This window comes from Pipistrellus hanaki, assembly GCF_964339955.1.
Source record: "Pipistrellus hanaki genome assembly, chromosome: 1".
NCBI classification, from domain to species: Eukaryota; Metazoa; Chordata; class Mammalia; order Chiroptera; family Vespertilionidae; genus Pipistrellus; species Pipistrellus hanaki.
Genome location: NC_140503.1, coordinates 33,065,339 through 33,286,648, shown reverse-complemented (window position 1 = coordinate 33,286,648; position 221,310 = coordinate 33,065,339). Strand labels below are relative to the sequence as shown.

At 41.1% G+C, this 221,310-nt stretch overlaps 5 protein-coding genes and 1 pseudogene across 13 annotated transcripts; 4 read left to right on the top strand and 2 right to left on the bottom strand.

Moving 5' to 3' along the window:
* Window positions 1–5,620: 5,620 nt before the first annotated feature.
* LOC311628096 (large ribosomal subunit protein uL24-like) lies at window positions 5,621–7,549 on the top strand (annotated as a pseudogene). The gene has a single exon. The product of its transcript is annotated as a large ribosomal subunit protein uL24-like (transcript).
* A 1,605-nt stretch (window positions 7,550–9,154) lies between these two features.
* TOMM20L (translocase of outer mitochondrial membrane 20 like) lies at window positions 9,155–17,699 on the top strand. Its single transcript, XM_084902412.1, has 5 exons — window positions 9,155–9,312; window positions 9,428–9,471; window positions 10,803–10,884; window positions 16,500–16,642; window positions 17,574–17,699. Exons 1-5 carry the CDS (start codon window positions 9,177–9,179, stop codon window positions 17,625–17,627), a joined length of 459 nt encoding a protein of 152 aa, XP_084758538.1. The 5' UTR covers window positions 9,155–9,176; the 3' UTR covers window positions 17,628–17,699.
* On the bottom strand, window positions 17,694–28,578 carry TIMM9 (translocase of inner mitochondrial membrane 9). 3 transcript variants are annotated; one of them, XM_084902423.1, is made up of 6 exons: window positions 28,416–28,541; window positions 26,377–26,465; window positions 25,522–25,601; window positions 20,752–20,816; window positions 19,457–19,552; window positions 17,694–18,212 (listed from the first exon to the last, which is right to left on the bottom strand). In XM_084902423.1, exons 4-6 carry the CDS (start codon window positions 20,788–20,790, stop codon window positions 18,078–18,080), a joined length of 270 nt encoding a protein of 89 aa, XP_084758549.1. In that variant the 5' UTR covers window positions 20,791–20,816; window positions 25,522–25,601; window positions 26,377–26,465; window positions 28,416–28,541; the 3' UTR covers window positions 17,694–18,077. The 3 variants fall into 3 exon arrangements, with proteins under 3 accessions (XP_084758549.1, XP_084758548.1, XP_084758550.1); XM_084902422.1 differs by lacking the exon at window positions 26,377–26,465 and having other exon boundaries at window positions 25,522–25,610; window positions 28,416–28,578; XM_084902424.1 differs by lacking the exons at window positions 25,522–25,601; window positions 26,377–26,465 and having other exon boundaries at window positions 28,416–28,551.
* A 486-nt stretch (window positions 28,579–29,064) lies between these two features.
* On the top strand, window positions 29,065–124,137 carry KIAA0586. 5 transcript variants are annotated; one of them, XM_084894697.1, is made up of 31 exons: window positions 29,065–29,172; window positions 29,651–29,942; window positions 30,871–30,941; window positions 34,047–34,116; window positions 35,083–35,152; window positions 37,523–37,697; window positions 38,462–38,683; window positions 41,175–41,325; window positions 43,359–43,526; window positions 44,913–45,036; window positions 46,815–46,923; window positions 47,843–48,060; window positions 48,490–48,562; window positions 51,056–51,277; window positions 52,166–52,340; window positions 55,756–55,950; window positions 58,839–59,026; window positions 61,448–61,558; window positions 63,302–63,379; window positions 63,595–63,788; window positions 66,136–66,254; window positions 68,359–68,558; window positions 71,290–71,446; window positions 71,803–72,022; window positions 73,172–73,407; window positions 77,296–77,372; window positions 79,395–79,529; window positions 82,739–82,904; window positions 94,356–94,510; window positions 100,216–100,324; window positions 123,271–124,132. In XM_084894697.1, the coding sequence occupies exons 2-31, from the start codon at window positions 29,744–29,746 to the stop codon at window positions 123,411–123,413; spliced, it is 4,530 nt and encodes a 1,509-aa protein (XP_084750823.1). In that variant the 5' UTR covers window positions 29,065–29,172; window positions 29,651–29,743; the 3' UTR covers window positions 123,414–124,132. The 5 variants fall into 5 exon arrangements, with proteins under 5 accessions (XP_084750823.1, XP_084750821.1, XP_084750820.1 ...); XM_084894695.1 differs by having other exon boundaries at window positions 29,077–29,172; window positions 46,791–46,923; window positions 123,271–124,137; XM_084894694.1 differs by having other exon boundaries at window positions 29,081–29,211; window positions 46,791–46,923; window positions 123,271–124,137.
* A 61,702-nt stretch (window positions 124,138–185,839) lies between these two features.
* On the top strand, window positions 185,840–196,148 carry DACT1 (dishevelled binding antagonist of beta catenin 1). 2 transcript variants are annotated; one of them, XM_084894810.1, is made up of 4 exons: window positions 185,840–186,528; window positions 188,633–188,765; window positions 189,494–189,649; window positions 193,223–196,148. In XM_084894810.1, the coding sequence occupies exons 1-4, from the start codon at window positions 186,178–186,180 to the stop codon at window positions 195,202–195,204; spliced, it is 2,622 nt and encodes an 873-aa protein (XP_084750936.1). In that variant the 5' UTR covers window positions 185,840–186,177; the 3' UTR covers window positions 195,205–196,148. The 2 variants fall into 2 exon arrangements, with proteins under 2 accessions (XP_084750936.1, XP_084750937.1); XM_084894811.1 differs by having other exon boundaries at window positions 185,841–186,528; window positions 193,334–196,148.
* Window positions 196,149–203,328: 7,180 nt separating this feature from the next.
* Window positions 203,329–203,616, bottom strand: LOC311620273 (small ribosomal subunit protein uS13-like; the record flags this gene model as incomplete). Its single annotated transcript, XM_084879567.1, has 1 exon — window positions 203,329–203,616. One exon carries the CDS (start codon window positions 203,614–203,616, stop codon window positions 203,329–203,331), a length of 288 nt encoding a protein of 95 aa, XP_084735693.1.
* Window positions 203,617–221,310: the final 17,694 nt, after the last annotated feature.

Below are 221,310 nucleotides of genomic sequence, written 5' to 3'. Positions count from 1 at the left end.
GACCTTGTTACAGAGAGAAAAATTATAAATTCACTAGAGGCTCGGTGCACGAAATTCGTGCACAGGAGCAGGGGTCCCTTAGCCAGTCTATATCCTCCAATCCATGAGCCCTCTTGCAATTCGGGTCTGCTGGCTCCCTAACTGCTCACCTGCCTCCCTGCCCGATCCCCCCTAACCTGCTTTGCCTGCCGGCCTGATTGCCCCTAAATGCCCTCCCCTGTCAGCCTCTTCACCCCTAACTGCTTTCCACTGCTAGCCTCATCGCCCTTAACTTCTCTTCCCTGTTGGCCTCATGGCTCCTAACCACCTCTGCTTCTGCCCCCTGTACCATGGCTTTGTCCAGAAGAACATCTGGAAGATTTCCAGTCTAATTAGCATATTTCCCTTTTATTAGTATAGATTGGGTATATGGACACTGTTAAAATTCTTTTATTTGGACCTAGAAAGTCTTATGAAACAAAGTGAATATTGACTAGATATTAAAATTAAAGATAACATAGTAAGTGAATATTGGTTAGGTATTAAATTCAAATATTGGGCATATTTTGAGTTTAGCTTAAACTTTGAGTAAACAGACTTGTATGTGACTAAAAAAGTAAAATTATAGGTACTGTGAGGAGCATGCCCACACCATTCCCTGTCCCTGTCCCTTTCCCTTCCCCACCAGGGCACTTTACCATTTCCTTCCTCACTCCCAAGCTCCAAGGGCCCTTCCTTTACCTCTATAACTTGTTCTTAAGTTCATTTTTTAAAAATATATTTATTGATTTTTTTACAAAGAGGAAGAGAGAGGGATAGAGAGTTAGAAACTTTGATGAGAAAGATACATTAATCAGTTGCCTCTTGCACCCCCCCCCCCCCCACTGGGGTTCTTCCTGCAACCAATGTACATGCCCTTGACTGGAATCGAACCTGGGACCCTTCAGTCTGCAGGCCGATGCTCTATCCACTGAGCCAAACCGGTTCCGGCTTAAGTTCATTTCTTATACAAATTGCTTCTTCCGCCGAAACCGGTTTGGCTCAGTAGATAGAGCATCGGCCTGCAGACTGAAGGGTCCCAGGTTCGATTCCTATCAAGGGCATGTACCTTGGTTGCAGGCATATCCCCAGAAAGGGGTGTGCAAGAGGCAGCTTACCGATGATTCTCTCATCGATGTTTCTAACTATCCCTCTCTCTTCCTCTCTGTAAAAAAATCAATAAAATATATATATTTTTTAAAAATTGCTTCTTCCTCTGTGACTTTATAAATATGTGTTCTCTTAGTGTTTTTTTAAAAAAGGAAAAGTATAAAGACTGTAATATTTAAAATGGAAGGTGCGCCCAATTGGTGTGGCTCAGTGGTTGAGCCAAGAGGTCAATTCCTGGTCAGGTCACATGCCCAAGTTGTTGGCTTAATCTCTAGTAGGAGCTGTGCAGGAGGTAGCCAATCAATGCTTCTCTTTTATTGATGTTTCTATCTCTCCCTCTCTCTAAAAATCAATAAAAACATTTTAAAATATAAATAAAATGGAAGGTGCTGTCTATTAAAATCAAGTACTTTGAGAATTATGGAAATTTCTATTTTAGTATTTCTTTGTGTACTTTTATGGTTGGTTGTTTTGTAGAATTTCTACTTTTCCGATCCTTCACTAAGGAAGATGTTTGTACATATGTTTGCACAGTGATCGGCAAACTCAGTCAACAGAGCCAAATATCAACAGTACAACGATTGAAATTTCTTTAGAGAGCCAAATTTTTAAAACAACTTCTAATACCACTTCAAAATAGACTCAGCCAGGCCGTGGTATTTTGTGGAAAAGCCACACTCAAGGGGCCAAAGAGCCACCTGTGGCTTGTGAGCCACAGTTTGCTGACCACAGTGTTAGCACATACATACTATGTCTTCTATGAAATTTATTTAAATCATTGAAATCTACATGAATTAGGCTATTAATTTGCTTATATACCTTTCTCATAAGTCCTGTAATTTATCATAGCTAGAAGCATTGTGAAAATACACAAAGTATTTTGCCAGAATTCATAATCAACAATTTAATATCTTCAATGTGCCAGGTATTGTGCTAAGGCTCAGGAATCACAATAGTGAACAAGACAGAAAAAGTTCCTGTATTTTCCTGGAATTTATAATCCGTGAGGTAGATGTTAAATCCTTAATCTATGTAATTCTTACTGCAGGTGTGATAAGCATATGAGGTTTTGGCATGCAATGAGGTAGTAATACAGAGCCCAAGTTTGAAGGCAAAGATGGTCTGGGAGGGCTTTGCAGAGAAAGCAGGAGCCCAGTCACAATTATGAATTTGCTAAGCAAATGGGAGGAGAGACAATAGAGAATAAAGTGCTCCAAGGACGGGAAGGAGAAGAAATTGGTAGAATAAGTCAGGACAAAAATAGACCTGAAGCCAGGAGCCAGAACTAGACAGGCATTGCCCAAACCTGCCCTTGCCCACCTCTGTGTTTTGCTCCTTATGTTCCCCCCATAATTCTGATACTTATTTGCCCAGAGCTATTTCAGCAGCTACTTTTTCCATGAAGTTTTGCTGACTTCTCATTATCACCAGAATATCTCCTTCTATTGGGCTCTGATAGCATTTTCTATCTGTATAATTTTCCTTGACAACTTCTCTTGTATTATGCTTGCTTATGCATGTGTCTAATTATCCTACTAGAGGCCCAGTGCATGAAATTCATGCACAAACCAGGGAGGGTGGGGGTTCCTCAGCCCGGCCTATGCCCTTTCTCAGTCTGGGAACCCTCAGTGGATGTCTGACTGATGGCTTCATCTTTTGAACTTCTAAGCAATCAATTGGACATCCTTAGTGCTGCTATGGAGATAGGAGAGGGTCCCGCCACTGCTGCTGCATTCAGCAGCTCTGAGTCCGGCTTCTGGCTGAGCTGTGCTTCCCTTGTGGAAGTGTACTGACCACCACCTGTGTTGAATGTCTGACCCCTGGTGGTCAGTGCATATCATAGCGGCCAGTCATTCCACCCTTCAGGCGATTGGATATTGGCCTTTTATTATATAGGACTAGAGGCCCAGTGCATGAAATTTGTGTAGAGGGAGGTCTCTGAGCCTGGCCTGCACCCTCTCGTGTGCCCTGCCCCCAGCCACTCAGTGCCTGCATATGCAAATTAACCCACCATCTTTGTTGGATTAATTTGCGTACTCACTCCTGATTGGCTGGTGGGCGTCTCGAAGTTATGGTCAATTAGCATGTTACTCTTTTATTAGTGTAGACTAGATGTTTAGTTTCTTACGTCCTCCTTAGTTATAGTTGTATCTCACAAAGTGCTTGGTCCAGCATCTGTCACAGTAAAAATGTCAAAAATTGGTTTACCACCCTAGCCAGTTTTGCTAGGTAGTTAGAGTGTCAGCCTGAACACTGAAGAACTCGTTTCGAGTCTGGTCAAGGGCACATACCTCAGTTGCAGGCTTGATCCCTGGCCCTCTGGCCCATACAGGAGGCAATCAATTGATATGTCTCACATTTATGTTTCTTTCTGTTTCTCCCCTTTCTTCCACTCTCTAAAAATCAATGGGAAACAATATCCTCTTGTGAGGATTAAAAAAAAAAAAATGCACACTCCAAAAACACACACACTATGTTCACTTATGGTAAGAAAAGTTACTTTTGAATTGTTAGTTTCTTTTTTTTTTTTTCTAATGATCCTTATTTAATAGTTCTTTTCACTAAGATTTGAATATACACTTCACCAAAAAAGACTTAATGATGGCAAATAAGTACTTATAGTGTTCATCAAGAGAATGAAAAGACAAGCCATAAACCAGAAAAATATTTGTAAAAGATCTAATAATTATGTTTTAGTCTGTTTGGGCTGCTCTAACAAGAATACTATAAATTGGGGGGCTTATAAACAAACATTTTTTTATAGTTCTGCAGGATGGGAGGCCAGATCAAGGTGCCAGCATAGTCAGGTCAGGGCCTTCTGAGGGAGAAGGGGCTAGCGAGCTCTGCAGGGTTCTCTTCAAAGGGCACTAATCTCAATCATGAGGGCTCCACCCTCATGATGTAATCATCTCTAAAAAGCCCCACCTTCTAATACCATCAATAGGGATTAAGATTTCAGCATAGAAATTGGGGGAGGAGGGGAACAAAATATACAAAACAAACAACAAAAAAATGCAACAATAAGGAATAATACAATTTAAAAATGGGCCAAAGACAGACACTTCACCAAGAAGATAGATGGCAAGTAGGTATGTGAAAAGATGGTCTACATTATATGTCATCAGGAAATTGCAGATTAAAACATACCACTACATACCTATTAGAATGCAAAGATTCAAAACACTAACAATACCAAGTGCTGGTGAGAATGTGAAAAAACAACTCATCTATTGTCAGTGGAATGCAAAAATGGCACAACCAATTCGAAAGACTGGCTGTATTTATTTATTTTTTTATAAAATTAAACATAATCTTAGCATATGACCCAGTAATCATGTGTGTGTGTGTGTGTGTGTGTGTGTGTGTGTGTGTATAAATGAGTTGAAAACGTGTCTACACAAAAACCTACACACACATGTTTACAGCAGCTTTATTCATAGTTACTAAAACTTCGAAGCATCCAAGATGTCCCTTCAGTAAGTGGATGAAAAACGTACATCCAGACAACAGGATATTACCACTAAGAGAAATAAACTATCAAGTCGAGAGAAGACATGGAGGGACTTAAATGCATGTTACTAAGTGAAAGAAGCCAATCTGAAAAGACTAATTACAACATTTTGGCAAAGGCAAAATAATGGAGACAGTACAAAGGTCGGGTTGGGAAAGGGAGAGATTGTATAGATGTAGCAGAGTAAAACTGCTCTGCATAATGTTATTCTGATGGATATATGTGATTATACATTTGTCAAAATATATATATATAAAAGGCTAATAAGCAAAGTACCTTCTCGGGAGTTTGATCATTTGCTATGACGTGCACTGGCCATCGGGGGGTGGCACGGAACGAAAGAAGGCCCTGGCCGGCAGCCTTAAGACATCGGCTGATAGCCTGAAGGCCACAGTCTGCCCTGATCGCTGGCCAGGCCTAGGGACCCTACCTGTGCATGAATTTTGTGTACCGGGCCTCTAGTCATTATATATTGCATAACATCAAGAGTGAACCCTAACGGTCCTTAGCCCAGTGGTTCTCAACCTTTCTAATGCCACGACCCTTTAATATAGTTCCTCATGTTGTGGTGACCCTCAACCATTACATTATTTTTGTTGCTACTTCATAACTATAATTTTGCTACTGTTAATGAATCGTAATGTAAATGTCTGTGTTTTCCGATGGTCTTTCACGACTTACAGGTTGAGATTGGCTGCGGTAGAGCCCAAGACCATGTTATGCAATATATAATGACTTGCTGTAATGCAATATATAATGACTTATGAATCGTAATGTAAACATCTGTGTCTTCCAATGGTCTTAGGCGACTCTGCTAGCAGTTCTCAACCTATGGGTCACGACCAACAGGTTGAGAACTGCTGCTGTAGAGCCTAAGACCATTGGAAAACACAGATATTTACATTATGATTCATTACAGTTATGAAGTAGCAATTTTATGGTTGGGGGTCACCACAACATGAGGAACTGTACTAAAGGGTCATGGCATTAGAAAGGTTGAGAACCACTTTCTAGTTGGTTTGGCTTAGTGTTGACCTGCAGACCAAAGGGTCCCAGGTTCAGTTCTGGTCCAGGGCATGTATCTTGATTGCAGGCTTCTCCTGACTTGGGCCCTGGTCCTTGTCGGGTCTCCTTCAGGAGGCAACCAATTGATGTGGTTCTCTCATATCATTGTTTCTGTCTTTCCCTTTCTCTTCTACTCTCCCTAAAAATGGAAAAATATCCTTGGGTGAAGATTTTTTTTATATATTTTTTTATTGATTTTGTACAGAGAGGAAGGGAGATAGAGAGAAACATCTATGAGAGAGAGTCATCAATCAGCTGCCTCTTGCACACCCCCTACTGGCGACGTGCCCGCAACCAAGGTACATGCCCTTGACCGGAATCGAACCCGGGACCCTTCAGTCCCCAAGCCAACGCTCTATCCATTGAGCCAAACCGGTTTCGGCACGGTGAAGATTTTTTTTTAAAAAGTGAACCCTAATGTAAATTATAGACCTCTGGTGATAATGTCGTGTCAGTGTAGTCTCATTGATTACAAGAAACGTGCACTCTGAGATGGTGGTAGTAGGAGAGGGTGTGTGTGTGGGATCAGTATTAGGGGGCTCTCCATACTTTTTATTGCACCTAAAACTTCTCTAAAGAATAAGCTCTTCCCTTTGCAGCCAGCGTAGGAGCGCCAGTGGTCAAAATGAAGTTCAATCCCTTTGTGACTTCTGACCAGAGCAAGAACTGTAAAGGGCATTTCAATGCACCTTCCACATTCGAAGCAAGATTATGTGGTTTCCTCTTTCCAAAGAGCTGAGACAAAAGTACAATGTTTTCGATCCATGCCCATCCAAAAGGATGATGAAATTCAGGTTGTTCGAGGACATTACAAAGGGCAGAAAACTGGCAAAGTAGTCCAGGTCTACAGGAAGAAACATCTCATCTACATTGAACGAGTGCAACGGGAGAAAGCTAATGGTACAACTGCTCATGTGGGCATTCACCCAGCAAGGTGGTTTTCCCTAGACCGAAGCTGGACAAACACCGCAAAAGGATCCTTGAACGTAAAGGCAAATCTCGCCAAGTAGGACAGGAAAAGGGAAAACATAAGGAAGAAACAATTGTGAAGATGCAGGAATAAAGTAATATTATATACAACTTTCAAAAAAAAAATAAAGACTTTTTAAAAGGTGTTCAATATTAGCCATTAGGAAAATGCAAGATAAAACCACAGTGAAAATCCTCTGTATGCCTAACTGAGGAGGTTGACCATACCAAATGTTGACAATGATAAGGAGGAACTGGAACTCTCATATATTGTTGGTGGGAATGCAAAATTGTTTAATCATTTTGGAAAGATGTTTGACAGTTTGTTTAAAAACTAAACACTCCTAAAACCCTAGATCACCTTCTTGGATTCTTATTACCCAAGTTTAAAAATTAAATAAATAATATAAAAAAATAAATTAAAACTAAACACTCCTACCATATGATGCAGCTATTTCACCTTTAGGAGTGAGTCATTTAAGAGAACGGGAAATATTTTGTCCTTATAAGAACTTGAATGCAAATGTTTATAACAGCTTTATTTGTATAATAATAGCAATAAATGAAGCAAGCAATGTTTCTCAACAGATGAATGGTTAAATACATTGTCTTGTATCCATAAAATGAAATGCTACTTACCAATAAAAATGTACTACTGATAAAACAATACAGATTGCTCTCAAAATAATTATGCTGAGTGAAAGAAGCCAGACAATAAAAGAATACATATTGTGTGATTCCATTTATAATCTAGAAAGTACAAACTAATCTATTGAGACAGAAAGCAGGGGATGGAGAGGAAGAATAGAAGAAGGGACTAAAAAGGGGCCTGAAAAACTTCTGGGGGTGATGGGTATGAATACTATCTTAATTGTGGGGATGGTTTTAGAGATGTATACATATGTCACAATGTATCAAACTGTACACTTTAAAGTGTACGATTTATTGTATATTATATTCCAATAAAGCTGTTTAAAAGAAAGAGCTATTATCCAGCTTAGAACTATGCTTTGGGGACAATTATTAATGTTTTCTCAATTTGAATAATGACCAAAGCTTTTTAGGAAGTCTGACCACCAAATTAGCAAGAGTGGTGTCTATGGTTGAGAAGAAAAATACACACTTACCATAGAAACTGGCCCTCATATTTTTCAGTTACTTTCCCACATTGTCCCTGTGGCAGTTTTATTTGAGTGATCTGTTTATTTTTCATCACTGTACTAATTCCCTGGACACCCACCTTGCTCCAGTTTCCCTGCCCCATCCCTCTCCATGGACCACAGAGAGTCTTTGAGTTCGGTGGAAATAATGGATGGAAGGGGCAGAAAGGCAATAGAGTGGTTTTATTAGAAGATAAGACCAGTCAGCCTAGAAAAATACCCTTTGGAACCAGGCTACATCCATCACTAAGATTCTGAACCCAAAACTCCGAGATCATCAGTAACACTGGATGCTGATGCTGTCCTCTGTTTTAGTGTTTACAACCAGGTTTTGACAATAGCTTGAGTTGCCAACTATAAGACTGAGCTAGGAAGAAAAAACAGAGCAGTGAAGAAAACAATTAACATGCAACAAACATCTGCTGACTCAAACTGTGAGGGCCTGGGCTGCTTCTCAGCCCCGATTGTAGTCACAGCAGTGATGAGCACCTTGCGATGCACACTCTAGCAATATTATTAAGTCGTAAGGAGCAGTTGAATAACAATAAAAAAGTTAAATTATTTCATTCTTTAAGGATATCTAGCTTATGCCTTTCTCTTTGGCTTAGTTTAAACTCAAAACTCTGGTATTTGGGGTAAGGTCTTACCTTCTTTCTGCTGTGTCAATAAGGCAAAGCCTATAGGCTAGCAAGGATCATGGGCCTCAGAGTTGGGTTTGCTATAGGAGCTTTGGCTGTCAGATCAGCTCAGGAAATTAACAGTGGTTGTTTTTTGTTTTTTTGTTTGTTTTTGTTTTTTTCTAGGCTAAATGTTATTGCTTCAAAATCCCCTTTCTTCCTGTTATTGAGCTCAGGAGGCTGTGTACTTTGGGCTGCTGGGTCCTCTCGGGTGATGGGTACCGCTCATGTTCAGGAGCTCCCTGGGCAGTTCTGTAGGAGATGACCAAAGTGTTGCATCAACTTAAAATTCGCAGGTTAGGGAGCACAGTCCTCAGGAGGGAGGGTCCAGTTCTCCAGCTAAACCAGATTGCTGTCACACTGTGCTTTGCCGGATTGGGTAGCACGGTAGGCACCGGGACAGCGGCGGGGTGTGTTGGGTATATGGGGATCCGAATCTGGAGTGTGAACAGAGCTCTGCTGCCGGGTGGCGGTGAGATCTCGCACCCAGGCCCTCTGGGACCCTCGGTGGCCTCCTCCGTCCCACACCTGTGGCCCTGCGCGCTGGAAGCCCAGCCCGCAGGCCGGCGTGGGCGCCGCGCCGACTGACGCCCCCTGCCGGCCGGCCGGGCTCCCGCGCTCGCCGGCCCGCGCCCAACGCTCGGCTCGAGGGACGCCCGCGGCCGGATGCCCTGCGCCCGCAGCCTCCTCGGCCTCCTGGCGGCCCTGGCGGCCTGCGGCGCCGCCGCCTTCCTGGGCTACTGCGTGTACTTCGACTGGAGGCGGCGCGGCGACCCCGCCTTCAGGCGCCGCCTGCGGGACAGTGAGTGCGGCGGCCGCGGCGCGGCCCGGGGCGGGGCGGCCCGCGGGCGGGGCGGGGCCCGGAGCCGCCGGCGGAGGACGGCTCCCGCCCAGCACGTGCCGCGTTGTCTTTGCAGAAAGAAGAGCTCAGCCCCCGAAGGCGGCCGCACCCGGCGCCCAGGTGAGGTGCTGCAGCGACCCCAGGCGGCGGGACAGGGAACCGCCTCCCCACAGGGCAGGTCCCGGCTGGGATGGGGGTCCGGCTGGGATTGGGGTCCTGGCCCGGGTTGGGGGCCCGGGTTGGGGTCCCGGCTGGTTCCGGACCCCGCACTTCCCAGCCCTCGTGGCGTTCAGGCTTAGTTTTTTAGTGTCGCTTACAAAAGAAAGAGAAGGAAGAACCATTTGAGGCTATGAAAAGGCAGCTATACAATACACTTTGTAGGAACAGGTGTTAAGACAATTTTTTAAATTTTAAATATATTTTGATTTTTTACAGAGAGGAAGAGAGAGGGATAGAGAGTTAGAAACATCGATGAGAGAGAAGCATGGACCAGGTGCCTCTTGCACACCCTCCACTGGGGATGTGCCCGCAACCAAGGTGAACGCTCTTAACCGGAATTGAACCCGGGATGCCCCCAGTCCACAGGCCGGCGCTCTATCGAATAAAAAAAAATTTTTTTTAAGTATGTTTTTATTGATTTCAGAGAGGAAGGGAGAGGGAGAGGGGAATAGAAACAGCAGGGATGAGAGAATCATTGATCGGCTGCCTCCTGCACGACCCCTATTGGGGATGGAGCCCACAACCCAGGATGGAGCCCACAACCCAGGCATGTATCCTGAGCAGGAATCAAACCATACCATTCTGGTTCATCCTGAGCCAGGCCGGCCGGGTGCTCACTCTGCCTTTAAAGACCAGCCCTGGGCATGGTGCCAGTGATGTGGCACCCTGTGACCCTGGTCACCTTCATAAGCCAAGCTGGCAGCGAACCACAGCGGCCTTCTCAACACCAGCTGCACTGCCAGCGCCCCACCACGCTGTGTCCCAGTCAACAGACATTGTTAATACCCCAGACAAGGAAATAGATTTGCAACATACAAAGTAATCTTTGTTATAGTTAATTATAGTAAGATGTCTGATATGTGTACTTAGTAAGCCGAGTAAAATGTGGATGAGTTATTACAAGCATCTCAGCCTCATTTGGATATGCCATGTATTTTTTTTCTCTTTTTTTAAATTTTATTTTATTGTTGACAGTATTACAGATGTCTTCCATTTCCTCCCCCTCTAATCCCTACCACCCAGCCCCTAATGTATTTTTTTTTATGGCCTGAAATCATAAGTCCACTTTAAGAAATTGGTTTAAATAGTGTAAAGAATAACTGCTTTTGTCATACTTTGGATTTAGAAACTAGGTTTAAGAAGTGCATTTTAAAATAAAAACTAAATAATTTTGATTAGTAGGCATATCCCTCACACTCGTTACTCACTGTTAAATATTTTGTGAATCGCAGCTGTGGGATCCAGCAAGGAATGAAAAGTTGCAGGAACTTTTTCTGCAAGAAGTACGAATGGGAGAGCTTTGTCTATCTAGAGGTAAGAACATAAACATTCCTTTGTAGGCAGTGCTTTATGATAATTTGTTCATTTATTGATCAGGATATATACGTTAAGTAATGTAACTAGCTAGATATGTTAGCCACTGTGCTTCAGTTTAAAGAGAAACGGTCCCAGCATTGTCACTCCATCCCACTTGCCAGCTCCAGTGTGTTATAATTAGTGCCCCAGGTTATGTTGCAGTCTTGGAAGTGCCGATGGAGAAGCAGAGCCAAATGCCAGAACACCTCATCTATCACCAGGTAAAAATTGAAGTGAATGAATTTTCCAAATGGTTACTTGTGTGAATCAAAACTTTAAAAATTTTTAATTGCTTTATAAACATTTTCCTGCCTTCTTATTCTTTTTAAAAAATATTTTATTGATTTTTTACAGAGAAGAAGGGGGAGGGATAGAGAGTTAGAAACATCAACCAAAGAGAAACATTGATCAGCTGCCTTTTGCATACTACCTGCTGGGATGTGCCTGCAACCAAGGAACATGCTCTTGACCAGAATCAAGCCTGGGACCCTTCAGCCCGCAGGCCAACACTCTATCCACTGAGCCAACTAGGTCAGGACCTGCCTTCTTATTCTTAATAGGATACTTATTTTGCCAAAACCGGTTTGGCTCAGTGGGTAGAGCGTCGGTCTGCGGGCTGAAAGGTCCCAGGTTCGATTCCGGTCAAGGGCATGTACACTGGTTGCTGGCACATCCCTGTTGGGGGGTGTGCAGGAGACCAGGTGGTCGATGTTTCTCTCTCATCGGTGTTTCTAGCTTTCTATCCCTCTCTCTTCCTCTCTGTAAAAAATCAATAAAATATATTTTTTAAAAATAGGATACTTATTTTTTAGGGTAAAGTCATTATGAATATCTATTTTTGTCCTAAAGTATGCCTGTGGGAAATACTTTGCACTTAATGGCCATGACCTATTTTTTGAAATATGATTTATCCCCACCCAATTCCAGATAGATTTGAGAGAAAACACAATATTGTCAGATAAAATGATGGTAGATAATTTTAGTATCGTATAAAATATTGTATATGTAATGACCATGTTTTTACTCTGGTGTTGAACCCTGGAAAGAAAAACATTTTTTTCTTGAGCCTTATCTAAGGGAAAAATGATGATACTCAATAAACAAGTATTACACCCATTATGTGTCTTTTTTCCCCCCCAAGTATTACCAATTCCACTCCATATCTCAGTACCTGTATTTGTTTTTGCTTCTTTTGATTGTCTTTTTTGAAAAGATTTTGTTTTGCCGAAACCGATTTGGCTCAATGGATAGAGCGTCGGCTTGGGGACTGAAGGACCCGGGTTCGATTCTGGTCAAGGACATGTACCTTGGTTGCGGGCACATCCCCGGTGGGGGGTGTGCAAGAGGCAGCTGATCGATGACTCTCTCTCATCGATGTTTCTAGCTCTCTATCTCTCTCCCTTCCTCTCTGTACAAAATCAATAAAATATATTAAAGAAAAAAAGAAAAGAAAAAAAAAAAGAAAAGATTTTGTTTTTCAACCTGCATTTATGAGGATAGAATCCTCCAGGATTTATAAAGACAAAGAGGAAGTCAAGATCCTGGACAACTCAGAGCAATACCAAAGATTTTGACTTTAATCGGTGGCTTAAGAACATCCTAAAGGTTTTGAGAAATTAAAAAAATATTGCAGCCACTCAAAATCATTGCACATTAATCATAGTTTAAAATTTCAGTATTTTATTCAGTACTAACCATTTTGGTAGGTTTATAAATGGACTAAAAATATCTGATAAGTATGAATGACAAAATGAATTATTAGAACTGACAATGATATAAGCAGGAGTGATTTTACATAAGGTAATGAAGTAGAAGTTTTAAGGACCTTCATTGGCATGGGCCTCTTTGAAAGTGCTGGGAGGAGTCCTACCAATTTTGTATTCAAAATTTTATATTTTCTTTTTTAATCCTCACTCGAGGATATTTTTCTGTTGATTTTTAGAGAGAGTGGAAGAGGAAAGGACAAAGAGAAACATTGATGTGAGAGAAACACATCGATTTGTTGCCTCCTGCACGTTCTCTGACCAGGGCCCCGGCTGGGGAGGAGCCAGCAACCGAGGTACTTGCCCTTGACTGGAATCGAACCCAGGACCCTTCGGCCAAAGGATGATATTCTATCCACTGAGCAAAACTGGCCAGGGCAAAACTTGATATTTTCTTAAACAGGGTTCCCCAAATTATATAAACTATGGGCTTCATAAAATCTGGATTAGTCCCTACATATGGATACTCCCTCGATGAAGGGGCAATTATTATAAAATAGAGCTTTTCAGCTTTAACATTTTTCATTTGGGATAGTATAAAATAAATATGGAGAGGAAAATTCTGAATATTAAGCCAAAAGAAAAAAAATAAAAAGTATTTTTTACAATTTATTTTTATTCACCATGTTTAAGAGCTATTGTGTATTAGTTTAGACTGAGATGAATGTTATAGATATTAAGATGATTAAAATGGTAATTGCAAACTTGTGTATTTAAATTTTTCCCTCTCAAAGGGAATAGTTTTAATTCTGTGAACCCCTAAATTGGTTAATGAGCTCTTTAAGGGTTATGTACTTTTACTGTATTTTACTTTTAAAGCAGTTCTCCATCTTGTTTGCTTACTCTTTAAATCCCATTAAACCCCAAGCCAAATCAGAATCTCTGGGGATGGTACCCAAGCATCAGTATTTGTTAAACCTCCTGGTTATTACAATATAAATCCAACACTGAGAACAAATATTCTAATGTGATAACCTTTCACCCAGTTTTCTGTAATCTTTCTCAATTTTTCCCACTCCCCTCTGTACCAACCCCAATTTTCATAACTTTGTAGTCAGGTAGTCTAGTTCTATAGCCATCTCAATTTTGGTTGTGTCTGTTTGGGACCATAGAACCAATGATTTGATTGAATTTAGTGGTTGACTTAACTAATCATGTTGTTTTTGTGTCACATGAGCTCCATATATATGAGTCATGTTTTCTTATCCATTCACTCACTTGATGTCTATTGCTTGGAGCATTTAATCCAACTATGTTTAATGTTATCATTTTAAATGTTTTTATTGATTATATTTATTTATCATAAATCCTTACCTAAGGATATTTCTCCATTGATTATTATTATTTTTTAATTTTTAAAAAATATATTTTATTGATTTTTAACAGAGAGGAAGGGATAGGGATAGAGAGCTAGAAATATCAATAGGTGAGAAACATCGATCAACTGCCTCCTGCACACTCACTATTGGGTATTTGCCCACCATGTACTCCCAAGGTACATGCCCTTGACTGGACTCAAACCTGGGACCTTTGAGTCCATAGGCCAACACTTTATCCACTGAGCCAAACTGGTTAGGGCTGTTTAATGTTATTATTGATAGGTACTTGTTTATAGCCATTTCTGTACTTTATGCCTGTGTTCCTTCCTCCCTTTCTTAGTTTTTTTTTTTTTTTTTTTTTTTTTTTTTTTTTTTTTATAGCATTCCCTTTAACATTTCTTGCGTTGTTGACTTGGTAGTGATAAACTCCCTCAGCATTTTTTTTTTTTTTTTTTTTGTCTGTGAAGCTCCTGATTTCTCCTTCAATTTTAATTGACAGTCTTGCTGGATAGAGAATTCTTGGATTCAGTCCTTTGCTTCGCATCAGTTTGTATACCTCCTTCCATACCTTTCTAGCTTGATGTGTTTCTGTTGAGAAATCAGTTGATAATCTGATGGGGGATCCTTTGTAGGTAACTCTGTTTCTTTGTTAAGATTCTTTCTTTGTCATTAACATTTGCTATTGTAATTATGACATGTCTTGGTGTGGGTCTTTTCAGATTCGTCTTGCTTGGGACTCTGTACTTGTGTCAACACCTCCACCCCCCCCCACCCCCTATCCCCCTTCCCCCCCATATCCAGGAAGTTTTCTGTTATTATTTCTTCAAATAGATTTTCTAATCCTTGCTGCTCTTCTTGTCCTTCTGGCAGCCCTATTATACATATGTTACTTTATTTTATGTTGTCCCAAAGCTCCCTTACGCTCTCCTCCTGCTTTTTATTTTTTCCCCTCCCATTGCTGTTCAGATTGAGCTTGTTTCTGTACCTTATCTTTTACCTCACTAATTTGTCCTCTGCTTCTTCTAGTCTACTGTTGAAATCTTCCATCGTGTTTTGATTGTAGCTATATCACTTTTGATTTCTTCCTGATTTTTGCATAGGTTGTTGATTTTCTCATTCATCTGGTATAGGAACTGTATGACCATTACTCTGAATTATTTTTCTGTTATGTTGCATGCTTCTGTTTCACTTATTTCCTTTCTTGGTGACTCCTCATTTCCTTTCCTCTGGGGATTGTATAGTTGTTTCCCCATTCTGATTATCACCAGAAGGTTCAAACATTATTGAGTTGTGTGGGCCTGGGCCGTGTGTAGTGGGAGCTGTGACACCAAGACGTGTGCGTTGGTGGGAGTCACGCTAGCCCAGGATCAGAGTCACAGGCACTCAGTGTGGCCTGGTGTGCGCACCTAGAATCAGGGACCCTGCCATCGCCATTCTGAAACAGAGACCCTGTTGGCATGTGCCAAAAATCAGAGTGCCAGGAGCCAGAGTTCCCCTATGCCTGCACCAACAATTGAGTATCAGAGTCTCTGTTGCTTGGTGCAGCCCTGCGCTGAGAATCAGGGCCCCTGTGTGTGCATGCCCCAAGAATTGGAGTCACTTGCTGTCAGTGTGAATGCACTGGGAATCAAAGATCCCAGGCACTCATGATGAGAAACAGAGTCAAGTCACCGGTGCTCAGTGCTGCCTCTTGTGCAAAGAATCAGGGTCCCCAGTCTGCTTGGGGGACTGGTATGCACAGTAGCACTGTGTTGGCTGGAGGTCCACTCCTGTGCTGGGAAAAACAGACTTTCGTGTGTGCTTGCTCAGAACTGAAGTCAGGTGGTACTGCCACCCTGCATGGGCATGGGGTTTGGTCACCCGATTGTGTTGCAGCAAAAGATTCCCAGTGTCCATGCACACACCCAGGCTCAAATTCCTGTAGCGGAGCTGTGGCCATGTGCGAGGGGCAGGTCTAACAGTTCTTATGGCATTCCAGCGAGCCCGTGAGGAGGGGGATGGGCTCTGTGACTCACAGAAATCTGTGGCCCGGATGTCTGGATTCTTGGCCTCTGTGGGTCTGCAGCTGTGGTGGCAGGTCTCCGTCCCCAGTGGCTTCAGGGTCCTGGTTTGTGTCTGAGACCTGACTGGGTGATGCTGAGGCCACTATCCTAGCTTTAAGTTCTATTTTTCAAGATGGCATGGTCTGTGCCCATGTTGGCCATCCCTGGAATAACTGTGGTGGCAGTGGGGCTGTGCCATCTAAGACTGCCCAGTTTGGCAGCCCCTTGGAAGACCTGCAGGATCTGTCCCTCGCTCATACACACACCATACACTCCTCCATCGCTCCCTCCCTCTCTCACACTCTCTCCTATCCTACCTTCCTGCCAGTCATCATCTTCAGAATCCTCCACTTTTAAAGTTTTAATACTTGGTGCTTTCTCAGTAATTTGTATAATTTATATTTTGAAGAACATTAAAATTTTGCTCTGAACTTACCAATTTGTTTCAGGAGAGCACAGTATGGGGGCGGAACATCTCAGCAATGCCATTTCAATGTCTGGGCAACCACGCGAACTTCTGAAGGTTTTTAAACGCACACTCCCGCCCAAGGTATTTGAGATGCTGTTACACAAAATTCCCCTGATTTGCCAGGTAAGCACTTATTTATCTTTGTAAAATGGGCAGAATAAACAAATTTGGCTTGAATACATAGAAATAGCAAAGTAGATGTGTCAATGGTCTAAAGTTTTAAATGAGTAAAATCTGATTATTTTATTGCCTAGGTGAAACAAGCTAATTCTTTCATGTTCCTTTGACTATAATGTATTGTATATTTTATTGAGAATTATGTTTCAGCATTTCAATTTTAAAGGTAGCATTGTTAACATTTTATTTGTCTTTGTACTTTCAAAGATACCACAATTATTGACCTACTGTAATGTCCATGGAGTCCTTTAAGTTAAATGGTATTTGTTATTTAAATGACCTAGTGGCTTAAAAATTAGATGTAACATAGAAAACAGTAAATTATCAAAGCAGAACACTTCAACTTTCCATTAGTATGACAAAACATAGATATCACATTGGTAAGTTTAAACATATAGACTAATCAGTGTTTTCTAATGTATAAATTGAGATTGATATCAAATGAAATTCTTTCAGAAGCTAATTATTAATAGGTATTAGTCCACTTACATTTACCAAGCTGCTTGATATGTTTATGGATCAATTAGAATTTCCTAAAAATGCTTGGATTTTAGGACTGTTTAGCCATAAGACACTACTTTTAATTTTGGCTCACTCTCTATTACACTGATCACATCGCGGCTGAGAATACACTATGTGTCGTTGGTCTGACTCAGAATCATTCAGGTTGGACTCTCAGCTTTCGAACAAAACACACATTCCACTAGAGCCTAACAGTCAACTCAAATATTCCCAAGCTCGTCTCAGATGGTTTGTTTCCTGAAAACATATGGAAATGTAGTTAGAATAAGAATGTGTAATGCCCTGCCTGACACAGGAGAGGGGCAAGAAAAGGATCGGTCATTGAAATGATTAGTAACTATTTTGTGTTTACCAGCAATTTGAGGCAGACATGAATGAACAGGAATGCTTGGAAGATGACACTGATTGAAAAACACTTCAACGTATCCACAGTCCAGTGAGAGTACTATATTATGATATAGCATAAACAACTGCGCAGTGATATTTCCATTTTATTTAACTTTTAGAAATAAAAAAACTTTCTAACTTATTCATGATTGAACACATATTTTGCATTAAAATTAATAGTCACAATTGAAGAGACAATGGTTTATTTTTCTAATCAAGTGACTAAGCTCCTGAATCATAAGGCCTCAACAAAGGTTGCATCTTACATTTTGCTTGGACAATGAGACCTTCTATTTTGATCATCCCTGGTAAATAGCACTTTTGTTTCTCCAGTGGTTTCTATTTGCCAAACAGTCATGACAGATGGTTAACATGGTGGCTACTGCTTTCAGGGGATTCTGGCAGATGAATCCTCACTTCCAGTGCAAACTATTGGCAGCTTCTCAGGGAAAGTCCAGCTGTCAGGACGTCTCTATCGTGGCTGGCCAAGGAGTCCTGCTTTGGCTGCCAGGGCTTCATTCTGCTGAATATGATATTCCTGAAATCTCATGGATATCCTCTGCGTCATTTTTAAATATTTCTGTAAGCAATGTTCTGAACAGGTGGTCTAGAAATAAAAAGAGAGAAGATGGAAGAGGCAACACAGAAATATTAATTTGGAAAAAAAAAAAAAAAGCATGTATTCTAAAAGTCCAACAAGTAGGTACTTTTCTTTGAATATATCTGAGATATTAATAAGTAGCAGATGACCATAGCTTTCAACTGTTAATACAAGAGGTATTACATTTTGATACCTATGGGTCACTAGGCACTAAAAACAATGGTAAGTCCCTACTAGCTGGACTAGACTTTCTTTCTTTCTTTTTTTTTTTTTTTTAAATATATTTTATTGATTTTTTACAGAGAGGAAGGGAGAGAGACAGAGAGCCAGAAACATCGATGAGAGAGAAACATCGACCAGCCGCCTCCTGCACATCCCCTACGGGGGATGTGCCCGCAGCCAACGTACATGCCCTTGACCGGAATCGAACCCAGGACCTTTCAGTCCGCAGACCGACGCTCTACCACTGAGCCAAACCGGTTTTGGCTGGACTAGACTTTCTGCAGGTGTGCTTTAGTATTAACTGAAAGCCTACATTCCCATCCCCTTATTCTGATTATTAAAATGTAGGCCCAGTACAACTTTGTTCCTTTTTAATGAGAAATTCCACTCTTAATATTAAGTTAATTCTCAACCTTTTACTTTTTTCCTGTAAGAATATTACACTTAACATCTATCAAACTATGTCACTTATTTAACAAGTACTTATTCATTGCTGGTTAAAAGTTAAGATCGTGGCATGAGTGTTTTCAGTATTCTTCCACTGGAAAAAGTTATATCACTTTCAGCCAATATATAAATGTTTTGATGAGCAGGTTAAAAGTTGTAATTTCTAATAGGATTGGGTTTTGAGAGTCTACCTCTGCACTATGAGTGATGAAATTCAAGCTCTAGTTTTTCCAAAGTTATCCTGAATTCTCAGGGTCAGATAGAAAAGCCATGTCAAGTTTCTCAAGGTAGATCACTTAATGGAAAGCTAATTTCTAAAACTTTGCAATGGAACAATAACTCGGCAAGCCCCAGGCATTTTCTTTTAGTATGCATTGATTCAATGTGACTATCATATTAAATTTGTCACTACTAAACTCAATGTTATGGGTCCTTGGCTGCTTTAGTTCCTCCAAGCAATGGAGCATAAAAGGTGGGCAAAGTTCCTGTAATAACTAGGAACAAGCAAAATGCTTAGGGGGATTGCACTTAAGTTGATGATCACAAGCTTAGAGAATCTTTAGTGGGTACACTTTTCATACCTCTTCAGGTTTTACTTCTCTTGTTGTGAAGTCTTTAACACAATCCAAAAAGCAGGTTTCTGTAAGTTTATTGTAGGTTCCAAGAAATTCTTTAAACTATAAACAAATAAGGCATTTTAAAAAAAAATTAATAAATCTTTATTGCTCATGATTATTACAATTATTCCCCCCCCCCAATATCTCCCTTCCATCTAGTTTCCACCCTCCCCTGCCCTTACCCCCCCCCATTGTCCTCATCCATAGGTGTAAGATTTTAATCCAGTCTCTTCCTGCACCACCCACACCCCTTTCCCCTGATAATTATCAACCCACTCCCTTTCTTTGCCCCTGAAATAAGGTATTTTAAAAAAATACAAACAAATAGGTGTTAATATTTGGTGTTTTAGAAAACTTTACTTATTGTTGCAAGTATTACAGAAGTCCCTTCATCCCCATCACTGACCCTCTCTCCACCCTGCTCGTCCCCCCCTCCCAGGTCTTCCCCGAATTACTGTCTATCCATGGGCTATGCCTGTCTATACTAATAAAATGGTAATATGTTAATTAAACTGGGTTGACCAGACATCCTCCAAATGGCTGACTTCCTTCTTCCTTTCGGACAAAGCCATGGTGGTGGTGGTGGTGGTGGTGGTGGTGGGGGGGGGGTGCGGATAACGCAGAGGCAGTTAGGGGCGATTAGGCTGGCAGGGAGAAAGCAGTTAGGGGCAATCAGGCCGGTGGGAGAGCAAGCAGTTAGGGGTGAGATGAGGCTGGCAGGGGAGGGCAGTTGGGGGTGATCAGGCCGTCAGGGGAGTGGTTAGATGGCAGGCAGGCAGGCGAGCAGTTAGGAGCCAGTGGTCCCGTACTATGAGAAGTATGTCCAAGGGTCCCATATTGGAGAGGGTACAGGCCGGGCTGAGTGACACCCCACCTCCCCACTGTGCATGAATTTCGTGCACCAGGCCTCTAATAGGTATATAAGTTCACTGGTTAATTTTTGTCTTTTAAAACAAAAATGTTCTGAAAATTAACTGAAGTTTGTATTTTAGGTGAAATGTCCTATAATACTTAAAGTCAAACTTTTGCTAACTCAAATGGGTATACTGTGATCTATGTAATATGAGCTACAAAATATAATCAGATTTTCTCATTGAATACTCTTTCCTGGATTACCTGAAAAATAAATATTCTTCATTTTATTTCCAAATTTGGAAATGAAATATAAACCATTATTTTGTGAGATCACTGACATGGTTGCATTCAACAGTGCCTTAAATTTTTTGCCAAATGCCTTTTCCTTAATTATAATACCTTACCTGTTTTATCTGATCAGATTCTGGAATTTGTGCAGCCATATTCTTTCAGTACCTTTATTAGTCACCTGATTTAAAAATAAAAAACGTTTGTCAACCTATAAACAAATATTTTATTTAAAAAATGTTTTTTATTGATTTTAGAGAGAGAGGAAAAGAGAGGGAGAAAGAAACATCAGTGTGAGAAACATCGCTTTATCATCTGCTTCCTGAAAACTCCCTACTGGGAACCGAGCCCAAAACCTGGGCATAAGCCCTGATTGGGAATTGAACCAATGAATTTTTGGTACATGGGATGATGCTCAACCAATTGAACTACATGGGCTATAAATAAATGTTTTTAGGCTTCTTGAAGAGTTAGGTAATCAAAACAAGAATAGTTTATGAAATAGAATTAAAACAAGCTTACCTGAAATACCACATTATTCACATTTTATCAATTTCTAACCATATATGTAATTATATGCCAATCCTACAGTTTCCCACATCATTAATGACAACAGAACCATAAAGCTTAGATTTTTTAATGCTATTACCTATGGGACCCAAAGACCTGTCTATCTAAATCTTTAGTGGGTTACTTTTTTTTTTTTGGGGGGGGGGGTGTTAATACTCGCCTGAGGAAATTTTTTCCATTGATTTTGAGAGAGAATAGAAAGGGGGTTGAGGTAGTAGGAGGAGGGAGGGAGGGAGGGAGAGAGAGAGAGAGAAAGAGAGAGAAACCAATGTGAGAGAGAAACACATTGATTGGCCTCCACCCTGACAGGCTGGGGATAGAAATTGCAACTCAGGTACATGCCTACCCTTGGGTGGGAATGGAACCAGGGACCCTTCTGTCCAAGGGCCTACATTCTAACCACTGAGTGGCTAAATCTCCGGTTTTAAGATGATTTGCCCTGCTACTTTGCAAAAAAGCTACTTATTAAAATCCCTTTCCTGGCCGAAACCAGTTTGGCTTGGTGGATAGAGCGTCAGTCTGCGGATTGAAGGGTCCCGGGTTCAATTCCGGTCAAGGGCATGAACCTTGGTTGCGGGCACATCCCCAGTAGGGGGTGTGCAGGAGGCAGTTGACCGATGTTTCTAGCTTTCTATCCCTCTCCCTTCCTCTCTGTAAAAAAAAAAAAAAAAAAAAAAAAAAAAAAATCAATTATACACACACACACACACACACACACACACACAATAAAGTCCCATTCCTAGCAGGATTTTTCTTTTTAAAGGAATCTGAAATTTATTTTTTAGTTAATCCTCACCTGAGGATATTTTTCCATTGATTTTTAAGGAGAGTGGAAGAGAGAGGGAAAGACCGAAAGAAACATCGATGTGAGAGAAACATTCTGAGTGGTTGCTTCCTGCACCAGCCCTGACCAGAGCCCGGGCTGGGGAGAAGCCTGCAACCACGGTAAGTGCCCTTGACAGGAATCGAACCCAAGAACCTTTGGTCCGCAGACTGATGCTCCATTCACTGAGCCAAACCAGCTAGGGCCCTAGTAGGATTCTAAGGGAAACCAAGAGATTTCTGTTGTCTTCTGTAAGTACTCAAGTTAACTATTCCATTGGTTGCTAATGTAACTTTGACCTGTGCTACTAATGATCCTTTTACCTTCTCTATGCAAATGGAGAGTACTATTAATTGTTAACAAACACCATCCTAACTTATAAATCAATAACCCAAATGAAAGGTACTCAGAGTTCTAATATACTTTAAAAGGAAGTCACAGGAGTTGTGAAGTCTGAAATTAAAAAAGGGCGATCACTGTAACAGAAACTTTTAAATATATGACACTTATGATCTAACTTGGGGGCAACAAAGCAGTGAAGATAAGGAAGTCAAAAGCCTTTCTGAATTCCTGGGATTTTCACAGATTCTAAATGGAGGCCCCCGGCTTAGTTAATCCATATATAAGAATGTATCACATTATTTATGCTATCTGGCTAGTTCTAAAATGGAAAACATCTCATATAAAAGATTTTGTATAAAATAAGACTGTTTAAAATAGAAATTAAACAGCATGTAAAGAATAAGCATATACAATCTTGTACATGTAGACTAAATGAATTTTTATGTATTACAATATATTTAGCTTTGAATTTCCTAATAACCAATGTAAAAAAAGTAAACTAGATGTGTAAGTCATTCTTATTGACTCATTATTATCTGAAGTGGCTCTGTAAAGCATGATGTTTTCATGAAACTAGGAAATTCAAAGTGCTATTATCATGAAAAAAATAACATTCTCATTTGATTAACGAATATAATTGATGGTAATTCCATTCTAGTATTTCCAACCCTGTATATACCTTCCACTCTTTTGCATTTATTCTTCTTTCCTCTTCTTCTTTTTTTTTTTTTTAAATATCCTATAAGTTAGTGAGGATACAATCCATACTTATAGAACATTGGACCCAATACCACAGAAGACACATTTTTATCAAGTGCCCAATGAAACAATATCCTGGGTCATAAAACTAGCCTCAACAAATTTAAAATAATTTAAATCATTTTAAGTGTGTTCTCTGACCACAAATGAATCAATCTAGAAATGATTAACAGAAAGAGAACAGGCCAATTTCCAAATATCTGGAAAATAAACAATAAATTTCTAAATAATCCATGGGTCAAAGAGGAAGTCTCAGGGGGGGGAAAATCAGTGAACTGAATGAAGCGAAAACACAACATATCAAAATTTGTGTTAAAAGAACTACATCAGTGCCAAGAGAACAATTTATAGCATTAAATTCATATATTAGAAAAAAAGAAATCTCTCAAATCAAAGATCTAAACTCTTACCTAAAGCACCAAGAAAAGGAGCAAAATAAAACGCAAAGCATGTAGACGGAAATAATAGAGCAGAAAAAATAAAAATGAAAACATAGCCCTGGCTGATGTGGCTCAGTTGGTTGAGTGTCGTTCTATGAACTGATCGATACCGCGTTAGGGCATATGCCCAGATGCAGGCTCAATGCACAGTAGGGGGCGTGCAGGAGTCAGCTGATCCATGCTTCTAGCTCATAAATGTTTCTCTCTCTCTCTCTAAAATCAATAAAAACATACTTTAAAAAAGTGAAAACATAAAAGCAAAAAACAATAATAAAACAAAGAGTTGGTTCTTTAAAAAGACTATCATTATCAGAAATGAAACTTATCACTATATACCCTGCAGATGTCAAAAGTATAATGAATTTACTATTATCCCGATATCAAAACCAGACAAAGGCAGTACATAAAACCAAAGAAATGTCCCTCATAAAATAGACCTATAGGTCCTTAACAAAGCAGATTGGTATTACTCTGCTCACTATCCTCCACTTGCCTTTTAGTATTCCTAACTAATGGTGACAAATGGTTATTTGATAAGACATAGATAAGAAGTGTCCCAATAGTGTTGGTATGAATCTTCTTTATTTATAATTATTTTCTTGGCATTATATATATTTTTAAAAAATATTTTTATTGATTTCAGAGAGGAAGGGAGAGGGAGAGAGAGATAGAAGCATCAATGATAAGAGAGAATCAGTGACTGGCTGCCTCCTCAGGTTTGAGCCTGCAACCCGGGCATGTGTCCTTGACCGGAATCGAACCCAGGACCCTTCAATCCACAGGCCAATGCTCTATCTACTGGGCCAAACCAGCTAGGGCTTCTTGCCATTATCTTTTTTTTTTTTTTAAATATATTTTATTGATTTTTTACAGAGAGAAAGGGAGAGAGAGATAGAGAGCTAGAAACGTCGATGAGAAACATCGACCAGCTGCCTCTTGCACACCCCCTACCGGGGATGTGCCCGCAACCAATGTACATGCCCTTGACCAGAATCGAACCTGGGACCTTTCAGTCCACAGACCGATGCTCTACCACTGAGCCAAACCGGTTTTGGCACCATTATCTTTTAATGTAAAGTTCTTAACAGTATATATCTCCTTAAAATGAAATAAAGTTTTATCATATTATAAAAGTAATGCAATCTATTTCTTGAGAATTGGGAAAATAAAAGAGAAATACTCTACTCAAAAACCACTAAGTTAACATTATGGTTTTCTTTTCTCTAGAATCATTCCATTATAAACTTTTCAAATATTGTCCCAGATTTACAACTGAACTCAAGAGCTAACAGTCAGCAATTTTCTCAAGTCTGCCTAAATCTCTAAAGCTCTTTTCTATAGTCATAAATAAAGGCATACCATTTCATTGTGATTTGCTTTATTGCGTTTTTTTACAAATTGAAGGAAAGACCCTCCACCAGCAAAAAGATTATGACTCCCTTATTGCGGTGGTTTAGAAATGAAACAGCAATCTCTGAAGTATATCTGTATCAAGATCACGGCATACATAACTTCAGGCAGCCGTTCCTAGGAAATCCTGGAGGTGATTGATTTGCAAATTTACCTGCTATCTGGTGTCTCTAAAGTCTTTCATCCTTCTCTTTTGCAGTTATTTAATCATAAATTATGCTGATTGACAAACTCCAACAAGCCAAGCAAATTACTGATAGTGAAAACAGGCAGCAGCAATGTGGCTGCCCTTTTATTTGGTCCTAGTTTCCAGATATTACAGCAAATGTTTGTTATTATAGAGGCAAACATCCACTGAGCAGTTACCTTTCAATTATACCCCTGAGAGCTGGAGATGGAGGGAAGGGGTAAGAGTTCCAGAATCTCTGGCTTAGTTCTTGGGAATGATACAGCAATGTTATTTTTTTTACTAAGCACAAATATATCATAAAACCAGGTAACTTAAGAGTAAAGAGAGATCTTATCAGTCATCAAGCTCAAACCTTTTCTGATGCATGAGTTTCCTTTCTGTTCTGGAAAAGCAGTTGTCCAACTTTTGCTTGAATGTCTCCAGTGAGGCCTTCTTTCTTATCTGAAAAAAATGATGGTATTACAATGACTGGGGAGACCACTTCAAGCTCTAATAGTTTATTTGAGAAGTCTAAACTTCTGTTGGCTAAGTCATTTTTTAAAAAGCCTCTTCCTTAGATTCACTGTGATCATTTTGCAACACATACTGATATGGAATCATTATACGTACATCTGAAACTAACAATGTTACATAGAAAGAAACAAAGCCTCTTTATTTTTCAATATGTGAAATTTAGTTTCCTCATTCTGAGGTTACAAGTCTTTAGCATATATTATTATATATATTAAAAAATACATAACATTCTGCCCTAGCCAGGTGGCTCAGTTGGTTGGAAAATGATCGAGTGCACCAAAAGGTTACAAGTTCGATCTATGTTTGGGGTGTGTATAGGAGTGTGTGTAAATTTATCCCTGTTTGGGGTGTGTGTAAATTTATCCCTGTTTCTTTCCCACCCTTCCTCTCTCTTTTTAAAATAAATAAAAATATATCCTTGGGTAAGGATTAATAAACAAACAAATATAAAATCCTTATCTTTCCAGATAGTAAGTATGTCCAGGTGAACATCACAGAACAAGCAATTCCCAGAAATTTCTGAATATTAAAAAGAAATTAACAGACTAACCAGGATATGATGGAAGAGATGCCCACCATTTCTTTTTTAGAATCATATGCAGATTTGTATCAGGCCTGAAGCCAAATTTCTAATTCTGTTAAAATAGTTAAAGCAAATGATTCTTCTGATGTCTTCGGCCTGTATCACTAACACAGTACTTGCATTATTGTACTGGTCACTGGTCCCCTTGTGATTCAGGCAAGGGTCACGAATTGATCATAAAACCACTAGGTGATAGGTTCCTGGGAAATAGGATATATTCATGCTCTCAAAACATCTCCACAGGTTACAAAAGGAAAACTGTCCTTCTATATTGTAATGATCTGGCCGTTACCACCTTCATCAAGTGATTATATCTAGCATCATCTCTGTGGTATTCTCCCCAAAATGGATGATCTGACTCTGATCATGAAGGAATAATTAGGAAAAGCCACCATAAGGGACAATTTGTAAGATTAGAGGTCTTTAAAAAAGAAAAGAAAAAAAAGTCATGCCCGTCATGAATCAGGTCACGGTTTAATTCCTGGTCAGGGCACAAGCCTGGGTTGTGGTCTTGATCCCCAGTTGGGGGCGTGCAGGAGGCAGTTGATCAAGGATTCTCATCACTGATGATTCTATCTCTCTGAAATCAATCAATAAAAAAGATCATAAAGAAAAGGGGTAGAGGGCTGTTCTAAATTAGGACACTAAGGGATCATGACAACTAAACACAGCGTGTGAACTTCAGATCCTGAATTAAAAAGAAACATTTTTGAGTTAAAAAAGACATTCTGGGGATGTTATCATTTTAGGTGTAATAATCTTATCCTGGCTATGTGACAGATTGTTCTTAAGGTGATTCATGCTGAAGAAATTAGAGTTAAAGGTCATGTCTGCAATTTACTTGCAAATGGTTCAGCAAAAGAGTAGTTATCTAGGTATATAGAGAATAGAAAAGAAGACAGCAAATAAGTAAAAATGTTAACAATATTATAACAATCAAAAAAGAACAACAATCTTGTGAACCCTATTTTTTGTTCCAGGGCTATCAGTGTCTATTTGATAGGTCAGATGTTTAAATTGATCTGAACTAACTTGTTTGGTTGATAGGCTTTAACAGGATCCCTTTACTTTAGATTATCCGAAGTAGGTTTAGTAAGTTCACGTCTGAGTAAATGGCAACTCCATAATCAAGAGCAAAAAATTCTTGCTACACCACACCACTCCCACAAAAATTCTTTGGAATGATTACTGTCTATTGCTTTTGGGTTTAAAGGTTGGCCGCAAGACTTACAGCATAATCCGCTGAGCACTGGGCTCAATGGGGGGAGGGGTGCCAAGACTTCTTGGGTTTCAACCCAATTCAACTTGTAATGACTGCTTATGGCCACACGTTAGAGACTAGAGGGGAAAGGTTACTTTATTTCATATCTAAGTTACATTAAGAAAATAAGGGGAATTAGAAATAAGGGAAAATCATCTGCAAAGCTCTGACACTGTCACTTTTATCTTTTTTAATTTTCCCTAAAACAAACTGTGAACGAGCCAGGTACTACCTGTGAGCCCGGTAATGAAGAGGGAAATGTACCTGGAATAAGACATAATTTGCAAAGACTAATTAAAAGGTTCTTCAAAGCCAAGACCCTAAGGTCCCTTTTAAATACTAGGATTTCTCCTATGAAAGCTGAGCTGAAATTTTTTTTTTTTTTAAAGTAAAGTGTTGTTTAGCTTTTACATCAGATTACATTGGCTTTGATTAATCTTTTTTCCTAAAGCCTCCAGTAATGCCTAAAGGGAAACGTCTAAGTAGTGCGTACTTGAAAAACGAGCAGATCAGATAAAGGTGCTGGGCCTGGTTCTGTGTCCAGGGAGGATTGTTCGGTTCAAGGGGGGGGGGGGGGGGGTCTCCTGCCTGTTAGCTCAAGGTCAAGTTACAGCCTAACTCACTGTCTCAGCACAAGACCCCGACTGCTCAAGCCCAGTTTGGAGTGCCTCGGAGCCTGGAACTACGACCCTCGCCCCGGTGACACGGCCGTCGGGCAGGAGGTCTCAGACCCGCCCTGGGAAAGCAGGACCCGCTGCCCGGCTCCGCAGCCCCCGCAGCCCGAGGAGACCCGGCGGCCTCATTCAGGGACCCGCCGCCTTTCCGGAGCGTGGCCTGCCGCCCCCCGCCCGGGAACCCGGGATTCTGAGGGCAGAGAAAGAGATCATACTTAAGCACAGGCTCTCGCTTCCGACAACAGTGCGAGGCTGGGGGGACTGCGCTGCCAGTGGAGTCCGGGGGCGGAGGGTCGGGGTCACGGCGGGTGCCGCCGCCGCGCCGCCGCCGCTGGGTGCAGAACACGTGGGAGCAGTGATGTCAAATAGCCCTTAGACCCTCTGACGCCGATTCGTTACGACAAGGGGAACTTGAAAGAAAAGAAAAAAAAAACACCGATAGGACCTTATAACTTCGAAACCCTCTGAGAATTAATTTTTGGGATTGTCTCTTTTAGACAATGCTTCCTATTCCCGATTTCCTCGCCACTGTCTAACCCGAATCTGCGGAAACTGTTTGAAAGACTAATTTACTTTGCGTCCCTAACGGTCTCCAGGAGCTACGCTGTAAACATTCCCTCATGAGTGCGAGTGGTGTTCGTTTGGGAGCGCTGCAGGTGTTCAATGCGGCTCTCGGGTTTTATCCAATATTTAAATCCTTTGGGGCAAAGTACTGCCTTTAAGCAATTCACACCCGTTTTAAGCCTTTTACGTTTGGGCGTTTGTTTCCACCCGGAAAGGGACGGAGGAGCACCCGGGAGCGTTTAGCCTTGTGATTGGCTGTTTTGGACACTGTTCTAGGCGCGCATGCGTGTTGTCTCTCAGGGGGGGCGGGCTGACAAGGAAGTGGGTGTTGACCCGCGAGCAACTGAAGGTGTGGTCCGAGTAGACCTGCGGCTGTGAGGCTGCCCCGCGTTCTGGAGGCTCGGAGGCGTGAGTTTAGGTGTCCGGCGTTTGCAACTAGAGGGATGTGTAAGACTCATTGGCTGAATAATGCTATTAAGCTTCTTAGGTGGGGAATTAGAGAGAGAAAAAAAGCATTTGGGTTTTACCTGCTTGACTTCCTCCGCCCAGCAAATCTTAACTCCGCCTCTGCATCTGTTTGATTTTTGTCTCGCCGGCACTCGGGCTGGAGAATGCACGGTTGTTATGGTTATTATTATGCTCATACAATCATTTTATCTCCAGTTTAAGATCCATGGCCTGGAGCATTTGTAGACTGAGTGGGATTAATGGGTAAAAATGTTCTAGTCTTTATGCTGCATTAAGTACCAAAATTAAAATTGCTAGCTTTGTGTATAGTCTGTTTAGACGTTGTTTAAAAGTGGATGAATGCATATTTCAGAATCACTTGAAATTCACGTTTTCCTTATTATACTCCCCCGCGCCTCTTACCCGACCTCCTCCCCAGTCTTCAAAGCGGTGAAAATTTTGTTCTGAAGTTTTATGGACCCAGAAGCAAGTTCTGCTATAGAATTTCGAGACTAGTGTTGTTGCCAGTAATATGAAAGGGCCCGAGTTTAGCCCGGAAAAGAAAAGAAGGGTTAAAATACCAGCGAGGAGGCTGCGTGAGGTGGTTTCTCCAAACCAGGGAGATAATTTGGCTTCGCTGAGAGACGAGGTGTCCTGTGTTCCTCCAGCGAGGTCTGCAAACAAACATCTTCCTCTCAGAACGGGGACCTGCTTGAATGGAACGTTACGTGGTATGTGATTCCCACATAGTTTTCAACTGTTGATTTTTGTAAATTTTAAGTTTTGTTTTTATTGCACTTTTTTTGCGTGTGTGTTTCAAAGCGTAAAGAATTTTTGATGTTTAAATCCACAAACGTGAGATATGTTTAGCTTGTACAGGTGTCAAAAACTGATGGTGTTCCCCGGGAAAACGGCCAGGCATAGCCTGCATCCAATAGTATTAAATAGATAAAATGAATGAAACTGGAACATTTCCTACTGTGTTTTTTCTTTGTGTGGCTTTTGTGTACTCTTCCAGTTCCATCTGTGATGGACATACATAATTGTATGCTGAGCTTATTTTTCACTCCTAGGGCTTCTTACCAAATACTTTACTTTCTGTTTGGATTATGATAGTTTGGCGTAGTAGAAAAACAAAACTTCTGCCATTTGATGCTTTCATATTTTAATTCACTTAACCTTTATGGACCTCAGTGAAAATGCTTTATCCAATTCATGGGTAATTGTAAGGATTAAGTTAATGGATATAATGTGCAAAAACAAACAAAAAAATGCTTTTATAATGTTGCTGTTTGGTTGGTACAGCATATCACACGCCTGCTGTTAAATCGGGCTTTTATATTATATACATACGGTATTTTATTCATGGCAAGTGATTCTGCCCTAGTTTGTCCAAATCTAACAGAGTAATGATATACTTAAAACCATTTTATACTTATCTCACTTGCTTGTTAATATTGACCCATATTTTCCAAGATATGAGTTGTAAAAATCTCATTTTATTTTATTTTTTTTTGCTTGAAATGTGGCTTCCAATTTGGGTCTTGCATTCATGTGGAGTTTATACATTCTAGTAGCTCTTGAGTCATACCTGTACAGTTTCTACATGTAATGTTCTGATTTGAAAAATCACTAAAATTAATTTCTTTATTTTGGTAGGTTCATCAGACTTAGCTTCAGCTAGGAATGATTACCAGCCTCCATTAGAAACACCCCCTGTGTCAGAAAGTGTAAGCAAAAGGATCCTTAATTATGCTGATGTTGAAATTTTCAGTATTGTCAAATAATTTATTCTTAGGTTGTGTTTGATTAGCAGCAAGCCTTGTTTTTAAATTTCACTTACCAGGAGAAATGTTTGACATACAACAATGGTGATTTAAATAGTGTTTGAGACATTAAGGAAAAAGCCTTCCATAGAATAAAAAATATCCATTAGTAAGATAATGACCTCGGAAAGAAATAGTGTAATTGAAAAAAAAAAACAGCTCTGCTATTATCTAAGGAAAAGGTATTCTAAACAAGAGACATTATGTAAAGGTCAGAAACAATAACAACATAAAAAATGTGTGATTATACATCAGACAAACTATTGTGAGTCTTTTGTGGGTATTTTCTTGAGGGGTCTCTAAAAAAAAACATGAAAATTTCATGTTAAACTTTTTATAGTGCTAACAATATTTGATAATAAATATAATGTTTTGCCGAAACTGGTTTGGCTCAGTGGATAGAGCATCAGCCTGCAGACTGAAAGGTCCCAGGTTTGATTCCGGTCAAGGGCATGTACCTTGGATGCAGGCACATTCCCAGTAGGGGGTGTGCAGGAGACAGCTGATTGATGTTTCTCTCTCATTGATGTTTCTAACTTTTTATCCCTTTCCCTTCCTCTCTGTAAAAAAATCAATAAAATATATTAAAGTAAATAAATAAATAAATAAACAAACAAATAAATAAATAAAATGTTTTGGTGATGTAGTCTAATTAGATTTTGACCAGTAATTATAATGTTGACCTATGTATTGTCAATTTAATAAGTCTATAAGAGAGAGTTTCACAATATTTTGGGATTTCTCCCCCCTGTTTTTATTTTTTTCCTTTTTATTGACTTTATTGAGATGACACATGTTAGCAAAACTATACAGGTTTCAGGTGCACAATTCCACAACACGTCATCTGTACATGGTGTTGTGTATCCACCACCTCATGTCAAGTCTCAGTCCATCACCATTTATCCCCGTATAACTTCCTTCACCCCTACTTCTCCCACAGTCACCACATAGTTGTTTGTGTCCTTAAGTTTTTTGACAATATTTTGAAAATTGAGGCTGGTAAACTAAAAATTAATTTGAAGTTATTGTCAATTTTTTCAAAAACTCACAGTAAAAAAATGTATAATTACACACCATACTTGATTCCTGAGCAAATGCCTAGCCTTTGGGTTGGTGTTTTCTGTTTCTTTTTGAGCAGGCCTTATTTAATGATTAATGCTATTTGAATTTCATTATCTAAATAATTTTCTGAATGAATGGAAAATTATTTATGTATGTTTGAAGACAAATGGGTAACATTTGTCATGAGGATGATCAGGCAGGATTCCATTACAGTTAATATGGGCTCACAGCTTGTTTTGTGTAGATTTATCTAATGCAGTGTATGCCTGCAAAACAAACCTAGTTCATTAGCATTTTATCATGAACACAAACTGCCATCTCTCTGCATCATGTTTTTGTTTCATAAATGAGTACTAAGATTATAGTGTGGATTGTCTTGGCTATGCTATTTTAATTAGAAAACTGAACGAGTTTGTTCCTGATATCTTCACATTTATAAATGCTCCTATTTATACCTCTTTTCTCCCTCGTACCAGAAGATAAGATGTTCCTTTTCCTGTTTGGGGCTAATCCTTAGATATATATAGAAAGAAAATAAAAACTTAAAAAAATTCATTGTAGAAAATACAAAAAGAAAAAAGAACTTGCATGACTTAAAACCAATAACTGTTAACATTTTGAGATTTTTTTCCCCCTATCTGTGAATATATATTGTGAAATGGGACCATATTATTTTATAACTAAGTAGCATTAAGGATATTTTTTTCTAAGTAGTAGTAAGAATATTTTTCTGTCATCTTTTCTAGAAACTTTTAAAGGGTTTATAGAATTTAATTGTATGTATGTACCATTATTTGTTCATATTCCTATCATTTGACATTAAATTTTTTTCTTTAATTTTTATAATGTAAACCATGTGATGAACATTCTGGTGTATATGATGGTGTATATCCTTAAGATTAATTTCTAGATGTAAAATTATTAAATCAACAGACATGCACACTTCTGAAATATTTCTTAATTGCCTCCAGAAAGAGTTTATCAATATATATTCTCTCCATTAAGGTCATTACTAGAATTATCTCCCCATTTATTAATACTGAGCATTAAAATTAAAAAGTCTTTGCCATTTTACATGTAAAAGGCATCTCATCCTTTTATTTTCTATTTTATTATTAATGAATTAGAAATTTTTAAAATGTATGTGGCCATCTATACTTTTATGAATTACATATTGATGTGCTATGCTTTTTCTTACCAATTTGTAGGAGTTGTTTATATTAATTTCCCAGATGCCTTCTGTATTATTACCTGTTTCAATTGCTTTTTTTGGGGGAAGTTAACACTTGTTATTACTCAATAGCCTGGATCAGTTTTCTTTTATGATTTTCTCTTTTCTCATGTAGCAGAAAAAAAGAAAAGGTGTGTCTAAGGCAAGTGAATAGAGCATTGAATGAATCTAGTTCTTTAAAAAAGTCATGGTGACTTTGCCATGAATATAATCTACAGATGAAGTTGCACATGTGAACAGAAAGCTATTTGTCAGTAGGTATGGCTTATATAGAGAAGCCTTCTGATACCACATTATGAGCTCAGTGATGAATGTTTTGGTAAATTTGTGATTTTGTGCCATAAACTGGCCATCCTTATGTTCTCTATCAGACTCACTGTGTATGAGATTTTCACATTTAACTATAGCAACTGAGATGTTACACAACTTGCTCTGCTAGAAGTGGCAAATTGGGATATGAGTGTGAATTTCAGGGCCATAGTTGCTTGCTTATTAATTTACTCATTCACTTGTCTGACAGCTTACTACTCATTCAACAAATCCTTGAGTAGCTTCAAGGTATCTAAGCATTCTGGTGGTGATGGGAATTAAGTATATAAAGCATATAGTCCTGCACTCCCAAAATATAGCAGTGACATGGCTAGCAAATAGTACTTGATAAGTAATAAATCATAACATTTATTTAGCCTTTTATTTCTTCCTTTCGTATTCCAAAGGATTTTTCTAAAGATGTGGCAGTGAAAGGGTTCCCTTTGGATAAAATAGAAGAGAACAAGAGACAAAAAGGTAAAAGGATACATTTGATTTTTTTAAAAATTGTGGTCAAATATACATATCATAAAATTTACAATTTTTACCATTTTTAAGCAAACAGTTCTGTGGCATTAAGTACAGTCACATGTTGTGCAGCTGACACCACCATCCATCTCCAGAACTTTGTCATCTTCCTCAACTGAACTTGTGTATTACCCACTAACCCCAGCTCTCCATTCCCCCCTCTCTCTAACCCCTGGCAGCTGCCATTCTACTTGCCGTTTCTGTGAATTGCACTAGACCTCAGATAAATGGAACCATACTTGACCTTTTGTGATTGATTTATTTCAGTTAGCATGTCTTCATGGTTCATCCATGTTGGAACATGTATCAAAATTTTCTTTTAAGGATAGAGTTTTATATTTTTAATGTATTCATTGAGTTTTAGACATTCATTAAACAACCTAATAGTTTTTTCTTATTAATTTTGTTTTAATTAAATTTTTTTCCTTCTAAATTAAGCTATTAATAGAATCTCAAAAACTCCAGAAAAGGGTTTGCAATGGTAAAGGTAATTTTATTACTACCAACCTATTGTATAGCTTTGGTACTAGAAACCTGCTTATAAATTCTGAATTCAAGGTTTGGATAGTCTTCGATAAGATAGTAGATTAAAGTGGTGCTTTAAAAAATTTATTTGATAATGCCTTTTTTTAAAAGTTGATTTGATTTTATTTTAAACAGAGTTTGATTAAAAATTCCCAATTTGGCCCCAGGTATTGTTTTTGTTTGTTTGTTTTGATAACATTTTTTTCCGTAGGGCCTCAGGATATGACTATTGACATTTAGTCATTTGTGTCTTGCCTTTTTAAAATTGTGAAATCCTGTTGCTGAATTCTTAAATATTCTTTCAGTTTAAAAAGGTGCTTTATTTAGTACTTATTAAAATTTAACAAATTTTCAGAAATCTGAAGTATATTTTTGTTTTTTATTTTGCAGCAAATGACATCTTTATTTCCCAGTACACCACGGGACAGAAAGATGCTCTCAGAGCAATTTTAAAACAAAAGTAAGTTGCACTTACAGAAAATAGGCGGGCCACTTCTTGTTTTTATATGGTTCTCTAAAATCAGTTTTACTTTATAGTTTGGATATAGGAAAAACTTTTTCGATGTGTGAAATATATGTTTGTCAGTATGTATAAAGCATTGTTCATGGTTGCCCTGGCCCATTTGTCTCAGTGGATAGAGCATTGGCCTGTGGACTGAAGGGTCCCAGGTTCGATTCTGATCAAGGGCATGTGCTTTGGTTGTGGACACATCCCCAGTAGGGGGTGTGCAGGAAGCAGCTGATCGATGTTTCTCTCTCATCAATGTTTCTAACTCTTTATCCCACTCCCTTCCTCTCTGTAAAAAATAAAAAATATATATATAAAAAAAAAAGCATTGTTCATGGTACTTAGCACATATATTCAATAGCTATTAATAGTCATTATAGAAGAGGTACTGTTCAAAGTACTTTATGTGATTTAACTCATTTTATACTCACAAAATCCAATGAAATGCATTCTATTACTATCCCAATTTTACAGAATTCGATTTTATAGATGAGGAAACTGAGGCACAGAGAGATTGATTTTTCCCTATGTCATTTAGCAAGTAGACACTCGGCTGGAATTCAAACACAGGCAGCCAGGCTTTAGAGCCTATGGTCTTAATCACATCGCTATCCTCCTTACAGCAGAGGTCAAGTAGTTCCAAATACACAATGGTTATCATTTACCATCAGAGGATATGTGGACTCAGGTTGCTTAGAACTTAGTTGGGGAGAGTAATTAGAGCTCAAAGGAAACAGCATTGCATTCAATATATTATTAAGCTGCCCTGTATAGACATTTAAACCATAGCATGGCTGTTAGTTCTCAGTTGTGTGATATAGGCAGTCAGTGCAAAAGGAGTTAATGAAAGGAGAGATCAAGAAGAAGTATTATGAGGACAAGCTTATTTAAAAAGGTAAGGCTGATGTTGGATCTTGCAGAAGAAGGTTATAATAAGTGGGTAGAAGCTGGTTGAGAGAACAGAGTGTATGGGGGTGGTGTGGTACAGTGAGTGAGGAGCGGACTCCAGGGAATTGTTTGTGAAGTGATAGGAGTACACAGAGGGAGCTAGGGCAGGGCCAAAGCATGAACTATATGGAAGGCCAGCCAGAAGAAATTTGCCAATTTAGTTGCTAGAAGGAACAGTTTTAGATTTTTTAATGGTGGAGAAATATGTGTGGGGAGTATTTAAAAATTTATTGATTTCAGAGAGGAAGGGAGGAGAGAGAAATAGAAACATCAATGATGAGAGAGAATCATTGATTGGCTGCCTCCTGCACACCCCCTACTGGGGATCGAGCCCGCAACCCAGGCATATGCTCTTGGCCAGAATCGAACCTGGGACCTTTCAGTCCTCAGGCTGATGCTCTGTCTACTGAGCCAAGCTGGCGAGGGCATGTGTGGGAAGTTTTTAAGCAAGTCAGAACTGGAAGAATAAAAATAGTTGGCAAGAGGCGATGAAATGCTTCACTGGAGCGGGAGAAGTGTCTCAGAGAGGAGGCTCGGTGTCCGGGGAAGACCTCTAGGAATCAGATCCTCATGGCTGCTTACTAGTCATGTGATTGGATAAATTAAGTCCTCTGCGGAACTCAGTTTCTTCATTGTAGCATTAGGAGATGAGGGTGGATGGCCTGTTGGGTTCTCCCAGCTTTTGTGGTTCTGTGACACTATTCCTGCAATTGTGATGAAATAATTGACACAATTTGATGGCTCATGTGGTTATGAGAAGGTTAAGCGGAGGATGGAGAGTCAAGATAACTTCAACATTTTGAGACAGAGGAAAATCATGCTCTTAGTAGAAATGAGGAAATATCAGAGAGGAGTAAGTTGGAGAGCTGTCCTATGCCTTCTTTACAAATCAAGGGGGGGCCGAAACCGGTTTGGCTCAGTGGATAGAGCGTCGGCCTGTGGACTGAGGGGTCCCGGGTTCGGTTCCGGTCGGGGGCATGTGCCTTGGTTTCGGGCACATCCCCAGTAGGTATGCAAGAGGCAGCTGATCGATGTTTCTCTCTCTCATCAATGTTTCTAACTCTCTATCCCTCTCCCTTCCTCTCTGTAAAAAATCAATAAAATTAAAAAAAAAATCAAGGGGGAAAATCCAGCAGCTGGGGCTGGGGCTCATTCCTGCCGATTTACTTGTTTGTTTGTTTGTTTTTACTAGGGAGTCTTTGTTTTTTTCAATGGGTTGTGTCATTGTCATCTTTAGGCCAAATATAGAGCGAAGTAAATTTATTTTTTTTAAAAACCAAGAAAAACCACTCTCAGCAGATTACCACTTAGGTATTTCTTGAAACGGTTCAAGGTAGCTTACTGAATATATTTTTATTCCTTTTTTATTTACAGAGCTCAGAGCATGCCTGTTTTTAAGGAAGTAAAGGTACAGCTTTTAGAGGACACAGGTACAGAAAAGGACACTGTTGCTCAGGAGCCTAGAACTTCACCCCGTGGCATTGACTCAGCTACCACTGTGGCTGCAGCAACTGCCGCCGCCATTGCAACAGCAGCTCCACTGATAAAAGTATATTTTTCTCCCCAGATATTCATTCATTCCTAACTACTTTGTAAAATGGGAAAGTATTTATTAGAAACTGATTCTATAAATGGTTGTGTTCAGCTCTAGGCTAGGGACATGCTAGTTGCTCTCCATTTGAAAGAATTTTCTTGTTTGTGGTGATATATTACCTCCCAGGCATTGTGAGATCCCCTTCATTACTGTGAAATGCTAGATAACCCGGGACTTTCCCAGTTTTAGCCCCAAAGATATCTCATCTTGGGAACCCCCCAGCCCCGGGCAACCTGGGACACTCGGCCATCCTTATGTTAGAGCTGGAAGGGACTTTAGAAATCACCTCTGCCACAGCTCGTAATGGGAGAACTGAGAAACGGGTCAGAGTAGCACAAGGTTCCAGAGCTGATAGGTGGCAGAGCCGAGACTAGAACTCCAGGCTGCTGACCTCACTCAGCCTGAGGCGGATGAAGTATCAACAGCTACTCTGTTTTGGTATTTCCTTCCTTTTAATTCCCAATTAAGCATTTTATTTCTGGTATTATAAAAATTGTGTGGCAGATATGGTATTTTTTTTATGAAGAGAAAATATCTATTTAAAGATAATGCGTTGTGCCTTTTATTTCTTTGATTATAAAAATAAAGGCATCAAATCATGAGAGATTTCAAGGATAAAAATCTGGTTTGATCATTTCTCAATACCAATTGCTTTAAAGAACATTTTCAGTAATGGGGCATATTTTTAAAATATCTTTCGATTTTTTTTTTTGCCATAGGTGCAGAGTGATTTGGAAGCAAAGGTTCATTCTGTTACAGAATTACTTAATAAGTTACAGGAGACTGATAAACAATTACAACGTGTTACAGAGCAGCAAGCAAGCCTTCAGAATAAACATGAGAAACAACATTGTCATGATCATGAAAAGCAAATGAATGTGTTTATGGAGCAGCACATTAGGCATCTTGAGAAACTACAAAAACAACAAATAGATATTCAGGTATCTATAACAAAGCCAGTACACATCCCATGTCCTTTATCCCTTGGATTTCTAAGCTAATGTTCATTGGTTATTTTTTAAAAATATATGTTTTATTGATTTTTTACAGAGAGGAAGAGAGTGGGATAGAGAGTTAGAAACATCGATGAGAGAGAAACATCGATCAGCTGCCTCCTGCACACCCCCTACTGGGGATGTACCCGCAAGCAAGGTACATGCCCTTGACCAGAATCGAACCTGGGACCCTTCAGTCTGCAGGCCGACGCTCTATCCACTGAGCCAACCGGTTTCGGCTGTTCATTGGTTATTGCAATAGCTCATTAGATTGTAAGAGTTTTAGTTCTTAAATAATGAATGCTTATCATTCTTCCCTTCTATGTGGAGAACTCTGTACTTTCTAGTTCAAATGTCACTAGTTCTGTAAGACCTTATAGTTGGCTTCTCCTTTTGTGGTATTTCTGTTCATGCCATTTTAAAAATGCTCATATCCCATTGCAATTATTTCTTACATCAGTGTTTGTTAGTCTGGGAATGTTCATCAGAATCACTTGGAGAGCTTTATAAAAATAGACATGCTCTACCTCTCAAGATTCTGGGACAGCAGGTATGAGAAATCGAAAGCTCTCCAACTGTTGCACACACTTGGATGAGAACCATCCAGAATACATATTGCTTCTGCAATTAATTACAGGTTTGAACATTGTTCAGTGTCTTGATTCAAAACACACTAAATGATTCCTTTCTCTGAAGTCCATAAAATATTTTTTTAAAGTAAAATAAAAATAAAAATAAGTTATCCTCATAAGAAGCTGATTGTATAGTTTCTTATTTATTGTGGAATTTCCAAGTTTTGGGATAATATCCAGAATTCGGGTACATAACATACTTTTTTTTTTTTTTTAATGAGTAAGTGACCAGCATTATAAATGCATTGATTTTATTTTACTTTTTCTCTAATTCAAGTGCCACTTTAAAACTTAAAAAATTAAATTAAAATACATTTAGAAGAATATGCAAAAATAAGTTTATTATAGCTTCACAAAGTGAACACCAATATACTGTAATTCTTAAGACTTTTTTATATATTTATAGTTATCTTTAAAAAAAAATATTTTTATTGATTTCAGAGAGGGAGAGAGAGATAGAAACATCAGTGGGGAGAGAGAATCATTGATGGCTGACTCCTGCATGCACCCTCCTAGGGATCAAGTCCACAGCCAAGGCATTTGCCCTTGACTGGAATTGAACTCAGGACCCTTGAGTCTGTAGGCCGAGGCTCTATCCCCTGTCTGTAGGCCGATGCTTTATTCACTGAACCAAACCAGCTAGTTTGACTTCTTAATAGAATTTGTCTTGAGCTCTCATGTGGTTGACAATACTATTTTTATTGGATGATTATGGGCAGACAATGTGAAGTTTTAGTAAGTACTCCGTGCATAACTAAAACTGAGTGTGCCACATGTTGTCTAGTGAGGGCTGGAAGTAAGTCTATGAGAGTTCTCTTCTTAGTTTACAAATAACTGTACTGTGAGCCTTGACTTCTTTACCTAGAAAATGTATTTTTTGTTCAGGAAAAAATGAGATGACACAATTGAAAAGCATATTTATTTCTTAAAGACAGGGTCCTACGTGTCCTATTTGTCTGCCATTCTTCCATCCTTTTGTTAATAAATATGTAATTTATTGATTTTCTGATTTTGGAAGACTGGAATTTTTGCTCATTCAGTTTTATTTTTAAAGCTTATAATTACAGAGAAAGTTGAGATTTCAGTGACATACTAGGTATATTAGTAGTTCCATAAATACTTAATGAAATTAGTAAATATATTGAATCTCTCCCATCTGTTTCATGTAGAGAGATCTCTACACATTAATAAGAATTCTGTGAACATATAAATAATTTTAGGTTTTTCTTTACTTGGCATAAAACCTCTTTTAAAATCAGTTTTATTAGGTAAGATATTTTTACATTTTAGATATTTTAATAAATAATGCTGAAAACAGTTATCACTGTACTTTCCACTTATATATAAGTACATATATTATTGCTGCTACTAAATATGGCTGCCATTTAAATGCTTACTAGCAATGGTCTTAATCTTTTACTTCAAACAAAATTATCCAGAATACAAATGATGAGATGTTTTGTTTTTAAATTATCTGTTTGAAGTAGAGGTCCCCGTTCTTCAGGTCGTCTCCTGGCCTATTTCAGTGTCCCCTGAGCCATCTCTAAATTAAAAGAAAGAAGCTGAGGTTTAGCATGGATGAATACAAATTCAAGGTCACACTGCAGAGCCAGGCTGAATCTAGGCCTTTGTGATACTGTATCCTTCCAGTGGTAGCTGCTGCAGTGGATCCTTTATGTAATGTGTTTACTTCAACTGTTATTAGGTCTAATGAATGGTTTTAAGTCCTCTCATAAATTTCAATGCATTTTGTCTCCTCACTCTTTCAAATGATATTTAAAATCACTAAAGCAATTTTCTTCTAGACTCATTTCATTAGCGCTGCGCTCAAGACTAGTAGTTTTCAGCCTGTCACTGGGCCTCCCAGAGCAGCGGAGCACTGGCCTGTCAAACTGGACCGCTCTAACCCTGGTAGCGGTGACCTAGCTTCACAGAGCACGTTTGGTTGCAAACAAGGTAAAACAAATGTAATTCTCTATGAATTAAAAATGTCAGCTCTAAATTTTCTTTGTGGTATATTATTGAGTTGTAGAAGATTAAGCCTTTGCTTTATAAAATTACTAGTACTTTTTGTAGGTTGTGCAACTTTTAGGTCATTTGGAAACTTGATCATGCCCTTTTTTGTTTTAATCAATAACCTTCATAAATTGTCAGAAGCACTTACAAAAGTAGAAAAATTTTACTTATCTAGTATCAGGCTTGTTTATAATCAATTCTCCAGGTCTCTGGCAAACTGAGCATTTAGTATTTTTTTCCCCCCCTGTCAGGAGAGAAACCACCTGAGTATAATTATAAACTATTTCTAAGTATTTTCAAAGAGTTAGTAATGCAAGGCTGTCTATCTTAATAGGACTTTAAAAATCTCTGTTTATAATAATAGATGAATACATAGCTTATTTGTATTAAACCTTTGGAATTTAAAATAAATGAATAAATGTGTTCCAAATTGTTGATATTTGAATAATGAATTAATGAAAATCAAGGGCTGTTCCTTTAATGATATACAGACACTTGTACAATATCCCCAACCTTTGATTTGTTAGAACATTTTTTTATTACATTCATATTAACCAGTTAACTGCCACGATATTTTGGATTTAACTGAAAAAGGTCTGCGCTTGCATCTACAGACGCTATGGCGTACAAATGGTTAAAGATTCCTTATAGTTGTTAGTGCGTTACGTTTTACAACAAATGAGTGGTCCTGAAAAAACTATTGTGAAGTGAGATGAGGCTATTTTTAAGTTGTGAAGAGAGGAAGAGGAAGCACGGAAAGGTTATGACTTGCTTGGTCAAGGTCATCTGGCTTGAGAGTAAGAGTGTCAGAGCTACTGCCAGAACTCAGGTTTCAGTATGACCTACCCATGTGCTTTATTTTTCTTCTTTCAAAATATATTTTTATTGATTTCAGAGAGGAAGGGAGAAGGAGAGAGAGATAGAAACATCAATGATGAGAGAGAATCATTGATGGGCTGCCTTCTGCACACCCCACACTGGGGATTGAGCCCGCAACCCAGGCATGTGCCCTAATTGGGAATGGAACCATGACTTCCTGGTTCATAGGTCAATGTTCAATCTCTGAGCCATGCTGTCTGGGCCCATGTGTTTTTCTATAAAAGTAGATACTTGTTTCATCCTCAATTCTGGAAAAATAGTTGCTCATAATTTTGTGTTTTTTCAGACTTGAGTTTTAAAGGAAGATGATACCTTTTTTTTTTTAATTTTATTGATTGTGTACTGAATTTTTTTTTTGTGTATTTTAGTGACAGTAAATTTTTTTTTTAAAAAATGAGTAAAATAAAAATTCAAATTAAGCTACATTTTTCTATGTTTTTTTCTAGGGCATATATCATTTTTATGTCCTTGTAGTTGTAGCAAAAAAATAATTTTATACTACTATAATACTTTACTAGCATACTGAAAGTATTTCCCATGTTCACATAATTACTAGAGGCCCGATGCATGAAGTTTGTGCAAGAGCAGGCCTTCCTTCCCCCCGGCACCTGGGACCCGGGCTGCCCTCCGGCTGCCAGCAGGCATCCGGGATCTGGCTTCCCTCACAGCCCCGGAAGGTCATCCCAAAGGACATCCGGTCTAGTTAGCATATTACACTTTTTTTATTATAGATTTTCATAATATTTATTTTTAATGATTGAAGGATAGTCTATTGAGTATTTAGTAATTCCTATACTTAATACCAGATGGTCTTATCAGTTTTTATTGCCATGAGCAGTGTCTGTCTATGCCATTTTCACCATAGCACTGAATATGATCATATTTATTTTTTTCTTATTTATTAGCTGTATATATAAAATATTTATAGTCTGTTGATTTCTTTTGATTTCTAGTGAGGATGAAGTTTTTTCTATATAGTTGTTAATAATTAGTATATCTTTTATAACTTTGGTTTTATTTTTAAAATATGGGGAAGGGTAAAACTCTACAATATCAAGTTTTTAAAAAATAAGTTAAATTTATTTTCTTTTAAGCACCTTCAAGAGAGGTTGAAGATATAGGTTTTGATGAACAGAAATCTCCTTTGGAGACACCAGCACCTCGAAAGTTTGCTCCTATACCTGTTTCAAAAGATGATAAAATATCAAAGAGGGAAAATCCTGTAGAAGAAAAAGAAAATATGGAGATATCGGATCATGCAGGTAATGAAGAAATTATTATTAGCACCTACTCCTTCTGTTAGGAACAGATTTCCACGCAATATTTATAGTTTTCTAATGAGCTAAAGAAACTAAAGTGAGCTGTCAATTTTTAATATTTTTCTTTAAATGATAAAGGGTATGTCAAGCTAGTTTAGATTCTTTGTAGAAGGAGTTGGAGATATACACTTATGATTGTATTTTGATTGTCTTCTATAGGTTATTTAACCTTTCCTGAACAAATTTTGCTTTTAATAAAAAATAATGCACTGCTAATCATTTTAGAGCATCTTTTCTTATTTTTAGGTGTGAGTTTCAATAATAAAACTCAAGAGAAATTTAACATTTGTTACTGTGTTCAGTTGGAAAAAATGTTCATATGTTAACTTTTATAAATGACCTGAAATAATTTAGACCCTTAAATATATTAGTATTCTTTACGAAAAGTAAATGAACATGTTAAGTATAAATTTATATTCTTAAATGTATTTAAGTCCTGTCTTGAACATTTGAGGAGCTTTAAGGAATTTAAAAAAATAATAAAATCTTTAAAAAACCAAGTTCACCAAAATAAGGTTGCTATGTTGTCTCATTAAAGATGAAACTAAAGAGAAGATTCAAGTAATAGTTGCTATGAAGAAAAACTTCTCTTTCAAATTCCTTTTTTCTGTAATAAAAATAAAGTTGGCCTGAACTTTAGCTTTATTTGATGAATGTATTTATAGTCTACATTGTAGAGTGAATTGAGTTGATCACCAACTTAAGAAGCTAATTTAGTATAAATATGTGTGAAATCCTATATAATAAAGAGTTAATATGCAAATGGTCATCACGCCCTCATGCTTTCAAGGCTCAGACACTCAAAAGGGGACCAGACAGGTACAAATGAGCTCACAAGAGAGGAATGGGAACCAGCCAGGTGATTAGGAATGATCAGCCAGTAGGGGAGCAGTCAGGGGCGATCAGACAAGCAGGCAGAGGGGTTAGGAGCCAGCAGTCCTGGATTGTGAGAGGCAATTGGACATCTCCTGAGAGGTCCCAGATTGGAGAGGGGGCAGGCTTGGCTGAGGAACTCTTCCCTGCCCTGGACACGAATTTTGTGCACTGGGCCTCAAGTATTATATAAAACAGTGTTTCCCAAACTTTTGACATGTGTACCCCTTCTGTAATTTTCGTAATGTTGAGTACCCCTTATACTCATGAGAACGTAGAATTAGGCGCAGCTAAGCACAGTGCAGTGCATATCCCCACCAAACTCTGGTGCAACGTGTACCTCCACCAAACTCTTCCCATTCCCCTGGGGGTACGATACCACACTTTGGGAAACACTGATATAAAAGAAGAATGAAGTAGTACTTGAAAAATGATACTATATTTTTCTTATTGTAGGAACTATAAAGCTATTGGAACAAATTTTGAATAAGCAAGATTCTTTGACAAGAATAAGTGAATCTTCAGACAAAACCTCACTAACTGGGACAAAAATAGGATGGAATCCTGAAAGGAAAGACAGGTAAAAACAAGGGATTAGAATAAAAGCTAGATTGAAAAGAGTGTTCACATTTCTAAAGTTTCTTTACTAATTTTTGTAATTATTTTACATTGCTTTAAAAATTATCTTAGACTTACTTGCTATTTTCTGCTGCTAATGTATATCCCCCTTTTCTGTAATATAATTACAAAATGAGTATATTTAATTTTCTAAAAATATAAATCTCTATTCTTTGTCATATGCAGCAATTCTCTATTTTGTTAGCTAAAATCTACTAATGATTAGAAAGAGATTTCCTTAACTACTTTGAATGATTAAGTCTCCCTCTCTTTGCCAAGGGGTGTGTGTGTGTGTGTGTGTGTGTGTGTTGGGGCACTCCTTCAGTCTCTGGCAGTTTTAAAAAAATATATTTTATTGATTTTTTACAGAGAGGAAGGGAGAGGGATAGAGTTAGAAACATTGATCAGCTGCTTCCTGCACACCCCCTACTGGGGATGTGCCTGCAACCAAGGTACATGCCCTCAACTGGAATTGAACCCGGGACCCTTCAGTCCACAGGCCGACACTCTATCCACTGAGCCAAACCAGTTTTGGCAGCTCTGGCAATTTTTAAGTCTCGGTTAGCCTTAACTTCCTGCTTGCACAGAGCTTCAGTTCAGCCAGATGTGAGAGATTAGTCCCTTCTCAGGTCTTTCTTAGGTATGCATACATAGCCCTGTATGTGCAGATGACCTTCTAGATCCCCAGTATTGTGTTGGAACTTTTTAAAAACATAATGGACATTTCATTCCTCAGATTTTTAGTTTATTGGCAACCCTCTTGTTCACCTCAACTGATATGGCCATCTCAGGCAGCTGAGATGTTAGACAATTGCCACTATTTTTGGAAAATGACCTGGGGACAGCGTTTCTCACTGAGCTGGCTCTGAGGCAAATCAAATAAAGAGAAACCCTGTGAATGGGACTTGCTCAGGGGCTCTAAACCTGCTTCTTCCTTGTTAGTAGTTTTGATGCTATTGGTTTTCAGGGGGTACCACAGAGTTGTGGAAAGGGTTTGGGGGAATGGGGCATGTTAAAAATGCCACAAAAATGCCTTAGCAGGTTTGGTTCAATGGATAGAGTGTCGGCCTGCAGACCGAAGGGTCTCGAGTTCGATTTCAGTCAAGGGCACATATCTTGGTTGCAGGCTCCTCCCCAGTCCAGGCCCTGGTTGGTGCTTGTGCAGGAGGCAGCCACTTGATGTGTTTCTCTCACATCAGTGTTTCTTTCTGTCTTTCCCTCTCTCTTCTCTCCCCCAAAAATCAATGGAAAAGCCTCATCGGGTGATGATTAACAACAATAAAAAGCCACAAATCTTCCTGTTCTTACTTAGAATTATCCATTTTCTTGATTAATGTTTCTCAGGTTTTGAAAGCCTTTGTTTAATTTCCAGAGTTCTGAAAAAGCTGTTCTTGACCATTTTTTGCAACTGTTCTCTTTGCTCTTAAGAGGATTTTCAGAGGCTCTTACTCAACCATTCTAAGAGTGTTTCTACACGTTAGCTTCTTTAACTAAAACCTTTCCTGCTCTTTTTCTATTGTGCCTAAGCCAGTCTGGTCTGAGTAATTTTGTCTCTTGTGATATTTTGTATTATGTATGTTTAATCATATGATTGATTAACTTCACTGTCCAGTTTTAATAGAACACCATTTAGAATCCATATAGCTAAGAATGTATATAATCAGATATTTTCTGAATTTGATAATTTAGGAAACTTTATTTTTAAATCTTTTATAGCATTGCTACTCTGTTCTCTCAAAGATTTCCTTCCTGTGAAGAAATAGGTGCAGCTAAGGTGACCGTGCAGACGTCTGATAATGTTCTTCATGATCTTGGCCAAAAGAGGAAAGAAACAAATGGCTTATTCCAGGTAAAGTGGCAACAAGATACTAAAATTGATAATTAGCAAAGATAAAAATTATGAAGAAATAGAAAAGTTATCAAGGCAGAAAGCAAGAGTAAATATGAAGACCAAGCACTGAAAAAAACACGTTTTTCCAGTCTGTTCTCTGTGAAATTTTTTTTTTCAGAAGCCTTCACTGATTTCTGCTTCCTGCTCTGTGGCTGGGATGGAGCCACATGGCCCTGTCTAGCTTTATCGCTTCTATTGGAGAGGAAGGAAGTGGGAGGGAAAACCATGGGTGAACCCTTGTTTATCCAGTTCATAAGGTCTGCCATGCCTACCTAGAGCCAACCCTTTTCTTGTTTTGATTTAGCTTCACCAGATACAGTTTTTATTGGCCACTGTATTGCCTACCACTCCTATGGGCATCTCAGCTCTGTTTCACTTAACATACACATTAGTACCTCTAAATGGAAAGAAACCTTATTTGCCAAGTATTCTTTTAAAACTCTGAAATTTGGCAAATTGAGCCCTTATAATGAACTAGAGGCCCCATGCACGAAATTTGTGCACTGGGTAGGGGTTGAGGGGTGTCCCTCAGCCCAGGCCCCCTCACATTCAGGAGCTCTGGGGGTTGGGGGGTGGATGTCTGACTGCCATGAAAGCAGGAAAGGCTCCAGCAGCTGGCTTCTGGCTGAGCTGCGACCCCCCTGTGGGAGTGTACTGACCACCAGGGGGCAGCTCCTGTGTTGAGCGTCTGTCCCCTGGTGGTCAGTGTGCATCACAGCAACCAGTTGTTCCACCGTTGAGTCAATTTGCATATTAGCCTTTTATTATATAGGATTGGCATAGTATATGGCCCCAACTATAATAAGAGCTCTTATTTGGAATAAAATAATTAATATGAGGTTTACATGGTGACATTTTTGCCCTTTTTTCTTTTAAGCCAAAAGAATCTCTGCTTATGTCGAGGCTTGCTGATTTTCCACAGAATTCCATTAAGCTTCAAACGACCAGTACGAGGTCCATATTGAAAGAAGCTGAGAAGATTTTGAGAAGAGTACAGAACAATAAAAAAGTACTTGACGAAAACCTGGAAGCTATTATTCGTGCAAAGGATGGAACTGCCATGTATTCGCTTATCAGTGCTTTATCTAGCAACAGGTAAGACAGGATGTTGTTATCCTAAGGTTATTTATGAAACCACAGCATACAGCCTTTCTTAATTTTTTTCTAAGCTCTTTATTTTGTGTGATATGTTTTAATCATTAGAAAAGGTTTTTTATTTCCTTTGATGATATGGGCTTATGATGGAGTTGAATTTGGATTTATAAATGTTACTATTACTTTTACAAATGTGACTGTTCCCTTTACTTTTGTTTCTCTTAGGTACATCTCTTCTGAGATTTATATATACTTTACAAATACACTTCTGTTTGATGAAAACTATTATAATAACATTGTTTTTTTCTTTTCGGGTGAAGGATATTGGGCTACACAGTGGATTCAAAACTATGTAAGAGATCTGATCCAGGTTCTATTCTCAGGACATTAAATGCTAATAAAGAGAAAATTCTTTATTCTCTTTTGTAGAGAGATGTCAGAGAAGATTCGGATCAAAAAGACAGTGGATGAGTGGATTAAAGCTATTTCTGCAGAAATTCAGGTAGATTTTGGAAAAAAAAAAAAAGAATTAATTCCCAGGAGATAACATTGTTTCCAATTTATAAGTATACTAGCAGTCCAGTGCACAAAATTTGTGTACTCGGAGGTGGGGTCCCTCAGCCTTACTGCACCCTCTTGCAGTCCGGGAGCCCTCGGGGGATGTCCAACTGATGGGGAGCAGGCCTAAGCCATCAGTCGGACATCCTTAGCGCTGCCACAGAGGCAGGAGAAGCTCCCACCACTGCAGCTGCACTGCCAGCCATGAGCCCGGCTTCTGGCTGAGTGGCACTCCCCCTGTGGGAACACACTGATCTCCAGGGGCAGCTCCTGCATTGAGAATCTGCCCCCTGGTGGTCAGTGCATGTCATAGTGACCGGTCATTCTACTGTTTGGTCAATTTGCATATTAGTCTTTTATTATATAGGATAATGTCTTATTATGGGCAAGGCCTCTAGTTCAATTTTTTTTAGATACTTAGAGGAAGGGACAGAATTTTCACTTGAGCCTGAAGCTAAAATTACCCTTAGCTCAAAAATCTTCATACCACTGAGACACATCTTGGTGAGGCTCATTCTGAACCCCCACTGTTATATTATGTGTATAAGTATCTTTAGTGAAAGGAACCTTTTTAAAAATATATATATATTTTATTGATTTTTCACAGAGAGGAAGGGAGAGGGATAGAGAGCTAGAAACATCGATGAGAGAGAATTATCGACCAGCTGCCTCCTGCACAACCCCCACTGGGGATGTGCCCGCAACCAAGGTACATTCCCTTGACCGGAATCGAACCTGGGACCTTTCAGTCCACAGGCCGACGCTCTATCCACTGAGCCAAACCAGTTTCGGCAGGAATCTTTTATTATGTTACAATGACTAACTTTATCTCATGAGTTGTGTTTTGGCTTCCATTATTTACGCAGCAATTTCAGCATTTCTTCAATATTTACCAATTTACAAAATTGGCATATCTTTTATTTTATTTTCTCTAAATCTTTCTAGATTTTTATGTATTAGATAGGAATAGCCCATGGACACAGACAATAGTCTGACGAAGGCCTGGAAAGGGTGGGTGCAAGGTGGAGGAGATCAATGGGAAGAAAAAAAAACTAAAAGGGACACCTGTAATACTTCGGTCGTTTTGGACATTACAGACCCTGGCTCTTTATATATGTAGATACTTATTCTCAAAATATCCCTTATATATAACTCCACTTATAATTCTTAATTTCACTATATTTATTTAATAGTAAGTTTCATTTTACTTAAGTGCTTTATCTCATAAATTATATTATGGCCCTTTTCTGGAAAATTGTTGGATAATAACTAGAATATGAATATTTGAAAGAAAATCTAGCAGAAGCATTTTGAAAAGAAAGAAGTATACTTAAAAAAATGTTTCAAAACAGCAGCTTTAGAAGCATTGGACTACCAAAGTAAAAATACCAGTTATTTAAAGGGAAAATACTCCAGGATTTCTCAGGTTACTGATTTTACAGAAGTCAGTTCCAGATGGGAAAATTTCCCCCTTAGTTACATCCGCAGGATGTCTTCAGACATTGGCATTGCAAAAATTTAAGAGTTTTTTTTATTTTTTTTTTATTTTTTATTTTTTAAATTAAATTTATTGGGCTGACATTGGTTAATAAAATTATATAGGTTTCAAATGTACAGTTCTATAATATATCATTTGTATATTGCATTGTGTGTTCACGAACTCAAGTCTAGAGAGTTATTTTTATTAGGGGGTAGGTAATTTAAAGAAAAGTCTTAAAATTTTATATATTTGAGGAAGTAGAACTAGACAGAGTAGCCCTGTTATTTTTATCTTGGGGTGCAAAGTGTTTTATTCCTAATTGTAAGGTGTGTGTATATGTTTATTCACAGTGGCAGCAAGATGAAATGTCAGTTCAGTTTCCACAGCAATAAATACTGAAATATATTTTTGCACTTTGTTGTTTATGATTATATATTTCTAATGTGGTTGTGAAGAATTGATACTAGCTATTATCTGATGTACCAGAAAAAAGCTGAACTAAGAGTGTGCAGACAATTATCAATATATGTCACTATTACTATGGATTTCATATAAAATGTTTGTTGAAACCTTCAAGCAACTTTAACTTATATTTATTTCAGAGTTTTATTACAAAGTTGTTTACTTTTGAAACTTACTTTGTAATTTAATTTTTGAACAATTTCTCCAGTCATATAGATCAAACATTAAAGAGCTCTAAAATGAAAAGTTACCCTCCTACCTCTATCTCATCTGATATTTTTCATTAGCCCTGCTCCATAAGACACCAATCTTCTAAGTGTTTTGTGCATTCTTCCTGAGAATTTTTTATTCATATGTAAGCCAATATTATTTGTCTATAAAGCATTAAAAACTGCTAAACTATATTTTTATAGCAGAAAAATACAAACTTTAATGTTTTTTAAAGCATTAGTATCTGGATAGATTTTAAGTAATTTTAATTTTGATTACATTAAGGATGAACTGGCAAAAAAGGATGAACAAAAGAGATTTGATCAGAAGAATCAACGGACCAAGAAAGCTCAGAATATGAGTAAAGATACTAAATCCAACAAGCAAGACAAAACAGTAAATACTGTAAACCCAAGAAAACATGGTCAAAACCAAAAAGAGGAGCATTTTAAAAACCCACCTATGAGGAGCATGCCTGCTTCAAGCTTACAGAAAGAGAGAAAAGAAGTAAGATCCTACTCTGGTTATGTGGCATAAATGTTGCATTAAAACTAATTATTTTCTTTAAGATAATAAGTATGAAAATGTTTTAAAAATATGAAGGACTATTCAAGTGTGAACTAATTTTAAACTATTGATATTTAGGTTTTGAATATCCATAATGTGGAAGTCTCTGCATAAAATACATAATTCCTTCCTGAGATCTCTCACACTTAGAATCACAGTTTTTTAGATCATCTAGTCCAAAAATTAGAAATTTATGGTACTAAAAATTGTACTTCTTCTTGTGTGTGTATATGTATAGTGTTTGTTTATTTTCGGTTTAACAAATGTATGTTTAGTGCCTAGTGATTGGTGAGGCATAGTACGAGGTGCTGTGGATGAAATGTTTTGGCTGCTCTATCAAGGCTCTAACTTTCTTAATGCCAGACACGGATTTGGGGGCACATTAATGAAGCATCTAACTCAAAGGTTAACACTTAGTAGATGCTCAATAAATGCTGCCTTTCTGTGTACTATTTAGGTTATGATTAAAGGTAGGATCAGAAATGTAGAAAATCATTAAAGACTTATATTATTGTACTTGAGTGTAATATATAAAATGTGTTTAAACTTTACTTTTTGGTGCTGAAAGTATTCCTAGTAGAGTAAAAACCTTCATGTTTCTTGGGTGAATGATTTATGTATTTAATTTTCATGCTTTTAATAACTTTAAAATTTTAAAACTGTAGATTGAAAACTATATCCAGAATTTAAGAACCATTTAAAATATAGGACTTTTCTGACCTGGTCATTGTTACTATAGTACTTAAGCTTGCAAACAGAGGCTTTAGGAACCTGAGATAAGTGTTTGATGACTATTTGTTGGTGAGATCAATACATTTGTATACTTAGGGTTATTTGAAAGCAACCACAGCAATACAAGATGAAGATTATATGTTACAAATTTATGGAAAACCAATTTATCAGTGCCATCGCAGCACTCTTAAAAAAGGGCCATATCTCAGATTTAATTCTCCATCTGCTAAGTCCAAACCACAGAGACCAAAAGTAATAGAACGGGTTAAAGGTAAGAAACCTCATGTTTCGTGGTAAACCTCCTTTTTTATGGTATCAGTTTTATGTTAAGTTTAATTTTTGCTTTTTATTTATTACTTATAAATACAGTTCAAATTATACAATGTTTTAGGGATGGAAAAACAATTCCAAGGGAGTGGGAAATAATAGACCTGATTTAAGGCACAAGATAGGAGTAAGTGGAGAAAAATATAGAATTAGTATCTATACTAATAAAAGGGTAATATGTTAATTAGACCAGACATCTTCTGGACATCCATCCGGATGTCTTTCCAGACAAAGCCATGGAGGCAGAGGCGGTTAGGGACAATCAGGCAGGCAGGGGAGAGCAGTTAGGGCGACCAGGCTGGCAGGGGAGGGCAGTTAGGATTGACCAGGCAACTGCGGTTAAGGACGATAAGGCAGGCAGGCAGGCAAAGGAGGTTAGGGGTGATCAGGCAGGTAGAGGAGCAGTTAGGGACATCAGGCAGGCAGGTAGAATGATTAGGGGTGATTAGGCAGGCAGGAAGGTGAGTGGTTAGAAGCCAAGCGGTCCTGGATTATGAGAGGGATGTCCGACTGCCAGTTTAGGCCTGATTCCACAGGGGTTCTGGATTAGAGAGGGTGCAAAACAAAAAATATTGTTTTCATTAATTTTTTAAAAAATATGTTATTATTGATTTTAGAGAGAGAGATAGAAACATCAATGATGAGCGAGAATCATTGACAACATGCCCTCTACTGGGCAAACTTTGTGCACCGGGCCTCTAGTCTTCAGATAAAACATGATAAAATTTGCATTTATGAGTTGAACCTGGAACAATTTAAATTAAAATTTAGGGAAAGTAGACATTTCCTTGAAGGTCTTGGTCCATCATGTTCTTTGTGAACAGAAAGATCAGCCATATGTTGTATATTATCATAAAAATGCTAATGGGGCCCTGGCTGGTGTGGCTCAGTTGTTTGAGTGTTGTCTCATGCACTGATAGGTTGCCAGTTCGATTCCTGGTCAGGACTCATGCCCAGTTAATGACTCGATACCCCAGTAAGGAGGTGTGCAGCAGACAGCTGATCAATGTTTCTAAACTCTCATCGGATGTTTCTCTCTCTTTCTCCCTCTCTCTCTCTCTCTCTCTCTCTCTCTCTCTCTCTCTCTCTCTCTCTCTCTCCCTGTATCTTTCTCTCTTAAAAAAAAAAAAAAAAAATCAGAGCCTGGTGGTGTTGTACAGTGGTTGAGCATCAACCCATGAACCAGGAAGTCACAATTTGATTCCCAGTCAGGGCACATGCCTGGGTTGCAGGCTCAATCCCCAGTAGAGGGCATGTTGTCAATGATTCTCGCTCATCATTGATGTTTCTATCTCTCTCTCTAAAATCAATAATAACATATTTTAAAAAAAATTAATGAAAACAATATTTTTTAAAATCACCTTTAAAAAAATTCTCATGGGCACTTTTGCTGTTCTCAGAGAGCCATAAGTAGCAAAAGTGAAGAAAAAAAAACTTTTTGTTTATTTTGTACACAACTAAAAATAGCTTCACTTATCATAGTATGGTTTGACTCACAGACATCATATCACTAATATATTTAAATATAACTCATATATGTTGAGCCTGTTGATCTTGTTACATTTTTAAATTCCTTGTACTTTAGCAGTGTAAGCCACTTTGGCAATATGTAGATACCTACTCAGTCTTCTTTCTTATTCTTTCTGGAAGTTGGAGCTTTGACTGGTGCTCTAGTTTTCCTCCTATTTCATTTCTAAGAGTTAGGGGATTGTATAAGCACGTCAGTTTACCTAGAAACCCTCCTGAAGTTATTGAGGTAAAGCTTGAGGTGATATTTACCCTAGTGTTTCCTTTTGTTTATTGGAACTTTTCTATTCTATTATATTTGGGGTTTTAAAAGCCTTTGCAAAAAAGAACTTGAGTTTTTAAAATACTTTCAAACCTAAAAATAATTTTGTTAAGCAATCCTTTTAATGCTAGAGGTGATTGAGAATCTGTGGACACATGCTCATCCTTAGACCTTCATGCCGATGTCTCCTCTTCCTGAAGAGCTTCCCCCTTTGATCTTTGTACGGCTCCTCTCTCAGTTCTTTCCATCTCTGCGCTGGGATGTTAGCTCCTCGGAGAAGTTTACCCTCACCATCCTATCCAAAATTGTCTTCCATCCCTTTAGATCCCTTGAACCTGCCTTATCGTTCTTTATAGCACTTTTCATTGTCTGCTGTTAAATTGTTTACTGATTGTTTTACTTGTTAGACTGTAAGCTCATGACTAAGTTAGTTTATTCAGAGCTGTGTTGCCTGTGTCTGCAGTGATACAAAACACATATTAAAGGCTTTGAAAATATTTTTTCAATAAATACTCAAGAAAAATATTTATTCAAATTGAATGAATACTAGAGAACAGGATGAAAAAAAAATAAAGTCAGTGGTAATGAAATTTTCTTTCTGGGATCATGAAACTTTATTTTAAAATCTAGATTTATAAAATTACTCAGATATTACAAGTAAAAATGTAGTAAAATCAGGAATTGATTTAGCAAATAGTTCATTTTCCTTTATAATTTTACTTTTCTTCACTTTTCTTTTATTCCCTTTATCTTCTCCAAAGAGACAGATGACCAAATTTCTAATTCTTTAATAATTGAGAATTTACAGTCTCTATAGATTTATTTTATAGGAATAGAATATATATATGTATGTATGTATATATATATATATATATATATATTAATATCTACAAATATTCTTCCAAATCTTTATTGAACATTTTTTCCTAATCCTTGCATCTATTCTGTCATAGTAGTTATATACGTTGTTACTTATATTCCGGGATTGAAAAACCATGGTCTGGAAATCAGTTGCCTGTTTTTATTTTTATTTTATTTATTATTTTTAATATATTTTTATTGATTTCAGAGAGGAAGGGAGGAGAGAGAGATAGAAACATCAATGATGAGAGAATCATTGATTGGCTGCCTCCTGCAAGCCCCCTACTGGGGATTGAGCCCATAACCCAGGTATGTGCCTTTGACCGGAATTGAACCCAGGACTCTTCAGTCCACAGGCTGGCGCTGAGCCAAACCAACGAGGGATCAGTTGCCTATTTTTATAAATAAAGTTTTATTACAGCATAACTCTATTTTACTTATGTATTGTCTATAGCTGCTTTCATGCTACAATGGCAGAGTTGAGATGTTGCAATTGAGATGACATGGCCCATGAGACTAAAATACTTATTACCTGGCCTTTTAATAAAAAGATTTTCACCCCCTGGTTTATATGCTACTTCTTTTTGGGGCACTGTAACCATATATAGAATGAGATTTTTCTGTGAAGAAGAGTTGTGTATTTCTAAATGGGTGGATAGTGGCTGTTCAAACAATATTTAAAAATATCTGCCATTGGTGATTATTACAGGCACTAAAGTAAAGTCAATAAGAACACAAACTGACTTTTATGCAACAAAACCCAAGAAGATAGATTCTAAACTGCAACAATCCATTGCTACACTGCCTCCTGGTGATCAGCAGTATTTGTTCAGCCCAAGCAGAGAAATGCCTACTCTTTCAGGTACACTGGAAGGTCATCTAATTCCTATGGCGATTCTCTTAGGTAAGATCTACAGAACATATGGGTAAACTTAAAATTCATATTAGCATTAGCAGAACGTATAGAATGGTGCTGACATGATAGTCACCTATCTTTTCCCTTATGTGTTGTTTACTAGGTGTACCGGTTAATAATGCAGACTTTTTTCAATAGATGGATTTACACATATGTTGATATATATGTGTTTTGATATGTATGTTATTTTGTTGTATTGACAACAAGCTTCAAAACTTCATATGTCAAATTTGCTGAAGGTGTTAACATTATAGATATTTTTACACTTAAAAATGTCAAATTTCAGAAAAAGAGCATTTGCGTTTTAATTCATTATTTTGAAGAAAAGTACTGCTGAATACTTCTGGAAGCTTATGGTGAACATGCTCCTTCTCAAGATACTTGTGAATGCTGGTTTAAACGCTTTAAAAGTGATGATTTCGATGTGAAAGACAAAGATGTCCAGGTCAACCGAAAAAGTTTGAAGACCAACAATTACAAGCATTATTGGATGAAGGTGCATGTCAAACTCAAAGAACAACTTGCATAAAGATTAAATGTTGCTCAGCAAACAATTTCTGATCATTTACAAGCAATGGGGAAAGATTTTAAAGGAAGGAAAATGGATGCCACATCAACTGAACAAAAGACAAATGGAATACCGAAAAGTCATCAGTAAAATGTTACTTCAACACTACAAAAGAATGTCTTTTTTACATCGAATTGTGACTGGTGATGAAAAGTGGATTTATTTTGAGGATCCCAAATGCACAAAATCATGGGTTGATCCAGGTCCACCATTAACATCGACTGCAAGGCCAAATCGCTTCGGAAAGAGACAATGCTCTGTGTTAGGGGGGATCAGGAAGGTATGGTGTATTATGAACTTCTAAAACCAGATGGAACTGTTAGTACTGATAGCTACCGACAACAAGTAATCAATTTGAACCATACTTTGATCGTGAAATGACCAGAATGTGCCAGAAGACACGGCAAAGTAATTTTGCTTCATGATGACGCACCATCACACACTTCAAAACCAGTTAAAGACACATTAAAAGATCTTGCCTGGGAAGTCTTAACCCACCCACTCTATTCACCAGACCTTGCTCCTTCAGATTACTACTTGTTCTGATCGATGGCACACGCACTCTGAGCAGCACTTCAAAACATATGAGGAAGTGGAAAATTGGGTCTCTAAATGGTTTGCCTCAAAACAAGTAAAGTTCTATTGGGACAGTATCCACAAATTACCTGAAAGATGGAGAAATCTGTAGCTAGTGATGGATATTACTTTGAATAAAGCACTTCTGATGTTTCTCTTGAAATTATCGTGTTTTCTTTTATTACAAAATCTGCTATTATTAACCAGTACACCTGGAATATTTGTGGGTAGGGCCTCAGAATGTCTCTGATATGATGAATTCTGCTCACAGGAAATATTGTTTTGGTATTTATAATACATTGCTGTAGATGAAATGAAATTTTAAGATTGTTTAGATATCATAGACATTCATAAAAATTAAAGAATTCAAGAATTTTGACTGGTTTAATATCATCAAGTGTTAGGGAAATACTTTAAAGTACCTTTTATGTCATGTGAACTAGGCTGTTATAAGTAAACTAGTGTGGTTGTATATTCTAAGCCAATAGTTGATTATTTACTTATTTGAGGTCTCGGGCTCATCATTGTAAAAACTGATAAAAAAATTTAGCTATTTTTCTCTTTTAGTCTCATTACTATTCTTACTTAATTTTGATGAATGATTTAAATATGGATATTTTTCAACATGAGATAATTTTTTATATTTGATATTATGGGTGAATGACATGTTAGTTTGGTGGCTAACATCTGTTCAAACATACCTTCTACTGATATGATACTAAAACTTAAAAAGTTCTTACTGTGTGCCAGGTACAGATGTAAGCACTTTGCATATGTTAACTGCTTTAATCCATCCTATAAAACACAGCCATGTACCAGTTTCATAGATGAAGAAACCAAGGCACAAAGGAGTTAGGTCATTTGTCAAAGGCTACATAGCTAGAATGGAGCCAAGATTCAAACCCAGGTGATCTGGCTTTATTTAGAGTCTATGCTTTTTTATTTTATTTTAATTTTTATTAAATTTCAGAGAGGACAGGAGAGGGAGAGATAGAAATACCAGTGATGAGAGAGAATCATTGATTGGCCTCCTCTTGCATGCCTCCTACTGGGGATCAAGCCCACAACCCGGGCATGTGCCCTTGACCGAAATCGAACCTGGGACTCTTCAGCCTGCAGGCCAATGCTCTATCCACTGAGCCAAACCAGCTAGGGCTAGAGTTTATGATTTTAATGAGTGCTCTATACCTTAACAAGTGGGACTTCTGAACTGAAAGCTAACGAGTTTTTGACAGTTACGATAATCACCAAATAGTTGGCCTGCATGCTGTTTATTGGTGGTCAAACATTGGTATTTTGTTGTTGGTTTTATTTCTGTCCATTGTTGCTCTATGAAGATTTGAGAATAAAAATAATACAGTATAACACATTATACTTTAGTCGTGGCTTTGGCACTTAGAAACATTTATAATCTTTGGCAAATTATAAGTTTCTAAACCTCTGTTTCCTCAATTGTAAAGTTATTAATACCTCATAGGCTTATATTGAGGGTTAAATTAGATAGTGTGTGTAAAGTGTTTAATATGTATGAATGCCAAATAAACGTTGGTCATTGTTAAAAGGATGATATGGTTTGTTGACAGTGGTGATGCTAGAGGGAAAGGTGATTGCAGATGTGCTTTTCTTTCATATGAGAATATAGCTTTAAAGATCTAAGTTGTATATTGTATTCCACCCCCCCCTTTTTTTTTTTCTGAAATGGTTGACTCATTTTCTCCTCCAAACGTTTTAGGACAAACGCAAAGTAATAGTGATTCCATGCCACCTGCTAGAGCAATTGTAAACAAGCCACACCCTGTAACGGTGACTACTTCTATTCCTCCATCCTCTCGAAAGCCAGGAGCTGGAGTAAAGAAACCTAACATAGCAGTCGTAGAAGTGAAGTCGGAGAAAAAGGACCCTCCTCAGCTCGCTGTACAGGTATCCCAGGACGCATGAACAGAAGTTTTTCAGGAAAAAAAATGTTGGCTTAACTTTAGTACTTAAAATCTATTATAGTGTTCATGAAAACTATGCTTTTATCATCGGTCTTTTCTTTAAAACTGTGGTGGTAATGTGATGTTTCTTTCCTTGCTTTGCACACTTTAAGATACCTTTTCTAAGCCAGTGGCTCATATCCAGATGGGTTGATGATATCCCAGAGGGAATGATTGAGCAATATATTGTAACTAATTTTAAAAATACAGTGTTGGTGACTTATTAATACATCAGTCTATATTCAAACATAATAGAGGTCCAGTGCACGAATTCTTGCATAGGTGAGGTCTGGCCGGCCTAGCCAGGCCAGTGGGGGGAAGGGCCACGGGTGGTTGGCCAGCCAGCCCTGCCCAGATTGGGGTGTTGGAGGCCGATCAGGGCCCAGATCAGGCTGGTTGGTTGCTGCAGTGTGCATCATAGCCACTGGTTGTGCCACCGTTCCAGTCGCTGGGCTTTGATATATTATATATATAGATATAGGAAGATTTGAATAGAGAAAGAACTTATATGTGAAGAGTCAACATTCAATTAGTCAATTCTCCTCAGTTAATGTATAATAAGTGAAATTGTAATTTAAAAAAACATGACTTTTTTAATAAACTTGAACTTTAGTTTTGATATTTGAAGGAGCAAAGGGTTTAGAAAAGTTTGTTTTGGTACTGGTCCTTTATAAAAGTATTTCAGAAATTGTGTTGGTTAATTAAAATATAATATAGGATGGATAAATTAGTTGAGACATAGGATTCTTATAAAAAAAAAAGTGTTATAATTGGTTAGCAATGTGGAAAATGGATCAGTTTTAGACTCTAAAATTCCTGCTGTTTATAGCAAATGAGTTCCAAGCAGGCAATAGGCTAATGTGTAACTACAAAGTATAAAAATAGGAAGAATTAGAAGATAATTGCATGAAATCTTTATAGAAGTTGAAGCTAAGTTTGAATATGAGACAAGAAAACTTAGAAATAATATAAAAATATATTTGAATCTATAAAATCTAAAACTATAAATATATAATAAATTTCTAAATAAAAAGGAAAATCACATATAGTGACAACACATGAAAGGAATATGCTAGAAAGAATTATTTTTTTATTTTTTATTTTTTTATATATATATTTTATTGATTTTGTACAGAGAGGAAGGGAGAGAAATACAGAGTTAGAAACATCCATGAGAGAGAGTCATCGATCAGCTGCCTCTTGCACACCCTCCACTGGGGATATGCCCGCAACCAAGGTACATGCCCTTGACTGGAATTGAACCCGGGACCCTTCAGTCCCCAAGCCGACACTCTATCCATTGAGCCAAACTGGTTTCGGTGAAAGAATTAATTTTTAAATATTTTAAAATATAAAAACCTCCATAAATTAATAAAACATAGATACAAATCCAGAAATATTCAAAGAACATGAGTAAGATTCTAGGGAAGCAGAAATATAATTTATAATCAAACAATTTAAATCTTGCTAGTTACCCAGATAATACAAATTAAAATAATATACCTCCATTTAAAAACTATTATTGCTGAAGGAGTTAAATTGGGTAAAGGTTGGGTAAAACTTATAATTGATCACCTTTTTTGATGTTGTAAATAGAGCTTATTTGGATTGCATTTTGGTAGTAATTACCAAGAATCTTAAATATTCACACCTTGTGGCTCAAGAATTTAATCTAGTATCTGGCTATCTAGTATAAGCATATAATTAAAATTTAGGAAATAAACCCTATATATATTAAGAAGTTTTTTGTAGTGATCTATAATAATGATAGTATAATATGCTAATTAGACTGGACATCCTTTCTGAGGACCTTCGGGACAAAGTCTGGGTTGTGAGGTAAGCCCAGGTCCAGGGTGCCAGAGGGAAGTCTGTGCTGGCAGCCAGGGGAAGGAAGGCCTACTCTTGCACAAATTTGGTGCATCAGGCTTCTAGTGTACATATAATAGTAGAAGTATTAGAAGTATCCTAAATGTTTGCCAACAGGAAAATGGTTAATAGTAAAGGCATGAGTATTTGTTGAAATATTCTACAGTCCTTTAAAATACAATATAATTATGAAGTCTATATGGAAGCAAGGTAAGATGTTTATGACTTAATTACATTGAAAAATCAGGAATGAAATTATTGTATATTTTGCCTACATATAAGTGGCTAGTAATAGTGAAAATGAAGCTTTCTTAAGATAGTAGGATTTTGTATGTTTCCCTTTATTTTCCAAATTTTGTAAATTACCCTTTCATAATTAAAAAATTATTTTCCATTGACTTTGCAATAAAAAGTTAAATATATATTATTGATATATATAGATATTAAGTATTTGAGTCAAAATGTTGAACTGAAAACTACAAGTTGTATTCTTTTATAGGTATTACCCAGTGTAGATATTGACAGCATTTCAAATGTCAGCATTGATGTCAGTCCATCTCTGCCGAGTCCCAAACAAGCATCTCCTCCTCCTCTGAACACCTGGATACAGGTATTGTTCAGAAATTTATTCTATAGTTTTAAGTAATGTTTCACTATAGATTTTTACTAATGTTATTCCCTTCGAAGTTTTCATTATCATTATAATTTATTATAATAATTTAGGTTTTAAGGAGAAGATTCAGAATGAATCTGGAATTGCTTATGAACTTGAAAACGAAACTTTAAGATTCTTACATTTATATATATTTTGAAAGTGATAATCATTAGTGTAACTTTCTGGTCACATAAGTTGTAATACTCTCATATGTAAAGAATTTTTTCTCTTCAGAGGAGAATCTCAATTTAAATGGGAACTAAGTATAATTTTTCTGAATGTGAATTTTCTAATGATTGGAGTTTATGTTTTGGGATGTTACTTTATCATTGTACTATTGACATGATGCACAAATATGCATTTCTTCCAAGTATTTATTTGCTGCTAAGTAATGAAGTTATGACTCTACTACAACACATCCAAATCGCACTGTAATTTTCCTCACGTTTTCATCTATTGTAAGCAAATTTGGTCCTCAAGTATATAGTCTTTTTTTTTTTAAATTTATCTTTATTAAAAGTATTACAGATGCCCCCTTTTTCCTCCCCATGGACTCCTCCACTCCGCCCCCGGCCTTCACCACACTATTGTCTGTGTCTGTGGGTTATGTCTATATGCATTTAAATTCTTTGGTTAATCTCTCCTTCCTCCACCTCTTCTCTCTGAGATTTGTCAGTCTATTCCATGCTTCTATAAAAATACATTCTTCTTCTTCTTCTTTTTTTTTTTTTTTTGAATAAGAATACATTCTTTTATTTTGAGGTGTTTTTTGTTTTTTTTTTTTTAAATTAAGGTATATGTGTACATATCTTACCATTGTATAAGAATATATTCTTAAGGAAAGGGAGAAAATTTTCCATAATCAGAAATAGTAAAATAGATTTGAATCTAAATGTATTTGTGTCTAATTTAATTTTTTCATTAGTATTATTTTTCCACCAGAAGTTTATTAGAACATATATGATTACAAATAATAATTTTCTGACTCTTTATTCTTCAGCTCTCATGAGGCTATTTGTGGTTTTAGGTAACTAGGTTACTTACAGGGAGGCCTATAAACTAAATTTGTAAAATAACTATTTTTTAAAATTCTTGATTCTGTATCTGTCTTTTTGTGAGTTTGTATGTGTATACTTATATATCTACATATACAAGCACTATATCTTAACTCTAGGAGAGAAATCACAATCATACCAACTTAATAGAATCCTTGACAGAAAAACTTATATTTAATTTTTTAGGACTATTGAAATGAGAACCTAATGGCTTTGGGACTATCTTAGATTTTTTTTGTGTGGAGGAGTTGATGTTTAAAAAAATATAGTGTTGTTGATTTCAGAGAGGAACGGAGAGAGAGAGAGAGATAGAAACATCAGTGATGAGAGAGAATCATTGATTACCCGCTTCCTACATGTTCCCTACTGGGGATCAAGCCTGAAACCTGGGCATGTGCCCTGGCTGGGAATCTTAACCATATCTTCCTGGTTCATAGGTTGACGCTCAACCACTGAGCCACACAGGATGGTGGCGACTGTCTTGGATTTCATTTACAAATGAAATAAATTCTGAACAGGATGTTAAAATTTAAAAAATAGGCCTATTTATTATAAGCTTATGTTATAGGTGGAAATATGGTAAACAATGTATAAATTAAAAAGACAATAAGCACAACAAAATCTTTCTAAAATGCTTTCTTAGACTCCAGAATTAACGAAGGTAGATGAAGAGGTGAAGTTTCCAGGAACTAACTTTGATGAAGTAATTGATGTCATACAGGTAACAGATCTGGAAATCATTTTCTACCAATATTTTTCCATATGATAGATAAATTGTGTGTGTAAATAATGTGATCAAATGAATTGAAATGCCATTGATTAATTTTGAAGTGTTGGGTAAGTTAATTCATCTATTTAAGTTCCTTGCCTCTACTTGTCACTCAGCAATGTTGAACTGATATATGAATATAATAATTTTGTTTTTATTATTACCAGGAAGAGGAAAAATGTGATGAAATTCCGGAATATTCTGAACCAATTCTGGAGTTTAATAGAAGCGTTAAAGTTGCTTCTACAAAATATAATGGTCCTCCATTTCCACCAGTTGCTTCTACTTTTCATCCCACTGCTGATATTCTGGATAAAGTAATTCAGAGAAAAGAAACCTTGGAAAGTAGTTTAATTCAGTGGTGAGTTTACAGAGGCATTGGTGTTAATAGAACTGTAGTAGCAAATATAAATGGAAAGTATTGAGTTTTGGTTGAAAATCTTTCTTGTCTCCTTTCATTTATTAAATTTTGTTCCTTTGCTATAGTCATTGGAAACTATTTGATGTGATACTTAGTGTGTAACTAATTGCTGGAGGAATTATTTTTGTCCTGGAATACTTGTACTTAGACTGTCTATTGCTAAGTAAAAAAGCCTTAAAAATGTACACGTTCTTCAATCCAGTGATTCACTTCCAAAAACTTATCCTAAGGAAATTATAGTTCTGCCACTAGGCCATAGCTTACTTAGCAGCTATAGTGCATATTACAAATAAGGCACTGTTCTGTTTGTTACTTATATAAACTTATGAACTTATTTTATCCCTGTGAGAAACCTTAAGGAAGTTATGGAATAAACTAAACTGAATATTAATGCAGTTATCAAGATTAGATTTAGAAAAACATTTAGTCATGTTGAAATAGATCATTTATACACTGGTACATAAACTAAGCAGGATTCTAATGACTTAACCATCTATAATAATACCGCGTTTCCCCGAAAATAAGACATCCTCCGAAAATAAGACCTAGCGCATGGAAAGATAAGACATCCCCTGAAAATAAGACCTAGCGCAACTTTGGGAGAAAAAAATTAATATAAGACACTGTCTTATTTTCGGGGAAACAGGGTAAAAGGGTGATATGCTAATTAGACCAGATGTCTTCCAGACATCCTTCCAGATGTCCTTCCTGACGAAGCCGGGGCCGGAGGGCAGCCAGCCTGGGTCCCGGGTGCCTGTGGGTGGCCAGAGGAGGGAAGTAGTCCAGGTCCCAGGTATTGGAGGGAAGCTGGTGCCAGCAGCTGGGGGGAGGAAGGACTACTCTAGCATGAATTTCTGTGCATTGGGCCTCTAGTAGTTCATAAGAACTCACTCCAAAATAAATGGACATATGGAATAAAAAGGAAAATTAGGTTCCAAATTGTTAACTGTGTTTATCCTTGAATCTGGGATTATGAGGGAGCCTTGCCTGTTTTAAAAGTTTTTAATATGTTTTATGGTGTTTTGAAAATGAACATCTATTACTTGTATAATTAAAAAAATATTTTTATTGATTTCAGAGAGAGTAAGAGACAAGGTATATATAGAAATATCAATGATGAGAGAGAATCATTGATTGGCTGCCCCCTGCACACCCCCTACTGGGGATGAGCCCGTAATCTGGGCATGTGCCCTTGATTGGAATCGAACCTGGGACCCTTCAGTCTGCAGACCGATGCTCTACCCATTGAGCCAAACTTGCCAGGGCATATAATAATTTTTAATCGTGTATTAGCTGTTTTCATATACAGAAGCAGTATCCTATTTCATTCCATCCCCCACCCCCACCCCCTCCTTTTTCTCCTTTCTAACAATAACTTTGGAAATAAATTACCTTTTTTTAAGAGAAAAACTACCTATCTATATTGCAGTCTATACATTTACTAAAGGCCTAGTGCATGAAATTCGTGCACAGGTGGGGGGGTGGGGTTCCTCAGCCCAGCCAACACTTTGTCCAATCCAGGACCCTTCGGGGGATGTCTGACTGCCAGATGTCCCTCTTAACAGTCTGGGTCTGCTGGCTCCTAACTGCCTGCCTGCCTGAACACCCCTAACTGTCCCCCCTTGCTGGCCTGGTTGCCCCAACTGGCCCCCCACCCCCTCTGGCCGGTCACCCCCAACTGCCCCACCCCCTTGCCAGCCTCGTTACCCCCAATTGCCCCCCTTGCCAGCCTGGTTGCCCCACACAGCCTGGTGTTTAGTTGTTTGGTCATCCCTCACTCACCCCCTTGCTGGCCTTGTCACCTCATGAAGCCTGCTGTTTGGTCATTACTGTTACTGTGATGGTGTCCTGGACAGTTTGCATATTCCTCTATTATTAGTATAGATTCCTTGCAGAGAGGGTAGCTGGACTTCTTTTCCAGCTCTTATCTTGTGTGGTTTTATATGCATGCTTTTTGAGTAGAGAACCTAACATTTTAAGTGCATGATATGCTAGGTATAGTTGCCCTAAACCTTCTTATGAATTTATGAGGTCTGTTAAACTCTTTAGACTAATCTGAAAGATTTTAATTTGACGTAATGAATTATCTTCCACATGGAGATCTATTTCATGTGGTTTATTTTGCTAGGGGATACACATGATTGTTTCTTCCAGATTCAGCTTTTAGAATGACTGCTTTCACATGTAAATGCTTGTGCTTATGATTAGAGCTTATTTTTAAGGGTAGTATTTATAACATTTTCTACATTTCAGTCAAATTTAGGAATCCTTAACTTTTATCCCCTAGGGTAGAACAAGAAATAATGTCAAGAATTATCTCTGGGCTCTTTCCAATCCAACAACAGGCCATGGCTAATGTCAGTGTTTCAGCCAGTGAGGCAAGTGAACCATTGAATTCTGACATTGGTAAGTGAAATGGAATCTCTTTAATTTTTTTTGTTATTAAAAGACAAAACTTTCAGGTCATTGTGGATTTACATATTCTAGAAGTCAGGTATTCTTTGCCTGACAAAAGATAAGCTCTTTCTATATCAGTTCCCAGATCTCTGTAGTGGAGGTTAGTTCTCTCTCACCTTATTTCATTTTACAACATTCAGATGATTATAACATCCTCTATTCCTCCCACCCCAAATCTGTTATTTCCAAAGGGTTATATATAGCACTTTGATTATATCTTTGATATAGTAACTTTTGCATTGTATTGTGATTGGTTTACATATCTGTCTCACTTACTAGACTATAAATTACTCAGGATTAAAGATGTTTCTTCTTTAGTGCTTAGCCCTTGACTAACATTTAAGAGTTTATGTGGTCATTGAATGACTAAAGGGGCCTCTTTCTCAATGGAACCCACATCATTCATAGAGGTTATTTTTAAGGGTAGTATTTTCAAGGGTAGTATTCCTCCTTCCTTTTCTTCCTTCTCTTCTTTTTCCTCCTCTTTTCTCTTCCTTCTTTTATCTCCTCCCCCTCTTCCTCTTTTCTTTCCCCTCATTCTGCAACTGCTTTTTTGAGATATAGCTTATTTGCCATAAAACTCACCAATTCTAAGTGTCCAGTTTGATGAGTTTTAATAAACACAGCTATATATTAGCCACAGGATCATGATATTGAAAAACATTTCCATCATCTCGAAAAGTTCTATCATACCTTTTTTTGATGACCACTTTGCAGTCAATTCCTAACCCTACAACTGGGGATTGAGCCTGCAACCTGGGCATATGCCTTGACTGGGTACCGAATTATGATCTGGTTCCTAGATCGACGCTCAACCACTGAACCACCCCAGCCTGGCAGAAATTGGTGTTTTTCTCTATGAAAATCTTAAAATTTTCAAATTGGCTATTTATATCCTGTTCTCTGTAAAAGCATGTGCATTTGCTTTGTTTTGCCTGTTTGGGTAGTGCTTTTGTGTTTTCTGGCAGAGATGTTCTGAGTTTGGTCATGCCCAAATAATGAATTATGGGAATGAAAAAAGAGACATGTCAACACATAATTACTTATTCCTCAACAAGACACCTATACCCACTTTTTAGGGATTTCTGGGTATTGCTGCCATAGTTGTACTAATTAATAGCGTGCTCTTTTGAGAGGTCACATCTCCATCAAGTCATATAGATCATTGTTTATATGTTTTGCACACAAAGCTCTAGAAATATAGCCACTTTAAGTCTAGTAAAGTCAGTTGTTAAAATTTCACTGGATTTTCTGCACATTCATGTGAGTTAAAAGTACAATATATTTGGAAAATTAATATACCTGTGGAGCTTCTGATATCAAGCACCTGAACTGTAAATGTTAGTATTGAAACTAGAAGGAAGGTAGGTTTGTCTTCATGTTTATAAAGCAGTTGCCATTTCTCTGAGGTTTCCCCACAGTCATTGCATCCTTGTATTTTGCCAGGTTTATATTTAAGGAAAGGGTTTCCTGTGACCTCTTCTTGGAAATTGGATTGTTTTCAGATAGAACATTTAACGTGGTTGTAAATCCTTTTTATCACTAAGTGCTATGGTAGGGAAGAGGCCACATACGTAAATTTTCATTGGTATGTTTTCCTTCCCTCTTTTGTTTGCTTAGAGAGATGTGCATTGCTAAGTTATCTTATTCTTCTTCATAATAAGTAGATTATCTATTTTCATTTTTATTTCCCCTCCCATCCTCTTGTACACATATGTTTGCATCTCTAAAATTTTAAGAATTGCCGAAACCGGTGTGGCTCAGTGGGTAGAGCATCGGCCTGCAGACTGAAAGGTCCCGGGTTCGATTCCGGTCAAGGGCATGTACCTTGGTTGTGGGCACATCCCCAGTGAGGGGTGTGCAAGAGGCAGCTGATCAATGATTCTCTCTCATCAATGTTTCTAGCTGTCTATCCCTCTCTCTTTCCTCTCTGTGAAAAATCAATAAAATATATTTTTTTAAAAATAAAAAATAAAATAAAATTTTAAGAATTAAAGTTTGGATTGCAAACATGTTTCTTGCCCACTTACTCTGAAATTCTTTCACTTTGCAGTGGAAGGAACAAGTGCTGGTGTCCTCCAGCTTTTTGTTGATGCTGGGGTTCCTGTGAGCTCAGATATGATTAGTCATTTTGTGAATGAAGCTCTTGCCGAGACCATTGCTGTCATGCTGGGTGACAGAGAAGTAAAGAAGCAAGATCTTGTCGCTGCAGGTGTTGCTGAGGATGTTTTAACAAGTGAAACATGCCTGCCGGTAGGTGTGACTCTCCTTTCATAACTTGGGTTCCTGGGGAATTTTTGATACATTTATTAAATAAAAGTAAAATGGACAAAGTTTATTTTTGTTTTTTCTTTATTCAAAATATTACAGATGTTTTCTCATTTCCCCCATTGACCTCCTCTACCCTGCTCCCATCCCCTCCCCAGGTCTTCACTGGAAATAAGCAAATTTTATACTGGGTATCATAAAATTACAGTTTGTGGTGGAGATTAACTGCTTGTTGTTATGATTACAGTAACATTTCCCCAGCATTTTGCTTTAAAACCTTTTAAATTCATAGAAAAGTTAAACATATGAGACAGTGAACATAAATCTATCTGTTTTTATGTTCTGTTTCTTTAAAAATCATTTGAAAGTTGCAGATACCCTGACACTTGTAAAAGCATCAGCAGTATCTTCCAAGAACAAGACACTTTCTTACATAACCAAAATACTATTGTTACTGAACTAAAGGGGTTTGTCTGCCTGCATACATCAAGGCCCAATTAAAGGCAAACAGGAGTTTGCAGCCAAGAAAGTAAAGGTTTATATTTAAGGAAATGGTGCCATGCCCGGAGTCACAGGTGGCGCTCATGCTCAAAGACCTGGCTCCCCCATGGCTTCTGGGGGGTGGGTTGTAAAGGGGACCAAGAGGTTAGGGTCTTGATCTCTATGGACTGGTCAGCACTAGGGTAGGGGATGGTTGATAATTGCATCTGGTCCTGATGTAGGCCATGGTGTTACTTTGTCTAATTTTGCAAGGATGAGGTCCGTAGGTCGTTCTGGAGCTGAAACTGAGGCCTAGATGTTATCTGTAGTTATCGGTCTCTGTGGTCAACAGAGTTGAGGCTTTGTTCCTAAGATTGTTTGATGCCACTGTCCCCCAGAACATCATGAGGGTTTGATGATTAAGGGAGTGGAGGTGCCAGGGAAGGAGAGGCAGGTGAGTTAGGAAATTCTTAGGCTGGACAAGGCCAGTTTGAATCAAAAGGAAACAAGGTGAAAAGGTCATATTAAAGAAGTGAAGTTTCTGCTAGGTCACAGCATCATCAGACCCTCACAATTTGACATTGATATGTTAATACTATGTAATATTATCATGCATGTGGACATGTCCAGGCAAGTTACACACAAGAAAGATATACAAATGGTCCCTCTACATATAAAAAGATGGTCAGTCTCACTGATGATAAGAAAAATGTCACTGAAATTTTATTTTTACTGAAGAGTAACACTGAAAGTTTGATAATGCCATTGTTCAGCAAACCTTGGGGAAAATGGGAATTCTCCACAGTGTTAGAGTAAAATAATAACCCTACAGAGAGAAATTTGGCAAGATGTATTCAAATTAAAAAGGCAATTAGCCCTTTAACTGTTCAGTCCCACTAGTGGAAATTTAATAATCTATGCATATGAAATGCCTTAAGACAAGTTATAGTTAGTAACTCTGGGGAAGGGAACTAGGTAGATAGGGCATGGCTAAGAAAGGAGACCTAATTTCCACTGTCATCCTTTTGTACCTTTTGAATTTTGAAACATTTTAATGATTATCTACTTAACAAATTGATTTCAAACTGTGTAATTTTTTTCTTTCCCGGTATTTTTCATCTCCATATTGTCTTTATTTGATCTTCCCTACTTCTTATCCTTTTATTGCTTTTAAAAAAAAATATTTAGCCGAAACCGGTTTGGCTCAGTGGAGAGAGCATTGGTCTGCGGACTGAAAGGTCCCAGGTTCGATTCCGGTCAAGGGGCATGTACCTTGGTTGCGGGCACATCCCCAGCAGGGGGTGTGCAGGAGGCAGCTGGTCGATGTTTCTCTCTCATCGGCATTTCTAGCACTCTATCCCTCTTCCTTCCTCTCTGTGGAAAACCAATAAAATATATATTTAAAAAAAATAATTAAAAAAATGAAAAAAAATATTTATTGTTGAAAGTATTACATATGTATGTCCTTTCCCCCTCCTCCTATTGACTCCTTCTAGCCCCCTCCACCCACGCGCCGCCCCCCCCCCCCCCCTCGGCCTTCACCACCCTATTGTCTGTGTCCATGGGTTATGCCTATATGCAAGCAAGTTCTTTGGTTAATCTCTTCTCACTCACCCACTCTGCCCCACCCCTCTCCCCCCTGCCTTCCTCTGAGATTCCAGTCTGTTCCTTGCATCCATATCTCTGGATCTGTTTTGTTCATTAGATTCCACATATGAGTGAGATCATGTGATAACTTGTCTTTCTCTGACTGGCTTATTTTGCTTAGCATAATAGTCTTCAGGTCCCTCCATGCTGTTTCAAAGGGTAAGAGATCCTTCTTTTTTACTGCTGGATAGTATTCCATGGTGAAAATGTATTTCCATTGCTTTTTATAAGCGATTTTTCTTTTGTTTAAAAGGCTGATTTTTGATATCTTGTCAGTTAAAATTCTTTCTGTACATGGTCTATCCAGGTTGTGTTTGGGTTTGATATGCAGCTGTGTTTGTTTAATCTTCTCCATATTAGGAGAGGCAGCCTCAATTTCTTTGGGGCCTATATCAGAGGGAGAGCTATTCACAGGCTAGTCTTGAAACTAAATAGCTTAGATGCTTAAGAGCCAGGGTATTTAGGGCTCTCCCCTTCCCATCTATTTAAAATCTATCTAATCTCTGAATAAGCTCATTTCATTTTTTTAAATTACCTTTGCTTGGGTGATTATAAGCACCATTTATCTTATTTTGTTAATTTATTTTAGGCAAGAGTATGTACCCCAGTGGCTACCCCACAGCCAACTCCTCCTCACTCACCTTCACCTCCTAAGGAGCACGTGTTGGTGAAAACTCCAGATTCTTCTCCCTGTGATTCAGATCATGATACAGATTATCCTGCGAAAGAAATATTTGTTGAAAAAGGTACCTTATTTCTATAATTCAGTTTTAACTTTAGAAACTATGAAATAAAATTCCATGGTTTGTATGTTTCATAGATTAGTATACGGATGCATATTGTTTACTAGGTTTTAGTAAATTACTTTTCCTTGCATGGGAACCAATAAATTGGTTGCCACTTTTAAAAATATATAACCTAATAGGCACTTACACTACTATAAGTTCATGGTAGTGTTAAAAGTGATGTCTTTTCAAGGTTATTTTCTTTGGGAAATTTTCCATTGGTAGCTATTGTCATGTTCTGGGATTTCTGAAACAATATATCTTGCTTTCCTATGAAGTTGTTTTATCTTTTCTTTCTTTTTTAAAAAAATCTTCAGGAAAGGACATGCCTGCTGCCACACTTGTTAATACTCCAACAGTTACCCCTGCTACTTCACCTCCTCCTGCAGCTGCTCTTACCCCAACTTCGTCAGAGATTTCCATTGATAAATTGAAGATATCAAGCTCAGAGCTTCCCAAGCCATGGGGTGATGGCGACCTGCCATTGGAAGAAGAGAATCCTAACTCTCCCCATGAAGAACTTCACCCGAGAGCTATGTAAAGATAACACTTTCACTTCTAGTAACTGTGCATTTCCTCTTTAGTTGACTTACATGACTCATTGAAAACATCAGAAAGGATAAGTGAAGTTTTATAAATCACAAGCTACTTTAACTAGAGGCCCAATGCACGAAATTCATACAAGGGGCTCAGCCCTTGCAGCCCCGGTTTCGTCCGAAAGGTCGTTCGGCTGTCCGGTCTAATAGCATATTATACTTTTATTATTATAGATAGAAAGAAATGTCAGAAATTTAAAGTCTTCAAAATTTTTACCAAATTTATACCTTCTGTTCTCTCTCTCTCTCTCTCTCTCTCTCTCTCTCTCTCTCTCTTAAAGCATTTTTTGGAGACCCTGAAATAAAGATTTCTATCATCCTATTAATAAAAGAGTAATATGCAAATTGACCATCACTCCAACACAAGATGGCTGCCCTCATGTGGTCAAAGATGGCTGCTCTTATGTGGACACAAGATGGCTAGCAGGGGAGGGCAGTTGTGGGCAATCAGGCCAGGAGGGGAGGGCAGTTGGGGCAACCAGGCCTGCAAGGGAGGACAGTTAGGGGTGACCAGGTCAGTAGGGGAGGGCAGTTAGGGGCAATTGGGCCAGCAGGGGAGCAGTTAGGTATCTTTCAGCCTGGCAGGGGAGTGATTAGGGAGTGATCAGGCTGACAGGCAGAAGCAGGGGCAATCAGGCAGACAGGCATGAGAGCGGTTGAGAGCCAACAGTTCTGGATTGTGAGAGGGATATCCAATTGCCCATTTAGGACCTGATATCCAAAGGGGTCCCAGATTGGAGAGGGTGCAGGCTGGGCTGAGGGACACTACCCCAGCCCTGTGCACGAATTTTGTGCACCGAGCCTCTAGCATTGTTAATAAAATAGAAAATGATTTCCCCCCCCCAGTGTGAATATTTACTAGACTAAGTTGACATTGTAGTACAATATATCCCCATGTAGATTTAATTTGTGGATGGTAGAACTTTCAAGATGGTTTATGGTTAGAGCATGAAAACAATCTTGGAAAAATAAATCTTGTCAATTAATTATAATAGAAATATGTAGCTAAAGGAGTCACAGTCTTTGAATATCATGATTAATTAGGTCTTCAGTGACCTAATAGGTTCAAAATATGTCTTTTTCTTCTTAGTGTAATGTCTGTGGCCAAAGATGAGGAACCTCAGAGTATGGATTTCCCTCCTCAACCTGTTCCTCCGAAGCCAGTTCCTGTGATGCCGCCTCCTGCTGGCACCAAGGCCCTATCCCCCGTACAAATGCTAAGTTCTGATACCTCAACAATAGAGAGCACCTTGAGCACTGAACCTGAAAGACACATCTCTGAAGGAGAGCTTCTGTGTAACTATGGTCAAAGGGCAGCTCCCAAGAGTACGTTAACTTGTATAAACTGATTCCACTGGTTAGATTATAGTAATTCCTAGATAATATTTGGATGTTGATAATTCCTAAGCAATAGTTCCTATGATAAAAGTGTTTTTACTTAATTCTCAAGATTTAAGTAAAAAGAATATGGACTCTGCAAGTGAACAATTCTGGGCTTTAACCTTAGAAAGTGAAATCTCCCTCATAAATCCAGAATTAATATCACTCCTAATAGTTTCGGGTCTTCCCTTTCAGTCTTTCATTTTCTGTGCATATATAGAAACAAAATATAAAGTGTCCCCCTCCCCCCCAAAAATGCTTACATACACTTTGAATAATTATAAAGCCAGTGTTTATTAAAATACATTTCATTGTCAAAATTGAGCTATCAACTATTAAAGTGGTATATATATTTTTTGGGGTAATACCATGTATATTTGTATGTGTATGTGTTTTTACTTTTAGAAGTAAGATATACTAGCCCTAACTGGTTTGGCTCAGTGAATAGAGTGTTGGCCTGTGGACTGAAGGGTCCCAGGTTTGATTCTGGTCAAGGGCACTTGCCTGGGTTGCAGGCTCCCCAGTAGTGGGCGTGCAGGATTGCGGGAAGCAGTCGATCACTGAAGCAGTCGATCACTGATTCTCTCTCATCATTGGTGTTTCTATCTCTCCTTCTCTGAAATCAATAAAAATATATTAAATGTTTAAAAATAAGGTATAGTATACATATTATTTTGAAACCTGAATATTTTAACATAATAACATATTGTATACATCTTTTTATGACAATACGTAGAGTTCTACTTCTTTTTTTTTTAAATCTTCACCTGAGGATTTTTTTTTCATTCATTTTTAGGGAGGAGAGAGAGAGAAAGAGAGAGAGAGAGAGAGAGAGAGAGAGAGAGAGAGAGAGAGAGAGAGAAAGAGAAACATCGACATGAGAGAGACGTATCAATTGATTGACTCTTTCATGTGCCCCAACTGGGAAACCTGCAATTTAGTTACGTGCACTTGACTGGGCATCAGATCCAAGACCCTTTGGTCTACAGGCTGATGATCTGTATGCCTAGGTTTCTCTCCCTATTTCTTCTTCTCATTCCAACAGTTCCTTTAGCATTTCTTGTAATGCTGGCCCGGTGGTGACATACTCCTTTAGCCTTTTTTTTTTGGTCTGGGAAGCTCTTTATTTGACCGTCTATTTTTTGAATGATGGCCTTGCTGGATATAGCAATCTTGGTTTCAGATCCTTGCTTTCTATTGGGTCGGCAACTAAGTAATTGCGGATTTTTTAAAGAAAATCAAAGACAATTTTTTCATGGAACTAAATAACTTTATTCTGTAATGTATTGCCCATTTTGATCAATGACCTTTTGCCATCTTTCAGGCAGCATCATAATCCTACGTTCAAAAAACTTTTGGTTTTTATTAGCAAAAAACTGAATCAGGTACGATTTGACATCATCATCATTATTGAAATTTTTACCATTCAAGGAGTTTTGTAAAGATCGAAACAAAAAGTAATCAGATGGTGCAAGGTCAGGACTATATGGTGGATGTGGCAAAACATCCCAACCAAGCTCCATTAATTTTTGCCGAGTGACCAAAGATGTGTGTGGCCTTGCATTGTCATGATGGAATACAACACCTTTTCGATTTGTCAATTCGGGCCGCTTTTCTTCAACTGCATTGTTTAATTTCGTTAGTTGTTCAATGTAGACATCAGAATTGATCGTTTGGTTGGGTGGTAAGAGTTCAAAGTAGACAATTCCTTTGTAATCCCACCAAACTGATAACAAAACCTTCTTTTGATGAATATCAGCTTTTGATGTTGTTTGAGTTGGTTCACCTGGCCTGCTCCACGATCTTTTCCGCTTGATATTATTGTAAACAACCCATTTTTCATCGCCAGTTATCAGTCGTTTTAAAAATGGATCATTTTCATTATGTTTCTTTAGCAAATCGCAGCTGCTAATGCGTTGCGTTAACTGTGATTCTTTAATTTCGTGAGGAACCCATGTATCGAGTTTTAAAACATAGCCAAGTTGTTTTAAGTGATTTTCAATGCATGTATGTGATACATGAAGCTTCTCTGCAATCTCACGTGTTGTACTGTGACAGTCTGAATTGATTATTGCTTTGATTAGGGCGTCATCAACTTCAACTGGACGACCAGAGCGTTTTTCATCTTTGAGTGAAAAATCACCAGAACGAAATTTGGCAAACCAATTTTGACACTGCCGTTCTTTTAAGGCTTCGTCACCATAAACAGCACATAACTTTTTATGAGCTTGCGATGCGTTTTCCCTTTGCGGAAATAAAAAAGCAAAATATGACGAAAATGTTCCTTTTGATTTTCCATTTTTCAATGAACGCCAAACGAAAACTACAAAACAGATCAAAAAACTTTCTTTACTGATTAACAGCTGAATAGCCAACTATCAATAACAAAATGTGTTTTACATTTGTACTACGTCTGCAAACCTAAAAATTCAACTGAAGCCATATATGTGTGAAACCCGCAATTACTTAGCTGCCGACCCAATATTATCTTGAGTACTTCATGTCATTCCCTTCTGGCCTGTAGAGTTTCTGATGAGAAATCAGGTGTCAGCCTTGTGGGAGCCCCTTTGTTTGCTTTTCTCTTGCTTCCTTTATGATTCACTGTTTGTCTTTAAATTTGGGGATTTTAATTATGACATGTCTGGAAGTGGGCCTGTTTGGGTTCTTCTTGCTTGGGGAATCTCTGTGCCTCCTGAACTTGTGTGACTTTTTCCTTTACCATGTTATGGAAGTTTTCTGCCATTATTTCTTCAAACACGTTCCCTATCCCTTCCCTCCCTTTCTGCCTCTTGCACACCTGCTATTTGAATAGTGTTACATTTTACATAGTCCCACAGCTTCCTTAAGCTGTCCTCCTGCTTTTTAATTCTTTGTTTCTTTTTGGTTCTCTGATTCAATGATTTTTTTTTTCAACCCTGTCTTCTAATTCACTGATTCGATCCTCAGCTTCCCCAAATCTGCTGTGTATTCCTTCCAATGTGTTCTTTATTTGTGCTATACTATTCTTTATTTCTATTTTCATAGTTACTATATCTTTTCTGCTACTGAGCATCTTTACCATCATTATTCTGAACTCTTTATCAGATCAACTTCTTACCTTCATTTCATTTATCTCTTCTTCTGGAGAATTCCCTTGTTCTTTCATTTGTGGTTTGTTTCTTTGTTTCCTCATTTTGGCTGCCTGTTTGGGTTTGTGACTCTGTATTAGGTCTTATACGCCCCTCAGTCTTTAATGCAGGACAGTGTCAAATGCTGTTTCTAACTAATTAGATCCTCGACAATCTAACCACTGAGAAAAACCAGCCAAGGCCTCATTTTTTTCTTTTTAGTGTCTGTGTAGTTTATTAACCCAGTGCCATAGTGGTAGGCATTTTGATTGTTTTGTGTTTCCGTACTATACTTAACTCTCCAATGACCATCATTGCACTTATATGATAACTTCCTTAGAATACATGCCTAGAAGTAGAATTGCTAAGTCAAAATATGCACGGTGAAATAGTGATACATTGCCAACATGTTTTCCAGAAAGGTTAATCAGTTTTAATTTTAACCAGGTTTTAATTACATCAGTAGTGTATAGGAGTGCCTCTTTCTTAATTTAATATTTATAGATTTTTAATTTCTGACAAGTTGGTAGGTGAAACAAAAATTTAGCTTTGTTACTATACAGTGTACTTTTAAAAAAAGAGGTGAGATTAACTTGTGATTTATTACCTATGAACTGTGCCAGTATTTTCTTTGTGTAAGTTTTAAATGTAATGTTCTGTAGCTTTATGTTCAGATTATTAGAGTTATGTTTCTTCTTTTTCTAAACTTTTATGTTTTAATTTCTAGTTCTGGGAGACATAGGACTATATATGACAAACCTAAGTGATAGCTTATCCAGCACACTACATGATGCCCATGATATGGTAAGAAATGACTGACTCATATTGACTTCTGATATCTGACATGAAGGTGAACTTACTGCTACTGATCAGGATTTTTTCCTCAAATATTTGAGTCATAAACATAAAATGTAATGTAGTGCTCATAAAGGAATTTGCTTTCTTGCATATCTCAGTGTTATAATTGTGAGAAAGAGAAGAAAATCATTAAGTTCTTTGGCTTTAGTAGTTGAAAAATACACAGTTAATGTAATTAGGTAATGAAAATCTAGCTTTGCAAATTATTACCCGAGTATGTTGCCCTCACAATACTTCAGGCAGAACCTTAACAGCTTAAACTGCTGTTTTGTAATACTTTTGTTATTTTTTCCTAAACATGATCATAATTCTTTGTGCTAAAAATAATTGACTTCAGGATGTTTTGTAAAACATACTAAAATAAGGCCCAAGGACACTAGCTCTTCCTAGTTAACATCTAGTTCTATAAAAAAAAGAAGATGGAATTTACAAATTTTATTTTTATTGACATAACTTATAAAATAATATGAAGTCTTAAGTGAGATATCTTTATTTTCAGAGAAGCATTATACTCACATTTGGCCTACTTAATGTGTCACTATCTCATCTTTTTTTGTTGTTGTTGTTAATCCTCACCTGAGGATATTTTTCCATTGATTTTTAGGGAGAGTGGGAGAGAGAAACATCAATTGGTTGCTTCCTGCATGAGCCCTGACCAGAGCCCTGGCCGGGGAGGAGTCTGCAACCAAGGTACATGCCCTTAATTGGAATTGAACCCAGGACCCTTTGGTCCACAGGCTCTATCCACTGAGCCAAACCGGCGAGGGCTCACTGTGTCATCTTTATCCATTCATAGAACTTGATCATGGTGCCAAAGCCTGTTTAAGTTTGTTCTAAGTAAGTAACTAAACTCAACTAGAACTAAATGATACCATCTTTCTTTTTCTATATTTGAAACTAAATTCTAATTTTGATATTTTTACTAAGCCGAAATCAGATATACTACAAATTCAGAATAAAGTCCGATGCAGTACAGTCTGGAAGAACTGGGAGTAACTCACGAACCAACAGACATCTGTCTGTACACAGCCGGGGAGTAAGGACTTGCAACCCAGAGTTAATAGACTTTATTTCATGAGAAATAAAATACCTAAGTAAAACACTATTAATGGAATTTAATATCATAGTAATACTTGCATTTGCAAGGGAATCCAGTTTCTTTGACTCCTAGGCCCACGTTTCTGGGATAGTTCTATTTTGAGGCACCATGAAGCCTACGAGGGGTGTTCCAATGAGGGCTTTCCATTACCTGCTCCCCAGCCGAGTACCAGAGGTCAGGGCAAAGGCAAAGTCGAAGGTCTTAGGTGCCTTAATCTGAAGTTGTTCATTCTTTTTTTTTTTTTTTTTTTAATATATTTTATCGATTTTTTACAGAGAGGAAGGGAGAGATATAAAGAGCTAGAAACGTCGATGAGAGAGAAACATCGACCAGCTGCCTCTTGCACACCCCCTACTGGGGATGTGCCCGCAACTCAGGTACATGCCCTTGACCGGAATCGAACCTGGGACCTTTCAGTCCGCAGACTGATGCTCTACCCACTGAGCCAAACCGGTTTAGGCTGAAGTTGTTCATTCTTGCTTGCAGTCCAGGTTACATCAGACTACAGCGCTTTGCCTGTGTACTGCACAAACATGCAGTAGGAAATTGAACCAAAATAGAAAACATTTGTGAATCATTGTAACTCAGTCATATGACAGGGGATTTTAATTTTCATATGTTTTTATAATAAATGTCCAGTTTAAATGTAGACAGATTACTGAATATTATTATTTATATTTGAGTCAAATATAAAGGGTTTTTAATCGAATGGGAATGAGAACTAAATGAAAATAAAAAGTCCATCTTTTTTCCATAAAGTACTAAATGACCATTCTCATGGTAATTAGTTCTATTAATCATAAACTGAGAAAAATACAGTTGTTTGATAAAAATTTTTGTTGTGTTAATTGTCTCTGTGTTCCATTTAGGAAGATGATCCTCCCAGTGAAGCACAAGTGATTAGAATGCCCCATAAAGTATGTCATGAAGATGCAATTTTTAATCTTCTTGCTAAACAAAACCAGGAATCAGTAGTTCCACAGCAAGGTGTCTGTCATTCAGAGGTACTTTTTAATCTTCATGGTGTTTTTTTTTCTTCGTTTTGGTTAGATCCACATACAGAAAAAAATAACAAAATATTCATGTTTTTAGTTAGTGCGCGCTAATACTTCAGCTTATTCAGGGACGGTCCTTGTAGTAACTCTAACCTGGAACATAGAGTTATCCAGTTTTACAGCACAGGAATTTGGGCCATCTGTTCCAACCCCCTTGTTCTACAGCAGAAAAAGCTGAAGCCCTTTCCACAACCATTTATTGAGTACCTACTCTGTGTCAGACACAAACTTGAAAAAGATAAAAAGATGAGATAGGACTCCTACCTACAATAAAAGTAGCTGTTGGTCGTATAGAAGACAAATAGTTACTGTACAGTGGAATAATTGGTCATATAGCTGAATTTACAAGTATATATGAATTCAGAGGAAGAAAAACTGCTTGAAGTTTGATAACCCTTTATACAGGATATGCTATTGATGGAGTTTTTTTAAAGACCCAATAGGTCTTTTCTAGACAGCAGTGAAGGGGAAGGACATTTTGAAGCCAAAATAGCATGTGTTAAGGGATAAGAGCCAAGAAAGATTAGGGCATGTTTAGAAAGGGTTGAAAACCTCAGTGTGGCTAGAGCTGTAGATAGGTCAGTCTGCAGAAATAGGTTGAACCAGATAATCATCAAGAACCTTTTAGGCTATGGGAAGGTTTGGGCACTGGGAAGCCAGTTAAGATATTTTTGGGCAAGGAGGTCACAAACTAGGTATTTAGGAAGGAACATGGAGGTTTTTAAGATAGTTCTGGGGTTTGGAGGGAAGAGGGTGAAGGAACAAATGCCCATGGGGTCCTGGTCAGATTTCACCTGTAACTTTCACCCCCGTTGGGCCTTCTTGCTCCCTGATGTTTTTCTGGGCTACTAGTGTCTCAGTCTGGGTTGTTGCCAAGATCTCTGTGTGTTAGGGGTAAGCACTGGTGATCTCAAGTTAATGAGGCAAAGAAGCAAGTGCTTTGCTCTAGTCATTCCTCTCACTGACCCCCTCCAGCCTCCCTCCTCCTTAGGATGCAGCCTCTTTCTTCCCACACACAGCAGGTCGAGTTAGCTGTCAGTATTTCCCAGTGGTTTTCACAGTTTTACTTAGCTTTCAGAGCCCATGGTCTCTTCTTATTTCCATAGTTACTCTAAGGTGTTTTTGGGATAGGGAGCTTGGCAGCCTTTGTTAGTATGTAGTCCGGGCCAAGCCAGACGCCCAGAAGTGGGAAGTTCATCCTTTCCAGATCTTTTTCTAAGACTCTAAGCATATGTGTGGACATGCATGTGTAAAATTCTGAGGTATGTTTATGTAGCATTCTGCAGCCTGTTTTAAAAATGTTAAATAACTATAAATTCTGAAGATCTACCATTTCTTTTCTTCTACCATAGAGTATACCATAATTTAATTATCCTGTTGAAGGATTTTTAGATTGGTTTCACTTTTTTTCTATTTAAATTATAATAATAAGAAAACTGTTTTTTCACTGATGAGGAATTGTGTCCGTAGGTCAGATAATGGGGGTGGAATTGCTGGTTCAAAAGGTACAAGCATTGATAATTTCAGTAAGTACTAATACATTGCTTTCTAACTACAAGTCTCTTTTCTCATTATGACACGTGGTGTTCTAAATCTTAAGTTTTGCCAGTCTTATGAACAGTTACATTTGGCATATTTTCATATGTGTACAAAACTATTAAGTATTTGTTTTGTTTGTAATAATCTATTTATGTGTTAAAATACTGCTTTGGTAAGAAAATAATGGCTTTTCTTTGTGCTTATAACTCCTTGCCCAAAGGGAGCTTGAGGTCAGCGAGAGCAGTCACATGGCAAAATTGCAATTTGTACATTTATGTAGTTGGGCTAGGTGCATTAATTACTGTAGATTACAGACAACATAACTTAGAATTACGTGAGTCTAAGCTTTGAGTATAATACAAAAATCATACTCATGCTACAAGAGCATTATGTGAATGGACAAGCTGAGTCCTCAGTAGGGCTGTAGAGGACTGAGGTGTCAGCAATCACAAGTACCCTAGGGAAACTGATTCAAATAGAAAAGGTGGTGTATTTGGCACAATATTTTATATGGTAGTGGCAGAGTAATATAGGTACTGTGAAATATTTCTAATTTCTAGAGAAAATGTATTTGCCATCAATCTAAACTTAAGAGTCTTCAAGGATTTCATATTAATTGCAGAAAAATCCTTTTCTATTTAAAGGATGTGAGGCAATTGGTGTTCCTAAAGAAAAGTCAGATTAGAGAGTAAGGGGAGATAGACATGCATATAGAAGAATGAGGGAAAGTTGTAGAAAATCTTGAATGCTGAGCTAAGAAGTTAGGTTTTATTTGTAGACAGTAGACTCATCAAAGATGTTTCAGTAGTGATTTCATATATTCTAGTAAAAAAAAAAAAAGCACTTGGTTAAAATTAAACTACTTTTAAATGAGAAATTGAAGAACTTTTAGATATTGGAATTTTTATTCAGCTCTTGAGTAATAAACTTAATAATTAGAATATCTCCAGGTCACAAAATGTGGTAATGATTAGATAACTAATTTTTAATACAGAAAGAAAACAGAAGTCTTAGTTTTTTATTTATTTCATATATTTGACAAAAATATTTGTACTTTTTTAACTTTTATACTTTCCCAGGGAAATAACTTTATTAAATATGGTAGTCTTCTTTAATCGGTATTCTTATAAAAATGGAAATTTTTTACATATGAGGGTAAAATCTTTATATCATTTAAGGAATATTCTCCTTATCAGCTGTTTAATTAAAAAGTTTACATTAATAATTTTAGACAATTTTTATTAATGAAGAATGAGAGACAAATTTTCTATTCTAATTTTAACTTTTGTGAATAGTATATAATATTTTAGTATTTAGTGTTTTAAATAATAAAAATTTTCTGTGTTTTATTGATATCTAATTTGAAGGTTGGAAAAATAGATAATGGTTATTTAACTTCATAAAAAAATAAGATTAAAATTAAAGCCTATGGCTAGATGCCTCATTAAACTAACTTTTTAAACTTGTCTTTCATGTTGGGTGTATGTGGTGTAATAAGCACTTTCTAAAATACCTTTAAGTAGTCAAGTGGTATGGATCACACATGGTGTCTGACAAATATTTCCTGTTTTGACTTGATTTTAATATAATGGTTTAACCATTGTTTCTACCTTTCACAGGACTTGGAAAGCAGTCTGGGTGAAAGACAAAGGCCCAGGCTGACAGCAGCAGCAGAGAACTTACTGGGGCATCCTGTCTGCAAGCAACAGCCTGTCGCTAATGCAGAGTCTTGGCATCAAAAAAGTACTCTTAAGCCTTTATCTCAGCAATTTGACACAGTTACAGGTACACACCAGGATATTGCTGCTTGATGTATTGTCTGTTAGAACATTCACTTTGAATCCCATCGTACTTGTTCTGTACAGTTTCTGTGCCGAATGCTGTGGTCCATTTGTATTATAATCCGTAATAGTAGTAGTCCTAATCTGAGTTGAGAGAAGCATAACTGTTTTCAGGTGGGGGCTTGCAAGATTTCTTTATTAAAAAGGGTCTTCATAATTGAAAAGTTTGGTAACAACTTTTTCTATTTCCATAGTAGTGTTTCTCAAAAAGTGATCCTTTTATCAGCTGGTGCGTGAACCATTGGACGGGTGGTGCATGAGATCATTTTGGTTATATGCCTCTGTACACTAAAAATTTTTTAATAGTCATATATTTATTTTAATATATACTGAAGGAGTATAACTAGCACATCAAAGCTGTGATCTAACAGATTTTATTCAGGACAGGTTAAATTAGTTGATACTGTAGAAATTCACTCTTTTTGCTGTATGAATTTCCAGCTCTGCTAAGTGTGCTCAGGACTATTTTAGAACTTCATTAATAAAACTCTCTGTTGTAGCGCTTTGAGATAAGAACAGACCAGAGAACACCAATCACTACCATAGTTGATTTTCATTATCTGCAGGACTTATTGTACATTCTACAGAGTCACCAGGAACACTGAATTAGCAAATACAGAATGGTTGCTCTTAGGGAAAATACAGATGTAGCTTCCTATAAACCTCTGATTATAACATTTTTGTCAGTTACCCAATACATCACCTTATTTTATATGTGTTTTTTATTTTAAAATATTTATTTAATATATATTGTTGGCATGTTAGAATTGAACTCAGAGCCAACAGCACTGTAATTCAACCTGAACGAAGCTTATTTTACATATATTTTTTTCTGTAAGGCCCATTGCAGACTCCTTGCACTTAGCCTATGGCTAGATGTCTCACTAAGTGTTAGAAGCGTGTTAGCGCTCTGCTTGGGGCCACTTTAAACAGCAGAATCAACCAACAAAATGTACAGAAATGTGAAAAACATGTCACTAAATAGACAGTATTGTTTACAATAGAAGTGCTGGGATAAAGTAGAGCAAGCATCTTTCGTTGTGTTCAACCTTAGCTAGTAAAGGGTTTGTAGGGTGATTCAGGATTTTTGTTTCTCTGTATATGTGCACATATGTCTGTGAAAATGCTCCAAGTATTGATTTTGACTGACAGCTAAATTTCATCAAGTAGGCAAATTTGCAAACATGGAGTCTTCGAGTCAATGAGGATCATCTGTTTTCTCATTTAACTGATTTTTCCATTCTCATTCATGCATTCTCTTAAGTGAAGATACTTCTGGAGGTGTGCATATTTTCTAGAAAACTGAATGGGAAAGGCCTGGAGTTAGGAAAACATTGGAATAGAGTATTTAAAGTTTCCACTTTATATTGAGTGAACACATTATATTTGAAGAAATTCAAGACAGTTTTCCTTGGAATTATCATTTTGTGCACATAGTGAGCATGAAATGTTTTATGTTCTTTTAAAATTGGATTCAAAATTAGTACGATAGTGACATTTTTATCCTATCTATGTGGATTGCAATTAAGCAGAATTGACACTAGATGGCTCTCACAGACCACTTGAGAGATGATAGGTACTTTAGAGCGACTGGGTGCTTGCTTGTTCAATTGTTCTAAAATAAAATCTATGAGAACATTTTCCATTCAGACCCTCCTTGTACCTGTGGTTTCATCTAGCAGATTTTCTACAGTATAGTGCACATACAGATCACTATAAGTATTTGTTTAAATTAATTGGAAAAAATAAGTAAGGTGGCATAACGTATGATTGAGCATAAAGATGAGGCATGATAGCAGAATGACTAAGAAATTGAGCTTTTGGAGTTTCTGATATCAGTTTGAATTCTAGTTCTGTGTTCTGTGTATTTCATTGCAAATAACTTAATATCTCTGAGCCCAGGTTTCTTAATCTATCAAATTGGGGGTAATATTGTATATTAGTTATCTATTGCTATGTAATACATTACCTCAAAGTTTAGCAGCTGAAGAGCAAACGTGTACAGTATTATCTCACACAATTCTGAAAGCATGAACCTGGGAGGGGCTTGGGTGGTTCCCAGGATCTCTCATGAGGTTGCAGTCAAGCTGTTGACTGGTGCTGAGGACGTCCGAAGGTTTCAGTTGGGGTGGAGGATCCGTTTTCCGAGCTCGCTCACGTGGCTGCTGCAAGAGGCCTCAGTTTCTCACTACAGGAACCTTTCTGTAGAGCTGCCAATGGCACAGAAGCCGGCTTCCCGCACACTGGCTGCTCTGAGGGAAAGTGAGCAAACAAGATGGAAACTACAATGTCTCTTACTGTCTCAGAAGTGACATGCCATTGCTTATGGCACATTCTAGCAGTAGCCCAGACCAATCCTAGAATGACAGGAGGGCACGACATAAATGCACAGATACCAGCAGTACGGATCAGGGGGCATCTTGGAGGGTGGTTACTGTAAATAGAATCCACAGAATAAATTTACTAGGGGTAGTAAGTGACAATGCATATGAAGCCTTGAGCACAGTGCTTGGCACATGATAAGTGTTACTCTCGTTAATAATAACTGGAGTATGTAAAAATACCTTCTTATATGTATTAGTACTTAATAGAATCAGCAACAACCCACAGTTGCCTAAAAGGAATGTACCTATAGAGTTAATTTGTTTTGTGTATTTTGTTACATAATGGTTACTATAGAAGAATGGATCCTGAGTATCGTCATTTTTGCTGGTGGCATATCTCATGCCTTTTATATCAATTTTTAATAACTTTGCTTATAGCATAAAGTGACCAGACATCCCGCTTTTGGCAGGACAATCCTGATTTCTAACAATTTGTTCCGGATCCTGTGGCGTTTTAAGTAAGTCATGATTTTTGGAAAGATTGTTAAAAATCGGGACTGTCCCACCAAAAGCGAGACGTCTGGTCACCTTATTATAGCATCTCATCTGTTTTTACTTTGCTTCTTCCTATCTCTGCTCATTTTCATAAAGCGTCCTATTTGCAGTCCATAGTCCACTACCACTGTTTCTAATTCTTAGGCTCTTGGATTGAGTAACAAAAAGATGCAAAATAAGCTGTGAAGAGTTATCTTGGGAATCCTAAAATGTATATTGTATTTTGAACAAGTTGTGAAGATTCTTGGATTTTACTACCAATAGTATTTATTTACTCAGAAAACTTGTATTGAATACCTACTGTATACCTGGTACTATAATAGTACTGTATTAGGCACTTGAAGTACAGAGATGGTAGACATCTGCTCTCAAGGAAGTTTACACATTAGTAGAGGAGAAATACAAGAAAGACTTTATAATATTGCGTGATTGGTATGATAACACAGACTGCTATGAGCACAGAGGAGGGATCCAGCCACACGTGGTAGCTCAGAGGTTTCCACACGAGTCAAACTGAATCTTAGAGAATTAGCCAGATGGGGAAGCATGATGAGCATGTTCCAGTTTGTTCATTTATTCATTCAGAAAATATCCTCCAAGTGCTTGCTATTCTCCAAGCACATTCTAGGTGCTAGGAATATAAACCCGGGTAAGGCTCTGCCCAAAAAGAGTTTTTTCTTTAGTAGAGGTAGTAGATGAGAAGGCAAAAACATGCCATACATTATTGTATTATTGTAAAGAAGTCCATCTGGGATGTGGGTACAGGTCCATTGTACCGTGGAGGACAATCGAGAAGACCTCACTCAGGAGGGGAGGTATGCCTGGAATGAGCTCTCTAAGGTGAGTAGATGTTTGCCATGTAGTAAGTGAGAAGCAACCTTTCAAGCAGAATATGCAATGAGACAAGGGAATAAAGTTGAAAAATAAGAAAACTTAGGGAAATATGTCTTTATCAATTAATTAAAGTTTAGGATTCAATGGGATTGGAGCAGTGAATGGAAACCAGGTCCTAAAAACCCTGAGTGACATATCAAGTAGTTTCTGGATTTACTCTAAGATGGTAGGGATTCATTTGTGTGCAAAATGGAAAATCATGCCAATCTTACTCTATTCCTGTGGAAAATTCAGTCTTGAATTTCTACCAATTCTTAATGTTTTATAATCCATGAAGGATTATAAGTAAATGAGTGATTTAATCATATTCTCCTTTTAGTTAGCAAGATCATCTGAGGTGCCATGTGATGGATAGATTGGGGAGGATTAAGACTGGAGGCAAGGAGCTGATTAGACAGCTATTAAAGGAAACTGGGTGAGACACTATTCAGGAGCAGGGGTGTATATAAAAAGGGAGATTTGAGTGACAATTGAGAAGGAAAATGGACAGTTTTAAGAAATCTTAGAGTTTCTGGCTAGAATGATTGGATAGATGGTATTTTCATTCACAGAGAGGAAGGAAATACGGAGGAAGGACAGATTTAGGAAGAAATAGGATGAGTAGGGTTCTAGGATGAGTGGAATTTGAGGTACCTTAGGGTTTGGAATAATCTACTGGAAGTGCCAGACCCAAAGCTGCTGCTGGCACTGGCAGTTTCAAGTGGACTTCGTCTTCTCTGAAAGTCTACCATGTTGCTTTGTCATAGCAATGAGATTATAGAAAAGTAAAAATAGGGATTGCAAGTTAATGAATTTGACTTGAGTGAAATAATACTTGAAGCATCTCTCTTACAAAGTGTAAAACTTACATTGTACCAACAGGACACCCACACACAATGAGCATACTTTTTATTTTATTTTATTTATTTTTTCTTTTTAAAATTTATTGAAATGTTTAACAATTTAGAAATATATGTAAGGGTTACAGATCAAAGAAAAAGGAACTTTTCATCTCTGATAATGACAATGAGTGAATGTGAGGCTGGGACCATCCATTCCCATCTGCAGGTTAGGAGAATCAGCAAAAGGGTAGACTGTAAGTAGTGTTCTGCACATAATTAGTAATTTAGTAATTAGTTATGTTTACCATCATACATCTTAGGTTGTTTGTTATGCATATTTGGTAGTAATCAGGAACAAGAAAATTTGGGGATTATGAAAATGTTCGTTTTCCAGGACTATGATCATATATGTATACACACACACATTCAGGGATATATGTGTGTAAAAATACATTCGATTATGCCCTTTAAATATGTACAGTTTATCAATTAAACTTTAATAAGCATCATTAGCCTCCAATAAAATTGCTTTTAAAAAATTCTTTGATATTGGGAGGAAACCATCAACCAACTGTGTCTCCTTGACCAATTCAGACTGGATTCCTCTCATTTCAGCTGCTTCCTCTTATCTGCTGCAGGACAAGGCTCAGGACACGTCCGAGTACTCTGCCGCTATCTTGTCTCCTATTTTTTGAATTTTAAAATGCTACAATAATGTGTATATTTTATTTTTCTCATCACCATTTATGCCCTCTTCACCTCAACACTCCCCTCCCCATACTTTTTAGAAGTGACACTGCAAATTCAGCATTTTTACGATTCCTGTCATGAAACTCTTTCCTGGCCCCTTATCTCTGGGTTAGAGACCCACCAGGTGTTCTCTGTGCGGCCTTCTAATGTTGCCGGCCTAATGTTACTCTTATCACTCTGATTTGTAATCTCACTTGAGGGTAAAGACTTCATCTTACTCACTGTCATATCCCTGTCACTAGCAGTATGTAGCGCCTAGTGCATAGTCAGTAAATGTATACTAAATGAGAGGGTGTTGTGGCTGAAAGCTATTATGTACTTTTAATGTGTTAGGGGAAATGTTTGATTATATAACTTTCTGGGTTCTACATTTAGGTTTTTTGGGTTTTTTTAATTAACATGTACATTGTATCCTTTTGATTTTTTTCTTTATACCCATATATTATCCACATATAATCCTATATAACAAAAGGCTAATATGCAAATCAACCAAATGGTGAACCAACCAGTTGCTGTCACGCACACTGATCACCAGGGGGCAAACACTCATTGCAGGAGCTGGCCCCTGGTGGTCAGTGCGTTCCCACAAGGGGAGTGCTACTCAGCCAGAAGCCCTGAGCTGGGCTCACAGCTGGCACGTGCAGCAGCGGGAGCGGAGCCTCTCCCACCTCCACAGCAGAGCTAAGGATGTCTGACTGCTTGCTTAGGCTCGCTCCCCCAAGGACATCCCCGTGGGCTCCCAGACTGCGAGAGGGCATAGGCCAAGCTGAGGCACCTCAGCCGTATGCATATTGGGGGTGACCAGGCAGGCAGGCAGAGGCAGTTAGGGGTGATCAGGCAGGCAGGGGAGCAGTTGGGGGCATTAGGCAGTCAGGCAGGTGAGTGGTTAGGAGCCAGGGGTGGATTGGGCCTAAACCAGCAGTTAGACACCCCGCCCCCCCCCCCCCCCCCCAGGGATCCTGGATTGGAGAGGGTTCAGGCCAGGCTGATCCCTCCCCCATGCACAAATTTCGTGCACCGGGCTTCTAGTTTTACATAAAAACAAAATGTGATTATATCATACGTTACTTTAAATTGCAGACTTTTTTAAATGGCCTCCATCCACTCTCCTCACATTTTAGGTAACTCATATTAAGATTCTAATATGTAAACATCTCTTTTTCCTAACACACATATATAATTATATACATACACACAAGTATGATATATATGATAGGTATGTAAAATGTATGTGTGTGTGTGGTTATTTTACAAGTTGAGGTCATATCCTGCTCCTTTGCCTGCATTTTGTTTTTATTCAGTAAACTCTGTGGAAATTACTTCAGATCAACTGATATTGCTTATGTTCATTCTTTTAAATAATTGCAAAAAGCATGCTAGTGTGGATTTTCAATAATTTATTCAGTCATTGCTTTGTTGGTGGATATGTATTTTATTAGCATTTCTCCTCACTATAAATAATGCTAGAGTACATATCCATAGACATGTATCCTAACATATTGTTGCATTTTATATTTATGGAATAGTTTCCCAGGAATAGTTACTAGGTCCAAGGGCAAATATATTTTTAATTTTAAAATAGATATGCCAAGTTGCTGTCTTAAAGTAAAACAAATTTATTTTTATCTGTAATTTATTAGAAACTTTTTCCTTCATCTCTTCCAGAAATTGTGTTTATTACCCTTTTTATTTGTGTTATTTCAGATATAAATATATGTTTCTCACTGCTGTTGCGTTTATAAATCTTTTCATGTTTGCTGGCCATGTGGATTTGCTCTTCTATAAATTACTTACTTAAGATCTTTCCCCATATGTTAGATTCTAAAATTTTTTGTAACTTTTCTATAGTTTACATGTTTTCTTTCATCTGTATTACAAATTCCTTTTGACAAATTTATACTTTGTTGGCATTATTTGTGTTCTTTTTTGCATACGATTTATAATTTTTTTGTATAGTTATTTGTTTTTTTTTGTGTTTTTATAGCTTGATTTGGTTTCCCCTAACACAAGCTTATGCCTATAGTCTCCTAGATTTTTTAAAAAAGATTTCCATTATTTAGTATATATTTATATTTAAGTCTATCTGGAATTTATTTTTGCAAATGATGTAAAGTAGAAGTCAGTGTGATTTTCCTCCAGATAAATAGCCAATCATGTCAGCATCAATTATTATGTAAGCTATTTTTTCCTACTGAATGAAAACATTAACCAATTTTTATATAGGATAGAGGAATATTTTTGGATTCTTTATTCTAGATCTAAAACATTCTTTATGATCGAAAATATATTCCATTATTGTGTCTTTATGACACGTTCTAATTACCTGATAGGACAAATTTCCCTTATTAACATAATTTTTTATACTTTTATTGGCAATTCTCAGGTATTTATTCTTCCACATAACTCTAAATTTTTAAAAAATACATATTTTATTGAATTTTTTACAGAGAGGAAGGGAGAGAGATAGAGTTGGAGACATTGATGAGAGAAAAACATTGATTAGCTGCCTCATGCACACTCCACACTGGGGATGTGCCTGCAACCAAGGCACATGCCATTGACCGGAATCGAACCCGGGACCCTTCAGTCCACAGGCTGACGCTCTATCCACTGAGCCAAACCGGTTTTGGCTAAACTCTAAATTTTTTAAAATAAAAAATCATCCTAATTGGAATTGTACTAATTTACATATTAATATTGGGAGAAATGACATTTTAATGGTATATTTTACTATTTATTCAGATTTTATTTTATGTTCTTCCATAAAATTTCCTAGTTTTATTCATATGGGCTCTATGCCTTTTAAATAATTTTATTCTTAATTATTTTATAGTTCTGGTCACAAAGTAAAGAATTATTTTTCCATTTTTATGTGTGTATTGTTATAGAGAAAAACCAATGATTTTTACATATTTATCTAGTATACAATCACATTATCAAATTCTCTTATTAATTCTAATAGAGTTTTCCCCCCTCACTAGAGTTTCTTGGTTATAACCATATGATCAACACAAAGTTTTTAATCTCTTTTTTTTAAAACATTATATATGCTAATTATTTTATCTTAAGTCATTTTCTAGTCTTAAGAAAGTGTTGGAAAAGTGACATAAGAATAGAAAAAAAGCATGATGGGTAAAAGGGACCCTTAGAAGGCCGGGAATAATAGTTACTCTAAATGATGGCTATTATTACCATTATTTAAATCAATCTTATGTTATTCTAGATAATTAAATAAAAATAAAATAGGTAATAATGTTGAGAAATTGTTTTGTACAGGTTGAATATCAGAAAGATAAAACTCATTGTATGTTTTTTGCTTTAAGCAAAATCCAGCTAAAAATATAGGTTAACATAAAGTATCAGAGGGTGATTGTTTGCTTAACCTATGAAATTATGAACAGACTTTAAATGGAAAATATCTATTGGATCTTTAAAATATTATTTCACTTAAAACAGTTTAGTGTATATATAATGCTTCATGTCTACAGGTTGGGACAAAAGTAGGTTTACAGTTATTCATATGGAAAATAATACAAAAACTAATAAGTAACACAAGAATAAATTGTGTTTCATTTATTCACAGTTATGATCCTACTAGGGGCCCAGTGCACGAATTCATGCACCTTGAACTGTGGGCTGTGAGGCTGCTGTGGGCACAGGGACGGGTCTCAGCCCATCCTCTGTGCCCCTGCCACGCCCCTCCTGCTGTGACCCCCGGGGCCCCCTACTCTGCTGGCAGCCCCGTTTCTGCTGTCGCTGCTCCTATGCACTGATAGCACTGGCCTGTTTGCACCCGCTGAAGGTGTGGAGCGATGGGGCCGGCACCAGTAGTGGGTGCGAGGAGTGCCAACGCTGTCAGCGGGTGTGAGCGGCAACTGCTGCCCCCATCACCCCTCAGAAGCAGGGGGAGGTGGAGAAGCTCTCAGGGGCGGTCAGGGCCAGCAGCTGCCGCTTATAGAAGCCGATGGCACTGAGCAATCAGGCTCCAGCGCTGGGCGCCGGCAGCGAGTGCGAGAGGTGGCTACCAGCCCGATTGCCCCTCAGGAGCCCGGGGAGGTGGAGAAGCCCTGAGGAGCGATTGGGACTGGCACCGGACACCAGCATCAGGTGTGAGCGGTGGCTCTGGCGCCAGCAGCTGGTGTGAGCGGGGTGGACACCGGCAGCAGATACGAGAACTGGGCAGGAACCCGGCGTGTGGGAGCAGAGAATTTTCAGGAACCACCGGAGGTTTCACCCCATAACAGCGACTGGCGCCCCACCTCAGTCTGGCGCCCTGCTCGCCTGCTCCATCATCCCGCCATGGCCATTGCCCTCCATGTTCCATGCTTTGCCGCCTACTGCCAACATCCATCATGTTCCATGCGCACTCCCTGGTGGTCAGCACATGTCATTGCGACCAGTTCTGTTGTTCGGTTGTTCTGCCATTCAGTCTATTTGCATATTAGGGTTTTATGTATATAGATTTTTGCCTCACTCTGTATTTCAGTTGATTAAAATGAAATAGATTATACTGTGCTGTATTTAAAAGGTAGCCATTATTAAGGAAAAGCCAGATTTTACTTAGAAATATATTAGCAAAAATGTGAAATAAAGAATAGTGACTAGGAGTTGGAAGATAGGGATTTTAATTTCTTTGTACCTTTTACTAGTTCTCTGAGTTTTGGACAGTTGACTTTCCTGAGCTTTAGCTTTGTCACTGAAAGGCAGTTGTAATATTATTTGAACCGCCTAGCTGACTTAATGATTTTGAGGTTCAAATTAAATGAGATAGTGTATATGATAGTGCTTATAGTATCCTATATAATAAAAGGCTAATATGTAAATCAACTGAATGACCAAACAACCGGTTGCTATGATGTGCACTGACCACTAGGGGTAGACACTCAATGCAGGAGATTCCCCCTGGTGATCAGTGCGCTCCCACAGGGGATTGCTGCTCAGCTAGAAGCTGGGCTCATGGCTGGCAAGTGCAGTAGTAATGGCAGGAGCCTCTCCAACCTCTGCAGTAGCGCAAAGGATGTCTTATGGCTCAAGCCTGCTCCACCATGCATTAATTTTGTACACTGGGCCACTAGTTAAGTGTAATATAACAGTGATGTTAGATAAATGATATGTTTTATTGCTCGTATTGTCTTCTGTGTTTCGTTTTGTTTTGTTAATCCTCACCTGAGGATATTTTCCATTGATTTTTTTTTTTTAGAGAGAGTGGAAGAGAGAGGAAAAGACAGAAACATTAATGTGAGAGAAACACATCAATTGGCTGCCTCCTACACAAGTCCCAAGCAGGAATTGGGCCAGGAGGAGCCTGCAACCAAGGTATGTGCTTTTGACCAGAATCAAACCTGGGACCCTTTGGTCTGTAGGCCTACACTATCCACTGAGCAAACTGGCTAGGGCTCTTATTATCTTCTTTTTATTGATTTGATTGAGATTCCATTTGCATAAGGAAAAGAGGAACTCATTCATTTGAAGGGAAATATTTACAGAACAGAGCTAAGCAATTTCTAGTCAAGAAATTGCCCCTTGCTTCAAAGACTATATTTTAGATAGAAAATATTGTATTGACTTTTTCTGATAGAAAGGTAGGCTGAAGTGTTAAGGTTTGGGTGAGACTGCATGAGCAACTTGTTGATTGGAACCTTAGAATATTCCATAGATTTGTTTGAACAGAGGCACTTTTTATATTCTCTATGAGCTCTGGTTTTAATTGCAGCAAAGGCTTGGTACCAAGTGTTTGGTTGCTACTTCTAATTCTGCAGGTAAAAATATTGATAATTTTGCCAAAGCCAGTTTGGCTCAGTGGATAGAGCTTTGGTCTGTACTTTGATTGATTCTGGTCAAGGGCATGTACTTTGATCGTAGGCACATCCCCAGTAGGGGGTGTGCAGGAGGCAGCTTATCGATGTTTCTAGCTTTCTATCCCTCGCTTTTCCTCTCTGTAAAAAATCAATAAAATATATATTTAAAATATTGATAATTTTAGCCAATTATTTATTCTGTATCTAAGATAAATTAATGTATTTTACTTTTTGTTTACATATTTGATAACAGGTGGTGGTTTTGAAGATGCATGTGTAAGTCATGGTCCAATGAGTTTGAAAGAATTGGGGTTGCAGCCAGATGCTCTTCTTGCTCTTCCCACAACTCATCCAACGGCACAAGAAAATTATGTTAAATTAGCAGCAGCAGCTGGAGATTTTCCTCAGGTAACCAATCAGTAGCCCTTGTATTTTATTTAAAGTGAAAATAGTTACACTGTAAAATGGGATAATTACTCTCAGAGAGGAACAAAATGCTCAAGTTATTAAGTATAGTTTTATGTCTGTGTGATAGCGATGGATATCTCATTGTGGGTTAATTTACTTAGTATTCATTGCGTGGTGTTGTAGCATGGTATGATGTTGAGGGTGAAAGCCAAAAATATGTAAAGATTGTTTATATAACACCACTATGTAGGTATTAACAACCTGTGATGATTAATAATGAATAAATATTTGTTAATAACTTCTCTATAAAATAAAAATAGTTTTGACCTTGGGTTAGACAAAAATGACACCAGAAACATTATCCATGAAAGTAAAAGTTAATAAATTGATTTTATCAAAAATAAGAACTTTGGTTCTTTAAGACACACTGTTAAGAGAATGCATACACTGGGGAAAAATACTTGCCAATCACTTATCTTATAAAAGGCTTAGCCGAAACCGGTTTGGCTCAGTGGTAGAGCGTTGGTCTGAGGACTGAAAGATCCCAGGTTCGGTTCCGGTCAAGGGCATGTATGTTGGTTGTGGGCACATCCCCAGTAGTGGGTGTGCAAGAGGCAGCTGGTCGATGTTTCTCTCTCATCGACATTTCTAACTCTCTATCTCTCTCCCTTCCTCTCTGTAAAAAATCAGTAAAATATATTTTTTTAAAAAGGCTTATATCCAGAATATACGAGGAACAGAATTCAATATTAAGTTTGCCCTGGCTGGGTGGCTCATTTGGTTGGAGCTCATCTGTATATCAAAGAGTTGTAGGTTCAATTTCTTGTCAGGGCACATACCTAGGTTGCAGGTTTTATCTCAGTTGGGGTGCATATAGGAGGCAACCAATGTATGTTTCTCACATGCCCACATTGATGTTGATCTCTCTCTCTCTCTCTCTTTTTCTCTCTCTTTCTCTCTTTCTCTTTCCTTCCCCCTCTTCTCCCTCTCCTTCTTCCCTCCCTCTCTCCCTACAAATCAATGGAAAAAATATCCTTGGGTGAGGATTAACACATACACAAATATATGCATATACACTGAATGGCCGGATTATTATGATCTCTGAACACATAATAATCTGGCCACTCAGTGTATATCCTATATAATAAAAGGCTAATATGCAAATTGTCCCCTCGATCAGGAGTTTGACCAGCAGCAGGCTGGCCAACTGCCTATGTCCCTTCTCCCTAGCCAGGCTGGCGGACCCCACCCATGCATGAATTCATGCACCGCCGCCTCTAAAAGACACACACACACACACACACACACACTGAGTGGCCAGATTATTATGTGCTCAGAGATCATAATAATCTAGCCACTCAGTGTATCGATATAATCAATAAAACATACTCTTAGGTGAGGATAATGGAAGGAAGGAAGGGAGAAAGGGAGAGAGAGGGGGGAGGAAACAATCTATTAAAAAGTAGATCAAATATTTGGAAAGATAGCTTACCCAAAGAAGACATACTGATGGCAAGTAAGCACATAAAAAGAATCTCAGTATTATTAATCATTAGGAAAATGCTGACACCACAAAGAAATATTATCATTTAATTTAAATTTTATATTTTCAATTACAGTTAACATTCATTATTACTTTGTAGTTTTAGGTATATAGCATGGTGGTTAGGCAACCATATACTTTACCAAGTGTTCCCCTGATATTTCCAGTACCCACCGGGCACCATACATAATTACTTGAATGTTATTGACTATTCCCTTGGTTGTACTTTATATCCCTGTGACTATTTGGAACTTCCAGTTGTACTTTTAAATCCCTTTTTTTTACCCACTCCCCCAACCCCCTTGTCCTCTGGTAACCATCAGTTTGTTCTCTGTATCTATGAGTCTGTTTCTATTTTGTTTGTTTATTCTGCTCTTTAGATTCTACATCTAAATGAAATCACAAGGTATTTGTCTTTCTTTGACTTACTTCACTTAACATAATACCTCTATGTCCATCTATAATATGGCAAATTGTAAGATTTCATTCTTTTTGTGTGTCCAAGTAATATTTTGTTGGATACCACAATTGTTTTATCTACTTGTCTGTTGAAGGTTTGCTTCCAAATCTTGACTATTTAAAATAACACTCCAGTGAACATGAGGGTGCATATATTCTTTTTAAAAATATATTTGTTTATTGTTGATAGTATTACAAATGTCTCCCACTCCCTGTCCCCCTTAATTCCCTCCTCCCAGCTCCTACCCCCTGCCAGGTCTTTACCCCCTATTGCCTGTGTCCATGGGCTATGCATATCTATATTAATAAAAGGGTAATATGCTAATTAGACTGGACTCTTCCGGACGACCTTCTCGACAAAGCCACGGTGGCGGGGCCAAGGCAGAGGCAGTTAGGGGTGATTAGGCTGGCAGGGAGAGCATTTCGGGGGATCAGGCCAGCAGGGGAGAGCAGTTTGGGATCAGGCCGGCAGGGGAGGGCAGTTAGGGGGATCAGGCCAGCACGAGTTTTGTGCACTGGGCCTCTAGTAAGTATATAAGTTATTTGATTCATCTGTTCTCGACCCCCAACCCCCATACCTAAGTATGTCAATCTGTTCCATTCTTCCATGCTTGGGGTCTTATTTTGTTGGTCAATTCATTTTGTTCATTAATTCCACAAATAAGTTAGATCCTGTGATATTTGTCTTTCTCACATTGTCTTATTTCACTTATCATAATAGTCTCCAGGTCCATCCATGTTGACCCAAAGGGTAAGAGATACCTCTTTTTTTTTTTTTTTTTTTTTTTTTTTTTTTTTTTAACTGCTGCATAGTATTCCATTATATAAATGTCCCACAGTTGTTGTTGTTGTTTTTTAATCTATTCATCTATCGATGGGCACTTGGGCTGTTTCTAGATCTTAGCTATTATAAATAATGCTGCTATGAAAATAGGGGTGCATATATTCTTTCTGATTGGTGTTTTGTGGTTTTTAGGATATATTCCCAAAAGTGGGATCACTGGATCAAACAGAATGCATATATTCTTTTGAATTAGTTTTTTTGGTTTCTTTAGATATATTTCCAGAAGTGGGATCCCTGGGTTATAAGGCAGTTCCATTTTTAATTTTTTGAGGAAACTCCATACTGTTTTCCACAGTGGCTGCACCAGACTTCATTCCTACCAACAGTGCATGAGGGTTCCCCTTTCTCTACATTATCACCACACTTGTTTGATTTATTGATGATAGGCATTCTGGCAGGTGTGAGATAATATCTCATTGTGTTGTATGTGTTTTTTTTGTGATTTTTTTTGTTTTATTAATCCTTACCTGAGGATATTTTCCCATTGATGTTTTAGAGAGAATGGAAGGGAGGGGAAGAGACAGAGAGAAAAACATTTATGTGAGATACACATCAATTGGTTGCCTCCCTCATGCACCACAACCAGGGCCAGCAATCAAGCTTGCAACCAAGGTATGTGCCCTTGATCAGAATCAAACCCAGGACCCTTCAGTCCACAGGCCAGTGCTCTATCCACTGAACCAAACTGGTGAGGGCTTATTGTAGTTTTAATTTGCATCTCTCTGGTGATTAGTGATGTTGAACATTTTTTTCATATGTCTGTTGACCATGCCTATTTGGGTCCTGTACCCAAAATAGTCTTTCTAAATTTAGGATATTAACCTCATTAAATGTATCATTGGTGAATATCTTCTTCCATTCAATATGTTGGTCTCACAAATACTATTACACACCCATTAGAATATCTAAAATTAAAAAGACTGACATGCCAAGTGTTGGTGAGGATGTGGAACAATTGAACTCTTATACAGTGGTGGTTGGAATATGAAACGATTCAACCACTTTGGAAAAGTGGCAATTGCTTAAAAAAAGTGAAACATACACCGACCATATGACCCAGGCATTCCACTCCTAGGTATTTACCCACGAGCATCTAAAACATATGACTACACAAAGACTTGTACATGAATGGTCATTGCAACTTTACTTGGAGAAGCTTCAAACTGGAAACAAAACAAACATGAATCAATTGGTGATTCTACAAATTGGGTATAACCTATTCAATGGAATACTTCTCACCAATAAAAAGCAATGAACTATTGAAACATAGAGTAGCATGGATGATTCTCACAGAAGTTATGTTGAGGGGGAAAAACCAGACCCTCTTTACAAATGTGCCTACTCTGATTTCATTTATTTAAAATTCTAGAAAATGCTAACTAATCAATAGTAATGGTAGGAAATGCAAAACATATCAGAAAACCTCTGAGATTAATGGATATGTTCATTTCCTTATGTTGATTGTGGTGATGGTTTCATGGGTATACATGTATGCCAACACTTAGCAAGTTATATACTTTAGATATGTGAAGATCATTGTCTATCAATTATACATCAATAAAACTGTTTAAAAAAATAAAAGAATGATTTATTTCCCTTAATTGTTGGCCTATTTTAAAATAAAACTCTGGAATGTTACCAGAATGGGCCTTAGTAATTCATTTGTGAGATTTAACAGAGAGGTATGGCCAGTAATAACAGCACACTTACAATGCTTATTCTGCTGGATGCTGTTCTAAGTTTTTACACATTTAATCCTTATAATTCATTTAATCCTTATAACAACCTAATGAGATAGCTATTATCATCCCCATTTTACGAATGAGGAAATTGAAGTCTGAGGGGTTAATAACTTGCCCAACAGCCAGGTTTGAACACAAAGCATTTTAGCTCCACAATACTCAGCTCTTAGTCACTGTGGTTAAGGATAGGAGCCAATTAGGGATGTTCTAAAGCTGAAGCAATCCGAGTACCCAGGGAAGCACACATTATATGTATATTTCCTTCAAGGCAGAAACCTACATGACTAATGGCTCTAAGCACCGAAGACCAAGTTAAAGCTTGTTGTTACTACTACAAGTCTAAAGTTACTTTTATTTGAAGGTAAATAGGTGCCTGCCAGAGCTGGGGTGGTTACATTTGAGTCCATGTGGACAGGTGTTTCAGATTCTTCTCTGCTTGTATTTGTTGATAAAAATTTAGAGGCATCTTTCTGAGTTCCTGTCAAAGTATGTCTGATAGTTTTCAGGGACTCATTTAAAAGTAGGCTCAGAAACTAGGATGGGGAGAAAGAAAATGGCTCAAGTCATTAACAGTTAGTGATGTGGGATTGTGAAGGGATTTATGACTGCTGTAAATTTCAAATTTGATTTGGATATAGGTGAGGAGGAGAGATGGTGGGGTTTATTGTGGAATGTATATTTCTTGAATGGTAAAGGAGGATAACAACATTCTCGCACATTTGAGAATTAAATGATATTACTATATATTAAAGCTCTTTGAAATTTGCAGCGCAGCATGCAAATTTTATTTGGGAGAGTTTACATCTCTCCAGATTAAGCTCTTATCCTGTCTAAATCCACATGTGTATATATCTAAAATAGTTTGATTTCTAAGTAGCTCTGAATTTCCTATTAGAAATAGACAAATTATTTGAATATTTGAAATCTGTGTATATATTATCCAAATCTTTTTTAAAAAATTTATTTGCATTATTATTTTTTAGTAACATTTGGCAATTAGAAGGCATGTATAATATTCAAATTTTATGTAATAAACTCCTAACAAAATTTAATTGCTCAAATTATTTTAAAGTAACTTTAAAAATAATACTGTGACTTCATGTCTTAAATTCTTTAGTACCAACAAAAGCAAGACCAAGATGTTAAGCAAGTTGAACACAAGCCAGCACAAACTCGTATAATACGTGTGAGAAGTAAATCTGACATTTCACTTTCAGAGCAACAAGGTAAGATTCGTTTTCTTGTAATAATATAATAGTTTGATAATTATCTGATATTGAACAAATATATAATGAGAATTCTTTACTTTTATATACATCTAATCTCTAGATTTGCTTTTTCTCATGTAGTCCTTTGGGATAAGGAATCTGGCATCATATTTAATGTTATATTTGTTAGTTCTTTTTACCAATAAACTCTATTTCTAGTGGATTTAAAAAAAACTTTCTGTTAATTTTTTCCTTTAATGTTACCTTTTGATTCTTTTTTTTTTTTTTAATATATTTTATTGATTTTTAACAAGGAGAAAGGGAAAGAGATAGAGAGCTAGAAACGTCAATGAGAAAGAAACATCAACCAGCTGCCTCCTGCACACCCCCTACCAGGGATGTGCCCGCAACCAAGGTACATGCCGTTGACCGGAATCGAACCTGGGATCTTTCAGTCCTCAGACCAACGCTCTACCACTGAGCCAAACCGGCTTCGGCTGATTCTTGTACAATTGATGAAGACAGGGGTATGGCTGTTAAGGTGCTTTATAAAGGCTTCTTAGTGTTGTGTATGGATGCTGATCAAATACCACTTAAAAAACAGGATTCTCATGTTAAATGCAATTATATGGATGAACTTTTCTGTATTGTTGTTTGATTATCAAAATTGTGTGGTTAAACATTAATTCTATAACCTGTATCATGGTATTTTGATGTTGTTTTTATGTTCCTGTAAGGCTGTTGGCCTTTCGTGTGCCTTCTTGCTTCTTAGGCATTTACATTTTATATAACCTAAATTCTGAAATTTGGCAGTAGAACTTAAGATTTATAATGATTAAAACTTTCTATTCACAATCCAGGAAGAAGTATTAGGAATACGTTAAGCAGTGGAATGTTTTTCTTTGTTTTTACAATTGTGTTTTGTAATCTCATTTATTGAGTGACAATGTAGTTGCAATATAGCTATGCATTTGGCATTTGGGGAGAACTTAAATTAAGAGCCACCAAGGTATTTGTTAAGGTCATGCTATATGAGGTTTAGATTTTTACTTTTTGTTTGTTTTCTGTTCCTCTCTTGCTTCAACTTGTCAGAACTTTACCCTCCCGACTTCTTTTTAACCTAACCCTGGTATAATAGTGGTAATAACGTATTTTAGACTCCTATGAAAAATTGCCTATAAAACTTTTCTCATGGTATTTAAAAATTAATCATGTCAGTATATAGAGCAAATTAATGTTCCTAACATAATATCAGGACTGACTTGATCTCCTTCTACTGATTACTGTTACTATTCATGGCCAATGACTTGACATTTAATTTCGTTTTTAAAAATTATAAATGAATTTTATCACCTTTGGGGATGTTATATGTAATAAAATCATTTTTCTCAGCTGATAGGAAAGTATCTTTGTTTGTAAATATCTCTCTTTAGGGAAGTGACGTTGTCTTTGTTTCATAAATATGAATGTCTGACCACAAGATGGCAATAGTAAATTTTTTGTTGACTTAGAACAATTTCACTAAATAATGTCCAGTTAACATTCAGTAAGTCAATAAAAATCATAAGAAGAATAAGAGAAACCAAGGTGTTACTAGTAGGAAGAAGTTTTATTTAGAAAGAGTTTAAAATAATGGATTTAATATGTGTGAATTTTTAAATTTAATTTTTCATCTAATACAGAAGTTAGGAGAGCAGACTTGTGTCAGCTTTGACTAAGACAAATACCCAGTAAGCATTTTAAATAAAAGCCCAGTGTTTCACTTTATAATTGAAACATATCTCCATCCTGAATATTTTTAAATGAATATAATTGCCTTGTCAAATACAGTCAGTTATGACTTTATTTCCATAAAATTTTTAAAATTTATTTTTTATTTGATGAAACTCTGAGACATTGCCTAATGTTTCAGAGAATAGGAGAGTCAGAGTGGCAGAATAATCCTTTAGGCAAGCAAGTCAAACTCATAGCCCATGGGCCACATGTGACCCACAACAAACATGTTTGTGGCCCAGCCAACATAACAGTGTGAGCAGTTATTTACAATTTGAAAGGAAATAATCTCCTGTCAGATCCAGAATTACTGACATTCACTTCGGGTCAGTTTTGAAAGTAATCACTGCGAACAAGACTTCCCCCGAAGTAGGAAAGATAGTAGCAGAGAAGAGATGCCAGGTGTCAGGAAGAAAATATTAATTTTATCATTGCTCTTGCTTCTTTTTTTATACTATACTTTTGAAATAAACCTATGTTTCTATGAAAATTAAAGCTTTTGTTTTTTTGCAGCCCACATAAACTTAAACCTTGTTTATCTGGCCTATGTTAGCCTTTGAGTTTGAGATGCTGGCTTTAGGGTCTTCAGGCCTTTGGGTGACCTTGAAGGGATTCAATGCTATCTCAAACAGAGGCCTTGAAGATAATAAAGGAAATTCACCTTATTACAAGGGAATTAAACCCACATCTTGTCTGACAGTTAAATGCTTCTAAGAATACATCGACCCCAAATTATGGCTGTTTCATGGAAAAGTATGTATTTCACTTTGAATGAATAATCTACATATATAGAAGCATAATTTGCAAATCGACTGGATAACAGAACCACTGGTTGGCTATGATGTGCAGTAACCACCAGGGGCAGATGCTCAATGCAGGAGCTGTCCCCAACCTGCAGGCCCTGATTGCCTGATGAGAAATGGGGAACCAGGGATGGGTGGTGGCAGATGGAGGCAGTGCTGGGGCCCTGATCACCCAGCCAGTTGCCCCACACATAGAGGGTGACTGGTGGCCACAGGGGTGGGGCCGGAGAGTGGGTGGGAATGGCCAACCTGTTGGTTCCTCTACCCAGCCAACAGGCTCTGATTGCCCGATGGGGAACCAGGAACTGGGGGTGGGTGGCAGCTGATGTGGGTGGCGCTGGGTACCCAATTACCTGGGTGACAGGCGATGATTGGCAGGAGCAGGGCCAGCTGCCAGCAGCCAGGGAAGATTGGCCCTGATCACCGGCCAGGCCTAGGGATCCTACCTGTGCAGGAATTTCTCACGCCTGGCCAATTGTCCTATATAATAAAAGGCTAATATGCAAATAGACCAAACTGCAGAACTACCAGTTGCTATGACATGCACTGACCACCAGGGGACAGACGCTCAATGCAGGAGCTACCTCCTTGTGGTCAGTGTGGTCCCACACAGGGAGCATTACTTAGCCAGAAGCCAGGCTCAAGGCTGATGAGTGCGGTGGTGGTGGTGGGAGCCTTTCCTGCCTCTGCTGTGGGCAGGTGGTAAGGAGGGAGGGGTCCTGGACTGCGAGAGCCCCGGACTGCAGGAGGGATGTCTGACTGCTGGCTTAGGCCTGATCTCTGAAGGGTCCTGGACTGCGAGAGGGTGCAGGTGGGGGTGAGGGAACCTCCCCCCCGCCCCCTCCTCCCCAATGCACGAATCTTGTGCACCAGGCCTCTAGTATTTTTATAAAACATATCTTCAATGTAATATAAGTTGCATATTTAGGTGTTTATTTAAGAACACATTCTATTCAAGCTAAAAGTCTGGAACATTTATGCTTTATAATTTATTATTTAACTAGAAGCAAAGAAAAAAAAGATAGTGTATGTGCTAATAACTCTAAAGCACTTGATAGAAACATTCCTGTTTTTAAAATAAATTTTTAGACTTTAGAAAAGAATGATCAGTTCAAAAATTATCCTTATTGGCACATTCAATAAACTAATGTGTAATCAACCCAGTCAGTTCAATAAATATTAATTGAGCCCTCTCCACACACGATACTTCTAAGTCTCAATGCCTTTGCATGGTATCTTCCCACCTGGAGTTTCCTTCTTATCCCATGTCTACCTACTTCTTAATCTTCAAAATTCAGCTCTAAGTCCTTATTGAACTTCCTACTGAAAAAAAATGACTTATCCATCTTTAACCCCACCCCTAGTATTTTTGTGCCCTGATCACAGTCATAATCTTAGCAATAGTGTCTATTTACTGAAACCTTGCTATTATTATCTTGCTATTATTAGCAATAGTGTTATTATCTCATTTATTTCTTACAATAAACCTTGCTATTATTAGCAATAGTGTTATCTCATTTATTTCTTACAATACCATGCCATAGAGGTAGGTGTATTCCCATTTTTATTTTTTTTATTATTTACTTATTTGTATACCCATTTTTAAAGAGAGAAGTTTTGCCGGAACCGGTTTGGCTCAGTGGATAGAGCGTCGACCTGTGGACTGAAAGGTCCCAGGTTGATTCCGGTCAAGGGCATGTACCTTGGTTGCAGGCACATCCCCAGTGGGGGACGAGCAGGAGGCAGCTGATCGATGTTTCTCTCTCATCTATGTTTCTAACTCTCTATCCCTTTCCCTCTCTGTAAAAAATCAATTAAAATATATTTAAAAAATAAATAGAAGTTTCTGAAAGCTTGAAAATTTGGGATTTAAGCCCCCTACTACATGTGTGCAAAGCTGATGATCTTTTCCTTATTTTATGTCATTTTTCCAATTTCTTTACTAGTTTGATCATGCTCTACTCAAATACATCATTCATAGGACAGAACGCAATCACTGCCAAGTGTGATAGATCTGTTTTTTCCCCCCGAACCCACATTGGTGAAACCTTACATTAAAAAAGAAGAAGAAGAAGAAGAAAAGAAAAGAAAAGAAAAGAAACCTTACATTAGTCAAATGTTTTACAGCTGACAAGGAACTTCTCTTATATCATAGCTTTCATTTTCACAACAAACTTGTATGTAAAGATGTTTTTATTATTGTTTTATTATACAGACGAGAAAACAGAGGCTCCTGTATCTTATGTAACCTCCCTGCTCTTTGCTTGTCTTCATGTCCACAGAAGTTATTAGAAACTGTTGTTCAATAGTGTGGTTTTCAGTATTCTAATAAAACTGGCCAAGCTTTATTTCAGTGACTTGATATCAAACTAAGTTTTCTACCTGTTGTGGTTGTGCAGTTAATTTTTTAAGCACAATATCATTCAACCTAAATAGTATCCTGAGAAGTTTCTCAACTGTTCTTCCTCTATTCATTTTTGATCCTCTATTATTACCTATTATTCACCCAGAGTAATCTTTTAAAAATATGAATCAGATCACATGACTCCTTGTTTACAACCCTCCAAGACTTTGTTTTGTACCAGAATAAAACTCAGACTCCTCACAATGACCTGAAATGTTCTGCATTAACTAGCCCTGTCTTCTCTGAAATTATATCAGGGTCAACTTTTGAGGTAAAAACTTGTTAAATGCAGTTTCTTGTGTGTTTTTTTTTTTCCTTATACAATATTATAAAATTTATGGTACTCCATTAGGTTAGTATCTTATATATATACAGTATATATAAACAGTTTATATATATACAGTTTATATACAGTATATATAAACACCCTTAAAAGCAGAAATGGGGAATTTCTGAAGAAGGGCATGAATAATTATCAATATGCCTAATAATTGGAATGATACAACTCAATATTTTTCATGAGTTAACTCAGAGTCTAAGAAATAATTTAATAAATCCAAGATAAACTACTTTTCTTAAGCATTTTGTGAGTTGATTTCATGTGTTGAAAAAACTTTTAACAGAATTGATTCACTGCTGAGTGATGTATTCTTAATTCTTCTTATATAAGACTTTAAAAACACTTTTAAAATGTTTTTCTTTTCCTGCTTTTTACATGGTAATTAGCTTACAATAGCAGAAACTGATTTCTTGGATTTGATCATTACAGTTAAAATGCTCGGTTATTCAGCACTGTTGCTACAAATTAATTTAGACTTTAAAAAAGTATGTATGAGTGTGTGTGTGCATGTGCAACCGAGTGCAGAGGGAAAATTCCTGTGGCTGAAAATGCTTATGAGGGTATCAACCTACACAACAAGTCGTTACTCCATTTCTGCTTCTCTGGGTTACTTCAGAATTACCTTGCAAGGGGGGAAGATCTAATGCAGTGAGAGAGATGTAATTATTTGGCTTCAGTTTCTAGGGTGGAAGAGTCAGTGAAAATAATGTGGACAGTGCAGCAAATGCAACTTGGGAAGCATTTGTTCATGGACTATAATAATTTTCAGTTTCATAGATATATGTCTTCTCTGTTTTTTTTAAAATATTTTATTGATTTTTTTTTACAGAGAGGAAGGGAGAGATATAGAGAGCTAGAAACGTCGACGAGAGAGAAACATCGACCTGTCGCCTCTTGCACACCCCCTGCCGGGGATGTGCCCGCAACCAATGTACATGCCCCTGACCGGAATCGAACCTGGGAACTTTCAGTCCGCAAACCGACGCTCTACCCACTGAGCCAAACCGGTTTCGACTGTCTTCTCTTTTAACAAACCTAATTATTATTTATTATTATTATAAAAGAGCAAAACGAAACAGGATGAAATGTATTATATAGTTACAAAATATGTTCAGATAGTGTGTGTGCATGAAAATGCTTTTGTTTTCAGAGTTTCTTTAACGGGCTCCTCGGGCACCACCTAAGAATGGTGGCTACCAACGGAAGGTTTCTTGGGTGAATTTTTCACATTCGTGGTACATGCCGAGGCCCAAAGTGTGATAGGGTTTCCGGTGGAAGAAATTCAATTACCCGTGAATTATTTTAAGCTAGGATGCTGTTTACTTTCTTTTAAAATAGTAAAACAAATTACTCTGTTGTGGAGTACATACTTACAAAGTCTTTAAGTGAAACATTACCGTCAATATTTACCTTAAAACCTACTTGTTAATCTTTGTTATACTTGTCAGCTCATAGGGAGAGTAACTTTGTCATGTGATGAGCCTCACACAGTAAGGCTGTGGAGAACCCTGGCACTTTTTCTTACGAATACAGTTGCAGTAATATGTCCTACCTAATGAATTAAAAAACATAAAAATTATTAGGTAGAAATGTGGTTCCAAGAAACTTGTGATTATTGCCTTTCATGCCCGTCTGCCTACGTTAAAACAAATCAGACATAGGAAGTCCTGGAAATATTATGTTGGATATTTTCTAATTACCATGTCAGCATGATCAATCATTCTCTCAATTCGCCAGTTTCCTGAAATAGCTTAGCCTGTGTTCGGGGCACTTTACAGGAAGCAGCACCAAATTAGTCTCCATGTCCCCATATATTTTTCTCAGCGTCACAAAAAATCCATATTGCCTGAATGAAATATTTGTCTCTGGCACAAGGCCTGTGCACCAAACTACAATTAATGAACACAAGAATTAGAAATCAAAACTTTGTTTAGTCTGAGGAAAAACAATTCTTTAAACTGTAACCACATGGCTGTTTCTTGTTTGCATCAACTCTGGGTGACTGTTATTGTCTTCTGCGAATTCTCTGGGGCAGGGGCCTGACTTTGTTGAATGAGCCAATTGTTTTCCTTTGTGTTGCCCATCTAGTAAGTTCCCATCTGGTTTGTATCAGACTGTTTTCACAGCCAACAACTGCTGCCTTCTCTATATCCTGACACTTCAGGGCCCCATGCTATCAAAGCACTGCTGCGCCGGCCTCGCTGGCAGGGCCTTTGCAGCTGCGCCTCACAGCTTGGAGCTATTACCCGGAGCACGGGGAACGTAGAACTTGGACTGGCCCCTATTCCCATTGGTGTCGTGTGTACAGTGAACAGAAATCCACCCTCGCCTCCCCACCCCCTCACCCCGAAACTCGCTATTCAACAGAAAAATCTTTAAGGCTCGAATGTTAGGATATGGGCTGGTGGTGCTCTTATTTTCTAGTGGCTTCCTGTATTTGAAAGCTCATTTTTCATTCTTTCACTCTTTTTCAAAAGTGAACAGGTCTGGCCTTGGTGAAGTGAACTGGTCACTGTGCCACATTGAATTCTTGTTTCCACGTTTAGTCAGAAATGGCTAGATTTCTGGAAAAGCCCACCGTAAAAGCTATACAAATAATTCAGTGTGTTTTTAGTAATCGTCCCAGGCCATAACCTGAATGAAATGTTTATGTTGAAGAAGGATTTCCTTCTCTGAAATTGGATTTTTTGTGTGTGGATGGTAGAGGCACTTAGGTTCAAACTGCTTGGTAGCTATTAGGGAGTTTCTTTGCCTTCAGCTTTGTTTGCTATCGAATGTCATTTATAAGAATGTGATAATAGTGGTCTCCTCTAATTGTGGCCTCTGGTAATTAAAGTTATAGGAGTTATTGTTGAAGAAGAGTTAAAGTTGAGCTTATTTATTTTTATTTTATAAATATATATATTTTATTGATTTCAGAGAGGAAGGGAGAGAGAGAGAGAAATAGAAACATCAGTGATGAGAGAAATCATTGATCAGCTGCCTCCTGCACACCTGCTACCAGAGATAGAATTTGAAAACAGTGCATGCGCCCTGACCAGGACTCAAACCGCGCCCTCCTGGTTTATAGGTTGACATTCAACCACTGAGCCACACTGGAAGGGCAAAGTTGAATGTATATATATATAGTTATATCATTGCTTTTTTATAGACATGAACTGAAATGGCAAACTTTTTATGCACCAAAAATAAGGAATTAAATGCCTTTTATAGAATGTATTACTATTTTATAAATATTATGCTTTATCATATTAATAAAGTGCTTTCAAGATTAGTTAAAATGATAGTAATTTGTGCTTTTAATTTGAGTAGCTAATTGTTGCAGAGCATCAAGAATCCTAATGAGAGTCAAACTAGAGTTACAATGACAAAAGCTCACCTTCCGCTTCTGAATAATTTCAGCTCACTGGTATTTCAAGATTTTAAGAAAAGAAATAGAAAGGAATTTGTCTTTGTAGTTAACAGTATGGCCTGTGACTTAGCAATAGCCATTCACTTGATATTAAAGTCTGTCTAATAAGTAAGGTTGGTTATGTGGCTATTTTAATCATTAGAAAGCACTTCAAAATGTGTACACACTTTGAATCATTATAAAAGCAAAGTTTATTAAAATACATTTCATCTTCAAAATATAATAAAAGCAGATGTTAAAGTGTGTATACATTTTTTTGGGACACACTATATAAAGGAATCACCTTTTCATTGCTGAAACTAATTTATAGTTTTTTCCCCCCAATATAATATTTTTATGGAAGTGTAATATACTGAAATGCACACTTAAGAGTATTACAGCTGCAAGAATTTTCAAAAACGAAGCTACTTGTCTAACTCCCAGCCAGCTCCCTGACGCGCCCTCACGTTCTCTTTCAATCACAACCTCCCCCTCGCCGGGTTAACCACTGTCCTGCCTTAAAACAGCATAGTAGATTAGTTCTCTGGTTTCTGTACCTTGAATAAATAAAATCACGTGAAATGTAAGTCTTCTTTCATGAGGCAAACCTATTGTATTTTTTTAAGGTTCTTTTCATTTTCAAACCATTACGGCATGCTTTTATAGATAATTATCCGAGAGGAATTTATTTTAGTACTGTGTCACGCAGGAAGTGTACTGTAGATAAAGCTGTCTACTAAAACATCGGGTCTCTCAGCTCTCAACCAAATTTTAATGCTGGAATGTCCCTCCAGACATTCCTGCCCCTAAAAGGCAGGAACTCTCTTTGTCATAACACCACACAGCAATACATTCAAGCACTTAAGTGGTTTTTAAATGAGCTTTCGTAATTAAATCTACACTATTCAAATAAATCATGGTCTGCATTCTGGATAGGGTAGCTCACTATTTTCTGAATTATCAATCAGCTTCGTGGCAGTTGAATGTAAGCTTTTATGCTGCCACCATACTGTTTCTGACAATGCTGTTATTGGAGGGAGCCAATGAGTAACTTAATTGACTTAAAAATATTAACTTCTTTTTCTATATTTTAACTATCTCAATATTTACAGCATTACTTTTTTGTCAGTGAACTCAAATTATTATAAAAGATGCAGCTATTCTGAATCTTATTACATATTAGATTTCTCATTAGATTTTGTTACAAATTCTGGACATTATCTATTTAAAATCTCTTGTGAGTTGAAAAATTCATTTTTGGAGTCTTTGTCCTTATATTCTTTATATATATGTGTGTGTGTGTGTGTGTGTGTGTGTGTGTGTGTGTGTATGTGTGTGTGTATATATAATCTTTATTGTTTGGATTATTACAGGTGTTCCTCTTTCCTCCCTCTTCCCCCATAGCTCCCCTCCACATGATCCCCAACTCCACCCCATGCCCTTACCCCCCGCCTCTGTCTTCATCCATAGGTGTAAGATTCTTGTCCAATCTCTTCCCTCACCCCCTGAGAATTGTTAGTCCAATCCCTATGTCCCTGATTCCATTATATTCACTAGTCCATTTTGTTCTTCACATTTTTTATTCACTTGATATTTAGGTTCTCTTGTTGGTAGGTATGTATTTTATGTCTTTTTGTTGTTCATAATTTTTACCTTTACTTTTTTCTTCTTATTCCTCTCCTTAAAGAATACCCTTCAGCATTTCATGTAATTCTGGTTTGGTGTTGATGAACTCCTTTAACTTTTTCTTGTCTGTGAAGCTCTTTATCTGACCTTCAATTCTGAATGATAGCTTTGCTGGGTAGAGTAATGTTGGTTGTAGGTTCTTGTTGTTCATCATTTTGAATATTTCTTGCCACTCCCTTCTGGCCTGCATAGTTTCTGTTGAGAAATCAGCTGACAGTCGTATGGGTACTCCCTTGTAGGTAACTAGCTGTTTTTCTCTTGCTGCTTGTAAGATTCTCTCTTTGTCTTTTGCCCTTGGCATTTTAATTATGATGTTTCTTGGTGTTGGCCCTCCTTGGATTCCTCTTGTTTGGGGTTCTGTTTGCTTCCTGAACTTTTAAGTCTATTTCTTTTACCAGGTAGGGAAAGTTTTCTGTTATTATTTCTTCCATTAAGCCTTCAATATCCTGCTCGCTCTCCTCTGGCACCCCAAAACTCCGGATGTTGTTACGCTTTAAGCAGTCCCAGAGGCTCCTTACACTGTCGTCACACTTTTGGATTCTTCTTTCTTTCTGCCTCTCTGGTTGGGTAATTTTTTCTTCCTTATATTCCAGATCTTTGGTTTGATTCTTGGGTTACGTTGATCTATAGTTGAGTTTCTGTATATTCTTTATTTCAGAGATTGTATGCTTAATTTCTGACTGGTCCTTTTCAATTTTTTGGTATTCTCTTTAAGGTGCTTGAAAGTCTCACCAAGCTTCTTAGAGGTCTCATCAAGTTTCTCAAAGATTTTTAGAAGATTCTTGAGTAATCTTATAAATGTGATTCTGAACTGTGTGTTATCCATTAGTTTATTCTCCTCCATCTCTCCCATTCATGTCATTTTTCTGTGTTTCCTCATTTTGGCCATCTCCCTGTTTTGATAGAGTGGCTTTATGTGGTTGTTGACCTATAGGGGTCAGTAGCTCAGCTTCCCCAATCACCTGAGGTGATTGCTTTTGCTATATCCCTTTGTGGGCTTATTGCACAGTCTTGGTGTAATTAAGCCTTGATTGCTGTTGGTATACTGGAGGAATTGACCTCCAGGCCAATTGTTTGTGAGGATCCGCTGTGTCTATAAAGGAAGAACTGCTGCGCTGGAGACACACCTTGTTTCAGTGGGGCTTTGGTGCTCACTGAGAAGGTCTCCTTAATGTGTCACTTATGGGTGTGAGGGATTGAAACAGCACTAGAACTCTGGTTTCTGGGTCTCAATGAGGTGCAGTTCAGCTACTGTCTGAGGCCAGTACTGTCGCAGAAGCTACAGCGTGAGCTATAGTCCTGTCCTCCTTGGATCTGTTTGCCCCAGGTTGCAATTTTGCTGAACTGCAACAGAGAGGGCCATTCATATGCAAAGTCCGCTGCTTGGAGCTTGGATGTGTTGTGAGGGGCGGAGTCTCAGGGCGGAGTCTCAGGGTGTCACTAGGCTGGGGCATGGCCAACAGCAATGGCCGCTGGCCACCTCTCGGATGGTGTCCCCACGCCTCCCCATGTCTCGCACTACAGCACAGTAAACAATCTCAGCTCTGCAAGCAAGCCAGCCCCACTTTCTGACCCGATGGCAGACAGTTTAGCCTCTCCCCAGAAACTGAATTTCAGAGAGATTGGGCGCTTTTCTCTCTTCGGATTGAAGAAAGCACCGTCCTCCGGGCACAGGGATCCTCTGCCAACCCGTAGCGGGTCCTCGCCCCTCCTACCTCAGTTTTTCAGCGCTTGTGCCCTGGATTCTCCTCTTTCCCTTTCAGTCTAGATGAAGGCTCCCTCTCAGCCAGCTTCCGTTGGGTTTTTGGGAGATAGACGTTTGTTTTATAGTTTTTCCTTGGACTTGTGTCCGGCGGCCGTTAGGTGTGTTTACCCAGCGCCGCCATCTTCCTTCGATCTGTAATATTTTCTTTTTCTGTCCTTATATTCTTATTTTGCAGCTAACAGCTTTATAATACCATACAGGTTTAAGAAGTAATCCATAAAGGATTTGTAAAGCAATGATATAGCGGTTTACAGATTTAAGTATCATTATGAGAGCTCTGAGAGCTCTGCCTGTAGTGGCTCTGTGTTCCCATTCTTGCATTCTGTCTCTAAACCCAGTCACTTGTGTTTATTTTGTTGTGTCTTGAAATATTTAAGTAAAAGTTGACACATTCACCCTTTGTGGTAAAAGTAAAAGGATAAATTATATTCATGGGTAATTTATGACTCAATTTTTGTTCATATTACCCACTCTGAAATTTCTTAGAAATTTCTAGGTCAAATATTTAGATATTTTCTCTTCTGATCCTTTGACTTGAATATCAGTGAGTATTAGGTTTCTTCAGTTTTGAACAACAGGGTGAGGTAGTGTAAGAAACAACAGATTTGATAAGCAGTTTTCAGATCATGTTGGCCAAGATATAGGTTGTGTTTGCTACTTTAATTCTTACCTGCAGAGCCCAATACTCACCATTCCATCACCCAGCAAGTCAGAATTATGAGTCAGCTACTTGTTACAAGAATAAATGACAGTAGTCACTGATATTGACATAATAGCTTTTTTCATTCTGTTAAGAGAAATCAAGATGCTCCTCCAATTTTGGTAGAGGTGAATGTTGTTTATAACAACAGCAACAATATATATGTATATAAAAAACCCTAATATGCAAATAGACCAAATGGCAGAAAAACTGAACTATTGGTCTCTATGATGTGCGCTGACAACCAAGCGGATGCACGGAACAGGGTGTGCGTCTGCTGTTGGCTGTGCCAGGATGGTGAGCAGGTGAGCAGGGGTGCCAGACACTATTATCGGGACGAGCCTGTGGTAGTTACTGAAAATTCTTTGCTCCTGCATGCTGCGGTCCCCCCAGGGCTACCACCTGCTGCCAGTGCCAGCCCTACTTGTACCCACTGCTGGCACCTGGTGCCAATCCTGGTCACTCAGTGCTGTCAGCGGGTGCATGCAGGGGCTGCCGGGCCATATCGCCCTTGAGGGCTTCTCCACCTCCCCCTGCCCCTGAGGGACAATCAGGGCAGCAGTTGTCACTCGCACCTACTGCTGGTGCTGGCCCCAGTCACTCCACGCCATCAGTAGGTGCGAGTGGGGCTGGCACTGTCAACGCATGGGAGCGGTGGCAGGAGTGGGGCTGCTGGCAGATGGGACCAGGGCCGCAGTGGGAGGGGCCAGGTGAGGGCGCGGAGAATGGGCCCAGACCCGCTCCTGTGCTCACCGCAGCGTAGCGGCCCACTGTTCCTTTTAAGGTGCACGAATTTGTGCACTTAGTCCTTAGTAATATATAATAGCTACTATCTATGTATACTTCCTAATGTAATGCATTCTGCTAAGATCTACAATCAACCCATTTGTTAGGTAATAGTCTCATTTTATACTTGAGAATCTGAGGCTCAGCGAGGTTACATACTTTGCCCAAAGTCACATCCTATATAATAAAAGCCTAATACTAGTATGTTAAGTGTCCAGTCCTCTGGTTGGCCATTCAACCAATCAAAGAGTAATATGCTAATGATATGCTAAGGCCACTCAACTGCTTGCTATGATGTGCACTAACCACCTGGGGACAGATGCTCCAACCGGTAGGTTAGCTTGCTGCTGGGGTCCAGCTGATCGGGTCTGAGAGAGATGGACAGGGCATGCCCTGGAGCCCTCCCGTGACCCCTCCCTGGCTGGCCAACCTCCCACATCCTTCCCTGGCCCCGATTGTGCACTGGTAGAGTTGCTTGGTCTGGCCTGCTCCCTCTCGCAATCTGGGACCCCCTTGGGGAATGTTGGAGAGCCGGTTTCTGCCCAATCTCACTCAATGCAGGAGCTGCCCCCTGGTGGTCAGTACGCTCCTACAGGGGGAGCACCACTCAGCCAGAAGCCGGGCTCATGGCTGGCGAGTGCAACAGTGGTGATGGTTCCCTCTCCCGCCTCTGCGTCAGCACTAAGGATGTCCAACTGACGGCTTGGGGGGAGCAGGCCTAAGCCATCAGTTGGACATCCCTCGAGGGCTCCCAGCCTGCAAGAAGGTGCAAGTTGGGCTGAGGGACACCCCTCCCTCCTGCAGTGCACAAATTCCTTGCAGTGGGCCTCTAGTAACTAATAAAAAATGGCAGAGCTGGGATTTCTTATTAGTCCAAGTCCAACTCAGAAAGCAAAGGCTTTACTCTTAAACACCCTATCTCCTTCCTTGATCATTTTAAAAGAAAGTATTAGAGATCATTTCTGATTGTTCTTACGGGGCTCAGTATCTGAAGACACATCCTAGCAGAAGAGTATGAAAAAGTTAGGAGGTGGGGAAGAACTGTATGCTGTGACTTGCAGTCCCTACTACTAATTGTGACATTGATTTCTTTGTCAGTAACCTCTCTGAATCGTGACTTCTTTATTAGTAAGGATAAGAAACTTTGTAAAGTCCCTTTTAGCTCTATTGCTATAATATGTGATCAGTATTTATTCCTTTTTCTTTTTTAAGCAAAAAGTCTCCTTGTCAAAATTATTTTGAAAAAAATGCCTAACAAGAATGATTATTGTTGTTTTGTCAATGGGAAAAGCTAGAAAATAATCATAGGCTAAATAACAATAAAACTACCCTTATTGAGTGCCTACTTTCTAGGGACAGCTCTACGTTAGTTGCATACATCATCTTTGTTAATGATCATCAGAAACCTGTGAAACGGAAGAGTAAACTGAAGCAGAGTGGTGGTATTTCAGGTCTCGCAGCCAGTTCGTGTTGGCACTGAGAGTTGCATTCAGGCAGCTTAGCTTCTGAGTTTGTGCTCTTAGCTACCAACTTACAGCTAATATAGTGTTTGATTATCATTTACTTGCAATTTTTTTTTATCATATATACCACAGTATAAAATAGATAAATTGTTTTTTCCCCTAAAAACTAATCTATAAAAGATCACAGGATGGTATCTCTTTTTGACATAAAGGTTTCAGAAACATTGCTCTGCTGGGTATTTCTTGAGCAACTCTATGCAAAGAACTGAATTTTGGGGGAAATGAAGTGGTAAAATGGAGGGAAACCATTTATTTTCTTGTCCTTTAAGTAAACCCAGCATTACAATAATTTTACTTCAACCTATGAAGTGGTTTAATGGAGACCTAAAAGTAAAAACAGATTTGATATTTCAATTTAGATGTTTTTACTAATGCAATTTTGTGTGATACAAAAAGATGACCTTAGTGTGTTTTGGTTTAAAGTAATGAAATAGTTGTAACTTTCTTGAGCTAAAAAAAAAATTTTAATGAAACATTCTTTTTTTTATTACAAATAAAATGGAGTGTATAAAATTTACATTTAGGTTTTTATGAATTTAGAAGAGTGTTTCACTGTAGCAGCAGCTCCCTTTGGGGATACACCCGGAGCACAGGCCTATCAGAATAGAAGGGAGCCCTTGTTAGTGTGAAAAGTCCCCAATGTGATTCAGACTTTCCCTTCTCTCTACCCCAAACTGGTTTAGAAGGGGTTTCACAGCGCCTTTACACAAAGCCATCCAGGTATAAAGTATAGCACCTTTTTAAAGAGAATAAAACAGAAGGTCATAGAACAAGAAGAGGAAAAGAAAAATCACCCAGCATAGCATTGGAGTTACACAAGTGGAAACATTAGCAGATAGAAATGATATAATTTTAAAAGGCAGAGAGCTCAGTTGGGTGTTAGCCTTTGAAATCCACCTATATCTTAGGTGGAATAGGAGCAGTTGGAAGATTTGCTGACTATTCTCATAATGCTCTGTGTTCATTTTGTCTTTCCAATAAAAGAGGATTGAGATAATGTCCTGCTCCTCTTTTCGGGCTTCACAACACCTAGTGTAATAATGATGGGTACGTAAAAGGAACTTAATTTTTTTAAGCTGAACCTTGCATAAACTGAACGTCCTATCCTCTTCCTTAGTTTGCACCCCGTTTTGTTTAGTATGAAAGGGAATGATGTTGCTCATTTATTACCTTAACACAATGCATACGCTTGAATTCTGGGCTTGGAGGCAACCGCCTCAGAGAAGACTGCTACTTACTTGCTACCGATAAATGGTTCGTCAGTGGAAGGGGCCTCTAAGGTGGTCCTGATACCCATTTCCACGATTGTCCTTCAGGACCTGAAAGGTAGCTCAGGTAAGCGCAGGGCCAGACAGGCACGGCTGTCCCTCTGCAACTCAGAAACTTAGAGGCATTCTGGGAAGTGAGGCCATACGTAGTGTCTCACAGTAACATCATAGTGAGCACTTACAATGAATTTAAAGATAAAAAAACAAACAAAAAAAAACCCGAAACCGGTTTGGCTCAGTGGTAGAGCGTCGGTCTGCGGACTGAAAGGCCCCAGGTTCGATTCAGGTCAAGGGCATGTACCTTGGTTGCGGGCACATCCCTGGTAGGGAATGTGCAGGAGGCAGGTGGTTGATGTTTCTCTCTCACTGATGTTTCTAACTTTCTATCCCTCTCTCTTCCTCTCTGTTAAAAAAAAAAAAAAAAAAAAAAAAAAAAATCAATAAAATATATATTTAAAAAAACAAAACAAAAAAAAACAATATCAAAGTTGGATGTTCTGTTTTGGTCTATTTGCAGATTATAAATATACTAGAGGCCTAGTGCATGAAATTCATGCACTTGGAGGAGGGTCCCTCAGCCCTGCCTGCACCCTCTCACAATCCGGGAGCCCTTGGGGGATGTCCTACTGATGGCTTAGGCCCACTTCCACTCCCGCCCTGGACTAAGCCAGCAGTCAGACATCCTTAGTGCCGCTACAGAGGCAGGAGAGGCTCCTGCCACCACCACTGCGCTTGCCAGCTCAGAATGGGGCTCCCCCTGTGGGAGTGCACTGACCACCAGGTGGCAGCTCCTGCATTGAGCATCTTCCCCCTGGTGCTCAGTGCATGTCATAGCGAGCTGTCATTCTGCCTTTTGGTCAATTTGCATATTAGCCTTTTATTATATAGGATAAGTAAACTGTATTTGCCCACAGTCTTACTCTTATGAAACTATTTTCCTCTGAAACTGTTATTTTTAAGCTTTTATTTCTTCATTGAACTATATTGCATTTTAATTTCTAAACATTTAATTTTGATGTTTCCTATAGTATAACTACAGTAGTTTAACATTACTGTTTGTATCCAGTGAGAATACATTGCTTAATTTAATGAACTATGTAATGTTTAAAATCACATTCATTTAATTATCTTCTTTTAAATTCACCTGAAATTTGTGTGAAATAAAGGAAGCTTGAGAGATGACTTATGCCTTAGAGAAAATCGGAAAATACTGGTTATGCTATATTATTATTTTATTCCAAATCATTCTGCCCTAAGAATTTGTTCAAAACAGTGGTTATTGATGCTTTTCAGAGCATGGGTTGACAGCATGCTGTCAATAGGAGCTAATGCCTTTGGCCTGAGGACTGTGTATACTACAGGCTTCTCTCTCCAGTAATTTAATATTTCTCGACTTCATAGTTTTCTAACCATAAAGAGAGTTTCCCCCGGCGTGTTTCATTTTAATGTTAAAATTTGGCTTCTGTTGAACAGTGTAGGGCTCTTTTGTGCTCCCTGACAACTTTATTGGTTGTTTCACATAGATTGTGTTAGGCAGCATGTCCCAGGCTGGCTTTTGTGTCCTAAGCTGCTTTTTGTGATTATTAAATCCTTAAGTAAAAATATCTGTGAAAACTTTTAACCTTGGTATACATGGCCTGTGGGTTGCTTTTACTTAATACAAATTGTGAATTCTCTTCTGGTCTTTTGCTTCCCCCTTCTCCTAATCTTTGCTGCATAAAGATAATAATCTATTAGGTAAAGTATTATTTTATTGACAGTCATTAAAGTCCAGCTGTTTAACTTCCTTCTTTATATGAAGGCCACTGTATCAGGCTTCTGTTTGCCTGGTTTTATGAGACAACTGTGAGGAGTGCATTTGGTTTGTGTTCTTTTTAGCGAATAGAAGTGAATCATGATTATTTCTATGCTGATTTTCTTATGCAAAAAAATTTGTTAACTGTAGCTTCACCAGGTGCCATAGGTCTCGGACACATTGAGCCCAATCTGTCCCTTACATCTCATTTACGGGGATAATTTTTACTTTAAAACTTGTTGGACTTGGGAGCTATTCCATTTTTTTCATTTCCCTACAATTTGTTTTTCTCAATAATAAACATAGTAGAGATAGTAATTCTATTTTTCCCCCTAAATTATAAGAGAAGTTTCTTTAGAAAGTTACAGAGGAAGTAGAGGTAAGCCAGCTGGGCTGCGTAGACGCAGGAAATATGTTATGGGAGCAAAAGAAGGGTCCTTGGCGCTCAGGAGAGGGAAAGGCAAAGGCAATACACCTGGGGGAGTAAGGGGAGGGAAAGGCTCCTGGAGGGAGAGCGAGCCCAGTTTATTATTTGCCCAAATATCTACCAACGCACCCCAGGTAGAGAACTCCCTTCAGGCACTACGCTCAGTGCTCCGGAAGTTAGGGGACAGAAAAAATTGATCATTTCCCCTGGGAAGTTTATAAAATGTTGAATTAAAAGGCTGCAGGTGTGGTATTCAGAGCTCCGAGGACAGCACTTGAGATAATTCCATCTGGGGGAGGTTATTTGTTGGGACAGGACAGTGTTTAAACTTTGAAGTCAGTTTTAAACAAAGTGAAGCAGCTGGAACCTGGCATAAGAAGAAACGAATCTTTCACATTAACTCTTGCTTTTTTAGAGGAAAAAGAATCGGAGTTGTTTTTACAGATCCCGATGCATTTATTCTTCCTATAGGAAGAATTTTATCTTAAATTATAACTTTTAAAATAAGCATTTGTCAACTCAGAAAACAGAAGCAATAGTAAACGTAAAAATGTAATGGATTTATGTCTAAGTATATTTTGGGATGAGACTATACTAACATATTAAATCACTTTTAAACATGAAAGCAAGGAAAGAAATGTTTAATAGTGACTAATTCTGGAAAGCAAGGCGGATAAAACATTACATACTAAACATCAAGTGACCGGGCACCTTCTCCATCAAGACATAGTATTTTTCTCAAGCACTGATGCTATAACGCTGCAAACTCCGCAGGGCCGGGTTAAGTATGTGAGGAGAATTGGATGCAGCAGGAGAGTTTAGCAGCTGCTTAAACAAGGAATTAAAGCAAGAGGAGATGCGTCCAGGGTGGACAGGAAAAATACTTCAAGAACTCAATAAAACACAGCTGAAATATTGTTACATTTTCAAAGACAGCTGGGAAGTGACTGCAATTGCTGGCACTCAGGGCTGATTCTAAAGACCAGATCTGGTCAGCCGGGAATCTAAGCAAGCTGTTCGTCATGAGGAGCCCCAGACTCGAGGTGGAAACCAGTCAGTTCAGGTTCAGCCATCATTGCGAGGCCTGGCATTATGCTACAACTCTGTAGCATGCAGAGATAAACAAGATACAGTCGCTGACCTTGTGTAGCCCACATTTAACAGGAACGACAGACCCACAGCAAAAAATAACACGAGATGAGGTCACAGATACTTACTGTGCATCTACTGTTCTGGTCACTCAGAAGACAGTGACTGCAGGTCCCAGCCCATGCTCTTAAGGAGTGTACTAGCCTGTGGAAGTGACAGGTACATAACTAATTAGAGTGCAGTTTGGTAACTGCTGTCATAGAGGTTCTTTGGAAAGAAGGCATCCACAATGAACAGGAGAGTTATTTTGCCATTACTGCTGGAAAAACAACTCATCGGTCTGTGGTAGCCTTTAAGGCAATGATATATATATATATATTATTGATTTTTTACAGAGAGGAAGGGAGAGAGATAGAGAGCTAGAAACGTCGATGAGAGAGAAACATCGACCAGCTGCCTCCTGCACACCCCCCATCGGGGATGTGCCCGCAACCAAGGTACATGCCCTTGACCGGAATCGAACCTGGGACCTTTCAGTCCACAGACCGACACTCTACCACTGAGCCAAACCGGTTTCGGCTAAGGCAATGATTCTTAAGTATTTGGGGCTTCAGACCCCTCTAAGGCAACAATAGCTATGCCCATCTGTCTCCCTCCTCAATTGTACTTTTACATGAAAGTAGTTTGCATACTGTGTCAGGGTATTCGCAGATCCTGCTTGTCCATCCATGAAATATGGGTTAAGAACCTTCATGTACTTAGATGAAAAGGTTGCAGGTTCGATTGCTGGTCAGGGCACACCTAGGTTTCAGGTTTGGTCCCCGTTGAGGTACACACAGGAGGCAACAGATCAGTGTTTCTCAAATCAGTGTTTCTCCCTCCCTTCCTCTCTCTCTAAAACCAATATACATATTCTCAGGTGAGGAATAATAGTAATAAAAAGACCATTATATTTCTTTCCTTTTTAATTTTATTTTTAAATGTGCAGTTTATAAGAAACTAGTCTTTATCTGCATGTAGAAAATACCAAAACCTGGCAATTTAAAGTACTTTTATCGTCTCATAGAAGAATACCACAAATTCACATATGTAGCTTGTGCCACATGCAATTATCTGTTTGTTTAATGTTGTTTTAGGAGAGAAGACTTTGTTTGAATTTCTCGAAGTTAGCAAATGACAGAGATATTCTAGTAATAATAGGTGTTACCAAGTGTTTGAAGATTACTATAGTCAGAATGTAAGGCCCGATGATGAAATTGAATTATCTAAGTTGAAAAACCTTTTCAAAAGTTATGTATATTTTAAGAAAATTATACAGATAATATACAGGCAAAAGTCTTAAATGGACATTTTAAATCTTTATATTACTTAGAATAAATTAGTTTTAGCTTTTCTGTTCCTTAGTCTTGTAAATCCAATATCAGAGAACAGAAAGCATAACATTTCTTAATACATTTTAAATATTTGTAAAGCCTAAAAGATTTGAACTTCAGATTCCAAATGTCTACAAAGTATATGAAAGTACATCTCAGGAAGCTTCACGCTCATGGTCTCCCTCAGTGGCATCTCAGCCAACTAGTAAAAGCACACCAGGCTAAATGACATACTGCAAACCCATTGAATCAAGAAATGGTCTCTTTAAAAAATAAAAACCTGAAAACAGCTGTTGAAACAATTACATCATAGAGTAATGACATGACTATGGAAATTTTGAAAGTCAAATTCAAAAGCATCAGACTGTATTTACTATAGGTAGAAAATTTGTTTGCTTTACTGATGGTTTAAGACAGTTTGTCTTTTCTTTAAAAAAAATTTTTTTTTAAACTGTAAAGGACCATAACTGGATGGGAATGTACTTTTTGCCTGTTAACAGGAATGAAAATGATGCTCTAAAAAATGTTCTCAGTCTAAAAATGTCTCTTTTGAAGTTCTTAAAACTGTGTCTCTTTTAGCTTATGGAGATGACTACTGCATAAAGTTTTCCCGAAATGTACATTGTGAAACAATTTTAGATAAAATAGTGCATTTTATTCACATAATTGGTTGTTTAAAAACAATTACTAGAGTTAAAAGTAACACAGTTACTTGGAGGCCTTCTAGAGCTGCAGGGGTTTGCTTAGTGCCTTTCCTGGAAACAGGCTTGCCCTTTCTGAAGCAACTACCCTTTGTGGCCCACCCTGAGGGTCATTGCCTCTGGGGATAGTTCTTCTCCAGTTACATAAAAGGAACAGAAGCTCCTATAAAGAGCTCATCTATTCTGAGTGCTTTCCCTGTGCCAGCACCATACAAAACACTTCCTATGCCTTATTCCATTTAATGTTCACAGAACCCTCTGAGGTAGGTAGTTATCTTTATTTTATAGATGGGGAAACTAGGGTTTAGGGAAGTTAATAACTTTCCCAAAGTCTCTTGTCACTCACTTAAAAAAAAAAATATATATATATATATATATATGGCACATCATCTCCTGACATTCTTTACGTTTATTTCCTTGTTTCTCATTTGCTCCTACACCCTACTGGAATATGATGCCAGTGATATTGGAGCCTTTGTCTTGTTCACGGATGAAATTTCCAGAGTCTGGAACAGTGCTTGGCACATAATAGGTGCTCAGTTGATATTTGCTGAGTAAATCGATGGATAAGTCCAGCTGCCCAGCTCTATCATATTCCAGAATTCATGCTCTCCCCTAACCTTCCTCCCCTTCCCCCCCAAACAACCCACTCTCTCTCGCCTCTCTCTCTTTTTTTTTTAATGATTTTCTTTTGTTGTTAATCCTCACTTGAGGATATTTTCCCATTGACTTTTAGAGACAGTGGGAGGGAGAGGGAAAGGCAGAGAGAATCATTGACGTGAGAGACACATCTATTGGTTGCCTCCTGCACACATCCCCATCAGGGCCCGGAACCCACAACCAAGGTACGTGCCCTTGACTGGAATCGCATCCAGGACCCTTCAGTCTGTGGGATGATGCTCTATCCACTGAGCCAAACCACCTAAGGCTCAACCCACTCTTTATATGATATGAATGCACATAAGCATTCATATCATATACTTTTAAAATGTTCTCTCTGTGACAAGTTCTGAGCACCTTGAGAGAAGAAATTACCTTGTATGCAGTCCTTGTTTTGACCCCCTGTGTTATTTAGCAAAGTTTAAAGCATGTGATACTCAGGCTACATCTGTTTAGCTGAATGACTTTCTCCTCTTACAGGCGGTAAAGCAGGAACACCCTTCACTGGTCAGAGGTCACCCACCAAGATGTCTGTGAGGCTGCCCTCGGCAAACCCAGAGGACTGCCCTTCATCCCCGAGCATCCAGGGGGACTCGGAGTCCTCGGAAGTAGACACCTTCTGAGCGGGAGTGAGAACCACGACAGTACTTGTGCCACTGGTTTTGAGGTCATTTTTGTCTGAAATAAAACCATCTCTGACACTGTTTTGGTTTTGAGCGTATTCTGAAAACTTATTTCTAAACTTTTATTAAAGTGAAAAGCATGATTTGAGTAGGTAAAATTTTTAAATAAAATATTTGAAATGTAAATCATTGTGAATGTGGCTGTGAATTATTTCTTAGAATCCTGAGGCACCGCAGAATACTAGAAAGGGTGTGTGTGACTTCTCTCATCCAAACATGTGTTCTACAGATATAATTATTTGTACATAGTTATGAAATTATGTTGGTCAGAATCTTTCATTCCAAAATTTTTTAAAATAATTTTTTATTGATTTCAGAGAGGCAGGGAGAAGGAGAGAAATAGATAATATCAGTGATGAGAGAGAATCATTGATCGGCTGCCTCCTGCATGCCCCCCACTGGGGATGGAGCCTACAACCTGGTCATGTGCCCTGACTGGGAATCAAACCATGACCACCTGGGTCATAGGTGGATACTCAACCACTAAGCCATGCCAGCTGGGCCCAAATTTTTTATAGCAGTAAATAATTAGAATCAATCTAATGCCTATCAGTAAGGGAGTAATTTTTGAAAAGTGATGATAAATCTATACAATGGAATACCATGGTGATACAAAAAAGAATCTAAAAGTGTTTATGGGTTGATATGGAATTATCTCTAAGATATATATACATATTTTAAAAATATGTTTTTTATTGATCTATACATATTTAAGAGAGAGAAGAAAGGAGAGAGAGGGAGGGAGGGAGAGAGAGAGAGAGAGAAGCATCAATGAGAGAAACATCAATTAGATGCCCCCTAGTAGGGATCAAGCCCGAAACCCGGGCATGTACCCTGACCTGGAATCAAACCACTGACCTCTTGGTGCATTGGATGACACTCAACCAAGCCACACTGGCCAGGGCTCTGAGATATATTATTAAAATGAAAAAGCCATATACAAGAAGTGCATAAATTACACTATCACTGTTTAAAATGGACTACTACAGAGGAATCAAATATATGGTGTGTACACACATACAGGGTGGGGTAAAGTAGGCTTACAGTTGTATGGGAAATAGTTTATTCTTGCATTATTTATTATTGTATTATTTTCCACATGAACAACCGGACACCTGCTTTTGTTCCATGCTGAACATGCTTGAATACATATATTTGCTTGTGTGTGCATTAAATATCTTTTTTTTTTTTAATATATTTTATTGATTTTACACAGAGAGGAATTGAGAGGGACAGAGAGTTAGAAACATCGATGAGAGAGAATCATCGATCAGCTGCTGCTGCACACCTCCCACTGGGGATGTGCCCGCAACCAAGGTACATGCCCTTGACCGGAATCGAACCCGGGACCTTTCAGTCTGCAGGCCAACGCTCTATCCACTGAGCCAAACCGGTCCCGGCTAAATATCTTTAGGAAGATAAGAAACTACTAACTTGTCTCCAGGACTGAGGGGCTAGGTCAGTGGTTGGCAAACTGTGGCTCAGTGAGCCACATGCAGCTTGCGGGCCGAGGTTTGCCGCTCTGTTGACTAATGAGTTTGTCGACCACTGGGCTAGGTGATAGGAGTCAAGGATGACAACAGCTATTGTGTATTTGAAGTACAGTTGTAACAGGAAAAGTTATGAATGCATTCAGTTTTTAAATATATATTAGGTCTACCTTATAAAGTTTTATACTTTGTAAAAAACTGTGAAATGAGACTGGATTACTTTTCAAAGTATCGATATATAAGAAAGAAAATAAAAGCATGGCTTTGTAATCGGCACATTGGGTTCTCATTCCAGTTTCTTCGCCTACGTGCTCCTGTTAGAGGCAAATGAAGCCCTCCTTCGTGCCTGGGTAAGTGGGTTTCCTAATTAGTTGGCAGGATGGGGATTATCAATAATGTTGGGTGGCACCCAGCACAGTGCCTGGCACCAGATAAGCGCTCAGTGAGTGGTGGGTGTCAGTATCTTGAGGGATTTGGGCATCTCCCATCAGAGGTGTGAGTAAATACATGAGAAGGGCAGCCTGGCTTTAGCACAATCACTTTCCTTTCACTCCTGAAGTTCAAGCCCACAGTGACTATTGTCTTTTGACTTAGCTCGATCTTTTTCTTGGTTCTTTAGTGAGTCTCAGCCCTGAGTGCATTTTAGAACCTGTGGCTGCTTTAAAAGTGCCTGGGGTCCAGACCCAGTGCTCTGATTTACTGACCTGGAGGGGGGCCCAGGCGCTGGTATTGAAAAAGGAGAAAGACCTTCCCAAGGTGATTTTAACGTCCATTTGAGGTTGAGAATTACTGAAGAGCGATTTAGACTTCCTTAGGCTTCTAGCAAGGCCCGCTGCCTGGAGAACTTAGGAAGAGTCTGAGGATGTCTTCTGACTGAAGATGGAAGCTGCTCACACTTAGTGAAGCAGAATCGTGCCCGCCTTCCTCACGTCCCTCTGCCCGCTCCTCGGGCTCCTCCCTCCGGACGTCTGGCTCCCTGAATGCCCCAGGGTGCATCAGGCCGCTCTTTGCAGTGGCCGGTGGACAGGTCTGCTTGTCATGGTTCCCATTTGAAAAGTAGAACAAAATGCCATTGTGTGGATCATAATTTGTTTTCGTGTTCATCTACAACTCCATGGACGGGGGACGGGAGAAGGCTGGGAAACTTTTTATTTTATTTTATTTTTTTATTGATTTTCCTCAGAGAGGAAGGGAGAGGGATAGAGAGCCAGAATCGTCGATGAGAGAGAAACATTGATTAACTGCCTCCTGCACACCCCTCACTGGGGATGTGCCCGCAACCAATGTACATGCCCTTGACCGGAATCGAACCTGGGACCCTTCAGTCCGCAGACCGACGCTCTATCCGCTGAGCCAAACCGGTTTCGGCGGGAAACATTTCTGAGTGCTGCTTCATTTTAAACAGCATCTCCCCCCACCCCCACCCCCGTATCTGGTTTGCAGAGTTTTTTCTGGTTTTGAAAAAGAAAATTCTTAATTTTAGTGAAAGCATTTTTTTAAAAATCTTTATTGAAATTTGTTGTTAGTCTCCCCCCTTACCCCCACAACCATGATAAACCTGCCTTTTTTTAGTTTGGGGACAGAAGTATAATCTTTGATTTATTTCACTACTGAGCACTTGAACTTTTAAAAAAATTTTTGGTGTCTGCTCATCAGTATTTTGTTTTATAGAATTATTTCTGGCCGGAGTTACTTCTTTTCTGCCAACCCTTTTGGAATAGAACTGTGTGTGTGAAAGTAAATTAAATACCATTTTTATGTTATAAGCTTAACAATTTTTTTAATTTAATTTTATAATTTGTAACTTCTGGAATGAACTATATATAAGATAGGCTATTAAGAGGTAGACTCTATCAAGATTAAGGCTGTTACAGAAATTGGTCACGGGGAACTAAGTAAAGCATAGGAAATGCCGTCAATAATACTGTGATAACTATGTATGGTGCCAGTTGGGGTTCTGGAAGTATCGAGGGGAACAATAAAGTATACGATTGTAACCACTAAGCTATACACCCAATACATAATAAAAATAAAAAGACTAAGGCTATTACTACTGGTGGGTATCAAGCATTCAAAATGTTCCTTTGGTATAAATTATAAAATAAATGTGCACATTAACGGAATAATTGAATAAATGTTTTTATTTTCATGAGATGATTACTTCAACTTCAGTAAATTTCTTATCACTTGCATATTTCTGGTATTTCAAGTTTTCTTTTTAAATGCTAAACATTTTTAGACCAGCTTAATTTTTTTAATAAAAAGCTTACTATTTTTGTGTAAAATAGCATTTCTTAGTTCATGGTGGATTACCACTCCCAATCCAAGGTTAATTTTATAATTGAAGCATCTTTTTAAAAATGTCCTGATGTTATGATAGGTGAGTAACTTGAACATTCATAATGGAGAGTGGAATCCTTAGGATTGCTGTGATGTTACTGAGATGATACCCACTAAAGTGCACTCTTATATACCATCCTATATAATAAAGAGCTAATATGCTAATTAGACTGGACAGTGGAACGAGCTTCTGGAATGACCAGTGGGCGGGGCCACAATGAAGCCGGCTATGATGGGCCGAGGCAGCTGGGGCTGTGAGGGCCAAGCCCCTTGCACGAATTTCATGCATTGGGCCTCTAGTAACATTTAAGTGTATCTGTTCAACAAAACTTAACTCTGAAGCACGTTGGGCATACAGTGTGGTATGGACACTTATGGGCCAGACGGGGTAGTCCTTCTCCCCTATTGGTCATCTGTTTCTCCTAGAGAAGGTTGACCACAAGGAATTCTGTCTCTTCCCAGTATAGAACCATCATTTGGCCATGAAATATCAGTTTCATAGTAATTTTAAAGACTCCCTTAGAGATGCATTGAGGGAGTGGCAAATTATTAAAGTGGCAAACTTGGCTCTCTTTACAATTTAGAAAATTTCAGGAAGCCAGTTTTTCATTTAACCTATTTTATGCCCAGAGACTAGATTCTGAGTCTCACCCTGTCAACACTTGGAGTGTAATGAGCCTATGCCTGGATGTTTTTAAGATTTTTTTTTTCTTTTTGTACCGAAATGTTTACCTAGAAACAATAGGAAATATTAGCCAGAGTGCAGATGTCCACTTGTGAGGCTGACAAATATTGTGTAAAGTTATGGGATGGTCCATTAATTACCAAGAGAGCAAGCAAATCAAAGCTCTTTTGCTGGTTCTTTATAGTGTGAATGGTCTCATTTATAACTTCAGCCACAGTGAGGGGTAAGTTACTGACACAGCTCTTAAATACAGGGACCTAACCAAGGTAGAAACCCACAAGCAAGTCAATAGATTCCTCTAACTTCTCCTGGGAGGAGACCCAGATGGTGAGACTGCACAGGGTTTAATATCTTTAAAGAGCTGGTAAGGAGTCCCAGGAACAGTTCTTGGTATACACAGAGGTCACAGATAATGAACAGGCCTGTGTGCACACTGATATGCTCTATATGTAAAGAGTTGAAAGTGTATATCTTTTCCCCTGAGTTATTATGACAAACGGTGATAACTATTTCAATTGACATTTTGTAGCCGCCTTTTCCTGAACAAAGACTTTTTTTTTCTACAAGGTTTTACTTTAGGAGGAATATTAAGTTATAATGTAGAAGATACACTGAGTGACCAGATTATTATGATCTCTGAAGGCATAATAATCTGGCCACTCAGTGTATATCCTATATAATAAAAGGCTAATATGCAAATTGTCCCCTCAACCAGGAGTTCAACCAACAGTCAGGCTGGTCAACTGCCTATATCCCCACGCCCTGCTCAGGCTGGCCGGATCCCACCCATGCATGAATTCACGCACCGGGGCCTCTAATACACACACACACACACACACACACACACACACACACAGAATGGCCAGATTATTATGCGTTCAGAGATCATAATAATCTCGCCACTCAGTGTATTTATACCATTGGGATAGTTGTATAGGATTCCTTGATAAACATGGCAACTGTTTTTATTTCCTTTGGTTATATTCCTCAATAATTACATGGGTTTTGAAAGTATCATAGATATCCAGGATTACTTTAAAAGGTTGATGGGGTTGATTTTTCTCTGTGGATAAATATATTAGCTGCCTGTAATTCTATGTAATTATAACAACTAGTATCTGGGTCAAGAGATATTGGTTGTACTAGGTTATTGAAGAGCTGTTCGGGTCTTAATCTTGATGGGGTGGTTTGTTAGCCTTAAGAGGTATTCCCATCATTTGAGTGACCCCAAGGGTTGGGAAAGGGCAACAGGTCCAGCAAGAGGTCAGTTGGCAGATGAGGCCATGGTCTGACTCATAGAAACAAGGTAGAGGAAATATGTTTTTGTTGTTGTTGTTGTTTTTTCTTCAGAAAGTGGAGAGGAAAAAATGAAGAAAAGGAGTCATAGAAAACAGAAGGAAAACAACAGCCCATATTACACATTAAAAATCTTACAAGGAAATCCATCAGTTGGATTGGGCATAACCAAAAATTCTGTTTTTGTTTTCTTATTTTAGGTAAAAGTTACACTTCTGCTGGATCTGAAGGTCTCACATAAGCTGTTTGTGCCTTGACACCATTGGCTTTTGGAGGCTTCTCCGGTGAGCTTCCAGGTGCAGTCACATTGGAAATGTGGAGTACAGGTCTGTTGGTCTCGGTTGGAAGTTCATTTTTGTTTTGACATCTTGAAACCCAGGTGAACTGTTGTAGCTGTTGTCAACAGGACCTGAAACGGCTCTTTTCAATAATTGTTCTAAAGCATTTCTACATGTTTCACTTGGCATTTTCTGCAAAACAACCCCCGAATTAGGTGGCTTAAAGCAACCATTTATTCATTCGTAATTCTGTGGGTGAGCCATTGTGTGGTTGGGTCCAGCTGGGACAGTCTGCTCTGTTGCTCATGGTGTTGTTTGGCTTTGCACACGCGCTTACAGTCAATGGTAGTTGATGGCCTCTTTTACACACCCAGTGGTTGCTGGCTGTTGACAGGGCAATGGAAGTAACTGGGCCATGTGTCTAGTCATCTAGCAGTCTAACTCAAGGTCATTTACATGACACTGGTTGAGGGTTCCTAAGAGCACAGGAGAGAGCAAGCTCCCATGTGCAAGCAGTTTTCAAGTCTCTGCTGAAGTCATGCTAATGCCTTGTAGACCACAGCAAGTCTCATAACCATGCCCAGACTCGAAGAGTTGAGAAACAGACTCCCATCTCTTGATGGAAAGATCTGCAAAGTCAAATGCAAAGGAGCATGCAGATGCGATGGGAAGAACTGTCACCATTTTTGCAGTTTAATATGTACTGAAATCTTTCCTAGTGAACCTGGCCACTGAGCTAGAAGTCAAACGAAGGTTTGGATTATGTCTGTTTTGGGAAGGCGGCTTCTACGTGTTGGGCATAGAGTGGACTAGATTAGCTTCCGGCAGTATTTAACTTGATCTTCATGCAGCAAAATATAGTAGTTGGTGGAGTGAGGCCTAATCATTATATGATGTCCCAGGGAGAAAATGTGTATGGTCTGAGGAAGTGATCATGTGGCCGTTAACACCAGTGACAAAACATTAAGCTAAGGCAGGTTAAGGATTTCTGGTAGTTTAGACTCAGAGTCAGCAATTTTTTTCAGTACAAGGCCAGGTAGTAAATATATAGGCTTTCCAAGCTACATATGGTCTCTGCCACATATTCCATATCTCCTTGTTTTTTAAACAAACTATATATATATATACATACACACACACATATATACATGTGTGTATATATATGTGTGTGTGTGTGTGTGTGTATATATATATATATATATATATATATATATATATATATAGTATTAAGTTTGTGGACCACATGAAAACAGTCAACAGGCCAGATTTGCCCCCGGGCTGTAGTTTGCCAACCCTGATCGGGACACCCTTAGTCTCAGTGTCTCATTTCTCCTTTCCTGAATGGAGCATGAGTTTCTGAGTTAGGAGAGATGCCTGGCAGAGTTCCTGTAGGACTGAAAACAGTGACATGAGTTCCACAGTCATGGGAGAGGATTCCCTGTGCCGGGAACACAGCATCTAGCAATGTCTGCCTCTGTCACATCTATAGCTTTTCATCATCCTGAAAACTTGCAGACTGCTGACGATGTGTCATGACAGCCCAAGACCTGGGTAGCTGTATCAAATCCATTTGTAAATGTTCCAAGGGCCTTGAGAAGGAGTTTCTGTATTTTGCCTTCTCGGGTTTACCTGGGTTACGTCGATATAGGTGAGACATGATTCTATCACTTCTTGGTCAGATTTCGAACATTTCTATTTTTGTGTATTTATCTACTGTGGAACTTGATTGGATTCAAGATGCAAAACATCATGGGGCTATTTATTCAGCAGCCACTGGCTGGGTTGTGTTATTTCTGAGCAGCTGTCAGGAGATTTGTCAGAACCTGTCTTTCTGGAGAAAACGCTCCTGTAATTGCCAAGACTGTTTTTGGAGGTTGGACCGGTGATTCTGAGCCAGCGATAGCCAGTACAAATCTAGCCAGTTTCCCTTCCACAGTTGGTGGGGGAGAAGTGAACGTGGTAGAACTCGTTTCGGGGGTAACGGAAGCTGCTCGTTTAGCATGTGAGTTGGAAGGGCATTCATTGATTTCTGGGGCAGTGTCCTGTCTGTGAGTGTCTGCCTTAACGGAAAGGCATTTTTCAACCTCGAGCCGCTTTTAGTGAATCATTAATATCTTCACTAGTTCTTCTTTTTTTTTTTTTTTAAATATATTTTATTGATTTTTCACAGAGAGGAAGAGAGAGGGATAGAGAGTTAGAAACATCGATGAGAGAGAATCATCGATCAGCTGCCTCTTGCACACACCCTACTGGGGATGCGCCCGCAACCAAGGTACATGCCCTTGACCGGAATCGAACCCGGGACCCTTCAGTCCGCAGGCCGACGCTCTACCCACTGAGCCAAACCGGTCCCTATCTTCACCAGTTCTGATGAGGGTACCATCAGAAGTCAAAACTTCCCTTTGTGTCCATAGCATCCCAAAGTTTTGCACAATTCCAAATTCACACCTACTATCTGCTTAATATTTTCTTTCTTTTTAAAAAAAATATATTTTATTGATTTTTTTTTTTTACAGAGAGGAAGAGAGAGGGATAGAGAGTTAGAAACATCGATGAGAGAGAATAATCGGTCAGTTGCCTCTTGCACACCCCCTACTGGGGTTGTGCCTGCAACCACGGTACATGACCTTGACAAGGATCAAACCTGGGACCTTTCAGTCCGCAGGCCGATGCTCTATCCATTGAGCCAAACTGGTTTCGGCAATATTTTCTAATCTCTCTCTCTCTCTCTCTCTCTCTCTCTCCCCCTCCCTCTCTCCCTCCCTCCCTCCCACCCCCCCACCCCCTTTTTTTTTTTTTTTGGCCAGAGTGCAAAGTCAAGTTAGAGCGATTAGTTCATCCACTTGGGCAGATTGAACACAAGGCAAAGGTGCAGCTTTGGTGGCTCATGCACAATGATAACAGAGTATCCAGCACAGGAGATGCCTTGTCATGTTTAAGGAAAGACTTATCTAAAAGTAGTATTCGCCCGGCCTGCATGGCTCAGTGGTTGAGCGTTGACCTATGAACCAGGAGGTCACGGTTCAATTCCCAGTCAGGGCACATGCCAGGTTGTTGTCTTGATTCCCAGTGCAGGGCATGCGGGAGGCAGCCAATCAATGACTCATTATTGATGTTTCTGTCTCTCTCTCCCACTCCCTTCCTCTCTGAAGTAAATAAAAATATAAGTTACAAAAATAATAAATAAAATGAAAATAGTATTAAATAAGGATTGACTAAGATTTGACCTGGGCATTCTTAGTTTTTTACTAAAGTACATTATTTTATACAGAAAAGGACTGACCATAAAGAGTGCAGGGAGTTTTCACGTATTCCTGTGTAAATCCCTTCCGGGTAGAAATAGAACATTTCCTAGCACCTCAGAAGGTTCCTTTGTGCCCCCTTCCCAGGCAGAACACAGCCCTCCTTGTCAGAGGTAACCACCACTCCCCCCTCTATCGCCATCGGTTCGTTTTGCTTCTTGAATTTCACCTAAATGGAAGCATATATTTCAATTTCTTTTTTGGCTTCTTGTGTGCAATGTGATTTCTGTGAGATCCATATGTGTTTTTGCATATATCAAATCGTTTGCTATTTTTATTGCCATGTAGCATTACGTTGTATAAATATTCCACAATGAATTTACGCATTCTATTACTGCTGGACATTTGCATTGTCACCACTCTTTGTTATGAATGAGGCTGCTAAGAATATTACTGTATATTGATTCTGGTGGACAGATGCGCTGAATTCTCTTGGGTATATTTCTGGGCAATTTGGTAGCTTCTGGGCATATGGTTAGCTTTAGTAGGACCTACACATTTTTAATCCCCAGGGTACCATTCGCTACACACCATGGATTTCCCCCAGAAGGGGAAGTAAGTGGTGGGATTCGGATGGGAATGATGTTCAATTGTGATATGCCGTGTGGACAGTAGAAGGATTTCCTAACCAGCGCGGCAGCTGACAAAGAAAAGCTGACAGAGAGTGTTTCCTGGAAGTGTCAGGGGTTGCACAGCATGTGGAATGCAGGGCTAGTGCCGGAGCAAGCACTGTTCAGCCTGGGGCAGGAGCTTTGATCAGTTAGCCACCGCGCCCCCCATGCAGGCAGGGTGGGCATGCTGTAGCTACCAGATCAAGAGATCTGTTCAGCTGGGCAACAGGCTTCTGGTTTGGACCCTGTCCGCTGAATTAACACGCCTATTAGGCAGCCTTGTCTTTCCTGGACATGAGAGAGATGGCTCTGGCAGTCAGGGACATGCAAAACGTGGTGTCGCTGTGGGAGACTTCTGTAGCCTCCCCAGGGAAGGGCTCTGGAATCATGTCTTAATAAGCTCTTGGAAGGGCAATCCTGAAAACCCTCTCTCTCAGTTGTCCTTGAGTTTGGGGCCTTGAATGTAAGGGATAGTTTCTATTTTGGAGGAGGATAGAGAGTAGATCTGCCTGTAGACAAATCATGACCAAAAATATGGAGTCTCTAAATTTGTTATTTTTTAAATTATGCGGTTAGAAATGTTCAATTATGTACACCAAAATTGTGTTGTTATAACTTTTTTCTAAGATACTTTGTCCCTTTTCCTGCCAATTTTATGAAGAGATATTTGAAGTCTCCCTGTGAATGACTTGTGAACTGCCTGTTGTCCTAGAGTGGATTCTCATGGGAAAGTCGAATGATTCAGATCGTTTATTTGGACATTCAGAAAAATATGAGGGTGGGTCCTCAAGTACCATGTTTTTTACACACAAAGCAAGCAAGCAAGCGCCAACTCTCCTTAACTCCTGGCTATTAAAGAAGGCTGCATGTATACCCACTGCCATAGAATATAGACTCGCAGGGAAATGGAGGACAAGATAGTATTTGGGTAAGAACATAATGAATCCAAGAATCCTAGTGCCACTGAGTTCTCAGAGGTCTGAAACACACCGGGAGCACTTCCCACTAACAATGCGAGCGCTGTCAGGTCTGGACTCGTAGGAGTTGCCCATGTTCTGAAGAGAGGGGGAGGGGATTGAGTATGAGATCTGGCCAAGCTTGAGTAAATGTTGGGTAGAAATTTATAAGGATCTATTTAAATCTTAATGGGGTCAGCATTCATAAGCCCAGCCTTTCGCCTTTGGATGTGGTTCCTGTTCTTAAGCCACGGCCCTTCTAGGATTTCAGTGGAATGTTCTGATTGTTTACCAAGCCCCTCTACATTGGAGGGGCGTGAATCCTCAACTGTCTTCCCAGTGTTGGGCAACTGTTGACATCTCTACTCAGCATTTCCAGGCTTCCAGCTGTTGCTTTCTACTGAGTTCCTTGGCTTTTTCACCCTGCACATGTGCAGCGCAGGAGTCAGCTAAGGATCTGAACGTCTGTGTGCAAATATTCGGGCTCCAGCCCGGGGCTCCCTTCTCTAGAGTTTCCCTGCTCCATTCTCAGCCTCTCAGACCCAGGGCCTGGATTCCGATTCTGACTTTCAGGCCAACAAGACGATGCCTTTGCTGGAGAGCCTCGGTAGATTTGTAGAAGGTGCATCATTACATCTTCTCTTTCATGGCGTGTGTATTGCAGTAACACTAATCAGTAATGAGAAAGTGTGCGTATGATGATTTTTTTCCTTCAGAGGCACAATCAATGAGCCATGGGCATCGGGAAAGGCCCTGGGTCAATGGGGATCTCAACACATGTGTTCAAGGTATGAATATCCTCTTGTTCGTGCCTGCTTTTGGTCCCTCTCCAGTGGTTTTATATTTTGTCTAGAAATTTGTGATTGTTATTGGCAGGAAGGTTAGTCTGTTATAAATGCCATTACTGGAAGCTGGAATTGGAGAGGCAATAAAATGGTGAGGGAGAGGTGGCCACACCTTCATTTTAAACATTCTCCTTTTTCCTTCACCGTGAACCTTTCCACGATGGCACTTGTCTAGAAAGGCCCTGGAAGCCAGTCAGTACAAAGGAAGGAACAGAATAGATGGTCAAGACGGAGGGTGGCTCAAGAATTTGGAGAAGATTCCACCCCTTTGCGTGTACACCCCCTCTCCGCAGTGACATCCTAAGTTTACAGGAGTAGTTCCAATCCAGCCGTGGACCATGGGAAAGGTGACCAGATTTTAACATTGGTAAAGCGGGACACCATTCACACGTAAAATGGCTTTGAAAGTCTCAACACTTAATTGTGATTTTTCTGATGTCCACACTTTATTTACCGAAGAAAACAACGCGTTCAGTCGTAGCATTAGTTCCTGGTAAGGACAGCGCGTATTCCACAATTCTAACAACTGATCAACAATGCGAACTTTGATAGGCAGTTCTCGATAATCAGTTCTCAACAATTATTTGTTATTATTAAAGTTTAACATGATAAAATTAACAAAAATAATATAAAACTCATATCCTGGCTAAATAGCCACATGGTCGCCAAAAACCGTATACTCCCTTCCCGTTCTCCCCCTGTTCCCTAGCTTTTCGTGCATTCTTTCCAAAAATCGGGACTTTTTTTAAAAACGCCTGCAGGACGCAGGACAAATTGTTAAAAATCGGGACTGTCCCGCCAAAAGCGGGACATCCAGTCACCTTAACCATGGAACAACTAAGATGCACAGGCCCCACTCCACACCCACCGCACCCACAGCTGGGGGAAGGGCCCAGGGAATGCTGACGGTTCGCCGGCACCGGGACCCGTTTCTAGGAGAGGCCGGCCTCCGCTGTGTCTGGAGTGGCCAGGTGAATTGATGCATTTGCCCACCGGCAGGGGGAGCTCATTCCCATGAGGGGAAGCTGCCGCCGCTTCCACAGGCTGGGCACCAGTGACATCTGATGCCTTGCTTCATGGGAAAGAGTTCAGGAACAGCCAGGAAGTCTGAAGTGCACTGAGAATGTGTTAACGGGGAGGTGTCCTGCTAGGTTTCTCAATCTCTCAACAGTCTTAAAATGTGTCTGTCCTCGTTCCAGTTTCTATGCTCCTGGAAAAAAAAAGAAAAAAAAGGCCTTTTATTGTCCTGCATCTGTCACTTAAATTCAGGAAACAAACCTCACTTATCTCTCTAAGTGTTTTGCTTGGATCAAGAAGCAGCCGAACGCAAATGCTTTCTGATGCCTGAAAAATAACCCCCAGAGGTCCCGTTCTAAAATGGCTTTGAAATCCTCCCCCTTTAATAAGAGTCCTTCTCCTTTGGGAGGATGAATTTTTAAGAGGGAATAATCTGGTTCTTGGCGTCAGCCTCAGGCCCCTTTGCCGTTAACTGTTGTAAACAGAGCTCTTGCTTGTAAGGGAACGCACGTCAAGTTTCAGGGACGCTGAGCTTCCAACCAGAAAAGGGACACGTGCTTCCAGTGAATCCATAGCCTCATTCTGTGACTGCACCGGAGGCCCTGGGCCCAGGACAGGAGACCCTCCCCGGGAGGGCTGACAGGGGGAGGGCAGGGTGTGGTTCTCATCCTCCAAGGCACATGTGTCAAACACAAGGCCCGCGGGCCAAATCTAGCCCACCAGGCCTTGCAATGTGGCCCGCACCGCGCTGTCATCACTGCACTCCGCTGTCAGTTTATGACATTGTCAGTTTATGACTGTTCAGTAAACCATTCGGCCCGCGATTTAGGCTGGATTTTAGATTTTGGCCCCTTCTCTGATTGAGTTCGACACCCCTACAAGGGCTAGAGATGGCTGGAGTTGTCCCTCGGTAGATTTGTAGAAGGTGCATCATTACATCTTCTCTTTCATGGCGTGTGTATTGCAGTAACACTGATCAGTAACGAGAAAGCGTGTGTATGATGATTTTTTCCTTCAGAGGCACAATCAATGAGCCATGGTTTTATGTTTAGTTGTTTTTTCTTCTTTTTCTCACTACACATTCACACCTGGATTTCCTCTGTCCCAGTGCAACTTCCTGTGAAGCAGTGAGGATGATTTTTAAAGAAAAAGTGAATATAATGCGTAGCACATAGCCCTTTAATAACACAAACATTTTTGATACTTATTAGTTATATACACCAATTTGGAGCCCTGTGAAACCATGGATTGTATAAACAGAGCTTGAACTGGTACTTCTTTCCCACCTATTTTTTCCAATAGAACAACTAGGTAAAAGAGGATAACTATTCAGAAACTTTATCAACATATTTTCCTTTCTTAAATATTTATAATTTATAGTATTACAGATGTCTCCCATTTCTCTCCCCCCACGCCCCTTTTCTCCCTATATTTTCTTTTTTAGGTTAGACTTTTCTAAAGTCCTTGCACAGCATTTTGTTTGATTTGATCATCCGTGTAGGGTGGAGAACTGATTAAGAGAAGTGAGGCGGATTTGAAATATTTTGGGCAACCAAAGAATCTTGAACGTGCACTTTAAATTCAAATTGCATCCATCCTTTTCACATCTCTAGGAACATCACGTTTCATGAAAAGGCCCTAAATTCCCTGTTTTTATGGGCTTCTCCCTTAATCCTCCCCTAGAATGCTAGCTATGCTCCTCCTCTGGAGACTACATTAGGTGCATCTTGAATTCATTTCTTAGAACATAAGAAATCTTTCTCTTCCCCCTACGCTGTCAGTACCATTTATATTTTAAACGAAAGGCGACCCCTCTCCTGAAGGAGGACCTCTATCTTTCTTTGGGGATTATCTAAACAACGTCACGTGTCCTCTTTTCTCTGTTCCATCTTCACACGAGAAAGCATAAATCATGGGACCCAGCAAATAAACACAATTGACATGTTATTTCTCTTTCCATAGAGACATCAGTTCTTTAATCTCCCATTTCTTGTGAGCAGGCCTACTTTGGAGGATCGAAACCCTAATGTATACACAGTGGTATTCTGTAAGGAAGAAAGAAAACTCTAATGGGCCCGCATGTTAGAGAAATTTAATGTAACATGACTACATGAATGCCTCGTGCTGCTTTCGCTTCTCTCATCCTGGTTGGCTGTAAAAGCCAGAAAGCATTCCTGCTGAAAGGCAGAGAGAGCAGCTAGCTCAGGGGAAAGTCTTACTGTCAAGTGCTGGCAGTGCTCGGTGCCAAGAGCCTGCAACTTTCTTTCAAGCGTGATGTTTCATTGTTAAGGTTTTATAAGAAGCTTTAACCTGTTAAGAAAAGGGTGACTGAGACATCGGGGAGTGGAGGAGGGAGAGGAAAGCAGCCGTTTCGCCCCATTCATTCTTCTCTAGTATAAACAAGGTATTAGACTAATGCTTTCTTGGCATAACACGAAACTCTGCACTCACAAAAGAGGTGCAATTAACGCTCACCTGGCCTCAGAGGTCTTCTTTCCATCAAAGTTAAACTCTAATGATGGGCACTCGCTGGCCAAGACTGGCCCAGAAGACTGGCCAGCACTTTTCATTGGTACAGAGAACAGTTGTGCCAAAATAAAAGTCATTGGACAGACTGGAGGAAGCCTAAGGGAGGAGTGGTGGGGGTGGGGGTGGGGGTGGGGGCTTCTTTCTGTGTCTGTTTCCGGGGTGAGCCCCTGGGATAGGGGGTTGCTTGTGTATGTGTCAGGTTTGTGAACTTCTCAGGACAATCCAGGGGCTTCTTTTGGAATCTGTTTCAGGAAGACCAGGAGTTTGAGGGAACCCACTGGATTACTGTCTTGGGAACATAAAGGTGTCTCTCTGGTTTACCACCCCATGAGTCAGTTCTGTTTAATCAGTGTGCCCGGGAGAGCTTGGAAATTGCTTTGTAAAAGAAGACACGGGTAAATAAACAATCAAATAAGTGATTTCTGGAGCAGCTGAGAATGCCATCAGAGAATTTAGTGTAGATGAAAATGAAGGAGAAATATGCCGCTTCTTCAAGGTTCCCAGACTCGACTGTACGTTAAATATAACTTTGTCCAGGATGAAGGCATGTCTCTTAGCGACCATCCTACCTGTGGGCAGGAATCTGGAAGTAAACATTAATAGGACAAGTTTTACACAGCGGAAGAGACATTATGTGTGGAGCTATTGGTGGCAGGCGCGTTGCCACTTTCATAAAGTCTCATTTTAAGCATCCGCCAATACTTTATGAGATCACACATAGTTTTCTTTTAATGATGTGTTAAGTTCTAAAGTATCCCGTTAGTAACCTGTTTCTGAAGTCGGTTTCCTTAGAGCAGGACAAGGCAGTCAGTCCAGGAGAGGGAGTTCCATTGGGGGTGGAGCTTTCTGAGGTCAGGTGGGAGGGACATCTGCAGGGGACAAAGTCAGTTGTAAATAAAGGTGAGGTTTCTTTGCAGGAGGAGGGAGGAGACACAAAACTCTCCGAAGCTCTTGCAAAGCGTCGTTTCTCACTGCAACCAGGGGGTTCTTGGAAGGAAATGGTGATTAGTACAAAGGCTGCAGGGCGTCTGGTAATTAACATTTTATTTATATTTTTACTTGATTAGTGTGTGTTCATCCATTTAGCTTCATGAGAGCAGGGACTCCTTGTCTATGAGATCTAAAATGCTGCCCAGGCTTGCAATCATTTGACCTCCTTTCTTTTTTTCCATCATTATCCAAGGCATTTCCTTGGAAAAATATGTCTACTGTCTTTCTCACCAGCCACTCCCCCCCGCGTGGCCACCCACACTCCCCACGTTGCCATGTCTGCCCAGGGCATGGGTGTGATGCTGGCTCCCGCACACACAGGCCTGCAGCAGCACGAACGAGGTCGGGGAGTACAGGCCCTCTGAGCTTTGGGGGTTCTGTGTCTCATCTCCTCCAACACAGGGAACCCTACCCCCTGAGCAAATCCAGAAGTGGTACCTCTCAGCCCTAGTGAATATCCCTATTGTTTTGGCTGTCCAATTTTACTGCAGAGAAATGTAAACATCCTTACCTCGTACCAGGACCGATGGGTACACTGTGAAAACAAATGCAGAAATGAGCACCAGCATTTGGTCTTTATCCTGGGGATCTTTCTCATTAAAAAAAAATTTTTTTAAATTGATTTTTAGAGGAAGGGAGAGAGAAATATTCATGAGAGAGGATCATTAACGATTGACTGCCTCCTACATGCCCCCTACTGGGGATTGAGCCTGAAGCATGGACATGTACCCTGACCAGGAATCAAACCAGTGACCTCTTGGTTCCTGGGTTGACACTGAACTGCTGAGCCACAGAGGCTGGGCCCCTTCTCATTAAAATAAAATAAAATAAAATAAAATAAAATAATTGAGTTTTAGAGAGCAGAGTGAGAGAGAGAGAGAAACACTGATGTGAGAGAAACACATCAATTGAACTACCTCCTGCATGTCCTTTACCTGAGATTGAGTCCACAACCTGGGCATGTGCCCTGACTGGGAATCAAACCAGCAACCTTCAGTGCACAGGACAACGCCCAACCAACTGAGCCACACTGACCATGGCCCCTGTCATTCTTTTTTTTTTCTTTTCTTTTAATATATTTATTGATATTTTTTTTTTTACAGAGAGGAGGGGAGAGGGATAGAGAGCTAGAAATATCGATGAGAGAGAAACATTGATCAGCTGTCTCCTGCACATTCCTCACTGAGTATGTGCCCACAACCAAGGCACATGCCCTTGACTGGAATCAAACCTGGGACCCTTCAGTCCGCAAACCCACACTCTATCCACTGAGCCAAACCGGCTAGGGCCTCCTGTCATTTTTGTCAGCACCGACGCTCTGCCAGGCGATTCCATTTCAAAAAAGGAAGCAGACTGTGATTGTTTTGTTTGTGGCGGGGGAGAGTCAATAAGGAGACAGTATTCACAGAGAAGAACCAGAGCACATCTCCTTGGTCCAATCTTTACCTGGTGTCCATGGGCCCCCGTTCTGTAACTTCATTAGAGTTTGCTTTTCAGCATCTTTGTATTCATAACCCATCCCTTCAACAAGTGATATCCATCTATTTTTAAAAAGTGAATGACTTCTGGTTTTACAATTTGGCTCTTAATGGTTGGCAACTAAATGAGAAACCCAGGGCAGGCCTCCCTCCTCTGAATGTGTCACTAGGGGATGGCCTCTCTTCCTCAGAGACCCTTGTCAAGAGACCTTTTAACAATTACTCATCTTAAAATGCACTGAAAACATTTCAGGTAGCTGCGTGTATCCATGTGTACATGTGCACACGCTCATACACATTAGTTATACTAATGGTGAGGCAGCTTTAAAGCAAAGGCAATGAGATCTTTTCATTCCTCCCAGACTGTGGTCCAAGGTGAATACATTAACGGTAGAGCTTGGGATTTACCTAATGGTTTTCAGAAGCCAGCTCCATAGCTTTGATTAATGCAGTCTCATAATACCAATGATGTGAGCCCCGGTAAATCATTAGGACATTTTCCCCTGGTAACATATTAGAGCCGTACGTTCCAGGCTACCGTGGCCCAGGTGATATATTGCTTAGGGGAAAACACACCCAATCACGTAAAGGCCGAGGTGTGCGCACTTGTGTGGTTAAGCCTGGCTGCCTTTTTGTGGAGCCTGTTTGTGGCATTGAGAGTGTTCAGAAAACTTGTTTGTTCCCCCAGTACCAAAGAAATGCTCTTCAAACGTGCTTGGTTCCTTTGTTCCAAAGGTACAAAACTCTGTTCAAGTACAAATCCTTATGGAAAATGTTGAACCCAGGTTAAAGTATGGATTTCAGAATCCTCACAATTGGTGGGTTTGAGTTTTGGCTCTCTCCTGTGATGAGATATGTGGTCTTGAGTACGTCTGTCATTTATACTTCCAGCAAAATGGGAGCATATGCGCATGTGTGCGTGCGTGCGTGCGTGCGTGTGTGTGTGTGTGTGTGTGTGTGTGTTATATCTCATGGAGAGGATGAGCTGAGATCATGTATGTAAAGTGAAAAGCCGAGTGCGTGGCCGCTGAGTCATAATAAGTAGTAGCAACTTTGAATGTGTCAGCAGGGACTCCTGAGCAGCATTTCTATGACCAACTTGGACTCTTTATTGCTTTGTTTTGAGCTGCTTTGAGTGACTAGGTTTATATCGGAGTCAAGGTTAATGATCCAGGTAATGCCTCCCATTGGAAATCACGTGGCAGAGTTGCAGGGCAGTGCAAGCGGTGGGCCCGGCAGGCTCTGTCCCCCTCAGGCCGCCCCCTCGCCGGGGAAGCCCGCTCAACTCTGCAGTTCCAGCACAGACCGGCCTCTGCTCTCAGGAGAGAGAAGGACCGAGCGTCCTCGCTCTTGTCTTGTGCTTTTGGCTCTCGGTGCTGGAGGTAAAAGAAAAATATGGAACTGGAGAGACAGCTTCTCCCCCTGCCCCCCACCCGTCCACCAAGTTAAGCTAAAATAATTCCGTTCCCAGCATCCCAGGTAATCTCTGCCAAACTTCGGTTCCAAGTGAGGCTGCACTGGTCTGATCTCTCAATCAACAAAATCCGTTGTTATCTTTTAGAAAATGTCCCACTTCGGTTGTTATCAAAATCTATCTGTGCCCTATGTTAACTACTGTGGGGGGAAATTACATTTATTGCACCTGCAACATAGCAATAATAACACAAGGGCTTTTTCTGTCATTTCACCAGCCTGACACTTCTGTTTTCATTTTTCTAGAATCTTTCCCCAGCTCTCCAACCTATCCATACATAATTGTATATAGTTACATCACTGCAGAGGTACGATCATTAATCTATATTAAGTTTATTAGAGAAGTAATACATGAATATAAATGCACTGTAGAAATTCAAAACTAGAATTCTATAGAGCTAACGGTAAAAGTCTCCATTACCTCACTTCAACCAGTTTGTGTTTTGTTATAATTGAGGTGTTGTTTTTTTTTAATGACATCATCCACAAGTGTTGTCTGTAACTTCCTTTTATTCACTTCATAAATCTTAGAGAGAACTTTCCTTGTCAGTACCTAAATCAACTGTTATAGCCTGCTCTTTCTCACTTAACATTTTTACAAAAGTTTCTTCATCTTGCCAACTATTTTCAAAGGTATCATTTTGAGCAATGAGCACGAGTGTAATGAGACCATGTGGCTTATTTATGGGACATAAAACCATTTATCCACAAAGGCCTATCCCAGGTGAGCCGTGTTTATTCGATACCGAGTTTGTTGGCGAATCATAGAACAATTCAATGGAAAGAGAACCAGCCTGCACCCATTTTACAGATGAGGCAGCTAAAGCCTCTCCCCACTTCTTCCGGAATGGAGCACAGGATGGAGAGCATCTTTCAAATCTGAGGATCCGGAGCACATGCTAAGAAAGGGCCTGGGTCGCCGGTGACTTCCGTGGGCAGTTGTATCAGCTCTGGGCTGCCTTCATCTGGACTTATTACGTGAGAAAAATAACCATCTACTTGGTTTAGTCACCGTAGCAGGGTTTCTGTCACGTGCAGCCAACACCCCCCTAACTGATACAGCTGTGTTTCCTCATTCTCATACCCACTCACCAAGCGTTTATGGAGTTCCAGTCGTGTGCCTGCAAAGTGCGAACTCTGCACTCAACAGCAGCAGCCAGCATCGATGGGACGCCCACTGCGTACCGCGCAGGGCTTGTGCAATGAGCTCTACATGTCTTCTCCCCTGGCCTTCACAGTAACCCTCTAACGGAGGTCTTCTGCTCCGCATTTTACAGACGAGGAACCTAAAACTCAGAGATGAAGGGACCCGCTCACCTGCACCCATCCCGGGAGCCCCAAAGCCGCTCGCTCTCACACCTCCCTGCCGCAGACTGTGCCCCCTGAGCTTTTAGGGAATGGGAGCCTGACACGTTTTTGTGCGAGACGCTAAATAATGTGAGAAGCTAAAATAACAACGTTTACCACTACACTGTGACGTAGGTATGATCGTTTTCATTTTCCAATGAGTGTCAGAGGGACCACGTGACCTCGATGAAGTTCATTCAGTCTGACCAACCTGGATCGGGGGCCGGGTGCTGGAGCTTTGCTGGCCTGGAGCTTTGCTGGCGTTTGCAGCACAGTCCGGCTCTCGGGAGCCCCGGAGGGAGGCCAGACTTTGTTGGAGCAGAGCAGTTGTGGCGGCTGTGTTTTCTCCGGCGGGCATCAATTACTGACTTTCTGTCAGCAGAATATTCCAGATGGGCTGTTTTCTATGAAATCCCGAGGGAGAGTCCCGGAGTTGAGGTTCTCGGGGGAAGGGAAGGGAGGAAATTGGCAAGAGAGACTGTTTGCAAGGGCTGTTCTCCAGTCTCCCCAGCCCAGGTACGGAATAACCAACTGCCACGGAGCACCTTCTACTTGTTAATTGTTCGGTTCTCCCAACCAGGCCAGGAGAGTGAGGGAAGGGCAGCCTTTGCCACGTGATTGCAGGCAGATTTGTTTACCAGATCAAAGCTGGGGGAATGGAAACTTGGGGGGGTGGGGAGGGCGGTGCCATGGAGCGGTGCCCACAGCATCGCTGACTTGGCTGAATGCTCTCCTCTGTGCGCTGGAGCCGAGCCGCACCACCTGGAAATGCCGTGTCCTTTGGGACGTGTCGCAGGGGGAACTGGCCCTGGAGCCGCTCAGGGGGTTCCAGAAGTGTTTACAGAGTGAGGCTGCTGGTCCCGTGCCCTCCTCGGCAGTGGAGCAGGCATCTCCGGCTTCTGAAGGGAAAGTGACATGCGCTGGGTTCCTCTAACATGTGTGTAGCTCATGTAGAAACGATTAGCATTTCCTGGTGATACACTTTCTCAAGGGCTCTCCATATGCCTTATGGTTTCTAAGGAAATACGGAATCTGTACTGGTATGGACTGCTTGTTTGGGTTGCCCCCAAATTCCTATGTTGAAATTCTAATCCCCAAAGAGGATAGTAATAGGAAAATACTCAGGCTTTGGCGGGGGGGAGAGGGAGTAATTAGGGTTAAGATTAGGCCATGAGAGTGGGTCCTTATGATGGGATTAGAGCCCTTATAAAAAGAGGAGAGACAAGGGATTTCGTTTAACCACCCAGTCTCTGGTCTTCTGTTATAGCAGCCCGAGTCTTAGCCAAGACGGGCAATACACCGGATTTACAGAGAGCCCACAGGAGCACAGTTTGGCTATTGGACAACTCGGAGTCAGGGATGCCCACCACACACACACACACACACACACACACACACACACACACAGGCACACACACGTAACCATGGATTCAACTTGGAAAATACTGTTGTTGATCCATGATTGGTTGAACCTGCAGATGTGAAATCAGCAGGTACAAAAGGCCAACGGTATTTATTGAAAAATATCCACATGTGAGAGGACCTATGAAGTGCAAACCCAGGCTGCTCAAAGGCCAACTGCACTTCAAAACGTTAATTATAAACGTGGAGCACAGGAGCAGGAAGGAGGCTCCACACACCGACATCTTGCTCATCGCCGAGGAGGGGAGCTGGGCAAGAAGGGGCCCAGGAGGACTTTCTCTTTAAATGTATTGTTTGAATCTCTCCTTATAATGAGCTCTCTAATTAAGAGACATTTTCAAAAAAAAAAATTTCCTTTACATAATACATCTTAAAAGTGGTTCTTGCATTCCGTTATTTCAAACTAGTGAGTTCCTCATAAATCCTTTAAAAGAACAACTCATAATAACACCATGTCTTGGAAAAGCAATGTGTTCAATGGCAAATAGTTTGGGATTAGAATTCCCTTCTCACGTGGAGGTTGTTTGCCCTAGGAATGAGCAGATAATGCTTGGCAAACAGCGGTTAAATGGTTTGTGATTGCCTAGAGCCCGAGGAGGAGCAGTCCCGATGCATGCCTGGTGCTGTTATTCATCTACCTTTCCTCTTCTGCCTGCTCCGCAAATGCCAACCGCTTCACTCTCAGGAGTGATATGAGTCAGTTCTGACTGCCGTTGTCACCTGAGGTATGGAGAGGTTCCGGGGGGTTTTCACTATAATTTCTGGGTTGACTTAACAGTCAGTGGGACGGTCAGGGGCTGGGAGACACCATCTGTTTGATCACCAACCAGATACCCTGTGTGTTCTATGTCCAGGGTGCCTGCTTCTGGGCCATGCTTGGCACGTGGGCATCTTTAGTGAGGCTAGATGTCTCTGTGCCAGGGCCCTGCCTCCTTTGGCCCTCTGTGGTAAAGGGTTTTACAAAACCCTTCCTCATTCTTCTTGAGAATTTTACCTTCCATATCATTCGCCCTCTGTTTCCTCCGGCCACCTGCCAGAGGCGCTGCGACCAGTGTGTTATTGCGAGGGACAGCAACTTCAGGGAAACATGACCCCTGGGGGCACAATGTGTCTGGCCTGGGAGAATGAAGTACTGAGAGGAAGCTGTAGCTATGGGCTTACCTGAGAGCAGTGACCTTGCCGGGGGGAGAGGGGGGGCGGGCGGCGGAATAGTCACTCCTGAAAAAATGGGGACCCTAGCAGGTATGTGTATGGAGTTGTTATAAGAGAGATGGCTCCTGTGGAGCATGAGGCCGCCAAGCCAGGGAGGATCACGTGGTCTCCTGCACTGAGCCCTGGAAACACCAAGGAGAAGAGCCCATGGAGAGCCATGTGTGGTTGACTGTGGTTTGTGCATCTGAGTGTTCAGTTGCGTTTAAGAAGCCCCATGCGTGGGCCTTGTAGCTTCTGCCTTGGTCTCCTGGAACCTTTGTATCAGGTGAATCTCACCACCACCTACAAGGACTAACTGCTCTGAGCGCACCATTCTGTGAGGAAGCCTAGGCTAGCCACAGTAGAGGGGGCATGACGAGAGACACCTGCCCAGACCCAGCTGTTCCAGCCTTCCCAGCGTAGATTCCAGACAGGCGAATAAAACACTATCTGGGAGGCTATTACAGCCTTAGCAGACACGGTGAGGAGCCATACTGATATTGTAACACATATACAGACAAAGTTCTTATACTCAACATATACAAATAACCTTATAACTCAATAACAAGAAAACAAAATCTAATTAGAAACAGCAAAATAACTGAACAGTTCACAAAAGAGCATCTATGAATGGCCAATAAACTCCTAGGAAATGCTCAACATCATTAGCCATCAGGGAGATGAAAATTAAAACCACAACGACATAGCACTTCACACCCATTTGTTACATGGTCCAGAGAGTAGACTCTGGAGTTAAATCGACCTGAGTGTGAACCTCAGCTCAGTCCCTTACTGATTGTGTGACCTTGGCAAGCTACTTAGCTTCTCTGTACCTTAGTTACATCTTCTGTAAAATGGGAATAATAATAGTATTTATTCTATAGGGCAGTGGTTGGCAAACTCATTAGTCAACAGAGCCAAATATCAACAGTATAAAGATTGAAATTTATTTTGAGAGCTGAAAACTGATTTCTGCCCATGGGCCACGAAGTTCCAATCACACTGTACATGCATGTCCACACGTGGTATTTTGTGGAACAGCCACACTCAAGGGGCCAAAGAGCTGCATGTGGCTCACGAGCCGCAGTTTGCTGACCACTGCTATAGGACAAGCTGTACTGAATCACAAGTGCTGGTCTGAGTTTGAAGATTGGTGAGGTTTGGTTTTAATTATTTTCACTTTTGTGTATTGTCTGACCAGTTAGGAAGTAGAGTACATTGTTGTTTACAGAAACTGAAAACTACAATATATATAGTACCTTTTATTTATTTTTTGTTAATCCTCGCCTGAGGATATTTTTCCATTGATTTTTTAAGAGAGAACAGAAGGGAGGTAGGCAGGGGGAGGGTAAGAGAGAGAAACATGGATGTAAGAAGGACACATTGATTGGTTGCCTCCCACGTGGGGCTGGGGATCAAACCTACAACCTAGGTACATGCCCTTGACCAGAATCAAACCAGCAACCCTTTGGTGTGAGGGCTGACACTCTAACCACTGAGCAACACTGGTCAGGGCCTCTCTGCCATGTTTAGTGCTTAGTTTCTTAGTCCAAGATGATGGTTGAGATCCAACCACCATTTCAGAGCTCTAGACAGAGAAACTGAAAAAGGGAGAAAGGGTACATGTCAGCAACTTTTCTTCTTTTAAGTAGCTATCCCGTAAATCCCAATCTATAATAATAAAAGTGTAATATGCTAATTAGGCTTGACAGCTGAACGACCTTCCAGATGTCATTCCAGATGGCCTTCCAGAGGAAGCCATGGCTGCGAGGCTGAAGTAGAAGTGGGTAGGGACAATCAGGTAGGCAGGCGAGCAGTTAGGAGTGATCAGGCAGGCATGCAAACAGGCCAGTAGTTAGGAGCCAGTGGTCCTGGATTGGGAGAGGCATGTTGACTGCCAGTTTAGGCCCGATCCTGCAGCGGGGTCGGGCCTAAACTGGTAGTCAGACATCCCCAAAGGGGTCCCGGATTGTGAGAGGGTATAGGCTGGGCTGAGAACCACCCCTCCCTCCCGGGCCACCATGCATGGATGTTGTGCCCTGGACCTCTAGTCAATAATATTTGCTCACCCGTCATTAGAGCTGAGTTACATGACCCTCCTTGGCCAGAATGCAGACTAGGAAATGTAGTCTTTTAGCTAGAACATTTCCATCCCAAATGAGATTAGGATTCTGATACCAAGAGAGAAGGAAGGAATTGTTCTGGAAATGTGCAGTCCCCGCCATGTGACTGCATCAGCCAACCTGCAGTGTAAAGTGTATGCACATGGTGCAGAGTCAGGATTCTCCTGAGAAACAGAACCATGGGATGAAGAGATTCACTTTAAAGAATTGGCCCATGCAATTGTGCGGGCAAGCAAATCCAACATCGGAAGTAAGAGTTGTCATATCCAGGGAAGAAATGTTATTGCAGCTCCAATCCAAAGGCAGCAGGACAAAGAATTCCTTCTTCCTTGGGAGATCACCGTCTTTTCTCCGGGGATCTCAACCGATTGGATGAGGCCCACCAACACTATGGAGGGTACTCTGCTTTACTCAAGGTCTACTGACCTGAATGGGAATCACCTCTAAAAAATTACCCAAATTCACAGCAACATCTAGACTGGTGTCTGAGCGCATGACCTCGCCAAGCTGACAGATAAAATTAGCCATTACACACAGTCACAGGTACAAGCAGGTTTGACTGCCTGTGCCTCTGTGTCTAGGGGGACTTCAGCGATAGGAAGTTCAGTGGATTCACCAGCCTGGAGGAACGGACAGGTCAGGTGAGCCAGCGCCTTGGGGGTTCAGGATGGGGGAGAAATTTCATGCACGGGGGCCACCTTGTTCGCATGGAAAGCTGCTTTTGTGTCAGTCACAAGACCTAGTGACTTCCACATTTTATTTCTCACCGACTCCTGAGGCCTGAGCACACTTTCAGTGCTAAGTCAGGGCCGCTGGGAACTGCCTGTGGATCCTGTCAGCTCTCTCACACTAAACTCCGCAGCTCAGGGCCTGCCACAGGCTGGGGGCTCAACAATGCCACGTGGGAAAGCTCTCATTCCTTACAAATATCTGATGGAAACTCTCCTGTCCTTCCCTGCATATTTCTTCTTCTAAACACACCTGGTTTCAGTCTCGGCTCTTTGTAACCTTGACTGTACATTGTCTTTTTGGAGGAGGTGGGGGTAGGGGGTTGGGGGTGGGCTAGGGGTGGGGAGGGTGGGGTAACAGGAAGGCATTAGAGCGCTTTCTCCTTTAAAAAAAATATTTTATTGATTTTTTACAGAGAGGAAGAGAGGGATAGAGAGTTAGAAACATCAATGAGAGAGAATCATCGATCAGCTGCCTCCTGCACACCTCCCACTGGGGATGTGCCCGCAACCAAGGTACATGCCCTTGACCGGAATCGAACCCCGGACCTTTCAGTCCGCAGGCCGATGCTCTATCCACTGAGCCAAACCATCTTCGGCCGCTTTCTCCTTTAACAGGTGTTAGTGGGCCGTGGAGCTAAAGGCAGACTTTAAACAGGGACACTCTATGTGGAAGCTGAATAACAGAAGCACCTAACTCGCTGGGTGGAGGGGAGAATGCCGTTTTCCCAGGAGCATCTCTTCTGCGGGCGAGCACTTTCCTCCACTGCTGAGCGCGTGAGGTCTGCTGTGGCGACAGCTCACTTCTCAGACGACACGACTGGAGCAAAACCAGGTCAGAGGCGGGGTGAGAGGGGAGGGCTTGGTGTTTAGTACGGGGTGATAGTCTGTGGCTGAATGGTATGCTTACTAAAGTTTCCCCCAAATCACCCACGTGTGAAGTCCGAGATAGAGGTAATGGGGTCGAACTAGAAAGAGATCCTTATAATGTCCTGGAGATTTGACTGGTGACTTCTTCTCACTCTCTTACTTATGCCGACTAAGTACGTCTTATATTAATGGGGAGGGATAGTGGCCTAGGGTGGGATGGGAGGAATGCATTTCAGAAATTAAACAAATTATATATGTGTATCTCTTCAATTTGAAACTTCCCTTGGTTTCATAGCCCAGCTGCAGAAGGCCACCCAATTAGTTAAGAAGAAAAAGGGGTTTGAGATCATGGCTGGTTATTACATGTGGACAAAAATAGAGGAAATAGCTACAATTGCTTTGCCAGGGGAGTCCAACCCTGCATTAGACTAAAAAAAGGCATCCTGTAGCATCAGGCGACTTGCAAAGATGGAATAAGGGAGCCGCCTTCTTTGCACATCTGTTAAGAACATCTGGCTCTGGCACAAGCCCTGGTCACTTCCTCAGTTAGTTGGTGGCCCAAAAATTGAAAATGAGGCAAACCCTCCAGCTGTCAGGCTCGTCTGGAGAATCGCGCGGTGGCGCAACCGCCCAGGCCGAGGGCGAGAGCAGCTGGTGCATTTGTGCGGTTGCCCACGTCGCTGCTGCTGAGCTCACCCCCGACCTCAGACTTAAAAGACAGCAGCTCCTGCAGACTCAGGTGCTGGCCTCAGCAAGCGGCGCACCGCCCGCCTGCCCCAAAGGCGTTCACCGTGAGCATCAGGGGACGTCGGGGAGGCTCACGCCCTCCGCCGCCGCTCCACCTCTTGGTGGTACTGGGTGAGTGAAGAGATGTGCCCCGGGACAGGTTGCATTTTCCAAAGATGGCCACAGTGGCCCTTATCCCACATGCTCTTCTGCGGTTGCCATCAAGAGACAGAGTCCCGTTGCCCCGCCCTTGGCTAAGGTGACCAGACGTGCCGCTTTTGGCGGGACAGTCCCGATTTTAACATTTTGTCCCGCGTCCCGCGGAGTTTTGGACCAGGTGGTTGGCCAGTTCTGGCACCGACTCCCCAGGCCCCTGCCTCCCACACAACCCATGATTTCCTGCCCAGCGCCCAAAGGGGACAGATTGTTAAAAATTAGGACTGTTCCGCCAAAAGCGGGACGTCTGGTCACCTTAGTCTAAGCTGGCCACGGGGCTCACTTACAGCCAGGGACAGACCGCGGAGGTGATGCCGGGGCCTCCTGAGTGGAGGCTGAGACGGCCACGCTCCTGCCTCCTGCCCTGTGGACCGGCCTCCGAGGGGCTCTCTCTCAGAGCCAGCCCCGCGCTTTGGGGCCTGCAGCACAGAGAGAGTACACACGGGCGTGCTCCTGTTGACAATAGTCCCGTGGAGGCTGGCCTTTGGGTTGTTTCGGGCGAGGCACGGGACACCGAGCGGAGAAGCCTGCAGCCGGTTCCAGCCCCACAAGGGGTCTTCCCCCCGAGGCCCCCAGACATCATGCAACAGACACATTTCATCCCTGCGGCGCCCCATCCAAATTCCTGACCCACTGAAGCTGCGTGCACAGTCGAATGGCTGTTTTATTCTCCTACGCTTGGGATGGTTTGTTACACAGTAGCAGATAATCAAAGCATTCCCAGAAGAGTATTTTGGGGCGAATCTGAATGCCATGAATGAGCAGCTCCCCTCCTTCTACTTCCAGCCTCCCCGACCACACACACACACACACACACACACGCACACGCACACGCACCCCGGCCCGGGATCCTCTTCTGCGTGCCCAGCACCACATTACACAATGTGCACTTTGTGAAGATGTGCCGTCTACCCCGCGCTCCCCTGTGTGGGCACTGGGGAGAGGCCTGCTCCTCATGGGCCATGCAGCCCTGCCCCACGGCTCACAGCCTGGAAGGCCACGTGCGATGTTCAAACTCCTCCCAGTTCAACCGCCTTCCCAACCAGCGTCTGAACTGCACAGCTGTACACAGCGGCCCTGGAGAAGTACAAGTTCAAGTGTCGCTCCTCCAGGAATGTTCATTCTCACTGATGTTATAAAATACTAGAGGCCTGGTGCACGAAATTCATGCAGGGGTGGGGCCAGGCCTAAATGGGCAGTCAGACATCCCTCTCACAATCCAGGACTGCTGGCTCCCAATTGCTCACTTGCCTGCCTTCCTGATTGCCCGTAACTGCTTCTGCCTGCCAGCCTGATCACCCCCTAACCATTCCTCTGCCAGCCTAATTGATGCCTAACTGCTCCCCTGCCAGCCTGTTTGCCCCTAACTGCCATCCCCTGTAGGCCTGGTCCCCCCCCTCCCCAATTGCCCTTCCCTGTAGGGTTGATCACCTCCAACTGCCCTCCCTTGCAGGCCTGGTTCCTCCCAACTGCCCTCCCCTGCTGGCCATATTGTGGTGGCCATCTTGTGTCCACATGGGGGCAGGATCTTTGATCACATGGGGGCAGCCATCTTGTATGTTGGAGTGATGGTCAATTTGCATATTATTTTATTAGATAGGATGTGTAGTTGAAGGTACAAAGGTGTCCAATGCTAGATCATGTGATAACACCAACTTCAGAAAGAATGTTGTAGAAATAAGAAGAACCAAGGGGTTGTAGAAAGAGCCCTGAGTTTTTAAAGAGGAGCTCTGGGGAGGAGAGTGGGGCTAAGTCACGGCCTGCCACCAGCTCGCTGGGTCGCTTGGTGCTTGGGAACAGGCACCTGAGTTTTGGGGGGCTTCCATGTCCCTCACCCGGGGAAGGAAGACGTTGGTCTAATTGGTGCTTTGCAAACATTTTCATTCAGGCTCCTGTACAGCAGAGTGGGTGTGAGGGCTTAGTCTGAAATCGCTGCCAAAAGATGGACTCAGAAACTACGTGCACATTTTATGTGTCCACATGGCTGTCTCCTCACGGCCTTTAGTTTCCAGGGGATTAAAAAAAAGCACCTTTTTTAAAAAAAAAGTCTTCCCCAACCACCATATTTAAAATAGCACAGCTCCTTCACCACTACCAGGCCCTGTCTGTGGCTTAAAGATGGCCACAGATTCTTTGATACTCCTCCTGTGAGGAGACAGGGTCTCTGTCCACTTAAATGTAGGCAGGTCCTGTGGTCGCTTTGAGCAATGAATAAGGCAGATGTGGTGCTGGGACCATTTCCAGGCTCAGGCCTTAAAGGACTGGCAACTTCTACTCCCTGCCTCTTAGAACAATTTCTCTGGGGGTCCTGGACTGGATTCCTTGAGGCCACCATGCTGAGGTCACCATGGGTAGGCGCTTCAGCCAACAGTGCCTAGGGAGCCCCCTACTAATCCCCACCGAGGCTCCAGGCGCATCAGCAATGCCACCCTGGCCTCTCAAGACTGGTCCATCTGGCAGGAGATGTCACTGAGTAGAAGGATGGCCCAATGAAGCCCTTCCAGGATGTCTGGCCCACAAAATTGTGAGATAAAATAGAACAATTCATATTCCAAACCACTCCTCTAGTAACTAATAAAAAATGACAGAGTCCTTTGGGTCTGGGAGGCTCCTTATAATACACTAGAGGCATGGTGCACAAAATTTGTGCACTCAAGGGGGTCCCTTAGCCCGGCCTGCGCCCTCTTGCAGTCCGGGAGCCCTCTGGGGATGTCTGACTGCTGGCTTAGGCCATCTCCCGGTCAGACATCCTTAGCATTGTCGTGGAGGCAGGAGAGGCTCCCACCACCACTATTGTGCTCGCCAGCCATGAGCCTGACTTCTGGCTGAGCGGTGCTTCCCCTGTGACCACCAGTAGGCAGCTCCTGCATTGAGTGTCTGCCCCCTGGTGGTCAGTGTGAGTCATAGTGACTAGTCATTCCACCATTCAGTCTATTTGCATATTAGCCTTTTATTATATAGGACTAGAGGCCCAGTGCACGGATTCATGCACGGGTGGGGTCCCTTGGGATAGCCTGTGAGGATCGGGCCAAAACCTGCAGTCCAATGCTGCTTGCAGCTCCTACCTTCTGCTCTCACTCATCCCAGCCTCCCTGCACCTGCCTCAGGCTTGCACCCAATCAGTCCCAATTGGGAGAAGCTCATGCCACCACAGCATTTCTCCTATATGCCATCGTTTCGCCAGTGTCCAGGTTATGCTGTGAGCACTGTGACTGGTGCCCGCCTGAGGAGAATGCCCTGTGGGATCGGGTCGAAACTGCTCTCTGACATCCCCTAAGGGGTCCCGGATTGCAAGAGGGTGCAGGCCAGGCCGAGGGACCCCATTGGGGCATGATCAGGGCTGGGAAGGGACTGAGGAAGAGCTCCAGGGCATGTCCGGCCCCGTCTCACCCAGTCTGGTCATGGCTAATCAGGGCTGGCCAGCTGGAGAGGATGTGGGAGATTGGCCATCCGGGGAGGGACAGCAGGAGGGCTCCAGGGCATGTCCAGCCCTTCTTGCTCAGTCTGATCGGCCGGACCCCAGCAGCATCTGGGGTTGGAGCATCTGTCCCCTGGTGGTCAGTGCATGTCATAGTGACTGGTCAACCAGTTGACTGTTTGCCTCCTGGTGGTCAGTGACATCATAGCGAACGGTTGAGCGGCCTTAGCATATCATTAGCATATTATGCTTTGATTGGTTGAACAGCTAACTGCTCACTGGATGTCCTGACACTTAGTATAATAGGCTTTTATTATATTCCCCTTGTGTGTATTCTCTGACTTAAATTGATTTCTGTTACTTGCAAACCAAAATCTCCTAACAAACATCCCTCCATGTTTGTTTTAATATGGTCCTTTAAATGACTTAGTATCAGAAAAAGATAGCAAAAACGTTCTCTAGGGGTTTCAGGTAATTTGGAAAACTGAGGCACATTAGGTCTGTGTAGCCTGAAAACATGTTTGTGACGTTTGGCTCCCACAGTTTGTCTTCTCAGAGTCACAGTCTGCTGAGAATTAGGTCACAATATAACTGTGGGTTCAAATAGCAACAGATTCCTTCTGCATTCATTTACAATCCGAGGTAGAGCATGACAATGGAAAAGACGCTTAGAACTGACAGGGTGCACAGCTCCACATCGGAGGAAATTTTGCTTAACTGCAATTTCTTCTGATATGGTCAGTTTTGGGGAGAGGGGAAGTCTGATTTGAGTTAGTATCCTTTACTGTGTCAAAGAAACAATGGCCAAAGGACTTTTTTTGCGAACAAGGATGATTTACAGTGTTAATTTTTATCTTGCCAGTTCTCCTGAAATTTTTATCACACCTAAAGGACCTAACGGTCTCAAACGACTTGTCGTCCGCACCATCAATACTTGATGGCTTTTCAGACGTCATTTTCCTCATAACCGCAGCCGCCTTCTGTGCAGGGAAAAGGTTTACAATCTGCCTTCCCCGGGCAGGGAGGGCAGCGGGCCTCACCTTGGCTCAGTGTCCCCCACCCCCGCCACATCCCCGCTCCCCGCTGTCGGAGGTACTCCCATGCTTGGGTTGAACAGTGAATTCATTCACCGTGTCTGCGTTTTTCCTCTTTGTTTTGATTTTTTTTTTTTTTTTTTCCCCTTGATGAAGAAACATAATCATTCAACCCTGGGTCTGTATTCTGCTTGCACCTTTTCTTGGGGACATCAGCCTATGCTTATAGAAAAGAGCGTTTTCAAAGTGACTTCCCATTTCATCATCTTGTCTGATGTGGTTGGTACACAAACCCCCTCCCTGTTCATTGTTGCTGCATATTTGTTAGATCGTACAGGGGTCTTCAAACTACGGCCCGCAGGCCACATGCGGCCCGCAGAGGAGTCTGATCCGGCCCGCCAGGTTTTTTGGGCAGTGAGCGCAGCCGAGGTGTTACAGTAGGAATTAGTAGTTCATATAGTCCGGCCCTCCAGCTCTCTGAGGGACCGTGATCTGGCCCCCACTTTAAAAAGTTTGAGGACCCCTGGTAGAACTTCAGGAGGGAAAAGAAGTGCGCTTGGTGACAAGTGGGCAGTGTGCCCCTCGGCGCGGGCACCGTCCCAGCTTCTGCTCCTTTAACGCAAAGCAGATCTGGCCGCATCAAAGGGAACGGGCTTTCGTGGTCAGAGGCCACACCTTCCAGGCTCTGCACCCTGCTTCCAGGGAGCCCTGAGCTACTCTCCACTCATTTTGTTTGCTTTTCATTGCGCCATGCTGAGCCAAGGCTTCTCTCTTTTTCGTTGCCAGATCTTCTGTCGCTTTTCCTTCGAAATCTACACAATTATTTAAAGCGATGTTGAAACACTTCTAAACATACAGCCAAGTGGAGGGGGACGTAACCAGGACCTTGCGACTCACCGCCTAGGCTTAACAAATATTTACCTTGTGCCATAACGGCTGTAGGCCTTCCCCCACCCCCTTCTTAAAAGAAACCCAATATTACAAGTGGAAATAAAGCCCCTTTTGTCGCCTCCCCTCGCCGATCCCTCTCCCGTCCTCGTGACTGGTTTTAAAATGTCACCGCAAGACTGACGGCTTCATGTCGTTACTCCTCAGGGCTTCCTCATGGGAGAGGCACTGCCGTTCAGGCCCATTTACATCTTCCAGCAATAAAACCGTATTTGAAAAGAGCATCCAGGTAGAGGGACTAAGTGGAGCAGGGACCGTGCTGCTCTGTCCTTTGTTTCCAGGGCCCGGGAGGTTCCTGCCTGTCAGAACCTCCAGTGCTTTCTTATTCTCAAGTTGGAATGGGTTTTGGATTTCTAATGTATGCCATCGTTTCGCCGGTGTCCAGGTTATGCTTCAGACTCCCCCCAACCCATGTTCCCAATCGAAAGTTATTACCCTTTTTTAAAAGATATATTTTATTGATTTTTTACAGAGAGGAAGAGAGAGGGATAGAGAGTTAGAAACATCGATCAGCTGCCTCCTGCACATCCTCACTGAGGACGTGCCTGCAACCAAGGTACATGCCCTTGACCGGAATCGAACCTGGGACCTTTCAGTCCACAGGCCAATGCTCTATCCACTAAGCCAAACCGGTTATGGCTTATTACCCTTTTAATAAGGTAAATGAAGCCCTGACTGGTTTGGCTCGGTGGATAGAGTGTTGGCCTATGGACTGAAAGGTCCCAGGTTCGATTCTGGTCAAGGGCATGTACCTTGGTTGGGGGCACATCCCCAGTGGGGGTGTGCAGGAAGCAGCTGATTGATGCTTTTCTCTTATCAATGTTTCTAGCTCTCTCTCCTTCTCTCTTCCTCTCTGTAGAAACATCAATAAAATATATATTTTAAAAATAAGGTAAATGAAGAATGACACCCACGTGATGAATCGGAGACTTTCTGGTACGACTTCTGTGCTAAGGGCGCTCCAGAGGCAGTGTGGTGAGCCAGCCGGAGGGAAGCAGCCGCGGGCTCAGTCCCTCGGATGGGCGGATGGGCGATCCTCCACACAGGTGGGAGGCTGTTGGGTTTCAGCCGCAGATCTGAGCTGGCACCAGGCAGCCCAGCCCGCGTGCTCCTTTTCAAGAAGCTGGGTCCCCTTTAAGAGAAATGAAGAATTATGAGAAAAATCCAGACCACCTGCCCCAGGAAAGAACCTGCCTCCGAGGTGCCAGCTGCCGCCTCTCCGACTCTAAAGCTGCAGAATATGAACAGAGTGTGCAGGACACGGGAGCTCGTTTGTGTGTCCCAGGGACCCCGCCTTTGCACAAGGAACTCTGTTTCTCAGACGAAGAAAGTGGTCCTGGCTTCAAGGGGCCTTTGTGACAAGGGACCACCTTCCCCTCCCCGAGAAGCAGTGGCCTCCGGAGAAGGTCCCTTCCAGGGTCCCATTCCCTGGGCATGTGGGTGATGCTGGCCAGGGCCTGCTGTCTGGTGGGGCCAACTCAGAGGAAATGGTGACAGTCATAGCTAAGGTCTGTAGCGTGCTTAGCCTGTGCCTGCCGCTCCCTACGTGGTTCAGAATGCTTTATTTCTGCTAATCCTCATAACAAAGCGATTATCAGGTGCTGGTCTCCCCGCGGTCACGCAGGAGTGGGTTGGACGGGAAGCAGTGTGACCCGGAGGCTGGGACCCAGCGGCAGTATCGCTGTGCTCTTTCCATCCGGCCTTGGCCCATCACCATAAAAACACCTTGGCAGCCAGACGCGTCTAACAGCTAACCGTTTAGCAAAGGCTGCATTGTCTCTGGAGCCTCCAACACAGCCCTTTTAATTGGAATTGCTTCCTAATTCAGCTTCATATATCTTCTCTCCTCTCGCACAAAAGAAGCCATTGTGTGTGTCTCGGGAATACACTGGATGCTCCTTGGATAGACTTTGCATGTAAATGTCAGGAACAAGACTCATTTGATTTCATTATATCCTTTATTGACGTGCCTGCAGCATTTTATTGTAGGTTTTTGTGACCAGAATCCCTAACAAAAGGAGGCTGAGGGCTTCCAGGCTGGCAGCTCCTCGGAGAGAGGATTTACCATCTTGGGTTCTAAAGGGACGCTCCACCCATGGCTGCTGTCGTGTCTGAGCTTTTAAAAGGGCTGGGTGTTCTCAGGGGCTGCTGTGACTGCGAAGGTGTTATCAAGCCCGAGACGGATGCCAGTGGCAACCCTGTCACCATGCAGAGGGTGGGGATTCACTGAGCTGCCTGGGTGACAGGTATCCCAGGGGCATGTGTTTGTACGCCCGGGATTGACAGAGCGGGTACCTAATCCCTCCTACCTGCAATGACAGGCTCCAGGACCCGCCGCAGAAGGAGGTTAATTATCCCCAACATTCTTCATTGTAATTCTAAATGAGATAACAATGAGAAATGGTACGGAGTCATTGAACTGAAAATGCCAGGGGCATCTCCTGCTGGAGACACTAGCACTTTTTCGGATGGCATGTGTATTTCCTTCATCATGATCTTTTTTTTCTTTCCCATCATGATCTTTTTTTTCTTTCTCATCATGATTTTTTTTTTTTTTAAGCACAAATGGGGCTTCTGCAATTCTGTTATGTCAAACAGAAACAGCTTCCAATGATTATAAATGTACTAAACACACCCGGCCATAGCTCAGTGGTTGAGTGTTGACCTATGAACCTGGAGGACATAGTTCTGTTCCCAGTCAGGCACATGTCCCGGGTGCAACTTGGTTCCCAGTCCCAGTGTGGGGCCTGCAGGAGGGAGCTGATCCGTGATTCTCTCTTATCATTGATTTTTCTATCCCTCTCTCCCTCTCCCTTCCTCTCTGAAATAATATATATATATATTAAAAAAAAAACACCTAACTAAGCACCAGGTACTTTCTTGCATTCTTGCACTTAATCCTCCCAGGACTTGAGGTCCCAGGACTTGAACCCGTGGAGTCAGACTGCAAAATGTGAGACAGTCTCCTAAGACTGTGAGCTTTCTTTTCTTAACATCCTGACTTGGAGGTCTGTCCCTTTCCCCCTTAGGATCTTCTGGGGTCTTAGCTCTCCTGGTGGACATGGGCTTTTAATGGCCCATCAGTCTTATCTGTCCAATGTTCCAGATCACTCAGTGTTCCTATTCCCCCCTTCCGAGGAAGCCCACCTGGGCCCATCCCACATCAGCCGAGGTTTCTACGGGCACTACACTTCATGAGAGCGAATTGGATGTAGCTTTTGGTAACCAGTTCTCCATTATAAAAAGTCCTGACATACAAAAATTCTCAACAGTAGAACAGAAGTCTTAGGTTGCCTAATTATATGCACTACAAAAAACGAATTTGCTTTACTTTGATTTACTGTTGCGTTCCTTCAGATACTGCACTCCCTGGTACATTTAAAATGAGATTCAACTGATGACAAAATTGATTCACAGCTTCTCAAGAACTAAGGCATAAAGAAAGCAATTTGCTTTAAATAGATTCTTTCATATAAATTCATATAATTCCTCTAACCTCAGAGCGCCAAAGCTAATCAGGACTAAAGGTATTTTAAGGCTTCCATACATCCATGGAACCCAATTTTCTTCCTCTTCTCTTTCATTCTATTTTAAAATTGAGTATCAGGATGATAGAATGTCAGTGATCAGATAGTGCTTTTCAGCACTCTGCTTTCTTTAACTCTTTGAAAGAATATCTTCAGATTTTCTAGCCGATTGGAGAGTTGGATGGGGAGCACAGTGGGGTCTAAATACAATCTTCCAAACACATTGCAAAGGATCCAGGGTCACTGACGAATGCACATAAATACTGTGCAAGATAATCGATAACCCTGAGAGCATGTTTCTGTGTCCTCTGAGCTCTGCAAAATGGAGTCTGACTTAAATAGCAAACCAGCTGTGATTATGGGTGTGCTTCAGATGACAATCAAATGAGGGGCGGTTTTTATTTTAGATCTGAAAAGCAATCTATTCCCGCCTTTCTCACTCCTGTTTTCCTGTCAAGTAGGCATTCCCATGCTGGGGCAAGAGCATTTTCAGTTAGCTTGAATGATTATCTAGCTCAGTGTTTCCCAAACTTTTGACATATGTGTACCCCTTCTATAATTTTCGTAACGCTGAGTACCCCTCGTACTCATGAGAAGGTAGAATTAGGTGCAGCTAAGCACAGTGCAGTGCATATCCCCACCAAACTCCGGTGCATCGTGTACCCCCACCAAACTCTCCCCGTACCCCTGGGGGTACATGTACCACACTTTGGGAAACACTGATCTAGCTCATGTCTTCCTTGGAGGGTTGGGTTCCATAATTGGCCTTCAACCCCAATGTTGTACCCCTCTCAATTAAGTTTCCTGTTGCTGTCTAGCAAATGACCGGAAACTTAGTGCCTCAAAACCACCTACAGTTGTGATATACAGTTCCATGGGTCAGGAATCTGGGCACTGCTTAGCTGGGTTCACTATTCAGAGTCTCACAAAGCAGGAATTCAGGTATCATCTGGGCTAGGTTCTCATCTGAGGCTCGAGGTCCTATCCCCAGTTGATGTCGTGGTCGGCAGGATTCATTTTCTTGGCCATAGAATTCATGGTGCCTGCTTCTGCAAAGCCAGCATCCCTGAACTCTAGACTGTCTTTGAAAGGGCTTGTTTGGTTAGGGCAGGCCCACCCAGGATAATCGCCAATTTGATTAATTTAAAGCGAACTGGTTATAGACCTTAATTATCTCTGAAAAACCTCTTCATTTTTGCTTTATAACATAACATAATTATGGGAGTAATGTCCCATCAGTTTTGCCATACTCTATTGGTTAGGGGCAAATTATAGGTCCTATGGGCACTCAAGGGTGTGGATCATTGGGGGTTATCTTAAATTCTGCCTACTATTTCCTCTTTCTGGGTATGAACTGGAATGAGGCTAGTGAGCACCCACTAGCCAGTCTCTCATACATTCAGGACAGTATAATGTAGATTAATGTTCAAGAAAATCATCCTATATTTACATCATGGAGTCATATCCCAAAGTCAAAGATCCCTATTTTAAGAGTAGACCCATAAAATCTGTTCAAAACTATTTTTAAAAATGAAATTATTTCTAAAGAATAAAAATGTATCAGTGTACATAAAGAAAAACTTTTAAATTATTGAAATCTACTATCTCTCCCCCCCATCCCTTTCTGTATCTCTAAAAAAAATCAATAAAAACACATCCTCAGGTGAAGATTAAAAGAAGAAAAACATACTTCCTAGTAGATGAGATATTCCAAAGCACAATTATAGAATTTCAAATCATCTCATAGAATTTCACATCATCTCAGAAGAACAACTCCTTTCTAAGTTGTTCACTTTCTCTCTTGCTTTTAAGGGAATAGATTTCAAAACATTTTCATTTGTAACCTTTGTTTTCAATAATTACAATTTCATTAAGCTCCAGAAGCTGAAGTACTTGGCATTCCATTCAATAAATACACCGATTAAACATTTCCAACTAATTTTGAATAAAATGCAGCCCAACTTTAGAAAACTTGTTTATAAAAATGTTGAGTCTCATTGATGGGCACTTAGGTCAATATAGAAAATAGTTCTTCTAAGGCTCAAGCATTTCTTTTTTCTTTTTAAAAAGTATCTTCTTATTGATTTTAGAGAGAGAGGAAAGGAGAGAGAAACATCAGCGGCTGCCTCTTGCACATCCCCTACTAGGGATTGAGCCTGCTATCCAGGCACACCCTGACTGGGGAATCGAACTGATGACCTCTTGGTATGACCTCTTGGTTCATGAGATGACGCTCAACCAGCTGAGCCACACAGCCTGGATTAAGACTCAAGCATTTGTAAAATCTTATAAATATCAGATAGGAAGGACAGAAAGCATGGAGTGCCATGATGGCATAAAATTTCTAGTGTTCAACATCAGCTTTATAGTTCAGTAACAGTATTTATATCTATAATAATAAAAGCATAATATGCAAATTGACTGAACGACTGAACAGTGGAACAACCTTCCAGTTGACCTTCTGGACAACCTTCTAGAACAACCAGTGGGCGGGGGTGGGGCCATGGGACCATGAGGCAGCCGGGGCTGCGAGGCAGCTGGGACTGTGAGGGCCAAGGTAGCCAGGGCTGCAAGGGCCTACCCTTGCAGGAATTTCGTGCATCAGGCATTTAGTGTAAATATATTTGTCCATTTTGTTATTTGTAACTTCATTTTGATTGGTAGAATATCACAGTTTGTTTAGATGTGACTATATACTAATTCTTAGCACATTTTTGCTCCATAACTGTAGAACACTCTTATTTTACCATGACATCCTGCCTCCCCAAAACTTACATAATTATCACCACGAAAATAATTTTATTTTCACTGTCAAACTTTTTTTTTTTTTTAAATATATTTTATTGATTTTTCACAGGGAGGAAGGGAGAGAGATAGAGAGATAGAAACGTCGATGAGAGAGAAACATCGACCAGCTGCCTCTTGCACACCTCCTACCGGGGATGTGCCCGCAACCAACATACATGCCCCTGACCGGAATCGAACCTGGGACCTTTCAGTCCACAGACCGACGCTCTACCACTGAGCCAAACTGGTTTCGGCCGATTGTCAAACTTTTAAATGGAGTTTTTAATGGCATTCACAATAATATCAGTATGAAAGAATCCTATATAATAAAAGGCTAATATGCAAATCGACCAAACAGCAGAATGATTGGTCACTATGACACACACTGACCACCAGGGGGCTGACGCTCAACGTGGGAGCTGCCCCTTGGTGGTCAGTGTGCTCCCACAGGGGGAGTGCTCCACAGCCTGAGCCAGGCTAACAGCTGGCGAGCTCCTCTCTCGCCTCCACTGTAGTCAGGCCCCCCCCTCCCCTCCCCAGTGCACGAATGTCGTACAACGGGCCTCTATTGAACATATAAAAGCTTTACTTTCATTCCATGAATTGTAGAAGAACATTGAACCTATGTTGCAATTGAAAGATTTTCTATTTGAAGTAAATGATGACACTCATATAAAACTGGTGGCACTGAACTGTGATTCTATTAATGGTGACAACACATAACATCTCGTACTTTTTCTGTGTACACAAGAAAACGTGGAACTGAAAATATATTGAAATGTGTTTAGAGGAACAGTCATTTGATTTAAACAAAAAGTCATGCTTCAGAGAACAATGTGTAAATGCACCTCTTGAAGCTTTAGTGGTTAACATTTCTTACAGCACAATCTTCTTAAAATAACTATTAGCCATCGATGCTGATGCTTCCTTAGCAGATTTAATCTCTGGCTTGCATGTAGTTGGTGATATCACTGTGACCCCCGTGAAGAATGACAAATGTCAACAAACATTTTGTCCGAGAAAGGCATTCATCATCAACTTTCTTGGACCTTTAAGTACTTAGTTTTTCATTAAATATGTTCCTTCATTTCTATTGCATTCATTGCTGTCAAAAGGATTTATTGCAATATAAACACATGCTATCGATAAAATAAATAGTTGTAGATTTACATTAAATGACAAAACCTTCATGTAAAGACTTCATCTCTAGCTTTACTCACATATGTTACAGTAGGGTATCCCTATGTCCCATGTTTCTCCTTGACCCCAGCATCTCTCTGGCTCTGACATCGGCCATAGCACAATTGGCTGGTATGGCAGATGGCCAGTAGGGCAACAGCTTCAAAAACTTCTCCTGCCATCCTCTAAGATGCAAAAGAGTTATTAGTCTTTGGTTCCTTTTATCTCAGTGCTCTTTGTTTTTTCAATGTGTGCCCTGCATGCATCCTTAAAGTGAGTTATGTGCACATGGAAAGGGTCAGGAGAAGAGAGACAGAGAGTTGCTGGATGGTCTTTGAGGTTTAACCACAGGTTAAAGTGAGAACTCTGCCTACTGCACATGCATCTCATATAACATGAGATACGGCATGACAGAAGCTGGAAATGTGGTGCTGAGGTCTCCTAAATTTACCTTAGCTTATTACTATGTAACAATTGCTAATGATACTTCATTAAAACATGGAACCTCCAGAAAAAAAGGCTAAAACACATGGGATGCATGACCCCTAGTAGGTGCTCAATTTTAGTTTATTGAATGAAGGAATGAATATTCAAAAGGTACTAGACAGAATTCAGAACAGATGGGAAGAGATTCAGAGAGAGGTTGGGAAGTCAACAGCTAGCTTTGGGATGAGTTCATGTTAAACCAGGGGCATGAATGGAATCTGTCAAGAGAAGACTGATAATCTCCAAATGTGGATGAAACCTGGGTCAGAACTGTTTAGATCAGGCTGAAATGCTAAAGTCTCACTGAGTTCAAAGAATAAACCTTGGGCCACTAGCTCCATGGAGTTGGTAAACCAAGATTACATCTGGCAGGAAGGTAGCTTTGTATTATAAAGAGCTGACTAAGTATATGATATGCTGAAGACCCACTAGGCATAAGTGCTATAACTTAGAAGAAAGACCAAGATCCTAGTCTTAAAAAGGAAAATTATATATTTTCTCAGAGCAAAACAGTGAAAGTTTCAAAAGCGATTCAAGGGTTCCTTGAAGGAAAACCTTTCCTTAACCCTATAGGTCAAGTTTAGCTCATGACAGGAAAGAGAGATTGGATTCTTTGCTGGGTCTAACTAACATGGGATTGTCCAACAAGGAGTTCCATTAGCCCTGTGTTCACTAATCCGTGCCTTACCGCCAGTAATAGTTTGCATCTCACTTTGGTGCCTTCATGGATGGCAGATAAAAGGCTCATCCTGTACACCATGTGCAGTGTGGACTTCTCCATTATTCCTGTGTCAACGGCACAGGCTCATTTTCATGCCTGTCTTCCCTCTCAGAGTAATTGTTATTATGTAAACAATCTAATCGGAGTGCCGGTACGTGTAATTTCAACTGAAGTGACAGTAATGAGTCTTAAGTGTGCTGTTCTGCCAACTTGCCTCTTTCCTAGGAGAGGGGCAGCGATGGCGAGCGCCCCATCCTGGGGTCACACATGGAGCGCAGGGGTCTTCAGGGTTCTCAGAGGAGCAAGGGGTGCTTTCCTAGAAGGAACACTTACATTTTCAAACCAGTACCCTTTCCTTCATGAACTTTGAGTGAAATTATAATAAAACATCTAATTGGTTGTCATGGAGTAGCAGCATATTGTAAAAATTACAGATTTGTAGAATAATTTTTGATGGCTTTTCGGGACATGTTTATGGTTGGACAATAGTTTCCTGAAGTCTTGACTCCGAGAGCCTATCCAGTTGACCTGGTTTCACGGCTCGTCTCTGGTCGGGGATCTTTCATAGTCGAACCCCTGGCTGGGTTCCAGATACACGGGATAGAGCTGGCCCTGGAACTTGTCTCAGCCTCCTCATTGCAGTGCCGTTTCACCCAGGCCATGCTCTATGGAGGCACCACCTTGACAAGCTGCAGGACACAAGAGGACCAGGGACCAACTGTTAGGAGAGCAGGACAGTTAGAAGTGATACTACTTCGAAGCCTCACAAATGTCAGTAGCAAATGTATTCATTGATTCCACTCCACAATTATTTATTGAATACGTTCTACGTGCCAGGTACTGTATTAGGTACTTGGGATACAGACATAAAGAAAACGGCCATGATCCTTGCTCTCGAGGAAGCCACATTCTAGTGAGAGTGAAAGGAAATACACAGCACTTACCATTCCAGTCCTATTCTCAACGTTGCGCATGTACTCACTCAATCCGCACAACAACTCTTTGAGGTAGGTCTACTCATTAACCACATTTTGCAGGCAAAGAAACGAAGCAGCAGGAAATCACAACTGAGAAACATACTCAAGGTCATACAGCAGGTAACTCACCAATCCAGGATCTCGCTCTGGCTACACGGCCCTGATTCCCTGCTCTTGACCAGTACGCTTTGTTGCCTGATTCATGAGTGAGGTGAGAGCCATGGTTTTTACTTTTTTATTCTGTAAGCAGCAGAACTCTTTTAAAAAAATGAAATTCTAGCTCAGCCAGTGTGGCTCAGTGGTTGAGCATTGACCGATGAACCAGTAGGTCACAGTTTGATTCCTGGTCAGGGCACATGCCCAGGTTGTGGGCTCGATCCCCATAGCAGGTGTACTGGAGGCAGCAGATCAGTGATTCTCTCTCGTCATTGATGTTTCTATCTCTCTTTCCCTCTCCCTTCCTCTCTAAAATCAATAAAATAGATATAAAACAAAGTGAAACAAAACAAACGCACAAAAAAAATTTTTTTAATGAAATTCTCTGTGGATCACCGAGAAACAAAACAATGGAAGTTTTAGGTGCAGAGGATGGGAATGGAGGGAGAATTCAGACTGCTATTGCAGGAAGGCAGGAGCTGAATCCTCTCTCTTCTCTGCAGCCCCACCCCATTAGACCCTGCACCCTGTGCAAAGGCTCAGAAAGAGCTGGAGTGAAGGTGTGGAGGACTGGAGAACACACATGTCGAGGTCAGGATGGGGAAGGGGACTTAGGAGGGGCTGTCGTGTTAGTCCTAGAAGAACAGCCCAGGCCTTTCTGTCTGTACCCACGGAGTGTGTGTTGGGGCACCCTCCTATCCTTTGAGAATAGCTGATGCTGTGATGGTCTTCCGTGACTGAGGGCAAAAGGTCTCCCCGGGGGAGGAGGGAGTGTTTGGAGGCAAATTGAAAACATGGGGATACTTTTCTTCCAGTTGTAATTTCTTCTTTTGCCTCCTGCCTCGGTCGCCTCTGGCCCTGCACTGTGCAGCCCCAGACAGTGCCAGAAAGAGGCCTCCCAGCGCTCAGGCGAATGGTGAACATCCATTGAGGTCATGTTTTCATGGACTTCTAGGATAGTACTGGGACATTGCCTTTTCGTGGCACCATTGTTTCATTGTCTTCCCAGAAAAACCTGTCCAAAGTTGCCAGGTTCTGGGATTACACAGCCTCCAGGGTGGTGCCTATGGTCCTTTGTTTCAGAAAGTCCTGGAGGGGAGCAGTGTATGAAGTCTTCTCTCTCAGACTTCCTCTCACAATGACTCCCAGTCCTCAGCCATTAGCTGGAGGTTCAGAGATCACTTGCCCACGGCAGCCTGGGGTGGCGGTGGTGGTGGTGGGGGGATTGACAGGTAGCTTTTCCCCGTTACTTTCCTAGGTTCTTTTCCACTGGCCTTTGCTTTGAGTTGTTAATTTCTTCTCTGAAGATGCAGGCTAACTTTGTTAGCAGGTCTCACACTGTCTGGCTGCTTGCAAAGACAACTAGTGCCAATTAGGTGCCAACCACTGTTCTGGGCATGGGAGACAAAGGGGAAAAGTTCCTCTTTCTAACCTCAGGGTGCCCACAGTTTAGTGGGAAGACAGTTGGGCAAACACGTAATTACACCACGGTGTGAGATCAAATTGTCATCATCAAAGGAAGGGTGGAGTGAGAATGGATCAGACGGAATCCTCTTCTGCCTGTGAGAAGCTGGGAAGGCTTTGGAGAGTTTGAGGGGAGGGGTGGGGGTGTGTGGAGGGTTGACAACTGAGACTTAGGATGAAAAAAAAAAGCTTCCAGGGAAGAAAACCATTACCAAGGGCTTTGTGGCATCTTCCATGTTTAAGGTACTGGCTGTGTTACCAAAAGAGAGGCACCAGTTTCCCGTTTCCAAGTCCTAAATTCTCTACAATCAGGGCAGTCAAATCATTAGCTAGGCATTAGATTTATTGGTGTGATCACTTAGTGAGTTCTATAATGTCCTACACCTGAAATTAGTATAATATTGTATGTCAATTGTAATTAAAAAACAAAAAGAATTTAAAAATAATACAATCTGTGTGATTTACAATTTTTTTTTGCTCTAGTGAAAAAATGCTATGAACTTTCTTTCCAAAAAGTCGTTAGTTAAGAATTTGATCATTGCTTCCTTTAAATCCTCACCAAAATTCCCTTGAGAATAGGAGCTTTTTAAAATTTCACTTTCCTCTCTTTTCCTTCCCACCACGCTCCCAGGGACAAATGTAGTGCCTTTGCCAATTAGCACTAACTCATGGGCGCTGAATTGAATAACAAGAGAATAAAATGGGAAATAAAAGTTGGAAAGGAGCAGGGCCGGATTATGGAGAGAGCCTACATTAGCAGGCTAAAGAACCTGGGCTTTGCGTGGTAGCAGAAATGAGAATCTATTGTGGACTAGAATTTAGGAGGTAGTTCAGAGTTTGAGATATGATTTAGACCAAGCATGCCAAACTCAAAGGTTAACATGGGCCAAATAAACAAGGTTTAAATTTATGTGGGCCACAAAAAAACCCACAAAAGATTCAATATTCATAGAAATGTAGGTTTATTTTGATAGAGACACGCTGAATACAAAGGGCTGAAATAAATGAGTAATTGTTCAAATAAAATAATAGAACATTTTAATAAAAATTAAATTTTTTCTAGAACATCCACTTACCAGACACTGAATAACTGCACAAATTATTAAGCGTAATGCAAGTAAACCTGTTTTTCTTCTTCTCTGAAAGCGAAATATTTCCTTTTGCACACATCAAGCAAGTCAGTCCAAGACTAATGATATGGCAATTGGCTGCTAAAATATTCGCTGTTAGTATTAGTGGAGAGAAATGATTCACCTGCGTGTAAGGGGCATAAGGGAAATGAATGCAACACGATTACACTGAGTGGCCAGATTATTATGATCTCTGAATGCATAATAATCTGGCCACTCAGTGTATATCCTATATAATAAAAGGCTAATATGCAAATTGTCCCCTCAATCAGGAGTTGGACCAACAGGCAGGCCGGCCAACCACCCATGTCCCCTCCCCCTGGCCAGGCTGGCTGGACCCCACCCATGCATGAATTCATGCACCGGGCCTCTAACACACACACACACACACACACACACACTGAATGGCCAGATTATTATGCATTCAGAGATCATAATAATCTGGCTACTCAGTATATAGTAATCAGTCATTAGCGAATATTGTAGTGCATTATTAATAATTATGTATAACAAGATATTGTAAAAATTAAGTTACAAAATTTTTATTAAAACGTTTCTTACATACTGTTGTATTGGCAGGGCCGCAAAAATATTAATTGTGGGCTGCATGTGGCCTGCGGGTCACGAGTTTGACATGCTTGTTTTAGGCCATTGTCAGCGTGCCGATAAATAATAATCAGTTGAAAGCAGCTAAATGGTAGACCTCCCAGAGAAGAGAAAACCAAAGAAGAGGAAAAATACGAGCTGCAGATGGAATCTTGAGGACACCACAATTAGAGAGCTGACCTAGAAAAACCCATGTTAAAACAACAACAAAAAAAACAGTCCAAGACTTTGGTGGAACATCTGTATGTGGCTATTAGCACCACCTGGTCTGGCTGCTGTGAGGAGTCATTGAAATAATATGAGAAAAGTGCTTAGCAGCGTGTCTGGTGCAGAGTACTTAATCAATATTACCCTTCATTATTATTTTAAAAGAATGATCCTCGTTTTTGTTGCTATTGTATTTGATGTACAAATACTAATTTTTAATTTATGCAGTGATGATTTGTTGCCAGGTAACTATGATTTTTGAATTGAGGAACTCATTTCAATGTTTGCGTTTTAATTAAAATGGGTATTTCAGCAACTTAAAATTCATTTCTGAAGGAACCCCTACCGAGAGGCAGCATCTCAGGCACGGCATTTTTTAAAAAGCCAGCTAACAATTAATGTCATAATTTTGTCTTTGTCCTGCTAATTATGGCTAAGACAGACTCCAGTTTGTTCATATCTATGCAAACAAACAAAGAAGCCTCAACACCAAGAGGCAAGTTTGCACATTATTTACATCAGCCCCAGTGGCTGATGGCTTCTAACAAAGAGCGCTGCCTATACACTGACTTGGATGTCTGGGACAGGGGTCGGCAAACTCGTTAGTCAACAGAGCCAAATATCAACAGTACGACGATTGAAAACAATTTTTGAGAGCCACATTTTTAAAACTTAAACTTCTTCTAATGCCACTTCTTCAAAATAGACTCTCCCAGGCCGTGGTATTTTGTGGAAGAGCCACACTCAAGGGGCCAAAGAGCCGCCTGTGGCTGGCCAGCCGAAGTTTGCCGACCACGGGTCTGGGACAACCCGAAGTGCAGCCTGCCGGTCTGAGCAGCCAAACCAAGGGCAGCTGTGCTTAGGAGTCACAAGGAGACCAGGAGACAGTCCCCATGCCTGGCTCAAGAGATCTTTATGTGAAGAACCATAACATTTCTGAGATGCATTTTAATAAAGAATAGCAGGCAACAGAGGTGGCCCTAGAGATTCTCACTCAACAAGACCACCTTTACTTTGACGGACGGAGGTCTTGGTGTGTGCTCTACAGTGTGGGAGGTAACATATATTGCTGTTGCACGTTGAAAGGTCGCACGTGCGTTATAATGAGACTGCGCTCACCGTGCCCTGGAACAGAACGTTTGGTAAGGCTCGGGGATCTGCTTTCTTTCCTCAGTCCTGGCACCAACCGTGAAAAGGTCAGGTGCTCTGGGAGGAGACACCCATGTCCAGTCCTATCGTCTCCCGATGGTGCTGAGTGGATTGGGACGCTCTTACTGTCTGGCTAGGGGAAGGGAGGGAAGTCCAGTGTGTATTGGAGAATTTTAAGTTCGTTGTAATTGGAGAAAAAAATCACATTTGTCGATTTAAAGACACTAAGTCTGAAAGAAACTCTTTGTGCTCACCATTCAGAAAAATCGAAAGCAGCCCCCTTTGGAGACAAAGTCCCATCCAACAGAACCCTTCGTGGAGGCAAGAGGGAAATCAATGGAAAGAATTTAATCCTGGCATAAGCATAATACATTATGCATGATAATCTTCAGAATGGGAAAGCCACTTGCAGGCAATCATCTGCAAAAAGCAGCGGCTGGCTCACAAGGGTGACTTCCGCTTCCTGTCGTTGTGTAAGGATGCTTGGGAAGCCCAGGAGGGCAAAAGCAGAACAACTTCTCTCCGTCTTTAATCTCTGGAGAAAGAAAACAAGTACTTTCACTTAGCGTCTCCATCGCCACTCCTTGGGAAACTCCGCAGTAATAAAGATAATGACAGCTAACAGCCATGGAGCGCTCCCTTTGTTCCAGGCACTTAATATGCATGCTGTCGTTTAATCCTCTAGGTGAGGAAGGTTGTATTTTTTTTTTATCCCCCTGAACTCAGCCGAGGAGACTGACGCTCAGAGAGATTAAGAATCTTGCCCAAGATCACATTGTTAGAAAGTGGCAGAGCTGGAATTCGAACCCAGGCTGACCCTACCCTACCTTGCTACGCTGCTTCCCCTTTTATGCGTTAGAAAACGGTCCTTTATTTTCCTAATGCTCAAGGTTTGTTGTAAAGTTGGGGTTCTATTCTAGCTTTCTGAAGGCCACTGTTTTTATGTTCTTTCATGCTACCTCCCCCAATTAAAATTGAGCATTAGCCCTGGCCTGTGTGGCTCAGTTGGTGGAGCATAGTCCCATACATTAAGGTTGCAGTTTGATTCTGGCAGTCTGGGTGCTGGGTAAGGGGCCTGCAGGAGGCAGCTGATCCATGTTGTGCTCATACATTGATATTTCTCTCTCTCTCCCCATCTCCCTTTCTCTCTAAAAACAATAAACTGTTCAATAATAATAATAATAATAATAATAATAATAATGGAGCATTAGATTTCAAACATCCTACTATCTTGAAGCAGAGGTCAATGAACTCTGACCGGTGGGCCAAATCTGCCCACTACCTGTTTTTGTAAATAAAGTTTTATTGGAACACAGCTGTGCTCACTTGTAAAGTGTTGTCTGTAGCTGTTTTTGTGTTACAACTACAGGAATGAGTAGTTGTGGCAGATATTGTAAGGTCTGCAGGCCTGAAATATTTACTATCTGGCTATTTACAGGAAAAGTTTGCTGACTCGTGACTCAGAGGCAACATTTTCTTTCTTTTTTTCTAACTGAGCTTTGGCCCAGGTCTTCAGGAGCAGCAGCTTTGAGCAAGAGTTGGTGTGGTAATGACTAGCCTGGCTAACTGCTTATTGTCTGGGGCCAGGAGGAGTGGCCAGCAAGCACAAGCACCGAGGCTGTGGGTAGCCTGCTATTGGTCTTTGGTGTTTCCTAGAATTCTAAGGAATAATTATTTCTTCTGTATCCTTGAACACTGCCAGAGATATAGTGGGCACCAGTAGTTAATTGTTGAGTTAATAGAAGTATCTTGCAATTAGCCCATGAATTCTGTCTCCAGTGCCTGGCTGGTAGGATCCTCTGTCCTGCTCATTCCTCCACCCCTATGTACCATAACTCCTTCACCGATGCAACTCTCTCTGTTTCTTTAAAACTTAACTCCTGACCATTTGACCACTCAGTAAGGTCAGGTTTGCTAGATCACAGATGGCTTTGGAAGAGGACTGATGTGATCAAAACGATGCTTAGGATATGCAAAACAACCTGTAGGGGGGAGAGACTAGAGGCTAGGGGACCAATTAGGAATCTATTTGAGGTGATAATTGTATGGACCAGGGCAATGAAAACAGAGAGAGAGGGACAAGCTGGGGTGATACAAAAAGAAGTTCAGGAATGTCATACGTTAGTGATTTGAGGAATGAAGAGGAGGAGGCAAGAGTAATAGAACGAGCATTTTAGTGTTAGGACTAGTAGACTGTGTTGTCCTTGACAAAAATAGATACTTTGGAAACAGAAGCAGGGTAGAGGGATGAGCGAAAGTGAACGGTATTTGGAAATAATATTGGGACTATCCTTGAGATATGTTAGTGGCCTAGATGGAGCAGGACATGTGGCATTAATGCCATTTCCTGGTTAGGACTAGAGATTTTGACCTAATGAGAACTGACAAAACGACTTGTTCATTCATTCACTCAACAAATGTGTATTTCAGCAGGCAGTGTGTCAGGCACAGTTCTAGGCCCTCGGGATTGTCAGTGAGCAAGGCAAAGATCCCTGCTTTTGCGGAGCTTGCATTCTAGCCTCAGGGACAGGCAATAAATAATGAACACGGTAACTAAGCACACTGCAGAGTGTAGCAAGCGCGATGGAAAAAAAGACGAAGTATGTCAGGGTAAGGCGGCTGGAGGCTCCGGTGCCAGGGTGAGGGCCTTTGTAATTTTAAAGCTGATCCCAGACACACCTAAGAGCTCTGCCCCCTTGACCCTTCGTTTGTTTTTCAACTTCTGACTAAGGTGACAGAAGAAGAAATTGTAGGGCATCGGCCACTGTGTGATATTTTAATATAGAGATCCTTCTATATGCCACATCTGGAGGCAATTTTGGAAAGAAGCGGGGACTTCTCGAGGTTCCCATTTCCTGAAGGAGTAGCAGCACCGCGATGAAATTCAGATGAGTGGGGGCTGATCATCTTCAGCAATTTAAATGCCGTCGCCTTTGCCAGAAGGAAGAGCTTTGTTTATATACAGCCGGGTCAATAGGAAATGTAGCCTCGTTATTCACGTTCTTCTGATAGGCCCCCCGTGGGAACACAAAGGGCAGAGGGATGCGCGGAGGACTGAAACACAATCACCTAGCTGTGGGGTTTTGTTCTTTGGGATGGCATGGGTGGAGGGTGGGGGGAGTGGGACAAAGAGCTGATTTTATTCTTTCTTGGACGAGATGATGGACTTTTTGTGAAGATCGGGATTCAGGCAGTTATCTGGTGTTGCCTTGGAACGTAGACTCTGCGTGTCTGCATCCTTCTCCTTTTGGGTCCTCCACGGAGCGTCTACCTGTGTACTGAAGGGTGCCAGGTTTGATGCTGGCCAAGGGCACATGCCCAGATTGCAGGATCGACCCCCAGTCTGGAGGCATGCAGGAAGCAGCTGATCGATGATTCTTTCTCATCATTGACGTTTCTATTTCTCTCCCTCTCCCCTCCTCTCTGAAATCAATCAATATATATATTTTAAAAGCCCCTCCTGGGGTCACACACTAAACAGTTCTCAGGTTTCTGTGTTTCTCCTACCAGGGCTGGTGTGCCGAAGATCCACTTTCATTTCCTTTGCCCCTCCCCCTCCCCCATTGCCACGCTGCTTATTGAGGGTTCTCAGAAGAAGGGGTATATTTCAAGAGGAAAGAGGGAGAAAAGAGAGGGGTGATGTGGCTTGGACAATGTCAGCAGACACATTTGATACACAAGAGTGGTAGGCATTGTAATTCTAAAATAGACTCAGAGAAACTTCCTTCTTTGATGTGGAAATGAGCTAAAAGTGGAAGAAAAGGTGTGCGTGTAAGGGCTTTTTTTTTTTTTTTTCCTCCCCCTCCCCCTGTTGCTTTTTCTAAGCCGGTGTAATCCACCAGGCGCACGGCAGGCAGGACGCACAAAGGATGCCCCTTGTACAGCAGAGCCAGGTCCTCCGCCGCCCTCAGTGCTGTTGGCTTCCTGGGAAAAGTCTGGGAAGAGCCGTGGGCCAGTCAGGATATTTGGGTTTGCCAGGTACGTGTTCAGAGAAGAAGAGTGTGGCATTTAAACAGTTTTGTGTGGTTTTTTTGTTTTTGTTTTGTTTGGGTTTTTTTGTTGTTATTAATCCTCACCCTTGGATATTTTTTTTCCAATTTTTTTTTTTTTTGAGAAAGAATGGGAAGGGGAGAGACAGAATCATTGATGTGAGAGAGACACAGGTATTTGTTGCTTCCCGCATGTGCCCAGACCAGAAATTGAATCTGATACCCTCAGCCCTCGAGGGCTAATGCTCTAACCATTGAGAAACCCAGCCAGGGCTTAAACAGTTTTTATTTTTTTATTTTTTTAAAACATCAATTTATTGTTCCACTCATTTATGCATTCATTAGTTGCTTCTTGTATGTGCTTGGACTGAGGATTGAACCTACAACCTTGCCCTATAAGGACGATGCTCTAAGCAACTGAGCTACTAGGCCAGAGCTTACACAGTTTTTAACGTAAACCTTTTCGTGCTCAGAGAAACGGCCTCACACGTACCGATCTTTGAAAGGGGACAATTTCAGTCAGAAGAGCCCTCACCAAAGTAAGATCCTGAGTGGAAATAGCATTTGTTTAACATTAAGTTAGCAACTTGTACCCCTTGTCCCTCCCCGATTCAACAAACATTTATTAAAACTCCTTGTGGATGCTTAGGCTTCTGGGAGGTCCTATGGACCGTCAGGGAATAAACCCAAAATGACAATTCAAAATGAAACCATTGTTTAAGAACCTACTTAGGAATTCCATTACTGGAAGCAATGAGCAAATAGGAGGCCCGAATTAGCAATGCCCCCTGCCAATTCCTCATCCTCATCGGCACACACAGATGTGCTCAGGTAGAAATGCCTTCAGGAAATGCCTGGAAAATACCCCCGGCTTTTTACACAGGGCCAGTTGGCTCAGCTACCCCATGGTGTCACCTCATTGATGAAATGCTGATTAAGCTATTTGTGCTCCATAATGAGCCAACCGGTCACTCTCTGTTTCTCGTCAACTTCAAACGGGTTGGGCAGCCTGAGTTTGTTTTAACTTTCCTGACTCCCAAATGCCTTTTGTCTTTATCGGACTTACTAATGCTTATCTTTTCAGAAATGGAACCGTTCCTCTTTTTTCCTGTTTCCTCATATTTTCCTAAAAGATGTTTCTGAAAATGGGACCGACAGGAAAAGCACCCAATGTTGGTTTGTTTTAAACTATCTATTTATAGAACTTTTCCAAAGTCAGTCTTTTTTTGGTATCGTAGACAGGGGGTCCCATCTCAATCTACTTTGAAAGGCAATGGAATTCGACAAGCATTTTGAGCATTTTTGTGAGTGTCTGCTTTGCATCTGGCTTTGTTCCGAGAGAGTTAGAGGTGAAGCAGGGTTTGTCCTTGCCCTTGCGGAGTTTAAGATCTAATTGGACAAGAGAGGTAACAGCGATTAACCAAGGACTTTACTTCTGAGTTTGTGATACCACTGGCTTTGGTGTTTCTATATATGATGGCCAAAAGGGTCCGTTAGTTTTAATCTGTGTAACAGAGTAGATGTAGTTGTTCATGGAAAACATCTCTCTAACGCAAATAAAGGAAACCCAATCTAGACGTTGGGGATGCTTTAACTAATTTCCAAGCTAATTTGATTTACCAAGTTCTTTTCTGAATTGTGTTTTGGTTCCTGAGTCTATGTCTCTGAACGTCAAGCTCTCAGTCCTGCCACTTACCCGGAGAGGTACAGCTGCATCAGGCGTGAGTCCAGCTCTCAAGGAGTTCACTGCTAACCTCAGTAGGTGAGATAGTGAAGGGAAAGAAAATAAGACATCTGGGGGGCTAGCTATCCGAATCTGTCGGGAACCTGCCTTCTGATGTACACCCTTGCTTGCCCATAAACGTACAGTCTTGCTTGCCCATAAACTCCATTCTTATCAAACTCCATTCTTATCGGGTGATGCCTGTCCTGCCTTGCAGAACCTGTTTCCTGGAATACTCCCATTTTACAGAGACCATAAACCATGAACCATATACAATCCCCGGAGGGGCTGGTGCCAGTGCTGGCAAGCCTCTGGGTGTAATCTCCTTCCCCCATCCCAACTCACGGGGGAAGCCTGACACATATTTGGGGGACAAAGGAACTAAGATTAGAAAGGAAAAGCTTCGTCCATAGTCATCATTCAGGATTTGGAGACTGACTCCCCTGAATCATGGAACTAATGCAATCTGCAATAAAGGCAACCTTTCTGAATATTCTCTGCTAGCTCTGCTGATTAATTCTCCCGAGCTGCCTGGAAGCTTATCTGCCACAATAGGACAAGAGGGAGAAAGCCATTGTGGCACAAGAACAGCCAGAACCACAGGACCAGTTACTGGGGTCGTGTCCTGAGAGGCTGGGAGAATCGCCTGAGTGCTTTTTTTCAGGGAAACTTCATCTACCTACATCGTGATATACCTGGGGGATTGTGAAAAATGCTTTGTGCCCTTTGGATGAGAAGTGTATTCTGTAAGGTCCATCAACAATTTTTGGATAAATTTAGAAAAACAAACAAACAGTTGGAAATGATGATAATAACATCATTTGTTGAGTGCTTATTATATGCTTAGCACTCAACTAATGATAGGAATACAGCTCTAATCTGCTACTCTTTTATATCTACTGGTCCCTCCAAATTATCAAAATATTCATTTCTAAATGGTGCTTGCTTATAATCCTATATAATAAATTGACCGAAGGGTGGAATGACAGTTGCTATGATGCACACTGACCACCAGGGGGCGGACACTCAATGCAGGAGCTGCCCCCTGGTGGTCAGTGTGCTCCCACAGGGAGAGCACCGCTCAGCCAGAAGCCAGGCACAAGGCTGGCAAGCGCAGTGGTGATGACAAGAGCTTCTCCTGCCTCTGATGCAGCACTAAGGATGTTCTACTGATGGCTTAGGCCCCACGCAGGAAGCAGGCCTAAGCTGTCAGTTGGACATCCCTCAAGGGCTCCCGGACTGCGAGAGGGTGCAGGCCAGGCTGAGGAACGCCCTCCTCTCCTGAGCATGAATTTTATGTACTGGGCCTATAGTCTGTTAATAATTGTTAACCTGAGTGATGGGTTCATGGAAATTCATTATATCATTTTCTCTACTTTTGTGTTTTGAAATTTTCTATCAGAAGCAGCTTTGCAAAAAAGGAAAGGAACTAAATAAATTTCATTAACATAAATAATCCTCAGATAAAAGATGAAGGAAAATAAAGCATTTATCTTCTAGTATTTACTATGTGACATATCCTCCACATTCACTAAGACTTTTTCAAGGAATTGCGTGAAAGCTTATGCTCTTTCCAACACACCCATTGCTCTATTGGTCCATATGGTTTTTGTTTTTATTCTTATTTATTTATTTACTTAAGGCCCAGTGCATGAATTAGTGCACCAGTGGGGTCCCTCAACCTGGCCTGTGGGATCTGGCCGAAGCTGGCTCTCCAATATCTTCTGAGGGGTTCCGGATTGCAAGAGGGTGGTGGCCAGGCTGAGGGACCCCACCGGTGCATGATTGGGGCTGGGAAGGGTCATGAGAGGTTGGCCAGTCAGTGAGGGACTGCTGGAGGGTGTCTGGCCCATCTTGCACAGTCCCAATTGGCTGGACCCCAGCAGCAAGCTAACCTACTGATTGAAGCATCTGCCCCTGGTGGTCAGTGCATGTCATAGTGAGATTGAAAGACCTTAGCATATCATTAGCATATCAGACTTTCATTGGTTAAATGGATGACCAGACACTTAGCATATTAGGCTTTTATTATATAGGGTTTTTAAAAATATATTTTATTGATTTTTTTACAGAGAGGAAGAGAGAGGGATAGAGAGTTAGAATCATCATTAAGAATCATCGATCAGCTGCCTCCTGCACATCCCCCACTGGGGATGTGCCCACAACCAAGGTACATGCCCTTGACCAGAATCGAACCTGGGACCCTTCAGTCCGCAGACCGACACTCTATCCACTGAGCCAAACCGGTTTCGGCTATTATATAAGATTGTTTTGAGAGAGGGAGAGAAACATTGATTCTTGTTCCATTTATCTATGTATTCATTGATTGCTCCTTTATGTGCCCTGATTGGGAATTGAACTTGCAACCTTGGCATATGAGGATAATGCTGCAACCAACTGAGCTACCCAGCCAGGGCATGTCCATCTGGTTTCTAAGAGTAGGATCCTTGTGTTTCCTGTTGGCAGTCTGCAATGCCAATGGGTGCAACCACAATGCTATTCCTCAATAGTCTCTCAGACCTACTTATAGTTCAAAACCCAATAAATTATTCTGAAAATAATACTCTTATGTGTGCTTCCGATAAATTTCAAAGTCATATATGAAAACTGTCAAAGCAATGGCTGATGATAATTTTTCCCTTATAGGAATGTCCTTAAATGTCCATTCTCTGAAGGGATGTGCACGTGCATGTATAACATTTGGGACTTTGGGGTAACCAACTTTTATTTCCATATATTTCACAACCTCTCTCCAAGGTTAGCTATAGGCCCCATTTTACAAATTAGAAAAAAAAACGAGGCTTAGAGAAGTCAGAGTTCACAATGCCCATCAGTCTATGAAGGTGAGCACAGGGGCCTGGAGTTCAAATCCAGGCTGGCCTGATCCCCAATGTATATCCTCTCACCACGTTTTGAAAGTGCAATGTTAGAATTGGATTGTTTTCTCCTGTGGAAACAGTTACTATTACCAGCAAGATTGAATCAGCCACATGCTCCACAGAGCCTGGCAGGGGAGAGTTGGGTGTAACAACATGGCAGCGCTTCTTTATCACGAAGCAACACTCCCTCGAATCTTGTTTGAATTCAGTCTGCACACCAAACTGAACAGAAGCGAATTGTCCCATCTGTTGACAGAACCGGCCTCCCTGACTTCAAAGAACCCCCACTTTGGAGGGACAGCCCCCTGGGGTACAGAGGGAGATGGAGATAGAGGCCCTGGCTGGGCACACAGTCTCTGCCTGTCATCCCAGCTGACTTCTCTTTGAATCCAAGGCTCGTCACCACCCAACCCCCAGCCTTCGCTCGCCGCCTAAACGTACCCAAGGCCCAAATCCCGTTTGAAGTGGATGTGCTACTCTTCACACGGCTGCTGCGGAGGCCCCGGATTAGAGGAAGGCTCCCCGAGGGGCCGGCCACCTAGGCCTCCGCCAGCAGCGCTTTCAGCCGCTCCCTGGGTGATAATGGCATTGGGGCTTTCCACAGGGAGGCCTGGGCCCCCGGGGATCTTAATTAAAGTGGCTTTGTGGGTCTTTTGGGGGCAAACACAGGCCCAGAACTACACGTGGGAACTTGTTTTGAGTTCTGGTTCTGCCTCTCGCATCCTCAGGAGCAAAGGAAATGGAAGAAGTGGACCAGTCGCCCACATCCTAAAGCAGAAGCCGAGGCTTTCGTGTTAATCACCACGTTAAAAACATCTCCTCTGTCATGCCTCTGTTGGTGTAGAAATGATCAGTAAGCCGTATGGGAAATGGCTCATAGGATCATGGGTTGAAGTGACGCGTTCTCTTTCTCCTTTCTTTTCTTCTTCTTCTTCTTTTTTTTAATATATATATATATTTTATTGATTTTTTACAGAGAGGAAGGGAGAGAGATAGAGAGCTAGAAACGTCGATGTGAGAGAAACATCGACCAGCCGCCTCCTGCACACCCCCTACCGGGGATATGTCCTTGACTGGAATCGAACCTGGGACCTTTAAGTCCGCAGACCGAAGCTCTGCCACTGAGCCAAACCGGATTCGGCTCTTTCTCCTTTCTGAGAGTATTCTGAGGAAGAAGGTCAGAAATAGATCTGTAAGGTGATTAGTTGTCTTAATTTAATTACACATCCTAGTGACTACCTATCAATGACTTAAAGGAAAATGCTGAATTATTTTGCTATGGGGCAAGTATTTCCTTATAGATATTTCAATTGTAGCTTTAAGGAGAAAAAAATATTATTTTTAAAGGACAATAAAAAGTATAATATAAAAGATTCCCTTCCTTGTAAAAAAAAAACGCAAGTTTTACAAAGGTAGTTAATCTTTTTTTAAAAAATATATTTTTAGTTGATTTCAGAGTGGAAGGGAGATTGAGAGAGAGAGAGAAACATCCATGATGAGGGAGAATCATTGACTGGCTGCCTCCTGCACGCCCCCTACTGGGGACCAAGTCCGAAACCCAGGCATGTGTCCTTAACCAGAACCGAACCTGGGACCCTTCAGTCTGCCGGCAGATGCTCTATCCACTGAGCCAATTCGGCTAGGGCAAGGTCATTAATTTTCTTTTTGTGTGTAATTTCATTTGATTATAATTTTTTTTAGGTATAATCACAGAATATATCTGCTTTTAAAATATTATTTTACAAAATGTAGTTGTTTCTTAATCTGGAATTACATATATTTGGACATAAATATATATAGTATATAGTATATATTTGGACATAAATATATCTATCTGTCTCTATATATCACATATATGTATGTTATTTAATTAGTGCCAGTTTATCTCCTACCTAGACCCTAACCTCCGTGAAGGTAGGGACTGTTTCTGATTTGTTCACCACTGTATCCCCAGTTCCTGGCACATATTAGATAGATGCTCAAATACCTGCTGAATAAATGACTAATCAAAGTAATGTGATATAATGATGATGGTGTCTATTTGTTTTTATGCTATAAGAAGGCTCACTTTTAAATTTTTTTCTTATTAAGATACTCAGGTTGTACATTTAGATTTTGTTATTTTAAGAAATCACTAATGCTTATCTACAAAGAAATACTATTGGACATGCTCTCTGCATTATCAAAGCTGATGTGCCACGGTGTGCCAGAGCATGAGACAGAGTTTCAGATAAACGGGGACCAGTGAGGGCAACACGTTTAAAGGGGCCACTTGTCTGGAGACACTTTCAAATTCCACCTGTGGGTGAAGTCGCATTCACTGTTTCTCGGTGTTACTAGGCACGGAGTTCTGGAGTATTTGCACAGTCGGGGTGCTGTCCCTCCCGTTTGTAAAGATGACCAGCAGAAGTGGCAGAGCCGAGGGACTGAAGTCCGAGGTCGGTGGGGACATCAGGAATTCAGACCATGAGGAATGCAGGTCACTCCCAGACAGATGTGAGTGTCTGGACCTCATGGTGTGCTCTGTGAGCAAGCCTGAGCTTCCTGAAGCACTGACCCCCAGACTTCATGGAATCACCTTGTGCTTCTTCCACAGAAACCTCTTTACTAATGTTACAACAGCTAAAAGGTAACCTTCCTTCTAGGAATAAGGAGTGTTTGGTTGTGCAGGCGTCAGTGAGAGTGTTTCATACACAGCCTGGCAAACAAGACTGGCATTGTCCAGAGTTGGCTGTTTCTGCTGCCAGTCCCTTATCCCCTCTGCCCTCAAAAGAGTTTTCAAGTGGTCAGGGCCATGCTGTTGCCCTGTCTTGTTACCAACTTTCCTTTTTCTTGATCTTTTGTTTCAATGTCTGCTTTCTTTCCCCTGTGAGTGCTCTCTGAAGCGGGATTGTGGGGTCAAGCTATAATTAGTGTATACATGATGTTTAATTCACTGTGGCTCTTCTGGCATTAGATTCAAATGGGCTTTGATGTCTGGCTGGAGCTTTGATCCCAGACCCTCAAATGGTGGTCATCACCCCAACTCAAAGGATTGTCCTTTATTTCCCCCCCCTCCTATTTGGAGACAGCTTTTCCCAATTACATCATTTGTGTTTGTTTGGCCATAAAAGCTGCAAGGCATCATTTTGTTGCTTTGCTCTACAGCAAAACGTGCAATTGACTGCAATGAAAGTTCACTGCTGGATAAGGCATCTGAAGAATGATACTCAGACTGGGCTGGGGATGCTGGTGGGAGCTGTTCTGCCCAGAGGCAAACCAGTCAGGCTGTATGATCCAAAGAGGGTTCATCTCCAGGAAATACCCTTGAGCATAAGCTACACAACTGTGATATTTCCATCAAGACTCTTTTTCATGCTGACAGCTTTATCTTACTCTCCAGATCAGTGGGGGAGAGGGCAGACCCACCCATCTTCAGTGCTGCCCTTTCTGAGTGTGGATTAGCAGTTTTTCTGAGAAGACAGAGGTGGGGCAAAGGGAGGGGTGAACAAAAGAATGAACTATGGCTGAGCCATACCAGAAAGGAGATCACCAAGTAGCCATAAGGAAGAAGCACAGCCACTGCTTGAAAAAGAAACAAGAGGGAAAAATGAAAAACAGTAGAGAAAAGTGAGACCCTGTTGGCAACGAAAAAGAGCGGTGAGCCCTGAGGGGGTGATTGCTCTCCTCTGCCCTCCAATACCTGCCACCGAAACAAAGACTCCGAGGGGAGAAAAGCCGGAGACCGGGGCTGGAGGGGAGAAAAGTGGGCTGTTGGGTGAAGAAGAGAACAGGGGCAACTCAACCAGCCACACTTAACCTGACGAAAATTGGGAGTTTTCCTGGAAAAACAATTAGAGCATTGAGCTCCTCGCTTCTACTTCGTTTGACAGCCTGAGTTTGTTTTAATTGGCGTGTGAATGAGCAGCATTATTTATTAATGTGTAATGGATACTGTGGAAAGCATAACCTTTTTTTCCCTATTTGTGACCATTTTATTGGCAGAGCCATCTGAATACATTCATTTTAATATTTAAACTTGTTGGGAACACTTTTTCAAGGAGATGTACAAGCTGTTATGGCAAATGGTTTGCTTTGGGCTAATGAGCCAACTCAAAAGTGGCATTTGGTGAGGGGAGGGGTGGGAAGGTGGGCAGTTTTGGAGAAATAGCAAGTTGTCTGTCTGCTTTAACAAGATTTATTAGTACTTTGCAAAAACATGTTTCAGCTTCCTCCCCAACTATATAAATATAGTTGTCGATGTGTGATAGAACACAGGCCACAATAATAGACTCCACCCGGCCAGAAGGAATCTGATTCAGAACTAGAAAGCAAGCAGCTTGCCTAGAAATGAATAGAATGAGACAATGAATGACAGAGGACATGGATGAGTGGCATTTGGCCAACGGGACCAGTCATTATTTTCTAGGGCCTCACTAAAATTCGGGAGAAAAATTTAGTGCCTGTATTATTAAGTACAGTGCTTGGCATACAGCAGGCATAAAGCATAGGGGACCTGAATAAAACGGATTTCGTTTTAAAAGCTGATGAACACCTGAACATAATTCCATTTTTAGTTCTAAGATACAATCTTGTTAATTATGATCACGGCTGAAGTCATAGTTCCCCTTATGCCTGTGAAGAGGCAGCTATAGGGAGGTGGTTGGGGAATGACTTGTTGTTGTTGTTTTTTTTTTTTTTGTAAATGTCAACTTGATTCTATTTATCTCAGGGATTAAAAGGGTACTACTTAGTTAGAAAGTACATTAATAAAAAGACAATGTACAGCCTGACTGGTGTGGCTCAGTTGGTTGAGAGTGGTCCCATGCACCAAGAGGGGAATTCCCGTTAGAGCACACAGAGGGGAGAAATGGAGAATTTTTAGCAGAGGTAAACAGCTGGGCAAAGGTGGAAGAACCTGAAATAATGAGAGGATGAAAACAATTAGAGCATTGAGCTCCTCGCTTACACACTTTGCCTGAATTTCAGCAAATTGTGACTTGCTGGATTCAGTATCTGAGCCTCTTGGATGTCCTGTTCTTTCAAAATAGATATGGTACTTTCCCACAAACCAGTGGCATTTCCAGACCCCTATCCTACTGAAATTCCCTGCGACCCCGTCTCAAGCAGAGATGACCATAATGCAAATGCTACTGGACGGGGAAAATTTATAGTCTTTCTAGAGGGGGGGGGGGGAGAGGAAGAAAAAGCTAGAACTCACATAAGCCTTACTATGTGCCTGCCACGTGGTAAACGCACCCCACACCCCCAACGTATATTGTACTATGCTATATTTTATCATCATTCTTCCAACAGGCAGATCCTGTCAGTAGCTCATTTAACCGTCCGGGAAACAGAGGCAGAAAGAGGTGAAGTCACTTGCCCGCCCACCTAGGGTCGGCAGGAAACAGGATTCAGATTTCGGCAGTCTGGTTTGGGAGTCGGCTCTCCGGAGCGCAGACTAAATAACAATAAAACCCTCACACCCACCCCGGGGCGCGCACGCGCGCGCGCCCCGAAGCCCGGAGCTCGTAAAAGACTGGATGGACGCAGCCGCTCCAGACAGCGGCGTCCCGCTGCCGGACTCGGAATGCCTCCCACAGGCAAACCCCAACGGCCCCGAACTCGGGGCTGGACAGTGTTAGAACACGGCCCCGTGCTTTGTAGTGCTCGCCTTTACGTAGAGGAGTGAAAAAACCAACCCGGGGAGGATGCCACCGAATGCACTCGGCCCCTCGCCTGGCGAGGTGGAGGGGACCTGGCGCGGGCCCCGGGGAGGGGAGCGGGGCGCGCGGGGAAAGGGTTAAGCTGGGGACACGCAGCGCTCCGCGGAGTTTCAGAAAGTTCTCCGGGGAGCCCCGCCGCGGCGCCCTCCGCTCCGCAGACCCCGCCGCGAGGCCGGCTGCACCGGGAGGCTGGGCGCGGGGTGCTCGCCCCCCGACTTTGTAGGCGGGGAAGGACCAATAAGGAGCGAGCAGACACCGGGTGCAGTCCGCTCGGAAAGGGGGCGAAGGGACCCGCGGGCAGAGGGGGGCGGAGAGGGGCGGGGCGGGGGCGGGGCGGGCGGAGGCCGGCGCGGCGCGCGCGGCGCCCCTGACAGACGCGGGGCCGCCGGGGGGAGCGCGCCTCGCAGCCGAGGGGCCGGCGCGGGGAGGCGGGCGCCAGGCGGGGGTTCGCCCGGCCGCCGCCGCGCGTGACGTAGCGCCGGGCAGGGCGTTCTCAGCGGCGGGGCCCGCGGACGGCGCCGCCGGGGCCGGGACGGCTGCAGCCCGCGGGCCACGAGCGCTGCCGGCCGCCGCCGTCCCCGCCGCCGCTGGTGTCTCGCCGCGCGCCCGGGCGGCATGAGCCCGCGGCCGCGGTGCTGAGCGCCCCGCTCCTGCGCCCGGACCATCCCGGCCGAGGTGACCGGTGCCCGCTGCGGGGCCGGGGGCCATGAAGCCCAGTCCGGCCGGAGGGGTGGCGGCGCGGGAGCTGGAGCCGCCGGCGCCGGCCCGGGGCGAGCAGCGCGCGGCGGAGCCCGAGGGGCGCTGGCGGGACAAGGGCGAGGCGGACACGGAGCGGCAGCGCACCCGCGAGCGGCAGGAGGCCACGCTGGCCGGGCTGGCGGAGCTGGAGTACCTGCGCCAGCGCCAGGAGCTGCTGGTCCGCGGCGCCCTGCGCGGCCCCGGGGGTGCGGCCGCCGCGCCCCGCGCCGGCGAGCTGCCGCCGGGGGAGGCGGCGCAGCGCAGCCGCCTGGAGGAGAAGTTCCTGGAGGAGAACATTCTGCTGCTGCGGAAGCAATTGGTAGGTCGTGCCCGGAGGTGGGAGCCAGGCAGGTGACCCGGGGGTGGCGCGGGAGTGCTGAGCCTCTGGCTGGGGAAATTCTCTCGGGTCCCGGGACCCCCGCCCTCCCGGACCCCGGTTCCTGCCTGCGCCCCGCTCTGTGCCAGGTGAGGGGGTGGCGACCCCGCGCGATCCGCGGGGCAGGGATGGCCTCTCTCCCCTCGGGGTTCTCGGAGTGGCCTGGATGTGACCTCTCCTCTGGAGACGAGTGACTGCACGCTCTCTCCCCGAGGGTTTGCAGAGCCCTCCTTTCAAATGCCATCTCCTCCGGAGGCCGCCTCAGCTGCAGGTCCTCCCGCCGAGAGGGGACAAAAGCCGGGGACGGGGCCTGCGGCGTGGTGAAGGGTCCGATGCTGCTTTTTTACGATCGCACGGAAGCGCACGTAGGAGCCTGGCCCCTCCCGGGGCTCTCCTAGGCATGCCAGCCTCTGCTGGGGCCGCTGCTTCATCGCACAGAGAAGCCCTTTGTACCAGGCAGCTGACACCGGCGCAGCGGGTGGAAATTTGGCTGGGAAGTGCCCCTCCTCTTATATAGTTTATACGTGCTGCTGGCTGCGGCGGGAGGTGGCGGTGGGCGAGGAGAGAACCTGCTGGCGGGGAGCATGTATGTTACTGGGGTCCTGCCAGCGCCCCCGTCCCCCCGTGTCATCTTCATTAACGGGGAGGAGGAAGAACTTTGGCGCTTCGTGTATCGGTGAACAGCTTTTGACCCCGCCTCGGAATGATGGCGGCAGCTTTGTTTCAGAGACCTCAAAAAATGTAGTTTTGAAAGCAGCAGCAGGGAAAAAAAAAACACACTCACAAAATCCTTATCTGACCATGTGATAGGATCTGAAACTAGACACATGCCAGATAGGGTCCCGTCTGCAGAAAGGAACGCGGCAGCGATGCTGGGTGGTGTCTTGGATTATCTCTTTTCAGATAATTTCTGTCTCTCTTGAGCCTCAAAGTGCTCTTATTCCGTTAGGTTCATTTCCCCCCCCCCCCCCCCCCCGAAGGAACCCATCCTAGCAGTCAAGCAGATGGTTTATACCAACGCTTTTTAAGTCAAAGGACACACAGAGAGAGGAGTAGCAATGCATGCATCGTGGTTCTTGTAACACCTCTACCTTGGCATGTTCCTGTGTTTCGCTGGGATTAGACCAGATATTTGGATGTAATGCTGATTTGATGAGCCAGTGCTCGCCAGCGGTGCCTGGTCGCTGACATCTCATGCATTGTCTTGTACAACAGCCCCTTTTTGTCTTCCTGAAACTTGGGGGGTTGTGAGTGGCACATTCCTGCGGTCCCTGGAGGGGCGCGGGGCAGCAGCCTGTCAGAAGAATTCCAGGCCAGTGTTTGTGGCACTATTTTCATTTGTAGACTTGGCATTTGTGATTTGAACCAGATGCCTTTTTGAGTGTGTGTGTGTGTTTCCCTCCCCCTTTTCCAGCAGCAGGAAGCACTAGGTGGCGGTGTGAGTTAGCGCTACAGATCTGTCACCTTTGGAAACCCGAGTGGAGTTCAAATCTGGATGGGCCTTCCCTCGAGGGTTTTGAATTCTGCCAGCTCACATTTTACTTGGCACTGGCTATTAGTATTAGTTTCTCACTTTCAAAGGCCCTAAGACTGATTAAACTCCACAAAGCAACTAATAGAAAACAAAGCTCTGCAGGACATTTGGCCAGAAAGTCTCACCTAAGGAAAATAGGAAATCTGTTATACTCCGACTTCAAATCAAGGCGTGGACTGTGAAGTCCTGTTTTGTAAAACATGGACGCCGTGCAGATTTCATAAAATCTCAGTGCATTTTTTTCATTCTTCCCTAACTTTGTATCTATTAGTCAAAACCGAGAGCAAGTATTGCTTTTATGAAGAAACTTGATATCACCATCAAGTGTGAGAAAGTGGAATTAAACATAGGACTTGAAGTTTTTCCTTTATTTCAGGTCATCCAGTCCATTTTAGTTTTGGAAGATTTGATGAACTGCCTAAATGGTCATTTGAAGACTTAGAGCAGCCTTTCTGGTTCTTTGTCACCAGAATGTGTTCAACATGTTTCCTTTCTCCATTTCTCCCTCATCAGAATTGTTTGAGGAGGAGAGATGCTGGTTTGTTGAATCAGTTGCAAGAACTTGACAAGCAGATAAGTGACCTGAGACTGGACGTGGAAAAGACATCTGAGGAGCACCTGGAGACGGACAGCCGGCCCAGCTCAGGTGAGGGTGTGAGCATAACCACAGTGTCTACACACAGGACTTCCACCTGGGCCTGTGCTCAACGTTCCCAGCCCTGCAAACGGCAATGGAGTGTGTTTCCAAAGGCCGTCTGCCTGCCGTTCAGTTGTAGGAGAGGGAACTAAAACCAAACTACAACATTTTTAATAATGAGATTGATCTGACTAGAGTCCCCCGAGTTTAAAAATAAAAGGTCCTATTCAAATTTCTGGAAGAGCGGTCCTCCTTTGAAATTTGAGAAAGTCAGAACTGGGCTAGAAAATTAGTCACACTTCAACTTCCTGAGACCACTTTGAAAGTTTTTTTTTTTTCTTTTCTTTTTTCTTTTTTCTTCTAAACCATTTGGCTCCTTAAATTTGTTTTCTCTTCAAGTTATTCTTTCTGAAGCGCTCATGATCATGTTGGGGCTGTGATAGATCTAAGTCTCTTTCCTTGCACATCTTTAAAGGTTGGGTCAAGGGGGGTCCATTGGACTGGGAGAGTAACTTTGAAATGTATCCACAGTTATGCACTCTTTGCTTTTTCCAAGAATTGCTTGAAACAGAACCATAAAATCGGGACACTAAGTCCGGTGAGCCAAAATTGTCCTCCACCCCTCCCCTAGTCTTCCATTCTTACCTTTTCTCAAAGATTATCGTTTTTACCCTTTAACCGCAATGTGTATTATTGCATGACATGATCCTAATTCCAAATGGTGTCTTCCTTTGTAGGGTTTTATGAGCTGAGTGATGGGGCTTCGGGATCCCTTTCCAATTCCTCTAACTCGGTCTTCAGTGAGTGCTTATCCAGTTGTCATTCCAGCACCTGCTTTTGCAGCCCCCTGGAGGCAACCTTGACGATCTCAGAGAGTTGCCCCAAATCTGCAGGTAAGCCTTTTTAGAATTAATACACAATTCTTTAATTGGAAGGAGTCAAAGATTCCTTAAAGGTTACGTAGCTTCAACCCCTTTTACTGATGGAAAACAAAAGCGATGAGAATTTCATGGGTTTGCCGCATGTAGGGCCCACAGCTGCATCTAGAACCAAGATGCCCACTATTCTGGTCTTCGGGTGCCACGTGGCTTTATATTCAGCTCATCTTTTTTTTTTTTTTTTTTTTTAATAAATCTTTATTGTTCATATTATTACAAAAGTTCCTCATTTTTCCCCCCTCCACCAGGTTCCCACCCCACCCTCTGCTCTTTCTCCACCCCCCCATCCATAGGTGCACAGTTATGTTCAGACTCTTCCCACACCCCCAACTCCCCTTTTCCGCAAGAATCGTCAGTCCACTCCCCTTCCATACCTCTGATTCTATTATATTCACCAGTTAATATTGTTCATCAGATTTTTTTAATTCCCTTGGTTTTTAGATTCACTTGTTGATAGTTATGTATTTGTTGTTCATAATTTTTATCTTTATTTTCCCATCCCTATGTAAGTTTTGAGCTCTGTTTCTGAGCCTTTGCTTAACAGGCTTTGGTAGGCTTTCACTTGCTTGTATTTTTTTTTTTGAGAACCACTTTGGATCTTCTTTTTTCTTGAACAATTTAAAGCTGAAACTTACATTAAGGTAAATATATCTGTCAGCCTGGCCAAGGGCTGCTTGGCACTTCAGGGAGCAGTGGCGCTTCCACGTTCTCCAGAAGGCTTTGTCTGATGGCAGCTCTCCTTTTAGCGGGCCAGAGGGGCTGTACTTTAGGCCATGTGCCATTGTTTCTCCTTTTGGGCTGTCCTTGCAGTTACCTCCACAGAGACTCATGCTATTGTTGGTCCTGGAAGAGTTTCTGCATTCCTGCTATGCATCACTGTCACTGCACTGGAGAGTCTGTGTACTTTCATCTCCTCTGGCTCCTCCCAGCTGTTGGGCAGGATGCAGGTGTTGTTGGCTCCACTTTATGTATCAGCAAATGGGGCCTAGTGAGGTTAGATTAGGTAAGTTGTTTAAGGCTAAATAGCTAGTGAGTGTTAAAGGCAGGATTCATGCTCTGGACTAACTGCCAGGTGCATGATTTTCCATCACATCACACCAAGGGAATTCAGAAGTTGTTGGTGTTCAACGTTTTCATTGAAAAGGGGGGAGATTTGGATTTGGATGCAATTTGTCAGAGGCTCCTCATCTGCTGAATGGCAGAGCTGTTGCTGAAACTCGGGACTCCTCCCTTAGTTCTGCTTTGTTTTGATTCCTCAAAAGAGCAGAGGGAATACGGAGAGTAGGGGAGCTATAGGTGCTGGCACAAGTCAATGCACTCTTGGTTTGTTTGTGTTCTCCACCTGGGTCTAAGGCCGGATTCTTCAGTCCAGGCAATGCAAACACAACACCAACAACTGAAGCTGCTAATTGGCTGGTGTCTTTGCATTTGTACAGGGTGCGTTGTCAGCAGCAGTCATTTGGGGAAGCAACAGATCAGGGTTATCTAGAATGTCTGGACCTCAAGTTCATTGGTAATTGCTCCCCTTCACTCTACAGATCTGGTTTCAGAGGGAAACTTGCAAACCCATTAAAGGCACTTTGGTATGGGTTTTCCTCAAAGACGGACCCCTCTCCCAAATGCTACATCTTCACAGAATTGAGAGGTTGGGCTGGGTCTTGGGGGCTGGGATGTCTGTCTTGTTCCTTAACGCTAAGTAGGGAAAAGGGAGAAATGGTAAAGTGTAGGTTAATGTGGCTTTAAGCAAGGCGGATAGGCCTTAGGGTAGAAGAGGAGGAGGGCTGGGCAAGGATATTAGCAAGAGGTGGTTCTCCTTACAATAAGCTACTTCTTGGGAGTGGAGGTGGAGAGGGGAGTAGATATGGCACTTTTATAATGATCATTTCTTTAAAAATTAACTATGTTACTTCTGAGTCTAGACTATATTTTCCCCAAAACTGCTAATTATCATTAAGGTTCATGGAGTTTTCCCTTAAAATTAACATAGAATCTGGCACATAGGCTTTCAGCATTGGACGAATAAATATAATGGAGGACAAATTACATAATAAAAACTTTGATTTTTTTCCTCTAACTGAATGTCATTTAAAGCGACTTGAAAATTGTAATATTCACCACGATAGGAGATCAAAATCGCTTAATTAAGCAAGAAAGCTTGATTTCATTGTATTTTGGCATCTATATTTTTATGATGTGAACATTTATTCATTAATTCCACTACTTAATCTATTAAAGTGTTATCAAGAATTCCTTCTTGCCCTAACCACTGGTTTGGCTGAGTGGATAGAGCAGTCAGCCTGCAGACTGAAGAGTCCCAGGTTCGATTCTGGTCAAGGGCATGTACCTTTGTTGCGGGCACATTGATGTTTCTCTCTCATTGATGTTTCTAACTCTCCATCCCTCTCCCTTCCTCTCTGTAAAAACATCAATAAAATATATATTTTTAAAATCCTTCTTATTTAAAAAATACTGTTTTTATGTTAGTGTCACTATTGAAAATATATTATTATTTAAATTTGATTAGTCTGTATTGAAATTTGACCTTTCAATTGACAGTAATATTTGAACATATGCCATTAAGAATTAGGTCTAAAAAATACAAAATGAGAAGAAAGCCCATAGAAAGTATAGTTTATCTGAAGTATTTTAAAGAGAAACCAGGAATAGAACAAAAGGGGAAAGTAGTCTAGAGAAAAAATGACTCAAAAAATTTATTTTTCCAGTTATAATACAATATACATATTTACTGAAAATTTAGAGGATAGAAAACAAAGGAGAAAGTTCATACCGCTTGTTTTCTTACCACACTAAGATGCTACAATTAGCAGCTGGGTATGCTTCATTTCAGACTTCTTTTTACATCTATTCAATCTTAAAATTATAGTCATAGTTTGGTATTATATCTTGATTTTCACTAAACTTTAAAGTGTTTCCCCATATTATTTGATAATTTGAAAGTACTTTTGGCTTTGGCCAGATAGCTCATTTGGTTAGAGCATCATCCCAATTTGCCAAAGGTTGTGGGTCTCCAGTCAGGGCACATACAAGAATCAACCAATGAATGCATAAATAAGTGGAACAACAAATTGATTCTCTCTTTTACCCTCTCTTCCTCTAATACATATATACCCTGTTTCCCCGAAAATAAGACAGTGTTTTATATTAATTTTTTCTCCCAAAGTTGCGCTAGGTCTTATTTTCAGGGGATGTCTTATCTTTCCATGTGCTAGGTCTTATTTTCGGAGGATGTCTTATTTTCGGGGAAACACGGTAGATATAGATACAAATAGATAAAGCATTTTTAATGGCTGAATATTTTTCCTTCAGAAGCTACATCATATAAAATTTTCTTTGTGAAATATTTTCCTCCTCCTCCAGTAGTGTGCACTGTATGTAAAGCTCATGTTGTATTTGTTGATTCTTGGCATTCTCTCTCTACCCATGAACTTGTCTTCCTAGAAGTTGGCCAGAGTCAAGCTGGTGCTGACCCGTTCATTTCTTCAGAGTGTACCTTTACATGTTTTCCAGATCTCATAGGATGGTTGGACTATACAGAAGGCCACTGTGAAGACCAGGCCTCAGAGGCAGTTGGCTGTTTCCCATCCACATCACAATTTAATCCCCTTGGTGTCATTGCAGATGTGAATCCCAAGTACCAGTGCGATCTGGTGTCTAAAAACGGGAGTGACGTCTATCGCTACCCCAGCCCGCTCCATGCCGTGGCCGTGCAGAGCCCCATGTTTCTCCTCTGCCTGACAGGCAGCCCTCAGAGGGAAGAGGAGAGGCTGAGGAACCACACCGGTGACATTTGTGTCGGATCTGAGCTGGACGCCATCAAGACGGAGGCGTCCTTACCGTCTCCGGGCAGCGTGTGGCCTGCTCCCCACCCCTCATCCAGCAAGAAAATGGACGGCTACATTCTGAGCCTGGTGCAGAAGAAGACACACCCGGTGAGGACCAACAAGCCCAGAACCAGCGTGAACGCGGACCCCACCAAGGGACTTCTGAGGAACGGGAGCGTTTGTGTCCGGGTGACCGGGGCTGTTCCCCAGGGCAATCCTGGGAACCTTAAGAATTCCAAACAGGCGCCTCTGCCCTCGGTCGGGGTTCCCTCCTTGGACCATGGGACAACGTTCTCCCCACCGAAGCAGTGGTCCAAAGAATCGAAGGCAGACCAACTGGAAAGCAAGAGGCTGCCCTTGCCCGAGGGCTGCAGCCTGCCTGGTGCCGCCCCTGACCTTCAAAGCAAGCACCTACCCAAGCATGCCAAGCTGGCCTCCCAGGAGCATGGGCGCGGCCCCACCGCCGCCGGGACAGGGGAGGCCCCCAAGGAGAGCAGCCAGGTCCCAGCTGCCCCTCCCAAAGAGAGCCCTGGACGAGGCCTCGCCCCGCTGCCGGAGAACAAAGTCATCCAGCCCCTGAAAAAGCCAGCACAGAAAAGCAGCCAGCAGGCCGCCCCTCCACTCGCACCCCCTCCTGCCCCGCCCGCACCCCCATCCTCAGCTTTCCCCTCCGCCGCCGCTGTGGAAGAGCGGCCTGTCCTGGATTTCAAAAGCGAAGGCTCCTCTTCTCAGAGCCTGGAAGAGGGGCCTCTGGTGAAGGCGCACTTCATCCCTGCGCCCCAGCCACAGCCACCGCCCGGCGTCCGGCCGCACCGGGGCCCCCGGACTGCAGCGCCCCCCAGAGGCTCCGCCCTGAAGCACCGGGCGCAGGCCCTCCACGGCCCCGACGGCGGCGGCGCCCTGCCCACCGTGCGGGAGAAAACCCGCGCGGCCGGCAAGAAGTGCCGGTTCCCCGACGACACGGATACAAATAAGAAACTCAGGAAGGTGTCCTCCGCCCGGGGGAGGAGGAGCGGGGGCGCCCACGGCGACGCGGGTGTGCCCAGCCGGCCACTGGGGGCCGCGCACCGGGGCCCCGGGAGCAGGGCGCACGGCCACGGCCACGGCCACGGCCACCACGGGCGCGAGGCGGTGGTGGCCAAGCCCCGGCACAAGCGGACGGACTCGAGGCGGTGGAGGGCGGCCGCCGAGGCCTCGTACGAGGAGGCGCTGCGGCGGGCGCGGCGGGCCCGGCGGGAGGGCGCGGGGCCCGTGGCGCTGCCCTTCGCCGCCGCCGCCGCCAGCAGCCCCTACGCCTATGCGGCCAGCGACTCCGAGTACTCGGCCGAGTGCGAGTCGCTCTTCCACTCCACCGTGGTGGACACGAGCGAGGACGAGCAGAGCAACTACACCACCAACTGCTTCGGGGACAGCGAGTCCAGCGCCAGCGAGGAGGCCGAGTTCGCGGGCGAGAGCACCAGCTCCAGCGACTCGGAGGAGAGCGGCGGCCTCCTGTGGTCCCAGTTCGTGCAGACGCTCCCCATCCCGGGGGTCGCGGCGGGGCCCCCGGACCTGCACCGCCGCGGCAACCCCGCCAAGACCTTCGTCAAAATCAAGGCCTCCCACAACCTCAAGAAGAAGATCCTCCGCTTCCGCTCCGGCTCTCTGAAGCTGATGACCACCGTGTGAGGACCTCCGGTCGAAGGGAAAGGGGGCGGCGTCTTAGTGTTTTTGGGTGTGATCGTGGAATGCGTTCCCTTTGGCGAAGAGGAATCCCAAGTACAAGAACGTCTCTTCTTCATTATGTATGGACACACCGGTGCCTTGAATGGAAGGTGAAGAGTGTTTTTGCTGGTTAGAAGTCAGTAATGGAGGTTTTTCAATGGTGGTGAAAAATGCATACATATTTTTTTTTGTGTGTATGTGTGTGGTGATGGTTATTTTAAGTTTTCCTGAGCATCTGTGATGGTTTCATTGGGATGAGACCTTTTGACCGGAAGGTCAGGTAGATGGCATTTAGGACATATATTTGCTCCTCGGTTCTTGAGGGCAGTGTCTCCGGGAGGGCTTTCTTGTTGAGGGGCAGGTATCACATCACAGTGTGAAGTAGGTATGAGGGAGCGTGTTCGTTTTCTCTGAATTTTTTTTATACAGTCTACATTTCTCAGACAGTCATACGCTCCCATTCTGCCGTCTCAGAACTGTGTGGTTGGTTTACTAGACTCAGAACTTGAAGACCAGACCCTAAATCCAGAGAGCTAATAGTGACTTGGATAGAGAGGCTGGTAGTACCCTCGAAGGGATTCACGAAACTTGTGCCTAGGCCCTGGGTAGGATAACCATTTTTAGGGCTGTTTGATCCAACATTTTGATGCCTTTTTTCCTCCCTCATTTGCAGCAAATCCAACCATTCCTCCCTTGGAGGACTTGCCTTTGGGATAAAGTTTTGGTCCGTGGGTACAGAGGAATTCACTCCTCATGAAATAACCTTGGGCATGACCCCAAGCCAGCAATTGCTCATTGAGCACTGTGCCACCTAAGCCTTGGCCCACACATGTTAGTGCAATCCAGTCCAGATCGGACCACTGACCCTGTCTGGAAGGAAGGGCTTAAAAAAAAAAAAAAAAGAAGAATTGTTTTTGGTAAACAGTATTGTGTAAAATTGCTTTTTTATACCGATACAAGCATGTTTTGTGCATGAGTAGTATTTGTTTTGATATTCCTGTTGATGTTAAATTACTGTGTGATATAAACAGTATGTGTTTTTATATATCATTGTGTAAATTTAATATAACATTATATGCTGTAATAAATGATTTGTTTTACTGCTGTTAAGTTTGTTATTTGGGCATAAAACCAGATGTTTACACCTATAACTCTTGTACTGATTATTGTGGGATTTATATTGGGCCTAGTCTAGCATTAGAATATTATTTGCAATAATTAAAGCAGGTTTTAATACTTTTCTTCAAATGGATGGTAATAAGGAGGGAAAGCAAACCACTTCTTTAAAACAGTTAAGGTACTTCTTTAAAATTTAAGGTAAATTTGATAGATGTGGTTTAAGGAAAATATTTCTTAGAATTCCCTCCAACTTTTTACTATAAAATATTTATTACATGGAAACGTTGAAAGGATAGTACAATAAACACTTGTATAGAAACCACCTAGATTCAATAATTGCTAACATTATGCTTTCTTGCTTTAACTCTCTATATGTATTTATTAGGTTAAACCATATTGCTGGTTTTGAAGGACAAAGACAGATTTTGGCATCTTTCGTCTCCTCACCATTCAGCTGTACTATTTCAGAGTAAATTTCAGGCATTATGATATTTCATTTCTAAAAACTTAACCATTTATTTCCTACGAATGGAAGAGTCTCTTAGGTAACTACAATATGATCACACAAACGCAAGGAAAATTGTCAGTAATTCTTAATATCAAATATTGTTTCAAGAATTTAAAAAAAATCCAACCATTTGGATTTTTTTTAAAATTGATTTTGAGAGAGAGAGAGACATCAATCAGTTGCCTTCTGTACGACCCCAGGCTGGGGATTGCTCACCCAGATCAGAGATCGAACCTGCTTGGTGTGTGCCCGGACCGGGAGTCAAACCTGCAATCTTTGGTGTACAGGAGACAGACAAACCAACTGAGTCACCTGGCTGGGCTTGACAATTTTTAATAGCTCCTTCTCCCCTTTCCCCAATGAGGCTCTCAGTCAATGTTACTGTATTTGGTTGTAGATCTCTTATTCTACAACTAGAGGCCTGGTGCATGAGATTTGTGCACTGGTGGGGGGCGTGGCCTGCAGGAATCAGCCTCTGTGGGAGCAGCCGCTCATCCCTATAATCCAAGCTGCACTTCCTGTGGGAGCGCACTGACCACCAGGGGGCAGCTCCTGCCTTGAGCACCTGCCTCTGGTGGTCAGTGAGCGTCATAACAACTGGTCACCTGGTCGTTCTGGTTCTGCCTTTAGGTTGCTGGGCTTTTATTATATAGGATAGTCTTCTCTTTTTTTTTTTTTTTTTTTTTTTTTAAATATATATTTTATTGATTTTTTTTACAGAGAGGAAGGGAGAAGGATAGAGAGCTAGAAACATCAATGAGAGAGAAACATTGACCAGTTGCCTCCTGCACACCCCCTACTGGGGATGTGCCCGCAACCAAGGTACATGCCCTTAACCAGTGTCGAACCTGGGGCCCCTCAGTCCGCATGCCGACGCTCTATCCACTGAGCCAAACCGGTTTCGGCTAGTTTTCTTTTTAAAACATGACATTGGGTTTTAAAGTCAGGACACTTATCTTGTAGATGGTCCCACAATCTGGATTTGGTTGTTTCTTATATTGTCTTAACATCTAGTTCTTCTGTATCCTGTAAATTGTGTAAAGCTTGATTGGATTCAATTTAACCATTCTTAGCAAGAAGGTTATGTTGCTTTACATCAAAGAACATAATATCAGGTTGCCTACTATTACTGAATTTAAGAGTGGTCCCTGCCCTGACAGGTGTGGTTCAGTTGGTTGGAGTGTCATCCTGTGCACCAAAAGGTTGAGGTTCAATTCCAGTTGGGGCACATACCCAGGTTTGGGTTCAATGCCCCCGGTCAAGGCCCTTATAGGATGTTTCTCTCCCCACCCTCCAAAATCAATTTTTGAAAGGGGGAAAGAGACCTTTAAAGGAATAAGGGTGATCCCTTGGCTAAATTGGTAAGTAGAGATTTCTTCACTATAAAGTTTGTTTTTCTTCCTCTTTGCAAATGTTTAGTGGATGATTATTGGATGCTGTGTGGATACCCTATTTTTCATAAAGGGCTTTAGCTTATATTACTGATCTTGTCTGAATCAGTTATTGCCTTGGGAATGCAAAATGGTAGTTTTCTAAGTATCTTTTCTACTTTTATTAACTGACATTCTACAAAAAAAGAGATTTTCTTGTTATATTCCTTTTTTTCTTTTGAATATCACTATGGACTCATGGATTTTTGTTCATTTGATATCTTACAATCACCAATAGTTATTGTTCTTTTTAATGCTTAAAATGTCTGACATTTGGCATAGGAGGACAAAAAAGTAATCTGTAGATCAGCTCAATCTCATATTTCATATATTATATATTCAATTAAGATGAAAATTTCAAATGCAAATTGAAATACAACACAAATCTCTTAACTACCGATTTTTAAATTCTGCCCTGGAAATTTTCTTTTCCTGTACTCTATAGAACCTCTTACCTCCAAGAAGGCTTTTACCTGTAGAACACAGCAAATTAGTTCCTTATTGCTTATAAAGGTAAGTAAGTCGTGTCCCCCCCCCCCCCCCCCCCCCCCCCCCCCCGCCCCAACAAGACATCCTTTTTTCAATTAGGCACTTTTTTTTTTTTTTTTTTACCAAGACATCTCAGACAACTCAGTTCTTCAAAATGTAGAGTTGTGTTTATTTGTTTTGTTTTTTTTAGTATTTATGTTTTATATGCAATCAGTCATCCTGCTTCAACTAGAATATCTTTGATTACCAGATTAAATCTAAGCCAAGTGCAAGTGAGGCATGATCTCTCCATCTTTTCCAGTTCTGTGATCCAATCTCTTTGGGGGCAGGCTATAAAGCTTATTGTGCAAGGCAACTGTGACCTGCAGTCAGTTCTTGAATCATTTCCAAGTTGTTTCCAAAAAGCATTATTCTCAGAAGGGGAAGCTTTCTGAAAACCAGCTTCTGAATAATTACATTTTAGGTGACAGAATGCCAAATGAAGAGAAGCGTGAAAACAGGATTTTTTTTTTTTTTCCAAAGAACTCGGGGGTTTGTCCTTTTCTGTCTATTGCTTGACTTCCCTGTAGCTAGCAGTTGTGCTTCGCTTGGAAATTTGGGTTTTGTCCATTATTTTCAATGACAAATAGCTGCTATTATTGTGACAAACAAAAGAGCTCTTTAAAGTATTTCCCTTTATTTAAATAAACTACAAGTGCTCATTGTCAAAAAGAAAAAAATATATCTGGACAATGCACAGGTGTTTAAACTCCTTTTGCTTCATCCTCCTTAAATTCTACTCTTCAATAAATTTGGTGTATGTATTTCCATACTCTGTTATATGAACATACAAATATATGGCCTTTGCATTTTCCCCTTCAAAATGAAGACTCAATCTACATATATTCTGTAACTTGCTTTCTTCATCCCATGGACCTGTATAGTGGGTATAATTCTCAATTCTTTTAAAAATATTTATATTTTATTGATTATTTTACAGAGAGAAAGGGAAAGGGATAGAGAGTTAGAAACATCAATCAGCTGCCTCCTTCACACCTCCTATTGGGGATGTGCCCGCAACCAAGGTACATGCCTTTGACAGGAATCAAACCGGGGACCCTTCAGTCCGCAGGCCAGTGCTCTATCCAGTGAGCCAAACTGGTTAGGGCCCATTTTTTTTTCCTCCCCCTCCTCCCCCCCAAATCTTGCCTCCCTGAGAAAAAAGGTACTGAATTTTATGGGCTACTTACTAGCCTTGCTTACAAAAATTCCAACATTGCTTACAAAAGGACAGTATTTAATAAAGTGTTACCCAAGTGCTATATATTTGCACACATATTGCCTTTCCAGTTTTCTTATGTTTTGTTACTTTCTTTGTTTTAAGAGTCTACTTTAAGTGGATATTATTGTCAGAATCCTGTCAGGCTTGCCTAAGGATTTTGCCAAACCGAGAAGCTAGGTATTTGTTTCTGCCAGGTGCCTCAAGGGGACCTCCAGGTTGGACCACCTTTTAAGTTAATTTATCTACTTTGGGTTTACCTGACCACAGAGGTAGTAGACACTCAAATCCTAAACCCACTTGAGGATAGGCTGTGGTTACATGTTTTCAGAGGAGATCATTTGTAAGGCAGAAGGGCGTTCCTATTTTCATCCTGGGCCAGCAAGTGGATTTTTCCTCTGGACCACATGTGTCAAACACAAGGCCCCCTGGGCCAAATCCAGCCCGCCAGGCCTTGCAATGTGGCCCGCACCGCGCTGTCATCACTGCACTCCGCTGTCAGTTTATGACATTGTCAGTTTATGACTGTTCAGTAAACCATTCGGCCCACGATTTAGGCTGGATTTTAGATTTTGGCCCCTTCTCTGATTGAGTTCGACACCCCTACAGTCTGGACTAACCTTCCACTGAGCGTGTAGCCCTTCAGTGCTCTCAGCAATGTGGGAGTCCCAGTCCAGAGCCTACCCTGGGAAGGCCAAGTCCTTGGCCCTGAGTGCCTGTTGACGTCAAAGCGCCCAGCTCAAGGAAGGAACCAGCAACCTCTCCTCCTGTTCTCCAAGGGTGGGCCAAACTGTGACCTGCAGTCAGTGGAGTCAATGTACACTTTCCAGTGGAGTCAATGGACACTTTCTTTCCGGTGGAGTCAATGTACACTTCAGAGAATGTTTGCTAATAGTGTATCCACCATTCCTGACGATTTTACAGTGAGATGATTTATCTAGTTCACCATATGACTGGTAACAGCTACCATACAGCCACCCATTGCCTTTGCCAATAAACTGGATTCTCCTCCTCTCCCCCCCACCCCACCTCCTTGCACTTTTGGTACAATTTTATTGAGGTACAATAAAATGCACATATTTGAACCGTACAATTTGATCTGTTTTGACATGTCTACACCTATATAACCACCACAATCAATATAACAAACCTTTTCATCATTATCGAAAGTTTTCTTGAGACTCTTTGTAATTCATCTCTCCCTCCACTCCATTTCCCCCCCACCCCCCACCCCCAGGCCATCATGGATCTGCTTTCTGTCACTATAGATTATCTTGTGTTTTCTATTATTCTGTGTAAATGGAATTAAACAGTGTGTGCTGTTTTTGCTTGAATTTTTTATTCTGCCTATTGACGTTTAGGTTTGTCCATGTTGTTTAATGTCTCAATTGTTCATCTCTTTATTGCTGAGTAATATTCCTTTGTATAGATATATAACAATTTGTTTATCCTATTCACTTGTTGATGGCCATTTGGGTTATTTCCAGCTTGGGGCTATTACAAATAAAGATGTGAAGAACCTTCACGCACAGGTCTTTGTTTCTCTTGGGTAAACACTGAGGAGTGGAATGCCTTGGTCTGATGGTAGGTGTTTGCTTAACTTTCTCTAGAAATTGTAAAAATATATCCCAAACTGGTTGTGCCATTTTACATTCCTACCAGCAATTATGAGAGTCTCAGTTGCTCCATGTCCTTGCTGCCATTTGGCATGCTCATACTTTTTAATTTTAGCCTATCTAATGGATGTGTAATAAAATCTCATTGTGACTTTAATTTGAATTTCACTGGTGAGTAATGATGTTGAACATCTTTGCATGTGCTTATTGGCCATCTGTGTATTGTTTTGGGTGAAGTGTGTGGTCAAATAGTTTGTACTTCAAAAAAATCGGGTTTTTGGGCTTCTTATAAATGAATTGTAAGAGATTCTTTCATAAATTCCATGGGAGAGTCCTTTGAGATATATATATATATATATATATATATATATATATATATATATATATATACATACTGTGAGTATTTTCTCTCTGTGGCCTGCCTTTTCACTGTCTTAAAAAATTTTTTTTTTGGGACTGATTTCAGAGGGGGGGGGGCGGGAAAGAGAGATTTAGAGGCATCAATGATGAGATTCATTGATGGCTGCCTAACCGGAATCAAAGTGTGACCTCCTAGTTCAGAGGTTAATTCAGAACCACTGAGCCACACTGGCTGGGCCCTTTTCACTTTCTTAAAGGTACCTTCTGAAGAATAAAAATTTTAAATTTTGGTCAAGCCCAATTTTCTATTTTTTTCTTTTATGATTTGAAATTTTTATGTCCCATTCAGGGAACTTTATCTTATATTTTCTTCTAGATTTTATCTTATACTTTCTTCTAGAAGTTTTATGGTTACATATAATAGATTAATGACCTATTTTGAGTTAATTTTGGGGTATGATGTGAAGTAGGGATAGATATTCAATTTTTCCAAACAGATATTTAATTTGCCTAGAACTCTTTATTGAAATGACTTTCCCTTCTGAATTGGCAGCTTTGTAAAGACAAACAAAACAGTTGCCATAATCCATGTGCCTATTTTTTTTCACCAAATGTCCAACGCTTTATAGTAAGTATTGGCATCAGGTAGGGCAAGTCCTTCTAATTTGCTTTTCTCTTCTTACTAGTGTTATTTGAGACCCTTTGCATTATCATATAAATTTTTTAATCAGGTTGTCAATGTCTACAAAACCCAACAATAGCAGCAATAAAACCCTGTTGAAATTTTTATTGGTATCATATGGAGTACAGTTTACCATAGCGATATTGTCATCTTAAAAATAATGTCTTTCAGTCCATGAATATATTATATCTTTCCACTTATTTAAGTCTTCTTTAACTTTCTTCAGCAATATTTTATAGTTTTTAATGTAGAAGTCTTGGTCTCCTTTTGTTAGCTTTATTCCTAAATATTTTATGATTTTGGTGATATTGTAAACAGAAATTTTGAAATTTTCATTTTCTAATTGTTTGCCAGGGATATATAAGAATACAATTAATATTGTATATTAACCTTGAACCCTGCACCTTGCTAAATTCATTTGTTAGTTATAATAATTGTTTTGTAGAATTCCAATCCTAGGCTTGTTGATGTTGTCCTAAAGGTCTGGAAACCTTTGTTTATTTTTTCTTTCAGTTGTTCTTTCTGTTCTTCAGTTTGGATAATTTCTATTGCTCTATCTTCATTTTCCCTTACGTTCTGCTATTGAGCCTATCCAGAGAACGTATTAATAGACAAGGCCTACAGATTTATTTCTTAGGTACACGCACTGTACAACCCCCGTGGCCCATGATCTTGGTGTGCTGATCTGGAACTCGAAGAGCCCAAAAGTGGTGCAGCCTTCTGTGGGCCCAGATTTTCTTCAGCTGCTTCAGGTCTTCAGGGAACTTGTTGTCCAAACCATTGGCCACAACCTGGCTGTATTTTCTATCCTTCATGTCCTTCTGTCCAAGCACTGAGCTGGGATTCTGCATAATGGTGATCACCCGTTCCACCTCATCCTCTGTCAGCTCTCCTGCCCTCCTGGTGCAGTCCATGTCTGTTTCTCTTAACACCCTGATCATATCTTTGCTCCATACCCTTACTTGCGGTGAAGGCAAAGGCTGTTTCCAACATCTGTGGATATTGGTGTTGAGTCCTGGCAAAATGTGCTGGAGCTTCTCAGGGACCACCAGAGTCAGGGCAGCAGCAGTGGGGAGTAGGTCTCTTGTGGAAGAGCATCCAGTGAATTAAAAGAAAAAAAAAAATTCAGTTTCTGTATTTTTCATTTCTAAATTTTCCCATTTGATTTTTTTTTTTTTTGCAATTTCCATTTCTCAGTTGAGAATTTCTATCTTTTCATTCATTTCCAATGTATTTTTCCTTTACCTCAAGGATCATCATTATAATTTAAAAAGTCTTAGGTAGTTTCAACATTTAGGTCATCTTGAGGTTGGCATCTGTCTATTGTTTTCCTCTTGAGGAATTGGTCCTATTTTCTTGTTTCTTTGGTTGTCAAGTGATTTCAGAGGGTATCCTGAACATTGTCAAAGTGATGTGTAGGTTCAGAGTTTTTTCATAATCCTCCGGAGAATGTTATTTTGGCTTTAGCAGGCAGTCATCCCAATTAGGCTCTGTGACTTCAAGTTGATTTGTGCCTGTACCTTGCATGCTTGGCTCAGATGGTAGATTGAACCAAGAGTTCATACCCAAAACTAGAGGACCCCTGTCTCTATTTCTTTTTTCCTCTTATTTGGGATTTCTCCTACTCTCTCCACTCCACAGGGTCAATATTTCCTGGTTCCTCTGTCTAGAAAGACAGATTCATATTGAAATTTTAACTGCCTATCACAAAACTGGGGCCTGCCCTCAGGATAAAGCTGAATTAGAACAGATATATATATATATATATATATATATATATATATATATATATATATAGAGAGAGAGAGAGAGAGAGAGAGAGAGAGAGAGAGAGAGAGAGAGAGAGAGAGAGAGAAACCTTCCACTCCCAAACACCTTAATCCATCAGCTTTTTTTGCTTTCACAATCTTTAGGTAGTTTATTTCCCCATATTTTTATCAGAGTTTTTAGCTGTAATCAGTGGGAGGGACAGGCTACAGTGGGCTCACCCTGCTATGGCAGAACCCAAATCCACAGACTCATTTATCTTTAACATTTATTTTGAAGAGAATTCAAAGACCCAGCAGATTCCTGCAGGACAGCCAGTCATGTGCTTCCCCAAAACTCCCCACCCTGCTCTGAAAAACACAGGCTTTCTGTGTTCTGGTTTCAAAATCTCATGCAACAGTAAGAGTCCTTACAAGCAAGGAAATCCTTTATCAATGTTGAAGAGGGTGTGTTTAAAATTGGCACAATTTTATTTTACTTCCTTCTAGGCACAAACCTTTAATTTGGAGGGTAGAAGGGAGCTATATAATTATTTCTATACACTTCTTTCTTTTGGGGCAAAGAAAAATAATGTTCTCTACACATACATATATTGCTTAAACGGTGGCTTAAAAGTGCCCTTTGTTTCCTTGGGAGTCATTTAGTTTAGTTTTCAGACTTGTCACTTTTAATTATTTACCTGATGATGATGTCTCTGATTATAATATAAATATAGTATATACCAGTAATTATGCTTTTGAAAATGGGTATTTACTTCTTGGCCCACAATGGTTTTTTGGAGCTGCTACAACCTATCTGTTAAACATAAGGAGTAGCAGCATGGAGCCCAGAGCTGACTCAGAGAATTATTCTAATTTGAGGACCGATGCCCAGGTAAATAACAGCTGCTTTGGAAACACTACAGCTGAAGTGGCCAATGAATAATTTACCTTTATTCATCTGTTGAACTATAACAGATGAATATTTCAGGATTACCAACATATATATATAAAAGTCAAATATCACTAGTTCAGCTAGTTATTATATTTTAAAGGGAATGCTATAAACCAATAGGAGAATGTAGAGTGGCAGTCCCGAGATTTTCCTTGGGAGATTGTAATTAATGATGGGTAACAACAAAATTATGAGAATGTGAATTTGGTTTTGGTAAACAATCTTAATATCTGTTTAACCAAATCTTATGCAAAATGTGTCTAGCCTTTGCACTGGCAAACAGAGAATCTTGCAAGACCAACTTTTTCCCAGGAGAGTTTCTTTTTGAATTTATTTTCCTTACTTAAGAGGAGGCTGTTTCCAAACTTCTGGCTTTCTAGTGGGTTCTGGCATTTCATTCTGAACATCGTATGTAGCCAGCACCAGGAAATTGCACAGGTCTATTTTTAAACCAAAGGGGAGCTTTCTAAAAAAATTTTGAAAGTAATCTTTTATTATTACAAACACAGTATATGTGTATTATATAAAGTAAAAAAAAAACACAAACAAGCAAAAAATAAGATTATAAAAACACTACTTTTAATACCCCGAGGTGGTTCCTGCAGCCCTTCATCTGTTTTATCACTTGATTTTTAAAGTTAAAGATCTGTGCCTTTCCATGTATTTTCATCTTATCTCATACTCAGTCCACATTTACAGTTCCCCAACTGTTTAGAGGAACTTAAAAAACATTTTTTTTTCAAATATTATATTCCAAATCAGTCCTTGACAACTCCTTGACAACTAAGAATGGCATTCTAAACATTTGCCTGCGTTGATGTGATTCAGAGAACTCATGGAAGGTCTTTGGCAGGACTAATGGTCGGTATTGATAATCATGTGGTCACTCTGTCAAATAGATTAATTGATCTTATCACCTGTAAGAGTTCCCCAAATCAAAGATGAGCTCTGGGAGCTCAGGGACTGAAACGACAGCCAAGAAGTTCATAATAAGAATGAAAAAGTATAATGTGAGGAATGTAATAGTACTTATAGTTGTAGCCTTTTACTTCCTTTTGTATTAGTTTACACAATGTGTGAGTAAGGTTTACCCTGAGAGCAAGTTAGAACCTTCGGAAAGGACCACACTGAATTGCTAATCATTAAGTATGTATCCCATGAGTACATTTTTTAAGTTTTGTCCCCTAAATGACATCGAATGTCAGCAAAGACTTATACTTATTCTCAAAGAGCCAAAACTAGTCCAAAAAAGGAACATTCCTTCTCTGGAATCTCATCAGTTGATATTTGGAGAAAAGGATTAGAAGACTGAAAATATGGCCCATTGCCTAAGACCCACATATTTTATTCTTAAGAAACAAATCTCTGAAGGAGTAGCACCATAACATTTAAATAAATATGACTATTTTTTTTCCTCACGCCTAAGTTTTTAAAACTTCACATTAAATAAAATTTAACAAATAGAGGAAAAAGGCAAATTACTATTATTTTACATTTCTAATCAAACAATTATTAGCATTTTGATGTTATTTCTCCAAGTATTTTTCTACACATATGCCATAGTTGCTATCATATACATATATACACACAGATGTATGTATATACACATAGTAATGTATACTTACATATAAGTACATACCATAAATATGTAACTATATATGCACATTTACATATAAATATTGCATGTAGTTTTATATATTTATATCTATATAACAGAGGTTCCCAAACTTGTTTGTGCCGTAGACCCCTTGCCATGTTTTTCGGTTTTGGGTAGACCCCCTACTTACCTGATATTGATTTTTTTGTAAATTTCTAACTGTAGTGAAGTTTAGTGTTAAAATTTAATAAAAAATAATGTACCTACTTTTCTCCGGCATTCTCAAACAAAATAACACTGATTCACTATAATTTGTATGATAAACTACCAGTTTATATTTTTTTAAATATTTTCTCAGCACTTTCCTATTCAAGATTCAGGAAACGAATGAACGTATTTTTCTCACATTCATATTTATAGAGTGACAAATTGAACAAGTCGGTGCAAGTTCGCGAAGCTTTGAGACAAAAATTGGCAAGAATGTTTACTGCGCGTATGCTTGTAACAAGATGATACTGGTATATCATTATGTGCAGGTTTTTATCCTACAACTTACACAATTTTATAAACATATATAATAAATTTTTTACTTCATAGGTACTTTTATAAATAATTTATATGTTTTTATATTATAAGATAATATGATGTAAGTAAATAGGTATTATCAGTGTATGTTGAGATCCACTATCGTGGACCCCCATTTTCATTTCATGGACCCCCAAATTTTTTTTTCACTGACGTAGACCCCTTGCAGGTTGTCATAGACCCCTGGGGGTCGATATAGACCACTTTGGGAATCACTGCTATATAATAAAAGCCTAATATGCTAAGTGTCTGGTTGACCAGTCAGCCATTCAACCAATTAAAGCATAATATGCTAATGATATGCTAAGGCTGCTCAACCATTCGCTATGGCGTGCACTGACCACCTGTGGGTAGGTTAGCTTGCTGATGGGGTCCAGCCAATTGGGACTGAGTGAGATGGGCCGAATATGCCCTGGAGCTCTCCTGCAGTCTTTCCCCAGCTCCGATTGTACACCCGTGGGACCCCTTGGCCTGGCCTGCTCCCTCTCACAATCCGAGACCCTTTGAGAGATGTCGGGGAACCGGTTTTGGCCTGATCCCACAGGACAGGCTCCACTGGCACACGAATTTGTGCACTGGGCTTCTAGTATCCATATAAGTATATAAGTATATAGTACATGCACTCTATGTACATAAGCCTATGTAGTTGGCAATAGTCAAGTATTTTTCCTGATTACCATAGTCTTTCTAATCACCATTTTGTAATGGTTACATAATATTTTCTTGTGGTATTCAATCATTTATTTAGCCCTTCCTCTCATGATGGAAATTTATTTTGTTTCTATTCAGGACCCAGCGTCTCCTGGCTACCCACCAACTGCGCTGAGATGCTCTGTAGGGGTTTCTTCCGTCTCTTTCCCACCCGTTCTCAGGGCATGTCTCCAGGATTCACATTTTAGAATGTTCCCTCAAGGAGGCTGATCTCAGGGGTCGAGCTTCATTTTGGCTCTCTTGCTCTGCTCTACCCTGATGTACTTGACAATTTGAACCAGTCCTTCTTGTAAGTCTGCCTTGCCAGGAAGTTGGGCTTAAGTTCTCCATTCTTCTCAGCCTCTTCCCAACCCTGTCCGCATCTTCCCATCTAGCCTGGAGTTTATAAATCTCAGTGTGGGCCAGAGTGCGAGGCCCCAGCTCACCATTGGATGGAAGTCCCAGTGGCAGGGAAAGGTCGCTGAATCTTCAGTTCCTGTCTATTATAAATGACTCTGGGATCGTCCTTTTTTTCCCCCCATAAAATTTCCCCTCATACTTAGGATTATTTTCTTAGGATAGAATCCCAGAAATGGAATTACTGAAGTAAAGATGATTAATATTTTAAAAGCTGTTAACATTTATTGTCAACTGGATATAGCTAATATTTATTAACCATTTCTGAGACATTATCTCACTTAATTTTCATAACAGTCCTATCCATATCCCCATTACAGAGAAGGAAATGGAGGCGTTAAAAGGTATGTGTAACACAATAATGCATTGTTTTGAGCTGACATCATGGCAGCATCATAGTCTCCTAAGATTTAAAAGACAACAGTAGGCTTTGCTCATGTGTTACCTATTTTGTGGGGAGAAAGGGAGTGTATAGTAACAGGAAAGGTTGGTTAAATATTTCATTTCTTTTAAATAGCAGTTATGATTTTTTTTCTTTGAGCATTATTTGCACAGAGATTTTCAGACTTATGAACACAAAGGCAGTTTTAAACCAAAAGATAACACGAGGCTCATTGTTGACTAGCTCAGCAACACTGCGAGGAGCTGTGTGAATGCTGAGCTAGGACATAGGCCCACTGGGAGGAGACGAGGGGGACTCTGTCTGCTTGGCTCACTGCTGTGTTTCTAGAGTCAGAACAGTGCTTGGCGCACAGTGATGCTCAGGAAATATTTGTAGAATAAATGGAAATATGATTACTCTTTAAAAAAATACATATTTTATTGATTTATTGCAGAGAGGAAGGGAGAAGGATAGAGAGTTAAAAACATCAATGGGAGAGCTGAAACCAGTTTGCCTCAGTGGATAGAGCGTCAGCCTGTGGACTGAGGGGGTCCCGGGTTCGATTCCGGTCAAGGGCATGTACCTTGGTTGCGGGCACATCCTTAGTGGGGGTTGTGCAAGAGGCAGCTTATCGATGTTTCTAACTCTATCTCTCTCCCTTCTTCTCTGTGAAAAATCAATAAAATATTGATATATGGAAAAAAAAAATCAGTTGGAGAGAAACATCAATCAGCTGCCTCCTGCACACCCCCCACCGGGGATGTGCCTGCAACCAAGGTACATGCCCTTGACCTGAATCCAACCTGGGACTCTTCAGTCCCCAGGTCAACTCTCTATCCACTGAGCCAAACCGGTCAGGGCTGATCACTGTTTTTGCCAGTTAGGATTAGGTTCATCAGTGAGTGACAAAAACCCCCAAATAAAACTGGATGGACATTTACTTCTTACATAAGATACATCTGAGAAAAGCAGTCCAGGCTGTTAGGGAAGATTTATAGTATCATCAGGGCCCGGTTTACCTGTGTCTTATTGTTCTGTATTCCTCGGCACGTGGCCTTTGCTTCAAGGTCCCAGCTGACTGCTTGAGCTCCAGCCTTCCATCAACATTTCCAGGAAAGAGGAGACAAGGTGAGCGGGCTGCCTCTTTGTTTTTTTTTTTTTTTTTTTTTTTTTTTTAATATATTTTATTGATTTTACACAGAGAGGAATTGAGAGGGACAGAGAGTTAGAAATGTCAATGAGAGAGAGACATCGACCAGCTGCCTCTTGCACACACCCCCACTGGGGATGTGCCCGCAACCAAGGCACATGCCCTTGACTGGAATCGAACCCGGGACCTTTCAGTCCGCAGGCCGATGCTCTATCCACTGAGCCAAACCGGTCCTGGCCAGGCTGCCTCTTTGAGGGCAGTTCCTGTAAAGTCGCACAGAGCCCTTTGGCTTATCCCACTGGGGCAGCATCTCAGTCATGTTGCCAATTTTAGGCAAGGAGGCTAGAAAATTGTTATGGGAGGCTGTGTGCCCCAGGTAGAATCAGGAGCTCTTTTACTACGGAAGGAGCAAAGAATGTGGCTGGGAGCAACTAGCAGGACCTCTTGGGAGGGAGTGAACTTAAATCTTCTTAGGAGTGAAGCTCTACACGTCTTAAAATGTAAATGACCGCATAAACCTTGTATATTATTGAAAACAAGCAAGTCATACAGATGATACGCAGCACAGCGAGACCAACTGAAAGAATATTGTTGAGCGCGGTGTCAGAGTTGAGGGGTGGGCCTGGATACATGGAGGTGAGTCCCAGGGCAGCAGATGTTTTAGATTAGGTAGAGGTGGCAGAAATACAAAAAAAAATTCATGATGGTTAGGAATAAAATCTTATATACTTTTTGATCATCAAGAAAAGGTCATAGTAATAGTTTCAAAGTCAATATATATGTATAAAAGAATATATATGTGTATATATATGTAGGTATGCATAAAAGGATACTTTTACTTCCTTTAAACAACTCTTTAAAGCCTTGTTCCTTGGTCTTCCCCCTTGAAGCCTCCTGCGGTTCTTCTGTGTTTAATCGGTGGTTCTCCAAGGCCTCAATTTTCTTTACAAGGCTCTTCTGTTCCTGTGCAGGGCGCAGAGCGCTCCAGGAACCCTTGTGGCCTGGAGATTTCCTCCAGTCAGGGAACTGGAATGCCCTGTTCACAATGGCTGTCTCATAAATCCCCAGCGTAGAACAGGAGCAAAAAATTGAGGCTGAATTTCTTTCTCTTATTATTTAAAGAGTTACACATAGAGTACACATTTGTCAAATAACTAGAAATCAAGAGGAGAGGGTGATAAGAAAAAGTAACTTGCAATTCCATTCTCCAGAAATGACTTCAGTAAATATTATTATTATTTTTTAAAGAATTGTAATCTTTTATTAACGGCCCTCAAAATAATCAGAACTTTTGATTGAATCATTTTACTTCCAGAAATCTATTCTGAGGAAATGAGGTAATATTATTTCTGTGGTAATTATATATAACATTTACTCTTGTTTTTGTGTGATCTTAAAATTTTCTTGTAAATTACTCTATTACTGTTGACACACGATATTATATTAGTTTCAGGTGTACAACATCGTGATTAGATATTTATGTGACATATAACAAAATGCGAATAGGTGAACAAAGAAAACAGAAACACACTCAGACACAGAGAACAAACTGATGGCGGCCAGATGAGAGGGGGGTTAGAGGAAGGGGTGAAAAAGGTGAAGGGATTAAGAAGCACGAATTTCGAGTTATAAAAACAGTCAAGAGGATGTAAAGAACAGCCTCGGGAACACAGTCAATAATATTGTAATAACTATGTATGGTGCCAGGTGGGTACTGGACTTATCGGAGTGATCACAGTTAATATTTTAATGTAAGCCCTTGCAGACTTTTTAATGCCTTTTAAAACTATATCCACATAAACATTTATTTAAAAGCACTTAAACCAATGTCTTATAATCTGCATTTCCAATTTAATGATCCAGTGACAATTTTTCCCCCCCAGTAAATATAACCACACCATCATTTCAAATGGCCGCATAACATTTTATGGGGAGGCTGTGGAAGGACCAGTTTTCAGGGACATGAAATATGTCTGTCCGCAATGCTTCTTTTTATCAGGGATCTGGGGGAACCACTAACTCTCAGGAGCTAAGTGGGAGCAGAAGGCTTGAGAGGAGGTCATTAGAAAAGGTTAGTTACACAGTCGCCTGAGGCTGAGAGAATCTAATACCTGGACAACTGGCTGCTCCCGGAGAAGACTGTCTGGGAGGAGGCTGTCTGGGGAGTGGCCCTCAGTATTGCTCATTGCCTGGGGCTCCCCAGGAAGCGGCCTAGCGCCCAGGTGAGGCCTCTTTGGAGGCAGATGGCTCTGGAGAAGTCACCCCAGGCCAGCTGGTGCCCTGCAAGCGGCCCTCATCTGCCACATTTTGGCCTTTCCCCCAGTTGGTGTTAGAGAGAAAGAGCTCTGTGAATTGGGGTGTAATTTTATTATTTCTTTAGCTGCTACCTCATTCCCCAGTTAGCTGCCCCCCCTCCACCCCCATCCCCCAGTTGCTCGCATTCTGCTACCAATATCTGATGTACATTGAAGGCAATTACCTCATGGGTTAGCTATGTGCCAGTGCTTAAGTCTTCCCACTCAGGAGCCTTTAGAAAGAAAACTCTGATTAGGTAACAGCCAGGGCAGGATAACCGAGGGCATTTTTTAACAGTGACATAATGACGTCCCTCAGTCATTCACTATTGTTTAAAGGGCATCATTATCTCTCTGTGAAACCACATCTGGCATGGAATCTGAAGTGAATTACTGAAATGCCGGTCCTTACCTCTGAATGGTAAGAGCCCACCTGCCTCCGTCTAATGGGCTTTGCACCATAGGGCCCTGCGTGGATGCTGGGCACTTGCAGGCCGCCCTGATGTTGTGCACAAAGGGTGCATGCCTTATAATGTGAGAACCACATCTGATGTGGATTCTGCGCCAAAAGAATAAACTCGTTCTTTCTTGAGGATAAATGACCCAGGGATCACTGGCTTTAAAGTGTTATAAATTTTTATGACATTATGAAAGAAACAGGAGCTACAGTAAGCCACTTAGTGTTATATTTCCATTTTCTGGATAACGGATTAGATGTAATTTCCCAACAAACGTGAGTAGACTACAGGGGTGGGGGTGGGGGGTGGGACTAGAAATAGAATAAGATGCAAAATATTTACAACAAAATTGCCCAAGAAAGTCAGGTTAGCTCCCCCCAATTATTAAAAGACAAGGTCAATGGCTGGAGGGGTAATGATAGATGGGGAATTACATAAAAATAAAGCCAGATTCAGTTCTAAAATGGGAATTTGGAAAAGGTGAAGGTAGCCAGAATGATGGAGACTCAGATTATATATCAAACTGTAAACTGGGGAAATAAATGAAGGTAAAAACAGAGGAATTCAGAGGGGATTCATAATGAGAAGTGTAAAACTGGGTTGGGGCAGGGAGGTGGAGAAAAGGAAGAAAAAAAACAGCACATGAATGAAAGATGAGGAGGAAAATAATTGCAGATATGGTTTTGAAATAGAAATATTTCAAAATGCTATGAAATGGTTTTAAGCTAGAAGACCAGGGCTTTGAGTAGGATTCACTACTTCTGCATTATAAGAAGGACCTTTTTTTACCCTCTTTGATAAGGGAAAAATGAACAGATAAAACAATCCCTCCTGTTTCTAGGAGACAATCTATTTGAGATACCGTTACCTGAAAACTATTTTTCCAGTTGATAGTCACGGAGTTAAAGTAAATAGCTCTTTAAAGAAAAACGGAAATCAGAGACTAGAGGCATCTTGTGATTTAACAGTCAAAGCCACTGGCCATTGGGCTTCTTGTCCACAGGATTGATGCCAGAGAAACCAAATGCCCAGGAAGCAGGAGGAAACGGAGCTGGAGAACCACAAATACTTTGCTGAAGGTCACGCTGTTCAATACTGGCCCAGCAAATTCCATCCTAGTGCAGCTATTGATTGCTAAGGAATTCAATGACTCCGGAGCAAGTGGTGGATTGATTGGCAGGAGTCAGGTGACCAGGATGTGTTAGGGCTGCACGTTTAGATATAGTTAATATTTTTCTCAACCTCTGATTCCACCTCTGTGAAGTGATGGCGTTGGAATACATGGTTGAGGCCCTAGCAAAGGCGGAGGCGGAGGCGGAGGCTAGGGCTGTGCAGTTGGGGTGGGTTGGTTGTAATCTAGGTAATAATGGGTCAGTCAGTTAGGGGGGGTAGCAAGGGGTCCCAAATCTGCAGGAGTCAAGAAGCTTAAGTGGCGGTGGGTCAAAGATGAAAGGGGGGATATTTAGGACACAGTCTCCAGACAGGGTCCGATGGCCAGTGCTTTAGTGTTTTGCTGTTAAGACCTTGCGGCCTTGCCCTGTACCTGAGCCTTGATAGTCTTAAAGCAGCAATGTTTGAGAGCAGCTGCTAAAGAGAGATGGTCAGTTTGTGAGAAAAAGTATTAGAAAATAGTGGAGTAAAAGAAGAGAACTTGTTCTGAGACAGGGTGCCTTGGGACCTTAGGAACAGACAAGAAGCAAAGGCTGGAACCTATCAGGGCTTCACATCTCTAGTCTCTGTTCCTCTCTGTCTCTGCTGGGTCTATTCGGGGTAACTTTATTCCAGGCAGCACTGTCAGCGCACAGCTGGGATGCAGCTTCCAGGCCTGGATGCTGCGGCCTGGGAGGCACATGAAGACTGTTCAAAGGAGGGCCGCAGGAATGACTGAAGCCTGAGAGGATAGGCCAAAGGACTGGTAATTCATCAAGAACAAGTCTGGCCCTGGCTGGTGTGCTCAGTGGTTAGAGTGCCATCCTAAGCATTGAGGAGTCTCGGGTTCAACTTCCCGTCAAGGGCATACACCTGGGTTGCAGGTTCCATTCCGGACCCTAGTCGGGGCATATACAGGAGGTAACCAATTAATGTGTCTCTCTCACATCCATGTTTCTCTCTGTGTGTGTCTCTCTCTCTTTCTCTGTCTCCCCCTCCCTCCCTTCCATTCTCTAAAAAAAGAAAAATCTGCTATTGGGCATAACACAGTCTTAAGTTTATGATGGGTTCTAAGTATAAGAAGGTGACCAACTATTCTTTGTCTTCACTAAGGATAAACCAAGAGGGAAGAGACTTGAACCCCAGCAAAAGGGAGTCAGGCTAGACGAGAGGTAGGGAGTGAAGGCATTGGAGACTGCAGTGTCTTGAGCTTCCAGGAGAAAGCTGAGACCTCTCCTGTAGCTGCTGACAGATCGATGGTTCTTTTCTCTCTGGAGTGGTGTTTGCTCTGTCTTGAGGCCGTCAGGTAGGGTGATGACCTGGAAAGACATGTCAGCCCTTAATTTGGGGAACAGACATTAGTCTGGGTCACAGAAGCTCTTAGGTGTTTTTGTTTTTTCCCCCCTGGAGAATCAGTGTCCGAAGGGACTTCCGTGGCTGTTATTTTCTCGGGCTTACATCGATATTGTGCCATGAAATAACTTCCCACCTTCGGTGAATTAGTCTCAAGTCTCAGTGTCAAGCCTTCAACGTGCATTTATGTTAGATTTGGAACACGTTGCTGGTTCTTTAGAAAACGAGTAAATAATACGATTCAGCGATATGATGTCCAAGCTGCTTTTCGCTTTCAAAGCATCCAGTGGCCATTTCATGTCTTTTCAATCACAAGCTTTGACTTTGGGAACAAAAATAACTTAACATATTTCCTCCAGTTGTAAAAGAAAAATACTTAATCTTTCCTCCTCTTAATTGCTTTAAACTCAACGTTTGGCAGATACACCTGACTGGTAATCAAAGCTGCTTTGCTGTAACATTTTGTAATGAAAACCTCAAAAGCAAGTCTCACTGGTGGTTGTCTTATGTATTAAACGTATTAAATGAAGACCTTCAGGTGATAGCAAAAAGTCAAGTGAAACTTTCATCTAGTATTTTTTTTTTTTGGAGGGTGGCAAAGGGGAATGAATGGCTTCAGATGATTCCCAGCTAAATGCACTATGGTAGAAAAATTACAATGAAGAGAGGGAGTGTTGTTATGGGTTGGTTAGTGCCTAGAGAGCCATTAGAATACAGTTCACCCGCACCTACTGACTCCTCTCTCTGGTGCATCCATCGCTCAATTGCCTGTCGCTCTGTGGGGCGGGGTGGGGGGTGGGGTGTTGTCCCTGACCAGCTGGAAGTGGTTTCGGTGGTGAACAGGACTCCTTTCTAATATAATGAAGCTGACGCAAAAAACAAGGCCTCCGAATTACAGTAAACAACGTCTATATCTGATCATTACACACACCGTTTGTGTGTGCCCCACATTTTGACACGAAGAGGCTATTTTGCTTCCAGATGGATGTCAGTGTAAGTCACACACACTACGGATGTCTCACTATTATAGTCCCTGATGGTAGACATTTCAGATCTGCCTCAGGTTGTTATCGCCCCAATTGTCAGTAAGGCTTTGCTTTATTTTTCTGTATTAGGTTTGGGTGAGATGACAAAGAATTGGGTTCCCAGGTGTGCTGGCCTTTTACAGCTCCCATCACTCTGGTGAGAGGTACCTTGGAAGAGAGGGTGCTGCCCAAACCCACTAGCTGCTGGCAGGGTGAGCGGCCAGTGGACCGGGCAGGGTTAAAGGCAGCCTGGGCTGCGGCCACGGGCGTGTGTGGTCCAGGAGGAGAGACGGTGCAGCGGGAACGGAGGGCGGGGAAGTGGCTTCTCCTTGAGGTGGGGCAGCAGGGTGAGGCTGGAGCAAAGGCCAAGGGCGCTGCGAGGCCCGCAGGAGTGGAATCCAGACATTCTTTTCCCGGGTGAACAACTGCTATGGGTGCTGGAGACTTGGCTGCTGCCGGAGTAATGTCCTACCCCACAGGCCTTCATCCCCATGTTCCCGGAAGTGCTCTCAGAAATGTTGGCGCTTCATCCTAATTTCAGATGGCCCCCCACAGCATCAGTCTGGAAACCATTAGGTTTTTCTTGTTTTCCTTAGGATACCATTCTTTGCTCCAGCACGATGTTGTTTTAGCAAATAGCCCAAGGCACAAACGGAGTGCCAGGCTGGCCAGTGTTTATCCAGCCCAGAGGCCCTTGGGTGCAAGGCGAGCCTGGGAATTCTTTATCACATTTTCCGTGATCACGCTGGCTTTCCATTAGACGGGCTTCCCAAAGCCAAGGGTGAAGGTCCTTTAATTTTTAAAAAAATATATTTTATTGATTTTTTTACAGAGAGGAAGGAAGAGGGATAGAGAAAAACATCGATGAGAGAGAAACATCTCTCAGCTGCCTCTTGCACACCCCCTACTGGGTGTGCCCGCAACCAAGGTACATGCCCTTGACTGGAATCGAACCCGGGACCCTTCAGTCTGCAGGCCAACACTCTATCCACTGAGCCAAACCGGTTTCGGCAGGGTGAAGGTCCTTTTAAAGCAGCACTTATCGTGTGCAAAGCAACCAGACTGGCTTATGAGTGTTTATGTCACAGGTTCATGTCCAGTGAGGAAGAAGCAAAGCTCGCTCACCACGTCACACGTCAGCATTTATTCCCCGAACTGCTTAATCGTGGAACACTCAATGATGATCAATCTGCTTTGTGGAGATTTTTCTTTTATGACACATGGAAATGCACATTTTTTTTTGTGGTGTTTCTCTCAGCAGGGAAAATGGGGCAGCTGCCGTGTAGCTGTTGAAGCGACTGCCCCTGTCCTGACTCACCTGGCCCATGGGGGGGACAGTGCCGAAGTCCCCCCCACGGGCCAGCTCCAGGGGTGTGGAGCCCTGTGGACACAGAGTAGAACAGGATGGGGCGGGGGGGGGGGGGGGGGGGGGGGGGTTGGTGAGCGAAAGATGATGAGCGACATCTTGGATTAGATACGCTTACCTCTCATCTCTTCCAAACATCTGCTTTTAGATTTGCTAAAGACAGAGGCCCCTCTCTGAGAGTGGAAACAGTGGTGGAGAGAGCGCATCCTGTTAGAGAGGTGTTGGGGCGACGGGGTCAGGTGGCTTCAGGGGCTGGGGAATTGTTCCCGAAGGAAGGGGCATGGATCGGGCCCACGTGTGGGTGAGCCAGCCCTGGGGCAAAGCAAAACGAACGAACCGGGATGGAGAGACTCCTCCGTGAATCGACTGATGGCGGCCGCCTGACCCCAGGGGTCCGGTCTGAGCACAGGGTGGCCTCCTGTTCCAAGGAGCTGACAGCATGCGCTCCCGACTTGGAGCCGGGGAGAGAGGGTGTGCAGAGAGGAGCCTGGGAAAGCCTCCGCCCCAGACACGGGAATGAGCGGGAGGAAGCCTCGCCACCCTGCAGGGTGACAGCTCGAAGTCACGAGGGAGACGCCTGTCTGGGAGTCAGGACCTTTCCTGCCACGTCTCCGCATTCTGGCGGACGGCGGGAGAGGAGATCTGTGTGACAGGCGCACCTTTCAGCACGTCTCAATCACACCACTTAGGCCGCTGAAGGGAAGAGGCAGGAGAGACAAGAGAGCTGGCCCCCGCTTCCTAAACACCCTCACGCCAGTCAGGACCGGGTTACCGAGGTCACCAGTCAAGTGGTAACATCCTGACGATAAGCGAGGCGGCCTCTCCCCTAATCCCCTCTGAGTGCGGCTGGCGTTTGCCTCGGTTGCTAAAGAAGGGATGTTTATCTCACCTGGGCCATCAGCCACACACACACACACACACACACACACACACACACACACACACACATCCTGGCCCCCTTTGGCAATGACACCCGCCTGCACTTAGAATCCCAGCGTCCACACACAGGGGGGAACTCCTGACTTGTAATTACGCGGGGAAACCACTTTCCCTCTGTCCCCTTTTAAAAATGATAAATGACTTCGGAGAAGCAGACACAACCATGTCTTTTCAGGATTGTTTAGGAGATCTGGAGGTAGAAATTTGATGGATTGGGCTTGAATTCGCTTAGCTCTGACTAAGATAAATGGTCACTGAAATTATAAGGTTGCGTATTTTCACCATCAAGCCCGTTTCATTTTTGAAACTAGCTATTCTCTGTAGGCTTTTTGTCAGCGACAGGAAAGGAATGGGATAATAACGGTCAGATCAGAGGAATACCATTAAAAGCACTAAGGCAGTCCATCGGCTCGGCTGAGATACTTGGTGAGGCTGCTGGTCTCCTTGCTTCCCGGCCTGTCGCTTGCCCCACAGCAGGAAGGGTGAGAAAATGCTGGGTCCCTGGGGCCGCCATTATAATGAAACGACGACATGCTGGTCCTAGCAAGCCCCGTGGTGTTCCAACAATAAATTGAAAGTGACCTCTGTTCCTATTACTAAGAAAATGCATTTCAGATTCATTTTTTTTGTCGTACCCAGGTGAAAACAATGGATTTGGTTTGGGCAAAATTTTCTGTAGTTATTTAGATGCATAGGACACCGCTGAAATCATACATAACCAACTGGCAACTTTGGCTGCCTCTGTAAAAGGGAACTGGATGATTGGGGAAGATTTAATAAGTGAAAAACTACCCCTTATAATATTACCTATTATAATGAAATATTTAAAAGTTCATTTTAAATTTACTTTCCTTTATTGAGAAGTGGACACCGTGCTGGCTGGTTTGCCTTCTGTGGGTGTTGGGCTTACAGTATACATCCATCTGCCCTGCCTTGTGTTGAAGACAGATATAAAGACACAGCTCAGACATCGCAAAGGATAACAGAAAGCACAATCTATCAGAATCATTATTCCACCACATCTCCCTGGAAGGTGTATGATTGTACTTGGCTAGAGAATGCTAATTGTGTTAATGTAATCATGAATTTAAGAGCAACAATCTTTCATTATTTATCTTATTCATGTGGTATCTGTGTCGAGTGGGACATTTAGAAGTGTTGATAAGCAAAAGCCTCCCATGATCTAACTACTCAAAGATCATTGTTCTTCTCCTTTCAAAATATTTTAGCATGTCTCTGTGTAGGCCCTTTGCTATGTTTATCTGTTTCTGAATATGACTGAGCCTGTGAGCATGTGTGATAGTGCCGGACTAAATTCCCTCAAAGGGCCAGGCAAACAGCATAAATGTGTGAAATCAGCTGGATATAGGCAAATTAGAGAATGATGAGGGTTATGCTAAATTGGAGAGTTTATACTTCGCCTAAAGATACTTAAAGTTTAATAAATAATGTGTGGCTAAAATACAACAATCTGTAGGCTGGGTTTACCAGTCTATTTCACTGAAGGTAACTATAAGGTTATTATTTTCCTTTGTATCCTTTCAGATGCACTGTGTGTGTGTGTGTGTGTGTGTGTGTGTGTGTGTGTGTGTGTTATGTGCACAAACATAGGAATCCATCTCCCATCCCCCCCCCTTTTTTTGTTTGTTAAGCAAGTGATAACATGTCAGTTACAATTTTCACCCTACACACAACTGAACCTTTTGGCTGACAGTTCGTTGCCCTGTCTACATTATCATTTGTTACCTCTCTTCTGATTTGTTTCTAGGTTCTTCTGGGTCATCTTCCTAAGACCAAGACAAAAGTGTAGGCGTTCTTCCCTACTACAGTATATCTGCACGTCTTTTTTAGTGAAAAAAATCTCTTCACTTTAAAGCTTATGCAATTCCTTGCCCTCTTCTCTTCACTTGAAACTGTACACCGTGTCAAGTTCCCTTTACTTTCTTTCCCCTGCCTTGTTAGTATTTTCATCACCTATCAGTTGTGATTACCTTCAGATTCTATTAGCATTCTGTTATGCATGCTGCAAAAATCACAGGGGATGTTAATAGCACTAAGCCTGAGCGTGACCCTTGGGTCACCCTATTAGACGCAACCACCTCCCCCAAATTGAATACTGTATCATCCATCATTGTAAATTCTAAATGTTCTTGCCAACAGCTTTTAGCTTTAAGGAGCTGCTTTCAATATCTGCCATCTGCTACCAACCCCCGTCTAACCATGTAACAAATTTAATGAAGGATCTTACTCAACTAATAAGATTATTAGGCATGATTTTGTTGACAGTGCACACATTGGCAGCTTTCCTTGAGAGCTTTTTAAAAAATTGCTTGGCTGCAGATAATTTGTGTAAAGTAGCACTTTCTTCCCAAGTGCTTAGAGTGAAAAAAAAAAAAAAAAAAGTGAAGTGAAAAGAACTGAGTTCTGATCTTACTTTGACTGATATACAATCTTGGTAGGCATTTAACCATGGAGCCTTAATTTCCTCATGGACAAGACAGTG

Excerpts from the sequence above, each read along its gene's own strand:
- TOMM20L (XM_084902412.1), top strand. The coding sequence starts at position 9,177 with ATGCCCTGCGCCCGCAGCCTCCTCGGCCTCCTGGCGGCCCTGGCGGCC. Across the intron at positions 9,472-10,802 it reads CGGCCGCACCCGGCGCCCAG|CTGTGGGATCCAGCAAGGAA; the intron begins GTGAGGTGCTGC and ends TGTGAATCGCAG. Across the intron at positions 10,885-16,499 it reads AGAGCTTTGTCTATCTAGAG|GAGAGCACAGTATGGGGGCG; the intron begins GTAAGAACATAA and ends AATTTGTTTCAG.
- TIMM9 (XM_084902422.1), bottom strand. The coding sequence starts at position 20,790 with ATGGCTGCACAAATTCCAGAATCTGATCAGATAAAACAG. Across the intron at positions 19,553-20,751 it reads AATCTGATCAGATAAAACAG|TTTAAAGAATTTCTTGGAAC; the intron begins GTAAGGTATTAT and ends ATTTGTTTATAG. Across the intron at positions 18,213-19,456 it reads GAGAAGTAAAACCTGAAGAG|ACCACCTGTTCAGAACATTG; the intron begins GTATGAAAAGTG and ends TTTTATTTCTAG.
- KIAA0586 (XM_084894695.1), top strand. The coding sequence starts at position 29,744 with ATGAAAGGGCCCGAGTTTAGCCCGGAAAAGAAAAGAAGGGTTAAAATA. Across the intron at positions 59,027-61,447 it reads CTCCTCAGCTCGCTGTACAG|GTATTACCCAGTGTAGATAT; the intron begins GTATCCCAGGAC and ends ATTCTTTTATAG. Across the intron at positions 63,380-63,594 it reads AAGTAATTGATGTCATACAG|GAAGAGGAAAAATGTGATGA; the intron begins GTAACAGATCTG and ends TATTATTACCAG.
- DACT1 (XM_084894810.1), top strand. The coding sequence starts at position 186,178 with ATGAAGCCCAGTCCGGCCGGAGGGGTGGCGGCGCGGGAGCTGGAGCCG. Across the intron at positions 186,529-188,632 it reads TGCTGCTGCGGAAGCAATTG|AATTGTTTGAGGAGGAGAGA; the intron begins GTAGGTCGTGCC and ends CTCCCTCATCAG. Across the intron at positions 189,650-193,222 it reads GAGTTGCCCCAAATCTGCAG|ATCTCATAGGATGGTTGGAC; the intron begins GTAAGCCTTTTT and ends CATGTTTTCCAG.